Below are 228917 nucleotides of genomic sequence, written 5' to 3' on the forward strand. Positions count from 1 at the left end.
TTGGTTCTGTGACATTTTTAAGTATTTTGCTCAGTTGTTAATCTTTGTTACTTAAATACATGATTGAAACAGCTTAGTCTTTGTTTTCTGATGTTGGGTCTGATTATGACTTCTCCTTAATAGACCTCTGCTGTCAGAAGTCACCTGATGTAGGTACCTCTGTGCTGTGTCCATGTAATGGCTTGGTGCCTCTCAGGTAGTGTAAATGATAAGTTGTTTAGGTATTGCACTACAAGTTTCAAACACAAGTGCTCTTGACTCCAAAGAATAAAAATGTTATGTCAGGGAAATGTGCTCTGTATTGGCCATATACCTAGCAAACTATAGGTCTTCAAAGTGTGTTAGGAGTGGGGGTATTGGGCATCTGGGCCTTGGTCTTCACAGTGTATTTGAACATGGATCTGTTGTCAGCTTCTTGGGATGGCTCACACAGTCCCTCGTACTGGTCAGTGGTCAGGGATGAGTTCCTGTTGCACAGGGCTGTGTCTACTAACCACATTCACATGAGAGGGAAGATGGCTCCTGTGGGAAACTTCCAGACTCAGCTGGGTATGAGCTGCTGTGAACCAAAAAGATGTTTGGAAAGGAACTTGTGATGACCTGTTCTGATCTTGCATGCTTACTACCTTTCAAGGGTGATTGTAATATCTGGAGTCCATACATACAGTAAGAGAGACTGCATCCCTTTTGCTATGGCTCCCTGGCCAAGTATCTGAATTTCCTCACAGTGGTGGCATAAGGTATTATGGAGATAAGCTGTAACAAGACCATCTTGTTATATAAATTATCAAAATATTACCTCATAGTATTACCTTTCATAGTATGAAAGCAGTTAGATAAATTCTGGGACAAAACTATAAACTTATTTTGTTAAAAATACTTTAAACTTGTCATTAACAGATCATGCTTTCTAAAGCAGTTTTAGTTGCTATATAAGCAATGTCTTCAAACTGTAGGTAGTTCATCCTCACAAGAGGACTGTCAGGACCACCACTGATGCTGCCCCTTGAGAAAGGCAGAGGGGGAGGAAGCCAACCAAGGAGCCTGGAATCTCCCAGTCCAGAGAAGAAGGGCCACCTTTATTGTGCCGATAGAGGGGGATCACAGTGGTCGCTCAGAGATGAAACATGGTTGGTCCCACTGAGGTGTCCAGGCCATGTTTTGGGAGTTTGGGTCCGATGTTGCAAGTGGGAGTTGTGTCGTGCCCACGCGGGCCTAGCAGGGATGGAGATGCTGCCACTTTCCAGTGCTGTGGAGTCAGAGGATGCTGCTGATGGCCAATGCCTGTTGATTCTGGGACTCCTGGTCTCAGGTATTGGACGAGCACTGGGACAGCCTCTCACTGCCTGGCTGTGGGTGCTCCTTTCACCATGTGGTGCTGGCGGTTGGCTTCTCTCCTGCTGTCTTTTGGGCCGCATGTAGGCAGTTTGGGTGTGACAGCTCAACTGGGAGCATGCTGGGGAGCTGTGGCATGGCCCGATTGTTGTAGTGCCAGTGTCTGGTGCCAGGGAACTGGCGTAGCTATAAAGCCTCCTGACTGTCAGTTCTGGAGCTGCTGCTCCGTGATGACTCCTGACTGTCACTGCTGCTGCAGCAGCTGCTAGCACATGCTGGGGAGCACTGGGATAGCCGCGACACAGCATCTCTGCATGTGCTCCTCTTTGCACGTGGTACTGGCGTGTGGCTGATCTAACGGTATCTTTTGTGCCGCTTGGTGGGAGTTTCGGCCCAGAGTTGCGAGCGGGAGGAGTCTCACACCTGCATGGGCCAGGTTGATCTTGAGGCGCTGCGTCTTTGTCATGCTCTGGAGCCACGGGATGGTGCTGATGGCCGCTGCCTTGTGGTGCTGTGGCTGTGGCTTGCTCATGCTGGGGAGCCCTGGGACAGCCTGGGCGCAGCCTGTCTGCAGGGGCTCCTCCCAGCTTGAGCTGCTGCTGGACGGCTGTCCTGGGAGCATCTTCTGGGCCGTGCATAGGCAGCTTGGGCTTGACGCTGCATGCAGGAGCGGTCTCGCACCCGCATGGGCCCACCAGATCTGTTGCTCCTGCTTCTTGGCAGTGGTGCAGAGCCACAGGGTGCCGCAGACAGCTGCTGCCTGCTGGTGCTGCACCTGCGGGTATCACGTTACGTGGAGCACTGTGACAGCCTTGGCACCGCCTGGCTGTGGGTACTGCTCGCAGCGTGTGTTGCTGGCGGTCGGCTTCTCTCCTGCAGTCTTCTAGGCCATCTGTAGGGTGTCTGGGTCTGACGGGTGCAGTGGGTTTGGTGTTGCCGTCAAGGCCCAGGGTGGCTGGAGCAGATGCTGCCCTCACACACTGGGCAACCGTGCCATGGTGCTGATGGCATCTGTGTGCTGCTGCTGGGGCTGCTGGAATCCTGTGCCTGAGGTTCCAGAGTCTGCCCCGATGCTGCTGGGCTGCCAGTGCTGGGACCAGAAAGCTCTGGGCTGGCACTGGAGACTACAAGGGAAAGCAGGAACATTAAGGGCTTGGCCCCCAGGCCTGGGGCAGGGTAGGCCAGAGCAGTGCCCCAGCCCTCCTGGAGCATTTAGACTCTGCCAAGCCCACATCAGGCACCCACTGCCAGGCCTTGCCTGGCCCCCGGCCTTAGCCCAGGAGCAGCTGGGTGCTTCGACACTTACAGGTGACCAGGCCAGCACAGCTGTCACACTCCCATGTGGCCTTCTGGCTGTTCCCCAGGTTGGAGCAGCATCTGTGAGTGCCCACAGCAGCACAGGAGAGGCACAGGAACAGCTGCCAGGGCCTAGGGAAAGAAAGGGGTTCATGTCTCTAAGGATAAAGTGCCCACAGCACGGGATTGTCCAGCAGAGCTCTTGTTCTCAGCCCTTCTGCTTCGAGCCCATGCTGAGATGGAGATCTGGTGCTGAGCCCCAGGGTGAATCTTTGGCAATTTACCCATCTGGCTCTGCCTCCTCCCTGCCTTCTGGACAAAGGCACTCCCTGGCATTGCAGCTCCCGTGCCTCTGGTACAGGTCTGCATATGGATTGTTGTCTTCCCATGACACTTGTCTGATGGAGAAAGGAAAATTGATGAGCCCCTGCTGCCACAGCATAAGGCATATGCAGGGCCTCCCCGCTCTTCTCCCGACACCCTGTTTCCAACTCCTGCATGGAGCTAAAGCCTAGACTTGGGGGTGAGCGGAGGGCCACAACTGTGGGGGCAGGTCCAGGCGTGGCAGTGCTGGCCGGGAGGACACTGACCTTACGGGGATTCGGATCCCCATGAGGAGCATTTCTGTTAGAAAGAGTTTCCTATTTTGACACAGAGGGCACTGCAAGCAAAACGCACCAGCACGCATAGCCTGTCCCTGCAGGAGAAACAGAAAGAGCATGAGTGAGGCTCTGGTGCTGCTGAGAGCCTGCTGTGCCCAGAGCAAGGGAACGGCTCCTACCTGGATTCAGGCCCTGTGGAACCAGGCATGTTTGCACACTGGACCAACTTGTGTTCTAGGGTATGGTTTCTGCTTACCAAGGGCTCAGATCTCGGATGTTGTAGACACATTGATTGGGCTTGTCCAGCCCCTGGGCTATCACTCACTTCAGGTGAGCATCAGTGATACAGTCAGTGGTACCCGGAGTGTATGCGTTATGGCTATCAGTTTTCACAGGTCATGGTTGAGGACATGTGGCCCAGATGGTTTTCTCATTTATGGGGTAGGGCTAGAGAAGGAGTGGACAGACCCTGTAGGTCTGCAACTGTTTGCATATTTGGTGTCAGCTGCACACGTCAGCTATCAAAAAAAATACACAAACTGGAGTGGACACATCAAGCTCCAGTAGCAATTTAAGTACCTCCCTGTCATTAAATTTATAGTTTTATGGCTATAAAAAGACACTAGCTCATCTTCTTTCACCGTTCTTAAACTACTTTGAATTATCTTTCACTGTTGAGGAAAGCACAAGTCTAATTTCCTTAAAGAATCTTAAAAAGCAAGAGTATTATCATGTTAGCAGAGAGAATTTACTCCAGTTACCCTTAATAATGTTCAGAGCAAAGAAACGTGTCCTTCAATTTATTTCCAATTAGGCAAGTTAGTATACTTTTTTAATATTTTTTACTTGTCAAAATATTTTGTTTCAGAAATGGTGACCTCAAAATGCAGAATAAAGGGGCATTTTAAGCATTTCAGTTAAAACTCTACGTAAAACATGTATTAGTAGGTTAAAAGTGGCATGGGCAAAATACTACTTTGTGCTGAAAAACCTTTAGGTCATTTCAGGAGATGTTCTGCTTTTTATATTTTTCCTAAAGCAAGTCTGTAATTTGGCTGAGACTAGTTAGGGATTTTCTTTTCTTGTCTACTCATGTCTATCATCAAGAATTTCCTCCTAACTTTGAAAGGAAAAAAAGGGGGGAGGAACTGCAACTTAAAACCTTAGTGTTGGAAAACTGGTTTGTTAACCCGTAAGTCAGACAATCTGTTAAGAAAATTAGTTGTCACATTTTGCCTGTTTAAGCTATGTCCATTTTGAGTCATCTTTTTCCACTGTTTTATAAAACAAAATGAGGACCAACATTTTTCCTGAAGTTGAAAATTAGCTGCAATATCTTTTAAAAGAAAGTGGTGGGGAAAAGAGTAAAGGCGTGGAAGAGGATGCAAAGCGCCAAGAAACAAGAAAACCTGTCTTGAGTATCAGGGTGCTCTCAGTAGGTAAGGTAAGATCAAATCTGTTCTCACAGTGGGAGCCACTGACACAGGTGTGTAGGTGTAATGCTAATTGGTTTTAGCTTAGTGACTGGTGTTGCTGCTTAATTACTTAACTGGAATGTGCATCCTCCCTTTAAAATTGCCAGTCCCTTAGCTTGCTTTCAGTTGCTTACCCATTGCTTTTGGACATATTTTATGCCTCAGTCACAGCTGTGAAATCTCTTGGAAAATTTCAGATTCTGGGCTTTTCATATAATAAAAAGCTGTGTAAAAATTCCTTTGTAACTACCTTACCTAAATTTTCCTTTAACTTGAAGAAGTTACCTTGTATTTTCAAGTCCCCATGGATAAGCCCACTTCATCCCATGAAGAAAGGTAATTTTCATCATCCTTTTTTTGCCCTTGGGTAATACTTCAGCTAATTGGAGAGCTGCCCATTGATTAATAAGGGAGAGGGGTAAGATCTTTCATCTGGTCAGTTCCAGAAGCTGCTCCTGTATTGCCTCTATTTATGCTGCTCAATATTCTTACTCTTGTGCTTTTCCTCATTTTCTCCTGCTCTAGTTACAGTTTTTCCATTTTTTTCCTAGCACTTTTGAACTTTGTTCTTTATCACATGCAGTGTTAGCCATTTAGAAAAGTATAATACCAAAAATACACATAAAAAGTTTACGGTATGTCACTTGCATAATGCATAAAAATGATCTTTACATAATCAACTGGAGTCTTTTGGCCATGAAGGCTCACACAGAGGGTTGCGGAGAGAGATAAGCACTGCCAAGACAGTTTATCTATCATGTATACCTGGGCAAGGCTATTAGGAGAGAGTCGCATCTTATTGTCCTGTCCATCTCATCCCTCATCGCAGAAGCTTAGATCTGGTCATGATGTTGATGTCTGCATTGGTAATCATTAATCTAGCAATGTTTCAAGCAAGGTAAATGGTAGGTCTGGTCAGCTCTTTGTGTGTGCTGAGGGTTTTCACAATGGCTGGCTTGAACCTTGTGAGTTTAACCTCCTGTGGCTGTTTTATGGGTCACAGGTGAAGAAAATCTCTGCAGCATAGAGTGAACTCAAAGAGCCTCTCTTGGCTGCAGAGAGAGTCTAGAGGGACTAGCTTCATTACACCAAGGTTAGCTTTCACAAATACTTTCCTCCTTTATTTTTTTCCTGATTGTCAGTCACAGGTGAATGTCTCATGTAAAATTGTGAAGTGTCCTAATTTTTCATTTAGTAAAACTAGAGAAACAATGAGACCTGCCCAAAGAGTCAACTTGAAAATTCCCCTGGAAAAATAATGTAGGCCAGTAGCACTGAAGGGAGAAAGATTCCACCAATTCATTACTGTCCCAGTTAGGTGGCTGACAGCAGTCTTTTTTTTTTCTGTTGTAATCTTTGTGAGAATGCCATCTCCCTTCTCACACCACCACCCCTTACTGCTGGGAATGTTAAACACAGTCCTTGAAGGAAATGGAGAGCACCCTATCTCTTTCAGATTGTCCTCCCTGTTTCTCATGTGTCCCTCAGAAAGGAAGAGATGGTCATCTCTTTCTAGATGTGGTGTGTATATATACACCTTGAGAAACATGTGGCTGCCTCTGGGTCTCCTGTTTTAATAGACTTCAGTGCCTGGGACATTTTGGTGGACAGCAAGTTGCGTTAATTTGGGGTTTGAGCTAGCCAATTGAAAAGTTGATAGATCATATTATGGTAGGAGTGCAGACAGCATTTGTGGTTTCCCATGAGGAAGGAATACTTAGGTGATGACTACCTGGAATGGGATGCATGTTTTTTTTGTTCAGGTCTTGAGGTGGGATGTCTGACCTTGTAGGCTCTCCTTTGATTAGATTCCAAGGGGCCTGTTATTCTTGCACTATTCCAGAGGTGGAACACAAAAGTGCTCAAGAAAAGATTGAAGCTGAATAACTGACTTGATCAGTGATTGAAATGAGAAACTAAAAATACGCATTTGAGGGGAGAATATAAAAAAGTCTCTTTGCAGCTCTGTTCCTTCCTGTGCTCTCTTCCCTGCACAGAAGAAAAACCTTGTTATATCTCTTTGTAGAAGCAAGATGGTGCATCAGCCTGTTTTGATCACTGTACCTGTTTGAAACTGGAATTCTTTGAGATGCTATCCACAAGTGCTTCACAGCCCATCATTTCCTCCACTCATGCAGAGTATGTGATTACGGCTGCAAGGAGAAACTATGAGGATAGGTTCCTTGCTTCACCCATGGCCGGTAAGGAAGGACACAGCCTCCATGGTTCTGTGTGGAACCTCAGGCTAAATTCATCCCTATATATACTGAATCAGTTGGTTTGTTTCATCTTGCAAAGTAATTCTTTCCTCCCATTTCATTTTTAGCTCTCTATTTACAGAGGCGCAGACATATTGGAGAAATGTATTTTAGTTTCCCACAGATACATAAACACACACACTTGCAAACAGTCTTCTATTTTCATTCTCTTGTTACACAAGAGCTTAAGACTGCTTGTATGTGTGAATTAATATAGTTCATTGGCATACATTTTCGCTATTTATACTCTGTGTAATGAGCTTTATCACCACAACATCTGAATAGCTCCCAAACATTATTTTTGCTCCATTCCCTAACAGTATGCAATATTCATAATGTTGATCTTGATGATGTGAAATCTACCTGGGGGAAAAAAAAAGTAAAGGTATGTGGCCCATTAACTGACATTCTGTGGTGGTAGATAGTGTAATGCCACCAAAGTGGAAAAATGTGTATTTTTTTATAGTACCTGATAACAGGCACTTCTTACAGATACCAGCATTGATAATGCGTATTTTGGTGTCACGTTTTGATGTTTTATATATATGCAATTAGACTTTCCAGGAGTAACTAAAGTTGAAGCTTGGCTAGAACAGTGTGCATGTCAAGATCAGGCTGTGCCTTGGTATGCCAGGGAAGATGGGTGGCACATCCTGTGGTCTGCGTGACCGCGATTACCAGTGTGGTAAGGAACAATGACTGGGTTTAAGTGCTCAGGATTTCTTCTCAGGACTCAAGATCTACTGCATTTGGGGGGCATATATAATCAAAAACTTTCCTCGTTTCACAGTATTTATAGGGAGGATTTATTTTCATAGATGCAATTTCACTGCAGTTTATAAAGAAAATACAGCAGGAAGACCAGTTGTTTTCATGATCTGTGTATCATGCTCCAGTCAAGGGAGAGTGAGTTTCAAGGTTAGTTGCATGGCAGTTGTCATCAGTCTGGAATTCTCATTTTGAAGGACAGGTTTAATTTGCACTTTAACCCTAGCATTGGCTTCAACTTAATCTTCTTCCTTGTTCCTGATAACTCCAGTCTCTCCTTTTACTGTGAAGACCATTATAATCTCTATTTATAAAAGGAAATTAAAGGGGGAGGGGTGTGTGACTCCATATCTCCAGAAGGCCCTTTTATTTTCTTAATAAGCTTTCTGCTCCACCTGACTGTTCTAAATCACATGGGAAATATTTACTTCCTTATCAGTCAATGTTTCAGAAGAAGATGCTACAAATCTTACAGACTATTATTACAGAATCATCTACAACATTGAAATAAAAAAGCTGTAATCCGTTTAAAATGTGTTGTTTTCATTTTCATTGAATGTCTCTCCTTTTATGAGATAGGGTAAGAAGTGCTCATTTTCTCTTCCATATAATATTCATTATTGCCGATGTCCAGAGCTAAGTGCTTGTCTATTCATCTTTTCTGTAAACGCTGTAAAAAGAGTTTCGCTTCAGAAGGAAAGACTTTTCAGACTCTAATCATCTTTATTTCCTCTCCCGTCTCTCTCATTCTGTTCTCTGTGACTCTATGCTGTACTCTGGAGCCGTCAAGCACAGATCCCAGTTGATGAGACCACACCACTTATTTTCAACATGACACTGTATTTTATGGGTTGTTTTTTTTTTTTTGCTTTCCCTTATGCTTTGGAACAGTCTGTATGTTTGCTTCTTGACAGTCACTGAATGGTGGTCAGGGAGTTTGAGCTGTCCACAGTGATGTGCTGGTCTTTCTTCCTCAATTGGTACACCAAATTTGTATGAATAATTCACAAGATTTCCTCTAATGTCCATTACTGTGTTCTTGTCAGTAATGACTTTCAGCTGTCATTGAGTTGTCCTTTCAACTACTGTAAGTTCTCTGGTTTCCTATCTCTCTTGTTCCAAGTAAGCTGAATGACAGCTAGCAGTACTACAAATATTAGAACAAAGGTTTGGGACTGTTTCACTGTTGACCTGTTGCCATAAGAATACTGACCATGTTTTTGTATGCTTTATATTCTAGCACCATGTTTCAAATCCCTGATCTCTTACAACTGGTTGGTTTCTTTAAGAGCCTCTTCTGCAGGACTTATTAAAAGCTTTTTGAAAGTCCAAATGAATGAGATTATTCTTTTGTTGGTTCCCAGAATTTTAATTGCATTTGAGTTAATACTTTTAATTTTTACTTAATATTTATCATGTAAAAAATTAGGCTGATAATTCCCCTTAAGACCTTTGATGCCATTTATAAAACTGACAACTTGAATTAAAGTTTAAGTGGTTGAAAGAAAGATGAAAATCTTCCAAGGGGATAATTCAAGGACTTTCAGTTCAAATGCATTTAAAAAGGTATTTAAAGGGAAAGGTATTTAAATGAATGAGATGAAGAGTCTGGGTGTGAAAAATCCTCTCCCTTGTTGTGGCTTCTGGTGGTTGAGCAGTTTCATTTGAAACTACTTCAGTAACAGCTTGAGTTTTATTTGTTTCATACCAAAGACCAAAAAATGCAGTGAAGTAAAATATTTTCATTACTGAAAACCATCTTAGTCCCTTAAACTGCTTAGTTCTATCACAAGCAGATATTACAGAGCTGCAGCAGGTGACAAAAGCAGGAGGAAGTGTGAACACAGCATTAGTCTCTGTGGATTTATTAATCCGCTGTCAGGCCATGTGTTACCCCTGGCTCAGAGATGCGGCAACCTGGCATACAGTGCAGAGAATGTCACATGCATAAAGGCTTGAGTGTAAGGCTGAGGACAGCACTGCCACATCACCTTTGCTTGCTCTTTGCCTGTCTTCATTGCTAAGTGCTTGACCTGGCCCTTCTCCTTACCCTCTAGCAGGGCTGAACCAATGGCAGGACAAGGGCACTGTCTGGCAGCCTGGTGCAGGAGCCCAGCACTGAGCCATGGCATGGGGTCATCCCTGGATGCCACCTGATGCAGCCCTGAGGACAACATGCGGAAGCCCCTGGGGTGACTCACACAAGCTCATACAGGAGTGGAAAACAATCTCTGTGCTTTCAACTCTCTTATTGTTGACAACATTGCATATGATGTGCAATTATTTAGGTCACACACACACTCTTCATGCACACAGTCCATGTCAGAGAAGCTCAGAGCTGGACAACTGGGGCTGGCTGCATCTTCCCAGTCTGTTCTGCAGATTCCTTGCTCTCTTCATACAGAGTTGTAAGCTACTTATTTCATCCTGCTTTGTTATTTCTTGGTCCTGATCTTAATGAACAGTCTTAAACAGGGTTGTAGTTTACAACATGAAGCAGCAAAATACTGCATGTCTAACTTTCAGATGTGATTGGTGTATTTGGGGTCGAAGCAGGAAACGTGTTCATAATCCAAAGAGAGGTATGCACAATCCTCTCCCAAGAAAATACCATCTGATTTCAAGAGGAGAGGGCAGGAGGCTCCCCAGCTGACACCAGTTTTACTTACAGAAGTAGACAGAGAAAAAAATATTGAAATATTTTTCATCACAGAAAAATTCTTGGGGGCGGGGTGTTCAGGGATTTTTTGTGTTAAAGATCTCTATTATTCAGTTAGAAGGGACCATCTGGTGCAAGGTTCACGCAGCAGCTCTGCTCGCTTTGTTCAGCCAAGAGCGAGGTACAGCTCTGACCTTTGGCCAGAAGGGCTGACGCCGGCCTGCCAGCCTGCACAACAAGGGCTGCTGAGAAGCAGTGACCAAGCTGCACATGCAAACAGCTCTTGATAATTGTATTCCTCATTCTACTGCAAAGAACGAACGAATGCAGGCTCTTAGGAGTAGACCTTTCTCCCTGCTGTGTTTGTTGTCAAGAAGACTTTAAGTTCCACAGGGAATGGATGGAGGTTGTACAGTTTCATGGGACTGTGGCTGGCAGTAGAGACATTCATGTCGTATATCATTTCCTTTGCTGAGACACAACAGCCTGTCTGTGCCATGCAGTTGCCAGACTGTCACATATTTGCAAAAGAGCTGATTTCCTGTGCCTACTGGGAAAAGAGATATGAAAAGTTGTCCCTAATGAGCTAAAAAATGTGAGAGATGGGGACTTTGTGTAGGTGTAGATCTGAGCAAAGCATCACTTTGTCTTCCTCTTCAATCTGATCTCAGAACTAACTCATTTGTTTCTATGGTTGTCTCCAAACATGACAAGGGATTTCTTGTTATAAGAAAATGAGACTATCCAGTGTCTCACTTGCTTCTTTCCTATTTGCCCATCTTGTGTAAATGTAACAAAAAAAATCCTATTGTTTTAATATATTTAGATTATTTACTGTAAGGGAGGTTGTTTTCATTTCTGCTGAGCACTGCTGCAGCCATGATTGCTGATGTCCTGATAAACTTAATTATTCACTTCACCTTTATAATGAAGTGAGAGGGAAAAGGAGAAAAAGTGAATGCACATGAGTCATTTGGTAAAATATCCCGTAGGTTAAAAGCTCATTTACCTTAAGTCATTCAAATTCCATTCAATTGATTTCTTAATATAATTACAGGGTAGATCAACTTTGATAAAACCTCCCTAACATATAAACAGCATTTGTTGTTTTATAGATAAATGTGTAAGCACACTGAAACATTCCCTTATCCACATGGAAAGCCGAGTACTCATTAGTGTTCCCCTCTGAGGTTCCATCAAATGGCATGGAGCTCAGGGGATTTTTTTAACTCTTTCCGGCACAGGCAGTAAATCTGTTACCAAAATACGCACATTCTCCAAAACCTATAATAGACCTTGAAAAGGCCCCCAAGATCCCTGTGCCTTATTGTTCCCTGGGACCACTGCTCTATTTCCTTACAGCCTGTCGCTGGCACTCACAACACCCTGGAGAGATACTTGTTCTACAGCCAGCAGAGGCTTCTTGAAATAGAAACATCATGGTATATTTTTTACTAGTTCTGTGGAAGCATGGTGCTTGCAACATGTTATAAACCAGTGCCTCAGTGTCCTGCAGAGATCCCTGACTAAAAGGGTGTCTCAACCCCATAGCTGGACAGTAATGGGAAGTGTTTCAGAGACCACCTTCCCTCTGCTCCAATAACATTATTGCTATCTGAGGAGCTCTGTGTGGTAAGACATCAGTAACACATCCACTAGTACAAGATGATGCAACTGTAGTCTAAGCAATTCAATTCTGAGATCTGAAAGCTTCCCAGTCTGCCTTTTTCTTCTGACAGTGCTGAAGCTACAGTTTTTTTGTACACGCTAAACCTCCTCTTTAGAGAGATGGCAGATCTCACAGTAGCACAGATTTTACCTCGCACATGAGGCTTGATTTGCTTCTCTGTGGTTACATCAGATGTAATTTGGTTTGGCGGATATTTTGGTGACTTCTTTTTTGGCACTGTGTAATCACATGGAGGCAGCTTTTGATCTGTTTAGTATATAATTAAGCTGTATCTATTGCTGTCTGTTATTTTTTTCTACAGAATAAGCTAGTAAATCAGTGAATGAAAATACACTGGGGAAAAAAGCAACTGTTTTTTTCAGCTGAGTTATAAACCCTGAGAAAATCAGATGTAGAATTGTTCATGTAATTTCTATTTTATCAAAAATAACTTTCTCCTAAAATCTTGATGCACAGGACCAGTACAAACAATCTAAGGAAAGATAAAGTATTTAAAAGTTGTTGTGGGACTCAGTGACAAATACAGTAATTGTAGTGCTATAATGTATGGAGATGGAATTGTATGTTAAACAAACAGCTAATTATTTATACATTGTGTTATGGTTTTTTAAATATACAAGGTAATTACAAGGCTGCGTATTAGAATTAATCTTTAAAATGAGGAACCCATCTTGAGTTTCCTAAAGTTGTTTTATGGCATTATCTGCCGCTTAAAACTCAGTAATCCAATATTACTTGTTAACCAAGAGCAGAATCCAGTCTCAACACTTCACATGAAATCCTTGTGTATTTTAAAATGGTATGTCCACATAATACATCCATCCCTCCTACTGGTTAAGCAGAAGTAACTGTCTGGAATTCAAATGAATATGTATGCAGGCATAGAAACAAAAAACTATGGAAGTGGGCAACCAGAATAATCTAAAACTTGCTGTTGGTCACCTCTGGTTTCTCTTTCTGTGCTGTTCTTACAGCACAAGTATGCTTTTGCAGGTGTCCAATTACTGTGTCCGGTAGACTGATTCATATGACTCATCCAGTGTGTCTTAAGAGACATCCACCCTATTGATGTAATTTCTCGCATTACTGCTGAAATTAAACAAGCACAGCTGCAGCTTGTCCTTTAAATATTCTTAGTCTTGGTCTCCATTCAGATTTTGCATCTATGTAGCTATTTAAGTTAGGCTTGTGTTTTGTCCTGTATTTTCCTGAAGGAGTTATCTTTTGCCAGTAGAAGTCAGGGGATGAAAAAAAAAGAAGTTTTAGTATGGGAAAGGAAGTTTCCATATGAAAGAAGTCTTTATATGCAGTCTGTTTGATGGTGGGGAGAAAAACAAACCAACAAACTAGAGGTCAAATACTTATGCATTCTCAGACATAATAGTTTGGCACACAGTGTCCAATAGCACAGGTAATGCTAGTAAAAACTTTTATTGTACATCTCTGTATCAGGAAGGCTGATGTGTATATGTAATATCCTAGTATAGTAATGTACTTGGATAATATGCTGCAATACATATTATCATTATCAATACTTATTTGCATAAAGCACCTAATAGATGTATCTACACTGACATATCAAATTTTATAGTGCACTATACCAGGTTGGTTAACTAGCTAAGCAGTATCAGCTGTGTTGCCAAATTTGCACTGGTAGTCTTATTTAAGATACAGACAGCTGTAGTTAAAGCCAAATCCTATTCTTGGTGTCACTAGAGTAATTCTTCTTGGAGGTTAACTAGGGGGAGGCAGCATTCAAGGCCAGGTTGGATGAAGCCTTGGGTGACATGGTTTAGTGTGAGGTGTCCCTGCCCATGGCAGGAGGGTTGGAACTAGATGATCTTCAGGTCCTTTCCAACCCTAACTATTCTATGATTCTATGACTATTTACTTTCTGGATGATGCACTGAGATTTCGTACTGAACAGAGTTAATTCAGGTATTTGCAGTGAAGGACAGCAATGCATTTTCATAATGTTTTCTTTTATTCTCATTGTTCAGAGAATCTCTGGGCCTGTTGTAAAGAAAAGAGTGTCTTTCACCACCACCCTTCTTATTTTAGCTCACACTAACTAATGAGGTTAGCTTTGGCTATGTAAAGAATAAAAGATTACTCGTATCCTTGGTACCTTTTCAGTCCTCGGATAGAAGATTACTAGTTTCCCATGTGATCTAAACCTCTAGCATTTACATTGGATTTTATATTTCACATTTCTCCATCAAAGGAAAAGTTAGACTGCATGTTGTCTGTCGAAGTGGCAGATCTCTTAGAGAAGTGACAGCCCCTTAGCCGAATAATGATCTTTTCAATTCAGATTTTCTAGGAAAATTTCCATAGTTTCTTCCACTATTTTTATATTAACATAAAACTTACCAATTTATATACGCATACATGCTACATCATACTTGTTTTTCACTCAATGACACCAAAGAACAAATGCATTATCTCCAGCTCTCTTCACTACCCTTCTCACAGTTCTCCATCTCCTGTGCTGTGCAGGTAGTAGTATTTTTAAAAACAGATGGAAACTCAGGAGGTGACTCTGATCTTTCACCTGAACTTTAGAAATGAAACTGCCCAGTTCTCATCCGGAAACCCCTGGTGACTTGCAACGGACACTGGTTTAGGAACACTGAGGGAAAGAAATATTCTAATTGGTTTTGTTTTTCAGCTAAAGAACAGTTTGTTTCTATGTTAAATGAAGTAGTGAAAACAAATAGTATGCCATCTGGCTAGCCTATCTGGGTACTTCACCGGGGGTTTTTGGATGTTCCCTCTGCCACTTTCCAACTTCTTAAGTCCTGTATTTCTAATGTGTTTTCTTTAATCAGTTGTTCTTCCCTGATTAGGAATTATGTTACACCTTGAACTGAATTAGAATTTTAAAAAATTGACTCTTTTGCAAAGATTTTCCTTGACTGTTGTTGCAGTAATTTATCCTCTAAATTACAGAATCTCCAGTGTTTCCAGCATTCAGAGCAAAACAGCTATACAGAGGAACAGGCCTCCATGTTATCTGTAAAACTGATATTCTCAGGGGACAAGATAACATTGAGTAGTCTTAATATGTAGCAGTGAGCTCTCATTCTTAGAACAGATTGTGACTGAGAGGAAGGGTTTAGCTGCTTTTCAAGTGCTTGGAAAGATGTCACATGTTTTTCTTTAGATGACTGTCTTCTGCTTCAGTTTCCCAAAAGAAGAACATCCTGCAAAAAGATAAAAACATTTAACATAGCTGGGAAAGTAATGAAATACAGATGCAAATATTTCTTTAAACCAAAATATTTATTGCTGATTTGTAACTTTTAACATTGTTTTAACCTAGTATGGAAAAAAATGTTCACAGATAATTCTGAAAAGAATTGCAAGTGTATAGATAACAGACTTGGTGAAGAAGCATTCATGATACGAGTATGTGGATATTCTGTTTGTTATTTATCATTTATAATGGATGTGCACATACAGCCCTAATCATGGTTCATAGATGTGGTTTACTGAGCAGAACATAGACAGGTATTGAAGAGAATTCCTTGTGCCAAACATCTTACACTCTAAATCCACACAATTTTACTCAACATGCAATCAGGAAAAAGAAATGTTATCATGGGAATTAACTGACCCGCCACACAGTACAAAAAGCACAGTTATATAAGATTGAATGGCTGGCAGATTCACAAAGCATATTCATATAAACAACTTACCAAATAATTTTGAAAAATGCAGATGATTTGCAGGCACCCTCCCAAAGAAAAATTCATCTGATATTGAGCATTCTAGCTACAGCTAGCAAACACAAGTTTAAAACTGGGGTATCGTTAAGCAACTGAAAAGGCAACTGAGATACTCAAACGCACATTAAAAACTCCAGGAAATTGGAAATCTGTGGAGAAAAATAAAAAATTAAAGCGTTACTGACAAATTGCAAAATGCATCTCAAATAACAAAGACTCCATCAAATACAGATGCAAGGTAAAAATCCCCAACACAATAAATCATTGCCCTACTTAAAGAGAGATTGGTTAGCAAGGAGCAGTATGGCTAAATTGTTGCTTTGTCTGTTTTTACAAGGGAGGCAGATGGAGATCTACTAAATCTGGGATTGTTTCCCCAGAGGCAGCGACAGGGAAGCTAGAAAATGTACAGGCGTATAAGATTTCTGGTTATAAAATGTCAGATTCCCTTAGAGGAACTGAAATTCAAGGCATGCATACAGCAGGGAATTTTCAATTGTGTAAGGAAATCAATGAAGTTTCAAAAGTCTTAAAAAAATACTTGATCCAGAAACAACTCAAAGAACTTGCCTACCAGAAAAATAAAAAACAACCCCAAACCAACCCAAAACAAAACACCAAAAAACCTCCAAAGAAATACAAATCCAAACACAAAAACAAATAGGTGACAAACAAGGAAATGCATGCCAATGGGAAAAACTCTTTACAAAGTCTTTTGAAGCAATGTTGTGAGAAAATAGCAGGAAAATCTCAGTTTGATTAGGGATACAGACATGGACTGAGGTAGGGAAGATCATGCTTAGGTCATCAAAGGGACTTCACCGCACTTTTTCAATGCATGAAAGCAAGTGGTTAGATTTTTAGCTGTGTTTCTTTTTAAACTCTGTTTTCAGACATGAATTTTAAAGACCATGGAAATGAATGGAAATCAGGAGAAAAAAACCCAAACAAAACCAAACACCTCTCGTTTCTTCTTCACATCCACATGGCGACAAGGCTATTACTGTCTTGAAATGGGTAGAGTGCTAAGCAAACACAGAAGGCTGCCCGTATTTAGTTAAAATCAAGAGAATATGAGTTTAGACAGTCTGGACTGATCACCACGGGAAAGAAGACATGTTGAGGTAATCACTTAGAAACATCACCCATTATAAGAAGAACTGGTACTTAATGGAGGAGAAATATTGAACTAGATCTACCTGTATCTTCTGTTTCTACATCTGGTCTCCCAGTTTTGGAAGACTTTTACTGAACTGTTTCTCACAAAGACTAACATCAGATAGGTTACAGGAGAAGCCAGTTGAAAAGGAGTATTGGAAAACCTGAGTCTATTTCTACAGAGGGAGGCTTGTGTAATGTGCCTTTGAAGTATTTATTCTTGTTGTTTCTTGTATTATTGGCCCTTTGAGATCACCAAAAAGGCAGATCAACATTTGCAACATTAGGACACTAATTTAATATTTTGCATAGAAATTCCTCCCACCCCCCATGCACATGTATTCATACTTCAAATGCCTTATGGTGCTTATACACAGGTTATTTTTGAAAGGGACAATAATAACTAAGCCTTAGTTCTGGAAAATACAACAGTTGAGTAATGCAAGACTTCCTCAAAATAAGTATTAGTCCTTTCATATATATAAAATGGATTAGTGTGAAGAACTCAGCAGTTCAGTTTCTAGAAGAAAGAGAAAACGTTACTTACATTGCTTGCACTATCTCTCACAGGATGTCTGTGAGAATTTCTTGAAGCCTCTCAGTGGTGGCCTCTCCTTATAATCTGCTACAAAATATCACCCAGGTTTAATATTACTGTTCCCTTTGGCAGGAAAGACTTCCCAGCTCTTGGGGTTTCCCTAACTGATTTTGGCTTGTGGGCAACCTTAAGTGGTTTGCTTGTATTCAGCACGGATCTATTTCCTTTCAGTTGCAAACTTACATCACATTAGATCTATTATCAATGACAGATGCTTTAAAAACCCCAAATCTTCTGAGTTTATTTTGGTAGAGCCAGATTTAAAGTTCTGAATGAATGGAAATGATAAAATGCAATTCTAAGTCATGCTCTACATGTCTTCTTCCTGCAGTACACATTCATATTTACTCAGGGTAGGATCCCACCTCTTCTTGTTTTTCTGACTTGGTTTATGCAGCTTTTCAGTTGAAATGTAGCAAGTAGCAGCTTCTCTCTTCCATCAGGTTCCTCTGAGTTTACAGACCTGTTATCTCCTTATGAGGTCTCTTGGATTAAATGTGCTTCCTGTTGCTCATACTACTTTTACAGTTGTTTTGATATTCTTCAGCTTCTAATATTTCCTAAGAAATATTAATTGTACAACATTCTGTAATTTCCACACTTATAGTGTGTGTTCAGTGTTTGACAGAGATGAAGGGTGACGCTTTGATAATACAGATCACCTGGCACTTAAAATTTTCCATCATACCCACCTATGCCATTATCTAGAGCACAGCATTTGGTAGGGAGCTGTAGCCAAGAATGGCAGGTTGCATAGTGGAAGACTTAAATGAAATGCTTTATAAAGATGTTTACAATTATGGGTTAAATGTTGCTGTTTCTGATGAGAATGGTTCTTTCAAAGACAGATCCAAGATAAACTTACATGTAAAATGTTCAAAACTATATACAATTATCTATCCACCACTACATCTCTCTGTAGGACGTTGATGGTTAGCATTCAGCGTAGTATCATTTTTGGGGTAAAAGTAATTCACAAGCCTACTGAACAGAAATGTATTTGTTCTGAAGAATGTTATATATTCACAGGGGTTCTTAATCATTTTCATCTTAACAGTGAATATGGTGCATGGTCATTGTAGACCACCTTTCAATATGAGATTGAATAACATCTCTATGGCAACTACAACAGCTGCTTACATAGAAAAATAATATTGTGTGAACGTAACATTCTTAGTTCTTTACAATAGGACTTAACAGTTGGATATGAAAAATGCTCATTCTTTCCCCAGTCCTGATAGACATTTTGAGATTTCTGAATCTATTTTGGAGACTGCTGCTTTAGATTGCAGCAAATTTGTCTTGAAAAGGGCTGAAAGATAGAAAAAAGATAAGAAAATATGAAAATGTTGGATATTGCTAATGTGTGACCATACATGGATGCTCCTTTTCAAGATAAGCAATTTGGTGTCTGATTGACCCCAAACCCTGCCAGCCTGGGTCTTTTGGTTTTTTTTTGTGAGCTGAGCTACTGAAGGATTTGTGTACACTCACAATCTCTCCACCATCAGTCCAGTGTTATCAGTTTTGGTAGTGTGTTCTTCCTACTGTGTCTTCTGTTCTGCCACTACAGATTCAAACTCAGAATTTCTGGAAAAAAACACGTGTCCTGTTTTCAGCTTCTTTTCCTCTCTGTAGGAGGCATCAGCAATCCTTTCAAAAATATTTGGTGATGCTTTAGAGTTCAGATTCCTTCTGAGCAAGAAGTTCATGGTAGGTAAAGCACCAGAAGAAAGGGCTATATTCATGTTTTCACAGGATAATTAATTCAAACTCTGAAAAATTTCCTGTCCTGAATTATAAAAGAACTTATTGAACATGAGACCGTAAACAGGGTATGATGTAATTCTTGATGGTATTAAGTAGCACAGCTCTTCTCCAAAAGCTGAAGTTTAGAGCAAGAATGTTTTCTCTAGTATTAAATGTTCTTGTTTTCCTTTGTGCAGATGAACCACAAATGTATTACCCCAGGATTTCCCATGTTTGCATCATGTTCTACAGGCATGATAATGGAATTATAAAAGATACTATACAACTGTTTAAGTTTTATTTTAATGTTTGTAATTTAGAGTATTATTATTTTTCTATTAAGTACAATTACAAAACCTGATGTTTCCTAGTGTAGTGATTATATTTATGATACGGTTTTGTACAGTTTACAAAACAGAACTCGCTTGTAACCTTTTTGTTTTGCATGGCTCACAGGTCGGCTGGCAAGGCCAAACGTTTGAGAATCCTGCTGGGTATTTGTTTAAATTCAGGAAACAGAGAAACCCTTGACGATCAGGAACTGAAAGGTGGCAAGCAAAGCAGAAGACATGGTGGTTCAGCTGGGGGGGGGTTTGTGCTTCTGGTCCGACAAGTCCCAGAGGAACTGGAAACCACCGAGGTAACCATGACCCAGGGACAATAAACACGCTGTGCTGGAGAAGGCTACTTCCAACAGCAACCGGTGCTGAGATAATCCCGTGGCCCCGGTGCGCGGCGGTGCCGGGGTGATGGCCGTGCCTGCCCAGAGCTAGACCGTCGGGGTCAGCGCTCAACCTGGGGCGCTTCAGCCTTAACCAGAACCACCCAGACACCGCTCCCGAACTCGCTGGCAGCAACAGTGACCGAGCCGGGGCCGCCCATCACTGCGGGCGCTTGTGACAGCGATTCCCCTCGGCTGTGGTACGGGCGCGGCCACAGGTACCACCGGCCTCCCCCGTAGCCAGGCACAAGCTCCGCCCCACGGGCGACCCCCCGGCCCCTGTGCGCCACACCTGCGGCCGCTGAGGCGGGGCGGCGGGAGGGCGCCGGGGCCGGGCGGACGCATGCGTCGGGACGGCGGCAGCGGGCTCAGCCGCCGGGGTCCAGCGGAGTTGGGACGTGCTCGGCTCGGTGTGGCCGGAGCGGGGCTGCTGCGCCCGTCCGCGCCGCGTCCCCGCTTCCTTCTCGCTTGGCGGCTGAGGTAAAGGGGTGCGCGATGCCCTGGGGCTCCGCAGGTGCCGGTTGGGATCTTGCTCAATGTCACGGGCGGCGGAGGGCGAGTTGGAGTCAGAGCGAGCGCTCTGCTCTTTGGAAATGCTCGGTTGCTGCCGGAGCCCCTGGTCAAGCGTGCTCCGTTCCGTCCGGCCGGGGAAACTTTGGCGGAACAGAGCGGGGCGAGAGGCGGGGAGCGGCGGTGCGGGTTTCCCCAGGGGTTCCGCCTGCCCCGGCGGAGGGGTTCATCGGCGTTTCTCGCAGCTAAGCTTGCTTCCAGAAAGGATAAAGCGCGCCTCTAAATAGGTCAGGGTCTTCAGCAATGCATGCGGTTTGCCTAGCAATTCTTCTTACCTTCTAGCCCTAACGGGGCTCCTCTTCTTGAGCTTCAGGGCTAGACGGAGCTCTGTTTTCCTTGCGTGACTTTTTTAAAGCCCAAATAGTTGCGTGCGTGTAGCTCAGCTTTCTTGTTTAATAAATCACGACGGCTTTGGGAAAGGTAAATTTCTTCCGCCAAGGAGGAATTAACCTACTTGAAGGTGTCATCCTTGATGAGCTAATTACCCCTAATAAGTGTGTTTTGCTTCACCAGCTTCATCGCAAGCCTGTGGATGGTGGTGCCATGTGTAAAATGGTAAACTGTATGTCCTGATGAGACTATGTTTAAAAGCATTTGGAGATGTAGGCGCAGGGTTGTGTTTTCTGGGGATGCAGACACGAAATTTTCTTTGTTTCAGAGGAGTTGTCAGGGTATTGATCTACGCGTGAATGCTCATGTTTGTTATCTGATGATTTTTTGGCTCCTAAACAAACTAGGGAACTCTCTTCATGGGTTTTAAGTCCTCTGGGCACTAGGTCTTGTTAAGCTTGAGTGGAAAAGTTTGTAAATGGAAAAGTTAGAGAAGTGTGGCAATGTGAGTGCTTAGAAGTTCAAATAAATCTTCAAGTGAGCATTTAACTGTAGCTAACTATTGCTTTTAAGAGGAGCAAGGTGATAGATTTATTTCCCATTGTCTTTGCTGTTCCTTCAGTGGTGTTTTTCAAAGCGTAAAAATGAGGTGCAAAACAAGCCCTCTATTACTGTGAAGAACCTGTAAGTTTTCTTATTTGAATGAAATATAATATGAACTGGTAGTGTAGGAGCGTTGAGGTGATGGGGATATGTTTGAGTGATTGCAATAGATGTAGATGAAGCATTGTCACTGCAGGTCCGGAACAAGAGGTAATGTCCTAACACTGGTGAGACACCCAGGCTGGTAAAGCAGGGAGGATATGCTCCTCGAATGTTCTGTCTGATGGCAGCATTGCGTTCACCAGGGGATGCAGCCATCCCATACCCTCTTACTTCAGATCTGGAAAGGAGAAAAAAATATCTCTTTGCACAGTCTGGAGCTGATGCTAGATGGGTTTGAAGGGGTTATGCTGCTGCTTCTTTTCCCAGTAAATAATCTTGCAACTCCTTCCAACTCACAGGTCAGTAGGCTGCCTAGAGGGAGGTACAAGGGTTTTCTTCTTTTTTCTTGGTTGCTAAAAGTGTTCCTTCATGGCTGCAAACCTTTTTCTGGTGTTCAGGCTTGCTAGATGCATTTTGTGTACCTCCAGTTGTGTACTTTACCAATGAGCAGGGATTAATGTGGCTGTGTGAACCATGGAGCAGGGGAAGAGAAACTGTGGTAAAATTGGTCACGTTACTAATGTCTTATTCTGTTGTTTGGTTAAATAATCCAGAAGGTAGTAAGAAATTAGAATCCTCTTACATGATATCTTCACTAACTTACCAAGTTCCTGTATTGTGTTTTTCCCCCACAATGAATAATATAATGAATTGATGCTTAGTTAAGCTTAAAAGTGTTAACAAAAAGTAGCTGGAATCAAGAGGTTGTGCCATCTTGTCTCTTCCCTCACTAGCAGGAGCTGTCCATTGCCTTTGTGCTCTGCTTGCACTATGCAATTTCCGTAGGGATGAATGTATTCACACCAGTGTCAGCCTCTCTTAGCCAACTGTTCTGAACTGTCTGCATCTTTTTTCTCCTGTTTTTGATCTCTTCAGCTAAGTTTTAGTTGAGTGGCTATCTTCCTACTTGACTACAGTTGCTCAGGGTTAAGGCAGTATAAAAGCATGAAAAAGTCTTGTGGAAGATAATCTTTTAGGGGAGTGTAGGCTTGTTAGTTAATTAGCTCTGCAAGTCCTAAGATTTCAAACAGCAGTGATGATTGCTGCATAAAAAGTAACAGATGCTTAACCGTTGTTGCAGTCTTTGCTCTTCAGGTTATCACAAGGGACTGTGGCTTGAGAATATTTGCTCTAAGAGTTTGAGAGTGTATGAAATGAGACATTAGTGTTATTTTTAAAATGAACATATGGTACAGCTGTGGTAGTCTCAAATCCTGAAACATTCGTCAGGCTATGTTGCAACATAACAGTATGGAACTGGAGTACAAGGTTCTCTCTAGTGTACTGAAATACACTGCAAAACTTGAGTCATTTGTAGTTGATGGGAAGATGGCATTGCAGTTTGACTAGTCTGCTTTCTGAAATTTTGCTATTACTTTGTTATATGGCTTAAAATATTGAAATTCTTTGAATGTCAACTTGTAGCAGATAAATATTTTAGTTCTGTAACTTTTGCACTTTATTCAGAAAACTGTAGTACTTAGTATGTCACCCATCAAGATAGAAGCACAAGTATCTTATCTGATGCAATCTTGTATTACCTCTGATACAGTGAAGGTAGAGGCAGATGTTAAATGCTATAGTATCCCAGTAACAAAGGGGGAATTTACCCAAATCTAGTGACTGTGCTTGCGTCTTTTATCCTCAGGCTGATGAATGCTCAGAGAGTTGAAGGAATTACTCTCCTGTGTGACCACAGTATGCCTCTTGCTGTGTAGGTTGGTAGATATTTACCAGACGCTCTGCTTGCCTGACTACAGATGAAGTTAAAATTTTGGTTGAAGGGCTATTTTCTATTGTTATTTTCCCACAGATGCAAAACATAGAGGCTCTTTTCACAGGTAGAATTTCTCTTTTTACTGCAGCTTCACAGAGCGTGCATAATCTTAACACAGGAAGTTTATGGGTTTTGTTACTTAACAAGTGACAGTGTTCTTAAACTTCTAAAACACTTTGAAAATTCGCGTCCCAAGGATTTTTTTTTTCCCATAAAATTTGTCTGAGTCCTGATTTTATGTAATGTACAGAGCAAACTGGGGGAATTGCAACAAAAATTGGATCAGTGAAGTTATTTGACATAATTCTGTGTTGTTGGAAAAGGTACTGCAGAAGAGTAGCTAGTATTCTAATACAGCTGCATTCCGTGGAAGAATATACCGTTAACTAAGCATTGCTTAATTTATGACAGAGTAGTAGGTTGGTAAAAATAACAATTCACAATTTGTTTTAGTATAATGTGTTTTTTAACAATCAGAGGGTCATGGTCTTACCCTGTTTGCCAAAAGGCCTTTTTTTCTTATGCCCTGCAGTACATCACATTTCATGAAGTTGAGCTAGTATTTCCAAGTGATGAATCATGTCCATTAACTTTTGCAATTTTATCGCTTCCTTTCTAGATAAGTGTTCTCATCTGATTATTTGCAGTAATTCTTTTGAATTTCTCAAATGTAAAGCTTAGAATCTTAACATATACATTGAACACTTCACTTACAACTGTGATTTTTCTTGTGTATTAGCTAAAGCTGACATTGCTTTCTATAAACATATTAATTGACATGTTAAAAATTCATTAGAGAACCTGAGCTGCCAAGGCTTGTAAAAATAGAAGGGTTGTAAACTAATCCAACTATATCAGTGCAGTTCCAGTCCTTCACTTATCAATACTGGTACTTTACCAATTTGCTGCTGCTGAATTTTGCCAGGTGTATCTGAAAATGACAAGTGGTGCTAATACACATCTAGGCATGTTAGAATTGTGCTGTTTACATTATTGATGATTTTTTTTGAATATGAGCAAGTTTGGTTGTTACGAAAAAACTGCTAATACTTCATTCCTCAGTGAAATTATGGAGTAACATTTTCTATTGGCAACAACTTATTTTGGTGTTAAACATTTAGAATAAGGATTTTAAAGGAGGGAGTAGCTAAACATGAGTACAAGTAGAAGCTTTAGACTTTATATGAAGTCCTTTTCATCTCTTTATATCTCTAAATTCTTTTCAGCTACATAGTCTCTGTTTAGGTATTTCACAGGTTTTAAAAGGTTGTGAGTTTGCCTTGAACACAGACTGCATAAATAGGTTTCTGTTTACAAATAGATGAAATGCACTTTCTTCTGTGGCAGAATGCAGGATCTGCATAATTATGCATCTTGGTTCACAGTTTTATAGAACTATTTTTGGTATTTTGCTGTGTGACAGGGTGATGGGTTGCAGTATTGATAAAATGCTATGATTCTGGAATATACTGGACAGTGTTTCAGTACTCTTGTCTTTCTGTTGGTAAACTGTTTGGTGCAGGCATGCCAGTGCTGAAAGTATGGAGGATTTGGGGCACACTTGCAAGTAAGTCATTGATTCTGCATGTGAAGTAGGGTGCATCTTTCCTCCTACAGCTCACTGAATCATATCAAGAAATGTTTCAGAAAGTCTCCTCTTGCGAATGAAGCTCAAATCCAGTCCACTCTGATAATATAATGACGTTCACACCATCACTTGTATCTGTGTGGCAGGGAAGGTGATCCTTGCCAAACTAAGGTAAACCTTGTACATAAAGGAAGGCCGTGTAACAGCTTACTGCAGACACTGAGGAACAGTTCTATACCTGACTGAAATGACAGGGTTAAGGTCAGGAAAGGAAACTAAACTGAAGTTTGAATTATATTGTGATGTAAAAACATACTTTTTCTTATTTTACTTTTTTAATGTGCCATGGTATTTTTATGGTTTGTGAAGCTTTTGGTGCATCATGGCAGCCAAAATGCTGCCATTCTACAACTAGTGCCTTCTCATGCTGAGGGGTTCATAATCAATTTACTTAATGGTGGCTCATGCAGTGCTGATTCCCAGCAGAGGATGCCACCTACTGAATCTTTAAAACTACTCAGCATTACTGAACTTGTAAGATCTAATGAGTTTATAGCAGAAGTGGTTATGGCTGTAGGCCATGTTGTTTTCTCGGTATATACTTGTGCAAGTACCAGAAAGTTAAACATATGGTAGGAGACTTTGTTTAACAGCTCATGCTGTTGAATTTTAATTTGACACTTCTCAGTACATCCCATTTAAATACAGTAGACTATCAGGTCTCCTTAGTCCTATTACAATTTGATACAATTTCAAAGATTAATTAATTTAAGGATCAGTGATGTGACAAGCAGCGTTAGTACAGTATGCTTTGAAAGAGAGGAAAAAATAATGTAATTTTTATGTAACTTGATTTACACATTACAGTGTTTATTTGTTTCTGTCATAATTCTGAGCTTTAGAAATGAGCCTGTTTTGCTAACCCAGAGAGAAAAGTTTTTGAGCATAGAAGCTCTTTATCAAGATGTATCCCAGAGAAGATGAGTTTGGGTAAGATATTACAAGTAAACACTCTCAAAGTTCTTACTCTGCCTTGTGTAGCAAGATTTCTGAAGGAGGTATAGGAACCTCCGAATGGGGTTTTATAATTGCAATGCTAATATAATACAAGCTAGGAGAGGATTACCTAGTCTCTGTCTTTGCATGACTGCTTATAAAAAAAACCAACTATTGTATAATTGTTCTTCTTTTGGCCACCTACTAATAATTGAATGGTGAATCTTTGACTTGGAATTGCAAATGCATGTAAGTGCCTAGATGCACTTCATTTTTCTTTTAAAATGAGATTATTTAGTACATCTTCCTAATTAAGAAAACCCCTTATAAATCAATGTCAGAGTTTTACGGAAAAAGACTGCCTTTGTTCTTTTCTGCAGTCTGTTATCTGCAATGCAGGTGCAGTCTATGCCAGACAGATGCATATTTGGTAGACTGTGGGGCCCATGCATAGTCAGTACTGTGTTTGATGCTTAACCTGGTCCTTTGTAAATCAGAAAAATAAGAATACCCATATTACAGATGCCAAACAACATTAAACCAGCCTAAAACTTGCAAAGTTAGCTATCTGAAAATGAGGAAATGTCAGAAATAGATGTCTGTGCAACCTTAACTGAGTGTGGTGGTGTATGTAATCAGGAGTAATTTTTGTTTGTGGGTTTCTTGTTTGGGTTTTTTAGTTTTTTTTTTTTTATTGTTGTACTCTCACCAGGCTTTGTGTACAGGTTTGCTTACTGACAGATAACTTGTCTTGGACCTCTTGGTGTATGGCTTGTCACTCAAACATTATTCTGAGAATGTGGGCTTTTCACTGGTTCTCAGTCTGTACTAGCTGTGTGCTCCACAAACAGTGAAACACACAAACAAACCCCAAAACAAACCCCAAAACTAATCTTTGCAACACTTCCATGACACAAATGAATGGCCTTCTCTTGACATGGGGATGGTGGGGCTTGTGCACAGAGAGTGGTCTTTGGCAATATTGGATGCTCGGTTTAAGTCACAGGGACTGGTATATTAACACTTGGTATTTACAGCAGAGCTTCTGTTGCTTTGAATGACAGAATTAGTATTCAGCACTTCTCTGAACTAGAGCTTGCAGTTATCAAGTTAGGCTCCCAGAAAAGGTGTGCACAATTAGTGATTATGGAAGGATTGATTTAAGGAACTTGCATAGCATTACTAGCACCTCTCTGGTAGAGCCCAGGCTACGAGTAGATTCTGCACTGCAGCATTCAAGTACCTTGAGAGAAGCTTTTTCCCTTGCAGCCTCCTGCTCTTCTTCCAACAGCAAATGAAGTAGTTTTTTCAGGAGGTAGCTATTCTTATGAGTTACATGGATTGTCTTGACTCATCTCCACTCTTTGAGGTGCAGGAAAACATGATCTTCTAATTTAAAGAGCCTAAGGAGTCATGGCAAATGTTAGAACTGTTCATTAGTGCTTTTCAGGTGTTTTAGATCCAGAGCCTGGCTTCTGGAGCTTGTGGAATGATTGAAGAAATGAACTTTGTACTACTGTGTGGAGCAGCATTAGAGGCTTGGATGTGGTTTTTCTGAGTTTCACTGGTATTTGTTGAGGTATCATCAGATCCCAGTCTGGAGAACTTAAGCATATATTTTTTAGGTAGGTCACATCAGAAGCGGCAGAACCTTATCACAAACAGTTTTCAGCACTCAAAATGGAGTTAGAACACTCCTAGTCCTATAGGTAATGAAGATGTTAAGCACCCTAACATATGGTAGGGATGTTTGATGCTTTTGCCTTATTCTATATAGTATTAAACTGCTTAAAATTAATATATATTGTCTGCAAATGCATAAAATAAGTTTTGAAGGCAGAAATCACTCTTCTGTTAGAAGTATCTGAGATTGCTATAGCTTTACTGATCTAGGTTTGAATGAGACTGCATCCACTGTACTTGGGACCTTTTCTCTGCTGCAGGCAGGTAACAGATGTAAGTGGTATTCCTGAAAGACTAGACAAGAACCGCCTACACTGGCATTTTCTTTGTCTTTCAGACAGGTTTGGGAAAACGTTTCAAGTCAAATTTTGCTGTCTGTCCTCACCAACTCAAGAACACTGCAAAAATAGCTTAAGAAACCAGGCAATGGAAATTTACACACTTAAGCAAGCATCAGAGAAAGTTGCATTGATGATCAGTAATAACAAATGTTGACAGAACTAATGTCAAAATTTGATTATATTGTCAACTTTGCAATTTGGTTATGTCAACAATGTTGCAATGCCACGTTAACTTTGTGAATTTGATGAGTCATATTTTTCCCCTTCATAATTACAATCAAACATGTAACACAAATAGAATGGGGATGAGAAAGTGAGAGGTAGACAAAACAAGAATGCTATAATGCTTTGTTTTTACCTCTTTACGGGAATTTTCATTAGCCAGTATTTCTGCAAATAACTTGGTGGAGGTTGGTTTATTTGTTACAATTTAAAAACAGCTGGAAAAAACCTTCCCTTGAAGGACTTCCCTTATTTATTTGTAGCTCTTAGAAGCTTTTCACCTTGTTTTATTAAGTTTCTGTGTTGCAGTTTTGTAAGAAAGAATTGTAATTTTCTTCATCTGTAAAGTGGACATTGGATCTTGAGCAAGGATAGGAAAAACTCTGTTCTTGTTCAGAGGAAATGATTTATGATAATGTGATTTGGCAAATGCTGTGGGGCTTTTTTTGTTTAAAAAGAACATGTTGGTGTTAAACCCCAGATGACACGACAGAGGAGGCTGCAAGGAGTCTGTGGCCGGCAGGAGCATGTGGGGTTTGTAATCTCTATATGCAGCACTGCGACTGCTTCCTGCTTTATATGCTGTGTGCAGTTGATCAGAGGGCTATTGTGCCATGTGATTGTGATAACTATGGGAACTCTCATGGAGAGTCAGGAGTCAACAGCATGTTCTGTGCCAGGTGTGGGGGTCTTTGCAGATTTGTTTTTGTACACTGCTACTGTATAAATGTGGTTGTAATGCTAGCATGATGCTTTGCATGGAGTAGCTCTCGTTTTTACAGAGCTGAATATCATGTTTTGTGTGACATTGCATCAAAGTTTTCAATGTTTCTGATTATTCTTTTTGATTATATATTTTTGAACCTGTTTCTGTCATTATGTTGCTACTGTTGTGTTGCTTCTCCATCTTATGAGACCCCTCAAATTCCTTTCATGTCAATGACTTTTTGAAAAAAAAACCCATATATTTTAAAATTAGTTATAAGGTTCAAGTAGTTGGCTTTGGGCCAGGAAAGTATTCTGTGTTGTTTAAAAGTATCATTTTAGCTCTCTGAATCGGATAGCTTTCAAAAACAGGCATCAGTGATTAAGCATTGTCAGAATCTTTCTAGAATGCTTCTTACTAGGATTTGTATTTTATGTTTTTCCAAGAAGCCATAGGCAGAACTTAATTCACTTATCACAGTACTGCCAAATACTGCCTGGAGTTCATAGGAATGTGTCAAGATGAAAAAATTCCCTGAGATTGTTTGGGATCGTTCAGGTCTGAGGGTTGCAGGAGAGTGAACTGTGGCTTTGTCAGAGGACTGCAGATAGTCCCGCCTGGCCCCTGCTGTTCCTGACCATCCTCTGTACCTGTGTCTTTGATGTCCCCTCAGACAGCCTTAGTCTTTGGTCCTTCCTTCAGTAGTTGTATTTCTTGGGTTTTCTAATTTCTTGCCCCCTGCATTGGCTTGGTGAGCTGAGTATTTGATCTAATTGTGTATCTGATCCATATCGCTGTTCCTGATTGCAGCCTAGCTCCACAAATTGCAAGAGTGGCCAGTGACTCGGTGGGATGCTTGAGATACCTGAATAAAATGTCAGTCTTCAGATGGATGATGAATGCATTGCATTCAGCAATGCCGATGCATTTTTATTTTCCATAAAAAAGTTTTTTGAGCCCCTCTTCCAGTTAGTCAAGCATAAAGTAAAAGTTTGGGTTTTTTTGTGTTTTTTTTTTCCTTTTTTTTAAAAAGGGACTTAACGTACGTTATTTACCTTCAGTAAAAAATAATGCTTTTTATTTTTAAAGCCTGATTGCCTTAAGTAACTGTGTGTACATTCAGAGTGGGAAAACATTTGTTCTTCCTTGTTTTAAGGTATTTGTTGGAAAACTAAAGTTAGAAAAATAGAGTATGAGGCTATCATGTAAGCACTTGCGCAGAACTTGATAGTGGACAGTTGAGCATTATTGAGACTGAATACATATGTTTTACAATGTATATAGGTAACAATTACTGAGAATAATTCTCTTGCATTTGGTGAATTTCTTTAGTAGATACAATTATTAGATCACTAAAAAGAAGGTGAAAAAGAGTAAAAATAGAATGGATATCCATATTGCTATAAAAAAATCCTTTAGAGAAAAACTCTTGGAGTTAGAGGATCATGCTCATGTTGTATTTTTGTATGGCCCTGGTATAACAAATTTCTCGCTTACTAACGGATGCTCTAGGTGTCACAGTCTTAATATGCGTACTTAAAAGCCCTCTTGGGTTATGAGATAGATATATATATATTTCAGTTAACATGCCTGCATCAGATTTACCTCTAACTCTTCAAAGATCTTTTACGACATAATTGCATCAACTGAGAAATCTGGTATCAGGAAATAGATTGTTTTTTCTCAAGTGAGCCATACATTATTGGCAAAAGAATTCTGTAAATAGCCTGAAGTACTCACACTTCAGTTTAACTGTTAGATTTAGGTGCATTTGATTAATGCTTTGCCTCAGTGCATGTAGAGATTTCTTGGGTTGTGAACTTATTTCATCAGAAGCACAGGAGTTTGCTGTAATTGGAAATAAAATTACCGACTGAGTTCAAAGGCTGTATACAAGACTGCACTGCAATACACGTGTGCAAGGGAAAGTTAAGTCTTTTATTAAAAAAGAAAAAAAGGGTGACTCAGGATTTCATGGGGCTTCCATATCCTAAGAAATTAAATATCAATGTCTTTCATATAGTAATTCCCACCTCTTAGAAGAAAATACCTGTCTGCTTGAAATGCCTTTTAAATTTTGTCAATATTTTATGCAAAATATTTAGAGCTCTCCGGTATGCAGCAAAGAAGATAATATGCTTATCTGACCCTTTAATTAGTTCTCATTCTGTCTTGCATGATTTATAGCTCCATGACTCCTATGTAAAAATGACATGACTTAATGAAGTGGAAAGCTAGAAGGGGTTCACATGTCTAGTTGTTTGATGGTTTCCCCTAGCTAGGTTACTGGTGTGCTGGAGGAGGAGAAAGCAGCCATGAGGCTCTTCTCATTTATTATGGCAAGGATGTAAAAGTCTGTTGCTGTGACTTTAGGTTGTTTGCTTCCTTGTCACATATACAATTCATTGGAGCAAGGAGGGAATGTGGCTTTCCATAAAGCATAAAACTAGAAGGTAGGGATAGAAATGCAGATGTAATCTATCTTGGACAAATTTAGTTTAATGCAGCCATTTCATATATTCGGAATCTAGCTCTAACTTTTTCTTGGTAGTAGAGGCATAGTATTCCAGTGTGATTTAATTCCAGTAATGGGGTGGAAAACCCTTAGCAGGCCAAATGTTTTTCTTAGCTAAGGTGTTTTGTTGTGTGTTTTTTCAAATGGCTACTTTGAACACTTAAGTAACATTTTTGAAGAAAGAGGCAATTGCTGTATTACTCGTACACCTGAAGTTTCTCCATGTTTCAGATTGTCTTTGCATCTTTGATATGGTTCTGGTACTCTATATAACTACAATACTGTAAACTCAAATTAGTTGATTCTGGATTCTTAATAGCTTAAGTGGTCTGGAGTGGGGAGGGGAAAAAAATCAGGGATATCATTGAAGTCAGAAATGAAGTGACCAGTTTTGTTTTGATCTCTAGAAATCATTTGGTTTCTATTTGGGGCAGCTGCTTTCACTAATCACTGAGGAGAGCCATCTGAAACAGAAGAGTGGAATGAGAGGTTCTATTTATTTTGCTGTGTTTAATTTCAAGAATTACCACCTTCTGCTGAGAGTGCAGTAACATTACAGGTATACCTGTTTATAGCATCCGTCTGTGGGACAAACATGTAATTCTGAATCTGTTGTGATCTACAGGAATTTCCTACATATTCCAGCACGTTTCCATTCCTTATTTAGTCTGTAGTGCTCTCTTTGTGGAGGCACAAAGGCTAGAGCCTTTGCTGGCTCACATCTGAGAGTTGTGGTCTGTCCTGAGAGATCTGTAGGTTTATCCTTTTTCTTGTGTTCTTCCCCCCCTGTGATGTTTGGACTTACTAATCTTCAAAGAACTCTGTGGTACTTCTGCAGTTTATGTGATACTGTACACATGAGCTACTGAGTTAGTAAGTGAAGGCTGTTACCTACTCCTATGTTGGGAAACAGTGGCTGACACATATGTTGGGGTTCCCAGAGAGTACTATTTTTGCTATTGCCAGGTGTTTAGTCATTAATTAGGCTCTGTAGAATTTACAAGGTCTTCCTTCATGTTTCTGATCACCTTCTCATACTCAGAAATATTTGTTCAGTATTAGTGGGTTTCAGAGTGTCTTTTGGAAGCAGCAGTCACTGGAACAGCTGGTTTAGGAATTTTCAGGTATCTGAGGAAAAAAATAACACTCCCCCTCTTCCAAATGTCCTCTAAGCACTGGCAGTGGGTCTGATTGTGCAAGTAGGCTGTGTGGGTCATTGTCGTGTTTGTGTCTTTGGCTTCTGGGGACTGGACTCTTAAAATTCTTTCAAACACCAGTAGCAGAGAAACTGATTTGCCATTTTATGATTGCAGTTTGTGCTTACTTCGTGACTGCAGTTATGATGACAGAATTACAGTATTCAAGGAACTGTGCAACCTTATGAGGCTGCAGCAGAGCTTGAGAAATTTGTGAAAAACAGACAGTACTGTTCTTGGAAAGGGAGATCAGTCTTCTTAAACTGTGTATTTGGTGCTAGCTTGCAATTCCAGAAGTGAATTATAGAAGTTTTCCCAGCACTTTTTCCCCCAAGTTGCAACAAACAAGCAGTGATTTCTCCTACACCTTTCAAGGAGGCTGTTTTATAATATGTTATAGGAATCTTGATCAAAGTACAAGGTACATCAAAAGAGCCATTTCAAGAGTAGAGTAAGGAGTATACTTGCCATTCACTGAATAATCTTGAAAGTACCCCTGACAGAATGGCAAATTTCATAGTACAATCCCCTTCACACTCTGTGTCCTGCTATATAATATGATCTCTTTCATTCCTCTCATCTGGATGGAGGCTTTTTAAAGGTTTGTGTCAGGCTCGTTTCTCAGTTAAACAGAATTTTGGCGATGGTGATGGTTCCTGATTCTCTGCATTTATGTTAGCCCCTTCATTGCTACAAGATGGGCTGAGGTCACCTAATGAGAGCATCTCTGCATGCAGATGGGGATACCATAAGAAAATGGACTATCTCTTTCTAGTTTAGGTCATCAACTAGGAAAGTTTTTTAGTTAATATGAAATATAAGCACCTATGATGAAGTATTGTAAGTAAACCTGTTTAGATTTGCATAAGGTAATAGCTACAAGATACTATTAAGATCATCCAGCATCTTAATTTTCCTTTGGCAGTGTTTTATCCAATTCTGAGTAGGCTCATCTTGGCTTAACTTGGGATATGATCAGTTGTATTTTATAGGATGATACGTTTTGTAGGGAGTTGGAATTTTACTTAAACATTTTTCTAGGTAAGAAATATATGTTGGTGAATATGTGAATATAATAGGCTAAGTCTGATGATATCTTTATGTACAAAGGTGTTTGCATACTAGCTGTTACAATGAGGTTACTACTGAACTATTCAGTTGTTCTCAAGTCTGACGCTTTGGGGTACAGATACATTGATGTACCTGGCTCCTGTAAGTCCCTCCTTTTCTAGAGACATTGTCACATGCCGAGTGATCCACCTGTACAGAAGCATTTGTGAGATCAGATCCTAAGCCTATTACTGATACATGTAATTAGATGTTAGGCTTGCACTATAGTGCAGTTTCTTCCAAGTGTCACCTAACATTAACTGAAGAACAGGAATGGTTACGGACACTTAAACTGCTGAATCTTGGAAAACCATTTTGAAGAGGTGGTCTTTTACAACTGGGAACTGGGGACTGTGAGCCACTACCATATGTTAACTCCTTTGTGAACAAGGAGTCTTGAAATTATCCTCCTTGCTTAGTCTACTTTTAGAGAATAAATATCTTTTCCTCTGAAATAATTTGGTAAAAAAGCAATATCTAAGTATTAGTATTTGCTAGTGATTTCATATATCTGAGTGGTGGTGTTTGCTGATAAATCTTTCTTTTTTGTCTCTGTAAGAAATTTGGAATAACTATTTAAAAGGCAAGATCAGTATGATCAAATATTTCCCAACTTAAATGAAATACTCTAAAACAGCAGACAGTGGATGCTGTACTGGCCCTGTTTAGGCTTGCTGTGTTCTAGGAACCTTAGGATTAGTGTTTATCTGTTCCATAAAGGACCCAAATCATTTAGATTAGAAGTAATCTGATTGTATGGAAGTACAAATTATAGCACAAAGGCCATTCAAGTGGGTTAAGTGACCAGGGTTGGTAAACACCATATGACTGCTGATTGGTCGATGAAAGAGTATTAACTGAAAGATAATGATGGCTTTTAATCCAAATCTCTAAAGCGCAACAGCTGTAGCTCCCAAATGAGTTCACTCACAGAGTTTTAGGACATTGATTTATTTATTCTCAGCTATTTCTTTTTGCACAAAAATTAATTTGAAATTAATTGAATTCCTGTATAAAATATAGCTGTTCATTACAACTTTGATTAGATTTCCATTCCACTTTCAGTAAATAAGTTCACTATGATTTTTATGCACACTGGGGAAACTGTTGCTGTTTATTTCAGTGTTCTGCAATATGCTAGGGTAAATAGTTTGTGTGATTTGGTTCTCTCTTAAATTTTTCTCCCAAATTTGTGCTTACCCTGAAATGTGTGTGTTCGTTAAAGGCATCAGTTGAGTGACTGCAAAAGGAAAGTAATTTAACTTTATGGTTCCCTGGTCCAGCTGTCTGGGAAGGTCAATGAGAGAACAGATAAAGTTGGCCTAAATTATTGTTTATGGTCCAAGCAGTCAGACACAGGAAGAAGAGTTAAGGTTATTTTAAATGATACTGATTTATCTTATCTGTATCTAAAAAATGTGCATGATTAAACCAGTCCTCCATTGTTACTCAGGATTTATTCAGATAATCTAGATAAGATATGCTGTCATGCCAGGAGCAAACATTAGATCAGCTCGTGTACTGTACTTGCAGATTGTTTTGAGAGCAAAAATGGAGTCCTTAGGACCTAAGTCATGTTTCATCCTTTTGATGTAGACACACCTAATGCTAGATAGCAAGTGTAAGTAGGTATGGATCTTGTCCTTTGGATTTACAGTATAATTCAAAATGCATTTATAAAAACCTTAGCTTGTACAGAAGTTACTGGTGAATACCTTTGCAGAACTGGGAGGACATTGTTCAGTGCACCTTGAAAGAAGACCTTGAATGCAGTTACATTACAGCAGTATGAAATGCCGTTAGAAAAATCATGGCAAAAAGCCTTGTGACCTACCTTGACTTGGTTCTAGAGCCTGTGCTGTCTCTTATTTTAATGTGTTTTGTTATAAATATCATACATACTGCTTAGTTATTGAAATGCAAGAATTTCCTCTCTGAAAAGGTGGTTAAACCAGACTTTCAGTAAATGGTAACTACATTGCAGGTGTGATCTTGAGAGCCAAAACTCTTTTTGAGTATTGGCTGGTGCATTTGGGTAACAGTCTGTTCTACTACTGTTTCATGGAAAGGGCAAAGCAAGAGAATCTGTCAAGGTGCCCGTATGATTTCTATATGCGTGTGCATTTATGCTTGTCCCAGCAGTAGCAATGGAATGTAATGATGTCACATGTCATGGTTACTCAAGGAGTTGTGCAAGAACTTTGGTCTGCACAAATTTAGGATAGAAAAGGAGATAACAATAAAGTAACCTGTAAATTTTTGTTCCTTGTGTTGACAGACCAGATGTCTTCCAGTTTTTGCCTTTTTGAATGTGGCTAAGCCCTAGGTGATTAGCTGTATGAATTTTTTTGTCACTGGAATTTATGAAGCTGGACAAACCCGAAGGTGGACATGAAATTGCTTTATACACTCCAGTTATCTTTGGGAGTTTTTGCAGTGTGAGGAATTTAAGGCTGGGCCACAAGTACGCAATGAGAAGGTCAAGAAGATGCAAATGGCGACTGTTCCATGGCTTTCTTCTGAGAATTTGTCATGATTTGTCATGAATTTGTCAGAATTTGTCATGATACACTCTGAACCTTGAATATCTTTAAGAGGTAAAGAGCTTGCGGCTGATCAATACCAGGATGTAGTTATACTGTGGCTGAAGGATCTACTGCGGCATCTGTAGTTGCCCTAATTGTAGAGTTAGCACTTGAGGTGCTTCTTTATCCCAGTTGCCTGTTATTTAGGTTGGTTTTAGCTTTCTGCTTATTTTTGAGAAGGGAATTTTCGTGTATCAAAGGGCAAGAGTGAGGATTAGGATATAGCCCTATTTCCTGAAAAATATTTATCATCTCCAGCACCGCTACAGTGACCATCTGAGCAATTCCCCAGTTCAAAATATAAGCAGGATTAAGGAGACTTTCAGAGTATCAGCCTAGTTCACAAAAGGTCTCTGAATTAAATATGCTGTTGATTAAAAGAGTTTGGAAACCAAAACTGCTAGCTCACTTCTCAGTATCACTTTTGATTCCTGCTCTAAATCTGGGGAAAAGTCTTTAAATGTTAAACACAAACAAACAAAATAACCTTTGAAAGTTGCTTCTGTAAAATTTAGAGTTCTTAAGCTTTCAATTCTTGCATTTGCAGTGCTTGTTTGACAGTGCTTATGATGATATTTTCAGAAATTGCATAGTCATTAAGCAGCATTTTGACAAAATTTATTGTTTTCTAGAAAAAACTTTGTCTACAAAGTCGGGTTTTCCAAGGGGAAGTAGAAAATTTAACTGGAAAACTTGTAGCTGTATATATTTGGGTATTTCTTCTAGAAACCAAACTCTTAATATACATTCCTTCTCAAGGATATTTCACGGGATCTCTTAGCTCTAGTTGCTTTCCCGTGTAGTTTCCTGTGGCAGATGACAGTCTGTTTCTGCTGACAGTTGAACTGGGCTTTCTTTGTTCATCTTTTAGCTAAGAACTGATAAATATCTGAAAACAATGAAGTGGCATTTAATTGACAGTTTGGGTTAGTGATTAAGTTGGGCATTTAGTATAAGCTGAATGAATTGCAAGTATCAGAGTTCTCAGCTACTGTCAGATATTTAACTGCTATACCTAATGAAACATGATTAAACAAATAAAAAATATTTGTATATTGCATATAAATATTTTGTTAAATGAAGTAGTGATGTCTGACCTTCCTGCTTTTTAGGGATAAGGAAGCATTAATGTTGAAATTGCAAAACTGATGCGTTCCCATCTGCAGCTCAGGGAACTGGTTTGATTACTGCTTGTGGTGAGTTCAGACTGAGACAGATTGCAGAGAAGGGTTCTGGGCAGGGAAAAGGAGATCCCAGTTTATGGGATTTTTTTATGGGGTTACTTCCTTAGTCTTGAAAAATAAAGGCTAAGGGAAAGGGGAGGTTGCGGGAACATGGGAAAGAGGAAACACCTGCCTCCTCATGCGCTTACGGCCTGCACACACCAGGGAAAGAGAATCATTAAACCAACAGCCAGTGTTGGCCCAGAACAAGTGGCTGGAGATCACCCTGGAAAATCTTGTATGGACAAATACAAGTCTGATTGTCGGAGATTCAGCTAGGGCTGAAGGGCTGGACTTGAAGGTCTTGTAAGTCTTGTGTTTCTTACGGTGATAAAACACAGCAGCAGTACTGGACTTGATCAGGTGCATGACTGGGAGAACATCAGTGTTCTGCCAGAAATATTGTCAACTCTGAACCTTAAAAAGGCTTGTCAGGTCCTAGAAGAAAACTGAAATCAGTTTCTTTTCAATTCCCTTCTAGGTTTTGAGCCTTTGGGGTTCATGTTTTCAGTCATCTCTGTAAGGATTAGAAGGATATTAAAAAAGCTATAATTCCTAGGGGTTTTTATGACTGCATGAGCCAAGCAGAAGAAAAATGCCTAATAATGCAGTATATAATTCTGAGAGCTATCAGTCCTGAATTGATGAGTGAAATGTTGGGAGTGAAAGAGACATCAGATGGATAAATTACTTTTTGTTAAGTGAACCTTTCCAAATGTTTTTTGTTTCAAAATGTTGTGTTTATGTTGTCCACACAGGAGGTATAATCAATCCACTGGGGTTTTTAAGGCAGTAAGTGTGTTTGAAATTGCATTCAGTTATCAGATATTCAGCAAAGTATCACTTGAGAACAATGAGAGTATAAAAAGTATTACTTGAGAACACACTAGATGAGCTAGTGTGAGAGAGCAAGGTCTTCATTAATCAGTAGATCTGTTAGAGGAATTATCGCAAGGATGTTTTGCGTTATGAAGTCAACTGCCTACACATTGTAAAAAATATTTTCTATTTTTTAATAAAATGTTTAGGAAGTTGAAGCCCCACCAAAATTCTCCAGGGAATGTGATGGCTCAGGCAAGGGAGAGAGATCTACTGAAATAAGGTATAAAAGTCAGCTTTACTGCAATCTTCAACTTGTAAAGGGCTTTGAAAAGTGAATGACTGGAGAGAAGTGTCTCCTGAGAGTAAAATGGGCTTCTGAAGGATGACTTTAGCTGTAAATGCTAAAGTAAAAGCTTCTTGTTGTGCACCTCAGCATTTTCAAGTGCAAAAAATGCATTCTGCTCACACTCCCATCTTTCTGGAGGTTATATTTATTCAGAGGAGATTAACGGCGCATTTTCAGTGTGACTGCTTTTATCAGGAGTTTATCCCTTTGCAAAATGATGTTTTTACTTCTTATGGGAATGATATGCATGAACTTCTGTGAAGACTTCAGAGTCATAGTTGTGAAATAAAAGGTGAAAAAACCTATCTCTAAGGAGATGCCAGAATTGTATTCTGGATGGCAGAGTAAGATTGTGACTTGTATAATTTTATTTGTCAGATCTTTCTGTGTTAAATACCTTTCTTATGGTATTGAGTTTTAATTAACTTTATGATCACATGGATATTTGTTAAAGCCATGTGTTCTGCAGATAGCTGCAATAGATTGGTATTTGTGATTGCTGCAGTACAGGAAGCAGTCTGGGGTGTTTTAAAGAACTGACAATTGTACTAACAGTCATTTAAAGGAGAGTAAGGAAGCTTTTTGTTGAGGAGCATGGAGAAGTGCTGCCTTGTGCTCCCATTGCCTGTGGTTGCTTATGTGGGGGAGAGGAATGAGGATTTGTCCTTTTCTTTCCATGTACTTTTCCAGATGACCCCTACTTTTTCTTATGGGAGCTAAGCTCTTATTTGGAAGTGAGTGGAGTGCTCTGTTCATCTGCCCTGCTTCACATGGTATGAATGCTGGAGGAGGTGATATGCTCATGCTGGCTGGAGGCATCTTCCTTCAGCACCCGCTGCCAAGCTTCCAGGAGGATCTCTGCTGATTCAGCTGTGTTGATGGGGCTGTAGAACCGGGGGGTTTTACAGTGTTGGGCCCCCACAGAGACCTTCATGATCTCTCTCCTTTGTCTTCTGTTTTTCCGATGTTAATGATTTAAAGGAAATTTTGCCATGTTTTGAAATTCCACTTCTTAAGGGGTGAGCTTAAGCAGCACTTCTTTTTCATCTGTGCAGACAGTGATGTAATTGATACACTTGTGCCTCAGTGAAAGGTTTTCATGTACCCGGTGATTTAGAAATGTTTGGAAAAATGCACCGGTGGATGTATCTATTTTCTCTGCTTGCTTTAGATCTTCATAATGTACCAAAAGAGATTTAATTGGATGGTTTAACAAGAATGCATAGAATTATTTTATGTAGCTTGAGTGCTTAATGGCCACAGTCTGGGTAAATTGCTGTATTCTCTGTTAACCATCTATAAATGGATATGACAGATGAAGTGAGTAAGAGTTTATGCTGTTTGTGCAGCAGACAGAAGATGTCATGCTAGTTCTGCTTTTTAATTGCCTTTTCATTCCTGTATATGTATGACAGCACATGAGCAAAGGGTAGAAAAAGAGCTGGGGCTGGGCAAGAAATCATAAGGTGAAGAACAGCTATCACAATGATTGCAGTAGAGAGATGGAAGGGAAGGAGGCAGAAAAAAAGTCCTGTCAGCAAGGACAGTTTCTAAAATTTCTCTAGGCCAAAGAAATCTCAGTTCTGCAGAATTTCATCTTGCTTCTTGGTGGGCTGTTATGTGCCTTTTGCCACTGATGACAGTGAGAATCCTTTGCTGCTTTGTGTTAGAGGTGGGCCCAACAACACAGTGTAACTTGTTCTTGATTGACTGCATGTCTGTTACAGTGCAACTGACCCTTCTTTTATTGGGCGTTTAGAGAGCTATAGCCTCCTGACCTGTTTGATCTAAAATCAGCTTAACCTAGTAAGTCTCAAAAAGTCTTATAAACTTGACAGCAGATGGCACATGCTTTTTGTTTAGCCCTGCATATACTATCTTGGTGGGTGGTAACTGCCTTAGGACAAAATCAGCATCCCACCAGTCACCATCTGGGATGGCAGATGATATGTGGGACTGTCATGAATAAGCATTCTGATGTTTGTAAATGTCCGAAGGAAGACACTGCTTGTTAGCACGGCAGTTGGTATGCAGTCAATACTGTGAGAAACTCACTTTATGCACTAATCAGCAAAAGCTGAAGTCTTGGGTCCATTGCTGTAATATGGGTGGGTGTAAGGTGATTCTTCCACAGTTTGTTCAGTTTGATGGTGAAATTGAATGGCCCTTATTTTGGCAGACCTTAAATCTTCATTGATTTTTGGCACAAAAGCACCATTCTTCTGTTTCTTGGGTACTGTGGCAGAGGTAAATTTGGAAGCCTCAGATCATACCTGATGTTGATAATGAGCACAAATGCATGCTACAAAATATGCCATTAGACAGTGTAGACTGATTTGACAGGTGAAGGGAGATTTCCATTCCAGATGCAGGAGTAGAAATGCACATGTTCTGGCCCACCTTTACACCCATTTTACCTTCTTCCAGGTGGGAAATACACAGACAGAAGTGTGAACTGTGAGAAGACCCACAGGCCACTTCCTTCAACCTCTTTGTCCCTGGCTCGATGCACTAAGCCTGTCTTCCAGACATAAATGCCTTGAGAAATACTGCTTTAGACCAGTTTTGTTTGGAGGGTTCACTTGTCATTATTATAGAAGTATGATATACAAATAGTATATGGATTTGATACAAACGAAAGGGAAGAAAACCAAATGTTACCCCACACAAATTCTCAAGTACTGCCTTTCATCTTACACTTAAAATGTAAAGGTTAGAGTTGTGTCCAAAAGTTCATCAAACCCAGATCAGATTAATGTAATAGTATGGTTGCACTGGCTGGAATGAAATGAGGAGCATTTGTCTGTCAATTTCTATAACCAAATGCACTCATTCTAGCAGGCTCATAATTCAGGGAAGAGCAATGTGGGTTATCTTCAGCATGGAAGCACATGCATATGCTATTTCTGGATCAGGGTGTGAAATAACAGCAAAGCTGCCTCATTTCTTATGAATGGAATTGTGTAATTTAAAGTGGAGCATAGGTATTCAGATTTTGAAGGCAGCAGTTGCTTAAAGCCTGAGGTGACTGGCAACTCAAGTTCAGGAAAAGTCTGTGCAAGCTTGGTGTATGGGTAGGAGGAATTAGGGAGTGGTGGTACCTTTAGCTCTGCCAGACGCCTCTCCAAGTTCAGTGTCAACACAAAATATGCTTAGCCATGGTTACCTTTAACAAGGAAAATGATAAGTGAAGGATTATGTTAAAGGCAATGCTAACTTTAAACTTGTCTTTTCCTGCAGGCAACTTCAAACTTGGTGATCCATTTTCCTGTTCTCAAGGTCTGTCACTACAAGCTGGATAATTCTCTTGTAACATGATCATAAGTCTTAAGTAGTTAATAGTACAAAACATGTCCTAAATCCCCTTACATTTGTATTATAAGGGACTCTTGTTTCAAATGTTTTTCAGATCCAAAAGGGAATCAATTGTTTACATGGACATTGACAGTCTCTTATGGATGACTGATCTGGGACCATCTTTTTAGGAGCACCGCTAGGATTAGGATTTAGGATTGATGTTCACTGCTGCTGATCATGCTTGCAGTTTTGAGCAGGATTTTCTTTTCTTTGCATTCTTAGTGCTACAAAGCAAGCTGATGCGTCTCAGTTTTGCACTGTTTCTGAATGTAGCTTGTTCTTTGTTCACGCCCAGCTATTATTCGTGCAGTCCTCAAAGTTCTTGCTCTTGTGTCCGAGAGCTCTTTTGCAGCATTACCAGGCTTTATCCTGAATTAATGATTTCCAGCACATCTTATATTCAGCTCCTAACATTGTCAGACTTAGGCTATATGAACAAGACAGCTTTTTAATATGCTTTCTGTTGTGGCTTCCTCTTATGCTCAGGTGAGCTCTCTGTTTTGGAGACAGGTAGAAAATGATTTTTGCTTCCTGAGATCAAAGTTTTATTTACCCCTCAAATGTGATTATGCTCGGGCAAGATAAAGCAGCAGCCAGGTACAAATACCCTCTGGGTATCTCCCATTATGTCAGTGGGTTTTGATCTTTATTCATGCAAAATCATGCCTAAAACTTTTTTTATAATTAAAACAGATGATTCACTAGAAATACCTTACATCCTGTATCAATTCTCTAACTAGTTAAAACCCATTTGCTTTGCAGTGGGTATTGCTAGCTTATGTTTTAACAGATGATTCTAAAACGTATAGAAATACTTTTTTCTTAAAAAAAGCTGATTTTTCTTTTTTTGGCGGTCCTTTTATTGTTGAAGGCAGGTTCAAACTATATCCTCTACATCATTTTACTTTTATAAATTTGTTGTCAGCTCTCCCAAGTTGTAAAATCTGGCTTAGATGCATCTAATTCATGTTTTGTTTTATTCAATGTACCTTTTTTTTTTTTCTGTGGAGGGATACAAGAGGAGTCCTTTGATTTAAAAGAATACTTGGATGCAATATTTGAAAGATGCAAGTAAAAAACCTGATCTAGCAACTTTGCAGAAGTCTGGAGATTTAGGAAATAGTCTTAGAAAATTATCTTAGAGACAATATAATTCAATTTATTTACTAATTTAGTAATTGATAAGACAGTTCCCTAGTCTCAAGGGAGCAGATTGTGAAAATGGGCAAAATTTGGAATACAGTTAGGAAAACTTGCTTTGTTCATTACTACTTGTAATAATAAAGCTTAATTAATTAATTAATTAATTAAATTAGGTACCTAATTGAATAAAGCTTTTGAAAATTTTGATCTCATTTGTGAGGGGTTGCAATTAAAATGACTTGTACTTTTTACATGGTCAACCTTTTTTTTTAATTACTGGTTGTCTTTGCTGGCCGCTTGTCATTTTGACACGACATGTTTTAGTCCTGGCTTTGTCCAACAAAGAACTCGCTTAAGTCTGTCTATATTTTTCATGCGTTTTCCTCCTTCCTAGGTGTTGCTTTAGAAATACAGAATGCCTGGTGTTTAGGTCTTGGAAGAAAGCTAGAGTTCCTGGGTGAAATAAGGTGTAAATATAACCCAATACTGACAATCAGTGATGTCTGGGATATTATGGGCCCTTTTTTGTTTGAGGACACTAAACCACAGAAACTGGACTATGTGGTACCTAACTGAATAAAACATCAGGGGCGGCAGTGTGGTTATTGGACATGTTGTATGGATTTGTTTGACAGACTTGATGGAGAAAGCTGAGGGTGCCGAGTATCAATTTTCTTGCTAGGTCTGTTCTCTGATAAATTTAGGCGTAGGGTAGGAGAGGACAAAAGCTTAAGATGACATATAGAGCCATGTGATGGACACTTTGGGTATCTAGATTTTCTTCTTCTTACAATGAGGTAAGAAAGAGTACTTAAAGTAGAGTGTAAATTAACTGAAGGTAAGTAGTGGCTTCAGGACAGGTTCCCAGATAGAAGACCCCAATTTGTCCAATGAGTTATGGAGCAAAATCATGTTACAATAATGCTGGAAAACTATCTGTTCTTCTTGAAGCATAATCCAAAGTAGCTCTCTGGTCTCCAAACCTGATTAATGTTCTTGGCAGCAGTCAGATATGTTCTGCCAGGTGAGGTTATATCGTTTTGCCTAATAAATTGATGTGTACATCTACTCTTGTTAATGTTAAAAATGTCAGAAGTCTGTAAGTATTGGGGCTAAAGAGGAAAGGATCAACCTTATAATTAGAGCTAGCTACAGACAGAGGCATATACAACTGCAGTCTATGATAATCTAAATTGAGAGTGATATTATTTACTGCAGTTTAACTGAGCTCACAAAATAGTACAGTAGGCCTAATTTTAGGTTTCTTTAGCATGGACATTTTCAAGGCTGGTAGAACAAAGCAAAACACTAGCTACTTGAATGTTTTGAGTTTTCTGAATTACCTTGTACTGAACAGCTAATGTTTGTGGTGTGAAACAGCCATCTGTTTTTGTAGTTTAAAGCGAATCTCGTTCAAATGTTAAATACTCTAAAATGTGTTAGTGAAGAGGCTGTCATATTACACCATTCAGAACTTCTCAAGCAAACTGACTTCCTCTTCTCTGCATTGATAAACCAGTATCAAAATACAGGCAAAAAATTACTTAACTCATTTTGGTCAGTGTGCCATGATTATTCTTTATCTGTCACAAGGAATAAAAATGTATTTATTTTTCAGAACCATCCAGTTTCTACTGTAACTTTTAATTAAAACATTCTATGTGCTTTGTGAGCAGAAATGAAAGAAATAACAAAGAGTTGATCAGATGTGTATGGATGGGTAATAAAGAGTTCAACAGGTGGAAACATTGCAGGATACGATGCCTTCTTGAGGAATTTCAGAATAAGGTGAAGATGAAACATGGCAGTTCTCTGTTTGGATTTGTACTTGAAAGAAGGAGGAATACATCTTCTGAAAGAGAACTGGTCCCTTAAGCGTATGGGGGATTTTTCAAGACTGGCTTCAAGATAGTCTCTAGTGCTTTTTTAACACTGTAGGATACTGTGCACAAGGCACTATGCATATGCTGTTCACCACAGTATCCCAATAGTACTTGTTGCCCAGATGGTGCAAACCATATGCCTCTTGATAGTTTATCTATGTTTAGGAAATACTATTTAAAAATATAAGAAAGGTCATAAGACTTCTCAAAAGCAGCTCTAGTGAGTTTCTTTTAAATGATGCTCCAGACATATTCAAGATAGTTTTCTCCCCACCCCCCCTTTTTTTTTTCTTCTTCATTCTTGTGTGTGAATGTTTTATGGCAGAGATGTGGAACTATGGAATAATACTTGCCGCAGTGCAAGACCACAGCTCTGAATGCATGCATGCAGACTTCACTGGTCCATCTGCATACATAGTTTTTCTCCATAGGAGGTCCTTAAGAAGTGTACAGCACAAGGCTTAGTCTTTGGTCTGTCTTTCTCTTCTCCCTCCTACCCCCTCCGCACCCCTGTCTGAATGAACCTTTTTTTGAAATCTTAACTATATAGAAAACCAGTTAAAATTGATATTTGTTCCTGTGTCTTCCATAATTCATTTGACAATTTCCAAAGGCTAAAGGAGAACATTCTCTTTGCCCATATGTCAGTTGTTAAAGGACATTTTCTGTTTTGCTTACCTGGCACACATCCACAGAGGGACAGCAGTGTAATTGCATTTCCAGCATAGTGGTTCTTTGAAGTATCAACTAATTAGGAATGGGCATTGCAAAAGTTTAGACCAGCACTTAGGAAAAGAATGCTTCATGTAACCATCACTAATTCGTTAGGATAACAAAAGCTTATTTCCTTTGAGTAAAGATTCGCACATTCTCACCTACAGCAGTGTAATATATAGAATACTTCTTTGTAGCTCCTCTGAAAGCACAACTCTCTTTAAACATAAATTAGCTAAACTGAAAGGCTAATTGCCTTGAGCTTCAAGTACAAAGGATGTCCATGCTTAGGTTTTTTTTGTTTTTTTTTTTTTTGCCAGCTGCAAGAGGCTGCGAAGATGTGGTTTCAGAAATCCTGACAGCGTATCTCGTGACACCTAAGAATTTTAATGTGGTGTCATAAATCACTGATTTATTCTTCCTATAGTATTGCTTGCAGAATCTATGCTGATAGATCAGTTCTGTGTACTTGGGAGGAAATGTGAGGGGGGGACAACATTTTTAGTCAAGTAACGGCCTATGTCAAACACCTGAAAATACCTGTTATACTTGCATTGCTTCCTCTTGTTTGTCAAAGTAAAGATGAGTATATCTCGTTTGAATCAGAACTTCCTTTTGCAAGAGAAAGCAGCAGACTTTGAAGTACCTGTGCGAGATGAATATGGCTTACAATCCCTTTACAGACTCAGGGTTTTTTTCTGGATCCTTTAGCTGGATGTTTTCTAACATACTCAGATGCTTCTCTTCCCATTTTTTTTGTCTCATTTTCATGTTCTCGCTTTTCAGTTTTTAATTGGTTCTAGTCCTCTAAGTCATTGAGTAAATACAACTACAGTGATATAGCAGTACCTTTGTAATGTGTGTGTCACTCCAGTGTGATTCACGGAATCATGTTCTTTTTGTATGGGATGTTTTAATTAGTGGATATTGTTACGTATCAGCTGCTGCTGAGACTCAGCTTATACTGTGCTGTATCCAGGTTACACAAATGTGGGAGCTTACAGGATTGAGACACTGTATTTTCCCTACATAATTTCCATCCTTTCTCCCTTTGAAATAACTCATATTCTTGGTTTTATTCTTGTCTAATTCTGAATAGTTCACAGTCCTGTCTACTATGACTATGACTCTAAATATTTTTTTGATTATGCAGAATATAATGATCATGTAACTTCTCTTTATTCTCAGTTCACTGACTGCAGTCTCAAGTAGCTGCTTCTGTTACATGATAATGCTATTGAGCTATGTGTAAACCTGAGGAATGAAATGGCCCCATTTCATATCTGACTCCTGGTGAGTGAGAATAAGTACCATCCAGAACTCTTCAAAATCTGTCTGCAGTGAAAAGCACTTTTTAAAGGATAAAGAAAGACACTTGCCAGATTCTTGCTTGCATAAATTGGAGTGATTAGGAAATTTATAGAATAGGAAGATTGCTGAAGTTTTTTGGTTAGTGAGCTTTCTTGTTTGCTTTTTTTTGTTTTAATTAGAATTTAATGTGTACGTACAAGTGTCTTTCACAAAAGTAGAAGGCTTTACAAGGAAAGGTTACCTCTTACAAAATAAATTGCATTCAGGGTGAGATTCTTAACACTTCCTCAATGAAGAACTGTACTTGTTCTATATATCCTAGAGCCAGGACATTTCAGCATAGACTTTTAAAAGTGTGTTTTTCCAACCCTAACTTCAAAGAAGACAAGAAGTAGACACAGTTTTAAAGACAAATAGGACCTTTCATGTAATAACCTTTCTATTTTTTGAGCAGATACATACACCACAACTGATGATAAAAGCTGTATTGCTGTGTGAAAGATGTGCATACCGTAAAATCTCAGTGGGTGTTTGCCACCAACATTTTTTTCTTAAACACTTAAGAAGGGACTGGACAAGACTGTTGGAACAGATGATTTTCTACACCAAATGTTCAGCTGTCTCAGATCCTGGAAAGTTGAGGGCTGGGATTTCTGTGTAAGCACAGGTAGACTTCTGAGAGCTAGTGGGGTTTGGTCTCTGGCTGCGTGTACATGTCCTCTCCAGGTTGGACTGGTTAGAGTATGCTGCTGGAAACCCTCCTAAAGCCGAAGTTTAGTGTGTTCAATGTAGGTATTTTTTCAGATGTGCTTTGCATCTGCTGCTCCCATCAGTTGTTGGGAGGTCACTGCTGCTTATAATCAGGTCACCTTTTAATTTAGATGCGGAGCTTTAGGCAATGAGGGTTATTTTGAAATTTTGGCTTGTGTTTTTTTCTCTTGTAAATTAGTAAGATTGATTTGAAGACTCCTTTGTCCTGTGTTATGCAAAGGAAGAAGATACTTTGTGGTCAGAGTGGGTTTAGAACTATTTTGTTTTTAAAAACAAAAGTGAAACTTGGATAGTGGTTTCTTTTTCTTTGTTTGAAGGTTGTTAATTCTCTTTCTAGACTGGCAGCTGGGATGCCTTAGGGTGTAGGTGCAGAGTTTGAGTCCTTGCTGTGATCGGTTGTTCTTTCCAGGTGTGTCCATACTGAAAATATTTTTGGCCGTGTCAGGAGTATACTTTTGAGGCAAGTGTTCTGATTTTCCCCACTTGGTTCATGTTTCAGCAGTCTCAGAGTTTACCAGCTGAAAGGTTTCATTCCCTTGGATGAAAGTAAACCAAAGTGTGCAGTCCAGGAGTGTATGTAAGTCCTGGTGCAATGATAATGGGATAATGCAGTACCAGGCTGGTGGGTTTCCAAAATAACCCTCATTTGAAAGGTTCTGGTGCTGTTACAGGTACTCGGCAGGAGCTGTTGGCTCCATCAGGATGCCTTCTGGTCCATGCAGCTTTCTAATGTAGCTGTTTGCCACATTTAAGTTACCCAAACCAACTGAGTTAGACTAAATTCTTGTAGACTATTGAAATAATTATTGAATTATATTTAGAATTATTTGCTTTCTGCAGTCAAATTTATGAAATTTCTGATGAGCCAGGATTTTTACACTGTTATCTATTTTATTATTAAAAAAGTATAGCATCTAAACCAATGTAATATAAAAAGAAATGCTTTTGTTTTGAAACATTTACTTTAGGGAGGAAAAGCTACAACAGTGCTGTTGAAATACAAATACAAAGAAAACAAAAGGATAGGGGACATTATTTATGGTTTAAAAAATGCACTGAAAAGCAACAAATACTGAAGCTCTAAGCAGATTAAATTTTCAGATGAAAATGTCATCTAAGCTCAGCTGAGTCAAGGATCTTGGTTGCTTGCCTGGAAATATGATACTTAGGCTTAAATGATTTAGTGTGACAGTGTCTAGCCTAGGTTTTCAGGATCCAGTAGTATTTTGTTTTTAAAAGCAAATAGGTTCTTGTAGCTTACAATTATTTTTAATAATGATTTTTTTGTTTAATATTTCATGTGATGTATATATTAATGTATTGTTTATAGCTTTTAGTTGATGACAGGGCTTGGTTATATGAAACATACATGAATAAGTCTTTGTACTGTTTATCATACTTGATTGGTGAATCATGCTGGAGGAGGAATCTGTGTAAAACTAAGGTTTTAAGCATGGGCTAGAGTTAGGAATGTGATGAAATACACCATCTCATAGTATAAATAACACTCACATACTTGTGCCAAAGAACCAAGCAGACTTTTTCCTGCTATTATACTTGACTGAATAGCAAGAGGAGTATTCAAGTATTGCTTGTGTATACTACACAGTTTTGGGAAGGATTGATATCACTGCTTTAGTGTTTCATATTCTGTGTGTGTGGAGGTTTGGTGTTTCATTCCTCATGTTTAACAGGGTGGTAGGTGTGCAGAAAAATCCATGCTGGTCTGCTTCCCAGGCTGAAAACAGAACCTTGCATTTAAAACCTCTTTGCTGGGTCAAGAAACTGACGCAGGAAATTACAGACGAGTCAGTCTCACCTCCGTGCCTGGCAAAATCTTGGAGAAGATTCAACTGGAAGGCATGCTAAGGCACATGAAAAACAACAAGGTGCTTGGTGACAGCCAGCATGGCTTCACTAAGGGGAAATCCTGCCTGATCAATTTGGTGGCCTTCTGTGATGGGGCTGCAGAACGGATGGACGGGGTAGAGCTGTTGATGTTATCTACCTGGACTGGTGCAATGCGTTCGACACTGTCCCACACAACATCCTTGTCTCTAAACCAGAGAGACATTGGTTTGACAGGTGGACCACTTGGTGGATAAAGAACTGGCTGGATGGCCACACACAAAGAGCTGTGGTCAATGTCTGGCTGGAGACCAGTAACGAGTGGTGTCCCTCAGGGATCGGTGTTGGGACTGATCTTGTTTAACATCTTTGTTGTTGACATGGACCGTGGGATTGAGTGTGCCCTCAGCAGGTTTGCCAATGACACCAAGCTGTGTGGTTTGGTTGATATGCTGGAGGGAAGGAATGCCATCCAGAGGGACCTTGACACACTTGTGAGGTGGGCTGATGCCAACCTCATGAAGTTTAACCATGCCAAGTGCAAGGTCCTACACCTGGGTCGGAGCAATCCCAGGCACAGCTACAGGTTGGGCAGAGGAGAGATTTAGAGCAGCCCTGCGGAGAAGGACTTGGGGGTGTTGGTCAATGAGAAAATGAACATGAGCTGGCTTCAGTGTGTGCTTACAGTCCAGAAAGCCAACTGTGTCCTGGGCCGCATCAGGAGCGTGACCAGCAGGTTGAAGGAGGTGATCCTGCCCCTCTACTCTCCTCTTGTGAGACCTCACTTGGAGTATTGTGTGCAATTCTGGTGTCCTCAACATAAAAAGGACATGGAACTGTTAGAACAAGTCCAGAGGAGGGCCACGAGGATGATCAGGGGACTGGAGCACCTCCTGTATGAAGACAGGCTGAGAAAGTTGGGGCTGTTCAGCCTGGAGAAGAGAAGGCAGCGTGGAGACCTCATGGCAGCCTTCCAGTGTCTGAAGGGGGGCAATACGGATGCTGATGAGGGACTGTTCATTAGGGACTGTAGTGATAGGATCAAGGGGTAATGGGTTAAAACTTAAACAGGGGAGGTTTAGATTGGATATAAGGAAGAAATTCTTTACTGTGAGGGTGGTGAGGCACTGGAATGGGTTGCCCAAGGAGGTTGTGAATGTTCCATCCCTGGCAGTGTTCAAGGCCAGGTTGGATGAAACCTTGGGTGATATGGTTTAGTGTGAGTTGTCCCTGCCCATGGCAGGGGGGTTGGAACTAGATGATCTTAAGGTCCTTTCCAACCCTAACTATTCTATGATTCTATAAACAGCAAGTTGTTTAGCCAAGAAATCTGAAGTGTTTTCTATGTGAATTCCCCAAAACCTTTCCCCCCATTACAAGGAGACCCTTTCCCTTACCTTTCTTCTTTTATTGATTTAGAAGCATACCTTAAATGAAATACATGCCTGCACACCTCCACCCATATATACAGACAGTGCTTTGTGGAACTTGGTTCATTTATCATGATGAGGTTTTGATTCTGTAGGCACAAGTGTGTACTTCAGGCTCTTGGATTGTTTTTCAGGAGCTGTCACTTAGTGTGATTTGTGTAGCTCCCATGAGACTAACATCTAGCTGGCATTTTCCCTCTATAGTAGTTTAATTGTTGAGATGTTGACAGATTACAACAGACAATGTCTTAATACTTGTATGGAGGCTGAAGATTTGCGTGTATGTAAAAGTGGAAAGTATTCATAAGTATCACTTGAACAGTGCAGTTTTCCAGTGTTTCAGTAGCATCTTTTGTTGGCGTCTTTTTTGTGGAGTAATTTGGGGCAGTGGGTACAACTATGGGCATTGGAAAGTAAAAGGCTTTGGAATCAGTGTTCAGCAGTGCAAAGGAAATGTTTCTGAAAATAATCTTAAAATCTGCTAGAGATGCAATAATAAAGCTGCTTTAAAATAGCCTACAGAAAAAAAATTACTTGTTGTGAGCTGTTGTGTGCAGACTGTAATATATTGCCAACTTATTACTTCTGAGCTCTGTGGTGTGTCACAAATGCGTGTATTTATCTACTAAGTGATGCCTCCACAATTTGGAACCTTATTTGTTGGAACTGGTCTTTGGTTCATGTTGTGTAACATTTTAGAAAAAAAAGAAAATGCCAACTTAATAGTAAGCATTATTAATTGACTTCTAGTAACAATTCTGGCTGTTTGCTTTGTAGGTATGAAACGTCCATTAAGTCCTGACCACGTCTTTGAAGATGGGATTATGAATCAACCAGCTATTCTACGGGGCTTTGAAGAAAAAGGACTGAGGAATGACAGGCAGGACTATCAATTAAGCAAAGAAAAAAAGAAGATACTGTTTTCCTTCTGTGAAGTGTGCAATATACAGCTGAACTCTGCAGCACAAGCTCAAGTTCATTACAATGGGAAGTCTCACCTGAAAAGAATGAAGCAGCTAAATAATGGAAAACTCCCTACAAGTACAGCTTCGGGCACTTTGTTTGCAAGTACAAGCACAGGTACATTATTAGTATGAGATGCTGGATTTTGGTCAAGAAATCAGAGGAAGCTTTTAAGCTCTACCTTCCCCACCTAACGTAACCAGTAAACTTAATATAGAGTAATAATACTAGTAGTTATAATACTTTGCCATGTTTGGAATTACTGGTGGTTTCTCTTTCTGTGAAGTCAACTTGTATGGAGGCAATATTGTGTTAATGGTAATAATGCGTGATTAATGGCTGTGTTGAGCCTTGTGTAGCTGAGATATGGTCTATTTCAAAGTAGCTGTTGTGGCTTTAGAGAGTCATGCATTTTGTCATCTGCTTTTGTTCCCAAAACAAAATTCTAGGAGGATGCTGTGTGCACAGGAGAAACATCTTAAAAGAAATGTGGTGGTGGGAAGAGGAGTAGAGCTGGAATTCACAGGCCTGGGCCTTTCCTTGTTTCTGCTTTCAGTGATCTGGATTTTAATTACTCTTATTCAAGTAAGAAGTAATTTGAAATAATAGTTTTTACTTACTGGGCAAAACAAAAGTCGCAAATGCTTGGGTAAAACGCATTTAACCTGCATAATGTAAAGGTGCAAAGCACAAAATACGCCTTTTAATTTCAGTATTAGACTCAACTCATAGCTGTTCTGAAAAAGTTGTAGTCTTCCCTTGCTTCTCTATGCATGTAAGAAAGTGAGCACATAATATAAATGATGCAGTCTTGTACGGTTGGTAAGGGTAAGGATGTTGCAGCTCTCATTCCCTTTTTTGAGGGATACCAGTATGCCATAAGGTCTCTTGCTTTGTTGTTCATAGTTTAAGGGTTTTGCTGAAGGATTACCCTTTTTCTGTAATGTTCCAACAGCACTGAAGAAAACTGATACAGCACATTAAGGCTGCTTTTCTTACTGATAGTTGATATAAATACATTCTCTTACCTATTTTTTTTTTTTTGTTAAAGAAAATTCAGGGATTTTTGACATTCCATAGAATCAAAAAGGGCCAAAGTTGATCTTGGGAAGTATTCTTTATGTCGCAAGCACATATAACAAGTTATTCTTTCTAGTTTTGAGATGCATAAAATGCTGCAGGTTTAAGGACTTACTGTCTAGCAGAAGCAAAAGCTTCTCTCTAACACTTGTTAAGTATTTGAGATCTGAAGTAATGGATCTCAAATCTGCATGAAAAAGGTTTTATTTTTGTTTAATTAGCTACGTGAGGGGACTTGCTTTGGGGTTGTTTTTGGTTTTGTATAGAAACAGTCAAAATGCATTAAAGGGCTTAGCTTTTTCTGATTCTGATTCTGAGTGGATTTGTCTGTTTTTTAAGTCTGTGGTATTGTTTTGTTTTGTTTAGGACCATGTAATGTAAGGTTATCGTTTGGGTAAGGCCTGTCATCCAAATGATTAAATTCCTATGGAATAACACCTAAAATTATTTGTGTGCATTCTTAATATTCCTTAATATCTATGAGACATCCTAATTTATAGACCATTTAATATACTGCTTAGGAGATCCTATGAGAATAGGACTTACTGAAATGTAGTTCTCAAAGAACACTTTCCAAAAATAAGTAGAAATTAATTTTCCTATAAATTGACATTATCCAGGCTCAGTTTTAATCCATGTCCTCTGGAGTGTCATTACCTCTCATAATGGGAGTCTGACTTTCCCATTTCTTTGGCTAATGTTGTAAACAGAATTAATTGTGCAGATGGTACGAGAACATCCACAGTGAACAGACTTTATTCCACGTGCGAAGGAAGCAAATAGCCCCCCTCATACTTTATTGTTATAACTGCATACCCTGCTATCGAGCCCAGTGGTGAACAGTTCAGCACACAACAGAAACCTTTGCAGAAAGCTTCCTGAGATCTCTGGTTGGAGTTTTCCTCGGTCTTCGTAAGATGAATGTGAAATTAGTAATATTCTGATTGGGGAAAAAAGTCATGGAAAATACACGACTGTGAATATTTGTTGAAAGTACAAACCCCAGGATTACAGACTTTCCAGAATATTCTTGATCCTCTATGACAGAACTGATCCGTGCACCACCACTGCCTCCAGTGTCCTTGGCTCTTGGTGGATGTTCTTCCAAATGGGGATGAACATGACTAAGGAGTCATGAGACATATTTTCATATTAATCCTCTTCTGAGGTCTTCTTTGTGACAGGTGGCCTCAGGTAGTTATAAAGCATTCTTTGTAATTGTTGACTTTCACTGTGTATTACAAATATCACCTCAATTTGTTGCTTGTAACTTTCAGTAATAGGTTCTTATTGTACCACTATTGAAGAGTTTACTAAGATCTGGTAACTGAAATTCCATGTCTCGGCAATAATACTCCGCAATGTATAGATGAGGTTTTATATATTTAAAGTCTAGAAATTGTTTTAGAGGTAACTTTAAAGTTAGCTCTCCATGTTTTAGAATAAGGGTACAATTGTCATAGAATTTCAAAAGGCATTTAGCAAAATATTTTCTAAAAAGCATACTCTGTTTTTATAGACTTGTTTATTTTGCCTCTCCCACCCCATTACTGAAATCTGTTCTGAGATCTGTTCTGAGATCTGTTCTGAGATCTGTTCTGAGATCTATTCTGAGATCTATTCTGAGATCTATTCTGAGATCTGTTCTGAGATCTGTTCTGAGATCTGTTCTGAGATCTGTTCTGAGATCTGTTCTGAGATCTGTTCTGAGATCTGTTCTGAAATCTGTTCTGAAATCTGTTCTGAAATCTGTTCTGAAATCTATTCTGAAATCTATTCTGAAATCTAAAGAAGCTGTTTTGCTCTTGGAGTTCTACCTGCAATTTTAGTTGATTTATAGCAAGTAAAATTGCATATATAGTTTAACAGCTACTTCATATTGAGCAAATAAAGAGATGAAATTAGAAGGCTTTGGTGATCCACTCATGAACTAATTTTCTTTAGTGTTAATAATCATGAGTGAAAAAAGCAGTATTCTGTGGGAAAAGTATATTGCATGTGATGTTAGAGCCTTCACTATTGCTTATGTTAGTGTTATCAGTCATACACATTCATACTGCAGCTCAGGCTGAAGTTTCACAGTGATGCCATTCCCAGTGGGCCATCTGTATGTGTGTCACAGGCATATCTAATGTATGGCCAGGCTTCTGTCAGAAGGAAATAAATGAAGTCTCAGGAAAATAAGAAAGTGTGTATTTGCTTCCACAGGTTGAACTGGAAATTATTCCAGTTATTTCCTATAAGTAGAAAAAGAATGGGGTAGTTCATTGCAGCCTTAGGGAGATGTATTTTGTAGTGGGCCTGCTAAATATTTTTCAGCAGCATGACTAGTTGGAGCCTGAAGTGGTGACAGCTGTGGGGCAGGTCACAGCTGCTTGGAGTACCCTAAATCCTACTTGTCACCCCGGAAACAAGGGCTAACGTGTTTGCTCCTTACAGGGGAGGAACCAGTTTGAAGAGTATGGTACCTGAAGACTGCCTGCCTCCTTGCCTGCTGGCGCACAGCTATCGTGTTAGCGGTTCAGGCTAGAGTGGTGAGGGCGGTGCGGCTGCGGTGCCACACGGTGCCACCAGGTGGTGCTGCAGCCCGGGTGATGGAGCCGTCGGCCGCGGCAGGGCTCGGCGCCTGCGGCTGCCTCTCTGTTTCCCTTAAGCCTTTTGTATTAAGTGAGCTATCTGTAGGAATAACAGCGAGTGGTTCATAAATATATGTTGCGGACAGTCTTGTGGGTGGCTTCGCTGTGTTCCTTCTGGTTTTCCTCTGGAGGTGACACCGATTTTGCTCCAGAAATTCTCATTATATGTTCCCTGGGGTGGTATCATGGTGAATTGGCTCTCCTTTGCCCCCATGCTAATATGGGAACAGTTGGTGTAGTTTCAAGAGTAAATGTACTATAATTACCCATGGAAGTCCAAATTTTACAGATCCCTGGAAATGGGTAGGGTAATTTCAGTTAGTTATAGAAAATGCTCAAATTCTAGAAGCGGGCAAAGCAGAATCACTTTTTCCTGGGTTCTGGGCTGTTTAAAGAGCGTATGTGCTTTAGTGTCCAGCTGGCACTCATTAGTGCCTGTTCGAAGACCTTTCTGTAGGTTTGACTGGAAATGAGATTGGGATGTCAGTCCTCTCGCAGTGTGCTCTTGATGACAGTTTGGAAATGCTGTGGGATCTGCGCTGTGACTCTTTGTAAGGAACGGTCCTACAAGTTAACTTGTTCCCCTGTGATACTGAGGGAGTAATCACAGTATGATTTCCTTAGAGATTACCTGCACGCAGTTGTGTGATCTGGCTCACAGCCAGGGGTCTGTTAAACTAGCAAAATAAATACATAAATGACTGGGCTTCTGTTGCATTCATCATATAAATCAGGCCACAAAAAGTAATGTTAGTGTGATGGAGAAGGGAAAGCAGCAATATTGGACATGGGAGGAGAAAAGAGCAAGTATAGAAAAGGCAGACTTTTCTCATTTTTGGGAATAGAGATTGGAATTGCTCTGCCTCCTTGTGTGATGCCGTGTTAAGTTGTAAGTCTAAGCATCATTTCAAGTTAATGGAGGCAGGGAAGCTTACAATTAAAGTGCTCAGAATTATCCTTCCAAGAATCCATAGACCATATAGCTAACTTGTGTATTAGTTTTCCAAATTAAGTATCTAGAGTTGGGAAGCATGAATAGTGTCTCATGTTCCCCTTTGGCCTGGTGCAAGAAAGAAAGATTTTTTTTTCTTTAATTAAATTTAAATTACTTTACCAGGTGACTAGGTCAGCGCAGGATTAAACTACAGTCAGTTACAACAGAATGAAACTGCACTGCATTACTCTGATTTCAGTGGAGCTCTCCCTTGGTTTTTAAGTGTCAGAAGAATCTGATCATAAATGGAGGTGTTTGTAGCTGGGCCAAGACTAGCCTTCTGGCAGGCAGATTAGTTGCCATCTAAGCCTGCCTTGTGCCATTTTAATGGAGAACAGAATTTTTGTTTACTTTAAGCCTCTTGATCTAGGCCCTCAATTTCCTCATCAATTTTCATCTTTCCTTTTTCTAAAAAAAAGAACAAGGGTAATCTGATTTTTATTACAGGAGATCTTTATAAATTATTCTACCAAGCACTCGGGGCAATGCTAAGCAGCAATCAGAAGTATCTTGAAACAATTTTGTGAGCTGGGTCCTACTAAATGCATGCATGCATAGCTATAGAAATGGTGTATAAGTCTACAGAGAGGATGAGGGCAGTACAAATCCTTGTGAGTTTACACTTTCTTGTGTTGCACCAAAACCCTTTTTTTTGTGCTGCCCTCCATGTGTGCTGCCTACAGCCCAACCTCTTGGAAAGCAGTTGGAAAAAGGCTGCTGCTGTGTGGGCATGAGGTGGACTGGTACCTTGGGCCTTCCTCCTTCTGGCCCTGTTTGGAAGGGGGTTGCTCCCTGCTTTGCTATCCTACTCTGTATAAAATCTGGTTTCCTATTTGGAAAAGATTAGACTCTCCTGCTAAAAAGTCTTTCTCCAGTGTAATAATAATAAAAGAGTTATGTTCCCATAATACAACTTAGATTGGGGAGCTGATTAGAAGCTGTTAGTATTTCGCTTTTCGCTGCAGGGTACGTTCACTGCTTTTCTGGTCTTTTGAACAAGACTGCATTTAGTAAATGGTTCCACGTTCTTTCCACTGCTTGAGTATCTTCCACAGCTTACTCAAGAAATATGTAATATTATGTAAGTTAATGTTTTTCTTTCAATATGAAATGTATTTATGATAAGTGACTGCTGTTTTTCTTCACAGCAGTTGTGATTAGCTGCTCTGAAATCAAGGGGGTTTATCATATTGTTTTGGTACACTTGATACTCCTTACAAAATGTTGATGAAAGTTAATATGAAGGGGCAGAGCTGACATTAAAGATGGTTTCTTGTTTATTAATAACTACAAACCATACCCATTATATTCTGCATTTGAGTAGCTGCAGCATGAAAGTATTGGTAAAATTAATAAAAAAAATAAGTAGTTGATACGTGTCTTCAATGGAAGTCTTAAGGAAAAAAAAGGAAAATTATTGTTTCCTTGAGGTTGGTTGTTTTCAAGAAATTGGAGCAAAACATTAAGAAAATCCCTTATGGCAAAAAGAAAACCCAACTTTTTTTTAAATTGGTAGAGATTATCAGACGAATAATTGGTCTGTAGCCTCCACCTCATTCTCTAGGAGGTAGGGAGCACATGAATGACATTTGTAAGCAGACAGATGGAGTATGTGAGTAGTATGGAAAAAAGCAGTTCATGGAGGGGTGGTGGTTTGTGTGGAGTGGGGAAGGGTTTCAAAATAAAATTGGCTACCCCAGCAGGCATGCTTTGCTCTCAGCTTGCACAAATATTTGCTTGTATCAAAATTCTCTGCAAAATTCCTTCTCTGAGAGTTTTACCTCTTTCAGGGGCAGTTACGCTGTGGTAAAGAACTAGCATTTAAGATATCAGGTAATCAGATGTTCTAGAGTCTAGGACAAAAATACAGCTGCTCAACAGCCATGACTTCCAGCTGAGAACATCTGCAGGAGTGGTGGGGAAACAACTTCTGCTCAGGCTGGGGGATCTCCCTTATATTTTAAACAGCCTGGAGAGCTGCTGAAATCAGTTGAGTTCATGTTGCTGTAAGGATTTCTTCTTCACTGTCCCTTTGATGGCTGTGATCCACAGTTTACAGGTGTAGACAGCTGAGATGAAAAGGCATCTGTCAATGCAGAGTCATCACTGTTGGAAATGCAAAGTGAATGAAAGTGATTTCTGTTTTTAAAATGACTGAAAAAATATTAAGTCAGATTTGTTTATTTTTCTCTTGCAGAAGTAAATCAGTAAGTGTCCTATTTGTGATCAGATCCTGCCAAAATATCTCTCATAATTGTCTCATGACACAGTAGTATATTTACATAACTGTACAGGTATTATAATAAAGACTCCTGCGCCTTTCTATTTCTTTGCAAACTTAACCTAGTCGTGATTACATCTGATTCTTACTGTATTGTGTATCTCTGTGGGTGTGAGTATGCACAGAGACACATGCCCTCTTACCTTTTTTGGGCAGGAAAACCTATGGCATACCTGAAAAAAGGCTTACATAGTGGGAAGTCTGTGTGGGAGTACTACGAGCATGAATTTAATAAGCCACGGAGAATTTTTGTAGTAATAAAAAATTATTGTTGTTTTAAAGGACAAATGTACTGGTCGTGTAATGTAATGGTTTTAGTTATTGACTTTTTTGTACAAATGCTTAATCTGCTGGACTGTACAGATCTCTTCTGGGTCAGTATTCTAAAATTTTTATGCTTCTCTTTAATACCTATTTGTTTATGAATCACAGACTTTGTCTATTATGTGGTTAAAAAGTACTTATTTCTTCATTTGCATAATTGCAAATTAATCTTACTTAGAAAAGCTGTGAGGAATCATTAATTTTTATTGGAGGATTTTCTTCCAGTAACGAACCTCATCACAATACAGGCTACTGATTTTCCCCTGTCTCATGTTCATTGTAGAAAAGACAGAGCTATTTTTAACATTTACACAGCCTAGATAGATGATTCTTCGTTCGGTGTGGTTTGGAGCTGAATCTGTAGAGCCTTTCATAATTGTATCTTCCTTTTTTTTTTTTTCCTGATGGTTTGTTTGAATTTGATCACTGTAGCTGATTCCATGCATTGATAATGAAGGCTTGGGTTGCCTGTTTCTCAGCATAAATTCACCTCAGACTTCTACTTTGACAGTGCTGTGTGTTTCGGTACGCATGAAGATACAGAACTGAAATTGCTTTGCTTTCTTTACAAATGACTCAGAGTGTGCTTGTCCTTCCTTAAAATGTTGCCAGCGTGTGAAGGATTTTCAATGAGCAATGCAATAAGACGGCATCTGGGAAGGTTTGAGGCTGCACTGGTATAACAGTGTACTGTCACACAGTTGATCAGGGCTGGAGCCAAGTCTCTGTAGCAGTGTAGATCATATTGGTCACATACTGGAAGTTTTGTTTATGTAACTTGGTTGCTGTTTAAGCTGCTTAAATAGTATTGCCATAATGTGGACTGGACTTCCCAGTAGAGGTGAGCATGATTTTTATTACTAAACTTCATTGAATTTCTCTCTGATACCATATTAAGAGTGGATGTTTACATCTTTGGTATTGTTTCTGTGTGCATGACATTTGTGTTTCAGTTATTCCAGCGGGAAGGTTAAGAAAAATGGCAAGGCATATAATGCATGTTTTTCTTCTTGTCTTATTCCAGTATTTAAAGTAACTCTAAATATGTGGCAAGCTCCCTTTCCTTACTTGCTGTTTGCAGAGGGTGTCTTTCCAGTAGGTGACTTTCTATGCATTTTAAATGTTTTTGGAATGTGTCAGTGATGCTGTATTATTGTTATGGAAAGAAGCTAATTGGCAGTGTGACTAAATACCTCTTACCAGAGCTTGCTTTCTGCTGTGTTAAATCTCAAATTATAGTTATAATGATAAGTAAAATGCAAGAGCTGTTGGATTCTCCTGATAAACTAAGAAAGTACAGAATGCAATAAATTGCATACATCTTGCATATGTCTGTCATTGTTAATTTTAAAAGTTATGACCTGTCATGCCAGGACAGCTTCCAGTAATTCATTTGCACTGACAACTTGCTTTGAGAAGGGTATACAATTACTGATGCTTCTCCCTAATTGGTTAAATTTGAGATTTAGTGCAGTAAGTTTTATTTAAGGGAACGGATAGTGTACTAAAGGTAGCCCCCAAAGTTCTAGTAGTAAATCTTTAAGCTCGAAAGAAGCATTATCAGGAACTAAATAGACTTTGTACTGATGTATTTTTAAAAAAGTCCTTTATTGAGGATTTCAGCTGTAGCAGAACACACACACACACAAAAAATAAGTTCAACTGAGTTACTTATTAAACACATTGGCAGAACAGGAATGCTTAGTTTGTGATGAGACCTGCTATGATTATATTTGCATTTTCTGATAGTGATTTCCTTTATAAAAGAAGGAAAGATGCTAAAAATATTTATTAAAATGTTTTTCTTGCTTGCTATAGAAATGTATTTGCTTACTATGTAAAGACTGCTGTGGGTTTTTTTATGAGGAACTAGGACAGCTCATGCGTTTTCCTGCTAAATATATTTATGAGGCAGCTGTTTTATAGCTTTCAGCTCTAAAGTTATCTATAAGTGTGTATTTGTTTGACAGAAGATTCGAGAATTTCCATTTACTGCCAGTACATGTAAAGCTTGGCTAAGCAGACTGCATCAGGAGCACACACCATTTGTATTAGCCAATCTGTCTTTGCAAGTCCCAGGGCCACTATCTTGCTAGAAGCCACTGTGTGCTTTTGAAAGCATGAAATTAGTTTTATACTGAGCACATGGTTTCTCATTTAGCAGTTCTTTTTATGGTAATGGTCAATTTATGGTTCAGTGCCAGAATTTTGGTGTTCTGTCAAAGCTGATAGCTTCTGCTAAGGTGTTCTTTGGAGATAAAAACCAACCAGACAAACCCCAAAACACCTCCCCCACATTACCCCCCTAAAAAAATAACCCAGCAAAAATGCGGTTTGTGGTGAGGATCTTGGGGAGACCCTAATAAAGGAAAATCTCCCCTGTGATTTAAACTACTCGTATTTCTGATAGCATTTTGGAGTTACTTTGTTGCAGTTTTTCAGATAACATTTGCAAGCATGTTTGTCATTCATGCCAGAAATATATTAAATTCATTGTCACCTTCTTACACTTCATAGAGTTTTACAACCACTTTGCAATAAGCTTTTTTCCATGACATGGAAAATTACTGTCCGTCAATGCTAATTTGCTTTGTGTGCTTGCTTAATGACCAAAGACAAAATACACTCAAAACATGTATGTAAAGCACCCCAAACATTCTGGAAAAATGCTTTTTAGAAAGCAGTTTTAGACCACTTTACAAACTTTTGTCTTTATTTGGAAATCTGTAGAAGTCAAAATCAGTTGTTAACAATTACCTTTCTAAAACCTTTAATACATATAATTCATAAATTGATGAGCCATCACTTTTTACACTTAATTCATTCTTGGAAGAGGGCATTCTAAAACATGTAAAGTTTCACCTCAACATGAGGAAGAACTTTACATATAGGGTGACAGAGCACTGGAACAGGCTGCCCAGGGAGGTTGTGGAGTCTCCCTTTCTGGTGATGTTCAAAACCTGCCTGGACACATTCCTGTGTGACCTGCTTTAGGTGGCCCTGGCTTGGTAGGCGAGGGTTGGACTAGATGAACTCCACAGGTCCCTTTCAACCCAATGATTCTGTGATTCTGACTCTGTCAGATTGCCAGCTGTTCCCTCACCAGCAGCTATCCTTAGTGAAAGACTAACTTTGTGCATCATTAGGCTTTGCTTGGGTTACTTTGTCCAGCATGCATCACTCCCTCTTGTACATTAGATAATTTTAAATTGTCTTGTTTGTAATATAGGCCCCTATAATTCTGACTTGGTCCTACAATAAGCATTTTGTTTTATGATACAATGTTTGCTTCTTTGTTCAGTTCTATCTTCAAGGGGTAAAATTTGACTTTGCATTTTGTGTGGAAGATATGGTGAGCTCTAGAACTGGGAATGTTTCTCAAGTGCTGAGAAGAGATTCTGAGAAGCTACTGAAAATGCTTCCCTGGGAAAGAAGAAGCTGCAGGCCATAGCTTCTAGAAGCTTATTTAGGGCAGTGTACCAATTTCTTATTATTCCATCGTCACGCAGGAGAAAGACAAGTAAAAGCTATGGCAATTACTGCCCTTCATCAAAGATGCGTAGGTACAGCAGAATATCAATTCAACAAAGCTCCATTCTCAAAGCCATGTTGTTTTGGATCATCCTGTAGTCATGAAATAGATGCACACTGAGATGGTTTTTTATACAGCTTTTTTTTTAAAAAAAGGAAAAGATTGCTGTCATTTTAGGACCTTTGAATAATTTTTTCTTGCTGTTCTTCAGCATGTGTTTAAAGGCAGAAAATATTGTTACAAACATTTGGGAAAACAATATGTGACATATCACTACCATGACACATAAAACTTGTTTTATTCCTTCAAGTGCTTGAGCTAGAATGCATTTCCTTGTCCTTTAATTCTTTCTGGGGCTCTTTTTATCCATGCTTTTTACTGCTGTGAATACAAGCTTGTCACATTTCAAGCAGGCTAGTCCTTTGTTCCAAGATGATGTTGTTTGTAAGGTGCTTTCAGCTTCAAAGATCTTGTATCCTCTTCCCAGTGTCTTTATTACTGCATATTTCCCCTCCTGCTATTTCATATTGGTAGGTAAAGTGAGAAGCAAGTTCTGGTGTGCTCATTACACTGGACAAAACCACTTCCTGGTAGGGAGCTCTACTGTTTCAAGAGCTATTTCTGAATCAGATTGCCAGTTATCACCCAGCACTGCAATTTTAATTTCTTGTCCTTTAGGAAACATCAGTGTTCATGTATGGTGATCTTCTGCAGCGTGGGAGCATTTGGGGATTAGCAGCTTCACTACTGCAAGGTTACTTACAAGGACATTTTGAATGATACTGTAAGCTAAGAGGAAAAAATGATCGAGGAAGTGGTATGGGGTTGTGAGCAATTCCATGTTGATTACTTGACTTTAGGACCCAAGTCTACCCAGGCTCTTTGTGGAAATCTTGAATTTGCCTTATTTAGTGAAGGTCACTGATGATTCCTGCCGGAGGAGGTGAGTAAACTGGAAACTGTAGTTCACCGTGACAACCCTGTTGAAGCCTTACTGCTGAAGCTGGCATTCATGTATGTTTTTCCCTGTCTCCAGGCTAAAGAGCCAGCAGAGATGTTCTAGAGGTCTCATCCAGAATGCTCAGCCAAGAAACAGTGTCTTTTTTTCATATGTTTTCTGTGGGATTCTCAGCAATGCTCATAACATGACCAAACGAAGGAAGGGCAAATGAACTGAGTAACTTCCTCTTTTATGTATGCTTTTTGTTCCTTTAAGAGGATATTTTTTAAATTTTTTTTATTTTTCCTTTTGGGAAGTGAGGAAAGCAGGATACTTTTTGGTCTGTATGGGTGCAAGGAGAGTGCTTTTATATTGACAACAGCAGTTAGGGCAAAAGAAAGGCTAAATTCCTTAGCCTTGGACCTATCCTGGAAAAGCTTTTTGTCTGTGACTGAGCACTGAAGGTCTCAGGAGGGGATAAGCAGGGATAATGTTCTGTGAACAGAGAAATACAGCTTCTTTAAAGGACCAAGATTTTGAAAGTTGTATAGTATGTTATAGGAGCTACCTGGGGGAAAGGTGAAAGCTCAACAGACAAAACTTTCTGGTAGGAAACTTGTGAAAGTGTGAGATTTTTGACTGGACAAGAATTTGTGGTATGATACATTTGGTGCATGTGTGGTGGCTCTAGATGGGGTCTGATATAACCCCCATAATTATACAAGATAACCCCCATTTTCAAGAAGGGGAAAGTGGATGGCCCAAGGGAGTAAAGACCAGTCAGTCTCACCTCTGTGCCTGGCAAAGTCTCGGAGCAGATTCTCCTGGAAGGCATGCTAAGGCACATGAAAAACAACAAGGTGCTTGGTGACAGCCAGCATGGCTTCACTAAGGGGAAATCCTGCCTGATCAATTTGGTGGCCTTCTGTGATGGGGCTGCAGAATGGATGGACAGGGGTAGAGCAGTTGATGTTATCTACCTGGACTGGTGCAAAGCGCTCGACACTGTCCCACACAACATCCTTGTCTCTAAACCAGAGAGACATTGGTTTGACAGGTGGACCACTTGGTGGATAAAGAACTGGCTGGATGGCTGCATGCAAAGAGTTGTGGTCTCAGTGTCTGGCTGGAGACCAGTAACGAGTGGTGTCCCTCAGGGATCGGTGTTGGGACCGATCTTGTTCAACATCTTTGTTGGTGACATGGACAGTGGGATTGAGTGTGCCCTCAGCAAGTTTGCCAATGACACCAAGCTGTGTGGTTTGGTTGATATGCTGGAGGGAAGGAATGCCATCCAGAGGGACCTTGACACGCTTGTGAGGTGGGCTGATGCCAACCTCATGAAGTTTAACCATGCCAAGTGCAAGGTCCTACACCTGGGTCGGAGCAATCCCAGGCACAGCTACAGGTTGGGCAGAGGAGAGATTTAGAGCAGCCCTGCGGAGAAGGACTTGGGGGTGTTGGTCAATGAGAAAATGAACATGAGCCGGCTTCAGTGTGCACTCACAGCCCAGAAAGCCAACCATATTCTGGGCTGCATCAGAAGGAGCGTGACCAGCAGGTTGAAGGAGGTGATCCTGCCCCTCTACTCTGCTCTTGTGAGACCTCACTTGGAGTATTGTGTGCAGTTCTGGTGTCCTCAACATAAAAAGAACATGGAACTGTTAGAACAAGTCCAGAGGAGGGCCACGAGGATGATCAGGGGACTGGATCACCTCCTGTATGAAGACAGGCTGAGAAAGTTGGGGCTGTTGAGCCTGGAGAAGAGAAGGCAGCGTGGAGACCTCATGGCAGCCTTCCAGTGTCTGAAGGGGGCCTACAGAGATGCTGTGGGGAGGGACTGTTCATTAGGGACTGTAGTGATAGGATCAAGGGGTAACGGGTTTGAACTTAAACAGGGTAATTTTAGATTGGATATAAGGAAGAAATTCTTTACTGTGAGGGTGGTGAGGCACTGGAATGGGTTGCCCAGGGAAGCTGTGAGTGCTCCCCTGGCAGTGTTCAAGGCCGGGTTGGATGAAGCCTTGGGTGATATGGTTTAGTGTAAGGCGTCCCTGCCCATGGCAGGGGGATTGGGACTAGATGATCTTAATGTCCTTTTCAACCCTAACTATTCTATAATTCTATGATACCCGTGTTCAGGTGATTAAAGGATGTTTCCAGGTCTAGAGACTTCTGAGGTTTTTGTGCTATGTTCTTTGCTTGTTTTGTTAGCTGTTTACTTGTGTAACGTTCAGAGTTTTACAGAGCTAGAAGACTGGGAGAGCAGGTCTCTGCTGTGCTGGTTTCCCTTCTGCTTTCTTCAGACATTCTGTAATAACATAATTAGAAGTCAGAACATATCACCTGGAAGTTCGTGACTTCCACCCAGCAGTTTCCATTTTCTTTCTTTAGGATAGTTTAAAGTAGGGGAAGCAGAGAGAGGAAAAAGAAGAAGAAAGCTGCCTTTTTGCTCAAACTGGATTAAAAATTTTCACCTGTGTGTGATCTTCTCATTCAGCCTAGAGTGTCTGCAATTATGACATCCTGAAATGTTTTATTTCTTAATAGGCAGAATGAAAGCATAGTTGTGGAACTCAACATATAAATGTGAAAAGAAAAGGAGCTTTTTTTTTATATTTATCAGGAGAACACGCTTAAGTAGAACATGGAGAAAATGAAGAGGCGAGGAAGATTTCTAGGCTTTAGAGTGGCACATCTGGATAAAGAGTCACAGAAATCACTTCATCAAGGAAAAGCAGACTAGTTGGAAAGAATTGAAGATTATTGTTAGGAATTGCAATTAGTGTACTCTGTCCAGATTTGTTAGTGGTACCACTGAAGCCTGATATATCTCTAGTATGGTTCTGAATAGTAAAATTCCATCCTCTAAAACTAATCATTTGTAGCAACCTTTTTAAGAGAACATGAATAGCATTTGGAACCTGTGTACCCTGGTTACATCTGGAAATAAGTTTTAAGCTTTACTGTCACTTCGGCTGGTGAGCAGGGCACAGACTTTGAGAAAAGCCAAAACTGGAATACCAGAAGTTTATTTGCTAGGGATTAAATCATACTGAAAACATCCCCAGTTTTGCTGTTTGTTTTGGTTTGTTTTTTTTCTAGATATGATTAGAAGGAAAGCTTATATGAAAGTAGTGTAGTACCAGACTTTCTCTTGGTAACTATTGATAGAAACAAGTGAAAATCTGGCAGAAACAAGTAAAAATATTGCTGTCCCTTCTTCATTTTGTCATTTGCCAGTGCTTGCTCATTTTAGTAATTTATCATCCCTTAACAAGTATTTCTCCCTCAAGGGAATTTTTTTTCTGTTTTCTCCCCATCAAAACTAACAAGTCATATGACTTTGTTTGAAAGTTTACCTCAGATTACCATTGCTAGGAAAAAAATACCTGAGTTGATGTTGTTCTCTTCATTTTATAGTAGACTCATATTGTTATTGCATGGTCTGTAAGCTGTTGCTATCTTCCTGTAGGTAATGTTTCTCAACTGGACAAGGAAGCTTAAAATCCAAATCAATAAAGTAATCTACCAGCAACTAATGGATTAAGTCTGTAATCTAGTTAAAATGTTTACTTAAATACTTTATAAAATCCCAAATTTTAGATTTTTGTTGAAAAGAGGCATTGTTTGGTACGAAATTTTAAGACCTGTTTGAAACTGAAGTTGCAGATTTCAGTAGCGTTTTATGTTAAGACTCCAGTGGCAGAAGGAAAGAGCAGGTTTTAGTAGACAGTGAACCTTTCTGTTGTACTTTATTGCACTGCGCATCTACTCTGGCAAGGACAGGCCATGTTTTCAATCATAATGTGCTTATTTTTTGCTTAATTTCTTAGAAGGTGGTGGAATGATAAGCATATGAGTCTATGTCTTAGACTCAATGCAGTTATTTTTCTATCTTTTCACAATTTTGCTTCAAAAATATTTGTCGCTGTAATCCAGACTTGAAATCAGTGGATGAATTGGGCAAATAAAGCCATCTATAATTTTAATGTATTTCTACTTTTTACTGCTTTCCTCATTTGAAAACCTGGGGTTGCTGTGATGAATAGTGAGCACGCTGCCCTGGCTGCTTCAAGTCTTCCCTTTGCAAGGTTGATGCAGTGCATCAAAGTTGCTTCAACTGCTTTAAATAACCAAGATAAGAATCTTAATCACAGAAATTGTTATGCATTAATTGAATAACTATGAGTGGAGAGCTGGAGTTTGTGTTCTTTCTGCTGGCTGCTGATTAGTAGGCTGTTCAACTGACTGCTCAGGGTCTCATCCATCCAATATGAGGGGTTCTCAAAACTGACAGCTGCCTACTATGCAGAAGGAAGCTGACCCAGCCCCTCTGAATGTGCCTTGTTTGTTCAACAGGGTCCCTCTGTGGCAAAAAAATGCTGCTGGAAAAACAGGAATTTAGAAAGACTATATGGGGTGCCCATATAAAAGACGGTACATGCATGGAGCCTGGGTGAAAAAATAGCTATTTTTAATCTGTCTTGAGTGGTCAAAAGCATGTATCTCAAATGATACATTCTAAAATGTGTCAAAATAGCACCCTTTAGTAGGTAGTTGAGTGGGCATAACCTGCAAGAAACTGTGCTGCTGTAAATGCACTACCTATCCCGAAGCTGAAATCCCTTTACTGACTATGTTATATTCTAGGCCATCTATTGCATACACATGTAGTTTATTGCCTACAGCAGCAACTGTATTGCAGACTTCAGCTTTCTGGTGTTACGTAGTCGTTAGAGCAACAACCAGTAACAGCACAGACACACAGTGGGGCACTTTCTGAGGAACCACAATATTGTAGAAATGATCTCTTTATTTATTTTTTTTCTACTTTTTTGTTCTTGCTTCCTTGATCTTGATGCTGAACATGAGTGGAACATGACCGGACTGCTCTGGTGTAGAGCAAGCGGCTGCCAGAGTGAAGTCAAGTCTGAAGGGGCATCTACCAATCAACTGAAATAAATCTTGTTACACTAATCAAAGCAAACTTGTTACCAGTAATTTGGAAGTCAACAAATTTGTAAGGCATGTATGGTTTAACTTGATTCTTTTGGTATAAACAAAATCAGAATCAGTGCATCCACTGGGCCTCATATGAGAACCAAAGAAATCACTGAGTCTTTCCTTCTCTAGACAAAATCATCTCAAGCGCTAATTCCTTCAGTAGAAGATATTAATTTCCCTAACATGCCAGTGCTTGCTGTTAAATCCAATAAATCTGCAATTGAACTAGAACACATTATTTAGAGGCACGTCTAAGTTCAATTTAAGGATTTCAGGATGAGATGAATTTATTTGTTGCACTGTTGAATTGCTTAAATAACCCCTTACCTTAGCTGTTAAGAATTACATTTTACTGCCAGTTTTAATTTCCTAATTACGAACCGGGAGGCTTGTTTTCTTCCATAGTATTAAAGAACCTCTATTACTAGATAGATTCTTCTTTTAAAGTGGCAAGGAAGTTTGATTTAAATTTCAGCGCTGTTTTTGTTAAGCTTGCAATTACAAACACAGATCACGTAACATCTGAAATGATGTTACATCTGAATCTGATCTGAAATTCTTTTTTCTTTTAATGACATAGTTCACATGAGTGGTCTCGGTGAATCCCTGATGAATCAAAATGACAGTTTTGCATCTACACTAGTGGACTGTTGGGTCCTGTTGTTTTGAAGTCTGCACAACCTATTCTTAACAGTAACAAATACACTTTCAGCCAGAACTGAGTTCATAAAGCTCTTTCGTAGGATCAAGTTAGGAGCATGATACCAGTACTCCTCAGGATTTTTCTGGACTTTTGCTGTGTTTTCTTCCAGTTAATTTTCAGCTGGCAGGATCAAACAAATCTGAGTGAGCACTTGTGATAAGACAGTAATTTTCCAGGTCAAATCCATTGCTTATGGTATACCCTCCTGGTTTTGCTCTTCTGTAAGATGTTGGCCTTTGTTTCTGAAACCTTATATTAAATACTGAAAGACAGCTATGCACCACCTTTATGTCCACTTCTTGATACCATCCCGGATGTGTACCTTTGCCATTGTAACAATTGTTTCATTGTTCTTGCAAATGTATAGAGCTTGATATCAGTGAGGTGATTGGGGTGCCATAGCTTTGGTCTGATTTATTTTTTTTTTATGTGTGTGCTTATTATTTCACCTAATTTTCTTTGTATTGATTTTTATCTAAAGACTTTTATCTAAAACAGTACCTCCAGGGAAGACACATAATCTTCTGCCCATTTTCCTAATCAGCTTGTAAAGACATTGCCTATATGATTTACCTGTCAGATGTTTACTGAGTTTGACCTCAAGTTTTGGAACTAAGAATATCTGTAATCTAACCATGTAAATAATTTATTGAATCATTTTTGGTACACTAGTACTAGTACCTCACAGGCATGCCCATTAACCATTGTCTTTCCTTCACTGGGAGTCTTTGGAGACAATATCATACAGTGGTATATTCAGACTACTATGCTTGGGATGTCTTCAACTCCTTTGGAGCCTTTTCCCCAGCACTCACATCCATCTATCCACAAAGACTTCTTTCTGTAGTTTGTGGTAAAAGTGGAAGCACAGCATAAGCATACAAATTCCTGCCTGGTTTACTTGAGGTAAAATGCATACAGTTTCTTACAGTTTAGTTGCACAAAACTATCTTTACAAGATGTTGCTGTTAACAGGCTTGCTCTTAACCCTGTGTCTCTAATACCTAATATTTCTAATACCTTGCAAGCTGATTTTCAGGATTTCTTTCTTTAATAAGTGTGCTGCCAGAGTATGGCTTTTTTAAGTCTTTTTTTTCCTCCCTGAAATGCTCTCCCGCAGAAGTGGGAATTGAAAAGCTCTGTGAATTTAAGTATTGCTTGCAAACTTGACCTTTTTTTAAGTCCTTCTTGCTCCTTCATCAGGATGACCCGTGATCCATACCTGTACCTGGATTTAGGATTTTGAGAGTGCTGTCTTCTGTGAATAAACACAAAAATATGTGGCAGTTCTGTATTTTAAGAACTGAAAATCACAGCATGGTTTGAATTAAAAAGGAAATTATTTTGTAGCAGTATGTAAAGTGGCAACACTCAAACAGAAGTAGAGTTCTCTGCATGTCACTGAATGTCTGGGAAGGTTGGTCTCTCCTGAATTGTCTATTTCTTTCTTGCTGTGTAAGCCCTCCCTCTACTTACCCCTACTGAAGTTTAGTTACCCCAGGTTGGTTAATTTTTTTCTGAAACATCATTTGGCACTTTAGTCTAAATTGAAATTTTATGTAATCACATGATAGCACTTTCTCCCCTTCTTATTTTTCTTTTAGTGTCAGATTTTATGATTTATCTCTACAGCAAAGTAAAAAATAGCAAAGTAAAAATGTGGTGTGCTTTCCTGCAATTTATGTTTCCTTAGCTTTCTTTTTCCTCCAAAGACAAGTCTATGTTGCTTATTCTACTTCATGTTTCAGCTCTGAGAGTATCTGAGTATTTTGAAACACAGTTGTGGAAGTTGCTAGTAACTGCTTGAACATAATGACTTCTTTTTTTTTTTTCAATAAATAAAAGGTTTATAGAATGTGAGACGTTGTAAAGAAAATATTGTCATCTGAGGTAGTGAGGTTGGCTTCATTCCTCTAAATTGACAACCCAGAGAAGTGTTTTTCCTCTTTTGTCATCCATCAGCAACATGTAATCTGAGGCTTCTGATTTTTTGCTTAAAATATTGTTAAGTTTTCATTATAAATGTGGCACCTACTGGAGCAGAAGGCCTATCAGCAAATATTTATTAATATTATCTTCTCCCAGAATCATTTGCATAATAATTTCTTGCTTGATTCCTATGCTTCTTGTTGTCAAATCTGCAGTGCTTCTTTTTCAGCCTCACCATAGGCTATGAAAATGGTAATAAGGCTCGGAGAGGATGTAGAGCATGGAGTCTTAATAAAATGCCTTAACAAAAAATTGATATAATAAAGAGTTCCTGCCATCCAATGAATGTACAGTAAGGCAATCTTACGTACATGGGTACTGTAATACCTGGATATTGTATGTCTTGATTTGAAGATGAAAAAAATAATGTAATTGTTCAATTTAGCCTTGTTGCAAAAAAAACTTTAAACAAGATTTTAGATTACACTTTTGTTGTTAAATGACATCTTCAGCCTTGTCTTGGCGTAGGACTACTCATTTGTAAAGATGATCATGAAAGGAGTTTTGCTTAGAGCTTGTTGTTTTTTGTGTTATAGTAATTAATGGAATTATTATTTGTATTGCAGGCATGTCTTAAGATCCACAGTTTTATTATGCTAGAATTTGGGAAAGACTTATCCCCAAAATTTAAAAATCTGCAACATAATGCATGAAGACAGAGTAAATTGGAAGGAAAGCATAGCATAGAAATAAGAACTATGCTAAAGTCAGTTGATTTTCTTGATGTTCCTCATGAAAGTGAATGTTTTGGCAATGCTTCATTATATCATAGTAGAAGAATGGCTAACCTATGAACAAAAACAGGCAGAACATCTCCCGGAATATTAATCTCTTTCGCTGCATATTAAATTTGTGTGTTCCTATACGACAGTCTTTGGCTTGGGCAGGGTGGGGTTTTTTTGTTTGGTTGGGTTTTGTTCCAAATAGGCTACACAGAAGATAGTTGATATGTTAATGAAGCAGCTGTAAAAAAATTAGTATCTTTCCTTATACAAGTTGCCCATCTCTTTCCATGCCTTGCAAAGAAAACTCAGCCATGAGGGCATTTGCTTTTGAAAAGGAAGAATTTCCTTTTTTTCCTGATTTAATGAACCTTTCTCAGAAAAAGAGTAATCTAACAAGCTACAAAGAGTGAGATAGAAGAGGTCAGAGACCTATCTCCGTACCTGGTATTGTGATGCTTGTCGCACATGCCCAGGTTCCCAGCAACCCTGTGCCACATCCTTAATGCTAAACACAGAGAGTCCAAATGTTATGATTGCTGAATCTGAAACTTCTGTTGTATTTCAACTGAAATATAAATATGCAGTTACTTAAACTTGGAGCTTTTTAACAAGGATTTGTAAGCTGCTCAGCATAATCAGTGTCCTTGTACACTGCCTGTTCATTATTTGATCTGTCAAATGCTGTTAAAACATTTTTTGATTTGGCGATGTTGGGGTGGTGTAAAACGTTTGGTCTCTATATCATAGATAAATGGCATGTAAATATCTACAGGAGGCTATCAAGGAAGTTGGAGTGGCTGCTGTTAAGGCTAAGTGATACTTCTGGGATGGCACAGTAATTGGAAGGAGCTAGTAGCAGGATGTTTTCGTCCAAGTTTGGCACCTATTTCTCCGTGCTTAGGGGGGAAATTGAATTTCTTAGTCATAGGTTTTTGCTGTATAAATTCTCTTTTCAGTTGTTTATTTGATAATTGAATGGGTAATTTCATATTGCTGGGTGAAAGAAATGTAGCTTTGTTAAGGTGTTTTCTGATGTGCAACTGAACCATTTCCTAAACATTCATTTAAAAAAATATTTTTTCTTGGTTTTATGTGTGTCAAATTTGGGAGCAAGAGCTCACATGTTCATTTTTCAGTGCTACATGAACAAAGACGTGTTGAAAGGCTCAGTGAATTTAATGACTTCAAATGACTTGGGGATCCTTAAGTGGACAGGTTTACAGAAATATACTTATTCTGATTTTTGTTTTCCCATTATGGAACTATCTTTGTCTTAAGCCACTTCCTTGGAGAGAATAAGCTTTAGGGTTTTTTTTTTTTTCCTTCTCATGACTTGCCTGGTTTTATGCTGAGTAGTCCTGCTTATGGAAAATATAAGTCACTTCTTTTTGTTTGGTAGGGGACTTGAATATAATCTCAATTTTTTGTGAAACAGGCCAAGGTATATGTCTGTCTTTGCTGAAGGTAGTAAGCACTTGAAGTAAGCTGGGGAAGTGTTTCAGGAAACATGCTGCTTGCAGGAACAGGACTCACTTTTCCATTGGCTGGAAAAGTAGCAACATCAGCTGGAGTCATTAATTTCATTTTCTTTAGGGGTGCCTGTAGCTGATCTGCCTACTTGCCCAGAATGGGACACTGAAGACAGTAGATAAAGCAATAAAGTATTTCACAGGTAATAAATCTCATATACCAAAAGAAAATAATATCTAAAGAGTTCTAAGAACACAGTTCTTTCAGATGTTAGGAGACTGAGGTCATATAGAAAGGGCATGGATAAAGAAAAACTGCTATTTTTATAGGAGGTGTTAAAGATTGCATCACAGGAAACTCCCGAAATGCTTTTAAATATTACAATAATGAAAGAAACAGAAAAAGGAATTTCTAAGCAATGTCTGTAAGTGAAAACACTTTAAGTATGTGAATATAACTCAAGGAATTATGTTAGTGCAAGAACATATTCCAAGGAGATACTCAAAATAAGCACAATACACTATTACAGGACTGAAAAAGAAAATATTAAGTTCTGCTTGCAGTTTATGGGCATATGGAACTGATTCAAGGCCTATTTCTTCATGACTGGACTTTCAAGACAGAGAAATAACCTAATCCATTATTAAAACCATTGTTTGAGGCATTATCTGATTTTTCAGAATTATTCAGTTATTAGTCTTTTGTCTAAAGGGTTAAATCAGAGGTGTTTAAATATATGACATTTTATAGAGATATATGTACTTTTATGTAGTATGTGTACAGGTAGATTTAAAAAATAACTAAAGATAATTCCAGAGTACAAATTGATGTGAACAGAGAAGTGCAGTGAGGAATGATTTCAGTGAATTGCAATTAATTTAGTTGTGCGTATTCATAATGAGAGCATAAATTATTTAGTTCTCATTTCAGTTTATTTCCTGTAATGCCTAAGCAGAAGAAATATGCTTGGGAATATGCGGCATTCTGGACTACAGAATCTAGCATTAGTGGAAAAGACATGCTGGTTAAAGTCATTGAGAATTATGGGACACCTGGTTGTGTTTCGTAAAATATCACTGTTATAGTGAATGCCCTAACAATTGCATTGAGATGTTTTGAGCAGTTTTTTTTTTTGTGCACTTCTTGCTGTGCACAGTAGGAAATTTCATGGAAGGTTTTATGAAGTGAATGCATAATGGTGCATTCATTTGTGTGTGTGATGTGTGCAGCACCGCTTTAGATATAACAGATCTCTGTGTGTCTGCCTCTTGTGCTTGTAGTATTGTGGCTGAGTTGGGTTTTTTTGTTTCAGACTAGTAAACTTTATGGCCCCTGTTAACCGTCAGTCACTTTCATTTTTGTCAGTTGAGAGTGATGACTTGGCTGTGGTTGTAAGCATCTTGTCGGAGGTCCAAACTCATATTCCATTAGGAAAACTCTCCAGATAGTAGTTCTTGTGAGCGAAGATGGTTTCAGTTGAGGGACTGGATGTTGCTGAGCATTTTTGTGATGCCTTTAAGGTGCCTAAAGGACTAAGATGATCCTTAGGTGCATATGTGAAGGCAGTGACTGACTTCCTTCTTCTGTATGTAAGATCAAGGCTTTTCTGCATCTCATAAAGTGCAAGAGATTGCAGAGCTTCTCTCATTATGTAAAGTGACTGTCTACATGGTAACTCTTTTTCCCTTGCTCCCAAATAAAACCTGTATCTCTAGCTGCTGCTGTGAGTTGAACTTAGTGTAGATTGTTTTGAATGGGTATTTTAACATTCTGCATTGTTCATAAAAATAAACTGATTTTTTTCTTTTGTCTTTCCAAAATGTAGCAGTTAAGCATCATATCACTAAAATAGAAACTAGTTAGGCTGACTTGCATCTGTGGCAGGTGTTGCTGTCTATTCCTCAAATGCTTTTTCTGCTGTGTCATTAAGCTTAGCCCACCAGTGGCTGTTTAAGAGTGTACACATGATTAGCATGCTGTGGTGGCACTGCTGGTAGTTGATCCATTTATAGGGAGTACCACCATTCTGAGTTTAGGAAAGATGAGCTGCTCTTGTTTACATAGCTTATTTGGATTTTGAATGTGTCCCATACAGTTGCCTCCAGATATCCACTGTCCCGCAATTATCTTCTCAACTTAGCAACTGATCAAAGGAGAATTACCACTTGCAAAATTAGATCTGTGATAAAATGTTCCAATGTAGCAGTGATCAAGTTGCCACTCCATGAAACTCAAGCTGAATCACTCTACGTTTATTATACAGAAGTGTTATGTACTGCTAAACTCGAATGCTAGATTATGTGGGCTGCCATCATTAATTAGTTTCTAAATTCTGTCTCTCTAAGGTGGATATACAAATCCATGAGTCCCATATCTAGATTTCTGCATTTCAGCCTCTGAGATTTCTGAGAGATTTGTAAAATTGTCTGTTGCCAAGCTGCTTTCTACTGAGCACATCGCAAAGGTTTCTGTGGCTCACTTGTTTTGTCCTGTAGGAGTTTCGAAACAGTTTCTACTCCAGAAATGTGTTCCTGATTTCACTGTTCAAGATGGTAGTGTACAAAGAATTGAGTTGAAGAGCTTGCTACTTCTACTTTTAGTCAGATTGGACTGTTTTCAGACACACGTGGAAAACATTAAACTATACGAATGTATGAATATTAAATTGGCAGAAACCTGTATAATGTGAAATTATACAGGTTGAATTAGGTCCTGAGTTTTGAGTCAATAGCTATATTAATTTGTGATAGACTACAGTAACTGCTAATATGATAATCAGATAAATGTGATATCACAGGGTGTGTTGGTTTACAATCTATATTTTAAAATACATTGTGGTTTTTGTGTAATAATGCAAGCCTCTATTCATCTGTGAGCATGGAGTGCACTTATTTGTTTTTTTTTCTAAAAGTCGTACTTCAAATTACTGTTGGGGTAAAAGGAGTATTTACTGAAAACCTTCTGAAGATTCATTTCAGTAATATGGATATTTGAATTATCAAGACCAGGAAAACTCAAGGTAATTTCAAAAGAAAGAACAGGACTTCATTGATGAAGTTCGCATTATATATTGAGATAACAGTTATTATGTTTGCTGTGTATTGATGTGAATGAAGTATGTAGCATTGCTGATTGCACCTGTGCAAGATACCAAAATCTACATACGGCATGAGAAATTGTATTTGTATGCTTTTCTAAATATTTCGTGATCATCCTCTTTTCTTAATAAATAGCATTCACATATATTGCAGTATATGGTTTTACAGCTCTTTCCCTCTCTTCCTTTGAATGCAGAACATTCATAAAGCTTTGAATCCTTAAAATACTAGGTGCACTTTTTTGAGAAAGGAGGGAGGGCAGAATTTCATTTGGTTGATGAACATTTTCAGGCTTTTTGATTATGGTAGTGAAAATTAACTCATTATTTCCATAAAATTTATATGATCACACAATTGTTTTTATTACAATATACATTCCTATATAAAAAAATGTACATTTGTTCATATGAATTATGTTTTCACTTGAGTTTACAAAGATTATCAGTACACTTTGCACATTTTCTGAATTCTTTTACAAGCAGTTAGATAAATAATGGAAAGGTAAATAATTTAAGCATGCAATTTATTATTACAGGTTATGTGCTATTGAAAAGATGGGAAAGTAAAGTAAATTCAAAGTAAACAAAACAACTTTGAATTAAATAATGCAATGTTTGTACCTTTGACTGTATTTATTAAATTTTACTTATTTTCCTCCAAAATTCTTACTTTTGGTATCTTATGTTTATGGCAGTAACTTCAGTATCCTGGCAAAAACGTTGCATGTCCTTACTGCATTTTGGCAGCCAGGGTTGTTGGCAGGCAGGCCCCCCAAAGGTAGAATGCACAAGACAGTACTGATTTCCTGATTTACAGGGTGTTTGAAAACCAGCCTCAGAAAGTATGGGATCACAGATACAGAGAAGAAACATAGGCCAAAATAAAGATTACGTAGAAAATACCTGATGCTCATTATATAGCTCATATATGTAGCTTTCTTGTATAGGTTGTTTTTTCACAAACTGTACGGTTTAAATAGGTTGAATGTTAATATCCTCACAAATCACCTAGCTACTAAGAAGTGACAGTTCCCTTAAAATAATCCATTAAAAGGTTTATGATGGCAAGCAGCATGACTATTAGACAGGAATTTCCAGTGTCAGGTGTGGCATAATGCAATGCCATTCATTTCTCATAGTGCTTGTGAGAAATGGATCAGTTGATGCTCACATTAGTGGTGGAAGGATTTGAGAAGAGGGTAGAAAAACTGTTTTGTAAGGGGCCATCTAAATATAAATTGACATGTTAACATAAGCTATGCTAGTGCTAGTCATCTTTTGATGAGAGCTCTCCCACCACTAGCTCGTGCACACAAGTGATGGTGGTATATGGAGTCCATCTCCTCTTTCAGGCTGTGCATTAAGTTTTGTTCAGGAGAGATCATCACTGGCTGCATTTTGAGAGTGCAGTTCTTGTACTTGTGTTTAATGAATTAACATCACACCTAATGTAGGCTTTCATTCTGGTTTATAATGGTGGTCGTAACTATAACATCCAGATGTTGTCTTCCATGATTGGAGCATTATTTTCCCATTCTTTTCAGCAAGCCATGCATTACCCAGGCTTGATTGGGATTTTGTGTATACTATGCAAGGCCTTTCAGAAGTTCATTCCCATCAGATGCAAGAAATGGTGCTATAGTCAAAACCAGAACACTGACACTTTACAAAGCAAACTGTAAGTTAAATTGCAACCAAGGTAAATATTTGAATTAAAAGAAACCAATGTGGAGAAGAATGTGCTGTAGAGACTTATTAGCCATATCTGAAAAGAGCTCAGAAGGACAATCCTGTTGATTTTATTCTTATCTTGATGACCTTGTAGTTTGAGTTAATGGTTTCTAAATTCAACTGAAGAGTTTGCAGCACAGTCCTGTTTGTCTTCAGTCAAAGAGAAGGGAACATGATGTGGGGCTAAAAAACACTCTTATGATTTTATTCATTCTCTAAGTCTTTAATATGTATTTTAATTTGTATGGGTATACAGTTAATGCAAACATAGTATTTATACAGTCTAGACAAGACTGAAATGTGCTTCATCTGTGTTAAATTATATATTTATCTTAATGATTTGGATGACATCCAGAACTACAGTAGATGTACATAACCTTACCTAAAAGAAATTCTTGAAGCTGCATTTTGTGGAGGAGGGGGCAGAAAGGAGTGGGATCTCATTGATCTAAAAGCCTACTTTTGTGAAAGCAGGGCTGCTGGCAGATCACTAATTGATTTTCAAATTGTCACAGTTTCATTAAATCCAGTCATAAAAGTGAGCATGAATCATTTCATGTAGCTAATGTTAAGATATATCCCAATTTTTGGTTTCCAAACGGCATACTGAGCTTCACCTTCATACATAATGTTGTTGTTAAAATTTGAATGCTGGGTGGTTTATAGATTAAGAGGTTGTTGCGCCCTCATTAATGTTAACCATGAGAGCAGTCTCCATATGATCAAGAGGCACCAAGGAATAATGTGTAATTTTCCTAAAAACTGTATTTGGTTCAGAAGGACAATTCATGATAAGAAAAAAAAAATATTAAACAGATCTCATAGTTTCAGCAAAATTAAGATTTTTCCAGTGGCTGTTATGGGAAAACTTTCTTAAATGCTTTTCCCTTACCCTTTCAAAAGATTTTATGTTAGATGAGCAAGATTTTAATTCAGCAGCTACTTTATTAAGCAAAACCAGCTCCAATTCCTGAACCTGTAGCTGGCAAAATAAACCAGAGCTGTAATTACCATATTTAATTACATTTTTTTGGCTTTCCTGATGGAAAGCTCCTCAAGTCAATAGAGATGAGAGGAAATTATGTTAAAGCACAAAGTGTTTTGTTCTTGCTGAAAAGTTGAGGAAAAAACCCCAAAACTACATAACATAATTAAATATTTAAAAAATTAAAATTATGTTTGACATTGTGCTTTATTGTTTATGGGTTTGAACTGTGCAGATATGTCTCCTCTTGGGAACTTAAGACATTAGTATCCTCTTCAGCAGTGTGGTTAAGTGTGCTTAAGCATGTCCTCTATTTTGTACAGGTAAAAAATAAAAAACAAAACCCAACAAACTTACAGAAGGTATAAATGGGGGAAAAAAACCTTGTATTTTTACAGTTATTTTTGTTTTAGTTCAAGCTAGCTTGATGAGAAGATGTGGAAGCATCTATAAAAATTCCATCTATTATGAGCAGTAGTAAAGCTCCTTTAATAATGTTGACAAGTAAACACCTGACCTCTTGCATTTTATTATAGTAGAGGTATTTGAAAGACAGCCTTATCAAACCTGCATTTGGTTAATTTCTTGAAGATGAACAGCACTCTGTCTAGATTTTAGGGTAGATTATTGTATTAATGGATGTTATGGTTTAACCCCAGGTGGTAATTAAGTACCACGCAGCTGCTTTCTCACCACTGCCTTTTCCCCAGTCCCCAGGAGGGATGGGGAGGAGAATCAAAAGAATGTAATATCCGTAGGTTGAGATAAGAACAGTTTGATAACTAGAGTATAATATACTACAACTGCTACTAATGATAGTAATAATAAGGGGGAGAGAACATAAAACCAAAAAGGGGAAAAAAACCCAGCTAACCCCAACAATAAGCACAAGTGATGCACAAAGCAATTGCTCACCACCCGCTGACTGACACCCAGCACAACCCAAGCAGTGATCGGCCCTTCTGGGTAACTCCCCACAGTTTATATACTGGGCATGATGTGCTGTGGTATGGAATACCCCTTTGGCTAGTTTGGGTCAGGTCTCCTGTTTCTGCTTCCTCCCAGCTTCTTGTGCCTCAGACTGAAACACAGCACTGCACCAGGCACTAGGAAGAAGATTAACTATCACAGCCAAAACCAGGACAATGGGCTAGTTTCTCATTCCCTAAACCTAGTATAATTTAGCACAACTTATTTTATGCTTTTATTTTATTTAAGTGCTAGTGCTAGCTGTCATATGCATAGTAAAGAGTTAAAACAAGTTATATGGAGAGTCAGCTGCCCTTTTGTTACCGTCTGTCTTGTTGCGATGTTGCTGTATCTTAACAGTGTAACAGAGAGGAAATGATTTAAGTAAAACCGATAACTAGTATTGCAATTCACATGGGTAAGATAGGGAAGAGGGAAGAACTTGTGGCAGGGTAATTTATTGTATTGTATTGAAAACTGACAATAGCTTTATTTTGGAGAATTACTTTTTTTCTCGATAGCATTAAATTGGGAGGTACCAGATGAAAAATGATTTGCAATTTGACCCTTCTGATTGTAAACTAAGAAGTACATTTCATAAGACACTAGTCTTATGTAAAATAATAATGAGCCCATTTCTACATCAGTATTGACTGGCTATTCTTATCTGCTACAAAAAATGATTTCTCTAAGCATGAGGAATGGAGAGCATGCAATGTTAGGTGTTATTGCAGCTAGTAATAACGCACAAGCACTTTTCTTGTCAGTATTGTAATCGCAAGAGAGAAAATAAAACCTGGCAAACTATAAGAGGTTTTTTGTTTCCCCTCATGTTTCAGCAGCTGAAGACATGAAATTGCTGTTTCATATTCAACTTTCCCAACCTAATATTATGTATAATATTTTTTTATTTGAATATGAAACTGTATTTCCTGTGTCACTTTCACACCGGAGCTTCTGAGAATACACAGAGCTATAGAGGTCTTTAAAAATCCTCTTAACTGGATAATTCTTGGAATTTTTATATCTGGAAAATTTTGAATCGTGATCATTTTGTCATAAGAACAATAGTTTTTCCATCTCTAAGGGTTCTGTACAAAGAATGGACTATTAATCATTTCACGTGTCTACAGAGATTTTGACAGGAGGCTGTTAGCAATATAGATGGCTACTTTTCCTTGCAGGTTGATTTCATGAGTATAGATATGAGATTTCTGGATATTATTTTTATGCTCTAGAATGGTATGTTTAGATCTCCTTTTTATTACTAGATAAAACCGTTAATCTTTGATGGACTGTGGCATATATAGTAGCTGTGCCTTGGAAGTTGCTTAGGCAAGAAACACTGCACAAGCAGAATCGTGGAAATCACAAGGTTTCAATGGCTATTTTGAAAAGGGTGAACCTAGAAGCTCTTTGATAACATTATGTTATTTAATCTAACATTTTTATGACACATTTTTCACTGCATCTATTTTTTTTAATAAGTCTTGGCATCATCAGCATATATATGTATACTTACAACCTTTACCACAACATATTCTTGCAAAACTGGGTAATCATATTGGAGTACAGCCCAGTTTGCAAGGGACCTTGAAAGACCATCTGGTCAAACCTTACGTGGGAAAGGGGAGTCTAAATGAGGTTATCTAGCTCCCTGTCCAATCACATCTTGAAAACCTCCACCAATGTAGACTCCACCATGTCCCTGGGGAGGTTGTTCCAGCAAATGATTGATATTTTTTCTCATCTCAAGATGAAACATCTCCCAGTATAATTTGTACTTATTGCCCTGTGTCTTCTCCATGTGGTTCCTTGTGAGAGCCTCCATCCTCTTTGTATCTGCCATTTAAGTTCTGAAATACTGTGATGAGGTCCCCTTTAACCTTTCTCTTCCAGAGAGGAAAGACCCACGTCCTTCAGTCTTTCCTATAGGGGCAGGTTCTCCAGGCTTTTTGATCATCTTCAAGGCCCTTCTTTGGACCTCTCCAGTCTGTCCGCATCTTTCTTGATTTGTCAGGACAAGAACTGTGTACAATACTGCAGGTGCAGCCTGAGAAGTGCTGAGTGGATGATCACTCTCTGCTTATAAAGCCCCTATGGATCCAGGATTGAAGATTAATCTTAACTAAGAATAAACATATTTGTATTTCATTCTCAGATTTCAAAAGTCTTTAAAGTAACTGGTGCTTGTTACTCTGTCCTGCAATGTCTCTGTTTGGATTCACAGCCACTAATGTCAGACACGGTTTCTGTCTTATTCTGTTCTTCATCTGTGGGTTCTTATTAATAGATGATGTCCATTTCTCTGTAAGGAAAAACTAGGTTATTGGTCTTCCCAAAAAAGGTAGATGTGAGGTTGCAAGAAGGTGTATTCTGGTGCTAATCTTTATGTAACTGTTCCTGGTCAGCCTTCCCATATTAAAATAAAAGGTTAAATGAGGGATTGAGACAAAGCTGCTCTGGCTTTTCTTTGCATCTCAAGTTTCCATCTAGATCCAAATCTGGCTCTGGTATGAAGCCACATGTGTCTCATTAGTCAGTTTTTCTCTTCTCAGGGGCCAGCAATGCTGGCTGGTACAAATGAACATGACCTGTTTGTGAGGGATAGACAGAAGGCTGCTTGTGTGACTCTTTAGAGATGTCCAAGAATTAAATACTAAATTATTGTTTTGCTGATTCCTTAATGTGAAAATATTCATATTTCACAGTTCTGTTGCTGCTAATCTTTCATGTTTATTTATGCTGATGGGACACAATTGCTTGGCCACAGGTCCAATTTATTTCCAAAGGGGACAAAATTTTCTGTAAGGATCCTTTTCTAGAGTAAGGAGGTACCCACCTCTTTCTTGTGATGTATTAGAAAATGGCTGATCTGTGCAGGTTAGTTTACTGAAGACAGAATATACTCTGGGACAAGTCTGATATTGGTCTATATCCTTCCTACTGGTTTTGAAGGACTTAAAGTTCTTGGCTTGTAGGATCTGAGGACATAGAGTTAATTGCACAAGCCTTTCCTTTCTTTGAGTTACCTTTTATACATTTCTTTTCCCTTTGTATTGAAACATCTTGAAACCTGTACTTCTTTTCTCATATACAAATATTTTTAATGGTTTGAGATGCCAAATTAAACAGTTACCTGTATGTGTGGTGTTCTTTTTTTTCAGTACCAGTCCAGTTTTTAAAATAGGAAACCAGAGTCTTACTATTTCTCAAGTTTCTAGGGAGTAAATTTTTGAAGAAAATTCTTAGATGTTATTTTTATCTAAAGAACATGAAACTGAGGAAAGGAACCCTAAGGCTAAGTTATCCTAAGATCAGTCATTTCTGCTCATCTTTTAAATCTGCTTAAATATTGTGTACCCATTAAATTTTCCTTTGAAATAAGTGAAATGAAAGAAGGCACCTGACATGCTAAGTAGAATGGACATGGAGACCTAGAAACATGCACAAAATACAGAAATGGTAAAGTAATAAGCTTCTTAAATAATTGCAGATAGGTTAGGAGCGGGCAAGCTTCTTCCTTACACTGCCCCTTCATTAAGTGAAGGTACTTGTTAAGGTACTTATTTTAATCAGCAATTTTACAGTGCAGGTGGCAAGGCCAAACTACCCAGTTAATCCATTCAAAGACAATACAGATATTTCTCTATATTGTAGGAAGAAGTGAAAATAAGATTAAAATAACATTAAAAATTCCTCAGCCTTTAAAATGAGATAATGTAACCTAGCATTGCAAGCTGCTTTGTGCAGCCATAGTTACAGATGCTTACTGTGTCTGCCTGGTATCTGAGGGGAACATCCTAGATAAGTAGAAACCAACCAAAGCGGTGACCTAGAGTTGTCATGAAGTAATGCAGATCACAGAATAGCAGGGCTGAGTTACAGGTAAAAGGTTTGGGGAACAAAGAAGCAAGTGACACTTCTATCCCAAATTCAGCTAAAGCATGGTAACTCCTTAACTGGTCCGACTTGAAGAATAATTAGAAGACAAGTGAACTAAAGACTTCCATGCCACTGTCTTGGTTTTGTTGGTAGCTGCTGGCTCCATCTATAGGTAGTTCTTGCCCGTCTGGCTCCAACAGCTCCTCCTGGTGTGGCCTGGTAGGGCTTTTAACAGGTCTATAATCTCCTTTTCACTATCATTTTGATCTTGGTGCAGTAATTGATTTGTATTTGGAGGACTGGAAATCGGTGTAAAAGTGTTTGTCTCCTCTGCAATCCTGTCCTGTCAAATGCTTGATGCTGGCCTGAGGATTTTTGGAGCAGTTAATAAAGACAATATGGGAATTTGTCCATATTAAACAAACATACAAACAAAAAATAGGGAAAGGAGTTATATAATTGGTATAATTTTTAATTTATATGGTCAATTTATGATAACATTTGTTGCTAGGGTAGACAGAAGCTAGCTTATTGTTATTTTAATTATATTGATAAGCATTATGATGTAACTTATCTTCTCCAGGAGTTTGGTATAGTTCTTCAGCTGTCAAAAGGAGTGGACTTCAAAAACTGACTCATTTACAGAAGGTGGTCCTCTGCTAAAGTCAGTTAATACTTCTCTAAGCTTTCTATTTAGGAGCGTGACTATTATGATTTTATTAAACTGGAAAATATTCAGTGATCTCCATTTATTTTTCCTGAGCCCAAGAGGCCAGACAAAACTGAGAAAGTGAAGCATTTAGGAATAACCTAGTACATTAGGAGAGCGAGCTGATGACAAGATATTATCTGAAGCTTTGATTTAGTCAGAGTACTTTTTCAAGGGAAGAGTCAAAAAAACCTGTATATGCTTAAAAGACCATGCAAATTGTCTTTAATTTTCATTAACTGCTGTTAGGTGCCTCAGTGCTCTGTGGCTAAAGGCAATACTGGCTATCTCATTCAGCTGGTTTTAGTTTTCTGTTCCTGGATGTTTCTTATTTATGTTTCATTGTGTGGCAACGCATAAAGCTTCCTTACCAAACTGGCTTGCTCACCAAAATCCATCTTGCAGCATCATTTCCAAGTAGGACAGATGTAAACCTCATCCATATTAAGTAGGTCTTGCCCATATTTTCATTGATAACCAGCCTGTCATGGTAGCTTAAATTAGCACTGGATAAGCAGGTGTAATTGCTTGGTTTGTGATTTTATTTTTTTTGTTAAGGGTACCTCAAACTTAAACTGAGGTGAAGCGTAAGGATTTCAACTCCCAGAAAGAGAGCTGGCCCAGTTTTCCAAGGACTCTGAAGTATCATCGGCAGCTTCTCTGTAGTTTCAGGGGCTCAGTGCTTTTGGAAACTGAGTTGAGTGGCAGATAACAGTGAAATAAGTAGCCCTCAGGAATGATCACTGTATTAGGGGAAGATTAGTCAAATTTCTTTATGCTTCTGATATTTTTATTTAGATAATAATGCTATAGAAATAACCTAATTTGAATGATGATTTAATTGGAAAATATGCATATGCATGTTTGTTGTGTGAAAAAAATTGTTGTGGTGTGTATTTGTTTTCTGTATGACAATTAAAAACTCATTTATGGTTTTATGGGTATAGATCTGCATCTTGTCCTGCAGTGCAGTATGTTGGTACTGTGCCGAATAGGTGTCAAACTGCAGTGCTCTGAATTTGTTGAACATACAAATATGTTTCAAGAAAATTGATGAATATATATATCCCATTCTGATTGAGCAAATACAAATTATTTCAATCTGTGATTAATTAAATTTAGTTGCTTCAAAATCCTAACAAACAGGTGTCTGGAGTGACCTTACTTCATTCTATCAGTGCTTTAAATGTCTCTGGAGGACTTGGATTAGTTTACTGAGTACCCTGTTAAAGAAAGTATGTGCTATGTGAGCAATTTTTCCCAAAGGGATAAGTCGAGTATGTCTCAGATGCCCTAGAGTCTAACTGTGTGTGTTAAAAGCAGCTAAGGTAGCAAATAAGAAGCTTATAGGTTAAAATTGCAAGATTAGTATTTTATCCAGTTTGGAAAGAGAGGAAGTCATGTATACATTACAAATAACCTTGTATAAGGGAAGTTTATAGAGTATAACATTATTCAAAGATAATATTTCAAGATGAAGTAATCGCTCTGAAATATCACTTTGATTTTTGAGCTGTAGCAACGTACCCAACACATTTCTTATGACACTTAGAAGTGTTAGCTTTGGAAGCTGTAGAGCAAACAGATAGAATTTTCCATCAAGATGGTATAGGTGGAGGCTTGACAGTGAAGCCACTGCTGCAGTACTGTTCCTGGAGCTGGCAGGGGGGGAGGGTTGTTTTTCTTCCATCCAATGTCTGGAAATTTTCAGTCAACCTTGCACTTGTTCATACACAGATTTGGGAGCATATGCTTGTATTCGTAGTAGATACAAATACTTATGGAGTCTCAGAAACATTCAAACAACTGTGTGCATCTGTGAACCTGCAAACCTTTTGAGATGGATTTTAACAGGTGTAAATCTGCTTCTAGTTCTGGTGTGTCTGTACAGATGCTATCTCTGTAAAACCCATCACGCGATTTGATGATTTTGTAGAAAGAGAAGGCTGTCTGCCAAGAAAAATTAACTCTGTGTCTTGTGTCAGTTAAGCAGTTTAATTTGCTTTCACACCTAAGGCTGAAATAAAAACAAGCTACTACTTGTCACCATGCTTTGAGAGACTGGTCTGTTCGTAGAGTAACACACATCCATCTGCTTCAGAGGGAATTTATTACAACAGACGGTGTGCTACTACACTGGAATTCAGCTGCCTGACCCCAGAAATGATCCCCTCATGCAGTGCAGAGCTCTTGGTTATCTTCTCACACTCATCTTCCATGTCCAAAAGGTTCTCGTGTGCTTTCTTCCTTCCCATGATCTGCAGTGTAGCTATGCTGATGCAAAAGTGTACTTACTTTCCAGCTGGCTGTGAAGTGGGTGCCATTGATCTGATGTATTACAGAAATACTGGAACAGAGACTCCAGAATTAAATATTGTGCAAAACCAGTAAAAAACTCAGCTGCTAACTCAAGCAGCACCGAAAAGGAAAAGGATTTGGTGTGCAACAAGAAAAAACAAAGGCAGAGAGACCAGTATCATCACATCAAAGCTATGCACAGTGGAGTGTGAAATAAGTAGAGAAAGGATAGATGGAAGACCAAGAAAAGGAAAACAGAAAGTAAAAAGCAAAGCAGGAAGACTGAAGGAAAGGGAGTCTGGGGAATGTGCAGCTCCTCTCCAGCTTGAAGAGGCTGTGTGGGAGAAGAATGGAGCCCAGTACACAGTCCAAAGAACAGACATCTCACTTCACTTTTACAGAGTGTGGGTAGAAATTGTGTTTCTCGTATGGTGCCAAGTTAAGCAACTCAGCCCCTGAAGGCAGAAGACATTCTTCAGCATCTGTTTTACAACTCTGGATTAACATGAATGCTAAGAGAGTTGTACTGTGTCATACTCAAGTTCTGTTGAAGCACCTGGGTTAGGACTAGACTGTGCAACCTTCCAGCACTGCATTTCATCAGAAGTGTTTTCATTTGTAGAAACTTGCAGTTGCACACTGCCATTAAATGAGAATGTCCATTCAAGGGACAAAAAAATCATACCAAACAAACAAGCAACCCCCCCCCAAAACCAACCAAACAAAATGCCAAAATAGAAGTTAAAATCTGAGCAGAGAGATATTGCTGTCTTGAATAAGTCTGACAGTAAGATCTCCTAATAAGTGAGCCTGTGAGTCAGAGATGGTGTTTTCTTGACATGGTTTAATTTCTTATGTTTCTTCTTGCATCAGGATGTTACCCTTTTCATTCCCAGTACTTGAACATCACAAGGTAATTTGGGGCCATGACTAGCACAAATTTGAGCAAGTCGGTGACTCAATGCTGTCATCAGCTCTGAGTATTATTTACAAAAAAGGCCTGTCCTGCCAAAATGATGAACTTTAAATTGATGAATGTGTCATTATTTCCTTAAAAATGTAAATTAAATATATCAGATGGTTTTTGTATTTGCTATGCTACTGCTTCTAATTTAAAATGTTGGTTTTGTTTTGAAACACTCCAGGGAGAGGAAAAAGCCTTATTATAATGTATCTGGATATGTCATTCGTTTCTTATGCCTTCATTCTCTCAGTAAAACTGTCTTGATACTTCCTGCCTATGTTCAAACTTTTTGGCATCGTAGTCCTCACAAACAGTATGCATGCTTTTTTCTTCTTGGTTTTTTTTTTTGTGTGTTTTTTTTCCTTAATAATTCCTAAGTCTCTTAGAGTCATTGGAAGGATTTGAATGTGTTTTCAAACCAAATGGCTCAGAAAGCTGTATTAAAATTACTTTTTCATGTCAGTGAAATGTCTCTCTAATTTTTTATCATGAATCTAGCATTTCTGTGACTGTGACCTACTCTACTTCCATTTATGTCATATGAATTGATGATTGGTTTGCTAATGTCTATTATTCCTTAACAACAGAGAGAAGCATGCTGATTTTAAAAAAAAATAACAAAAAAATTCTGCATGGAACTTTTTATTTCTCCTCTCCCACAGCCCTTCTGGTATTTTCATATTTCTGATGTCAAAGGGGTGGCATTCAAGATAAAGAGGTTTTTTTCAAGGTATTCATGGTAGTGAAATCAAATACTTTACTTAGAAATCAGACAGTAGCTTTTACTGGTATCAACATATGCTTGCCCAAGCTGTAGAGTTATTTCAGCAACCTAAATCCCTGTCCCCTTCTCCCTTTTCCTCTTTCATTTCTTCCTGAAAGTCCTTACGCTTTTGTTCAAGCACAAAGACGTCCCCATGCAATTCTTTGCACCACAGTTGAGTTTTGGATGCAAAACCTGGGGAAGAGATATATATCATAGAATCATAGAATGGTTTGGGTTGGAAAGGACTTACAGATCATCTAATTCCAATCCCCCTGCCATGGATAGGGACACCTTCCACTAGATCAGGCTGCTCAAAGCTCTGTCCAACCTGGCCCTGAACACTGCCAGGACTGGGGCAGCCACAACTTCTCTGGGCAACCTGTGCCAGTGTCTCACCACCTTCACAGTGAATTTTTGTTTATTGTCTAACCTAAGTCTTCCCTTTGCCAGCTTAGAGCCACTGCCCCTTGTCCTATCACTACATGCCTTTGTAAAAAGTCCCTCTCTGGATTTCTTGTAGGCCCCCTTTAGGTATTGGAAGACTGTTACAAGGTCTCCCCTGAGCCTTCTCTTCTCCAGGTGGAGCAATCCCAACTCTCTCAGCCTGCAATTTCCAAATATACTATTTTCTGAATTCTGTATTTTTCTGAAGGTTATATAGAAATGTGATGCAAACAGAGTTTGAGAGCTGAAAGGTGGTGAATCTTTCAGAATCTTTGTTGCTCATGATAAAGAGGAAGGGGCATGGGGGTCTGATATACTGCATGGGAAGCATCCTCTTCTCCAGTGCTATGGGACATGAGATCCAAAGCAGAAATAAATTTGTCATCCTTTTTTTTTTTTTTCCAGCTGCAGTGAAGTAATTAGTTACTGGGATGGCTCCTAAAACATTTGCTGTCATCTAGACCTTTATAATGAAAAATTCTTGAATCAAAGTACCAAGTGAATTGGGGCAATGGTGATTAATGCCTTGAACCAAAATAGGTTTTACTGGGCATTTATAGGTGGAGTGGTATGCCTTTGATATTCTCATCTGTATTTGTTAAGGCCTTGAGAGCTGCATACCTCTTGGAGCTGTTGCAGTCCTTAAGGCTGGAGAAATATTTAAGAATTTGGCTATGAAGATCCCATTTCAGAGGCAAGAGTTAGTTTGACACTAAGTGTTTATGGCTGCCTCATCCCTTGCCTTGACAAAGGTGCATATCTTCAACAGTGTGACACCTTCTTGCTAAGTATGGTAAGACTTCTGTGCTCCCTAAAAGGGTAATGTAGGGAGAGGAATATATTTGTCGTCTCGCCTAGGAGATATAATGTCATCTTTGAAGGTGCCCTGTAGGTCACCTCATGATCGTATTTTACCAAAAGGAAAAATTAAAGTCCTAGGATCTGAAATGTAATGAGATAATTATATGTTCTTTTTTCTGAATATCATAAACTGGAACAGGAATACTGTTTTATTATTATTACTTATAATATATATATTTATATTTTTTATATAAATATATTTATATAACTAATAAATATGCTTATTATTATTATTTATTATAGCATGCAACAGAATAGAGTGCTGAGTCTTAATAGGATGTATAGGCACATGTGAATATACTAAGTTAGATGCATCTTTGTGAAGTACGTATACAGAGAAGTAGCAATAAACAGAATTTATTTCGTGTAAGCACAAGTAGTAAGATACATAGCATGAGCTGATAGTTTTTAATAGTCCTTTCATATGCATAGCAAGTATGTGTTTACTTTGAGAGATATTTTATCCATACACTTGGGCAAACTTTAATGTTCCTTAATACTCCTAAAGCAAACTTCTAGTGAGGGCTGGATCCAGTGATCTGTATAACAGAAAAGGAGGAGCTGTAATAAATACATGACTGGATGTGCATATGTCTTGTGGGAGGAGGGCTACGATTTGAGGGTTTATGAGAATACAGTTGTTTGCCTCTGCTTTGCATCTGCATTTGCATCTACTGCAACTCTCTGTAATTAATCTGATGTGCAGGAAAGACTCAGAGAATAATTGAACTCCTTTGATTCAATGCTTTTCTGTTGTAAGAAATTTCTGGGAGGCTTGGGGAGATTGTCGTGTCCTGTGAAATTTATCTAGTGAGATCTAGTGAACTGTCCTGTTCCGGTGTGTCTGTACAGTCTGTACAGTAGGGTCAGGTTATACATCGCTTCTAATTTGTGTTTTCCACCTTCAAACTGAGACGTTTCTTAGGGATTGTATTAAATGTGTTGGATTAAAATATTGCTCATATGTGGCCAGTAGATTCCCCAGCATGTTTGACAGGGCTTCAGTATTCTTCTGACAAAGTTACCTTGGCTTTGTTTTGATCCCTGCCGTGAATTTTTGAAGCAAAGTATGGGTGATTTGGTATTGCCTATGCTTAGCAGAATTCGAATAACTGGCCAAATTCTTTATGAGAAGAGATAGGATAGTTATGTTTTTTATTGAATGAAAATCCTTTCTTTCACATACTAATCATTGGTTTAAGTCAATGTCTCTGGAGAGTTCTTGTAGTTTATCTGTGTGGTATTCCATGTATCATTAAATTTATAGGTATATTAGTGGTACGAGTTTTAGCTGAGAAATTAACAGTAATGTTCTTATGCTCAAAATATATATGTGAAAATATTTGGTGAACAAAATTAACAATTAAGAGTTGTGATGGCTAGTACAACAATGTACCTGTTGAGCTGTATGTTAGCTCTTTATTCTTTGACTACAGGAGCTGCTTGTGAGTGAGACCTGTGTTCAGTTGCTCTCAGATAACCTCCTCAAAAGGCATTTCCTTTCTTGTTGCTCTACAGTCCTAGTGTGCGTGCTCTCTCTCTTACCCTAGATTTGTGGTAGTAGTACAGTTGTAGTGAGTATTATACCACCCTGTCTTCTGGAAGTTCAGCACCTGATAGGTAGCTGGGGAAAAAAGCATTTGCTTTTGTCATACGGATTTATCATTTTTGTTTTATTTCCATTTCTCCTTAATGCTTTTGCTTTCTCTTAATCTCTCCTCTGCCTTCTGCTATCTTATAATAATGTTTTGCCCTTTTATTCTGTTCTTCTTCCACATACTGTTTTTAAATACTTTTAAAATTTTTTCCTCTGTATTCCATTGCTTCTTTTGTTTCTCTTTCAGCACCTATAGTTTCCCTTGTTGCTTCTTTAGCACCATGTATAATGCAGTAGCTGCATGGTCACCTCTGGTGCTCCAAGGATACCACTATCCTCCTGCTTTCCTCCTCATTCACATCACCTCTGTTATGCTTGCATGTGCCTGTGCTTTGGCATTCCCTCATAGCCAAAGAGGCCATTATGCAGTCATTGTGGAGGGGCTATCCATGTGTTCCAGAGTTCGAGGAGTCCAGGTGAGAGGAAATGAGAGACAAATAGGGAACTCCCAACTACTTTAATAATGTAGGAAAATACAGAGATATTAACAGATACAGTAAAGGATACTTCTGATGTTTGGTTATGTTGCCAACCCCAAGGACCCTGTGAAGACAATCAGGAAATCAGCTATGAGAATAATCATCGTGGTGCAAGCTGGCAGGCTCAACCCTCGCAGGTGTCTCTGCGGAGGCAGCATTGACCTGGGTGGTATGAGGTTCTGCCTCCCCTGCATCGCATGAGGATTGGGATTTTATACTGAAAAAAAAATGTACACTTATTCTGATGCAGGAGGGCAGCCTATGTTAGAAGAAGTGGCCAGCAATGTCTAGAATGGTCTCTGAGGGTTGAGACTTTTCCAAGGAGTTCTAAAGTGGAACTTTCCAGGTAGAAACCAAAGCTGGACTTTCGGGGAGCAGCCAAAGCAGGACTCTTTGGGGAGGAGTCAAAGCGGAGAAACAGTACTTTTCTATCTTCGTGGTTTTCACTACGGACTATTAACTATTGTCCCTGGCACACCGTGTTGTAAGATTATGGATCCCTGAAGAGGCCTTCTCAGACAAAAGAAAAATCAAAGAAACTCTAAAAATTTGGGATAGTGGTCATTAGGAGAGTAGATGTGAGTTAATAGCTGTTTTAAAGGGAGGGGGAGATCCATAGTTAAAATTACGAGTGTTTGTGTCCTGGAGATCACATTTTAGGTGTGAGCTAGAGGGCGGGCTAAAACATTAGAACTGTGATTAGCGAATTTGAAGGCCTTCCTTTGCAACCAAAGACTGGTTGCCTGTGAGATGGGCCATTACATGCTGTTGAGAGGGAGAGGGGAATAGAAGGAAGCTCCAGTGCATCAAACCAGCTACACAATTAAACGTGAGCATGCTAGGGCATTGTAATGGGTTTAGCAAGGAATTATCAAACATTGCCAAAAAAGAGAGAGTCACTGAGCAAGTGGATGGAGTGGGAGAAGCATGCCTGCTACTTCATGGGAACATAGTCCTTGCTGGTTTTGTCTTTCTGTAATGCAATGGTTATGGAAAGTGTGAGACACTTCTGTAGTTAACAGCAGGCTTTAAAAAAAAATAATAAAATACTTCAAACATCTCAACATACAAGTATTAGTATTATTGTCAGTGTGAGACAACATAGTATTTACTAGGGAGTACTGGTCATCTTGCTAAGACATCAGAGTCTATATAAAACACACATCAAGTTTTAAAGAGGTTTGGTGTTGCCAGTCCCAAGCGTGCAATGAGAATGAGTCACATCTTCCAAGATCACAAGATTTGCTTAAAAATCAGAGAGGTTTATTTTTAATTTGGTTTCATTTTTATTTGCCTTTTTATGTCAGAGCTGATTCATTTTTTCCACTGTTTTCTGTCATCGTTACTGCTAGCAATGCCCAACCCCCTCTTTTCTTTGGCTTTTTTTGGGGTTGTTTTTTTGTTTTGTTTTTTTCCTCCTGCTTTTCAATAAAAAATTAAGGGACTTTTAACAAGAATACCAAATATTTCAGGACATATCAAAATCATGTAATTGCTGCCAAGTCATGTTGGCAGCTAAGTATCAAAGTAATCCCCCTTTTAGGAGAAAGAAGGAAGAGTTTGAAGTTTCATATGTGCTGTTTTGAGTAATCAGTAGTCACACTGTAGAGAAGTGTCATCACTGGAGCAATATATTTTATTAAGCACTGAGTACAGAATTAATCTGGTCCAAAATTTTGTCTAGTATTTCTAGATATATGGAAGTCTGTTCCAAGTAGTTTGCTTTTCAGAGTGCTCTTCTACCCCTCCTATTGTAAAGAAAAACCTGAGGAAATCAATAAACCTTATTTCCATGCATTTAAGGCAAAGCACTGAAGTGGGAGGGTCACATACAGGGGTTCTTCCATAATGTTTAGCTTCTCCATGAAGAATCATCTGACATTACTGCAATTACAAAGTGCATCAGATAAAAATCTGCTGCTAATGCTCTTGGATTTTCATTTTTTTTGTTTTGTTTGGTTTTTTTAGTTTGGTTTGGTTTGATTTTTAATAAAACTCTTCATATCAGGTATCCTTACTAGGATGCTCTGGGAAAAATTGTTTTGGAGAGTCAGAAGTTCTGTACAGACCTCCGTTGTGGTGTACTGACAGCCCATCCCAAAGTAAGGGGATGCAGGGCATGGGCATCACTTTTGGTTTGAAATTTACAATTTGAGTTCCACCTTTTGGATGTTGTGCCTTTTGCTTTTATAACAGGAAGAAGTGGGGGTTTTTTTCTTCATAGCAGAGGTTAATTTCAATTGTGCAAAACCATTCTGTGGTGGATTTCAGTAGATGGTAGGTACTTGCCAGAGCAGCAGCAGCATTCCAAATGCTTTTATTCCATGTCTAAGTGAGTAGTATAGGTAACTTCTGAGCTAAACAAAAAATACCAAACCAGCTCCCTGCTGGTATTTCTTTAGAAGTCTTTTTGTATTGTAGGGGACAAATTCAGCTGTGATGTAATTAAGTATTATGGAAAGATGGGGCGCTTGCTCTGGAAAACTTAAATTTAGCCTACCATCAAGATTTTCCACGTTACACTGTATTATTGTGTTACTCTAAATAATACAGTAGTTCTGTAGGGAGATTTTCCCTAGATCAAAGATAGCAACTAGTTTAAAAACAATTGCAGGACAGATATGTTAAAATACATAACTTTGAAACTTCAGTGAAGTTTTCTCAAATCTGTTACCTCAAATTAAGGTGGCACCAGCTACTGCCTGTCATTGCATCGCTTCTGCATAGTCTGAAGAGGTATCACTCACCAATGAGAGTCAAGTAAATGAGTCCCAGCAGCTTTATGGGGCAAGGCGTATTTTTCAGCAGCTTGAGTTCAAGCTCTACTCAGATTTTGCACCAAGTCAAAAAGGAGCTTGTGAGAACGCTCCCTTTGCTAGATCTATTGTGCAGAACTTTCTATTCTGCTGAACTAACTGTAGAAGAGAAACATGCTGCTGGGTAAGTAATTCCATGTGGAGGCTGAAAACTGTCTTTCAACTAGCTGCATAATAGAACACTGTATGCTAGCTTCAGCTCTGTGGAAGGAGAAATATATGCACTGTTTTGCGATTTATTTTTAATAGCAATCCATTAGTGAAAGCTGTACTCATTTGCTGTAGTTTAGGAACCTAGTAGTCAAATTGTGAAATATTAGTACTGTGTGTGCCTGTGATCCATTTTTTAGATACTTTTTATCTTTAGATAAACTACATCAGAGAAATACAAATGCCAAAATCAGCATTTGAACTTTATCTTCTTTTTTTATTCTTCCCTGTTCAGATGGTAATCATGACATTTTCTGAAGGGAGGCTATAAATGAAAATTCTTGCTAGTAAGGCCACTGAATATTTATTTCTTAAATATTAAAATAAATTTATTTCTTATTTGTGAGCATACTGGCAGTTCACTGTATAAATTTAATGCTTGATTTTTGTATGTCTTTAATTTCCTTTTAGCATTATGCTGCTAAATCGTGTTGACTGATATTATGTTATGTAATAGTTTCAATAATCATAAATAGAAATAGCATTTGAAATGGAGAGTGTCTTTATGTGTATTTTAAAGAACAACTTCAAATTATTGAGCTCATGAGATGTTAATATGTTGCAGATTACACTGTACTGTTTAGCTGCAATGTTAAAAATGTGCATGATGCACTCATAAAGTTCCTCTTAGGATGCCTTGTTAGGTGGAAAGCATAAACGCTCTCCTTCTATCCTCCAAGTCCTCTTTATACTTACATGATTAACTTGTAGGAAACATTCCTCCATTTTGGGGGGGTTTGGGGTTTTTTGTTTCATACAAGGCAGCCTTGTCTGGAGGAATGTCATGGGTAGTTTTTTCAGATGTTGAAATAAATACTAATAGAATACTCATTTGCTGTGAACTGAATGTTATAAAATACCTTCTGCTCCGTGTAAGTATGATTATCCTTAGGCTACAGCAAATTCTGCTTCATAGGATTCTTTTATCCTTCTATTCTTTCACTAAAAATCATGTGTATCAATTGATTATACATTTTGTCACCTTGTTTTAACTTTCTAAGGGCATGAAAATGGCCAGAGGAGATGTTTTTGTTAGAAAGTATTTAGGATTTAGTTTAGTCTAGTGAAGTTGCTCAGATTTCAGCAAATTAGGTTCCCTGTTTGTAAGTGCTTCAGGACTGCATATGCAGCTATTTTGTAAGTATTTATCCCTTGTTTTTGTTCTCTCCATATATGTGTCTGTGATGTTATGTTTTGGTTGATGATTATTGTTTTACAGTTTGATGCTGAACTCTTTGTGATAAGGAGATGCCCTCTGATTTTTTCAAACCTGTGTCATTTTGTGTATTCAAACATAGTAATCATAATAATTTGCTGTGTTGCAAAGAAATTCATATTGTGGAAGGTTTAAACAGAGATGTCAAATCTCTGGCAATTTGGTTGTTCCTGTTGCTCACATGATTTCAGTGTTCTGTATTTACGAATGTATTAATCCTCTCTGAACTTGGAGCAGTGCACACCTTCCATTCTGTTTTCAGGGTACTTAGTTAAACATCATTAGTCATACTTTCCCGGTGCTGCCATTGTCATGGTAATGTCTAGATTCAAATTTACATTTGGTTTTCCAGTGTGGCTCATCTGAGAGCCCACAGAATGGGCCAGGCTGCAAATGGAGATTGAGCAATGCAGATAGTGCAAACATCTTGGGCTCTTCCTGACTCCTGGGAGACAAGGCATAGGCAACGGGCAGTCTGTGCAAGCCTCATCTGTTGGCTGCTCTTGGCAAGCATGAGCTTGGCAAGCTTAGGCTGACACTGTCTGGCAAAATGGCTTGCAAGCTGAGAGAGAGAAGTGGGAGTCAAAAAGCTGGTGTCAAGCACTTGGGGATAGTTGCAATGTGATGAATATGGTAGAGAAAATTATGTCTATCCAGAAAGTGTGAAAAAAACCTCAACCAAACCAAACAAACAAACCTGAAACAAAATAAAGCCAACCAAAAAAACCCCATTTTTGCATTCTGCTTTATGCAGAACATGTAGCTTTGTTAAGCTGAGAGAGATACTCTGTTGAGAGGAGAAGCTTGCGCACAAAAAGCAATGTGAATTTTGACAAGAGCTGAGCCATACAAATGCTGCCAGATGAGTAAAAATGTCTGACTAACCCTTGCTGATGGCAATGACTAGCACTGACCCAACTTTCAGGGAAGCAGGGAGCAAGAGGCAGCATGGGGATCAGAATGGGTCTTGGAAATGGGGTGTTTGAACTTGTGGGGTGTTGTCTGGGTAAAGAATTTCTTGGTTTTGCAAACAGGTATTTGGGATTGCTTGGTACTTGAAAATTTGGCTTTTGGGGAAAAGATACTTTAATGTGCTTTAATACTAAAATGCTTTGAGCAAACTTTAGAACCATTATATTCTGTAGCTGTAGAGAGCATTGAGATCTTTTGGAATGACTTACACCATCAACTGTAAGGATATGTGAATATTTGTATGTGAATAAATTCAGGAAAGATACATCCTAAGCTGTTCCTATCCAGTACTGCTTTAAAGAAAGAGGAAAACATAAGCATTTCATCACTTAAAGCTGCTTAAACCTTCAGGGGAAAAAGGGTTGCTACTTAAATTTCAGATGAAAGGAGTGTTTTGTGAATTCATCTGTGTCATGTATTCATACCTGAATCAAAATGAGCCATGATGTACTGCACTTTCTTGGGAATGTTACATAAACTTCCTTGTTCTAAACCACGCACAAGTTTGAGATGTGCAAACAGAACTGAAAGAAACTTTGCAGTAGTTTCTCCACAAGCAGGAAGCCTAATATTTACACAACAATCAATAGGGCACAGAGACAAGCAGTACTCTCTCCTACAAAACTTTAGCTGGTAAAAGAAGGTCAGATCTATCTGAACAACAACTTTCTTTTTAGTTACATGTGCACTGTTGGGGATGGGTTTGGCTTGAATTCTGTGGAACTTTGTTGGCTGAGATTGAGTTGTGCAATTAAAACACAAGATTGCTTAAGAAGTATCTTTATTTGGAACAGTTTTCTCCTGCTTTGATTTCTGAGATTTTGATCAGGTCTTTCATTAGCATTGTCTAAAAAGGTTTAGTTGAAGAAAAAAGTGATCCTGATACATCTTGTTTTGGCATAGATATATTATTCACATATGATTTTCCTGTATCTTCCTGTAACACTTAACTTCCTGTATTTCTATTTGTCCTTGTGTGCCTTTAGGGAGAAGCACTGCTTCACTGTGGGCAGATAGGCAGAGGGAAGCAAGAACACAATTGATCTTAGTGTGAAAAGAAGAGACAGAGGGCAGTATATTTATTATTTCTTGTTATTGTCTGATCTGCAGGGCTAATGATATTATCAGACAATAAAAGTTCACAATTTTCAATTCAGGAAGAAAGTTTCTGAATCTAGGAACTTGTAAGAGGAAGCTAAACCTGTCATGTTTCCTCTTGTTTCCAACATCCTTCTTTATTCCACATGTTCTGTGGGAAGGAATGACTGCTAAGTGTGTGTGCTTCAGGGCAAGAATGATTGAAAGACCTCCCTGTCCTTATGCCTCTGGTGGAGTAGCTGGGATGCTGAGACACTGTGGTAAATACCAGTTTTTAGAGTGGATGTTCTGCTCTCTTACACTGGTGGTCTTTTTCGCTGCTCCTGTGGTTGTAGGGGACCAAGTATGTGAAGGTTGTGGGTATGACATGACCTTTAAAAGTAGCATGGTATTCTCTTTTGAGAGATTTGTCAGGTTTTGGTAGGTTGCTGAAATCTCTATGGGGCAGAGGTGAGGGTAGGAAATGGTGATTTTAACACTTCAGAAAGTACATCAATAAATCAGAGTTTAGGTGGACAGTCATAGGAGGTTCTTCCAAATATCAATGATCAACAGAAATGTGAGGAGGTCCCTGGAAATTTTAAGAATCCTTTGCAGTGTACAGCATCAAGTGATCCTAACTGGATGATGTCTGCTAGTTTTTCTTTTTTCAAGTGTGTAAGCTTTCCATTTATTTATAACAGCTATACTCAGAAGTGACTTGAAATTTAAAACAATAATACAAATTTAAAGTGGGTAAGGAAAACTTCATTTGATAATAATAACTGATAATTTGTAAGCTGCTGGAAAACATGGTCATACAATAAAAGCTAGTGCACAGTCTTGGTTATTCCAAATATGTTGCCTATAGTAGTAATACAGCCAGACAGTGAAATTCAGCTTATACTATGAAACCAAATTAATTTTGTTGCCTTTGTAACTGAAGTGTGTTTTATTAGGTAATTTCATTAACAGTTATTACCAAAGATAAATTATATCAGACTTGCACTTTTCAAAGGGAAGTGCTTCCCAAAGAACTTCTGTATAGACCCTTTGGGCATAGATCCAAACCAGTGATCAGTGTTGCCTGATAAAGCAGATTCCTTTATTTGAAGAGGTAATAATTGATATAATGATGATAAGTGCTGTTATCCACAAGTGATGAGGCATCTGACCAGCATTTCCTGTTATACATAAGGCACTTCCTGTATGCTGTTTTCAAAACCCACCTGTTAACTGAATTGGGTATTCATATCTATGCAGAGCTCCATTTGGCATTGCTTTCTAATTTATCATCCTGCTTTTATGGGTGTGCTTTTGTGGCATTAGGATAAAAAAAGAGGACTTTTATATCTAGCTAAATTATATTCTGAGGTAATTTTTAAAAATTTTCTCTCTTTTTAAACATATATTTAGACAGAAACCAAGTATGTCCTTGCTGATGCTGCTCTTTTTACTAAACTGAAGTAGGCTGGAGAATCGGATTCTCTCTGAATTTTATGGGGAATCTGAAGGGAGAGAGAGCCTTCAGAACAGAAGACTGTCAGTTTCTTTTTGAGCTGTTCCTATTTGTCATTCTACAACATACATACATTCTTAAATGTGAAGACATTTGCTTGATGCAGAAGAATACTTAAGTTCCTATCACCATGTCTTGCTCCTGTATTTATTGTCCTTGCTCAGGGAAGGATGCAGTCATGCCTTTTACCATATTACTCAAAAAAACATAGTATCTCTTAATAGGTGTCTGTCCTAAGCCCATAGAGTAGCCTGTTGTGATTGATTGAGAAAAGGCTAAGAATAAAAGTAAAACCCCAGAACCAAACATTACCCCCCAAAAAAACCCCCTAAAGTTTGTCATATGCTTCTGTAGTTGTTAAATTTAGAATAATTTGCTTATCATTGTAAAAAACCCAAAATATATCCTTGTATGTAATACATGATTGTTAAAATAGAATTATAACTATTGCAGATGCTTAAGACTTAAATTATGTTTATGTTGCTCAGGATTACATATGGATACAGTCCTACAACATTCTTACGAATGTAGTTCTTGCTGACATATATATATAGAGGTCTTCAAGGAATTATATTTCAAGGACAGAATGAAGTAGTAACAGCAAGAGGCTGCTGAGTCAGCCATAGGCCAGGTTTGCCTTTAGAAAGTGTGGTATATTTAAAAAAAAGTGATATCCAATGATTCATTTAAATGAAGATGTGAAAGTTAAAGTGCTGTTCTGCATTCCTTGATTCTTTATTATTTATTTATTTATTTTGTAGCCCATTTCTTAAGGGTAGATACCAAATCAGAAGAATTCTGAAAAGACAGCTAGTTCTTAATCTCAGAAAAGTAGCTAAAGCATCCAAAGCACTTTTGACAGAATTCCACCTTTAAAGAATTTGAAATATTTTTGAGGCTCCATGCTACTAAACCCGTATTTTATTCTCTCTTTTTTAGGAGTGAATTTAAGAGGATTATGTAGATTTGTGTTTTGCGATAACTTCCAGTGCTATTCTGAGGTTGTTTCATGTGCTTTGTCTTCTGTGTGAAAATTAATCAGCTTGATATCAACAGCTGCTGTTTAGTAACTTGATTATACTAATGTCTGTTACCATGTAGTAATGGCACAACTGAAATTTAGGTGGAAATGTGAATACTAGGTCTAAAAATAGTTCTGAAAAAATCTTTGAAAATCTACTGCCAACTTCCTGATATGACAGGTAGTAGCACAGCAGAGCAAGAAAGGAAGGTCTTCCTTGTGGGTGGGAGAGGTTGTCTCTGACAGAGGACCGTAGTACTGCATGTATGTGTAAATCACAAAAATGATGGCTGACTAGAAAGCAGGGTTTATTTTTGTCCCTATTGGAGGGCTGAATATTAAGCTATATATAGGATATTCACTTGCAAACTTTAAAAACTTGTTCACTTATAAAAAGGCATCTGCAAGTCCTAAAGAAATAGCAGTAGTTCAAAGATGTTAATTTGGACATCCGTACATGTATTGCGTAGCTATTCAGACTTTTGCCAAGTATAGAAAACCTCATAGGAATTAATGAATTCTGTCCTGAACAGTAATGTCTATAGCTATAATGTCTATAGCTAAAAGCTCTTCCTAAATTCCTGCTCTCTTCCCGTGTTCTTGCAGACTCAAGAAGCTTCATTTCATTTAATCCAAAAGCCTGTCTATTTTATCTTGGCTAGTCCCAAATCTCTAAATGACAGATAACTTGGTAAACTGCTTCTCTGTAAAACAGAGGATTTGTTAGTTATGGTACCTGGGAAGAGAGGCCACTTTAGATATGTACATTTTAACACTTCAAGTTATGGGTGTGTGAGCCAATGGCTGAGGTGAAGAAGGAAAAATGTATGGGTGAAGTATTTGCAACTTTTTTATTTTTAATGTGCTGTCTGAAACTGAAGGGGGGAGGAGCCATCTGAATAGGTAGGGAGAGCATTGTGATGGAGAAGGGAAGTAGTGGGGTTTCTGGGCGGGAGAAACAAGCAAACAAATCCATACAACCACCAGCAACAAAAACTGAACCAAACACAAGCCCAACCAACCAACCAAAAAAAATCAACCAACCAAACTATCAAAACCGCCCAACTTAAACAAAACAAAGAAAACACAGAGGTTAAGAGTCAAGATCAGGGTTGGGATATCACTACTAGTGGCAAGAGAGATTTCACTCCAGATTTACTTAGAACTATAGGAAGCTAATTGGCACTATAGACATGGAAATAAAGTAATTCAAGGTGTTTAAAGCTTTTAAAAAGATTGAGGAGTACAGATTGACTCTCTTACAGTTTAACTGAAAAAGTAATTTCTTCTCTGCTTGTGTGATTTTAATGGTACTGAAAGGGTAGCTGTTCAGCCAGTGAAAGATAGAGGGAATACTTGGAGGTAAAGGAGTAGGGTGTCCCTCAATCTTTCCCAGTGTTTTTATAGCTTACAGTATGTGCTGAGCTATAAAGCGGAGTGACCAGGCTTTACAAGATTCCCTATGAATGTTGTTCTTTACCCTTAAATTGTTAGCTTGCAATTCTGGTTTTGCTGGAAGTTTTGCAGTGAAATTAAGAATTGGCCTCTGAAGTAGTGTATTGTGTTTCTGAACTGCTTTAGCACAAAAGGCTGATCAGCGTCTCGACCACCTACCACTTGCCTAGTGTATGGCTAGTCAGTCTGCTGCAGTTCAAAGTGTCTTGTGCCTAGCTTGTTTGGTATTTTTTACCTGTGTGAATCCTCTGAGGCTAATGGAAATAATCTAATGGACAAAAGCATGTGCAAGAATAGAAATAGGCTCATCAATCCTCAAAATCTGGTCTTTGTCCGATTTACATGAAAGTAAATCCTAGAAGGCAGGGGTTGATTTCAGTTTGGTTGTGCATCTTGAGTGCAAAGGAGTCTATGGGGAGTGACTTGTGGTTTCTGATTAAGTACAACTCAAAAATCAATCAGCTTTTCATTGAGCATACTCAACATAAAGGATATACTTTGAGATCAGCAATGTTAGAGACTACATGTTTAATCTGTGCACTTCAAATGTTAAAATTACAGTAGTTATAACATTTAAAATACATTTAGTAAGTTTTCATATTAAAAAGACAATTGAAACATGACTGAAACTGATATTGAAATGTGAAAATAAGATGCACTCACTGTTTCATTATTTCATTATTTTCTGATCTCTCTTTAGAAGTCCTAAGCTATTAGCTTTTCTGCCTTTCCCATGTGATACTCTTTTTGCTTTATTGAATAGGTTGGTTTGGATATTAGTTTTCCTAGTATTAACTCTTAGGAATACCATTAGTTTCTTCTATCCTGTCATTCCTAATTATGCCCCAGTGTACTGACTACGGGACATTCCTTGCTCACAGTGTTTATGGCTCAAACATTTGTGGTAAAGTAAGGGGACAAGGACTAATTTCCTTTTAAATTAGTCCTTGTAATAGCAGTAGGAAGAGTGTTTTGTGGTTGCATTTAAGGGTCTTAATAACATCAATATTTCTTTCAAAACTGCCTGTATCTAGTCAACTCATAGCTATCTTTTGAACTTTCCCTGCAGTGGAGTTTGTATTTTCTGTTCTGGTCATTGAGTTCACAAAGGTGTCATTCAGTATTCTGCTGTTTGGTTTTGCAGTTCCTTTTGTGCAGTAATCTTGGAGTTAATTTTAGAGGCATACTGTACACATATGTGGTGATTTGAAACATTTGTTAGATTACACTAAAGACCTGTAAGCCAAATGCTTACTTCTAGCAGCTGTAAATGGCATCAATGTACTGTTGTATCTGCTCTTGGGACATTAAGAACAGTATCATTTTACTTTTTGAGTCCCTGTTCAAGTTTGGTCTTTGGGAAGTAGTAGATAATAAAAGGGATAGGATCCTATTACAGCTTAGTAATAGTAAAACAAGCAATCAAAACCAGCTAAATAACCCATTTTCTTCCTCTTCAAGAATCCACTTAATTAGAAGTAAAGACTGACTGTACTGTAGCTGTGCTTAGGAAGCTAGTAATGATCTTAATGTTTCAAAGATACATTATTGGGATCTGAATAGCTTTTTGAGTTAAAAGAAATGAGCAGCTTTTGTGGACTGGGCAGGTGAGCCGATTATGTAAAAGCTAACCACAGACCAAACAATAAAACTTTCTAATACTTGGTCTAAATAGGGAAGATTCATCCAGATACATTTAGCACATGCTGACTCCTTAAACCTAGGGATTTATTTTGCTCATATTTGGAGGGCTAGTTATAAGATTTGGGAAATCCTTCTGTGAGAAGTACTTTGAGATGGACTATGCAAGTCTAAGAAAAATGAGGGTGTCTGCACCATCTTTGCTTTTTAAAATTAAAGGAAATAATTCTACTTGGGAGGAATTGTTTCTTGTAAATCCAAACATCAGTGATAGAAATCCTAACCCATAGAGCAAAGAAAGTGTAAGAAATATTAAGACACAGCAAATTTTCCTCAAAGTCAGTATTTTTATATCCACTTCTGAGTCATTCAGTACTTAAAAATTATATAATACTGTCAATTACGAATATAAATCCAGGGGGAATTTTATTAGAACTTTTATCAGAATCTTAATCCCTTGGTACCCTGAGGATTAATTCCCTAAGGAGACATGAACATAAATAATGAAATACCTCATACTGACCTCTAAGAAAAGACACAAACTCCTGTTAAATTGCATGTGGAATGATTGTTCACTCCACAAGAGACAAAGGGATGAAAGATGAGCTTACTGGAAGGGCAGAAAGGCTTCTTAGTTTGAGCTGTTGCAAGGACATTGCATGGTGTTTATAACAGCTTTGCCATGCTCTGCCCAGAAACCCTTGCTCTGAGCAGCAGTGCAGCTTCTCTGCCAAACTTTTAAAGATCTGCACCTTCACACCTAGGAATCCGTCATCTCACTAAGGTGCATCAATGAAGTGCTAAGCTAATATGAGAAGATAAGCCTGGGCTTTCTGTGTTTATTGCTGGAAGTTCCTAGATGATCTGTGGGTATATTTGCCAGTTTCTGCATCATTCTTCATTTTCGTAATTTGGATGCCTTCTAAAACTTCAATTGACCTTTTCCAGTAGCTCCTTAAAGGATGATCAGGGGTCTGGAGCATCTCTCATGAGGAGAGATTGTGGGAGCTGGGCCTGTTTAGTCAGAGAAAAGGAGGCTGAGAGGGGATCTCATTAATGCATATAAATGTCTCAAAGGTGGGTGCCAGGAGGATGGTATCTCAGGTATCCTTAAATGAATTAAGCTAAACTTCACATGGATGCTAGTACAGTGTCTCTCACAAGGAATTGATGTGAACAGCTGTTAAGCTGTAAATGCATAACCTTTCATATTCCTTGTAATTTCTGGATATATGTTAATCTTCAAATACAACTTGACCTTGAGTTACCTGTTTCTTGTTTTATTTCTTTGAGTTCTATCTGGAATTTTTTCATTGAACAGTTTTTTCCAGTAGTCTTCCCCCTAAAAAATGGTCTTTCTGTGTAACCTTTAAAATTGAAGCCTTTTATTTCCTGCCCCATCATGCATTTCTTTAAATTGTGTTTCAGAAAAGATTTTTCTGTCCCAAGGTGGGAGCAATTTCAACAAATATTTGATAAGTATACCACTGGGACTGAGCTGAGGCTGCCGAGTGGGTTGTTGTCAAAAGCTGTTGTCCTTTTCCCGTTGAGTTTCACCTAGTGTGTAGACTTCTTTCCGTTACATTCAGTCTTGACTGTGGAGCCACACAAATCAGAAGCTTCATCATTTTATTAGCAGATTTATCTTCTCCCTGCACCCCTTGCTTTTACAGAGATGTGGAATGGGGCTTGGCAACCTTTCATAAGTGACGTGCCAGACTGCATTTTTGTCTGTAGCTGGAGACCAGTGTGCTGGCTCAGACCCATCAGACACTAGCAGCTGCTGTAGTGTTGGTGGGGAGATGCCCAAGTCCCAGCCCTCAGCTGGCCCTGATGGATGCCTTTCCAAAGGAGGGGTTGTGTGTTCTTGTCGGGCATCCCTGTCATGGGCTGTTGATGCCTCTGAGTAAGATACTATAAGAGAGGAGACTCTGTCTTTTGGAATGAGTTGCTGTCTTTGCTGAGCAATCTCCCTGTGATTGGACATGCCTAGAGCAGGACCTGCTGCGGCAAAACTGAGGTTGGAATAATGAAACTCCTGAGAGTGGTTAAGAACCTTACTTAAAATATTGGCTTGCTCTTTTTCAATTAATTTGCTCTTATGTTTTCACTCCTATTTGTTGTTGTGATCATTTTCATCACATCCATTATACCTTAGGATTGCAGGTGAGTGCTGAGATGCTGAATTAAATAACTGTTATAAAAAATTCTTTCATCATTGTCTCTCCTGCCTCAAGTAATACAAAAGTACTTGCTCAAAAGTGGTGCACTTTTGGAATTTTATATCCACTTTAAGCAACTTTGCTACAGATGTGAGAATTTGTAAAATTAGAATCAATCCATGTGTTTAATTTCAGTTTATTGATAGAATGTTTTCACTCAGCTGGAAACTTCCAAGCTAGAGAAACAGACTTCAGAAGTCACAGCTTGCCTGTTCTTTCATATATTAACTTTTAATATTTTTGCTTCTTTGAGCTCCAACATCAATTCAAGGCTTTTTAGCAAAAACAGATTTTGTCCAATGTGAGTAAAAGACCATAATTTTTAGTGTGAAGTGTTCTTTCTGAAGTGTCAGTAAGATGTGTTTTGGCACAGGGGGCAGGTTGTTGAAAGCTGTGGGTTCACAAGAGGCTTCAGTAGAGGTGGAAGGAGCTGCAAGTGGGGTTTCAAGGCTGTGGGCAGCAAAGTCAGGGAGGGCAGAGACAATTTGGTGACTGGGAAAGGGTGTACAGGAGTATTTCAGAAGGGAAGTCTGATGAGGAGGTGGAGGAATCAAATTTATCTCAGTCTGCCTCCTCTTCTTGTGCATTATCCCTTACCACTTGCTGTCATGCTATAATATTTCCTCCTTACTTTATTACGCTGCACCACATGGGAGTGGGCTAGTCAGCATCATGGAGCCGGAGACTGTGAGGCTACAGCTGCACCTACTGCTGGGGAAGGATCAGGCCACAGCCCCTGAGAATAGGTTTTCTGTTCTTGCTGCCACTGAGGTGTTGAGAGAAGGGCAGCAGTGTCAAACGGAGGGTGAAGAGAAGGCTCTTGTATAGGAAACTATTCCTTCAGCTGTCTCTACTAACAGCTGCTTGCTTTGCCTACTGGCTGGCTTTGTGGGACAAGACTCTGCTTTATTGCATTTTGCCTCTGATTCAGTGTACTAAAGCAGGGATAATCTGATATTTATAATGATCTTTAGAAATTCTCTGACTCACCAACAGGATTTAAGATAGAAAAGTATGTACCTGATACTAATTTTGATCCCATGTTCTGTCCACTCAGGAGCTGTGGTAAAATGGAAGGAATAAAACATCTAGGACTGGAATCTGAAAGGTGCCAAGTATCCCAGGGCTGAGTGCCCTCAATTCCCATCAGTTGCAAGTTATACTGTAATGTGGGTTAATGGATTATGAACAGAGAGCAGTGAGATTCAGCTGTTAGTCTGAGCTTCTACACATACTCTGGGTAGGAAGGTTGGAGTTGGAGAAAAGGCAGATCTGTATAGCTAGAGGAAAGAATTCAAGGAGAGGTACCTTGATTTTTTTTCCTACTTTGTATTCTGTTTCTGCGGAGCACTTTAGCTGAGTTGGTGAGAAGATGAAGCATGGAACTTGCTTATTCCTTCCCATTTAAGGTTATTTGTAACCTAGAGGCACATGGAGAGAAAATAAGGTAAGCAACTTGATGCAGTGACTGTTGTATCCTTCAGGATATGGGGCTGGAGGCAACTTCTGTTGTACTTATCTCTGGTACCACAGCAGGGAGACAGTCTTCTCTGCCACTATTCACTACCAGTAGAACTAGGGTGGGCAGAAGGAACCATAAGGCTTTTTCTTCTGTCTTTTTCTTGAGAAAGGCTTTCATTCAAAAGTTACTATTTGTAATAACTTCTATTAAACCCTGAGACACCATAACAGCAAGTAGCATCCTGTTACTAAAGAATAAGCATTTCTCAAGCATTAAAATTGCTATTCAGCTGTTCTTTTATCTCCATGGCAACTTTAAGCGTAACAACAAAGCAGTAGGTGATGTTGTCAGCCAAAAAATTTGTAATGCTGAACGGATTGTTGATAGCAACAAAATGGATGCCAGTGCAGGGTCACTTACAGCCAGTAATAGATACTGCACCTATGGCTGAAGTATTGCACGTGACATTTTAAAGCAGAATACATACCAGAAAAAGTAAGGTTGGTGCAATTGCTGGTTTTTATAAATGATACATTAGGTACTGATTTAAAATTCAACACACAACTGTGGTTTACCTTCTCTAATGGAACGACTTGCATGAAAAGTAAAAAGCTCCTTGTATATAGAATATGTGCCACCTGGAGAGAGGCTCAAGCTTTTTCTTCAGTTTGTTGGTGGAACAGAGAACAAATGCCACTTTGGAAAACTGAGGTCAATTCCTGATGGGGACAAAAAGGTCAAGGTTCTCATCTAGCTTCAATGTTGATCTGGAAAAGGAAGCACATTGAAAAATAAAAGGTAATGCTTTTCTTACAAATAATAAAAGCGGGTTGGGAGAAATTACCATCAGTTTTTTATCTTAACCACATGGTACCAGGGCCTTGGGTATTTTACTGACATGTGAAATTGAAAATCGATCATGTGGAAAAAGTCTTGAGAAAATCAGACTGAATGCTGCTAAGACTAGTGCTAGAAACCAGCTATGAGGGGATCAATTTCATATAAGCATGCTTGATGTATTGAAAGAGTTTTTATGTGGTTGAGAGATACTAAATAAGAAAATCTACTCAAAAGAAAAAAAAGTAATGACAAGTTAATGAAAATAAAACTATTTTAAGTAATTTGTGTGCAATATTTGACAAATCTCTGTCAAATGGGAACTGTTGGTTCTCCATGTACTGTGGGAATTCTGCCACTTAATATGTGTGTATGCATGTATGCTGTTAATGCAGCATGTACTGAAACACCTTTTGGAATCTTAAATTAGCTGAATTTGAGTTCTATTTTTTCCAGTTAATGTATCACATTCGTACTCTGTATTTTGTAAAGGTATCTTGAATCCAGGATTTCTGATTATTTGAACTGTCTGTTATCAAAGAAGGTTTTTCTCATCTATAAGAAAGATGGAGGATGGAGATTGCAACCAGTCATTCTTCAGAGTCTGACTTTACAGCATCCCACAAACCCTCTTTTAATGCAAGCAAATAGAACTGCTTCATTCCCTGACAACAGCATGAGATACCATCTGATGTCTGTTTTAAATTTTGGAAGATTGGACAGACACTCATGTGGTCCTTGGTACTCATCCAGTTACACCTGCTTGTGTCCTTATAGATGAAGACAGCACTAGTATAGTTTCTTTGTTTTGTTCAAATAGTTTAGCCTGCTTTCAGTATGAATCACATTCAGTTCTCACTGAAAGCTTGATTTACATACTTGTTTTATTTGTCTTGGGTTGAAAAGCTTCCTGAGAAGTCTTTTATTTCTGAGAGTCCATAGATAAACTTGAAGTAGACATATAATTAAATTAAATAACAATTTTTGAAGATCCCGGTTATATTATGCTTTCTGAAAACTCATTAACTTCTGCTGTACAGTTTGAGACCAGGTCTACTCAAAGGAGTGACACTACCACTACTCTGGTTAACACCGGAACTGCAGGTTTCAAAGGAGAGCACTGTTAAAGCAATATTTTGCTTGATGTTGATAGTACCAAAACCTTCTCTTAAAAAAGTTGGGATTAGTTTGAATGAAGGTCTCTCTACAAGGATCTATTCCAGATCAGTTTTTGAACTTATTTTGTGTGAAGCTATAATTATCGAAAGTGGAATGGTTTACAGGAGCAGGCTTTTGGGACACCAAGCCAAACTGGATGGGATAGAGATGGCATGCTTGAGGCAGGGGCTTCTGTTTGCTATGAGAGTGGTTATAAGATAAGTAGTAGAAGCTTTGCTATACCTCTTTGCTTTCTTGAGACAGTTAGGTATGTAACAATGCCAAATGTGACTGTATGTCTGTCATAGGAGGAGCTGAAGAGCGTCAGGTAACAGCCTGGAGGCTGGCCTCAAGCTTTATAGTGCCTGCTTAAGTCAGTTTCCCTTCAAGCTGAATTCTGTACCTTGTCTTACAGTGAAATTGTTATCCCATTTCAGTCCTCTTTTTTTGCTTGAATCTTTTAGGGAGCATTTCCTTTCTGAAGTGTTGTGTGTGTTAAGCCTCACCGATTGCCTAAGTTTCTTAACCTAGAAGCAAAACTATTATTGCCCCTAAGCCCAGCCCTGTAAGCTCTTCTGAAAACTAACATTGCATACAATTCTACTTTACTGAGATTTATCACCAATTACTATTTATTTTGCAAGTCAAATCTGTATTTATACTTTTGTAACTATAACTTCTCCAGTATAAGCAAAACTTTGAGCAGTGGAATTCCAGACCTTCAAGGATGTATGGACCATATGTCTACATTGTTCTCACTGGTGTTAGACAGAATAGATCTCTCAATATCTAGTTGCTATTGAAGGATGAACTTTGAAATCCCAAAGTAGTTGCTATAACCCATCAACTATTCTTCATAATTAACAACTATAATCTAATTCTTTTCCTCTATATTTTCTGTCAAGCAATTAAAATTCCAGGCTATGAACAGAATCTTGATGCTTTATTTTCTCTGCAAATACCACAATATCTTGCTGACCCTTCCTTTAAATGTGAGACGTATTAGGAATTTTTGTAATTTGTAGTGAATACCTCTTTTACAGTTCACTAAGATCTGTTTCAAAGATGTGTATTTTTTAAGCTGCACATGCAGAAAATGCACCAAATTCTATGGAGCCAGGAGCAGCCATCTTTTTTTTTTGTCTTCTCCTCCTGCCAGCTCTTTACTTACCTTTACTACTTTTCCCTCTGTTTTAAGTTCTGTTCATAGTAAAGCAATTTTCAAATCATATGGAGTTTGACTGACACCACAGATTTAAGGTAAAACTATAGTTTTATTTTATGAATGTGGATTGGATGACTTGAGATTGTCTAGCACTCGTTTTCATGATTCAGTGATTAGCTTTTAATCAAGATGCTTTGATGTCTGTAGTAACAATGGCTGAAAGTTGCTGTCACTAGAAAAAGTATAAGTTCTTTGATAGAGGACTTCCTTTGTTGCAACTTGCACAAATCCTAATATTCTAAATTGAAGCTGGTTTTGCTTTTCACTGATTCAGCTCATGATGCTCTGAATGCAAGCAAGGTAGGTGTAAGGGATGTGGCAATTAGTAGCATGCTCAGGGTATTTTATCGTGAACTTTGCTAGAAATGCATTATGTAAAACTGCCATTTAAAATCAGATACAAATTATATTTAAGAAGGTAAAATAGTAAATCTTCAAAGATAAACAACTACTCTTGACGGTGATGCATGTTTGTCCTTAATATGAAAATAAAAGTGTTCCATAAACAAAAAGTCCCAGTTTGACTGCAGCTGTGGAACTTTCCATTTCATGTGCGGTGGTAGTGTGTCTCTGTACAATTTGCTTTGACAAAAATAGTATTTATATAGAGGGGAAAATTCCACTTGCAGAGTGAGAGGGAATCTTGGCAACCTTCTTTTCCCAGAATTTGCAATTGCTACTGTATTGAAAACTGCTAAAATGTTCAATTGTCAACAACTAGAATTGACAGAAGTGTAAATGTGAAGTTTTTCTGCTGTACTTGTCTGCAGGAATAAGTACATAATTCCTTATCAAAGTGATACTGTTAATGTTAATATTGTTCTCTGCATTTCAAATGCAGAAAAATGCAAGTACCATGGGAAAACAAAAATGTGAATTTCAAAGAGAAATAAGTGCTCTTGTCTCTTACTAAGCTAAAGCTTTTTATTTTCTACACAAAGAAGTATAGAGATATTTCTATATATTTCTGTCTTATGTTAAGCTTTTGACAAACCTGCTTATGGATGGAGGACCCTCTTTTAGTGCTGTAGAGTGGACGTAATAAAATAAATGGCACTGAGGACATCACTGATGTTAGCTTGTAGCATATGTTTCTGCTTTTGTTTGCTTCTGTTAAATTTTGAGTTACTGATCACTTGACCAAATCTTGGGATAAAACTATTTCTGAAAAACATAGCTTCCTTGAAATCAAGCAAGGCCATATTTGTATTTCATAAAAGCTTGACACTGGCTATGAATATCTTGTTGCAATTTGTCTTTAACTGCTGCAAGTATATCACCCATTGCTGGTCATCTAATCCTCTCCTTGTCAATGTGGAATTGCTTCTCTTGTACATATAACACTTTTATTTAGTCTTGATACAAATACATGTGCAATTGAGATGCCCAAATTCTCTTAGGAGATTATATCCACAGTCTGGTTCAGCTCACAAAGGCTGCCTCTGTGAACATTAACTATCACTCAGAATATTTTTGGTGTCAAGAAACTTTTCCTGGTGATCAGACCTGTTTTTCTCAATTATATATCTTTTTTGTCTAGTTCTCTGTATTCTACAAACTTTTCAGAAGTCTTTCAAATGCCCAGTCCTTGCTCTTGCCTCTGTGTCTGTTGTGTATTGCTTCTAGGGTGTCCGTATTTAACTTTTTGTATTTTCTAGACTTCCCAGAGCTTTCTTCTTATGTTGCTTTGCCTCAGCCTCTTTTCAATATGTAAATCCTTTCCAAGTTAAAAGGTACCTGCTTGTTCAACATAATAAGCTATATCAAGCAGGGACTGATAACACCTTGCTTTTTGTAAGGGTTACATTGGTACTTTGAGCTTTGTCCCCTTATGCTATGGCCAGGTTATTGTGCTTCGTATGTGATGGTCTTATACAGAAGAGGGAACTAGGGTTTTTCTTTCTTCATCTTAATTCCTACTCTGGCAGGTCAATCCCTTGCTCTTGCAACTGAAATGTTACTTGGAAGCACATCAAACATTTTTACTTTTTACACCTTTTTTCATATTTGACACACCATGACCCAAGCTAATCTTTAAAAAGCTTTTCAGGCAGAATGTCCAGATACTTTTATTTTCTTTATTTTTTGTCTGTGTCTTATTTTGACTCTGCACTGCTGCCTGATGGTTTGATTTATCAATCTATAATCTGTTCCTAACACAACATGTGAAGATTCAGTGGTCCTAGATTAATTAAACATTTTCTCAACTGCGTTGTTTGAATATGCACATACAGAAATACAAGTGCTTGTCTAGACCTCTGTACTTGTAGGCATAGATGTTTACTAGTTGAAGTTTTCTAGTTCATATTGCACTGGAATCTAGCTGCTCTTACGGTTTCTTCTTATTCCTATCTTAAGTTAATTTTTCCTATCCTTCATGATGATTACCAAGATTTAAATGCTGTTCAGCAGGTGAAATGTCATGCTATACTACTTTCTCAATTTGTGTTGGAGAATTATCTCTACTTTTTTTTTCCATGTTAAATGCTGACTCTTCTGCAGGTCATTGTTGCAAACAGTGTTGCTATATCTGGGAAAAATAAAATGTTTATGTTTGTCTTCTATTCTGGCTCCAGTGTCTAAAGATGTACCTACCTTTTCTTAATTGAGGTATCAGACATCGTACTCCATCCAAATATGCATTCCATAAAGCATTTTAAATATGTGACATACATTTCTGTTCTTCTAGAAAAGACATTGAGGATTAAAATGTGCTTTGCATGAGCCACTGTTTTTGTGTATCTGTTAGAAATGATGAGTCACAAAACTGACAAAAAGCAAATCCAGCAAAACTTAATACATATCACATCTTTAAGAAGTAGATTTAGAATACTTTACATATATTTTTCTCTCTAGTGTAAACATTCTGTTGCTAGCAGTTGAACTTACTCTTCTCTTTCCTAGTCTGTCCTCCAGTCTGATTATACTTTTTAAAATGCCTAAGGAATTTTTTCCTTCAGAAGAAGTTAATACCATCATGCATCTTCCTGATGAAAGCACTTAAAAGCAAGTTAATATTCAGTTCAGTTGCTTGATTTTCTCTTGTGCTGGTAAACATATGTTATAGCTACAAAAAGTTTCAACCGGACTCTAACTTCACATACTTCCAGGGGATGGTTTTGGAAAGTCTGAAAAAAACAACGCAAATTCCAAGAGTATAAGTTCTGCCCATGGAGATGGAAGAAAACACTTAGGCTATCTGTTGTAGGTGACTTGGTTAAAAATGTGGCTTCCTTCTGTAGGTGATTTGACTTTCAACTGAAAAATGCAAATTCAGAGCTACCTGCTTAGGGAATTTCAGCTCCTGAATTAGGGACTTTGGTTAGAATCCTTAGATTATAGAGCAGTGAGTGTATTCTGGAGTATGGTTTCACTTTGAAAGGTTGTATGTATTGCAGAAATATGTGGCATATTTTAAACTTATTCTGGAATGCATGCTTAACTGTGAAACCATGACTGGTGTATGCTCAGGAATTCATAAGCCGTGACTTTAACTAAGGAACCAGTCTTTCATCTTTTTCTTTGCAAGTTTCTCTTGCCAAATTTAGCCTGCTGTCATAGAAGGAACTATATATGCAATGAGATGTTATGATTTAGGACATTTTTGCACAAATGAATGGAGAGCTGCAATGTGTAGTGCAGAATATGTCGTAATAGATAGAAGTGTGGATAAGCTGTGATCCTCTCTCTGGACTGCAAGTCATTCTGCATGACTTTCTTGCTGTGATCCTACTACAAATGCTGCTTTCTGTGTAGTGTTGCATCTGTTTGCCTCTTTCCGTTCTGTGTTCATATATGTCATGACTGGGTTTCCCTGAGCAGAAATTAAAGAACTATTAGTCAACAAAGAGCATGTAGCTGTTTCTGTTCATGTAGTATGGAAGCGAAGACACAAAACTATGTTAACAAATACCATGGTACCCCCTCTTACTATTGCTTTGCGTTGAGAAGTGCTAGCTATACCATATGACCCAGCAGCTGTTGTTTCTACACAGAGCTCCTCCACTGGAAGTTAATCTACCAGATTTCACACTTGTAATGCTGCTAATCCTAGTGACTCTGCAGACTTTAAAGGAATGATGCTAGATTTGCACCAGGGTAACAGATCCAAGTTTGGACCATTTGCTGGAGTTTTGTATGTCACATATTGTACCTCCACGTCTTAAGTTTATAGAACCATATAGAATCATAGGATAGGCTTGGAAAGGACCTTAAGATCATCCAACCCCCCCGCCATGGGCAGGGATACCTCACACTAAACCATGTCACCCAAGGCTCTGTCCAGTCTGGCCTTGAACGCTGCCAGGGGTGGAGCGTTTGCAGCCTCCTTGGGCAACCCATTCCAGTGCCTCACCATGCTCACAGTAAAGAATTTCTTCCTTATATCCAATCTAAACCTCCCCTGATTAAGTTTTAACCCATTACCCCTTGTTCTATCACTACAGTCCCTAATGAATAGTCCCTCACCAGCATCCCTGTAGGCCCCCTTCAGATACTGGAAGGCTGCTATGAGGTCTCCATGCTGCCTTCTCTTCTCCAGGCTGAACAGCCCCAACTTTCTCAGCCTGTCTTCATACGGGAGGTGCTCCAGTCCCCTGATCAACCTCGTGGTCCTCCTCTGGACTTGTTCCAACAGTACCATGTCCTTTTTATGTTGAGAGCACCAGAACTGCACACAATACTCCAAGTGAGGTCTCACGAGAGCAGAGGGAAGCAGTCGTGCTTCCCTCGGTTTTGGAAATATATGGGAAGGGAAAAGCAGTATATTACGGTTAGTCTTTCTGAGATATTGTGACTAAAAGTATACACTTCTAAAAAGCCTTCAACTGTGACTTCAAAATCCTACATGAATAATTCTCTGCCTGGTAATTGGGTTAGATTTCAGGGTTTTGCTCTCCCTGTTGCAGGGTGGCATTATAGCTACTAGAAACCTCACAAATGCCTTTCTAATAGCAGTGTTTTCCTTCTTTGGTGCTTTATGCCAATTCTTCCTACCTCAAAAAGAAACAAAATACCCTTTCTTTGAATTACATAGTTTCATCTCTTATTGTTAAGTTTTAAAAAGTTTAGGGATATAAAGCCACATTTTAAAACATACATTTTCTGTAAAATATGTATTGCCTTTCAGAAAAGGCTTTCTTATTTCTGTTTTACCAATCCCTAACTATGAAGTGATGTTAAATGTGTGTGGTACTCTTGAGAGACTTAAGAAAACTGTTTAAACATGAATTTTAAAGCCCAGTGTTTGGGAACTTAAGCTCATTCTTAAAATAGCGATCAGGGCAGCGGAATAAAAAATTGTGAAGTGTTCGTTGCTCCATTCTTACCTCTCAGAATGATAGGTTCAGTTATTTACCATAGTATATAACCACAGATTTAGAAACTGAAAGGGTGAGATATACATATATATATCTGCCTGTTCCAGGAGGCAGGCTGGAGCCTGTATGGTGCTTAGATATGTCTTTAAATTAGTATTTGGGATACTAAGTATTAAGTATTGGTTATTGCTTTTAAAATTAGGGTAAAACTATGGGCTCAAGGACAAAAACTGTATATGTAGGTAGGAAACTGAAAATAGTTTAAATTACTGAGGATGATGAAGAAAGAGTAACATTAATGTATAGTACAAAACTAGAAAATAAACAAGACTGAAATAAGCATCTAACTAAGAAATCTTTCTTCATGTGCACTTAGAATACTTGCAGAATACCAAAGAAAAAGGTGGATTGTTATTCGGTGAATGGTAGAGGAAGCCAAGAATTTCGGGTTGCATAGTGCATAGTTTTTCACTCAAAAGATCAGTTGTGTTAACGTGACAATCATCAGTATAAATAACAAAAACCTGTAAGAACAGGTCAGAGTGTCTCAGTGAACTAGAATCTTCAAAACACCATCCTGACAAATGTGATACTTGCATGGATGGAAATAGCAGAGCTGTTACTACTTCTGAGGAGAGGATGAAGTCCCAGAGCAACAGGAGAGGTGATGGGGTCACAGTATTTTTAAAAGAGAAGAAGGAACAAACTGAGTTTAAGAGCCATTAGGTTATCATCTCTTTGAAGAAAGGGACAAATGAATTATGCCGAAATATACAAAGGAAAACAGGAGCTGAGTAATAACCAGTGCAACACATAAGGAGGAATCAGTATTTCATGAACGCAGGGAAGAATTGCTGTATATCACAAGCTGAATGCAAGCTAATACTGTCATGTTATCAACCAAGACAGAAATCATCCTGAGAAATGTAACCAGAAGCATAGTGTGGCAGGCATGAAATATGTCTGCTACACCGCAAGAAAGATGACTAGTTCATGTGAGTCTGGATGAGAATAAGAAGCATCGGTGCTCACACTTTTTGTTTTCAGCCACCCCCATCTCAGTAGTCTCCATTTCACAACAAGTTCAGCTTGACCCACTCACTGGAATGTTTGAAAGCAAACCTGTCATTTGTTGGTTTGATGCCAGTTTGTTTCCATCTGGTCTGACTTCCTGCACTGGCACAAGGGGTGTGTTGGGAACAGAGAGGTGGTAGGACAGCCCAGCCTGCTCCCTGTGCAGTCGTGTAAAGTAGGTGCAGGCTGTATGGCACGTTTCATAAAAATGCTTTTGTGCTTTCTTTACGTTGACCCTCAAGTCAATTTTCAGTACACTGTTTGATGAATTGGATTTAATTTATTAAATAAATCATAATGAAGTGATATTAATTAGTCTTTGGGGAATTAGATGTGACTTTTTTTGAAAGACTTATACTAGCTGAAGTCCTGTAAAAAGTCAGTTTGACTGTTTTGTTAAAAAAGATTTCTTCTTTGGTCCAGTCTCAGTTTAATTTAACAGAAACATTCTGTTATATACAGCTTTTTTTTGGGTCTCTCTTTCTGAATGTTGCTGAATAGGATTACCCAAGTTCATGTCATTCAGTCTTTGAAAACACAACAGCATCAAAAGTCTTTATGGTCCAGCCTTTGCAGGGCTGGTGCACTGCTTCACCCAAAACCAGAACAGGGTTTCTAATCAGATACCAGTGTTTAATTAATGTCACAATGCGGTGATCTGTGCTGACAGATCTGTTAATTTGAAATCTATTGCCTTCATTCCTTCCTGTATAATAGAGGGAAGGTAGATAGTATGTGTTCTAGTTTATAAATTCTCAAATTTATATTTATTCTTCAGTCCTCACCTTGAGAATAAGAAAAGCAGTGCACATTAATTCAGGAGAGCCAGGATTTGTGGACTTTGATCTTATGAGTATCATGACTCCACACTGGTTTTAGCTTTGTGCTCTGAGATGCCCTTTTATGAACTTTTAAAACAATTCAAGCAGGCACCATTAGTTTGTTTCCCCCCCTCTTCCCCTCTTTTTTGCAGGAGTTATTTAAAGTGCAGGTCTGTAACAGCCAGCTAGCTAGTAACCACTCTAATAGCAGGGAAAATGCCACTGAAGTATAGATTATCAGTCTTTTAGATTATATTTGATCTAGTGATGTCAATAGTAGGTTGCCTTCCCTCTGGAGTCAGGTTGCAAACACTGTCCTCAAGGGTAATTAAAGTTAAGCACACAATTACAACAGCCCACATTTGTTGTTTGCTGGTAGCCCACTGTCTCGTGGCACCCAACATGACAAAAATGCAATGTCAAAATCAAGGGATTTTCTCTGAGTAGTATGCTGTATGTATATTTAAATGCTGCAAAGGAGGTGAATTGTAACCTTGGGCACTAAGCTAAGCATCGTGGCACTGATTAATAGTGGGAAGCCTTTATGGGACTATATAGTCCATGTTTAATTATGCTTTTGATTTGCTAAAATGGTTCATGATAGAGTGCAGCTTCTGAGTATTGTAAGGCACTGGTGAACTTGTAGTATCTGACTTCCTTTTGTAAATGGCCTAAAGATCTTTGGTCAGAAATGCAGCTCTTGTGCTGTTTTCATAGCCAGGTTCAGATACCTTTAGTTGTATTTGCAGGTGAGAGAAGTGCTGAATCTGGCTCTTACTTTGAGTGGGGTGAGCTCTCTGGGATTTTTGTGTTTTCAGGTACAGTACCACAGGGTGCACTGGGAACTGGCAGAGTTTGAGAAATGGAGCTCTGACTTACCCCTTGCTGGTGGGACTTCTATGAGTGTGGGCTCTAAAAAGGAGATGTAGTATGATTAGAAGAAAGTTTAAATCCTCCAGGAAATCCTATGAAGACATTATTACTGCTTTAGTTAGAGTCAGCTGATAGAGCACCATGAAGAATTAAGAGACATTTGGGAAGGAGAAGCTTTTTCCTTCTGTACTATTAACTAGGGAATTACAAAATAGTGCTTTTTTTTTTCCTTAAACTACTAATCTATCTAGGATTTTTTTCAGTAAACTAGTCTTAGAAAAATTATTATATCACTTGGACTTAAACTGCATGTGTACTAAATCAACCCACTACCTTTACACGTTTGACCTCTTTTGGACAGCTGCTAGTATGCTGTGTGCCTTATGCTGTGGCAGAACAGCTGAATTCAGTGTGGAATTCTCCAGTGTAGGCTACCTGGAGAATGTTATGAAGGTTTTTAAATCTGCCTTTCTTCCCTGTCTCATTGTTTCTTAAACAAAACGATAGTGCTTCTAAAAGCACATACCTATATGTGGAAATGATAGCAACTAAGGGGAAGGTTGTGACTGAAATTGTGACCTTTTGAATAGAAAGAGGGTGGACTAGATGTTCAAACTTTTTTTTAAATTTCTAAAAAAAAAATTAATTGGAGGGAAAATTAGATTTCGTTCAGTAGAGATCATGGCTTCCATTGTAGATAGTTTCTATAGATCATTTTCAACAACCTAAATTAGCTGTTGTGGCTTTTATATGAAGGATATTTAGAGAGCAATACCAATAGAAGAACTTGCAAAAAGAAAACAAGAAGCAGGTTGGGTAGCTGTATTTTGTAGAAGTGATTGTGTAAGAAAAGCAAATAAGGCATGAAATTGTCTAAGCTATGATGACTTTTAAGACAATTGGAAATTGTCTAATGTGATTAAGTGGTTAGATGTATATGTGAGGATGAGCACAGGCCTAGACCCCTGTTATTACGTTTTGTGCACAGCGTTGCTTAGCTGGTATGTTGGAGTACTGAAGTGGAATAAGGACCAAGAAGCTAACTGCAGACATAAATCACCTTAAATGTTAAGGCATGGTGGTTTTGTCCAACTAATAACAAAACAGTCATCCAGCAGCACTGCCAGTGATAAACTTGTTTATTTTACTGGATGGCAACTCAGTACATCCTGAAAGAAAGTCCGTGCTGAAGCTCATTGTGGGTTAGATGATGAGCTCAGTAGTGACAGAATCCAGAAGAGCCGGGTTTTGAGAAACAGGTTATATGAGAGGTGAAGTGAGGTGAAGCTTCCTAAAAGCTAACAGCAACCAAGTTGCATCCTCCCATCCCCCACATTCTGAACTTTTAAGGTAACTTAAATTGGTCCTTTTTTTGATTGTTACTTACTAGAGAAACTTCCGTTTGTAATGAAACCTTGGGTTAAATCAGAATCCTGATCTGAGAGAGAAGGGAGTACAGTGCTTCGTCGTGGAACACTAGCACCTAAGAATGTGTACTGAGGAAGACACTTGGACTGGTATGGAAGTTAAACCATGCTTTGGACAAGATTATGAATTCATTAGGCATGTGATGGTGGTGTGTTTTTAGTTAAAAGTGACAGCAGAAGAGCACTTTTGTGTTGAGAGAGTGGAAATAGCAGAGGGAGCCTAGTTTAAATACATCAAGAATAAAAATCCTAAGGATTTCAGAAAGATCTCCATTTTAGTGCAGGTGGCAAGAAAACAGGGAGTGAAAGAGAGAGCTGTTTTTTCTGTCATAATTGTAAAACTTCACAGTGAAACCAACTCCAAAGCAGCAGATAAGAACAGAGAGGGCAGAGCTGCTCACTCAGGCTATGGATACCAGAGGGAGAGGCTTGAGCAAGCCAAGAGTTTCTGATAAAAAGGAACTGAGATAGACTGCAGAGCTCCAGCTGACTTTAATGCAGGCAGGACTGATGCATTTATTAATAGTTGTCACTATTTGATTAGAATAAAATCCAACTTACTGCGCCTAATGATGTTGAGCTATAACGTGCCACTCTGCTTTCCAATCAAATTGTCATGGTTTCTTTAGAAGTCTAGAGAATTAGGTCTTTTAAGAAGCTAGTGACAAATATTTCCACACTACCTACAGATATTAGCAAATTGCAGTTGTATTGCAGCCAGCATGTTTCTTCTAAATATAGTGAAGGATGTTCCATAATTCATTTAATTGCTTAGACTTGACAAGGAGCCAGTGCTAACAAACGCGCTTCCATACTAGTAAGAGTACTTCTGGAGTACACTTGACTTGGGAATATAAATACTGAAAAAAAATGTGTGGAACAGTGTGGCACAATCGCTGTAATATTTGAACTGTATGTTGTGCAGGTGTGCAAGTCCTTTCTCAGCCACAAGTACACAGCTAAAGGAGAAAGAGGACATGAGTGCAAGTCGCGTTTTCTGCAAATCCAGGGGAGGACAGTGATCTTCCACATGTTACGGTCAGACAATTGTAACACAGTTATTTAAGGAAAGTGCAAGATAATCTCTTCCACTTCTAACTGTTGGACTTCTTTTTCCTCTCCATCTGTTCTGGTTCTTGTATACAAAACCTATGGGGATTCCTGTTGTTATTGCAAGCTATTAGAAATGCAGGACAGCTGCAAGGAGAAAAAAAAATGATTGATGTTTTGAAGTATTTATCTCAAATTACTGAAATTTCAGTTTCCTATTGCTGTGCCTTTACCCTCCCCCTTCTCTCCCCGGCCACCAGGTAGATATCATTATTTGTTTTCCATGATTTTGATGTACTGAATGTAGAGATAAGGAAGTAAATATTGACACAGTTCCTTTGAATATTAATATTATTATAATAGAGGTTTTCAATATCAGTTTTTCCATTAGTGTCTTCATATCAAGTATATGTCTAGTATTTATGATCTACAGTCTACATTTTTTTTAAATTACCATCTTCAATCATAAGACTTTGGAGATGGAAAAGAAATAGACAGGCAGAAGAGTAGTAACAAATCATGGAAGCTAAAGTAATTCCAAGCCAGCCTCTAGTATCTCAATGAGGAAGGGTCTGATACAGTAAAGATTTCATTACTTGTAAGTACAAGTGGGTTTATGTTTTTATTTTTAGAATTCTTATGTGAAATACATGCAATATATAGCTATACTTCTGATTGTAAATTAGCTATATATAATTATCAACATTAGGTAAGTAAGTGATGGTTGACTTTATGGATTGATTAAATGCCAAAGCTTCCATTCATTTCAGCAGCATCACATTTCAATTAATTTTTTGTATCGACCTAGGTGGTGGAATCCTACATGTATTTGAAATGTAGAAATACCTCTTTTCACGGTATCTGATTTTATACAAAAGACGAATATGGAATTCTGTCAGCACACCTTCATAGAGCATTTATTTCTAGATGGATAATAATGGAAATACTAACTTCATGATCAGGCATACTGGAAATAATGTTTTAATTTATAGGGGGAGAATTATTTTCATAATCTTTTTTTAGATAAGTCATTCTTGAGCATGAACAGCTTAAACTGTACAATGTAAAGATAATTTGTACATTGCAGTGAACTTGCGTCAAATGCCTCTGGGTTTGCTGAAACATCTACTGAAAAAATAAACTCAGAATGGAGTCCAGAATATTTGCTTGTCATTTTGTATTCATATATTGCTATGGAAGGGTAGACTTGGACCAGTGTTTTCTTAGCCCTTGTCCTATGTGTTACGCAGAGTGGTTCTTGTTTAGTGCTGTTGAGTAACCATAAGCTCTACATCAGTTCTTGCTGCCTTTCCTTGTGGCTTCTGAAGAAAGAGACATCTTTTGAGGATTTACCAATTTTTTTTGCCAAACAATTATGAGTATGTATGGTTTGTGCATTTTAAATGTTAGTCAATGGAAGGTCTGACTGCCTCGTTGCTATGTGAATAATGTTTAAGAGGTATGAATTCAGTGCGCTCTCCGTTTTAAAAGATGCACATGTATCAATAGCTCTGATGGTAATGATATCAACTCCCAAAGGAGCTGCATTGTCATTTATTAATGAGTTAGTATGGTGCCCTGGGGGCAGAGAAGTTGTTAGCGTTTTTCCTATTGTCAGCTGGGGATTGTGCCATGTCTTATATATGCTGGGCTTCTGCTTCAACTTATTTTAAAAAATTAATTGCCTGGATAGTGAGTTATCTCCTAGGAGCATGTTAATTTGCTGTTTGGGAAAATCTGTTGGAGTAATGGTCTTATCTCTCTTTGACTACTTTACTTTTGACAGACTGGAATCCCTATGTATGTCATAAATCTCATTTACCATAATACCATATTATAAGCAAGTAATGTTTGTTCTGCGTAGTGAGTCCTGAAAAAAAAAATAAAGAAACCCTATTAAAATGCTGTATTTCTTCACTTGCCTTTTATTTAAGAGAGAAAAATGTCTTAGCATTCACTTCCATGAGTATTATTAATGGAGTACTTCTAGAATTACTTTTTCCATAACTCTTTTGATATCAACACCTGCTGTTCAGAATATTATTTTACTTACGCTGAACTTGTTTTTAGCAGTTTATCCTAGGCGTAAACAGAAATGCATGACATTCCGTAACACCCATGTATATCTGTAACTGAAAAACAAAATTAGAAAATTTCTGAATACTCTAAACTGATCATATGGAGAAGGAAAAAAGACTGATATTTATATAAAGTATTGGGAAAGATCTTAGGAGTAATGTCATATAAGTACCTAAACTACAAAATGCAGTGACCTGAAAGTGATTGATTTTTACCTGTCATTTTTGGTTAGAAAAAGAATTATTGTGAAATCCACTAGATCTGGGGCATGATGCAATGGGGACATCAGATGTAAGGGAAGAAATCTCTTAATATTTTTATGCCATGCCTTTCTGTAGTTAGGTGTGGGTGTTTATAAAAATCTAATTTCATTGTACCCACCCTCCCATAAACCTGCATATAAGCAAGTTTAGGAAAGACTTACACAAGTTGATTTTTTTTTTTATGGGGGGGGGGGGTGCGTTTTTTTTTATTTTTTTACAAGCATAGTTAATAATGCTAAAAAGATTTTTTTTATTTGATATGAAAGCCTAGGTACTACCTTTGGCTCTACCTTGTTTATAAACCTGCTTTTTGAGTCACATGCTGAAATAAACTTTTCTGACAGTGTTCAGGACTTACACTGAGAAATTAATAAACTGTTTTGAAACTATTGGGTTGTCCTGCCTGGCTTCCCTCTTCTGGAGCTCTGAAAGAAAACGCTGTAAATGGAAATAGGATGTGAGGTCTGAAGGCAGGGTGGCGATGCATATTGTAGTTGCAGTCCATAATGAATTCAGCGAACGTGGGCAAAAGGAAAGGAACAACTTGTCATCCACCCTTGAAAGGATACTGTTGGCTCACATAGTGTGTGAAAAATGCTGTGTTAAAAATGTCAAGGAAGGAAAAAGCCCAGAACTGACCCATCCCATCGCTTACATTGCTACGATTCCCTGGCCAGATGGGACTAGTCAACATTGGTGGAGAAAGAAAAGTTCCTTATAGACAGCTGAAAATTATCAGATAATTCAGGGATGAAGAAGCCAGCACAGCCTGTCCATGAACTGAAAGCTCAGTGTAATGCAATTAAGTAGTGGTAGGTGTGAACAATTTGAACTTGCCTTTGAAGTTTTCCCAAATACTGTTCATGACAGAAATTAAAACAAAGGCAGCCATGTGCAGTCTGAAGTGGATGAAGATTGTGCAATTCACAGAAATTTGTCAACCAGGTACTTTTATTCAGACTTGATAGCGCTTCAGTTACTCTTCCACTGCTCTTGGCCTGAGTGTGGACTGCTTCCTTGGATTGGTGGATTAAAACACTGTAGTAATATCCTTAGGTAATAGGAAAAGGGGAAAGTGTTGAGTATAGTGTTAGATTTCTCTATAGATGCCTTTAATGAAGACTTTGAAAGAGTATGCTTTCAAGTCTGGAAGGTAATTAGTTTCTTTAGGTATGCTGAAATTGTTTACAAAATGCATTTTAGATGAGTAAGCTTTGTGATGGAGTTGGGTTTTTCATGCAATCATGTAATATTGACTCAAATCAGAGGTATTAATATGCAGACATTGAATCCTTTTTTATTTGTCAGTGATAAAGAAAAGCAGTTAGGGAGAAAATCATAGAAGTAATACCTTCACAAAGTTTTTAGGAGGTAAAAAAGGAGAAATTGAATGTTTAGATTTGAATGAACTTGACATCGCTCTTACCTGAAAAAGATGAGTAGTGACTGCCAACTGTGGCCAGAGCTATTGGCTCTGCTTAAACTGCAGCCTTGCTAGTCTTGGCTTCCACAGTTTTTTTTGAAGCTGCAATGAAGCTGTAAGGGGTTGTTGGTAGATACTTACTGAATCTCCATGTCATCCTGCCCCTTTCATGTGCCTGGGTAAAGCATGTCTCACTGGCCCCTGGGACTTCTGTTACTGTGGGAGTGACCAATACAAGACTTTTAATTTGCTCCCAAAATACCATTTTTACTGCTTAATCTATTAGTTATGTGCCTTTTTTGATAGAGACAGCTCAAATTTGGGTAAAGGTGACCACCTTCCATAATTTTTGCAATAGCATCGTTGTCCAGTGCATTGCGGTGTGCACGAAGCAACATTTATGTGGCTAAAGAGTAATAGCACCTGTTACATGGAGACTTGTTTTTTAGATAAATATGTATAGGAGGAAGAAAACCTTTTAATAAAATGAGACATTTTGGATCATCTGTCCAGAATAAACCGAATTTTGCTCCTCTTAGAGTAGTGTAAAAGGGACCAGTGAGGATCAGTGCCCTTTGACAAAGTTTGTCTCTTGCTTGCAGATCCAGTACGTAGGTAACTTATGATGTGGAAGTCAAAACTGAAATTTCAAAGGTAAAATGCTCCTTGAAAATTATAAAGCTGAAGTGAACAAATGAATTTACAAGAAAGATCAGTTATATTTATGCCAAAGATTTACAAGTAGTTTTAAACACTCTGTTTTTGACATGGTAAGTTATCTTTATAATTTAAATGCTAATGAAATGGTAAACATCTGTTAAATTTATGAAGATAATGAAGCTTGTCAGCTACATCTTTCTTGTGCCAGCATTCCTGCTTAGCTCAGGTCTGCATACAGATTTGGTGGAGTGGTGGTGAGAATCTATTTGACATTTGGGAGCAATGCCAGTGTAAAACTGTGCCCTGTTCTGTTTAATTTGATAATTGGTCCTGAACTGCTTTGAGATGTAGTTTAGGTCATCTTTTTCTGATCATTCTTCCAAAGGCTTTGAAAGGTGGGTCTGCAAATCAAACTTCAATCAAACAGGGTCACTGGTATTCAATTTGCAATAGCTGAAGGTAGTAAACTGGCGAACAGAAGTGAACAAATTTCTGTTATTAATGCCTCCATTAATCAGCAGGAGGCAGGTGTGTATGCTTTCTATTTTACCCAGATTCTGAATGTATCCTAGGCTATTGGTCATATATTACTCTGACAGCAGAAACACCATAAGCTGCAAAACTGCAGGCAGATTTCAAATACTTTGCCATATGAAATGATCTGTATGCAGCCTAGGAGTACAAAGAAGATTGCATTGTTTGCAGGAGAATGCTGATTGTTTTCTAATTTTTAAAACTTTTATGCCAAATGTTCTCTATACCTTGGTTAAAGACAGCATCAGAAACCTAGCTTAACTCTGATTTTAAATGTCAGTCACATTTTAACTCTATTCTTCTATATTTTTTTCTGTTTAGTTAAATTTAGTTAAAATATGTAACACAGCTTCACTGAGCTATGTATATCTAAAGAGAGGACTGGTCTTTTTTAGCTTCATGGATCTTTAATTGCTTATGAACTTCAAAGAGAAACTTGTAGAAGTTAGATTGATGGCACTTTATAGGGTTTAGTTAATTGAATGCAGCAGAGCTGCTGTTTGAATACAACTCTGAAATCCAAATTATGTAAATCTATTGTTTCAAAACCAACTAGTAGAAATAATCATCACTTTTGCAGATATTTTCTTCGGAATCCTCTGACACACTGCTTTCCAATTGATGCTTTTTTTTTTCATTATGGATATGAAGAAGAAACTCTAGGAATGTTAGCTTTTAGCTTTTTGACATTTGTGACTCCAGTTGAATAAGCTTTGACTTACAGATAATTAAGCACAACTGTCAATGAGTTTCTTGGGCTTCTGCAGAAACAAACCTTATATTTATGAAATTATTGGGCTAGGAGAAGGTAGAAAATATTCTGGGGAAGTGTCTTAAGCATATTTTTCCTTTCAAGTTGTGCAGCTCAGTTCGGATGGTATTATAGTTCCCTTTCCATAGTTGTCAATGACCCATCTTTGTGCAATCATCACACTTTTCCTATAGAAAAAAAAGAGAATTGATTATGGCCTGCTTACTCATCTACTACACCATAATGTAATGTTTACTGTGCTACAGCTGTGATCAAAATGACTGTCTCTCCAGCATCTACAAAATTTGAGCTCAGGGCTAGTCATAAGTGTTTGGTCATCCAAAAAATACATGCAGCCCCATCTGGCTTCTGAACTCAGCTTTCCTCTTGGATACTGTAAGATGGGGTTTATTGTGTCCATGGAAGCAGGATGATGAGACAGAAAGGAGGAAAATATGTACTCTGCCTTCAGTTTTACATGTCCTTAACAGGGAGAAAGGGAGATCCCTTAATGGAAGACTGGTACTTAGGCAGCCCATATAGATTGCCTGGCATCTTGCAAGTAGATGCAAATGATTTGATTTTATGGGAGAAGAGAGGGAAAATTGCTTGTTTACTCTTTTTCCCACCTCCCCACTCCTGTTTCCCCCCCCGCCCCCCAGCTTTTTTTGTTTTACCTTCCTGACTCAGATGACTTCTATGAGAAAAAGCTGAGGTATTGTCAGTTTTGCTTAAGACCAGAGAAACTCCTAAGAGGACTGTTATGTTCCTAGCTGATATGTTGGCCACCAGTGAGTGGGAGGAGGAGGTAATTATGGAGAAATTCTGGCAGAGTTAGGAGAGGCAGAGAATGACTCACCCTCAGAGGTGTGGGACACTTGTGTTCCAGTGCCCTCTTCAATCAGTGCTGAATTAATTATTTAACCCAGGAAGGAGAAACTTGAGGGCAGATAACTAGTTAAAAATGAGTATTTGGACATCTGTGCCTTCCCATTTCTTTGGGGTCTTGGTGGGGAATGATTCTCAAGTGTATACAGAAAGAATTTCAGCATGTAGTTTTCTGGGATACTCTCTTATTTGGAGAGAAAGATCTGGACTCCAATTAAGTAAATTCTAGTTTGCACTGTATGTAAAGAGTTATGTTAATTTGTGCTACCTGATGTTGGCTGTTTTCTAATATTTGTCTAGCACTGTAAAACAAAGCATTTTTTAAAATGTGAAGTAAAATGGTGTTTTTTGCAGCACCTGATAGTTACTGTCAGAAGAGGAAAAAATAACAGATCACCACTTGGAAACAAACCTCTGGATTTCAGCTTGCATGTATTGTCTGTGTTAGCTGATCTAATAGGCAACCATGAATTGCAAAAGCATCTGACTTTCATGGGCGCCCAGCCTGGCCTTTTGGCACAGCGGATTTTTTCGGCGTTAGAGAGGATTTATTCTACCTGCCAGTGTGATTTATATACCATATGTCTCTTCTTCAGCATCCATGGCCATAGGGAAGTGCTCAGCCTCATCTGTAGTGTGTGGAAATAGGTTTCTTTTAACGACAGTGTCTCCTACAGACCAGCTTTATTACATCCCTGTACTTTTTTTTTCTTGGTGGTTGTGTCAGCTATGCTGTGTGTGATGCAGAAAGAAGAATACCATGAATTCCTGGTTTTGTTTGCTCTTGGCAGGCACTACTACACTTCCTACCCTTGTGCGTACACCTACCTTGATGATGCAGCCTTCCCTGGATATCAAACCATTTATGTCCTTCCCTGTGGACAGCAGCTCTGCTGTTGGATTCTTCCCAAATTTTAACACAGTAAGTAAAGGTGTTTCCACATTTAGTTTCAGTTTATGCTTTCCAAGCTGATTTTAATATCCAGTATTGGAGCTGCCTTAGGATAGTACATTGCTGATGCAATTCTAGAGAACCTTTTTAGCTGTGCTGTTGTGGTTGCTGTTCCTTCGTGTGAAAGGCTTAGAGGAGGCCAATCCATTTTTAACTTTGTCTGTAGAGGTGCTTTTTGCATACTAAAAAAATGAACTATGGCAGAAATTTGATGAGTGATAGAATAATTTTGAGCGTTTGCCTGGGCATGTGGCTTTTCTGTGCTGTAAAAAAGGGAAAAAGCAAAATCTAATGGAAGCACAAGTATGGCAGGTAAGACCTATATCCTCCACCGACATGAATCAAGTTAAGTCTATTACAGCCACTAAAGCTCCTGGAGCATCTTGTTAATTCTGTGTTCTGTTAATGAAGTAAAAAATGGCACAGTCAGCCAATGTAAAAATGTGAACCTAATGCTTCTAGTTTACAGTAAAACACCTTGGTTTTTTGGAAAAAAAAAAATTGCCAAGATTATACTTAATGCTTTTGTAGTTCTCTGTGGTTATCACAGTAGCAATAACAAAAATATTTTCTTCTGTAGTTCTCAGTGTCATTTGTTTAATTAATTATTATCCTAAATACATTGAGTACACCAAAACAAACACTATTCATGTTGCCACTCAGCTTTCACGTGTGGAGGTAATTCAGCATGGAACAAGCCGGCAAATATTAAGCTAATAGCAACAGGAAGGAAACTGCTCTGGGTCATTTCTGCCAAGTGAGCGAGGATGATCTGTACATGTCTGTTGCCTGAACTGTACAGCATCGCACATATCACTGTCATTGCAGGGGGAGAGAGAGGAAAGCAGTGTCATCACTGCCAGACAGTGATCAGCTGAACCACTGCCAAGTGTTTCCTTTGGCAAATTCACCTTCTGTCTGAAGTTAAAACAGCAAGAGAATTTTTGTCTTCATGACTTGCAAATAGATCTTGCTGACAGGCCTTGTGGTACAGCACGGGGTGCTGTGGGATGGTTCCGAGGTAATGTGTCAGCCAGCTTCTTTCAAATGTCAGCAGCCCAACACATGTTATAAACAGTAGCAAATATTACTAATTTATTGGAGAACATATATGTGAAAATTGTACATTTATGAGGGAGATGTGCACATATGTCGATTCAGGGGGTATGTGGATGCGTACTAAGAAGAAAAAAGATTCAGGTATGTTTAAATTGCAGAACCAAAACTCAATACAGTTTTAAGACAGCAGTGTGTCATTCCCATTTTCTAGGCATGATGCAATTCTTACTCATTTTCATCCCTTTTCTAATGCACTTGAGAATTGTGTTATGAATATTTCTGCTTGTAGTTGTACTGGTTTTATAAGTGAGCTTTTTCACATATATAAAGACTCAGAGAACCTTTTCTTTAGGTACGCTGTAGTTGTAGAGTCAACCAGTTTTATTTTCTTCCTGGTGGTATTGAATTTCTGAGTTGCAGTAGCCTCTAGAGACAGTTTAATTTGGATATGTAGACTGGTTTTGCCTATATGCACTAGCTTACATTTATCAGAGTTATACCGCAATTTGCCTAATTCCCAGGGTGTGTTTATCCTTCATACCTGTCATTCCTCTCCAAACTTCTGTAGATTTTATTAAAAAAAAAGAGGCCTGGGGTAATCAGCAAATACTGTCAACTCGGTGTCTATTTCCTCCCTTGGAATTCTTGATAATTATAAAATATCATGCTGCTATGCACCATAGATGCCACCTGTTTAAACTGTCTATTTTGAAGAACAGCAGTTCAGTACTACTCTATTTCTAATTCACAGACTTTGCCATTTATCTTGCAGGTATTGATTTTCAGTAGCAATCTTTTACAATGGACTTTAAAGCTCATTGGGAAACTAAATCATTCATGGTTATCAACTGACAGGCACAGTGAACGCCAGCTGTCATGCACTTTCTTTCTTTCTTAATTTTTCAACTTAGTACAACCTTTGTGAATGTAGATTTCTGTGTTTGCATACATTTTTTTTTTTCGCTTTTTCACTGTGGTGAGGGCGCTATGTAGAAGTTTGTAAAAAGCCTTTTTCCAGAAGATAATTTTGTATGAGTAGAAGCTAAATCCAGTTGACCCATAATGCGTGCGCCATCCAAAGTGCCATAATTTTTCATCTTGTGCAAGAACAGAAAATTAGAAGAGCTTTTTGTCCCTTCTTACTAAAGAAGCTGTCATTTGCCTTATGGATCAATCAGGAAATCTATGCACTTCACTCACTGGAGGTCTTCTCAAGGATGGTAGATGGTAAAAGCTCTGAGGTGCAGCACTTAATCTCATTGCCTTCTGTAGTACTGAGGGGACCCTGCATCACATGCCAGGGGCCACTGTTCATGCTTGCATGTGTTTATGGAAGGTGGGCAAAGATAATTGAGGTCTCAAGAGAAAACTTCTTTGGATCCACCTATTTATCTGCAATGGCAGTCAGATACAGAAACATTTTTCTGAATATTGCCAGGAGGTGGTTGCTGACTTAATTTCAGTGGCCTGAAAAAAAGAGAAGTTTCTGCTTAGGAACTTAATACAGTAACTATGAGAACAGGAAAAACAAGGTAAAATACATAAGCTGCAAACATGTTTGAAGGACACAACCCCTACAGTTTTTCTCAAAAGAGCTTCTCTTATATATGGAAATATATTTAAAATCTCAGGTAAACTCTTTCTTACATAGTTAACTTTGACAGTTTTCAATTCTGAAAACATCTGTGATGCTCCAGATGAAACATCAGTGTTCCCATTTTGTTTGTGAAAGTGTTCTGATTACTTGTTTCTCTCCACATATGGTACTTTCAAATGAAGCACAGATCAGGCTCTGATTTTTATTGTTTTTTTTTTGTTGTTTTTTTTTTTAAGAAATGCCTACCTCAGGTATATCTTATTTTCTTAACAGAATTGCATGATTTAGTTTAAAATGCTTCCCTTCTGTTTCTTCTAGAAACATTAACAGTTCTAAAAATGCTGTGGATGTATGTCTAGTACTTATCAATTCATGCCCCAATTAAATTTGTCTTTGTTCCTTAGGAGTTACTTATTACATAGGAGAAATTAATTGGGAAATGATTGCACTAACTCCTTGGATACATGCCTTTATTTCTCAGTTAGAGTGCATTTTTGTTTCAACAGTTCAGCCAGAAAGGGACATTCTAAGGGCAGAATGAAGGATTCCAAGCAGAACAGTATTGCAGAATAGGTGCTTTCTTCTTTCCTGGTCTTTTCACACCACCAACAAATAGTTTTGTCAGAACAGGACAGACATGATCAGACTGTCACAACCTGAATCTGAGTTGCTGGATACAAAGGTGACATCATGTTTATCCTGGCATCAAGTTCTAAAAGCTCTTGCTCAGTTACTCATACTCCTCTGTCTGAAATGCATAGTTTGAATCAAGTTCTTGGCTGGTATTTCTTAAAATGTTCTTGTTTATAGCAGAAGGGGAGACAGCATTATAGGAAATTCCCAAATTGCTACCTCCAATTTGAAATGGATGTATACAAAAAGATACTGTTTAAGCAGAGCTCTTTTTTAGCACTCTAAAATGTCTTTAACTCCTTAACATGTAATATCTTGCATAATAATTGCCTTTCAAGAGCTGTAAGACTTCAAAATCAAGTGCATAAAGTCAGTGAAAATGAAAGTTAACATTAGCATGGTCCCCATTGTGTGTTTATTGTAATGTAATCTTAAATTTTACACTCTCTGGCTTCCACCACAGAACTTCACCTTCTCTATCAGTTTTTTCTCTACGCTTCCCTGATTTGTCATTTCATGTCATCCATTTTGTGTACTGAATTAAGAGAGGATGCCTTGTGATCACATCATGGAAGGCTGAAAGCTAGGATTTATCTTGTAAGGCAAACTTAACAATCATTGTCTGCATCTCCCTGTAAAGTACATATACTCCCCAGACAAAAAAACCTAAAATCTCCAAAGTGTTCTACCTTGTCTTGAAATGAGACCAGCACTGCATGATCCAAATTTAGTCGAAGCTGGTACAGCCAGGGACCTGTCAGTCTGCACAAAAGCAGAATCAGCAACTTCTCAGATTCTGTCATCATGGAAAATAATCAGCAATTCATATGCTACCTTCTGAGTTTGTTATGGCCTCAGGGGTAATCAAAGATTATAGCATCTCTTATAGCTTTCACATTAGTGAAATATTTTGCATCTAACTAGCCCATGATTGGTTTCTAAATGCTAGTTCTTGCCTTCATATTTTAGAGGACATATGGGTTAATGTGGCCTACTTAGTGCTTCAAGTAGGTTTCTGCTGATTCTTTATATTAGAGTTCCCTCCATCCCCTTGCGAAGTGGACCAGAAAAAATTTACATCTGTCAGTGAAGGTGAGCCAGCTGGAATGGGCTACAGGAAGGGAAAGAGGAGCTGACTACTAACTTAGTCAGAAATCTCTGCCTCTTTTCCAGCTTTAGCCCTGCCTGGAGTAAGTATCCCTGGCCTACCCCCAAGACAACTACAGGGAGGGACTAATTTGCTCTTTCCTCTTCTGTGTTTTCAGTTATGCCCCTCATTTTTGTTTGCTACCTATCTAGATCTCATTTGAAGGGCCCAGTAATCAGCCAGGGCAGAACTGGAAGTCTGCAGATAAGAGCATTCATACTACCGGCTTACTAGCCCCTCTGCGCCAAGTTCCTCTTCTGTGTTTGGCACAGCACTGCCACTTGGGAGCTTTCTCTTTCCTTAGCAGTGTCTGAATTCAGCCACTTAACACCCTGCTGCAGTGCTGGAATATGCTCTGGAGCTCAGGATTGTTTACAGCAGGAGCAAATTACAGATGCAGCCAACTGGATGTTGTGAACCCATTATCTACTGTCCTCTTTATCCAAGTAGCCTGTCCATGTACTGTGATTTCCTTTTTTCCCTTTTGTGAAGTGCTGACGGGAATTGACGTACTCTGTTCCTCTCCCTCTGAAGCACTCTGTGCCAGAGAGCAGGTCAAGTTTTGTACGAGCTACACTTTACATTTATTAACAGTGCAGAAAAGAAAATTAAGCAGTTAAATTAGGGAAGGTGTTTTTGGGGTAGCTGGGTATTTGTTTTGGTTTTCTGGTTTGTTTTTCTTTTTTATAATCAAGAAATAACAATATTTTTTAACAGACATTTTGTACCCTTTTTTTTATAGTCATACAGGCATAAAAGGCACTTGAGGTGTGTCAAGTACTTGAAAACATTCGTATTTTACTTTTAGTTATTGTATATATAATAATTTGTATTTTCCAAGTCACAGCCAGAGTAATCCAAATGACAACATGAGGAATCAGCCTCTTACCTTTATTAAAGGGAATAAAAAAGAATAATAGTTGTTTTCCCAGAAGTGAGAAAAGCAGAGGTTCAGGAACAACATAATAAAGCCCAAATCCTGGCAGTGCAGACCTCTACTTGGTGTCTAGTCTTTGCTTTCTTCTTTGACTCTCTTCTCTCTCATACTTGGCTGCAAAGCCCCATTACCCTTTGTGTCTCCTCTTTTCAGTTTTCTATAGTCCCTTTTCTTTGTGACCTTAGACTTTTTGTACCAAGCCAGGAATTCCTCCATGTCTTTCATGGCTTTGATGCAAACCAGCAGAGACTTCTTTCAACTGTGGTAGAAGTTTGGAAGAAGTCTTCTCAGCCCTGAAAAAATGCTTATTTAAGGTGGTGTATTTTTCCCATAAAATACTTAAGCCATTTCAACTGAAACTTTCAAAAAAGATTGAGCTTGAAGCAAGCACCTGGTAAAATACACTGAGTTAGATATGGGGCGGGGAGTGGGTGGAATTACTGCCAAAGTAGGGAGATGTCAATCAGTCTTTGACAGCTTTTACAATTTGTGGTATTTTAACAAAGATGCAGGTTCCCCAGTTTCTGTCAGGAATCTCTTAAAAGGGCAACTATTTTTTTTTAATTGGAGAGCATAAATAAGTACTTTTCTACCTTGTTTTTAGTCCTTCATGCATATTATTCTCAGGAAACAAAATCATGCTTAAAGTAATAAAGACTGACTTTGGGAGAATAGCTTCAAACATGAATTATAATTTAAAGTTTCCTTTTGCTCTGTATTTTTCTCTAACAGGAATTGGATGGATGAGCTTCCACAAATTGTTTTTTGAAAAATAGTTCCTAAATTTCTGCAATATGTCCATTATTGTCCACACAAGTCATTACGTCATCAGCCTTATTCTTTAAAGAAATACAGTTTCTGCATACAAATCTTCCCATTTTCTGAGTCTTCCAGAAAATCTGTTCCTTTGCTATGTGTTTTGTTGGGTTTTTTTTCTTTCTTTACAGAAAGCTTGGAGTTAGTCTCTCGAACACTTCAGCAGTCTTTATGTCTTTTACTGGTCAGCAGAGCTAAAACTAAGAATTCTTTTATCTTCATTGACTTCCTTTCTTGTCAAATTAGTAGTAACTCATGACACAAGGAAGCTGGTTAAAGAGAGCCATAAATATTTTAGGCATTAGACTGCTGAAGGATGTTTTGCAAACAGACTGGGAGGAAAGTATCTCCACTCAAAGCAAGCAGTCGCTTGTAGTTTAAGAGAAACAAGGCACATGTTTTGCATCACTGTGCTTATAAAGATTTTGCTAGTTTCTAATTATAAGTTTTCTCCTAAGCAAAGTTCCAGAGCATGTGTAGAGTAATCTAATTCTCTGTGTGTCTGATGAATACAGAAGTGGCTGCTTTTGTAATATCCTGGCTGTACATGGCAGGCTTTCCTGCCCTTCCTTAGAACATTATCCGACTGTTCCATGAACAACTAAGAATTACTGAAATGTTATGAATTAATAAATTATAAGATCGAGCTATGAATGAATTCTTTTTTGTGAAGATTTCTTGTTTGTAAATTTCTTTCTGAACATGGGTATAGCTAGTGGTCTTTTAATCATAGAATAATAGAATCATAGCATGATTAGAGTTGGAAGTAACCTTGAAAATCATGTGGTTCCAACCCCTCCTGCCATGGGCAAGGACACCTTCTACTAGACAAGGTTGCTCAAAGCCATATCCTCCTGCCAGGAATGGGGCAGCCACAGCTTCTCTGGACAACCTGTTCCAATGTCTCACGACCCTCTTAGTGAAGAATTTTTTCCTAATACCTAGTTTAATCTAGCTTCTGTCTCGAACAGGTTCCCATCCCTCTTGTGTTGGGGGCCCCAGAGCAAAACAGTACTGTGGGGGAGAGTCTCAGACTAGCAAATGGGGTGAATCACCTCCCTTAGCCTGCTGATACAGATCTAATCTAGATACAGGCAATTTTATGACAATTTGAAAGTACTGTATGACAATTTAAAGTTGTAGTGTGAAAAATATCTTTCGTTAGCATACTGAAAAAACAATGATAGACAGGTAGAAGCAATGAACAGCTCATTTCAACTACCAGAGCAAGGCTGACTTGAAGATCTGTGCTTTTCAAACTGGTCTCTGTATTTAATCTGCCAGGTTTCACAGTAAGATATCACAAACTTCAGCTGATTCACTAAATTAACACTAGGGAAAAGGTTCACATTTTCTGCTTCTGTATTTATTAGAAGAGACAGGTTTTTCTATGTTGCTTCGTGTCTCATTTACTTATATTTAAAGGAAAAGAAAAAAACAACAAACCCAAAACCAAACCAAAAAACAATCACAAAAAAACCATCACACTAAAACCCAACAACAACAAAGAAACCCCACAACCAACTTTGATGCTACATTAAGTTTCAGTACACGTTTAATTACAAAAACCGTTTAAAGGTTCATATCTAAATGCAGTGATTTATAGTCAAAGACTGTGTAGTGTGTGGTACTGATTTAAAAAAAAAATAAAATTAACCAGAAACATCAATATTGATTTTTAAATGCAGAAAACCTATTATTCCTTACTATGAAGAGCAGATGATAGCTGTCAGCTAGCATACTTATGCAATTCTCAGTTCTGATTTGCTTTTCATTTATTTTCAGACATTTTATATGTTTATATTCAAATGTAAATATATCTCGATTGTTTTCCATTATGTGAAAAGAAATGATATAAATTCATTTCAGAAGACTAGGCTGCTTGTGTCATTTTTTCTTTCCTGTTCACAGAATTAACCAGGGCTGTTAATTTGTCCCTAACCTCTCCTTTGCACAGTTCAGAACTGTAAAGGAAAGTCAAATCTACTTAATGGGGCATCATTCATCTTTGTGTTGTTGGTGTTCTGGAGTAGGCTGGGAGCAAGAAAAATCAGCAAAACTTAGACCAGACCCTGAAGAAGAAACAAGTTATATCTAAGGAGCATCTCAAAGATGAAAGCAAAAACCAGTGATCTTGTTTATCTCATGTGTTACTTAAGTTGTTTTTCTGACTACAGACTCCTAGGCTTGAGTCTTTTGGCAGGATTCTACTGAAAAGTAATTTTTCAAATTATTTTACCTGTTCGTGATATTTTACTGTCAGATGGTAACAGGTAGTGTAAGAAGAATAGCTTTGCTTTCAGAGTATGCTATTGATTTGATTTTCAGCAAGTCTCAAAACGTAGTATGTTTTTATTTTTTGCTTGCTCTGGAGCAAGACATTTTTGGTAGAATTCTTTCATTTAGCTGAACACGGTCACTTGTTCTGAATAACAACAGCCTTAATAACAAAGAGCAGTTATACAGCATTTTCCATCAGATGATTTTTAAGAATGGTAAACACATTATTTAGAACAGTTGAGCCTTTCTTGAAGTTTAAAATATTTTTGTATAAAATATATTTTTATTATTTTATTTTAGAAATTAATAATGTAAGACTCAGGTGAAATAATTCATGTACAGTTAAATTTGTGAGCCAACATAGCCGGAAAGGGAAGCTGTCACATTCCTTAGTACTAGTTTAACCACTGGGGTTGCACTTTGTTCTTTTTCTCAGTTTTGGTCTGTCATGATCCTTAAAGTTTATCTTACAGATACAAAGTCTTGCACTATGGTAGAGGAGTAAACTGGATGGATTAAAAAAGAAGCTGATGATTACTTAAGGCAGATTCACCTTAGTCTAAAAATAGCATTAAACTTCAGATACTTGCTTTTTAATTCATTCTCCATTTGCTTTGGGGGAAATTCTTTTTTACCCCAAAACATTTTCAGCAGCTTTCTGATTATTTCACTTTCAAAAATCTCAATTTTCTAAACCAGAAGTTATTTTTAACATGTAATATGTATATCCATGGATGAAGTGAAGGGAGGGGCAGGACTATTCCCAGTACAAAAAAAAAAAAAAAAAAGTAGTAAAAAAGAATTAAAAGCTGTTTTCTCAATTCTCTTTTGGTCTCTGTGCTTAATCATATCACATTACACTGGAGAAGAAAGTGGTGGGGACAGATCATTTACTTGATTTATTTTTATATAGATATTTATTTATCTTTTATTATATTTATTTATATGTATAATATATATTATGTATATATATACATTTTAAAAAATTAATATCAGGGTTTCTTGATTTAAGCCAGAGAAGAGCAAAAGATTAGAAAATCCCTGGTTTTATTTCATTCGAACAGTGTCGCTTTTTTTCCTTTTGTTTACCTTGGTCTAAACCGTGATTTTGGACTGATTTTGAAAGAAACAAAAGTTTTACTGAGAATCCTGGGATTCATCCTTGTCCTCCTGAGCAAAGTCTTCCAAATTAGACTTTCAAAATGAAAACCCTACTGAAAATGGTCTTTGCTTCAACATAAGATTCTCAGTTTGGTGCTGTTTCAACCACCTCTCAGCTCCCTCTCCCAGGCTAGGTCAGAACACATTTTAAGATAGAGGACAGGTGATGGTGAAATTATTTGTGCTAGTGCACAAGATGGATAAATGGGCATGTCAGTAAAGATTTAGGGCTGCACTTCCCAAGTCGATGCTGAGGCAGGAAGATTAATGCATTTCTTGTTAAAACAAAAAAGATGTAATTAAGTAGGTAAAGAGAAAATATATTTGAGCATATCGTTCTACCTTTTAGTACCTAAGGCTTCAATGGCATATTAAAAAATCTGAAAAGTAGTCAGAGAAAATCTACCAAATGAATCAAGACTTCTATAGTGAAAAGCCTAAGGAACTTACTGGGTTTGTTGAAGATAAGGTGTGCTGGTTTGGGATAGAGTTAATTTTCTTCATAACAGCTGGTATGGGACTGTGTTTTGGGTTTGCACTGGAATCAGTGTTGATCACATAGGACTGTTTTCATTATTGCTGAGCAGTGCTTACACAGAGTCAGGGCCCTTTCTGCTTCTCCCACCACCCCACAGCAAGTAGGCTGGGGGTGCACAAGAAGCTGGGAAGGGGGCACAGCTGGGACAGCTTACCAAAGGGATGTTCCATACCATCTGGTATTGTTCTTAGCATATAAAGCTGGAGGAAGAAGGAGGAAGGGAAGGTATTGGTAGCGATGGTATTTGCCTTCCCAAGTAATGGTTAGGCATGATGGAACTCTGCTTTCCTGGAGATGGTTGGAGATGGCTGGAGATGACTGCCCTGGAGATGGGGAAGTAGTGAACGAATTCCTCCTGCTTTACTTGTATGCACAGCTTTTGCTTTACCTATGAACCTCTCTTTATCTCAACCTATCAGTTTTCTCCTGTTACTCTTTCAATTCTCTCCCATGTCACTGGGAGTGGTGGGGAAATTGAGCAAGTGGCTATGTGGGACTTAGTTGCTGGCTGGGGTTAAACCACCACAAGAGGTATGAGCTGATCTGATTGCAGTATACAAGTGGATACACACTCGGATAGTTGTGGTTAGGGTGGCCTCTAATAGAGAAGCACAACTACATTGAGTGGTTTGTAATAGACACAGTAAGTATTGCTTCCCCACTGATGTAAATTAACTTAGTTGGAAACATTCCAGTTAAGCTGTTGAGGGGTTTTTTTCTCAAAAAAGAATTTAGGCTCTGGTTGACCACAAAACTATTGCATTTCATAATAGGAGGGGCCAGAATTCTCCAGTGAACAAAATTGTCTCATGAATTTTGGGGGAAATCAGGTGTAATGGTACCTCCTGGCCTAAAACAAATCTGTAAATTGCTGCAGGCATCACTTGTTTTATTCTGTGTGATTGTGAATACAGGCATGCAGAGAGAAATCATCCCCTTTTTCATTTTACCATGCAAGCTGTAAAGCTCCACTTTAAAAGGGGAACATTCAAGGGGGTAGCACACCAAATGGCTCTGCATTATGCCGTGGGACTGGACATAAAAAAACAGGGAGAGAAGTCTAACTGCTAGTGGCCAGAGACATAAAATCTGTCTCCCAGATCCAGCACTCCAGCCCTGCAGCTGTTAACAGAAATAATGTGGAGTTCACAAAAATAAGATCCGCTGAGCCTTTATTTCTAAAAGGAAAATTTGAAAGCTGTACTTATTAATAGTTTACATCTTTAAAGATATAAAAGTGTTTAAAAGATATAAAAGTATAAAAGTATTCAAGATATCTGAGCGCCCTTTTAGTTGTCTTGTACTAAAATTGAATTATGAACTCCAAAACTGTCTTTCCTTTTTTTTTTTATTTTTCAAGTACTCTGTTATTTCAACAGCTCTTCATGGGTAGCGGTAGCATCTGACTGCTAGCAAGTGAATTGCAGCAAGCTTTTTGTTTTCTTTTAAAATGCCTCCAGGCTGATTTCACTGACTAGTAGTAGTGTGTGAAGGTCACAGATACCACAGCCACTGTTTTCCTCGGGGAGGCTAGAACTTGGTGCCAAACTGGTCAAGAGGGGGAGAGACAAAGACAGTGAGAAGTTGCATTCAGAGATTTGCCTTCAGAGTACAATGTTGTTACTATATTTTGGGAGCCATGTGGAAGGGAAGGGAGATATTAGTCCCTGTGGTGTGAATGCTTTCTTAGTGGATGATTGTCTTTTTACGCCTGGGGAAAGATATCTATTCAGAATTGAAAAAAAAAAACCCAAAATCAGGGACTCCAGATGTGGTTGGGTTTGATTTCAATGAGAACCAGATTTTATGCTCTATGCAGATGTGCTATGTGCAAATACATTAAGGGAGCCTGTTAAACAGCAAAATGTAATTGAAGCAACCCTTTGATAGACAACAGGATTATATTTAAAAACCCTATAATGTTGTAAAACAATTATTCTTTCTGTTCTAATTAAACATTCTCACAGTTCTCTGAATCAGCTGCTGGGCATTTGATAGCCCTCTCCAGCCTTGGTTGAGCTCCAGGCCATTTGTATCTTCCTGTTTATTTCAAACTCCAAAATGTAAATATCATAGATAGAGGTGTGGGAAGGTGGTGTTTGGATAACTGCAGGCTCACTGTAGAGAAATACATCCCTGTGGGAACATGCTCAGTGCGAGTCAAGGAGGCTCGATATACAGGGAGAATTGGAGGCATTCCTACAAGGAAAGGAAGTTGCACAACATAGTATAATTTAGGTGGAAAAGACACTTAAGATAATTAAGTCAACCTAACACTACCAAGCCCACCACTAAAGTGTGTCCCTTAATTTTGCATCTACACATCTTTTAAATGCCTCCAGGGATGCTGACTCAACCACTTCCCTGGGCAGCCTGTTCCAATGCTTTTAAACCCTTTCAGTAACTAAAATTCTTCCTGATATCCAGTCTAAACCTCCTTTTGCGCAACTTGAGGCTATTTCCTCTTATCCTGTCATTTGTTACCTGTGAAAAGAGACCAATCATGTATCTTGCTATGATCTCCTTTCAGGTAGAGCTCCATTGGTAGAGCTGACCCAAATGTTCCTGGTGATGCAAAATAAGCAAGGAAATGTATAACAGTATAGCATTGATTTGAACAGTAAATTACCCTTAGCATTAGCCAATTGAGAAATATGTTCCCTGTTGAGGCAAAAGCAGCACAAAAGTGGAGAGAACAGATCTTGCTAGTTTGCATTGGCCAAGTGTACCAAGTGCCGCATCACACTGTTAATGTCTCTGATTTTGTGCTAGGTGTTTTAAATATGTGCTCTGCTGAGTATGTGTATTCAATTTTGTCACTCTGTTAGTCATAATGGTACGTACATTTATAGTAGGAGGCTGTGTATATATGCCAGAATTTACAGTAAGTTTCATCATATAGTTATTCTCCACATTGGCAGTGAGTTTGGCTTTCCTGATAACCGGAGCTGCAGCACACGGGAACTCATGGGGACTTTGTGATCTATTAGGATGTTGAAAAGGTCTGATCTACAGGATATTTGTGCTGTTTGCCTATTTAAATAATAACAATAAGATTAGGTTATATATAAGGAAGAATTCTTTAATGTGAGGGTGATGAGGCACTGAAACAGGTTGCCCAAAGAAGTGATAAATGCTCCATCCCTGGCAGTGTTCAAGGCCAGGCTGCACAGAGCCTTGGGCGACATGGTCTAATGTGAAGTGTCACTGCCCATGGCAGGGGGGTTGCAAATAGTTGATCTTAAAGTCCTTTCCAATCCTAACTATTCTATGATTCTGTACTAACAATAATGGCACACAAAAAGTGGGACCTAATGGTTTAAAAAAATCACAGAACTTAATTTAGATGCTGCTCCTGCAATGATAATTTATATGTTCCACTGTTTTCTTCCTTTGATTGCTAGAGGGAAATACTGGATTATAGTATCAGTTTGTTCCACATATAGTTTAAAATTTTATCAGAGTAAAACAACACAGTATGCTGTAGAGCTACTCTCAGGGTTTGTTTGGTTTTGGTTGTTTGTTTTTTTTTTTATAAACTCCTTAATGTCCAGTGGTTAAGTGATACTCCGTTAAATCTCTTATACCCACTTACCAGGATTCTATTTACAAATTCTTGTCTAACAGACAACTCTGCATTTAACCAAAAAGTTGCATCATGATGAGAGGTAACTGAACTGAGGGTATAAATTCCCAGTCTCAATATTAAATCTCTCTCAGATTTAAGGTAATTCTGCTGTTATAAGAAGACAGAGCTTTTGGGTGTAGATTTTTGTTGGAGCAGTAGAAATAGGATGTATGACACTTGCTTAGCATGCTTCAGTAGCTAAGCATATCAGAAAGAGAATGAAATCTTAGAAATCAGCTCATTAGTTAGAAATGGCAAATGTAAATCAGTGCACTGTCACTAGCTAAAATGTGTAACTAGCAATTTAGTCCTGAATACTAGGCAAGCACATAAAGCTTCATCTCAGGTAAGTATCTGGGTTTATCTCAACTTTTAAATAGGAGTTTGCAACCTAGGAGAAACTAATACAAATATTCTGGATTCCCAACATCACAAGCAGCTTTCCTTGCAACGTAGTGTCACCTCATTTAAACAAAAGGTTTAGAAATGATACCTACCTTTCTGTTTGCAGCAGTTTACCTCTTGACAGGATTAGTGCAACTTATATCCAATGCTTGCAAATTGGTGCCTGTACTCTCTGCTGTAGGTAAAAAGATCTTTTAAAATAAACAGAACTCCAGTTTCACTGAAAGAGGATTGTTGGTTTGGTTTGGTTTTTTTTTTATATGCCTACTGTGATGTCTCTTATTACATTATGGAAAATATAAGCTTTTGGGTGGCATATTTTGCCAGGCAAATTAATAGAAACCTCAAGAATAGTGTAAGTGGACACCTCATACTGTAAACTGTAAAGCATCATCACAATTTCTTTTTAAAGATAAATCCTTTTTTACAAACCTATTTGTAGGGGTCACTAAACATGTGAATAAGGATGTCTTAATTGAAATATTTACCAAAAGGCTTTTCAGAAAACCCTTGCCAAAAAGATACTTGTGAGGTAAGTGTGCTGAGGAAGGTTGCTAATGGTGAAGTTTTCCAAGGTAGTGAGACCAGAGAAAGACAAAACATTGTGAAAGATCTTAAAGAGACAGAAGCCAGACAATAAATGGTTGGTGAAATTCCATCTAGATAAATGTAAAGTCATGCACAAACAAGGAAAAATTCATAAAATTTCACATAGAAAGTAACATGCTTTGAATTGGCCATTAACACTTAGGAGTTCATAGTAATGATTCCATGAAAACATCAGCTCAGAGTTCAGTACTGATCTGCCTTGGGTGTTGTATATGGTTCCTGTATATGTCTTCAAAATGTTTGATTGAATTTGTTAAATTGTGGAAGAATTAGGAAGGACAACAAGGATGCCCAAAGGAATGGAACAGTTTCCATGCACAGAATGACTGAGCAACACAGAGATAACTTAGGATGTGGTACACGTCTTGTAAAATTGAGTTGCGTAGGACTACTTTTAAGCTGAAATAACCATTTCTTGACACAGCAGACTGCAGGCATTGAGTTCTAATGCAGAGTGAAAGCGATTTACATCTGTTCAGTGGTGACTATGCAAGAGAAAGTCACAGGGATTTACCACATACACAGAAAACTTGTAGTTTTGGAAAATTGTTGGGGGAAAAATATGCGAACCTCATGAAAATAATTGGGGGCAGTGTGATGTATGTTTGTGCTGCTTCTGTTCTCAAGAACTATGTACGATTGTTTTAGGGGATAAAATGATAGGTTAGATGAAGCTTCATTTATGTTTAGCAGTTCTATGCTTTTGGATTGTCTGTTGAAACGTTTGTGTTAAGGTGTTTTGAAACGTAATTGTCACCAGTCTCAGTAGTCGTAAAGTGTTTCTCATGTTTACATGTTCTGAAAGAAGTAGTTGTAGATTACTGCTGAATTGCTTTATTAATTTTTCTTGTAACAGTGTCGTGCAGATTTTGATTTGTATTTGTGGTAGCTGTTAGGTTCTGTTATTATTTTCTTAGATAGAACTGGTTTTTAAATACTGGTGCTCCCCACTGGGCAATGTATACTGCATCATTTCCTAATGTGTACCTCAACAAATTGCTCTCCCTGTTTCCTACTCCTTCCCTCCCTCTCTGCAATGAAGAGGATAATTTTGTGTAGTGATCCGAGATCAGTTTACCCTGCAGCATTAACCTTCTAACAGAGAGATACTGTTTTATTTTTCCATCATGCTGTAATCCACCCCAGTCTCTGATATATTTAAAACCTATAAATTGTTAATGCTGCACTTCTTGAATTCTAATCATGGCCAGACTACGTGTGGGGCTCCAGTTTGGGAAGGATCATTAACCATTCCCCTGGGGATCCTGAGTGGTACTTTCTGGAGGCAGCACGAGCTGTATTATTTGTGTAGATTTTGCCCTTGTGCTGCTATCTGTTTGAAACTGGGACTTTATATATAGTCTGCATTGTATGGTTTCGAACTGCATTGCCTAACACAAGTGCTGTGGATTGTGATCTGGAATGCACAGAGGAATCAATGATCACTGCTTTTTTTCCCCCTTTTTTTTAAACTGGACTGCAGACTCTAGTGGGTATCTTTGCTGTTTCTTTTCACCGATTTCAGATACTTCAAATGGTTGAGGTATTTTTCAGCATTACTCTTTTGTTCTAGGTTATCTGCTTTAACAATAGCAATTAAATTGTAAAATGAAACATACTTTCTATTTAAGAAAAAAAAAACAAACCAAGCAAAACCAAACTATTCTCTAAAGATACAGCAATCTTTTCATACAGATTATAAATTTAATAATATATATTGACTGGCATATCTATTATAAAATGGATGCTTGAAAAACTTTTAGTCTGCATGTGTAATTGTAATATATTATTCAGTGTGATGCAATAAATGGTACATGTAAGAAACAGAAGTTTTTTTTGGGTGTTTCAAGCTTTTAAACTTTGGACTATCTCTATATTCTAGAAACAGAGGAAACGGGAAATAAGGATATTTGGTTTTATAGACTTTTATCACATTCATTGTAACGGCGCTGTGTCATTTAATAATTCAGTAGTTCATTCTAGACAAGGTAGTTTTACTTTTGTAATTGTTTTAATATGGTACCCCTATGGCAATGAAATATAGTATGTAATAGCAAAAGCTGGTAAAAATAATATCATCTCTCCGGAAAATTTATTAGCAATGACATTTACAAAACCATGCATTTGGTTTAAAAGGAATGTAGCAAGAAACCTATGTAGCTGTAGTACAAGAAAATTGTTAAGTAGGTGTTTAATGTTAGATAGTAGATTATTGGAGAATGTGTTCTTAGGCAGATAGGAAGTGGTATGCGTTTTCTTGAATTTGTGTATTTGTGCATGTGCCCATATGCAAAGAACATCCTCTTTGATTTTCTGAAAGCTTGAATGTGTTCCAAGGGAAAATGACAGTCTTTATCCTCAGGTTTAGAAAGTCTGGTTGCAGCTAAACTAAATTACTGTTACAATTCTTTAACTAACGAATCAGTAACTCCAGCTTTTCTCTTTCGTTCATTAAATCGGCTTAGTATCAAGTATGTGACGTGTACCACCAAGATTAAACAGCCAGTTTTAGTTTCTACAAACAGTACTGTAGAGGGTAAAAAAACCCCATCACTGTGACTGCAAACCAAGCTTCAGAAAATATAACTTTATAACAAATTGAACTATTTTCTCCTGAGCTGGTTTAAGAACAGTGCTGGGAAATGAGCACTTATCTTTTCTCGTAGACTGACATTTTTTGCCCTGTCCCCATCAGAATCCAAATAAGGATGGCGGAGCACATGCGCACAGATGCTTATAGGATAATTTGGGTTAAAAGGGACCTCAGAGGTCATCTCGTTTAACCTCCTCCTCAGAGCAGGATCAGCTGTGAGATTAGGCCAGATATTCTGTTTTATTTTAATTAGAAAAATATGTTTAAATCTTTTTGAGTCAGGAAATTAATTTTCATCTGTACCCATGCCACATCAGGAAAAGCAACATATGCTCTACTTGAGACTTCTACACAGTAGCAGTTATGACCTCTGTTTCATTAAGATCCAGTGCCATTCTCCAGCCCCTGCAGCGTTAACAGCAGAGCTCTCTGTGATCTTGAGGATATTCTAAACTGGTGACCAACACGAGTCCTGGCATTTAGCAAATATGTAATCAGTTCCCAGTTCCTGAAAATGTTCCATCAAATTCAGGATTCACCTGTTCAGTGCTTCACTTATCTCACATTTTTCACAGTGTTAAAATGTTTTCTGAAGCGCGGTAACTTCAGTATCCTTTCCTGCTGTAAATACTCTATGCATGGTCCTTCAAACTTCAGCCTTCCTATGGGCTATGTTACTCAGTTCCGCAAGGAAATGTTTGGGGATTGCAACCTTTTTTCCCAGCAAGTGGTGTTTCTAATGAAGCCTGCAGAGGACCTCTTCTCACAGAGGAGAGAATATTTTCCTTCCAGGGGGCTCTTTGCAATTCAGATGCAATAGTGGGGCCCTGCAGCACAGAGGATGTGCAGGGCTGGGGGATGAACTGTTAAGTAGCCTGGAGATGGCTGTAAAAATGGAGTTGCCTTTTCTTCATAAGCTTTGGCATGCCACCAATTCCCTAACCCGTGTTAAATCTAATTATTATGAGGGCTGAAATCTGAAATTTTATTTCCTCCTGTTTGTCTCAAAACCAAAAACAAAGCAAAAGAAAAAGCTTCCAGCAGAAAGTGTTATTTTTTTTATTTTTCTTCTGTACTGTGTATTGTCCTGAAGAGTTGTAAATTAATTATTGTTTGTTCTCCAGATGGATCCTGTGCAAAAAGCAGTCATAAACCATACATTTGGTGTGTCCATTCCCCCAAAGAAGAAACAAGTGATTTCCTGTAATGTCTGCCAGCTTCGCTTTAACTCAGATGTGAGTATTGGCTATTTTCATTCCTTTTTTCTTTTTTCTTTTTTTTTTTTTTTTGGTGCATTAGGTATAATTAATCTAAACCTCTTCCCAAACAAATCATTCCAGTTCTGCCTACGTTCCAGTTAGCCTGCTGGCTGATATTTTGTCCACTCAGAGGTGGAAGTTCATAGATGTACATTGCTCTCTAATATTCTTGAATGGGTCTGGCACAATATCTAATGCCATGTCCATTGATGATATCCTCTTGAACAGTCTAGTCGCCTTTAAAAGCTACTGCAAAAACAAATGTAGAAATGTGGGGTTTGATTGTGATTTTTTTGTTTATTTGTAGATTTTGTTTGTTTGGGGTTTTTTGGGTGGTTTATGTTTTTTGTTGGTTTTTGTTTGGGCTATTTTTTGTGGGTTTTGGTTTTTTGTTTTATTTTTGTGGTAGTTTTGTGTGGTTGTTTTTTTTAAAGACAGGACAGCTGACAGAAAAGCTTCCCTGTAACTTCTCCATGTCATACCCGCTGTTCTTTCAGAATAAATATCTTTTTCCTGTTGTTCCTATGTCCTTGCTGATGATGTCTTCCAATTTCTTAACAAAGTCACTCTTCTAGTAACTTTCATTTGTAATAAATACAGACACTGACTTCTAGCTGTCCTTTTGAGTATTACAAAGTTCAAGGAAACTGGTGTAATTAAGAATGCTTTTCAGAAGAGTGCACTGACTGATATTTACAATATATATCAAATTAATGTTTTTCCTGAGTAGCTTGAAAATTAAAAAATTCTAGAAAAGAATTTTCTAAGAAAATTATGACCTTCAGCACTTTATATATTTGTTATTTGTTCTTGGAGACTACTTACTAATGTCATTAGGATAATACCCCCCCAGAAAAAATTCTCATTATTTTTTGTTAGTTGTCAGAACACATCCGTAAGTGATATGTTAATATTATACATTCTGCTGTTATAATGTCAGTCTAAGAACTAGTTTGCAGACACCTCTTAAAGCCTTTGAGTATTTGGTGCTCCTACAGATTCACAGTAAAGCATCCATACCTATTACTCTGATTTTCTCTGCCTCTACCATTCCACTTTGAAGTATCTTGTAAAGTGGTTTCTGGAGTTTGACTTTCCTGTTGAGGCTGGTAAGGATCTTGAAGCGGTGCTATCTTACCTTCAAATTGATTTCCAAATCTGTCATTTTTTGACAAGCTTATTAAACCTTCTTTGAAGTGCCATTATCTACTTTAAAATTTAGTTAATTTTCTTTCCTCTTTAAGGTAAGATTTAGGGTAAAAAAAAAATATATATATATATATATGTATCTTTCTGTTTAGATACTTAGCCCAGATACCTGCTTTTACTGATTAAAACAAGGAACCAATGAAGTTTTTTAAAATTTCCCTTGGCTCCATGGATCTGAATCTTGCTTCTGAGCTGGACTTTACTGTGTCACCAGGGAGGCAGCTCAGCCTGTTCCTGCTCTTCCCCCTCCTTCCTGAGGCCAGAGTCCCTCTGATGATGGGTCCTGCCCATAGAGGAGTTGCTCACTTTGTCTTCACTGACATTCAGGTAGATAAACAGCACTTCAAGCAGATGGATTGAATCACAACTTAGAGACCTGAAAAAAAGAAAAAGAGCTGAAATGTTATGTGGTTTTCTACGTCTGCCAACCAAGCAATTTTTCTTACCTAGACTTACAAAGTAGAATAAAAAGTGTATATTGTATTCTGCTTTCAATAGTGGCATCACAAATCATGGGAGATCATAGCTTTGTTTTCTCTTCTGGTATGGGTGTATTCATACGGCATTGTGCTCCTCTCTTTATAAATGTGATCAATATGATCAGTTATTAGTTACTAGCAAATATCATCATCCTTTTGTAATGGGAGATTGTAAGGAAGAATGAAGCATCATGATTGTTCCACTGCTACTGAGAAAATGCAGTTTCTTACTTTCTACAGCCGTTTGCTTTACAAGGACATTCACAAAACTATCCAGACATTTAATTTCAGAACGTCCTGAGGTTCTGGTAGTATTATTAATAGCAAAAAATACTTAAATATAAATTTAAGTTTCACAAATATAACCACAACATACAAGAATATTTGGAAAATGAGCTTGCATAATATAGCACTTTTGTTTTAAAAGCTATCTAGCCTTTCATCAGATTATTCAGCTTCTCCTGGGAATCTTTACATAAGATTTCAAATCTTCCCTCCAAGTTGAGTCTTTTGACCTAAGAGTCATTTACCTGAGTGTGTGTTGCCTTTCTTTTTTTGCCCTGAGGTATTATCTTATTGAAGTTTTACTCCCACCATCCCCACCTCTCCTTAATCTGTGTTACAGTTTCACTGAGGTACTGCTAATGGCCTTTCATCTAATCTCTGCAGACTCTTACAGTTATTTCTGAGCTTGTTAAAAGATCCTTCACAGAAATAAAAATCTGAACTCTTTGCTTTTATTTTTCATTTTCATCCCTTTATAATGCAAAATTATGTTTAGGGCATGGAATGGTCTTTACAATCCATCCGGATTTTGCTGATTGGGAAAAAGGGAATCAGGTATTTGTGAGCCTCATAACTGCTGAATCTTCCAGGGACTCAGTCCCACTATGTAATATCCCATGAACATATTGAGAGCCTTTCAAGTGGCATCAAACTGTGATAACTTGCATTAAAACCTTGAGCTGAGTATGTGACAGAATGAGTTTTGTAGTACAGCCACTTCACATTTGCAGTTTCTCCTGTCTGTACAGGGCTGACATGCTCTTTGTTGTTGATGGGCATTTCATTCCTTTGAACTTCCTTTGACCTAAATTAGGAAAGAAAAATTCAAATTAAAGAGGTAATCTATTTAATAGTTTTCTTACTTTTGTTCTTCTAAATGAATTTCAGTTGCATGATGTTTGAAGATTCTTACCTGATTCTAGTAGTGCTTTATCTATTGCATGAGTAACATACGGGCCAGTGGATACTCATCTATGAGAAGAAAATTGGTTTGCTTGCCTTAAATCTTTCCATCACTCCTTGGACACTCACTGGTCTGGATCAATAGACCAAAACAATTCAGACTAGTCAATTTACAGTTGTCAAACCTCCCACTAAATTACAGTAAATTTCAAAGGTTTCAGTTTTCTTCTGCCAGTGTGCCTGCAGGTTTAGCTTTGGTGAGTGTGTTCTGGCATCAGATTTAGAGGCAGGGATCTGCAGCTATCTGCAGGAAGAGAAAATCTGATATCAGGGATTGAAGGAAATTTAAAATAGGTTGTTTCCTATGTGGGAGTAAATGTATCTAATGTTGAAGTGATACCTTCTATATTTTGAAAAAGTTTCTAAGATTATACTTTTTTTTATTTTTTTCCTACCATATTATAGTTTGAGCAGTGTTTTCTGAATTCTTCAGGATCTTCCAGTTTCCTGAACTTTGAAAACACTTTTTAAAGTACAACGTGAAGAAAACATCTGTGTACAGACTCTAAATTTGATCTACTTATAGCCTGAGGTGTTTACCTTCTTCCAAAAAAAGAAATTATGTGTTTTGACTCATATTCATAGGCATTCACCATCATACTTCATCTGTCCTTTTCTAGAATTCATTAGCTGCAGTATGGTCAATTTGGAAGTTACTTTTCTGCTAATAGATTTTGTCACAACCAGTTTGAGCACCCCTTCCAAGATCTGTCAGCTTCAGGGGAAACTGTAGTGCAGAAGAGACGATCCAAAGTCTTGAGAAACAGAAAAATTAAATGCCATCTCTGTGGAGTAAGACTGACCTAAAGTTGCTTCAATAGCCTGAACTTTGAGGTCATTGAATTGGAATTTTACTTGTAACAGTACTGTTGACCTGACAATGGTGATAATTGAGATTCTTCAACAATGGACAGAAGATCTGCAGATCAGACAGGATACTTGGGGATATCCCAAATTATACTAGATTCCTGTTTATAGAACTGAACCCTCTCATTCAGTTTGCCTTCTAGTCTCTCCTCTCCTCTTTGCTCATTTTTGTTTTCTTTAGCATGGGCTGAGGAGAAGCAGGATTTAGTGAAGAGCAGAAACATTAAAAGAAATAAGAGATAATTAATTGACCTCAAGATTATGGTACCAGAAAACTGGAAAATCAGTAGAGCTCTCAACAATTCAAAGGAAATGAGCAGGAAATAAAGAAAAGGGCTTTTTCCTGAGCTAATTTTTAATGATGATAGATACCAGAGTCAACTGCTGTTAAATTAAGTTAGAAATCTCAATTTAGAAAGGAAAATGTTATGTAGATTGGTAGCTGATGAGATTGATTAGTCAGAATAGTCAATGAGATACTTATTCCAGACTGTATAAGCTTTATTCTGCTTTGCAAAGGAACAGACTTCAAAACTAAAAAACAAAACTAAAAAAATGAAAGCACCATCCATTCATAGTTACCGATGTTTCCATCTTTGCACCAAGGTATCTGTTAACACCATCTTATCTTTTGATACCTATGCAATGATGAAACAGTATGTGTTCCAGTGCAGCAATCACTAGCATAAAATCATAGAATAGTTAGGGTTGGAAAGGACATTAAGATCATCTAGTTCCAAGCCCCCTACCATGGGCAGGGACACCTCCCACTAAACCATGTCACCCAAGGCTCTCTCCAGCCTGGCCTTGAACACCACCAGGGATGGAGCATTCGCAACCTCCTTGGGCAGCCAATTCCAGTGCCTCACCACCCTTACAGTAAAGAATTTCTTCCTTAGATCCAATCTAAACTTCCCCTGTTTAAGTTTTAACCTGTTACCCGTTGTCCTGTCACTACAGTCCCTAATGAATAGTCCCTCACCAGCATCCCTGTAAGCCCCCTTCAGACACTGGAAGGCTGCTATGAGGTCTCCACACAGCCTTCTCTTCTCCAGGCGGAACAGCCCCAACATGTCTTCATACAGGAGGTGCTCCAGTCCCCTGATCATCCTCGTGGCCCTCCTCTGGACTTGTTCTAACAGTACCATGTCCTTTTTATGTTGAGGACACCAGAATTGCACACAGGACTCCAAGTGAAGTCTCACGAGAGGAGAGTAGAGGGGCAGGATCACCTCCTTCAACCTGCTGGTCACTTTCCTTTTGATGCAGCATGCCAGTGAAGTTCAAGCTATGGACTTGTGTTATAATCCAGCTCAGGAAAAAATGAGAACTATCTCAGTTATATTTACTACCACCAAAGAGCAGGCAGCAGAAGAGGAAAAATCCTCTTCATGGAACAGATTGTGATAATGAGTCACATTTTATGCTTGCTTAAAGGCCACCAGAGCAAGGGATGTAACTGTATTCCAGAGGAAACAAGACACACTGAGAAAGATCTAGCTTAGCCTTTGAAAAAGAATTTTTTTTTCCTTTTAAAAATTCTGGGATTCCTTCCAAACTTGTGCTATATCTGTGTGGACTATAGATAAGCTTTGCTAAATAAGTTTTCATATTAATAACATAGGTCTGGCTTGTTGATATTAATTAGATATATTAGATTCTAGCAGAAACAAAAAGCAGGTTGAGTGAATTCCCTTGAATCCTTATGATACCCATAGAATGATCCAGCAGCAACAGGGCAAGGGGAAAATGGCTGTTTTCCATCCCACATAGATTCCTTCTTTGCCTGCTTCTGGCTCATTCTTTCTTATTTCTTCTGGCCACCAGCTGAATCTGCAACATCTCCTGCAGCTGCTTTGTGGCAGCAAGTCCCTCCAGCAGCTGTGAAGCTTTGGCCACGCTGTCCCCAAGATGTCTGTCATATTCTGTTAATAGCATCTGACACTGAAGCTTACAACCATTAGAGAAAAGTGAGTTGCTATTGTAAGGATACCTGTTTGGCTTCTGCAGAATTACTTCTTTCTCCATATTTATGAATCACCACCTTATGTTCAAGTAACTTCTCTCTGCTCCTCTCCCTTCATATTTGTATTGATAGTCCACAGGTTTTGTGGAGCTGGGGCACTGTACAACATCAGTGCTAATCCAGTCCCTTTCCTCAGCAGTCACACTTCTGTACTCCAGACTCATCAATACATTATGCTAGCAGTCCATCCAGCAGTCCACATGAGTTTTCATTCCTTTCTCTTTTTGTTTGTTTGTTTGGTGGCATCTTGGTTTTATTTTGAAAACAGAGATTGTCATCTGTTGAATAAGTCCAGAATAAATGTCTGCCTCCCTCTACACACTTTGTTTCTAGTAGAAAGGTCTTTGGCTGTGATATAACCTGATATGTACCATCCTGTTGATAGGATATCATCTGATTGAAATAAATTTGTGTTTTTTCAGTGCCCTGTGAGTAACTACTCTTAAGTCGTTACTGCTTTTCGGTGTCACCATCAAAGACTTAGAAATTAAGAAAAAACACAGATCAAATAAAGCAGATGTAGCAGTTGGCCATGAGGAGATGCTGAAGGTCATCTTATTATTGAATGCATTTATAGCTAATAAAAATGATGTGATGATAGTGATCATCTTTTTAAAAAGCCAGAAGGTAAATTTTTTAAGTTTAGACAAGTATTACTAAATATTAACTTTGCAAATTTTAATGAATCATTTATGCTGTCAAAAAGATCACACAAAATAATATATATGATCAAATAAAAATCTACAGAACTGTCATTGTCTTTTGTAAAATGTTTTACATTTTCCCTATAAATAAGACTATATGGATTCTTTGGGTACTGAGGTTAGTGGAGCAGATAGGAGGTAATTAAAAGCATAAATCTCAGGAACTTGTGAAGGTAATTTTCTGTTTTGTAGACAGAACTGACAAAATGATGAAAGTTGTTAGGTTGAACATGACAGAAATATTGCACGATTATAGGGTACAGGGTTATAACATGCTGAAAGCTCTGTTCAAATAACAGTGATTTAACAGAGCTTTTAACTAAGTTTGGTTAGATATTTAAAATATGAATTGACTTCTTATGATATGGCTGATCTTCAGAGTGTTTTGATCTTTCATAGTCCCTTTCAGTAGTAATCTACCTTACTAATTGGAGCAATTAGGTTTAAGAAATCCACTGAGAACAGAATTGAAAAATGAAGCATAGCATTGGTATGACAAATGTATGAACACTTCAATTATGCAGATTTCTTTGTTACATTTATAATATCATATGAGATAAAACTAGATTTTTCAACACCACTTCCAAATATATCATCTCGTGTAATTTTTATTAAAGTTATGATTTTAAATTCTTAATTTATATACTACTCAAGTATGCATAGTCTTACAATATGGTTCTAACAGGTAGACTATGTGATCAAACCTTTGGTAGACCTCCTACTATTTTAGGAAAGGGAGTTTATAGTTCAGGACCCGATGTGAATTTAAATGACAGTACATTATGGATATAAATACCTTTGTGCTCCTGCAGTCTTGCATGGTTAGATGCCTTCTCTATCAAGCAATCTGCCATTGTAGCCATGGAAGAAGCTTTTGTGGTATTTTTGACAGAATCTTTTTCATTGGAGATAATTATTGTATTAACACTAAGTGAATACATTGTTTGAGATAAAATTGCTCTTGAGAAGACTTCCCATCTAAGGTGGAATTCCTGCTTAAAAAAGATGAAGTAGCAAGTAAGAAGAAATAGGAACTACAAGCCACCATGTTCAGTTCCATTTAGTTACGGCACTCACCCAATATTGCAGAGCTTAAGGCATGAACTCAGACTTTCCATGTGGATACTTCAGCAGCTCACTTTATCTTTCAGTTTCACCTTCCTAATGTCATTCTGCTCTACATATATTTAATTTTATATATTAATTGTCAGACTGCATATAGTGGTAGCAGATTCAGGCATTAAGATGAAGTGTTGGCAGTCCAATTGTCTTATTTTCATGAAGGGCTACATCAGCTGGTCCTGACGAAACCTGAAAAAAATCTTGATATCAGACACATACACACTTAACCACTAGATTTAGTCAAACACTGCATAAGGTTGTCATTGAAGGGATCTGGTAGGTTAATATTTCACCTCTTTATGTAGTAATGAATTCGGTTAATTAGTCATTCACACACTAAATAGATTCTAAAACTCAGTCACTTGTGAACTGTCAAAATGAACAGTGCTGATTTCAAATAGACTGTCAGTCATTGCTTCTGACAGGGATAATTTTCTGTAATCTTTTGTACTGCAACCTTCCCTGAATTACAAAGTTTTCTTAAAGGTAATACTACTGTCAATCAATCTGTGTGATATGTATGTTTCCTGGTTACCTATTTTTTTATAGATATACGTATCTATACATATACACATTTAAGTTTAGGCAATGTAAAGCTACTGAAGGTTATTTTAAGCAGTGTAATATTCTAATGGTACATTTATTTTAGAAAACATGTTTACATGTAGATGATGATTTGCATTGTTCATGTTTTATTCAATGCAATCTAGCATATAAGGTTAATATATTCTGTGTAGTCTCACAGTTTAACATCCTGATGCTCAGATTTAAGCATAATGTTATTTTTGCATTCTGGTATGTAGTGTCACATTTATTTCAGCTTAAAGCTTTTCCTCTTCCTTAAATCTTCCTAGCCAGTACTTTATGACTTTTTATACTTTCTAATAAGTAGGGGCATTCCTTTTTAAAATGTTGCAATGTCTATATATCAAGCTAGTACACCACAGTCACTAAGAACCAAGTGGAAATTATATGTATATATTTTTTTAGGTAGGAAGTTCTTTCATTTGAAATATTTTCTTATTCCACTTCTTCAAAAAGTGTCCTCATTAGTAAGTATTTAATTTAAAAATTATAATGATAAAAGTTCAGTAGTCACATTTAATTTTGATTATATAAGGAATAAATTTAACTCAGTGATTTTGAAATAAAAAATTAAATTGTGGCACAGGTAAATAATTCTACTGTAGAATTGATTAATCCATACAGTAAATGCAACCCTATATACTGGAACAAATTCTTATGCAATTAAAAAGCATCATGGTGCATGAGCATAGCAAGGTTCATTAAGGTTACTTGTCTTTACTTTGGCTTCTCCTAACATTTTTACTTTCTCAGATATTGTTTTGATGGTATGGAATTTGCATTTATTAGTTTTACATAATTTAGTTAACGATGATCAAAATTACATTCAGTATCCACTTAAAATATTGCATCTCTAAGATGCTTACTCTATTTAATTTCACATTTTGTTGAGGTTTTTTATTAAAACTGGTAAATTAACTTTCTTTTGTACATGTGGCTTTTAAACCTTGTATGTACAGAATTTCTTTTCCATTATCTAAGCAAATGAAGTGAAAATTTTAAGCTTCCACCCTTAACTGAAAAGGAAAACTTTTTGTCATAGCTTATATCAAAGATGTGTCTATTATTCCAATGATGTATGTTTCAAAGGTTGTAACCTGTCCTGTATTGCTACGTTTGTGTTGGAAACAAGTTTTAAATGGCACTTGGAGCCTTTAATGTGGTACTTATACAAATATTTTTTGTAAAACTAGGGTTATTAATGATCAGGATTTAAATAATCAGAATAATTGGTACCATAATAATCAGAACTTGCATTCCAATTTCAGATTCACACAGGAGTACTTTTTTTTCTTCTGCTTAGTATGACTCCAGAAAATTCTTAATGGCTTTTAAAACACCATTACACAAAACACAGTTCTGTGTTGATACTGCATTTCAGTTACTAAAAGGCAACTTTTACCCTGCAGTGAATAATAAGCAAACTCTGAACTTCTGGTGTATCTGAAGGGGTTAGAAAATAATGCTTCTATGGCTAAGAAACATTGCTTCAGTACCTCTAGGAATGTTCCTTCATGTTTGAAAAGAGTGTCTGTGTTTCTACTTGGGCAACAAGTATGAGTTGAAAGAGCCTAAAACCCAAAGGTTTAACAAAATCCAGTCACTGGATGTTGAAACTAAATTCAGTGTAGAAATGAATCGTATGTAGTTAACTGACAAAGTGAAGCCCTGCAACAATTTACGGAAGGTAGATTTTCTATCCCTATCTACTTTAAAATCAAAGCTGGAGATTTTTGTTTCCCCCAAAGGAATATGGAAGTTCAAATAGTTTTGGAAAAGGCTGGTGTTTTTAGAAGCCCTACTTAGATGGTCATAGCAATACCTTTGGTCTTATAATGTACAACTATGAATTTGATAATAAAAAGATTATAATAATTACAAAACTTAAATTAAAAGTGAGTCCATTCAGTGTGTTTCCGTGAGGATTTGCTTGCATTTGTGGAAATCTTAATTTTAATTCTGCCTGGGCTTGTTTGTTCTCAACAGGTCTCATGTACACTGTATGAGGATTGAATGAAGGGAATCAAAGACTGTAGTAGGTTATTACTGATATTGCAGGCATTATTATTGCAAATATCAGCAGAAAGGCTTATTATCAAGGAATTGACTTACTAAGTCTTTCTCTTGAGTGCACTTATGTCTCTGCCGTCATAGCTTTGGCCTCAGGCAGCATATGATCCTATCAACAGCACACATATGCGCAGAGCATAGAGTTTAAATATTTAAAGGGACATCATCAACTTAAGAATGCTTGAGTGGAAAATCCTATACCTGCTATTATTTAGAATTAAAAGTATTGGAATGGAAAGTGTATATACATACCTCAAATTTTAGCTCCACTTTTTGTACACTGTAACATGTGAATAGCTTAATTTTTTTAATGCAAAAACTCCTCTGGTGCAGCATGTAGCAACAGTAAAGCTTAACAAAAACAGGCAAAACCCAGCAAGGGTGGAGAGAGACAGGGTGAGACTCTTGTGTCTGCTCAAGGCCCATCGACATAACAGGGTGCAAACAGATCTGTGCTCCTCTACCCACATTCAGAACTGAAGAGGCCCAGCCCAGAAGTTGACAAGTGTCCCTTTAAAGTAGTACACATAGTACTAGTGATATAGATGTTTAGTTGTTTCTTTATAATCCTTAAATTGTGTTTACACACATTAATATTTCAAAGGTTTTAAAATCAAGAAATAGTTCAATAGCAGTTGAGTAGACTTTTTACTGTTTTTATAATAATGTGTTTTTAAAAAAAAAAAAAAAAATCTCAGTTTAAAAAGAATTCAAGGTCAAACTTACCTAGCAGCCTTTCTTACTGAAGGCTTGCTTACTGAAATCTGCTATAAAAGGATACAGCCACAATATATCAAATACACTATCCTTTCAAGGTGGAAAGTACTGTTTCTCAGAATGTACAACCACTTAATAAGCTTTAGTGTGTAAAACTTCACCCCTCTATTTTAGCAGCAGTTCTCCATCAGTTTTAACAGTTAATACAATTTTTGTAAGGACTCCAACACACTGTCTGTTCTTTTTTCTGCTCCAGCTGTTTCTGTTCTTCACTTTACACTCTAACATATGATAAAACTCTTATTACATGCTGTCCAAGGTGACTGTATTGTAATGCCTATTTCTGCTGATCTTAAAATAATTGTCCTCATTATGGCAGCACTCTTTACAGAATTCAAACATCTTAGATGTTATAGTTGCTTTTTATCAAAAGCATGTGGACTTGTTTCATGGCTCGCTTCATTTAACACAGTGAACTAAATAAAGTAGTCCTAATCAGCTGAAGAGAGAGAATGAAGTTTTGCATGAACATAGAAAAGTTTACTTGCACTGGTGGCTTTATATGCCAGGTGCCAAGGTGTGGTCATCTGGTTACATGAAGCATGCTTTCTCTGACTGTTTTACTTTGAAATAAGCTACAATATTAACTTTTTTAGTTAATATGTAACCTTCAATAGAGGCACCTAGTAGTATGTCTCAAATAATTTTCTCCAATTATATTTGGAAATACTAATAACACAAAGCTATTACTGAATAATATACTGCTATGAAAATAGACTGTTTTGTATAAAACTATGTTTCTTAACCATTTTCGTTAATTTCTTAATAAGCCGAGAGACATTCAAATTCATTAGCTGAAATTTCCAAGCTTTGGAGTTTGTATTAAGCATGTAGTTCCTTATTTTTATACCTAACGAGATTATGACTTCACTGAACTTCTTAATAGTGAAGTCATAATGTTGTTAGTGCCTGTTTCAATTACTGTTAGTGTAACAACGAAAATACTTTGACTTTTGTACTAGATCAAACAGAAGGAAAAATTGATTATTTAATCATGTTACAGCATGGTACATCTTTCTAACTATAAGCAATAAAGACTAGGAACAATACATGAAAATTGAGCAGCATCTTTCTCAATTGAATATGTTAACATTTATATAGTGCTTTAAATCTTTAAACATGATGGAAGCAAAGTATTACCTTACGAGTGACAGAGCTTTACCTAATCTCAAAGCCTCTTTTTCTGAGTTACTGAAAATATGTACTATTCATTAAAATCCTGTCATTTGAATTTGTAAGAACTTACATCTAGGCAAACAGTATAAAGCTGCTAAAATATTCGAGTTGGAATACCATGGTGCCTGCTATTGAAAGTGTCACATTTCTGCCTTGTCATCCGTTGTGTTATACCGAAGTTCAGGAAAAAGTGAGCCTGATTTGTTCTCCTTTGTAGAGCCAGGCCGAGGCCCACTACAAAGGAAGTAAACATGCCAAGAAGGTCAAAGCACTAGAGGCAACGAAAAATAAACCCAAAGTTGGTTCTCCCAAGGACAGCGCAAAGGCTAACACAAGCAGCTCCACCACGCAAGTCACAGCCAACATCTCTGACAAATCAGGTCAATGGAAACTTTTTATTCTATACATTCTTTATTTTCTCCTTTTTTGGTGTTTACACAAGAGAATCTGGTTGCATGCTAGTGATCCATGACTTGTGCTTTCTAAACTGTGTGTTGTGCTTTCTTGTACAGAATTGATTTGATATTTTCAAAGTGCTCTTTCACATCTGTGAAGCACCTGGTGTCCCTGAATGCTAAAGCCTTTATTTATTTTTTTTAATTTGTAAAATTTACTCTTATAAAGTATGGATGTTGTTTATATGACAATATTAATGGATGGATGTGGGTGGAGGGGCAAGTCTGAGGTGTATGTGTTTAGCTGAAGTACAAGAAACTTTTGTAAGAAATTGTTCCTTTCTGAGTAGGATAATATTGCTCAAACTGGAAAATGGACCTACAGAAATGTAGTGAAGCCTCATGGCATGGATATTTCCTGACTTTCACAGCTCATTAGTGTTTCAACATCACTTCTTTTTCCTTATTTTTCCTCCATGTTAGTAGTCTGAGGAGTGTCAGTAACACTAATTGCAGTGGAGGGGCTTGAGTCTCTTTCTGCTCTGTTAGTGTTGTATTACTAAATGGAATGGGAGTATTGCCTGAACTTGCTGACACTGTGAAATCCTGCTCTTGTTATCCAGGAGAATGTATACTACTAAGAGTGGGTTAACCAACTATTGGTCTAATGGACTGGTTCTGATTATTTTGTTTCTGCCTAGGTAGCCATTTATTTTCCTCTTCACCGCAGCTGAGCTTGACTCAGATGCCATAAGGTGAAAGACACAGGTTGCTGACACACCACAAAGAATGACTGTCACCCTGCTCAGTTCGCAGCAGCACTAAAACTGTCTGGGACTTTAGCAGTGACAATAGGTCCCAAATTTGGGGTTGATTCACCTAGAAAATCACATTTTAGGTCTGAGACAGGTAACATGAATCCAAGTAGAGTCTTCAGGTAAACAAGCCATGTTATATGTTACTCTGTGGACGTGAGGCTCCTTGGAGCTTGTTGCAACTCTACAGGAGATTGCAGATGGGATGTTTGGTAGGACCTGGAGTGGAAAATTCTCCATAAATGTAAGGGAATGCTGTTCACAGAGGTGGGAAGAGCTTGGAGACTGGGGTTTTTACCAGGGTGCAGACTTGAAACAAAACTATAATTTTGTTCAGCTATACTTCCCCTTCCAGAGGCTATTGTTCATCTATTCTTTAACATATGTTTAGTTCTTTAACATAATGCTTATTGCAGCTACAGCAATCATTATGTTGCTTCTGGGAATCAGTGGACTCAGTTTGGGGTTTGTTTTTTTGGTTTGGTTTTTTTTTGCCTCAGAGCATATTAACTGATACCATTTTTTCCTGAATATTTTAACACAGCTTCCATTCTCTGAGAAATGGGTTATTACTATATAGTGACTGTATAGGTATATTTTAGTTTTTCTTCAAAGATTTCTAATACTAAGAGTTTCAGTTCATGTGTGTACTGTTGGCCATGGTTTTTTATCCTGATTTCCAAAGGAAATGAGACTTATATCTTATCATCTGTCCTTATCCCTGTCATTCCCTGGGCCTTTCTTCACAACTTTGACTATATTGCCTAGAGAAAAAAAAAAATCGAGCTGCAGAGATTTTAATGAAGCTTCTATGAGTTTGATGAAAATTGGCACCTGGGTAGAAGAGATGCCATAACTTACTGTCCATCCTGAAAGATCTTGTGGTGTGAGCTCTGTTTTGCTTAGCTGGCTGACTAGCCAGGCACTGTTTCATTTCAGGATGGGGATTTTAGAGTGTTTATATGTAGTGTAGGTCTGAAAACATTCTATAAGAAGAACATAAGGTAAGGGCTAAATGGAATCAAGGAAGGGAATTAAATTTCACCACTTGCAGAGTTATTTAGCCATTGTACTTTGGTAAATTCCTAAGTTCTTGAGAAATGTTCCTCAAGAAATAAGTCATTCCTGGTGTCTTTTCCTGGGCATGGAAGAGGAGAATGAGAAGATAAACAGAGAAGATAAACAGAGAAGTTCTTGTGTTCCTTTATTTACTGTATTTTCACTGGTATTAGTGAGGAATGGGAAGGGAGTATATAGTGAACTCATAAAATGATCTTACTATTCTCATACAAAAGTCTGCTATTAAAAGGAGACAACAGGCATGAATAGCAGCTTTTTTGATGTGCTGTCATTTTGAGTGACATAATGATAAATGATCTGGAGCTCTCCAGACTGAACAGTTTCCGTATATTAAACTAAAATGTCAAGTTATGTTTGCTACAGAGCCATGTCTTCTGTAGGTCACACACAGCACCCAAAATACCTATTTCTCAGAAGTCACTATTGTAAGAGTAACAGGAAAAATAATTTCACTGTTAGCTCAGCTTGTGTGATGAATCTATCAAAGGCAAAACCCAGATTCATCCAGTCCTTATTTTTCAAAACTTGTGATGCAGTGATCTCTCTGCAGCTGTTCCTTTCAACTTGAGGAGTTGGCTGCTGGTAGAGCTACGAATGTTAAATTAATCTTTAAGGTCTTTTGGGAAGTTTCCTGAAGAATGTGGGCTCCTGCAGATAGAATTGGCCACAGCCAAATGGAAAGGGGTGACTCTGGAACTCAGTCTTAGCATGAAGATGCCCAAATTGTGAGGGAATGGTCTTTCCTGTTGATGTTAATAATATATTATGACTCAGAAATTACTTCTATAAATTGATCATCAGCAAACATGTAATGATAAAGCCATGGTACTGTACTGCAGTGTCTGTAAAGAAGGAGGCTAAACACACACACACGCACACACACTTCTTTCACAACTAGTTCTACTTTATACACTCAAGCATGGTAATACATAGCATATAGATACAGGCCCGAGCCATGAAGCCAAACAACAGCTACATCATTCCCAGTGACTGCTTTCAGTCACTATAAATTCCATTCTATAAACAATCACTCCGCAGGCTGCTTCCCAGCCTGACCTTGCACCCAAACACTCCCTGGCTTTCTCAATACCCAGGTGCGCTATTAGCAATTCTTCTTCTTCAGTTATCCACATAGTGGGAACAGGACAGCTTGCAGTTCCCACACTGTACTGCTGAATTGGCTGCAACCTCAGGTAAGTGGATATTGATGGGTTGGATTGTGCAAGTTGTGCACCCTAACATGATTGGGCTACTGTGTGATCTCATTTGCTAAGCACACCACTCTTCACCATTTAAAAATTACTTGATTATTGGTACTTGTAAGTATCCCCATCCGATCCTGGTCACTATTTCTGCAGACAGGAAGAAAATGCCAAAGATGATGTGTGACAAGGTGGTTGTTTCCCTGCCTCTTGTTGGATCATGTCTGCTTGTCCTAATGTGTATTTGTAGATTGGAGGTGTCCATAGGGGACCCTTTCATAACCTGTCTCCCACACAGTTTCTCTAACAACCCTGGAAAAGTCTAGTAATAGTTATAGAACAGTTTCATATGGTCAAAAAACACTGCTGTTACATTGTAAGCTTTTTTTGTAGCTGCTTTGAGACGTGGTTACAGAAAAGCAGTATTAGCAGGGCTGAGAGCTGCTCTTTCATGTGAGGCAGATTCCTTTCCCTCCCTGTGGAAGCCCAGGATTTTTAAGATGGCTTCACACAGAAGTATACATGTATTTATGGCATATATGTATGGCATTGCTTTAGAAAAGGGCACGGGTAGTAACCAGTACATAACACAGTTTAGAATATTTAGAGTGTGTTTTAAATATAGCCCTGAGGATGCAATAGAGGATGGTGTCTGTGATCCCAGGTTAACATAGCCTAGATGCTTACAGTGATGAGTCCTTTAGGAATGCATATGTTAATAACTGAATTGAAATGTCACTGTTTACTTATCAAGCAAAGAGGAATACTTTGATCATACTTCCAAATCAAAATAAATAGTTCAAAATGAAGCAGACAGATGATGTGGTATCACCTGCTTTGCATTTTGCTTTGATATAAAAATCAGGAAGTAGATGCAAGTGTTTTGAACTACTCTAAAGAGTCAAAACCAGGTTTCAGATTATAAAAGTAAGGGTGGGGGCTTTTTGTTTGGTTTGGGTTTTTTTTTCTTTGTCTGCTCGTTTTCCTCTGTCTTTGATCCATTCAGAATATGCTCTATTTCCTCTGTGCCAGGGAGGGCTTTTTGTGAAATGATAGGTACAAACATTTCAAGCTCTGTACTCATTCAAATAAGAGCAGAAATCTCTGCTAGCCTGTACTTGGTAGGTACAAATAAACCCATTAGATGCACTATGAAAACTCCTTTCTGTTCAGCTGGTACAGGAATAGACAAAATTATGCACCTATCTAGGCCATTTGCTAGATCCTGTTTCAAATCTTGACCCCTCGTGCTAGGGCTTTATTCTGTAGCTGTGTCTCAGGGCAGTTCACAGGGTCATGGTGATGACATTCCAGCACATGAGCAGTCATGTGCTGATCTGCTGTGTATGGCAAGGACAGCAGGAAAGGGTTGTGACTGCAAAGTTGTTTGCCAGCTTCTTGATCCTAAGCGGGCCCTGTAAAAGTTATTCCAGTCATTACAGCTGCATAACTAAAACCAGATGGAGGTTGTTCCAAGAAACGTTGTCATGCTGGAGTGCCCTACAGTGTCTGACACTAAATGAGCTAGCTCACATTTTGAAAACAGCTCAGACATGTTGATGGACCTAATAAATGCCACTTGATGTCATGTAGACATATGGTGATTAGTTGGCCCATTAGACAGGACTGGCAGCTCCAAGTTTTATCAGACTTAGAAAAGTTGACCTTGAGATCTTATCTGTGGGGTTTAGTTCATTAAGGCCTTTCTGTGGTGCTTTGACAAAAAAACTGGGTTTTCCTTTTGCTTCCGAAGTAGAGTGCAGAGCACTGAATCACATTTACTCAGGAAGATTTAGATAGGTTGGATTTCTCCAGTGTCCCAATTACCAGTGCTGTTTATTCATCAACTACTGATGAAGTGTCATCTCCCAAGGGAGGGCTCAGTTCGTATTTTGCAAGTCTGCCATCAGGACACTCCCTTAGTCATGTTGCTTTCATTGTTTATTTAAAAATCTTTCTGCCAATGCTTAAATTCTAAACTTTTCCATATGCATCTCTGTACTTAAAGAAATCCTAAAAAAAATACCAGTTTTCTTACAAAATCCTTTTTCACCTTAACATTTTTTTCATTTATCACCTTGTTTTCCACTAGTTTTAAATGAATGGCTTATTTACTTAGCTCCAACAAAGCTTCTTTAGTTAAAACTTCAGCAATAGCTAGGAGTTAGAAACATGCAGCCTCTGCTGCTGAACTGTGATGATATCTGTTTGGGGGAATTCTAGGTTGTCATACAGTTATCATTATAAGAATCTCAAAGGTTAGGATGTTTTTTAGGGCAGTTATTCTTCAATGTTTTAATTCTTTCCAATGTACCCAAGAGCTCTAGACCTCAAAATATGTTGTGAGAAAGTTGAATTTTGAGGATGGGGCAGGGCGAGAGAGAGAGAGAGGCTCTAGGACAGGAACACGATAAGGATGTGTATGGCTCTCTGTCCCTCAATGTCAATGAGCCATATTTAGAATTTCTGTCTTACACCCCTCAAAGATGCTTGTCATTATGTCTAGTCTCCATCAAAAGCTACTGATGAGCCTCATCAGTAGCTTCACATTTATGCTTACTTAAAGAATTTTGCTGAAGTTATGCTCTATAAAATAATCATGCATCTGTGTTTATGTGCATTCATATAGTGCCTGCTAAGCACAGGCATATATCTGTTAGATAAAGGCTTTAGTTTGTGGTCAGCTAAGTAGTAAAGTCAATCAGATTTAGCCACCAAGGAGAATCATTTCAAGGGCATTTTTTCATTAAACCCTCTGAGGATGGTAGTTTGGTTTCTTTGCAATGTTCCACAGCCATCTGAAGATTACTGTATCTTGCTGCCTGTTGAAGCTGTCCCCAAAACAGAGGCAAAGGCATGGTATAGAATTTGCTGCTTGACCACAGCGTTTTTAGAGCTGATGATATGAAATAAAATTAATACTCATAAATTCATCATAGACACACTAATGAAAGTACCATGTGTATATTTCTATGAACATTATATTATCAGTATTGGTATGTAAAATATGCTGTTAGTGACACACGTAATGCCTATATTGGATTTAGTAGTAAATAGCTTCCAGGCATTTCTTTGTGGGTTATTTCAGCAGCTGTTTCAGGAAGTTACTGTTTGGTTTATGCTCTTAGGATGAAAGGTTAGCCAAAAGGATAATTATCAAATCAAAGTCTATTAACAGGAAATCATTATAATAGGTTAGATCTTTAAACACTTCCTTCCCTGTCACTCTTACTGTTTATACTTTTCAAAAGTAGTTATTCAAGCCTCATCTTTGCCATGTGTGTTTCTTACAACCCGAAAGGAAGAACAGTCATTCTGCACATTTTGGTGTTGATAAATTCCTGGGAGCTCTTGGAAGTCTTAAGTTGTTTCTTCAGCCTTTTCGTAATAATGTGAACTAGCATATATCAAATTCTGCACCTCTACTGAAAACTGTTTATAGGTGCCATTAACCGAAAAATAAGCTCTTAGGCTGACACAATTACATTGATGAGCTGTTGCAGTTCTTGTTCAAATTGAAAAAGGTCAATCTGTTCTTTCCCCAGTTATTATATCTATCAGAAAAATACGCAAGTGGGATTTTGTTTTGAAGAAATGGTAAGCTTTTTCTGCTGCACTGACTTAAGCAGAAGCTCTTAATCAAAAATATATTGTAAAATGAAGTAAGAGCATTCATCAGTCAGTCCTCTATCACTAAAATTTTATATCACTATTAATTTTACTTATTCCATTTCTAAAAACTGGAATTTCATTGCATCTTTTTTCATTAGCATCCTTAAAATTATACAAAGTTTTTCTTAATTTGCAAAGATGTAAAGACAGGCATCAGGCCAAGCATGATTGACTCTGTCAATATTGCTGGATAGTGGAAGCAGGGCAGATACTCTCAGCTTCCATTTTTGGTTTGGGTTTGTTGGGGTTTTTTTAGCTACATGATCGTGGTCATTTGAAGGATACATTTATATAGATTGAATCTTTACGCACATCTTTTATACTGTGAGATTAGGCATCTATTTTTCATGCTTGTTCTGCTAATGATGTGCCTACAGATTATCCAAATATGTTTTTTGGATGTGATGATGATGATGCTAACAGAGTAAGATGAATATGAAATAACTAGCAATACTAGCATATGTATGTATATTTCCATAGAGGACATAATATCAGAGAGGTGTCACTACCAGAACTATTGTGTATCACATCATTCTTTACAGCATGGTATTACAAGGGTTCTTGAGTCTTGAGGAAGGAAATGGAGCAGGCAAGAAAGTGTGACAAAAAAAGAAGCGGCCCACAAAAAGTGTGAAGACTGAGATACCAATGTCACTAATCTGTTTCCCAATTTTCTGTTAGGAAGAAAAGTAATCCAGAAGTATCCTAAGAAGTGAGGTTTGTGTGATGAGATTTTGTAAATATTGCAAATGGGAGAAATAAAATATCCCCTTCTGTCACCTGAAGATGGTTATTATTTTTTATGGCAAATGACAGTATTATTTGACTAAGAAAAAACTAAGTCATGAACCAAGCCCCATGTTTTGGGGTTTTTTTCTTAGATGACACAGGACTGAAATTAGCCCCTTAAATCCATTAGAATTGAAAACTCACAAAATAAGACAGCTGCTGGATTTGTTGTTTTTTTTAACAAGTCTGGAAGGAATGGCTTTATCTGTGCCGAATACTTTCAGTGTATTAAAGAAATGTATTGCTCAAGAAGTAAGGCTATTCTTTTGATGCCAGACATTTAGATTTGCTGAATGGAGTTTTGTCTGTCTCCAGTTGTGCCAAAGTTAAAGGTTGTGTTGAATCTATAAATTCTTAGTTAATTATCCTCCTTTTCTGTCAGCCTTTAAGTGAATTTAGTCTTCAAATGTAAAAGAATGAGTCAGGCCCCATGCCGTGTCTTCAGTATGTTTTGGTTTTGCACCTAAACAAGGTAAATGTTCTATTGTTTAATCTTTTTTTTCTGGAAACATGTACTTAAAATTGGAGAAAACTGGCTGGCTGCTGGGTTTTTTTCTGTATTTCTCAGCAACTGAGAAATTAAGTAGAAGACCTCTCAGAGTACAAGCTGGCCTAATGGCACCTTCCACACAACCAGTAATGTGGCTTGATTGGTTTTGATTTGTTTTGTTTTTGTACATATTACTTTTACTCATAATTATCTCCACTTTTATAACATAAATGCAAGCAGCATTTAGAACACAAAGAAAAATGCATGTTGCTAGGGGATGGCAGGCAGTTGTGAAACCAAGAAGTTGATGAGTTGATTTTGATACAGAACGTTCAGAGATCTTGAATCAAAAACAAAAGCAAAAATATCTGTGGCTGGCACATCAGACATTTAAATAGGCCTTTTGAAAAAATCTTCCTTTATCATCTTTCCAGCCTTAGTTCTACAGCTGCGTTATTGACTTGGTATGAGAATTATACTACATTTCCTATAGGATAAAAATTATACATACAAACAATAGGTTACATATTATTTCCTTGTTACATGTTTTCAAGGAGAGTGGAAATATTTTGGTGTCTGTTAGATAGTTCTATTTGAAACCTGATTTATTTGTCTAATCTTGAAGGCATGACTTAAAACTCTCAGTTCTCAGGCAAACCTGCACAGAAGTCAGTGGGAATGCACAATTACATATGTCATTTAACTTAAATGAAGATTAATGTTTCATAGTTAATTTCAATGGCAGTTCTGTATGGGCAAGTACCAAGGAAGTAGTTCAAACATGGGCCTGAGAGAACATACTTGCATACAGATTGTCATTTCTTCTTGACTCATTTATTGAGACATCCATAAATTTTGTATTGGATTCCAAAGCACTTTAGCAGCTGTGGGTAGGATTTTAAGATTTACTCTTTTTTTTCCACGAATGGCAAGTGTAGTGTGTTTCTAGTAATATATATCAGATTCACAGATGAAGGAGTAATGTTATTTTTATAGTTGAGGAGATGAACCAAGGCATTTTTAAGTGGAAGTGAAGGATGTCTGGGAAGAATACAGTATGTTTGTTGTAATATTTGAATGATATTTTTCTAAGCTTTCCTTTATTATTAAAATTTTAAAAAGGCAGTGCAGTACTACAGGAAGTTTACATTCCAGGACCTCTAAAATAAACATGGTAGAGTCTGTAATGGGAGTATAAAACATTCACAAAATAATAGGTCTCTGGTGTCAAAAAAGATAAAGTTTATCCAGCAAAAACATATACTTTTACCCAGATTGCAGAATTGTAGTATGGTTTGGGTTGGAAGGGACCATAAAGATCACCTAGTTCCAACCCCCTGCCATGCATGGGGTAAGAAATTGTATTAATCTCTTTTAAAATGAGGAAAAGATAAGTCCTATATAACCTGCATTCTCTAAAACCACAGAATTGAAGACAAGCAGATGAAATGAAGATGTAACACAACTTGCTTCAAGTTAGTTCGTTTACTCCAGACATTGTATATACACTCCTGCATTTTGGTTAACAGTGCAGAACCTTCTGTGTTCCTCTTGGTTTTGCACAGAGAAATTGCATTGTGTTGAAGTATTAATATGAGATTTTTTAAATGGAAATGTCCTTTGTCAATATGCAACAATTTTTTTCACAGTTACTCTGATATATGCTTTTTCTGTATACACCAGCATATTTCAAACCACACCACACACACCTCCAGTGAGTGCACCCAGTATTTTCTTGATCTTGGTCACTAAACCAGATCTAAAACAGGAGCTAGCCAACCAAAAATAATTCTCCAAGAATCCCCAGCTGTACAAAGAATTGACTAAAAATTGTAGGTTATATAGTGGGATCACCCCAGACACCTCAGTAATTGAAACAGCAGGCACTCTGTTCGGGAAGGTGCACAAATAGGTGCAGAAATAGTTCTGCAGGCCAAGATTTACAGTTGGAAAACTGTGTGTATCTCTAATATTTCCTAATTCTCATCAGTCTGCTTTCATAAAAATTGAACCCATCCAAAATTTCAAAACCAAACCTTTGTAACATTACACTTTAAATCTGATCAGTTGCAAATATTTCTGTACTCTAAAAAAAATAACAAGTTCCTTCATGAGAAAATTCCCTGGAGTCTTTAGTATACCAAATCAGAAATGAAATATCTAAGAAATTAAGTATCAACATCACAGTTGTACCATAGCCAAGCAAGCAATACTTCTGAAATGAAAATACACTTTAGCTCAGCCTGCTGGAGGGTAGTGATGCAGTTAATCAAATAATCAGTCTTGCTACAGTGTTCACTCAGTATTGCAGAGCCATCCAGACATTTTCTGATGTAACCTCAGTATCTTGCAAAAGAAAATATGTTGTTTATTTCAGTGCCCATTTTTGTTTCAGATGAAAAGCTTTATATTTATAGCTTCCATTTGTTTCTCATCTTTGTATAGAAAAAAAAATTGGTTGTCTTTAGAATGTGTCAAGCAGATTTATTTCATGTAACAACCTTTCATTATATAACATCTACCCGTTTTTCAGACAGGCCTGAAGTACAATAAAGAGATTTTACAAAAACTCAAGGTAATCAAAGGGTTAATAGATATGCTGTGCTGCCTGATTTGCGTGTAAATTTGCAGTGGAATTTTTCTAGAACAGAGCCCTACGGGGTTTTCAGCCTCATTTCTCAGTAGACTGCACAACTGGTGAGAAAGTAGGTATTTTGTCTGATAGCCATTAGAGTCTCATTATTCAGCAAATGTGGAGATAAAACAAAGATTTCGAATTCCCTTATCAAAGTTAGTTAACTCTGTCTTAATGAGTGTCAAGAAATAATGTAATGCTCTTTGTTGGGGTTTTTTGAGTGATTCTGAGATGCAGGACAGAGTGCTTACAAATGCTGTAAAGGTTGTGGCCGTTAGTGACTTAATTGCTTGCCTGCTATTGCCTTTATGGCATATATTACTCTTCATGTTCATATTTTCCTTTATAAAATGGATAATTAATTGTTTAAGTGCATGCTTTATTCTTTTATAACAATGTGACCCAGCAGAATATAAGGCTTTTTGTGAAGAACAATGTTTTGAAACTTGCTTTTCTTACCAGAGCTGTTGTCTGCCTTTTTATTCAATAGCTTTTCTGCTAATATATTGAGGGACACCCTTCTTGTCTTTTATTAATTTGATCATAGATGATCTTCTCCTTCCATATCTATTTCAGAGCAAAGGGTTGTACAGCAGCTATTGTTTCCAATATGATGACTTGTGGGTCCCAGGATTTGTTTAGGCAGCCCTTCAAGTACAGTGTGGCTAATAAGTTTTTCCAACCTTGATTTTTATTATGATATGGTTTCTTAACATCTTCCTTAATTACTTTCCATCAGGCTTGTAACCTCTTTGTGATCTCTCCACTTTCATGGTTTTGTTTTAAATACTGCAAATTTTGTTACAAAATTTTGTAGTACAGCTACTGATTTTTCTCCCTACAAATTCTCCATATCCTCCACTTTCAAAGCTCTCTATAACTTTGTGTGTCTTTTGTAATGTACTTTGAAGATGCTGACTTGCATCTACCACCCATCAGACATTGAAACCAGCTTCCCAAACAGCTTAACTTTTCCTGGTCTTATTTGTAAAGAGCTCCCTGCAAACACCTGCCAAACTTACTTCTGTTATTATTCCCTCTGAAAATATCTTTATAATGCATTGAAAACCAGAAAAAGGCTTCCTAGAAGTTTGGCTGCCACACCAGTGCGTATGTTGGCAACTGCTTGTTCTGTCTCTGATGATTTTGTATCTGTCTGCAGCTTTGATCTCTGCTCTTAAACTGGAAATCACTTGGTCAGGGGACCACCTTATTGTTCTGTGTGCAAAAAGCTTAGAACAGCTAGGTCAAATGATAGATTTTAGTCACATCAAGTAACTCGCTTCTCTTCAGCATTGTCAATGAGCATATTTTATAAAGAAGTGTAGAAAGAAAAAACACTGGGAAATAAGTGTCACTTTTTAGTTTAATATCGTATGTGCTAAGCATTTAACATGTCAAATTTTAACTGAGAATTTTGGTTGTTAGCAAGCACATTTTTATTTTGTGCTTATTGATGCCAATTTAGCTACAATGATACGCTTTTCAGCAAAATCTCTTGAAATAGATATAGCTATAATTAATGCAACTGATTTTACCTTTGCTACACAGTTTATATGATAGTCTGAAAATCTAATTGATTTTCACTTCCCATTCTGTAATTGCTGCATGCTTCAAAGGTTGTTTAGTGCAGCCCAATATGCAGAGGCATATTTAGAGCTGTTGAAATTACAGGGAGAACCTGAAAATCGTTTCGCTCAGTACAGCTCTTCTGGTTGGGAGATAATGCTTCCTTTACCTCTAAGTCTCAATTACTGTCCAAAATCAACACCTCAAACTAATACCAGTTTCCTGTAACACAATTTATGTGAATTCAAGGCTACCATATGACATTTTTTTCATCACATTTCTAGTAACCTATAAATAAAACATAAACCCTTCCTTTCAGAAATCACTTTTGGTTTTAGTTACTGTATGAGTGGCAAAGTCAGAAATTGAGAGTGTTCGGGGTCATCAGGCTGTTTGTGTTTTAAAGTGTCATTCTTTTAGTAGTGATGTGGTATTGCACCTGTCTGATTGCACCAAAGGTTTTGAATCTAACCATGCATCAGTTATGCTCACTGGTTGTATATCCTTGAGTTGATTGAGTTACACAATAAATTATTTTGTTGCTTTGTTTCTCCTAATGCTGGAAATGGTTTAGGCTGGAAATTGCATGGTTCTTTGCGTCAAGTCTTTAAAGATGAAAAAGAATACAAGTATTTAGAATCATAGAATATTTAGGGTTGGAAAGGACCTTAAGCTCATACGGTTCTGGCCCCCTTGCCATGGGCAGGGACACCGCACACTAAACCATATCACCCAAGGCTTCATCCAACCTGGCCTTGAACACCACCAGGGATGGAGCGTTCACAACTTCCCTGGGCAACCCATTCCAGTGCCTCACCACCCTCACAGTAAAGAATTTCTTCCTTAAATCCAATCTAAACCTCCCCTGTTTAAGTTTTAACCCGTTACCCGTTGTCCTATCACTACAGTCCCTAATGAAGTGTCCCTCCCCAGCATCCTTATAGCCCCCCCTTCAGATACTGGAAGGCTGCTATGAGGTCTCCACATGGCCTTCTCTTCTCCAGTCTGAACAGCCCCAACTTTCTCAGTGTGTCTTCATACAGGAGGTGCTTCAGTCCCCCGACCATCCTCATGGCCCTCCTCTGGACTTGTTCCAACAGTTCCATGTCCTTTTTATGTTAAGGACACCAGAACTGCACACAATACTCCAAGTGAGGTCTCACGAGAGCAGAGTAGAGGGGCAGGATCACCTCCTTTGACCTGATGGTCATGCTAATATTTACTATATTCTTACCTTTATGAAGGAGAATAATAAGTATCTAGACTGATGAAAAGTTTTTCTGTTATGATCTTTTTTAACCTGGCAGTATGTTCTGTTGTGCAAGCAGGACGAAGAATTATAAAAACAAATCTCTGTTTCTAGGACTGGAAATGAATAAATCTCTCAAAAGAGCTTCAGTGTAAGGTTGTCTAGAGCAGCAGTGGGCACTCTGCGAAGTCTGTGCTGCTCTTACATGGTGATTACTTTGTGTATGGCTGCTGTTCAGTGCATGCAGCTGGGGGATGCAATGAAGGACCTGGCACAAGGCAAGTTGTGAAGCTGAAGCCTGGCAGTGCATGGTTATAAACATGGTCTCTTGCTGGTGGGAAGCTGCCCGTCATTGCAGGCAATGCCACTCTGGAAGGCTGTCCCAGGTTCTTTGTCTGTCTGTGTGCTTCAGCACAAGTTGTAGCTAATAGTCCCAGCTTCTGATGGAGAAGGGAGACAAGCAGGTATAAAGCTATACTTTTTATCACATGCTCACACACTCAAAATATATATTTTAAGTGAATTATTATTTCTTCAGCTACCATCACAGCAACAGCAGGTTTATTTGTTATAAATACAGGTAGACAATTTACCTGGCAGGTTTTTAAGGGTTATTAGGGTCATAGCAGAACTTTGTATCTAAAAGCTTTTATCATATGTGTTGGAAAGGGTTTCTACAAGTGTATCTTTACCTTGGATAATCTTTTAATTTCAATTGCTATTTGAACAAGCTGTTGTGAAACAGTTTATTGCAAAGTTATGTTTTGTGTATCTTAAGTGATAAAAACTGTGCAGATAGGCCTGTTGTGGGATGTATGAATGAGTATTATTGATACAGAAAACCTTTATCATTTGAATTTTTGGATTTCCACAGTAGATTTAGAATTCTCCTTGGTTTTATTTTTGTTAGAATCTCAATTTTGAATTAAGAATTTGAACTTTAAGTTACTTTTCTATTGAAAATAGTATGTATATTTTCATTATGAAGTCCAAATTAGAGTTTCTGCCTAACATGCACTGAAATCACTACTCTCACTCAAAAATAAAAGAAGTTGTTTCCTAGTTCTAGAAAGCAATACCTATAGGCACGTTTTGATAGGGTAGGAGATCATTTTGCAGTATAACTTCATAATGGGCAAATTTGTATATGTTATAAAATTGTAAATACTTCATAAAAATCACAAAGTAAACAAAGCGAACTCTCTTAAAAGGTACCTTATAAACTGAACTGCTTAATGGAATGGTTAGGGGGATAAAATAAAAGTATTCTTTTTGCTTTCTGAATGGACTGAATTCATCGCTGGACTATGAACTGGGGCAGAACATTCACATTCAGTTGTTCACCAGGAAAAAAATAGATGGAAAGACGAGATGCAGATTGAGGTCAGCAGGAATAAATTTTATGGTAATATTTTTGCCCCTTTTTGAGCTAGGGCAAACTGAATCCAGCTGAAGTAGGATTTCAGTATTAAAAGGTAGGTTCTATATTTTATGCTGTAGTGAAGAGTCTGTAGAGAGCAACTGTAGAGAGAGTCGCATGACCTGCAAAGGTCATTAAATCACTTCAGCTGGTCTTACATTGGAAGCTAGAACCTGATGGATTTGGACCTGTCAGATGTTATCGTGTACTGTATTCTAGCTTTGTTATGTACAGCTGAAATGAGGCAGTGCTAATTAGATAAATAAGTCCTGAATTTTAACATGGTGCTGACACAAACATAAGGCAAACAACCAGAAATATGTGAAAACAGCTTCAAAGCAGAATTGAAACAATGTAAGTAGGTGACAAGAACATTGATATTACTGAGCCCAAAGCAATACTTAATTAGCTTGCTTTATTTTTTTCCTTGGGCTCTATTTCAAAATAAATTCAGGCTTCAGTAAGAACCATTGATTTACTTCTCCAGAGTCTTGAGGAAAAGGGAGACTTAATTTAAAGACAGGAATTTAGCAGAGATGAAATATGGCCTTTCTGTGTTGAAAAATAACATAGTTGGATACAGTGCAACAGTAAAGGCTAGATTTTCAATGGACCTCTTGCACTGAGTTATGAGCATTTCAACCTGACCCTGACTCCAGTTGAATCATAATTACAGTTGTCTGGGAGGGGGTTGATACCACTGTGGTCTCATGCTTCCAGCTGTGCTCTGATAAGCTGTGCAGCAGAAGCTGGTGCATCCCTGATCCTGGGCAGGATGAATTTGCTCATGCACTTGTTTGACCTCTGCTTGGCTCTGTTGGGCTTTGTGGACTCAGCCCAGGTGGAAATTTGAGCAAATTTGAGCCTTTTCTGAATAACACTTGTCTTCAGAAATAGCAAGAGGACTATAATCCTACAGCTGCATCTAGCCATCCACATGTATTTCAGATGGTGATTATGGTTTGGAAGTATATATATATGTGTATGTGTACAGGCATTAACAACTACATTTCTGGTTTATACGTGGAGATATTATTTGTTAGCTCTGTGCTGTAAGTACAAATAAAAGAGTAATCTTCTTTGGGCTTTGTATATACATGTGATTTGCATTTCCTATGCTTTGCACAGTTGAATACTTGGCATTTCTGTCTCAAACATAAAACTGTAAGTAATGGTGTTTTGAATTCTGTGAATTGAAAACACATAAGCTGTTATCAAAAACGCATTTGGAGAAGTGCAATCTTCTGATTTTAGAAGCCAGGAAAACCCAATTCTGGCCCCACTGCAGTGACAAATGTGCACTTAGCTCCATGTACTTTCTGTGGGAGTTAAACTGTATAATAACCTTACAATTATGATCTTTGAAGATGCTCTGCATTAAATATTTAGAATGGTGGAAGGAAACATTAATTCATAGAGGAGTGTACATCTCTCTTTATGCATCCTCATCAATGAAGAGCTTATTTGTGTCAGGAAGCTTTCCAAATGATGGAATTATTATGTGAACTGAGGTTCGTTCCAAAAGCTGTGATACTGGCAGAATTGAGCCCAGCTGGATGCTGATAACTTCTATTTTTCTAGAAGTTTTCTTGTTAGCTTGTTGTGCATTATATGCTCTAGAATGGCTTTGTATTATGAAAACACTGTAAACCTAGGGAATATTTTTAAAACTGACATACTACATCAGCTGGTGGCTGGTTAAGTGAAGAGAACTGGGGAACAAAATCTGTCATTTTTCAATCATCTGATAAATTCAGCAATGGAAAATCATTACTCTGAGATAGTAATTGGTGGCCTGTGTAAAGTGGATCTTAGTCCATTGCTCAGGATCTCACTGCACAGACACTTGATGACAAAACAAAGAAATACAAATCTGCTCCCTCTTTTTGCAGACAGTTTGAACCACAAGGTCAGGGGCCAGAGTGTAAATGGTGCTCTTGCTGCGTGAGGTAGTATCTCAGGCCAGGGGTCCACCCCGGTGCACATCATCTGGTGTTCTTGCTGCTCCCCTCCTGTTCTCTCTCACAGGAAGGAATTATTTCTATCTCCAGAAAGTGCTTCAGAAGCACCAAGTGTTTATGCTTACATTCAAAACCAAACAAAACCCCCCAAAACACCAACATGAGAAACAAAATAACCCACAAATGTGAGAAACATTTAAAAAACAGATTAAAAGTGTAGTGTCTATATAATAACATACAGCTTGCAGTTCTGCAGGTATACTATTCGTTTAAAGCCTGTAATGTTGTGAATGCTCCATTGCTGGCAGTGTTCAAGGCCAGGTGGGACAGAGCCTTGGGTGACATGGTTTAGTGTGAGATGTCCCTGCCTCTGGCAGGGGGGTTGGACTTGATGAGCTTAAGGTCCTTTCCAACCCTAACTATTCTATGATTGTATGATTCTATAATGCAAAGCACTGAGGGATGTTCTTTTATTGCCCTCAGATTTACGTGTATCCTGGTACTATGTCTTTTGCAGTCTGGCATAATATTGCATAGAACAACAAGAAGTCTATTTTTGTGTAATGTAAATTCACAAATAACGGCAGTTTAGTGTTTCTTTTGTTAGCACCTCTGAGAACTTTCCATATTGAAAAGTCTTTAATCTAGAATGTTAGCAAATGCTATTTATTAAGACCATGTATTTTACAAAGACTCACGAGTCAAATATTATGTTTTAGGTTTTGCAGATGTAACTTACTACATTATACAGAGACATTAAAGTGGAATAGTCTATGAACAGTGATTTAGCATCACTTTCTTTTGTCATACTTTATCAACATTCAGAATCTGTTTTTTTAATTTGATCCTAATAATAGTCTTAGTATTTGATCATTTACAATATTAAATATAGTTCATATCATGTAATTTCAAAGTATTTTATTGCTTTAAAAAAAACCAATAATTCTTTTATTTGAATTTTCTTTCTCATGTTTTTTAACAATGTAAAATTGATGTACTGCAATGCACTTCTGGAAAATAAGTTAACAACTGTGGGTTTTAGTTTCAGGATGCCTGTTCATGGTTCATATGCACTCTGACATATTTGTTGGAGGGGGTAAAGTCCTGTTTACAGAGTTCTTGGTAGAACAACATTGGCCTGATACAGAGTTATGCTGAGACAAAGTTTGGTCTTTGTAAACATCAAGTGCAAGGGCCCATATTTAAAAATATCCAAAAGCTCAAAATAGAACCTATTTTTTTCAAAGAAGTTCAGCACTGCTTAAAACTGCCATAGGTTTAAAATGGGATATAAGTAATTTTTAAGAAGTTGCTATTAGGTAATACTTACTTAAGTAATAAGATTTGATTCCTATTGTTCAGAGTGGCAATGGGTCACTTACACAATCATTTCTATGTCCATTTTGTCAGGGTTGCTCATACCAGCACCACTGTACCATCCCCCTCCCATCCCATGCTCATAACAGCTGAGCTTGTTTTACTGTTGGCTGGTAGTACGGCTTGTGGTCACAAGGCCTGCAGTTGAATAGCTTAAAATGCAAGGAGCTCATGTAGCTGACAACACTTCTGCAAGGAACATTTGAATACTGGCTCTGGCATAGACTTCCAGTTTAGGCACAGTTGGGACATTTAATTTCTCGCCTTGCGATCACCATCTGTGAAATGAAGTAATACCTGCCTACCTGTCTCATAGGAGCACAGATGACTGACTCATGCTTGTGAAGTGATACAGGAATGCACTGAATGCACATCAGAGCCATCTGATCTCCAGATACATGGGGAGTTTTCTGTGAAAAGAAACACAAAATGTTAGCATCTGTGTTCATGTGTGTAGTGTAGTACCATAGTTAACTCCTGTAACTGAAATGAGGGATATCTATGTCAAGGTGGTGCTTGAGCCTTTCTGTGTCCTCCCAGTGACTCTGAAAAACCGGAGCCATTGCAAAAGCAACTGTATTGCTTTTCAGAAATATTTTTGTAATCCCCATTGAAAGTCTCACATTTGTGCTCTCCATTCCTTAACTCTGGCTGTCTTTTGGGTTTTCTTGGGCTCCTTTCAACAGGTCAAACCTGCAGCATGACAGCAACAGCTGGCATGAATTTGTTGAAGTCATTGGTATCCATTGATAAACTTTAAAACAAGAAAATCACCCCTTTTGTCAAATTACACATTTTCATGGTAGGATTTTAACAAGATTTCAAAGATGCTGCTGTCCTGTATAAAATGAGATTAATTAGTCCCCTGTTGTGTTAGGGTCACTAAAACCACAGGACTATTACTGTGTGAATTTTGTGTGCAGCATATTATGACATACATTATTTTGCTTCTTTTAGAAGATAAAGGGAAAGCAAAACCCAACAGCGCAATTCAGCAGTCTGGTACAGAAACGGGTCCTTTTCTTCCCAAACCTGGAGCAGCGGCAGTGGCACCTGTAACACCTGCCTCATCTTCCAAGAGCACAAATGGAGCTGCTAGCACAGTTTCTGAGTCTGAAGAGGAAAAAGCCAAAAAACTACTTTACTGTTCATTATGCAAAGTGGCTGTGAATTCCCTGTCACAACTAGAAGCCCACAATACAGGTGAGTATGGAAACAGTGCAAGTCAGTGGTGTGTTGCCATCTTTAAAATTGAGTGCAACAAGCTGTTTTTCTGGCGCTGTATTACCCACATTTCACTAAAGAATCTTTTAGCTGAAAAATCTTTCAGTTGAAACTTGTAGTGGCAAGTTACAAAAACATTTCTGGTAATGATAATTTCATATATGGTGTTTGACATTTTATTAAAGCTCTTTAATTTTTTTTTAACCATCCTTCAGGTACTCTATAAGCTTGACAAAATCCTGTTAAGGTAACATCAAAGTCATGTTACCTAGTCAGCATCATGCCTCCATAGTGAAGATCATGGTGTATGATCATAGAGGTTTTCATAACACTAAGGTTTCTATTATGAGTTCTCTCTCATATTTCACCTATCTCTGGGTTTTTTCTGGCATAATTTATAGACATTTTGGTTATGATTTTAGGGTGGCCTCCTTAGATTTCCTGGATGTCCTAGAAGCTTTTTATTATTGGTGATTAGATATGCTCCCTTTAAAAGGCCACAAGCAGCATTCCCAATGTGCTCTGGCTGTTCTGTGGTGTGCTGCTGGTGTAAAGCTTGTTATCAAACCACTGAAACTAGTTTTACAGGTGTAAGCCTTTGAAATGCCAAAGCAGACATTTTTTTCAAACTCGGAGGATACTTACTGAAATATTCGTGTTTCTGAGCAGGTTTTGAGTGATTGCTGTGGTTCCTCTCCCACTCTTGGCTTATGCCTTTTTTTTGTCATTCACCAGCTATATGGATTTTGGCAGAAGAACAAACATCTTGGCCATAGAGCCACACACTGCCCCCAAACACAGAGGCAGTGGTGGTCCAGCATTCCTCTTGTTCCCTTTTTGTACAAACCCTTTTTTATTGTCTGGCTTCCCTTTAGATCAAGGAAGTGGAAACTACACTGACCTAAACCAGATTCATCATTAGCCTCCTTCTGTGGTGATTTGAATCATTCCATCTTGAAGATAAATGTGTCGCAGAAAGTCCCAGCACTAATGGACATAATTGTATCTTGCTGTTCATTAACTCACGAGCAACTCCTTGCCCATTAGGGTCCAAGCACAAGACTATGGTTGAGGCTCGGAATGGTGCTGGTCCCATCAAGTCTTACCCTCGACCTGGATCCCGTCTGAAGGTGCAGAATGGCAGTAAAGGCTCAGGACTGCAGAACAAGACATTTCATTGTGAAATCTGTGATGTCCATGTCAATTCAGAAATTCAGCTTAAACAGGTAGCTTGCATGTATCTGGGGATCCTTCGCTGGTTTTAATTGCATTGCGGTATAGCTGGAGTGTAGGTCTGTATGAAGATATTTTGGCAAAAAGTGAACTTAGTATTTCTTTTCTGTCACCCCACAACTATTTCTTAGTAGTTCACTATAGGTCTAGTTCAGCTAATTGTTTCAGCTGGTAAAATGTGGGCTCAGTAGTCAAAAAGCAGAGGTGGACAAGGTGTCAGTATCAATGAATAACATAGCAAATCTAGTTTTAAAAACTTCCTCAAGAGAGAGATTTGAATTCTGGTCTCCTAAATGGAAGAAATTCTAGTTTGAGGTTCCCTGAATTCCATTTTGATGCTATTTCAGTCCGCTGAGATACTTTTTAATGCTATGTGAGAAGGAGAATGTGACTTGAATCTATTGGTTTAGGACAGTCAGCAGGAGGGTAATAATGCAGATGTGTCTGAACTGTGTAGAGCAACGTTATCATTAGCAGTGTAGTTGTATGAACATGCAGCTCTGCTTTGTCCGAGCCAATTAGCCCTGGGTTCAGAGCTGTGCCAATACAGATACCTAAACAGAAAGCTCTTAACAGGATGGTACTGTGCTCTGTGGATGTATTATCTCATTCCCTCTTATTTCAGTTATCTCTAAGACAGTATTAAATTGCATGGTGTAGACATATCCCTGGATCCTGGTTCTTTCTTCAGCTAATACTGAATTATTTATATGAATGAACTTCATCAGTGAGACTGAAATTTAACTCCTACTTCCAAATATTCCTATGACCTAGTGATTACAGCTCTGCCTGGTTCAAAGCTCCTCATGTGGAAAAATGAAATACCAACCAAAATATCAATATTTTGCAGAGCCTGTCTCGGATCGCAGAATTCACTGTATTTGATTAGCTTCTGATTCTCTATTTGATGTGCTCCAAATTGTTATGTTTAATTTAGCAAAACTCATCATTGGTCTCTCTAAAGAACCTACTTAGTCTTACAAACAGGGAGCTTAGGCATATCCTGCTGATAAATCAATTTCAAACTCAAAACTGAAAAATGTTTAAACAGGTAATTAAATGTGAGGATATTTATTTCAGCATATTTCCAGCCGAAGGCATAAGGACAGAGTTGCAGGAAAGCCTATGAAACCTAAATATAGTCCCTACAACAAACTGCAGCGCAGCCCAAGTATTTTAGCAGTAAGTATTTCTATTTCTTATCACTGTCTGTGTGAATTTGTGACCCTGGGGACTCCCACCACACAGAGAAAGGAACGTGACTGACCTGACGCTTCCACAGCATTTCTCACCCTGCAGGCTGAGTCTGCTCAGTGATCAGATTTGAAGATAGTTATGCATTCTGTCTGCCCAGTCAAAGGCACCCAGAGAGCACTGCAAGTGTTATTTACTGCTAGAAAGAAGAGAATAATCAGTGGGACGGGAAATGTACCCTTGTGGCCCTGTGGAAATGTACTGGCTCTGCTGGGCTACTGCACTGCTTCTTGAAGCCTGCAATGTACATACTCTGTCTTTCTGGGCACCTGAGATAACTCTCAGTTATGATGGATGCAGTCAGGAAAAAGGACATAAGATGCTAAGATACAGACATACTAATGCTCGTTTTTTGCGTTCAGCAAAGCAGTGCTGTATAGATGTATTACATTGCTGCAAAAGATTTATCAGGTGTTTAGGGGAATTGACTACCTATCTGCATGCTCAAGCTGTGTCTGTCACTGTCTATCAAAACACCTCTCCTGTCTTTGTACCCCTAGACATTCCACTTTTGCACCCACCTACATTTCCAGGAATTCCCCAAGCTGGTTCTGCCAGTCAGCTATAGCCGGAGTTCAGGCTGGCTCTAGCACAGCACAGATTGTATGTTTATTTGCTCATGACTCAGCCTGTATTTTATTCATTAGGGAAAAGTGCATGCCACCTATGGCACAAAAACAGTTTACGGGTTGAGAAGAGAAAGATGCAAATGTGTGTGCGCAAGAGGAAGCATGTGAAAAGCCTTTAAACACTGAAATATTAATATGTCTTTGTAATTGTGTAGAGGCAAATGAAAATGCTGCAGGCTTTCTCTGAGTCTCCCCATTTGGTAGGTTCTGCATACACTAATCTTCTTCACTTGTGTAATACATCATTTTATAATGTATTGCATAAGGAGAGACCTCCATTAATAAAAGAAGGGCACGAGTATCTTTGCCCCCATAAATGTGGGATTGTGGTGCAAATCATTTTCAGTGAGACTGTAGTATATGTATTTCTGGTTAGCTTTTTTTCACCACAAGCACCAGCAATGATTGGAGATCATAAACAGCAATAATTCTTTTAGAAAGAATTCTTTAATGGTATCCATCTTGAAAAAAATACTTCTATTTTGCAAAGAGCAACTCTTCATTGGCTCACTGGTAAAAAGCTCACTGGACCAGTACTAGTTTCCCATCTTGACCACTCTCCTTTTCTACAGGTCATTGTTGCAAGTGGAAATTTTTACTTTTGACACTGAAGTTTTAATCATGGTTTTGTTTTTTTTTTTCAATTTCTTGCACAGTTATGATTTGCACAATTTAATATTGTTCACTTGCAAATGATGCTTCCTTCTAAATGTCAGTATGACTGCCCCTACACTTGTGTTTCCTTAAATACACAATTTAGTTGTTTTAATTGCCCTGGGAGTAAGAATTCAATGTGGGTAAAATTTCTAAACAGCTGACATGAGGCTTCTGTGAGAAACCACAGTGTGCCTTTTGTCAGGTTTATTTTTTCCCTCATGTAAAAATTGGCACAGGAGAGCTGTATTTACATTGCTTTTTTGTGTGTTTTATTCCAGGCAAAACTTGCATTCCAGAAGGACATGATTAAGCCACTGGCTCCTGCTTTCCTTTCATCTCCTCTTGCTGCGGCTGCAGCTGTATCGTCAGCTCTGTCCCTTCCTCCACGTCCCTCTGCTTCCTTGTTCCAGGCACCTGCAATACCACCAGCTCTACTCAGGCCAGGCCATGGTCCCATCCGGGCAACACCTGCCTCCATACTTTTTGCACCATACTAATTTATTGATGTGAAGAAGAGATAACTATGGCCAGTAGGAAGAATAAAAGACAGACAGGAAAGGGGTTGAGATTTTAAAATGTCTTTCTCTTTTGAAATGCCATCCTGCGTGACACCTCAACCAGCCACACCATAAAACTCATCACTGGCAGTACTGTGTTTTGGAGTCTTGACAACTCTCAGTCTCTCTCTCTCTCGTTTTAATCATGATAGAGTGATTTACTAAAAGCTTCATTGCTCATAACATTTATACCATTAGAGATTCATGCATCTATTAATATTTTTTTTTCAATGTGTATGATGCACCTTGGAATCAAGGAATGTAAAATATTTTCCTGACAGACTTGAAAACTAGGGTCTTCCTCACTCCCACTTATGTAAATACTTCTCTGAAAACCAATGGAGTATAACCTAATGTGGAAAGAAAGGTAGATGAACCAAATGCTTAATTGTGGATAACATCTCAAAAATGCATTGCGTCCTTTGTTTTGGGTTTTTGTTTTCCCCAGTGTGCTCCTGTTGACAGGGATTGTGTACTGTCCTAGGTCCCAGTACTAGTGTATCTTGTGTAATACTAGAGATGTATCACATGTCTGATTTTAATATTTTTAGTTTCTGTGCAAATGTTTGAAAGCAATGCAGCGCTGAAGCTTTTGATTATTTCTTTTGTGTCACACTTTATTTAGAGAAATTAAAATAGAAAGCCATATAACATATAGTTAAGGTTACTACTTTTTTGCTACTTTGATTTAACTTATTTTTGTTGTTTCCTCACTGGTGTTGCTAAGCAATGTTTAAAGAGAAAAAAAGCTTTTCAATTGCACATTACCACAGCTCACATGTATTGTTCAAGAAGAGAATGGATCCATGTATTTCTACGTAAATATCTTTTTCTTCATTTCTAACTAGTTTTCTTTGTAACGATGCTGCATAACGTTGTGGCTCCCTAATGCAATAATGTACAGAATATAAAATATTTATAATTGACTGTATTCTCTGTTTACTGAATATATTGCATAATGTCCCACCTATCTTCTTACTTTCCCAACCCTTTTATAAAGGTGATATCAATATGCAGTACTCAGACTGAAGTCATTATGTGATATAGGGGACAACAGGTGAAAGAAAGGAAAAAAAAATAGAATTAACTTTTAGAGCATCTTTATCTGCAATCCATAATAGTAAAATGTCTGTGTATTTTTTTAAATGTACCTTTTCAATAAAATGATAAGAAAAATACACATTTCTTGTGTTTATTAGCCAGTACAAAAAAAGAGAAGGCTGGAACAAACAAATTTAGCTACAGGAGTCTTCAGGAGCAGACAAAGCATTATAGTTGCAATAAAGCATAATTACAGAACCTGTGTTTACTTCCCTTGTGTTTTAACGTCTTTTTCTTGCTACATCCTGTTACAGCCTTTATTGGTGCTTTTTGCAGTAAGACTGTAAACATTCACTACATTGGAGATTCAGAAGAAGGAGCAGTAGAGCCAGATGGGTGATTATGGTTTTATTATTGCACCACCCAAATGCTACAACATGGTTGTGCCATCTCTGATGGAGATTGGGGATTAACTTTAAAACCAGCCTGGGCATACCTGAGACTGAAAGCAGGTCACTTTGGTGCCAACACTTGCTCTGAAGTGTGGGCAAAATAGGCAGCTGCTCTGTAGGCAGGCTTTGAAGGCAGGTATTCGGGGAAGCTTTGAAATTGTCTTTTTTTGCTGCTGAAAAGCTTGATCTGTTCTGTAAAACTCTTTTTTTTTTTTCATTAATAAAAAGTGAAAAGTGAAGAGTACAAGAGTAAAAAGACAACTGTAAGGCTGTTAGGGTTTACACAAAGCCAACAGGCCATTACATATCCACAAAGACAGGAATAAAAATTCCAGGAACTTTATAGTAGAGACTTTACAGACCAACATATACCTCCTAGTTGCAACATATTAGAGCCCATTTTATGCAAGTGTAATTCTGCCCCAAGTCCCAGTATTCAGTGGAGTAGTCAAGTGTGCTGTGAGAGGGTAATTCTCTGGAGAGCCACCTACCAAGGGGGAGGTAATGGAGTCTAGCCTTTTAGCATTCTCTGGGGAAGTAGGTACAGTTGTATTAGTTCTGCAGACTGTGAAGAGAAGATTACAAGGTGGTATGGGTAGACACTATTCCATGTGCATCTATTTGTGTCTGATTTTGCAAGTCATGTTTTTCGTCCAAAATGAGGTGGGTTTACAGAACTGTCTTTTAATTGGTTCTTCAGGAAACATGAATTGTCTGTGTTGTAAAACACTATTTTACCTGCTTTTATAACCTGCTGTCAGTGATGAGAAATTGAAAGCAATTACAAGTTTCTGCAATTGAAAATTTTCCTATATAAGAATATAGAAATCCTGTACTAAGGAGAGCACCAGCCAGGGGTGTGTGAATTTCCCAGACACCTGATTGTTTTAAAGAGCATCTTACACTGGAGAAGTATTTAGGTCACTAAGAGTGAAAGAATGTGTCGTGTCATTCAGCAATGAGAGGAATTGTGAAACACAGGGAGCTAAAGGGCTATGATTGCAAGCCAGGGAAGACTCATGTTCAGATTCATATTCAACACCCATTGTACTCTTTACTGGGTTAATTTAGATTTTCTGTACTGTAACTCTGCTTGCCACCAGACTTAAGTCCATGACATGTACGACTGAACATTGGAAGTGACAATTACATTATAAATGGCAAACCCTTTCATCGTGCCTGCTGGGACCTTGCATTTTAGAAACAAGCTCTATATAAGGCAAAAAGCTTGTATCATACTTGCACAAAGGCTATCTGCTACTTTCTGATATGTTAGGATGTTTTCTCCTGAGATGTAATATCATTACAGACAGCTGGTGATGAAATTTCTGAATTTGTTATAGCAAAGAACGAGTACTGAAATACAATATTTGCAGTGCAGTTACCACTTTGAATAAATGTATTCAATGTGCAAACCACTAAGTTAATAAGGTTAAAGTAACAGGATCACATCCTCCTGTATGTCTGTTATTCTAGGTCTGTTTGCTGCACTCTGAGCTTCAAGTTGCTCCTATGCAAGAAGTCAAAAGTCATAAGGGGTACTTGTGTTGGTTAGGTATTATCACTTGACACTGACATCTTTCTATAGCAGAATTAAAAGGATCCAGACCGGACGCAGATGTATCAGCAGGAACTTTCCATGGATGCTTATGGCTGTGATCCCTGTGCTGCAGAAGCCTTTCAGAAAGGGTATCAAACAGAAGATGTGGTCCTGTAGTCTGTACAGATACATAATTTTAAGGAAACTAGTAGAAATACGATCTTTCATGACCACTGCCAGATACTGGTGTTTGTGCTTCTCATTTCTGCAGATCAAAACAATAATAAATCTTTCCCTCTGATTTGCTTACGCAAGGTAGCATGCACATTGACCTGTCCTTATCAGCACTTGAATTCCTATGATAATGTTACACTGGGTCCATCTGCTGATAAACTAATAAACATTTCCTATAAGGAAGAGACAATTTCATTGAAAATCAATTACCTTATTTTACTAGCTTACCATGTAATCGTGGACTAAGAATTTTATGCTCAGAAAAATTTTGCAAAAGAATTTGTCAGGTTTGTCTGAAAAAAAAAGGAGTATGGTTGTTTTAAGCTCTGCAGGAAGTATTTCACTGTCTTTATGCATCTGGCAATAACCCAGTGAACCTCACTGTATATCTTTTGAACATGTCACCTTGAATAAGTGAGGTACTGTACTATTTGTTCATGCTTGGTTGGGCAGCAAATTGTCACAGCTGTCACCTTCTGGTCTCAGTGGTCATGATGATTTTCCTACTATGACTAGTATATTTTTTCTAACCTTTTTTTTCCTTAACATTCTTGTTTCAACTGTCAACAAAAGCATCCTCCAGTATTCATTGGAATGACCAGCACTTCAGGTAAAACTATATGGTTTTGAGTATCTAGAATTCTTATATATTACAGTGGTTTTGGATAAAAGTAACATTGATTTAGAAATGTTTCTATTTGGTTTTCCTATTCATGCTTATTTGTATTGATAAGAGTACTGTGCTGGATGCTAAATGCCAAGAACCAAGCCCTGCCAAGCACCAGAAGTGGAGGAGGCCAAATGGAGCCTGTTGCCTTTGAAAGGCTGCAGCTGGAGGAAGTCCCGAGTGACTGCAAAAAGGACAATTTTATGCCTGTCTTCAGAAATGTCATGAAAGGGGATCCAGGCACATGAAAACAAGTAAGTGATTGGGATTGGCCAATGTGAGTTTACAGAAGGCAAAATGAATCATAGAATAGTTAGGATTGGAAGGGACCTCAAGATCATCTAGTTCCAACCCCAATGCCATGGGCAGGGACACCTCACACTAAACCACGTCACCCAAGGCTTCATCCGACCTGGTCTTGAACACTGCCAGGGATAGAGCATTCACTACCTCACTGGGCAACCCATTCCAGTACCTCACCACCCTCACAGTAAAGAATTTCTTCCTTAAATCCAATCTAAACCTCCCCTGTTTAAGTTTTAACCCATTACCCCTTGTCCTGTCACTACAGTCCCTAATGAATAGTCCCTCATCAGCATCCGTATTGCCCCCCTTCAGACACTGGAAGGCTGCCATGAGGTCTCCAAGCAGCCTTCTCTTCTCCAGGCTGAACAGCCCCAACTTTCTCAGCCTGTCTTCATACGGGAGGTGCTCCAGTCCCCTGATCATCCTCGTGGCCCTCCTCTGGACTTGTTCCAACAGTTCCATGTCCTTTTTATGTTGAGGACACCAGAACTGCACACAATACTCCAAGTGAGGTCTCACAAGAGCAGAGTAGAGGGACAGGATCACCTCCTTCAACCTGCTGGTCACGCTCCTCTTGATGCAGCCCAGGATACAGTTGGCTTTCTGGGCTGTGAGTGCACACTGCTGGCTCCTGTTCATTTTCTCATTGACCAACACCCCCAAGTCCTTCTCTGCAGGACTACCATGAATTTCCTTTTTGCCCAACCTGTAGCTGTGCCTGGGATTGCTCCGACCCAGGTGTAGGACCTTGCACTTGGCATGGTTAAACTTCATGAGGTTGGCATCAGCCCACCTCACAAGTGAGTCAAGGTCCCTCTGAATGGCATTCCTTCCCTCTAGCGTATGATGCCTAAGCAGGCTGTATGCTTTCTGGTCTGTGCAGAAAAGGGGGAGCAGTGAATGCCTTTATGTTGACTTCAGTTAGGCTTTTGATAACATCACTTGTAGAATCCCTGCAGGCAAATGGGGGTAGCAAGGATGGTTGTAGGAGTGGCTGGGCCACCAAGCTCCAAGTGTTGGGCAACCATTTGCAGTCTGTGACAGACAGCTGAGTGCTGTTCCTTGGGTCAGCAACATGTAACATACTGACCAACCTGTACAGTGGGAAGGAGAGCACTTGGCAAGTGTGCAGGTTTCAATACGAAACCAGGGGTGCTGCTTTTCAAGACAGTGTGCTGGAGGGTAAAGCTGTCATCCAGAGGGACCACAGCAGGCCTGGGATGTGGTTTGACAGGAACCTCATAGGGTTCAGATAAAGGCCACGTTCTGCATGTGGAAAGGAGCTGCCTGGTGCAGTCTTGCAAACCAGGCCCCTCACCAAAAAGCAGCTTTACTGGAAAGGACGGCGGTGGGGCTGGAAGCACAGATTTTGTGGTGGACACATTGAGCACAAGTCTGCAGTGCGCCCTTGTGGCAGAAGAACTTAACTGAATACTGTGCTGTGTTAGCACAACCGTGGCCAGCAGGTTAAAGGGACGTAGTAGAACACCTCTGTTTGGCACTTTCGAAGCTGCACCCAGAATAACGTGTCCTGTCTGGGACCTCCAATGCAAGGGAAATTGTGTCAAATTGGAACAAGTCTGGGAGAAGGCCATAAAGGTGGTTAGGGAACAAGCACGTTGTGTTCAGGAAAGTGAGATGGGTTGGTTGAGCCTGGAGAAGGCTGTGGCAGTTGTGGCCACTGTCCTCAACTGTCTGACCTGTGGTCACAGGGAAAAGAGATGGATGTCTCTCAGTGAAGCTCCATAAGAGGATGAGAGGAAACAGCCAGGAGCTACAGGAAAGAACATTCTGGCTCCTATAAGGAAACAAAGGTTTCACTGTAAAAGTGGGTAAGCCCTTGCAGTATGTTGCCCAGAAAGGTTTTTGCAATATCCACGCTTGGGGAAACTTAGACAGACTCAGGTGAGCAACCTGATTCAACTGTGAATGCTGTGAGCAGGAGGCTGGAGTAGGTGACCTCCAGAGGACCTGCCAAACAACTTCCATCAGTGCATCAGGGAGCACAGCTGAAACCTGTTCTGCATGTGTCTCCACATACACGTGTTTTGGAACTATACGCACTTTGCGGTTTGAATTGCATATTAGTCCAGTAACCAATCACACTTAAAAAAGAAAGATCAATACAATACAAAAATTGGTCATAGTTTTTTAGGCAAGCATTATGGTCAGTGTAAGGGAAATGTTGGTTATATAGTAAAGCAGCAGCAAAAGGGTGGTTTAGAATAGGAAAAAAATACCCAGTGCAACAGACAATAAAGTGATTGCTGCCTGAATCTGATGAGCATCCACTGGGTTATGCAGGTAAGATGCTGACTGAGACAAGGGCACCTGCTATCTCAGAAGCAGGGTTAGGTAAAGTGGAGACAGATTTCTGAGTCTAGAGAACTGGCTGGCAAAATCCTCAGAGCATTGATGTGCTCTCAGACATAAATCCATTACCCAAAATTTTTCTCTCTGGAAAAAAAAAAATCAGATCTATATAACTGTACAAACAAAAATGTCTCCTTTCTCCTCCTTGAAATAAAGGTAGGCAAAATCCTGTGATTTTATTATGCAAGCCAGATGAAAATGGAATGAAACTGAAAGGTAGAGTTCACACTTTGGCAATGATTTTTCACTGACTGTGTAAAAGATTTTGAGTGCCTCCACTATTTGACTCAATTCCATGAGATGTAAAGAGACTGGGATGCTAAGGACGTAGGTGGGACTGAAGGGAAGAGTAGCAAAACATATTCTATCAATATGAAAGTTTTAACACGTATGTAAAGACAGAATCAGGACAGTAACTTTACAGGAGACTGGGTATGTGTAGGCTTCTCCTGTGGTTTTCTTAGTTCAGGAACCACCTAGAAACAGTGAACAGCTTCCTTTTACATGAAAGACCTAAGACACCTTGAAGGAAAAGGATGCCTGCCCCATCAGATGGACTGAGGAGAGCAGGAATGGGCATAGCCAGACTCACAACCACAAAATGCAGCCAGCACAAGCGCCAGGATGGCCACATCTAGGCCAGTGAAGCAGGTGGCATCAGGAAACGGACCAACATATTTCAGTCTTACATGAAAGCATTTGGCTGTAATGGTGCTGAAAACCATATTCGTTAGGAAGAGTTAGCTAGTTTGAGATAGTTTCCAAGGCTAGGAGCAGCCATGGCACACAAACTTTTTATTCAAAGACTGGGGTTTACATTTTAGCTGTACAATGTAATTTCAGCAGATTTAAATGCCCAACATGAGCAGCAGCCAGTTGGTCCTGTCAGACTTCTAAATCTGAGCCACAGCTTTCAAGATACTTCAGGCAATGAGCAGCCTTTCTGGCACTCCAGACCCAAACATGGCTCTGGTCTAACTAGGGAAATTTCCATTTTGTTTCCTCAGGTCCCTTTTTGTGTTTCCTTCAGGAAGTTGCCCTCTCATAAGAAAATGTCATTTTTTGGTTAAGCCTTCTCTCCGCAGCCATCCACCCAAGTCACCTTTTTATTTAGATGCTTCCTCTCCTCAGGTTGCAAGAGGAAGGTTTTTTGCATTGTTCAAGGTTGATTTCTGCCAGCCAAGATCATGCCATCCTATGTCTAAATCTATTGCAGCATCATCCTGCTTTGCCTTCTGATTATATCACCTGGCTCTTTGATCCTCTCTCTAACTCCTTCCTTGACCACATCAAACTATGCCACTTATTTCCCCAGCCCTCTATCAGCCTCTTAAGTATCAGTTCTCAAAGCATATCAGGATGTCAGCTCCCTCCTCCATCTCCCGAGAGGTTTGCTTTCATTTCCCAGCAAGTGCTGGTGAGGTTTTTCCATTCTGCCCTTGAACTTGAAAGCAGGCCCCTGAACTATGAAGTCACCACACAGTCCAGCCTCAATATCCTCCCTGAAGATCACTTATAGCAGAAAAAAATCCACTTCCCAGCCTTCCCCCCCCCAAAAAAAAAAAAAACAAAACCAAAACCAAAACCCACCACCAGAACACCTGCAGGGAGAGTAAAACTGGCAGATTTTGTGATGCCAGATTTTAACACATAAGAAAGCTTAGGAGTAGCGGACAACATAACCATGACCCTTTTCATTTTATCTGTCTAAGCTCTGTCAGCCTTGACTATGCTAAGCACATTTCCTGGCAGATATGATGCTTGCCTTAGAAGGTCAGTGATGCCTGCAAACACTTCCTTTTCAGGATATATTATCTCCTCAGGAAGGCAGGTGGTAGCTTCATTCAAAACTAATTTTCATGTTCAACTGTGCCAAATCAGGTTTTCACATGCAATTTGAATTTTAATATGTTCTCTAATGTTTTCTGCAAAGGCTGAATGAAAAATGGATCTTCACTGCCTGACTTCACCAGAGCTGCTCTGAGGCTCTCGTGGTCAAATAGTGTGAGCCTACCCATTGCCAAACAGGCCAAAGGAAATAGTGGGGGTTTGGTTTATATAAGATTGAGTACACTGGCCCCATCCTTGCTTTTTCTTGGCTGTGTAAGTCCTGATGGTATCACACAGAGGTGTGCTCCTGCTCTGCTGTACACCCTGCAGCATAGCACTGTTTGCAGTGTAGCCACAGTAGAGGAGGGCACACACATGCCTTCTCATGTGTGCTGGGTTTTAATCTCCTTTTCTGCTGATTATCTGACATGCTGAGGGACAAGAGATCTGTCTCCTGTCGTCTATCTGCCCCTGGTTCCAGAGCTACAGTAATCCCCTTTCACATCTTGAAAAGTTAATAATCCAGAGTGCCTGGAATCTGTGCCTCACTCCTTCCCAGGAGCAGAGATGCAGTTCCTGTGTCTTGGCTACCTGACTCCTTCCCCTAGTGGAAAGACAATCAGAGTTCATGTAGAAAAGTCCTCCAGTATGAGACTTACCTGTTGCTTTCACAAGAGAATTGTGAAATGCTGATGAATTATGCAGCCCCCCAAAAAAGGGAGATGGGAAGAGGAACACAGTATCTATCTGATGCCAGTTTGGACTTCATTAGTGAATACTTTTTAACAGTGACAGCTACCAAGATAAATCCCAGACTCCAGTTCCTTGCTGATGCTAAACAGACTCCAGTTACATTCTCCCCCTCCTCTGCTACCCATCTTTGGAATACATAAGGGTTGAGGGGACCAGGCAAGCACAGACACTTTCTATCACCTTAGCCCTTTGTGGTGCCAGACCTGGCACCAGGATCAAAAATCAGCTCTCTGTAAATGATTTAGTGCAGAAAATACTGATTAGCTGTAGTAAAGGCACCGGAACTGTTCAAATGTGGAGGGTGATAAGAATTACATCCACATTTCAAAAGCAAAAGTTAATTTTAAAAGTTATAACTTGCTGTTCCCTCTCTGGAACTGAATGCTATGGTGCCTTCCAAATCATTGGAGCTGGCCTGCTCTGCAGTCCCCTATCATGGGAAAAAGCAACATTAAACAGTTTTGTCCTTTTCCTGAAAATACTTAGCTCCTTACATATGTTGCCTGCTGTTATTTACAACTATTTTTAAAAGGAATTAATGACATTTGAGGTATTTTATATTTAAATTTGTGCCTTGTAGCAACTGCTTGTGGTGTGCCAGGATGATACTCCACCAGTACAGACAGGAGGCAGCAGGATGAGAGTGGGCAAGCTGGGCTGGGAGAGGAGAGGGAGCTCTCACTTCTCTGGGATGGTGTGTGAGTTTCTAAGAGGTACCATGCACTCACAGGCATTAAAGAGGAAAACATGTTTTTGAAGGTGTGTTTTCAGGCTGCCAATTTTTGGTTTTACATTGTGAGTGAGAAAGAATTTAGTTGTGATTTGAAATGAACTTTTGTTGTCACTGAAAGAATATATAACTAAAGACTTATACGGGAAACCAGAATGGTAGATGGCCCACGAAGTGGGCCACTGAGGAAAGCACTCTGGTGCCAGGAACTTCGCTTGGCCACTCTAACTCATTCTACTGGCATCTCTCTGTGCACCATGGCTTTACCACCTCTAAAATATATTTGCGCACTAAAACCCTCTCTTCCTTTTTTTCTGTGGGTTGTTTTTTTTTCCCTAGGACTACATTTTTAACTGCCAATTTCATTCTGTGGTTTGAAAAAGCTCCGATGTGCAGTAAGTTCAGAAATTCTATTCATTTTCCACAAGGCACATTTACATTTACTGTCAACATCTCCAGAGTTGTTAAGTGTTCCAAGTCAAGGAGCTACCAGAGAGTAATGAATAAACTTGTATGATTAAGGTTTTTTCTTTCTATTCATATGCTCCATGTGTTTACTCTAAAGTAGACATTCAACTCCATACTTCTGCAATAATGACGAAGATTGACGATGAAGGTAGACTTTAAGACTAATAGAACTTGTCAGATATTTCCAATATTCCAGTTAAAATGTTTATGAGCACCAAAATAGATTTTCTCCTTGGCATGAGAGAGAAAGGAAGTCTCTCATCCTGATTCATTGGTGTTATTTGACCTCGGCATAAGGAAGAAAATGCTATTTCATTTTGTTTCTCAGGAGGCAGTGATAGAGAACTTGAGATCACTAACAAACTGGCTTCTCAATATATCAGTATGGGTATAAAAAAGAAATACCTCTCCTTTTTTACCTCATGTTCTTATTCTGATTTGAAACCTGTTCATGAGTCTTAACTTACATGATGTTGCTTGAGTGTCTTTCACTGCTAATATACCAAGTGGACTCATAGCAATGTTTGAATGAGGTAACTGCTCATATTCTTCAATGTATCGAAGAGGAATGATATCGAAGTAGTTTCTGTACAGAATTTAAATATAGCATATCTGCTTTACAAACAGCAATCCTCTCAAAACTGTACTGACATGAGAAGACATCCTTTGAAACATCCCATGTGAAAAATATATTCCTGCCTTGATCACATCTTAAAGTACCTGTTCTTCCAAAATACACATAGAGGTTTTCAGAGAATAAAGTCAATAAAAATGGTCCCTAGATAGAAAATCAGTTTTATTTTTAAAACATACATACCGAAAAACTACAATCATCCTCCTTCATTTCAGAAATACATTTCATCACATTGTCAAAGGAATTTTCTCATCATAACAGAGAAGCTGAAAATCATCAAACTTTTTTTGCTTAGTATTTGGAAGGCTGATAGCAGAGATTGTTCCCACCTTTTCTCAAAGCTTGGCTCCGTACTCTCAACAAGAAGTGCACACAATGATGCATTTCGACAGATCACCCACTTGCTTTCTAGTTTCACTTCAAATAAGAAAATTTTCAATTCTGTGTCTCTTTAACACACAGTTGAGACAAAAGGGAGTTTTTATACTGCTGATGAAAAGAAACACCAGGATCTTAGAAGCAGCTGGTGATTCTTTCAAAAGGGAAAAACATGGTCAGTTCTACCAGGACTGAATCAAAGCAGCGCATGAAACAGGCTACCAGGCCCCTGTGCTGATGGGAAATTAGCCTCTCACACACTATTACTAAAAGGAAGAGCTAAGAAAGTAAAATGGAGATCACTCCTCAGTTCTTTTCTTTGCCTTATAACAGCAAGGAGGAAGAGGTGATGTCATTGTCTTCAACTGGGCAAGTACCCTGGCCATAACTTTTGGAAATCTTGAATGCTTGGCTTCTCTGATCCATGGCAGTTATTCTGTAGCTTGTGACTCCGCAGCCAGGTCATAGACAGGGCTGCCTTGCCATGGTAGAGGACCTAGAGCCATTTATAAGCTGTTCTCTAGGAAGTATGTACAGGTATTGTAAAGAGAAAAAAAGGATTTTCGAAGTTATTCATATCTGACACATCTCGTAACAGTGAACTGGTCTGACTAATTTTCTTATTTCTGTTTACTGTCAGGAACGCATGACATTCGGTCTGCAAATGCTACTGGTGGAGGGATATTTTTCCCCTATTTGCTAGAAAGGCTTTTCTTATATCTTGCCATGTTAAAATGAGTAAACAAATAAAATGCTTCTGCTGTATTACGACTGTGTATTTTTAGAGTTAAATTTTGATAGAAACAGACTCTGACCAAAGCCTCATTAGAGGATAAAGAAGCCAAAAAATTAACACCACCACTCCCCAGCAGAAATGCATTTCTTCTCACACTGGTTGAAATTATAGAGGTTAAATATGTACCTCCAAATAAATCTCTTTGTACACATTGTGAAGGAATTGAGAGCCTATGACAACTGTTTCTGAAGTTTCCACAGACTCTTCGTACTAAGTCCATACAATGGACCCCAAGGAAAGCTCAGAAGAGCTTGTCACACCTGAAACTGCTGCAGGTAGGTTTATAAGAGAAATAGTTCAGTCTGTTAAGAAGCTTTCAGGTTGATTTTTAAGAAAAAAGGAAGAAAAAGAAAAAAGAAAGTTGATTTACTGTTGCCTGAGAACTTAATATTGATCATGCATGTTGGTTTTCCTTTTTATAAAATGTATTTTAATGTACTAAAGAGAATCTTTCATATTCTGAAGATACAGCTAAATTTTAAATACTCTTCAAGCTTTTTAACTAGCTGCAACTTGAATAGTGATTAGTTGTATTTTCAGAGATTCCTGTCATACTTTTAGTGATCTGCATATTGCCTGCACTTGGAGATACAGCCTTGGCTGAGACTGAGGTACACAGCTCAATACCATGTTCTGACATTGCCTCTTTCTTCTGCTTGGTCTCCCATTGAAGGAAAAATACAGTGGACAAAAGTGTCACAGAACTCCTTCATAAAGGAGTTTCATCTGAGGACTTTAGTTTTCTTCACTAACAGAGAAACAAGGGAAACAGGAAAGAAGTAAAGAGGAAAGAACCACACCCCTAAAACCTGTAAGTCTTTGTTGAACAGATACCTAGCAGGAATCTTTGTGTAGTCAACTCCACTGCAGCTGTCTCACCAGCTGTGCTCCTCCCATAGACATGCATGTTGAAAAGAAAAACATGGGTCTTTACATTAGGAATTCTGACTTGGTGTAAAGACTAACAGTCTGTGATTTTTTTATCATGCTTATGCTACCCTGACATGCAAAACTTTAGAAATAAAAGTGTAAATCTTTTGGCTATCAGTTGCATTGGCACTAGGGATACTTAATTCACACTGCATTTCAGTGTAAAGAAAGTAATGCAGATAGATCATCTTATGACCAGCTGCTGTTATTCTGAGTGAAGTTAAACATACAAATAGCTTTCTTTTTCTGCAGCTTTAAGTTGCAGAAGTTCTGCATGTCTGCAAAACTGAGTCTATCAAGGCCTTGTTTAAAGTACGTCGCATATGCTTCATCCTCAAGGAATGATTTTATTAGTAAAGCCAGCTGTACAGACACTGCTCCCCTAAAAACACAGATTAAACAGAAATGCATCATTAAAATAAAAAATACTTTTCCAAAGTATTTTTCAAATTACTTTCCCAAAGTAATTAGATTACTTCAGATTTTACTGTTGCAAGTTAATAAAATTGTTTGCCACAGAATCTAACAAGACATTTTAAAAATATACTTTACAATAAAATTTTACTTCATGCAAGGACACATTAAAAATGTAACATTTACTGGCATTTATCATGCTATAATAAAAGTACCAGTGATCTTTTTTTATAAGGGAAGACTTTTATACTTAATCAGAGCCCATAAACAAAAAAGGAAAAAAGCCTCAAAGACAAAGATATAAATCCTTAAATCTGGAATTTAAGGCTTTGTATTAAAAACAGACTACACAGGGTTAAGATCTCTGAACAATGGAGATGCATATATGAATCTAGAAAATCTTTATACTTCATAGTACTGCAAAGTTCTGTTGAAAATGCTCTGCTGAATGAAATGATTGCAGTTTGAAAAAATAGATGGAAGTGCAAAGCACCTCCAGCTGAAGAATCAATTAGATGTGAGACTAAAGAACCTCTATAACTGGGTTATTATAGATTTTCTACATAACCTCGAAACATAACTCAGAGTTGATGACTGAAGAGGACTAAGATTTGAAGCAGTTGATCATACTGATATTCACCCTGGATTAAGCTTTTCCCCTAAAGCCTACTAGGAAGATGCAGAACTACTGAAATGGTACTATATGGATTGCAAAGGTCAGTCACCCACAGCACAGTCACATCTAACACAGCAACTCCTGTGTAGCAGCAAAAATACCCTTGGGAAGCAACCTGTGATTTCCCTGCCAAGTCCTGGGCTTGTGTGCCTGCCTGTGCAGGAAGGAAGCAGGTACTTGTCCACTTCAGCTATGACCTTTTGAACCATCCCAATCCTCTGGTGGCAATTCCTGCTTCTTGTCTTCTTGGGTCCAACTGCTAAGCAAGTCAAAGAGGATGTAAATGAGTATGTACCTCTCAATAAGTATGCTACATGCAAATTTAGACTCATTAACTGGTATATAATTATGCCTAATTTCACAGCACTTCTGAACCTGGTCCATTAAGAAAACTTAAACTAGCATAACTTATGTTCTCTGAGACAGCAACACCCTGACCTTAAATGAACTGAATGTGAAATTGCCCTGTGATTGATATTTGAATTTAATTATTTTTTCTTTGGAAATTTAATTTAAATATTGCACTTTGCAGTCTACCAAATCTAGGTCAGATAGATGGGATATCAATAATAACTTGTCCTGTGAGAAATCTAGGGGTTATAGTTAAAAATAAATTCAGTATGTGGAATCCCGAGTTTCACGGAAGTAGCCATCTCACACAAGACAAAGGCATAGGCCAGAATTCCCCAGACTTCTGTCCATACTTGACTCTTTCTCCGTGTCATGCTTCCCTCCTCTGTACCAGTTCTAGACATCACAGATGCAGGAAGAAGTAGAGGATTTCTAGACTGAGATTCTCCTTATCCTTGTATAATCAGTTTTCTTTCTGTCCCTGAAGAGATTGAGTGAGCAAAGGAGGAACTGCTACCTGCCCCACATAAGAATAACTGCAAATGATGACATAGGTTGTTTCCCTTGGATCCCAGAAGGAAGCAGGGTCCCGCTCTGTCCCAGCCAAGAAGTCAGCTGAACTAAAAGGCGTTGGGTAGCATCCAGTCCCACTAATCCACCTCAAAAAGTAAAAATCCCAAACCTACACCTTGCAGGAATGGTAAATTAATGAAAATGTTTTGGCTTGTGTGAGGTGAAGCAAAATAACAAACTGAGAAATATCTCATTTATTTGTGCATTGGCACTGATTTGCTTTTCTGAAAGATACTAGAATCTTTGGTGCCACTTGTTCTTTGTTACTGCAATGTGCCCTCTGTAATTTGCTAATAGATGATATTTAAGAAAATGAAAGGGTGAATCTCTCCCTGTGTTTGCCTCTTGTGAATCACCTGGCCAGTGCCAGACAAATTGCAACCAATTTGGCAGAGCTGGCAGGAAGTGGCTGCAGGATGCTGCAGGATGCAGCACAGCCCATAGGGCCACCACCACAGCTGACTCACAGGCACTGCCTGGCTGTGGCTGGCATCTAGTAGTTGTGCCACTTTGGCATACCTTTGGCTAGGTTTACTTTGCCCCCATGCACACAATAAGTCCTACAGTGCCTGGTCTATGTGAATTCAGGGCAAGTTTATGTCTGCACTTGAAGGATATTACTTTTATCAGGGATCTGATTAATAGCCCTGGTGAATGCCTGTAATTTATACAAGCTTCTGGTTCAGGTGATTTAAAAAGAAGAAATCCCCTATGCAGTAAATGGTGTAGAAATGAAGAGCTGAACAAGTGGCAGCCTACAGAAATAGGCAGTTAGATTGTGATAGGTAGCAATTAACATTTTTGTTGAAAAAGTGAAAATTTGGGGAAGGACCAATGGAGAGCAAAGATGAAGAGCTACTTTTCCCTTGAAAAATAAATTGCTTCATTATACACTGACTAGAGGGATGGAGAGGAGGGGATTTAAATGTTTTTTTTTTACGTGAAATCCTGGAATAAATAAGGATTTGTATTTGTGTTATCTGATGTCTCTTCAATTCATGCTTGTTTTTCATCTTGTAGCTGTTGTGTATTTGAGCGCTCTGAAAAGCCAGAAAGGGCTGACACAAAGCAAAAGACTTTTCCTAGGCATGTTGATGAGCACTGTAAATCCAGGCAGACTTCAGAATAGCTCTTAATGAAACCAAAGGTGCACTGATGTCAACCACCCACAGTGCAAATGTTTGGAGCGTGCTGTTTGCATCTTATTGCTGTAATGCAAAGGTCTAGTTAATCAGATAAAGACATGGGGGGAATCAGAAGTGTAGCCCCTTTACTACTGTGTCAATTTATTGGCAGGTAATGAGAATTTCTCTTTTTTTCCTCCTAGAATTCCAAAATCTTTCAGAAAGTGAAGAGCCGTGGTGCTGGTGTGCGTTTTGATGACACCTAGTGGCAAAATTTGAATAATGCGCCAGAAATAGGAGGCACACATGGGTGGTATCAATGTTATTAAAACTAAAGGAAAATGAGATCCAGGGGGAACATAATATGAACTCGATGTTGACAGCAGGAAGTGGAAAATAGTATGTTATGAATGAAATGGAGAAGCTTCACAGCATTATTTTAAGCAAAAAGCAGCTCTGATAGATGTGTAACATATCTGTATAAAGTGCACCATACAGAGGAGCTATAATGGGCTCTTTGGGATCAGTCACTCTCTATTGATAAACAACTGTAAACACCAATAAGATAAGATTAATTAATTTAGTTCAGTAAAGTTGTCAAAGTTGTCTGCTTGGATACCATGCAAGTGACTTCCACCATTGTTCATGTGAAATAACTGGGAATAGGGGCTTCAGGGTAATAAATACACTGTTACAGACAGATGTTTGCCAAGTGGATTTGATGTGGAAAAACCTCTTTTCAGAGCAGAAGTTTTGGGGTTTGCCTTTAACCACATTGCAGCAGGCAATGGGAATGGGGGGCAGGGCAACACGCCCCAGCCCAGCACCCTCCAGGATGTGCTGCAGCAGCCGCGTAAGAAGCCACAAACCTCCACAGGTAGCGTCCCTGAACTGCAGGTAGGCTGTTTGAGGACGTTCCCCATGTATTTCTTTTATTGCCAAGTTGGATCTGTGAGGCTACTGAAGTATGAACCCTGAGAAAGGCTTTTCACTGAAGAAAGGGTTTAAAGCTTTTTGTTTAGTTTCAGTCTTCAAAAGTACTTTTCCTATATAGATGAGTTCCTGAGAGAAGTCTGCCATCACCATTACAGACCTGCAATATACTCATATCTCCCCCCTACCTCACAGAACAATTTTTTTCACTCCAGAGCTTATCAGCACCTTGCTTTTTGCCTGTAGTGTGTTGCATGTTTTTCAGCTACCTTCTTTTTGATGGAAACAGCTCTGAAATCATCTAAGTTGTTTCTGTTTAGCTTCTGGTTCCCATGTGATGTCTGCTAATAGATGGTACAGATAAGGAGATGTGTACACAGGAAAGGAGGCTGTTGTAACTGTGCTGTTTGTATTATCCTCCTCACCTCCTGCTGTGTGCTATGTATTGAAAGCACTGAGTCTTCATTCAGCCTGCTGTAGCTATTTCTGAGGGCACCACCAGCTTGAGATTCCCCAGCGAATTGAACATTCATTTTAAAAGTACAACTTATACATCACAAAGAAGCAGTGAATTTAAATAGCTGTTTTTCTCTTTAAGTCTCTGAAAATTTCATGACTAGTTAATTATTTGAGGGCACCATTATTAATGATTTGCACACAATGACACATACAGCTCCATTTTCCCATCAGAATGTCCTCATTTTCACTTTGTAATATTGCAGTTAGAGGTCAGCAATGACTTTAGTTTCAGGACACTAAGCTAGAAAACAAAGCAAACAGGAAACTTCTAAAAACTTCCCTCTTCCCACAACCTCTGTATTTTTTCTGCTGTTGGGATAATATCATAAACTTTAAAAGTCTGGTCTGGGGGCTTTTTGCCTCACTTAGATTTTTTCCCAAGGTTGAATATCAGTTCTGCTTACATATTTTTGGATTGTTTTGGGTTTTTTCTTTTTCCTAAGTGTATGATTTAAATACATCAAACAAAAAATATGCAAAGAAATAAAATATCAATATGCAAGTGAAGTCTGTGCTCAGTCCTTAGCTAAAGCGAGGGTTAGTTATTCGTGCTTACATTTAAGATGAGAATTAAGTACGTATTTCCAACTTAAGTGATAGGCCAATAGACAATGACACCAATCCTGCATATTAGCAGCCTCTTCAATGAGATAAATGAGAGTTTCTACCTCAGTTTAGGTATTAGAGCTAGAATATTCAAACATACATTGGCCCTCAGGGTTTAACAAGCTGTTTACACCTCTGGAAATGGTGCAGACCCTATTCAGACCTGCCACTCACTATTGGAGCTTTAAGAGCAGTGCCCCTGTGCAACATATGCTTGTATGTGAAGTCTGTGCAAGGCTGCAGCATAAGAAATGAAACAACCTGTTCTTCATGTTGACTGTGGCTAACAGAAGATGCAATGAGCTTAAATTTGAGGAAGGTAGATTTAAATTAGATGTCGGGAAAATTCTCATGGTTTGGGTGAGTAAGCATTGGCATAGATTGCCTAGGCTTTGTTCTTGAAACCAACAACAGAAGTGGTTTCAAAACGTCTCCTCAAACTTTTGCCAAAAATGACTCACTGCAGAGAAATGTGTTGACTGATACCTCAAGATCCCTTGCCACTCTAGATTTTAATAGTCTGTATATGCACAGTTCATTGATTTGCTGGTTTGTTCAATCATCTGACATCTTAGCCCCAGTAATTACATCAAAGGTCCTCTATCAGCTGCTAGTATAGCTGCATTACACAGTGCTTTGATGCGTTTTTGCTAATTGGCTGCCTCTGTATTGTTATTTAGTGTGCATTAACTTTTAGCCTGACTCATAGAGAACACTTCAGTTACAAGTGCCAAACAATAATTAATGCTGTTAAAATACACAGCAGCAAACAGTAGAAACTGAGAGCAATGAATGAAATATTTGCTGTTTTTTCCTCAGAAGGCTCCAGCATGAAAGATTATATGGTATCAGCTGATCACATAACAATGGGGTTTGTGTCCCTCCTGTTAGATTAATGCATTTCCACTAAGGATTCACTTTTTTTCTGGAAAATCACAGTAATTCAAGAGTTCAACGTTGTTATGAACAGCTGTGAAGTGCTTTCCCCAGACAAGCAGCCTGGCAGGGCCACCAACTTCTTGCAGCCTTTCTGTTCCTTTTCCTGCCACATACCTGCTAGCGCAGAACTAATGTGAGGGTTACAGACAGTGACCACTGAGGCCAATTCTTGAGTTAGAGAGAAAGCTTGTCAGCTGAAAAAGAAGTTACACTAGTATCAAAAGTCATCTTTGTTTTGTCTCCAGAAAAGATGAGCACAACTGTCTAGCTCATGTTCTGAAAAGCTGCTGGGGCACAGTTTTAAGAAACTCAGTCCCACTTTCCCATGCCTCTAAATTAATAAAGAACCCAGGATGTCCCCATTGCTCATTTTGCAGCTGCTGTAGAAGGGTTTGTCACAAGTACATTTTTCAGCTTCAGTCGCAGGTCTGTCTGATAGATAGGGAAATCTAAATTGGCAAATAAATATTTATGATGTATAGTCTCTTGGATTCTTTTATTTATAGATTGTTCCGTGCAGATGCCTATCACAACAGTAAAACTAAAACTGAGATAGGTTTCAGCATTTATGATTCATCTACTATGGAAGGCTTAAATCATCAGCCCACTAAATGGAATGGTTCTGAACTAAATTGTGAAGTCTTTATAAGTGTCAGTCTTGCAGAGAAAAGAAATTTATGTTGTACAGTTTTTGCATTGACAAAAAGGCTATCTTGAACACGGAAGACTTACTAACCATCCCTTGAATACCAACAGCAAAGCTTAGAAAAACTAACAGTAAAAGAGTAGGTACTGAAATTGGTGTGTTTGTAAAAACATCAGGGGGTTCAGCAGTGATCCCGCCTAGCTGTATACCAAAGGGTTTCCAAAAGTCAAAAGCTGTCAGGTGACGTAATGGCTCCATGTGTCTGTAATAAAGCATTTCAGCCTCTCTTCCAAGGTCAGAAGACTGCTAATTCAGATCTACTGATGTGAACCAATCTTAGACAATAAATGTAGTGTCCTAAGTTAAACACAAACAGCATAAGAAAATATTTGTAAATAGTTGTCCATGTCTGAGCCGGGAGAGAGTGAATTTCTTCTTAGTAGCTTGCACAGTGCTATGTTTTTAATTTAGTCTGCGAATAATGTTGATAACACACCAATGTTTTAGTTGTTTCTAAATAATGCTTGCTCTAATCAAGAACTTTCCAGTCTCTCATGCTCTGCCAGTGAGGAGGGGCACAGGAAGCTGGGAGGAAGCAGAGACAGGACACCTGACCCAAACTAGCCAAAGGGGTATTCCATACCACAGCACATCATGCCCAGCATATAAACTGGGGGGAGCTGGCTGGGAGGAGCCAGTCACTGCTCAAGGATGAGCTGTGTATTGGTCAGCAAATGGTGAGCAATTGCATTGTGCATCACTTGTGTTTCTTGAGTTTTACACCTCTCTTTCTTTTTTGTATTATTGTAGTCATTGATAGTTTTATTATTATTATTGTAGTTTATTTCAATTTTTAAACTCTTCTTATGTCAACCCATGGTTCTTACCTTTTTCTGATTCCCTTTTTTCTTATCACTTCTCCAAGGATCCCACACTTACAGGTAGGATCCTTCATTTGCAGGTACCAGAGTGAAATAATTTTCCATCAAGAACCTCTAACGATGGATCTTTACTAGACAAGGTAAAGCTTCCCCACTTGTATAATGCATATTTGATGAGTAGTTGAATGAATTGTCCTTCTTTGCATTGAAGTGACATGAGATTTCTAGCATTTCACATAGGCACATTGCTTGTGGCAGAGTAATGGTTTGATCAACCTAGTGTGTTTCATAGACAATAGTTTGGTATGTTGCCAGTTTGGTTTTTGTGTTTTTTATCTCATAGCAATGCCATAGGAAAAAAGGAAAGTTATTACTCAGGCCTGAGAACAAAATAACCCTCATGCTTTCATTTCATCTTTGAGAGTATTATTCACTCTGACCATCATCAGACTGAAAATGTGCAGAAGTAGCAATATTTACTACAAAGATCATTTGAACAGAGGGAAAAAAAACAGGAGTTCTTTGACTTTTAATTTCCTTGTTATTATTGACTTGTCTGGTTTGGTGTCAGTTCAAAATAAAGAGGAAGAACTGATTCTTGTCCTAAATAATTTTTGGAAAATTTGCTAAAAGCTAGCATTTCTGTGGATGGACCCCTGCCTGACACTCCATACCATAGGAAAATTCCATTCCTGTAGACTTTTCCAGCTTGAAGTGTAGTCAGGACTGATTAGAAAAAAAAAACAAGATACCCGATAATACTGCTTACATGTCCTTATGCTGGCTCTTTGGGAAGTAGTTTCACTTCAGTTAGGGTGTGACTTTTGGTCCAAGCTAACCTGTTTGGACACATCTCTCATTGCTGTAATTCAAATGCAGTCTTCCTTTCCTTGATTTAATGACGTTGAAATCACATCATAGTTGTTGCATGCACATACTTTCTGTGTTTTGAAGCTCTACTAAATTTTTATATGTTTAGCTGGTAACTAACACTTACTTACCAGGCTGTAATATCATTTGCTTATCTTGCCTTTTTTGGCTTCAGAAGTGAATAGCACAAAAATAGATTGGCTTGATGGAGGGAGACTGTTTTGGTGTCAGTCTAGAAATTAGCTTTGGCTGCTACTTGCCTACAGATGTTTGTCTAGGTGATAGATTTGAAGTTCTGTCATCTTCTTATAGGCCCCATAGGGCCTTTTTTCAGAGAGGCTCAAACAAATCAGTAGAGGTTTCACTTTTCAGACTTCTTTTTTGCCATCCTGCAATTCTGAACATCATCAGATTGCCTGGTTCACAGGCAACAAATTTCCTACCAAGCAGGAGTTAGTGGAGATGGTCCATCAGCCTGCCTTGTTCAGCAAAGGGAGAGCTACATTTTGTCCCTGTTCCCTTCAGCATGGAGTAGCCACCTCAGCATGGCCATAAGTAACTATGAATCTGCCCCACTATTTCAAAGGTTATTTTTATCCCTTTGTGATTACAGAGGTCAGTCTGCTTAGCTAATTGCACAAAAAGCTGGTCTCCAAGTTATGTGCTCTATAAGCAAGTCTCACTAATATGATGAATCAGTGAAGGCAAAGAGGCAAGTCTGAAGCAGTGAAGTTTAACAATCTATTTTATCCTTCCCTTAATTAAAGGTTTGGAGTGAGGCATGTAGATGTGAAAAAGAGATAGTGAACCTCTCTTTATAGAGGGGTGGGAGGAAAACCAGTTGTGGGTAGTCTTGGCTTTAGACACAACTGGCAGAGTACCAGCCTGGAACTCAAACCATCCTCCATGCTTCAGCAGTCCAGGGAAAGCACCTGGTTTCCACTAGGATGCTGGTACTTTATTTACCTGTTTAAATCGAGACTTATTTCTGTTTTGTTGTAACTAAAGCCAATTGAATTTCAGGCCTTCCAGGATCTATATAAAATACGAATCCAACTGCAAGTAACAAAAGGGAAAACAGAAATTCCATAAAAAATCTTCATATGATTTTGTAGGAAGGATAGCAAATATGTGCTATGAATAAAGATGCAATCATAAAGAAGATCTATCTCTCAAGTGGCTAGAGGTTTATAGGACTAAGATCATCACTGAAAGTCAATCTGTCAGCTGCTGTGCCTACTGCAAATGACTCGACCTGCTCTGCTCAGTCTGACAGTAATATTTTCATGTTTGCCATTGCTATAGAGAATATATTACAGGCAGCTTTTCAAACCAAACAGCCACAGTAACAATTCTTGCAGTGTTCCAAATTGAATAAAAAGATGGGTATGCATTGATTCTCCTCATATGAGCCTCTTAAAAGGCAATGACAGACGGGGATAAGAACAGCAAGCAGTCATTGATGATGGACACTTCTTAGTGGAAAGGGTTCCTTCTGCCAAGAGCCAATGAGCACACAATCTCTGGTTGCACAGAGCTGAGATGAAGCCAGCTCTTACACCATTCAGCATCAGCCAAAATAGAATATTTCCTTATTTTAGAATGCTTGGAAACAAGAGAGGGAGAAATCATACCCCATAGAATAAGTGTCCTTCAGATCAGTTGCCTTACTTACTGATCAGGGCAAAGACAGCTTCAACACTTCATCCTCTCCTAACGATGCCCCCATGCATTTTACAAAGCCTATGAGTCTCCTGAATCCAGCCTTATTCACACTAAAACTAGTGTGTTTTAAAAGGGAATTGGTCCCCTTGAGAGACTTCAACACCCCACCAAAAAAAGGAAAATAGAATTATATGTTTGCTGTACAAGCAAAATGATATCAAAAGCAAGAAATTAGGGGAAACCAAGCTTCAGTAATTAAGCACAGCAATCATGTTCCTGGTGCTGCCACCACCACCAGGGCTTTTCTCTGGGGACATATTTCCCTTTAAAATGATTGATGCTTAACTGAAATTTCAGATTAACAAAACCTCAGCTCACAACCACTTTTTGACTTTACTTCTCACTCTGATACTTAGAACATCCCTTTTATTTCCCTTTTGCATTTGACAAGAAAAACTTTTTTTATAGAAATACAGACTATGATGGTGGCAAACTTGCACCATAGCAAACACTGTGGAGAGCCCTTTGGATTTTTGTTCTAAGGTTTTGAAAAAATAAACTTGTATTAATAGGAAGTTTTTGAGGTATGTTTAGTCCTGAAATATTTTTATTTGCTAACAAATATTAACACAGAGCTCAGTAAGTTTGTGGCTTTTGTTGGCAAAAGAGTATTTCAGAAGAAAACATGAAATAAAATACTACCTTTTTTTTCATATTGATCTATTTGACTCCACAGACAATGTTCAATAATTTTTTGTAACTGCTAGTACCTTTGCTGAACTGTAGCATAAAAATAATGTAATAATTAAGTACAGAAGTGAATGTTGGTCTCTGGTAATTTATACTTCAGGCTCTTACTGCCTTGGAAGGTAATATGTATTATGGCATCCTGACAAAACACTGATGTCTTATAAAGAAAACCACAGTGCTAAATTTTCCAAAGTACCATAAATGTAATTACCTCCTGCTGAGAATCTAAGTGCTTATTTAAAACATCATTACTTGAAGTAATTAAGTCCGTAATTTCTTTCAGAATATGACTCATTCCTTCCTAAATCATATAAGTCAGGCCAAAAAAAGTTGTTTTTAATTGGTCAATGTATAGAAATTGTGTTACGTTTTCTCCATGCCAGAGTGTACTTTAATCTTCACCTTTTAAAGCAAATCAAAGAAACTTTTAGTTCCTACCTGAGCTGGTAGGGGGCAGTGAAGAAGGAGAACAATCTGGTCAAGGGAGAAGGTGGCGGTTGTGTCTGTCCATCCATCCATCCATCTGAGCAAAATTTAAGTGTGAATGAAACCCACTGGCTAGCTAGGATGAGGAGCACAACATCTCTGCTCTTTCTTCTGCAGCAGCCAAGCTTCAGTTATGTGGGAGGCCCATGAACATTTCTGGTGGTTCCTACTGAATATCAGCAATGGAATTTTGCTCCCTGTAAATTCTTCCATCTGAGGTTGCTTTCCCTTCTCAGTGCAAGGGACAGTACTCACCTACAGAAAATTTAAGTCAACATAACATTTATCCTTTTGTTGCCTCTTTCTGCTTGCAATATCAAAAAGAGGAGAGGATATAGTCATAAGAGGGTAGATAACACATCTTGATGGTAGGAAAATGTAAGTTAGATTGATCTTTGATTTTAATAGCAGAAGCTGACTTAATGCTGTGCAACAGTTGCTGCTGCACACAGCAAAGACATCCCCATGTTATTATGCATGCTGCATCTTAATATGGTATTTGCTTTTTTTATATTCAACTCATTTGCTTCCAATTTTTCTCTTCCTTTGCATGATTTTTTTAATTCTGTCAGGAAAGAAAAAACTTACTGGTTGCTAAGGAACTGTGGCAGTATTGCTGCAGATGTGCGATAGGCATATCCGATTACCATGGTGGTCTCTTTTTTGTAAGTGAAAAAAACATCTTTAAGTAAAATAAGCATGATAATGAAAGTAATGATGGCCTGATAAAAGATGGGGTTTATTGTCCCAAATGTTTGCAGCCATGCATACATTGCATCAGCTGACAGTAGGAAGTTTTTGGGAGGAGTGGGTTATTCTGGAATGGGTTATTTTAGTAGAATCAGCCACCACAGAACGACCTCTCTCCAGAGATTTATACACACATCAGATATGATGTGCAGGTAGTCCTGTCACACCTGGCTGCAGGTGAAGTGGGAGAGACTCTATTCGCAGCCTACTCATGCTAAAACAGGGTAGGCCAGAAGATGCAAGATCATGGACTCTGATTTTTGTCAGTTTCTCTAAGCATCTGTAGGTCTTACCACTGTCCAAGGTCTAATATTTTTGCCCATGGAGGCTAGGTAGTCCTCCTTTGCTTTTGTAAGTATAGAACTCATAGAATCATAGAACAGTTAGGGTTGGAAAAGACCTTAAGATCATCAAGTTCCAACCCCCTGCCATGAGCAGGGACACCTCACACTGAACATGTCACCCAAGGCTCTGTCCAACCTGGCCTTGAATACTGCCAGGGATGGAGCATTCATAGCTTCCCTGGGCAACCCATTCCAGTGCCTCACCACCATAACAGTAAAGAATTTCTTCCTTACATCCATTCTAAACTTCCCCTGTATAAGTTTTAACCCATTTTACCTCTTTTCTATCACTACAGTCCCTAATGAAGAGTCCCTCTCCAGCATCCCTATAGCTCCCTTCAGATACTGGAAGGCTGCTATAAGGTCTCCACGCAGCCTTCTCTTCTCCAGGCTGAACAGCCCCAACTTTCTCAGCATAGCCAGAGTCTTATGAGAACATAATGTGTGTGGCTATCATTGCAAAACAAAATTTCTTTACTTACTTGCACAGCTCCTCACAGGTAGTGTGCATGGTACTTGAGTGTTGCAGTTGCCCTTTCTGAATTCATTTCCCTGAACACTGCAGAACCCCTTAGGCTCTTGGAAGTCAGGAATCCCCCCCACTAAGCAAGATCTCTCGCCTGTTTCACATCACCCTTTGGCAGGTAGGGTGGAATGCAGCTCTTTACTGAGTGGGCCATGTGAGGGACTGACAGCTATCTCCGTTATCAGCTGCTTCTCTTTGTAAGACAACTGTGCTGTCAGGCATGAAGTGTAAGATTTAAAATTCTCTTGATCATTAATTTGGAAAGAAAATAGCAAAATGAATGTGTGACACTGAATGATTGCTCTACTAATAGTTTTCATTTTAATACTTATAATTTTGGTGTGTTTGTACCTGCAACAGGATTTTAATGTAGATTTTTAGCAGTAATTATGTATAGATAAATTCTTTGTGTGGGAAGAAGAGTTGCAATTGTTGACATTCAAAACTAATACACAGTATTTTAAAGAGTGGATATTGTCTTTATATGTAAATTATTTTACCTAAGTTAAGAGGGTTCCATTTATTTTATCTTTTGTATTCAGTTTAATCAAATGTGTCCATTAAGTGTAAGATGTGGATAGGATATGCCTGCAGAAGATTTATTTTTGCATGTGTTTGCAGAGGGTGAAGGAGTTTGCCCACGTAATCTCCAAAAAGGTCAGATCTTGACTTAATAAATGTATGATTCAGGATCTTAAAACTCATTCTTTAGGATATCACATTAATATTTTTTGGGGTCTGGATACTACAAAGATCTGCTAATTAGCTACAGTATTTTGTGTATTGGTTTGCTCAAGAGGGATTATGATTGCTCCCATTGTGATAAATCTGCCAGGAAGGGGACTCATATTCCCATTAGCTCCTATGGCTCAGAGTAGTGTGTAGGTACATCTTTCTGCCATGCTGAATAGTTAGTGGTGGTCAACATTTCTAATAAATTCAGTGAAGAATATATCTAAGAAAAATCATCTCCTACTGCTGACAGTAGAGTAAGAACCAGGTGGCAGTCAGGGAGCCCAGGAGGAGCTATGCAGCTGTATCTGGAAGAGCCACCAACTGTCCCAACCCATACAGCATGTGCCCTGTGTAGGAAAGGAGCAATGACCAGTGACCTGGTTTGAGCTGTAGCAGTCATTTTTTCTCCTTCTTGTAGCTGGTGCAGTGCTGTGTTTTGTCTTCTGGGCTGGGAACAGTTGCTTGATAGCAAGTATGTTTTGAGTTACTGCTCAGGTGTTTGGTTTGTTCAAGGCCTTTTTCTGAGCTCATGCTCTGCCAGGGAGGAGGGGAGGCTGGGAGGAAGCAGAAACAGGACACCTGACCCAGGCTAGCCAAAGAGGTATTCCATACCATAGCACGTCATACCCAGGATGTAACAGAGAGAGCCAGAAGGGCTGGAGCTCTGGGGGGGGAATGGAGGAGGTATCGCTCAGTGCTCGGTTGGGCAGGGTGGAGTGAGTTATGGGTCGGTGGCTGGTGGGGTGTTGTATTCTCTTCACTGTTATTGCCTGTATCATTATTATTTGTAGTAGTAATGGCAGTAGTGATTTGTGTTATGCCTTAGCTATTAAACCGTTCTTATCTCAATCCGTGGGGGCTACATTCTTTGGATTCTCCTTCCTAACTCTCTGTGAGTCGGGGGAGCAAAAGAGTGACTGAGCGAGCTGTGCAGATTTGGTTTAAACCACTACAACCAGAAACCTGGGTTAGGAGTTTCTTGAAGGAAATGTTCTCAGATATAGGGTTGTCAGTCCAGATTTTAAACGTACAGGAAAAGGTAGATAGCTACCATGCGGCAATAATAGAAAAGAAACTCTGAAAGTGGAGCAGGGAGAAGAGTCCAAGTGAGGGGCTACTATGGACAGCTATAGTTGCAGTACTATCTAGGTGAGGGAGGAAGACTATTGTGCAAGACTATGGTACTAACATCATCAGGCTGAATTGAGCCTTTAAATTCACAAGTTTCGTCTGGATCTGGTCCAGAATGTGCATAGGTATATTTGCATAGTGCCAGCCCTAATGAAATATACCCTGCTTCAGGATGTCATTTCGTTATTTGTGAAATACCTTTGGTTACAGAGTTAGTGGGTTGGAAAAGATGAGATTGGACAAAACAAGTAGTAATCTTGTTTTTTTTGTAAAGTGGGAAAGAGAATGTGTGCAGTGTAACAGATGAAAAAAGACTTGATACCCCACTAGGAAATTCTTAGAATGAGTGGGCTTAAGAAATACTTGCAACTAAAAGCTCATGCCTTATATTGAGGGAAGAAGCCAGAGTCAAAACTGGATTGAAAAAATAAAAGTGTAAAGGCCTATGATGAATCCTATGGCACAGCAAGGCACTAAGCAGAATCACCAGAATCACTATTTACTTTTTTCCCCAAAGAAATGCGGAGATTACCGCTCACAGGCATGCAACTAAAAGGTACAAAGTAATGTGGGGATAAGGGTATTTTTGTCAGCCCAGAATGCCCCAGCTGATCCTGCTTATTGTCGCTGTAGGTGGTGATACAGACCAAGGTGGGGAGGATGGTGAGGAGGCAGGCTCATGTCTCAGGCGGCTGCTGAAGCAAAGGAAATAAGCACATACATAGCTTTGAGAAAAACTGAAGAGAATACACTCAAATATAACTGTACTTTAAATCTTGGAGGCACTTCCTGGACTAGTCAGTAAGAGAAGTATTGATGGAAATTGCTTGACCTTGAATCAACAGAAACTTTGTTTTCTTAGAGTGCATAGCATCTGATAACAGAGTGATTCAGCTGAGGAACTTTGCATCTCTGCACAGTATTGTCAACACTGTGGTAAGTCTGAAGGGATAATGAGATTTTAAAAAATACTTGGATGCAGCTGTGGGAATCTTAACTCCTGTATTTTTTTTGTTTATTTTTCTTCCTGACGTGTACTATTCTAAATCAGAAAAATATTATTTCATAAAACCTCATTTAAGCCCCATGCCCCAAATCTTCAGGACTCTCATCTTGTGGTGAAAGAGAGAATAATGGGCAGAGAGCTAACCCATCTACATAAACTATTTACCCAGAACTTCTGATGGGGTAAACCCACAGAGAATAAAGTGTTCTCTGCCCTTAGTTACTGGCACACAGGGAAAAGTCAGCCCTCAAGCTTCATTTGCATCAACTTTCAACTCAGCACTTCCCCACTGATGCTTTTGAGCCATCATAACAGGAAGCAAATTTAAAACTGGTTTGTATAGCAAAGCTGAACTTAATGTAGTGTTCAGTTTGGAGTCCTTCTCCAGAATGACTTTCCAAAGTGAAGGTTCTTCCAGAGCTGAGGAAAGCAAGTTTGGATTAACTCTATTCAGGCCTCCTTTTTCAGAGAGCTAAACTGATCTGAAATGGCCACCACTGACTGAACTGAAGGACGGGGTCAGACAATATTCCCAAAAGGCTGAAGACTTTGCATAAGCCCCCTTCAGAGGGTACTACACAATGAAAACCATGCACCAGACAGAGAAATGGTGGCTGAAAGCATATATACCTGCTACATGCTTCTTTCTAGTGAGTGAGGAATCAAAACAATTAACCCTTTCTAACATTAGCTTAAGGCAATATATTATGTACCATCATAAATATGTTGCTGGGGGCAGTGCTTATGTTGAAACTGTGTTTCTCTAATAATGGTAATGTCTCTCTTCCTTATCCCAGGAATACAGGGCTTTGAAGTGGGGAACAATTTTTAAGGGCTCTCAGGGTTCCAGAAATTCTGGGTGAGGGCATGAACTAAAGGTTGTTGTGAGTTCAGCCCAGGACCTGTACCCAGGTTCTCCTGGATACATGAGAACCCTGAAATACATTGAACTGGGGAGGTTTTTTTTCTGATTATTCTAATCAGCTAGATGAGAGCTTATACTGAAGCTTTTATTTCTTGCTAACACATGTTCATGCACACAATGGCATTCTGTTGAATTGTATCCAGAAAATTAATTATTCTTCAGAAGGATTTTGGCCTTCTCTGAGGACAGTCTCTACTTTTTTGCATTAATCTTTTGTCTTTGTTTAACAAATAGGTGCAGCAGGGAAATACTTGCCTGGGAAATTCCTGCAGGGAATAAGATGCATAAGGATCTTGGTGCTGCAGTCCAAGATAAATAGGACATTGTAATAGCATTGACTTAGCAAATAAAAATGCAAATCACAGAAAAGTAGAGGAGAAAAAAAATGTATTCCCTGGTCTGAACTTTCAGAGAAAGGGAGTGGGGCTGAGAGGTGTCTGACAAGCACATTATTTGCAGTCTCCTGTTAATCGAGTGTTATCTGAATTGCTCACGGCTGTCATTCCATGAGCAAATGTATTTGTAGAAATGCCAGTAGTTCCACAGAGATAATGCAGTTATCAGAAAAAAACTGTGAGCATTGCAGGGAGACTAAAATCAAATGGTAACAGGTAGAAGAGGTGTCCAGGAAGACTCCTTGTGCTTATCAGGCATGCATCCTTAAAAACTAATCAGTGTGGTGTTAATTTATCAGTTACAGCTAAAGATTCTAATTGGAGATTTCTTTAAATATGTAAGTTCAACTTATCAGTATGTTTGTCGTCACTACAACCTAACAATGAATTACCATCTAAGCAATGAGATATAGGTGAGATAAGTGCAGAAAAGTAGCTGGCAAAGAAGGACAAAAGGATAAAATACAGGGTGAAAACACAGGGAGTGTGGAAACAATAGATGAAGAAATCTGAAAAAATATTTAGAAAGAAAGAGCAATAGGAGAGAAGGGAAGAAGGATTTTTGCAACAGAGGAAAGGTTTGGATTATAGAGGGACAGATATATTTATGCAGAGGACAAATGGAGAAGGATATGAGGACAGAGACTGAAATAAGAGCAAAATGTGACAACTGAAAAATAAAAACAAATTAAGAGCTAGAACTATTCTGTGTTTCTATAATTATGGAATGAATAAAAGTCATACCTAACATGGTGCTCAGTGAGATTCATGCTATTTGTCATAAGTTTTTCGATGAAACTTTATTATCACAAACCGTGAATCCTTGATGTGCCATTGATGCACAGCAATGTGAATCTTTGCAAGATGAGGCTGCATGTAACCAAACTGAAAAACTCTTTGCCTACAAGCATGTTGTCATGTTGTGATCTCCAAATGCAGCTTAAGGGTACAAAGCTACCTTTTAGAAGCCCCCCAAAAGCATTTCTCTTCCTCTTCCATCTGTCTTTGGCTGCTACTAAATCACAGATTTTTGATATATGTATGAAGGACCCTTAAAATTTAACTACATCTCTGTAATTGCTATTTTTATTTAGCAGATGTAATCACCTTGACATAATCACCTTGGAACCAGTAACAGATCACAGTTTAACAAGTCTTCTGGCATGTATGATTTTACTCCTTGTAGCCTCTATGAAAATCTTATGTATTATTTTAATCTTTTTAATTACATTGAAATATATGTTCATGTTTATTTTCAACTAGAGATCATTTTATTTCCACAGTTTCTCCTTTGGGGAAAAACCACAATTTTATGGAGAGGAAGCAATACAAATGACTGCATCCAACAAATTCCCTTTCATATTTCTCTTATGTGTATACCAAGTAGGTGCTTTGCAAAACAGAACTCCAAATACTCCAATTTCTCCCAAACTGGATTTGCGTTGAGGCATCCCGCTGTTAGAAATGCCACTTGCTAGCTGTCAAACCCCAGGATATATTGTATAGCTGGTGATGCTTTTGCCGTGGAGTATTGACTGGGCATTGTGGTCAGCAGAGCATTAGTGATTCTGCTCCTGCCTTCAGTTACAGCTGTCTGCAGACACAGGGATATACGCATGCCTGCTACAGCCATACCAGTGTGATTCTGTTTTCAAAACCATTAATCACTGCAGAAGCACAAGGTGAATAATTGAAGTCCTGTGGGCATTTGAAATAGTTCAGCCCCAGTCTATAGTGTGAAGACTGCCAAGGTTATGAGACAGGTAGAAAATGTAGTTTGAACAGAGTGTGTGGAGAGAGATAAATAGATTAAAATCCACTCTCAGCACATACACCTTCTTCAAAATGCTGGCTAGTATTTGTATTTAGACAGTAATTTGGGGGCTGAGAAGATACTTTCAGATCTGCTCCAAACTAGCTGTGAGGACTGTAAAGACGTGGGGAAGAGGACTGCATTACTGACTGCCTTAATGTGTCTCCTGTTTTCCAGCAGTGGTATCTAGGAGATGTGGAGACCTTCAGAGACACATGGATATCAAGTTTAAGATAACAGAGCTCCAAAAAGGGTGTGACTTGACTCAACAGGGTTATTCCCTGAATTATGGGCTCATTCATTTCTATGCTCTTATAATTGGAGTTCATTTTAGGTATGTTATCTCACCCTGGAAGCCTCTCAGCTGGTTTGTTGTTTGGAAGATGACTTCTACCACAGGTTTACACAGATTATTTCAGTGGTGTAAAAATCTCACTAGAAATCGCTGTGAATAGCTGTATGTTCTTTAGATGATCCCAGAAGAACTGAGCTACTTACAAGCCTCTATGAATGCATAACATGTCCCAGATAATGTGTAATTGCTTTGATTGTAGAGATGCCATATCTGAAAAAGCAAACAAATAAACTGTGTCACAAAAAATAATAATAGAAAAGCCCACAAGTAGGAATAGTTTCTAAAGTGAAAATGGGTGGCAGGTTTTTAAGTGTCAGTAAGAATGAGGGATGTGTTCACAGCTGATGAGCACTGTGAGAAGCAGCAGAGAACTTAGAATAATATCTATTGGAGCTTGAGGAAATTTGGGGTGACTAATATATTTGTTCTCTTGAAATAGGAAGACCTGGTACAATCCCCTTGGAGCCAGTGACAGATCACAGTTTGGTGAGTGCAGCGATAAAAGAAAAAAAATCCACAAAACAAAAAACTAACAGAAAAACAAGGATATAGTGCAGTTCTCATGTTTATACCCTGGAGCCCTGCTTGTTCTAAATCACAGAGGAATACACATGTACAATTCAGCTTAAAAGGAATGGCTCGGTTCATATAAATGCAGCAGGAAGTGTCCATTAAAAGCAATGAAATGTAGTGGTAAGCTCTGCCTACAACTATGACCAAACTAGCTTCTTAATCTAGACCACAATTTATGTTCATATATGATTTCAGTCAAGACATTTCTTTTATCTCCTCTTTTGCTGTTTCAAGAAAGAACCAGGGAGATTTGCTACAATTTTGTCTCATTTTAGACAAATGCAATCCTGATGGCTGTGGTCTGAAGGGAAGAGCTGCCCTCCTGGCAGAAGAAGAGAAGGACTCTGTTGACATCTGGTATCTGGAGAGCAATAAAGGGCTGGATCTGAGACACAGTTTGTTGCAAGCGTTATAGGTGAGGTATTTCTCCTTGTAAACAGAAGACATAATGTGAGTGAAATTGGGTACTTGCAATATTGGGTGTACATTTGGGCAAATCAGCTCACATAAATGCAATTCTGACAAGGCAGAATAGGAAGTCTATTTGATAAGTCTCCTTTGAGTAGCGAAGACCCCTGTGCAGTCCTGTGTGTTACAGGTACTCTTGCTGAAGAGCAGAGAGAACTGAGGAGCAGGCACTATTAAGAGAGCTGCAGTGTTTACTCACATGAGCTTGGACCTGCAAAGGCCCCTTTGGACCAATGGGACAGCTCAGGCAAGTGGCTGCATGCACCAGCAAGAAGCAAATGATCAGCTTTGGACCTGTGGAATTTCAGGAGATGGAGGCCTTGCTCCTCAGCAGCATAGGCAACACATCCTCCAACCTGACAGCCATAACCTGCAAGACTGGGTGAGGTGTTAGTATAGGGTGAGAAAAACAGCCTCAAGAGATAAAAAAGGAAGAAGTGGTTTTATATATACATATAGAATACATTACCCTCTTTCCCTGTAACTGCTTCCTCCCCCCCAGTCACTGAATTACTAGTCTAATATTTGAGTTCATCTGTCATTTATAAGTGAGAATAATTAGCTCAGCTTTATATTTCCAAGTTTCAGGGTATATATTTAAGCTGGTGTTTATTCAAACTCTAAAGTTTGAACCCAACCCTTATTGCTGTCAGTAAAAGCCTGACAGAAGGGTTGTATTCCCCTATCTTCATAAATAAGGTAGTTCCTGAAATACTTTGCAGTTAACCTTTGGATATTAAATCTTAATAAATATTCAGAAAAGTGTGAGAAGTTCCATATGCTGCCATCTACTTCCATATACTGCAGGCATCATTGAATCTTCAAATCTGTTCTTATTAAAATTATATGTTCCAATATCTCTCCTCTTATTACAGCTCTAATACATGCTCTAGCTATTTCTAGCAAATATGAGGTCATCAATTGCCTCACAGTTGTTTACAGCAAACAGCATTATGTTAAAAGCCTCTGCCATACTCAAAAGAGTGGCTCATCTTTCAATAGAGATTTTATAATGTCTAGAATGAGGCACCAGAAAGACACCAAGTGATTGGTAACCTGAGATCAACTTGTGTGAGCAGGCTGCATTCCTCCCACCTACCTCACTGAAGGGTCAGAAATGCAGCTGGTAAAGGTGCTCACAATATGCCTACTTCAGCCTAAGCGTGGGTGCTTGGCAGGATAGTCTTCACAGGGACCTCTGACAGCTTTGAGATACTTTCTTGATCTGAAGTGCTCTGGAGTTACTCGTTTTGAGGCATAAGGCTTGGCTCATTTGTTCTGATTTTCCTTTAAAGAAGGTAAGAAACTATGAAATACAGGCTCTTGTGTCTACCCTGGATACCAGCAATTGCTGTGGGAGAAATTAAATAGAATGCATTTTCATTTTTGCAGTCTGAAATGGCTGATGGGACATTCAGATGTGGTAGTTAAGTTCTTTAAATTAGGCTAAATTTCCAAAACCTTGCAACTTAACAGAAGTTACTGGTAGTTTAGGTATGATTTTTAAAAGATATTGCACCGACTATTGGTTTAACTTTTATTTTTCATTTAAATATGCATGACTTGATTCTATGACTTTAGTAGCAATATGTGAAAATTTACCTTGCTGTTTCTTAAAAAGGCAAGGTTTCTCTTAACTCTCCTATCTATAGTCTCTGCATACTTTACACTTATACCCTGATGTATAAACTTCATATTGCGGTTTTCAGTGGTCATCAAGATGGTAGTTGGTTCAGCTGTATTTCCATAAAGGCCTCTACCTTTCTCTAGTAATCTCACAGCAGAGAATGCTTGTCTGTTATTTAAATCGCCATGCTGTTCTAGCCCATTTTCCAACATCGAAGTTTCAAACTAATCATCTGTTACTTCAAATAATATAAAAATAGCATGTCATTACCATTAAGCAGCAACTGCAAGGATTTAATTTAAAACCATTTCTCCTTCCCCTGACTGAAAAATGCCTCTGTGAACATTTTTAACCTTTCATCAGCATAATTGCTAAATAATTAACAATGGATAAATGATGAGAACCTGAGAGATTTGAAAATTATTACTGAAGTATGTATTTCACCAGAGCGATGACCTACATGAATCTGTTCCAAATTAAAAGCAATGTATATTCACCAGCAATAGCAGCACAAGTTCTTTGTATGTGCTAAAACTTCAGATATATGTGCTTATGACTTAGTCACAGCTGCCCCTGGTCCTCTATGATAAAGGCCCATCTCACTGCAAAGACCAATTTGTGTGCTGAGCTCTACTTCTCCAAGGTTACTTCAAAACACTTTGCAACGTCTTCATTTCCATTAATATAAATTAACTTATTCCACAGAATAAGCCATGGAAAACAATGTAAAGGCTCTATAATTCTATTTTTGTAGCAGATATTGTTTCCTGTTAGCTGAGCTGATTAGCATGCTGAATTTTTCTGCAGTTTCCCTACTTCTCAATGAGCTCCATCTGCTAATTTTGGATATGCCTTTTATACACACTGTTAGGTGACAGTCCTTAGCCTCTTTGTCCCGTCCCATCTCTGAGTCATCGGGGTTTGCTCACTCTCTTTTGTTTCCTAACTTGGCTCTGCTTAGAAGCTGCACACAGATTGCCGGGATCCCGATGATCTGCTAATCTAGGTGCTATCAACAGGTAGGCCCTTATGTTTTCTCCTGCCCTTTGCTCCAGGCACTCCGGTTCATTCACCACTCATCCCAGTCTCAACATTCCTACTACAACTATCTGCATAACAAAGGTAGGGACAGGTGAGGTACTGGAGGTAGATACTGGAGGTAGAGTGAGGAAAGCCAGGGTAGGAGAAATCATGCAAACATGATATGCACAGTATAAATATGTCTGAAGGCTGACTACTCGCTAAATGAATTGTTTTCCTTGTTTTTTTTTGTGGGTTTGTTTTTTTTTTTTTTAAGTTCTGGTGGTTAACTAGAGTACATAATGTTACGGTGACACTATTAGGACTCCCAAATCACATCTCTGTCTACAGGTCTTCCTCAGATCCTTTTCAAGTCCATCGTTTTTGTAGATAGGTTTGTTTTTCCAACAGTTTTTGGTGAAATCACAGAAAGTTCTTTCTGGCTTTCCCTCCCCATTTTGAGGGTGTGGATATATCTTATATCTAATCACATGTCTACATCTTCCCTTTCTGCAATATTCTTCCGTTCGATTCCATCATGTTCGTTTAGTGGTGGATGTGATTCTGCAGCCAGCGGCTGATGCGACTATACTTTGAATCACAGTTCCCTTCAGTTTTAACTAAAACTCTCAATAGCCACTTCTTTTTCTGTCTGCATGAAAGCATTGATTACTGTGCCATTCACATTCAGTCAAAGTTTATTTAAATCTGGGGGGCTGAGGGTTGGGGGAATTAGTGGCAGAGAGCTTGTTTTGTTTTGTTTTTCTGTTAGAGGTTCCAAGGTACATAGTTTGCTGAATTGTCAGTAGTGTCTATACAATCCTAATGACCCTTCACTCCTGTCACTTTCTTTGTGTCTTTGAGCAGTTTAAATCAGGGCACCTGGCTGGAAACAAAGGGAAGTGGCTCTCGGAATGTTTTCACAAATAAAAGTAATGTGTCTGTTGCTTCAGCTATATCTCCATTTCCTCATGCAGTATTTAGAACAGGGGTGTTCAGCAGCCTTTGGCTTTGTTAAACACCTGCTCCAAAAATCTGCTGACTACTGGAGGCCATGGGAGTACAGCAACCTATTCATGCTTGCTTTTGAAAATGCTGGTCTAACATGAACACAGCAGTTGTGATCCTCTGCGAGAAAGTGCTCTAAATGCAAATTTTAATCAATGCCATTTCCTCGTAAATCAGTTCCTCTAGCTTCCTAATTATCGATGCCAGGCTCTGAATTGTCGTTATACTTCTCATACTGAGGTCCAGATTGAAAGTGATATCTTCCTGTGCTGCACAGGAAGGTATTATCACTTTGCTGCTCTATCAGGGAGCTGAGCATACAACATGAAGCTGATTAGCATGCCTTCCTCTCTCTGATGCACAAGGTTCCATCACTACAGCTTTCCTATTGAAAAGCCATTTATTTTTATTTCTTTTTTTATTGAAAAAAAAAGCGTCCAACCAAAACCTACGTGGTGCTTCCACAGTACTGTCATTTATAGCTATTTTTAAGAAATGCCCAAATTAAAGTTCAGCCAACAGAAGGCTTATTATGCAGTTCATAAATAATGTGACCATAACTGCTGTTTTCCTTTCTTCCTGTATTAACAGTTTTGCAGCATCCTGCTTTTCTGAACAACTGAAAACCTCTAGATCAATAAAAACAAAGTGAATTTTCACTGGAATGACTTAAAAATATCCAGGCTTTGACAACCCCTGTGAAATTATTTCCCTCCCCAGTAAAATTGATATGAAATTCATTGGCAAACAAGTGCACATTCTCTTTTGTTATGTGTAAATAGAATTTAAAAACTAAGTATATTGTAATTGTTCGGAAAATAATTGCATGTAACCTGTTTCCATTACCACTAAGCAGAGCTTATTCAATGATTTAATAATGTAAAAATAATCATTTGCTTTTATTAGGTTTAGTTTCCTTATGACTGGGTGTAACCTTGTTATACCCAACTACTAGATATAAAACTTATTAAAAGTACAATCCTTTTACTGCAACAAACAGTAAACACTTTGCACATTTCAGTAAGTTTAATTTTGATTCCTTAAATGGAGACTCTTAAAGAGATTTTTGCCAAGCAAAGAGACAAATATTTCCTTTTGCATTTAAACCTGAAATTAGTAATGCAGATTATATTTTTAAAAGCTTGTGTAGTGGCTCAGCACTCAGGATACTGTAGTTTATGAAGGACTTTTGAAGGTATTCTCTGCCAGGGAAGCCTCAAAATGTAATTGAAAAAGTGCATGGCAGATACTGATAAAAATAAGGATATTTGTGAATATGCAGAATCTAAAAACTTGAAATCTATTCAAGCGTGAAAATTTTGAGGCATAATCTAAATTAAACTCAAATACAATGTTTTGTTTACCAACTATGAGGACAGAAAGACTTCAGGCTTTTGTTTGCTTTGCTGATGATTAGCTGCTGAAAATGTTTAAAACTGCCTATTTGTGTCTTGATTACTATGAGAAGCAAAGAAATGCTGTGCATTTTCAGTCATGATCTGGAATGTATCGCATATACTCTGGTTTTGGGAGGTAAGCTGCCTTTGTTAAGAGCAACTTGGGTCTGGCCTCTAATGTCTGCTTTACAGAACAGAGATATCCAAAGACAGGTTTGTCAGTTTGACTCACATTTCATTAATCTTAAAAACCTGTTGTACTATTCCACAAGACTTCCAATAATTAGAAATCTGATTTTAAATCTTTTATATCAGTCACATACTTACATGGTTTGTAGGTGATCTAAAGTCCAGACCACAGTCCTTCCAGTGAAGCTCAGAAATGTTTGAAATTAACAGGGTTTCTCATTGGTAGTGGCTACCTCTACAGACCTGATCACAAGATTTGCACTCCAGTGCAAAAATGTGTCTTATTCTGCAGATATTTAACTGAAAAAAGCAAGATTATATACTTGGGTTTATGAATCTTGGATTATAAATAAAAATGCATTAATTATACTGATAAGAATTAGCAGGACTAGAACAAGAATTATAAAAAGGCTTTTCTTCCTGTTCTACCAAAAAAAATGGTTTAATTTTTTACACTGGTTTGGTTTGAAAATTGCAAAGAATGAGGAAGTCATATATAACTGTCTGGGTAATCTCTCTGCAGCTTAGAAATTCTGGCTGATCTCAAAACATTTTGCCACATGCTGCCAGAGGCTGACATATATTCAAAAACTGGAATTTTGGAGGCACCCTAAACTTTGCTGATTGCACTCAAATGGAAGCCACTTGAACAGCACAGCAGCAGCTTAGAAAACTTTGGCTAGTTCAATTTGTTGGACACCAGCAAACTGTTTGAAGAGGACTGGTGAATTCAAGAACTGATAGAGGGAAAGACCCTAAGGACTGACAGAGCACTCAGAGGGGAAGACGTGTTACTTAACAGGAGGAATTTACTTTTTAACTCCACTTTTTAAGTTCCATAGAAGTGCTGGCTGAAACAACTTTGCAGGGAGGGAGAGAAGGAAGCTGGTTTTGATCTTAGTCAGTTCTCCAGCCTGGCTCTCTGTATAGCTGCACAAATTAAAATTCACAATGAAAACGCAGTGGTGAGAGGGGCTGGTGCAAATGAAGTTGGGGCTTATCAAACCTGACCTGAAATGACCAGCAACGGAGGCAAGCCTGCTTGTAAGTGGGAGGATGGAAAGACACGTGCCATCTACCAGCTGACAGAGGCATAGATAGACAAGCAGTGTGGGCACAGGGAGAGAATTTTGAGCTGAACCCAAAACAAGTTTAGAGCAGGGGAGGAAAACAGAACAGAGAAATGCATAACAGAGTTTCTACTTTTAGTTGAAGGCAAAGCTGAAAAGGCTGTTTACTTCCTTTATGGCACTACACTGAAGTGATAAACTCTAGGCAATAAGAAGGCCAGCAAGTCTGGAGTTCAGAAGAGGACTTCACTTGAGCTTTTGAGGATGTTGAGGAAACTATAGGGGAAGAGTTGGCACAAGCACTAGTGACAATAACCAACAGGCATATGGACATGTTTCTGTGAAGGGGTAATAGATAGCCTACATGGTACAGAAGCTATTGAAAACAGATGGGGTCTGTTTATCCTAAGGAAGGTTTAAAAGCATGCTGTTTCTGACTACACAGACTTAGTATGCTCATGAATTTTAAGCAGAAAAGTTCATCAGAACAATTTACTGCAACATCAAGGTATGGAAAAGTGACAGGTTTTTAGCCAGTCCTGTGAATTCCAGCTTTCTATATGGCTATTTTATACCCTGTTTTATTCCAGATCCTTATCATACAGGCATTCATAACTACAAGACAGCAAATTACAAACAAAATATTTGCTTTTAGGATAAAAAGGCAAACAGTGGTCTGGCTCCAGTTGTTCATTATAATAGAAAACACACGTTATATAGAAAACACATATGTTTTACTTATGGATAAAGTATGAAAGATAGCCACAGTCAGTTATGAAAAAGCATTTAGGAGAATAATAAATGAAACTAGATTATTTCACAAAATCATGTGAAACTAGAAGGTTTCTTGCAAAATGCTTAAGCAAAACTATCTCACAGCTCTGCCTTTATTGTGTTGTTTCAAATATGTTGACATTCCAAATATACTTCTGATTCAATCAAACCAAACATTTAAAAAATCCTGAAATGCAAGCCTGTGTAAAAAAAAAGCCATAAAAGTCAGTAATAGTTTCAAACACTTAGCAAGCAATACATGCACTAAAAAAGCACAGAACTTGAAAAACCCTAGCTCCAGATGGCCATTTCATTTGGTACAAATTCTGCTTCCTTCCTCCTCCAGCTTGAAATGCAATTGTGAAAAGCCTGAAAAGGAATAGGTCTGCCATAGCTTTGCTGAAAGACTCAAGGATATGATGTTGCAAATAGCTGTTTCTTTTCTGTAGAGTCTGAGAACAAACATAACAGTTCAAATAGCGCACCGTAAAAGGATCTACAAACCACAGATTGACTGGCCAGATTTGATGGGTAGGTATAGACAGGCTGTCGTGATAGCTGGGAATCAGCTGCTTCATACCCTGCATTGGGCTGCAGGAAACAGTCCACACAACTCCTGCCTCTCTGAAGCTAAACCAGTTAAATATTAAGAAAGAGTTAAACTTAAGCCCTTAATGCTGGAAAGTGAAGTAGGTTTGAACACCCTTGTTACAATTACAAGAAAAATACTCTTGAAGCAATAAGGTACTCATCAATATTTGTTACTGTAAAAGAAATCAGCTTGCATACAATCAAAATAACTAATTTTTAATTTCTTACCTAATGTAAGTACAGAAATGCTTTCTCCCCCTGCCATGTCCTGAAAGAGGAGTTGCACACAGGCACTTGAGCTACCTCTGTCTGTGGTCCCTGAGATTCATTTCCTTTTGTCTGTGTGCATCTGATAATATTCCTTATAGTTTGTAGCATTGAAAGTTTAATTCCTAGTACATTGGGTTTTCAGCCTGCTTACTGGCTCATGGGAAGAATATGAGTTGTTTAAATGATCTTTACTTTAAAAAGGATCATTTACTGAAGTAAAATTTGCTGTGAGTCTGTAAGGGGAGGGTTTTTTATCTTTTATTTTTTATCATACAGAAACGTTAATTTTAATGTTTTGTAAAATTTCATCACATACAGTAACTCAGTGTGTGATAACATTCTCCAAAAATATTTATTCTTTATGAATGTTTTTCAGTATTACCTTATAAAGTAAAAACTTGCATGATTTTTTTCATCTCTGCCCTATTTTTCCTATCTCTCAGTATGAGCTGTTCTGAAATTATGTTCATGTACTAGAAGACAAAGTGCCAAGTGGCTAATTTAGTACTCAACAGTTACATCCAAATTTCAGTTGTTGTATAACACCAAATACTGTAAAGAAGAAAACCTTAAGAAATCCTTTCCTCAGTCTAGAAAATTAACAGCACTTTGGATTAGACAGTATTATTCATATTCCATTTAAATAGTACCTTATTCTCCAGGTGGCTTGAATGACTAATTTGTAATGTGTGATAATGTGTGTTACCTCCATGAATAAGATCAATATTGCAGCCTAATTGCCCACGACTTCTGAGGTCTGTGTTCAGGAAAGTGATATAGGAAGAGGTTTACAAACTACTTGTGAACTGTGCAAAACAAGAATAAAACAGAACCAATAAGTGGGATTTTAAAACACCTCTGTGTATTAGAAGACTGTCACATGATTAGGCTCCTAGGGCTTTTGGATGTGTTTGAAAATCCTGGCCATTCTGAGTAAGATTTCAGAAATATTTTCAGTTACGGATAAACACAGTTCATTATATTTGAGACTACTCTTACAAAATGCACTAAAGGTTGTACATAATGATTGTAATAAAGCAAGGAAAAATTACCTTCACACATTCAAAAATGTTTTACTTTATACTTACAGAATTTTTTTCTTTGGTAAAATCATTGGGTTTTTAGCCATAACATTCTTTCTCCAAGAGGATTTCTGACATGCAGGGTGAACACTGCATGCAGTGAACACTGAATATACTGAGAACCTGAACTCTGAGCAACACTGGATCTATACAAAACCCCACTCTTCTACACCAAATGTTACGATTTAAAGCTCATAAATGCTTAAGAAACATAATAAATTATAAAGTTTGAAGTAGCTTTAAGGACATCTATAGACTAGCAGACACAGTGACGAATTTTACCCAGCTCAGCCACTTACTCCTAAAAATGGCTTTTCTCTGAGAGTGAAGAGCTCTGCCTTATTGCCTCTAAAAATAGCTCATATTTCTTACTCTCTTTCAATTAACTGTTGCTAACAATGATTGTGTTTAGTGTTAGCATATACCCTTGAAGCCAGCTGCTCTTTGTAAAGTTAGAAATCCAAGTCCTATCAAGAGGAACCTATATAGAGAATGTATGTAAAATCCATAACTGACCAGTTTTTGTTAACATGGAAATATATTCTATTTAGACAAACAGAAAAAAAAATTATTGGGAAAATCCTTGCAATTTATTCTCTTTTCAAATGATCCCCCTTCTGATCCCTAGAAGAAAACTACAGAAGTTTTTTTCTCAAGAAAACACTTGTTCTTCTCTGACCTCCTGGTCAGAGCTCCTCTAGAATCCAGAATAACCCATTACGGGGAATGCATACAAAAAGTATAAAGCCATCTTTATCTTCCCCTTTTCTAACACCACAAGAAATAACAGCTACAGTACAGGACACCCATTTCTTGATCTCTGATGTACACTACTGTCTAGCTTGTTTTATGCTGTTAAGATTTTGCTAATAGCTAGTTCTAGAGCTGGAAACAAAATGCAATTCTAATGGAAGCAAAAATGGTGGTGGTATCGAACGTAGTTTTTTCTACAGGCTAATGCCAATAAACCCCATAGCCAAAGAGCAAGCAAGCTGCAGGGCAACAGTAAACAATCAAATCTCACTAGGGAGATCTCTCTTCTTTTTTTTTATTATTTATTTTGGTGCAAGCAGAAGGAAGTAGCACAGAGCAGCAAATATGGCTCCAGCAGACTATTAGGTGCTTTGTACAGGAGACATTCAAAATGTCACTGAAAATCAGCACTCTCTCTGTTACTTCTATAGTTAGCATTTCAGAGACACGTTCTTTCAGAGCTGTTATGCCTCATGTGGTAACTAATATGATAAGTACCATTGTTCCTTACTTCAGCAAGCACCACAGTAGTATTCCTTGATCAGATTGAGCCATCAGGCGACAAAGTGCTGCAGACATCCCACCAAACCTGCTCAGTGCTATGGCACAAGCACCTAACTTAACAGGTAAGTTGGTTCGCAGCTCCTTCCCCTGCAACCACAAATGTGACCTGAGATATGCCCATCTCCATTCTGCTGCTGTGTACCTTCTG

General features: G+C 38.4%; 1 protein-coding gene across 2 annotated transcripts; it reads left to right on the forward strand.

Moving 5' to 3' along the window:
• The first annotated feature begins 20425 nt into the window (after positions 1-20425).
• Positions 20426-186013, forward strand: ZNF385B (zinc finger protein 385B). 2 transcript variants are annotated; one of them, XM_005152566.2, is made up of 9 exons: positions 20426-20520; positions 52050-52352; positions 129545-129675; positions 148233-148343; positions 160848-161010; positions 180242-180487; positions 181556-181734; positions 182822-182923; positions 184560-186013. In XM_005152566.2, exons 2-9 carry the CDS (start codon positions 52052-52054, stop codon positions 184776-184778), a joined length of 1452 nt encoding a protein of 483 aa, XP_005152623.1. In that variant the 5' UTR covers positions 20426-20520; positions 52050-52051; the 3' UTR covers positions 184779-186013. The 2 variants fall into 2 exon arrangements, with proteins under 2 accessions (XP_005152623.1, XP_030908075.1); XM_031052215.2 differs by lacking the exon at positions 20426-20520 and adding an exon at positions 126523-126574 and having other exon boundaries at positions 52298-52352.
• Positions 186014-228917: the final 42904 nt, after the last annotated feature.

This window comes from Melopsittacus undulatus, chromosome 8 (assembly GCF_012275295.1).
Source record: "Melopsittacus undulatus isolate bMelUnd1 chromosome 8, bMelUnd1.mat.Z, whole genome shotgun sequence".
Classification (NCBI taxonomy): domain Eukaryota; kingdom Metazoa; phylum Chordata; class Aves; order Psittaciformes; family Psittaculidae; genus Melopsittacus; species Melopsittacus undulatus.

What these genes read in the sequence shown, in the direction of transcription:
- ZNF385B (XM_005152566.2), top strand. Translation starts at nt 52,052, where the DNA reads ATGAAACGTCCATTAAGTCCTGACCACGTCTTTGAAGATGGGATTATG. An exon ending in TCTTCCCAAATTTTAACACA is followed by an intron (nt 129,676 to 148,232) that starts GTAAGTAAAGGT and finishes TTTGTTCTCCAG; the next exon opens with ATGGATCCTGTGCAAAAAGC. An exon ending in CAACATCTCTGACAAATCAG is followed by an intron (nt 161,011 to 180,241) that starts GTCAATGGAAAC and finishes TGCTTCTTTTAG; the next exon opens with AAGATAAAGGGAAAGCAAAA.